The sequence below is a fragment of the Zophobas morio genome, unplaced genomic scaffold, assembly GCF_036711695.1.
Source record: "Zophobas morio isolate AGI-343-1 ecotype UQ-CSIRO unplaced genomic scaffold, CSIRO_AGI_Zmor_V1 ptg000004l, whole genome shotgun sequence".
Taxonomy (NCBI): Eukaryota; Metazoa; Arthropoda; class Insecta; order Coleoptera; family Tenebrionidae; genus Zophobas; species Zophobas morio.
The window spans coordinates 4184536-4468870 of record NW_026972109.1 but is presented as its reverse complement, the minus strand read 5'-3'; the positions used below and the strand labels follow the sequence as shown (position 1 = coordinate 4468870).

Genomic DNA, 284335 nt, shown 5'->3' with positions numbered 1-284335 from the left:
GAATCATGGCTTATAAATCAAATCGTTTCCGAACGCTTAGTCGACATTGGCCTGAGTGCGCTCTGGTTTGTAGATCAAACAAGTTCTCAGGCGACGAACTGTAATTCGTATGACCTGAATTAATTAAAGTAAAACGCGTCGTTAAAAATATTATGACATTTTTTCTATTGTAGTTAGTTTTATTCCTAATTAGAAACAAACACTGTTGCCAACATAAGTCGAGGAGTCCTCAACCGTCATTTAATTTAAACTATGACGCTTCTTTGCGGCACTCGTTATTAAATGCCAAACTTGAAAAACGAAAAACCACAAGATGAATTTTCCACGTAAAGAAAACCAAAATTAGTGTATTTTTTATTACACATTACCTAAAGTACACGTTTTTTACAAAACGTTTTAATGTTAAAATGCTCAACCAATTAATTTCATGATTAAATCTAAACTGATTAAACGTTAAAACACATAAAGTGAAACACTAATCATAAACTATACAATAAAAAACTTATACATTAATTTGCAGACTCACACGCGTCTATCCAATCATTATACACATCCAGTGGCTCTGATAAAAAGTTTATAGTCGTTTGAAAGTCTTCTAAACAAACTCGACACGTTATTCGTGCCGTATTTCGACCCTTATCCCTAAAAAAAACGAAGACAAATTACTACACGTCGGTTAAAAATTTAATACTCACATTTTCACATCACACGACTTTTCATGGTTGCAAAATGGGCAGTTGAATTGCTGGTCTAGGGGCTCCACGGCTTTCCTCTTCGGAGCTGGCTTTCTCTTTGACTTTCTACGTCCCATTTTGGTTTACTCGAGTTAAATAAACTGTTCACTTGTACTGGTCACAACCCACTAGTGTTAAAGGTGGAAATAACCACCGGCTACCACTTTGTTGCACTAAATAACAATCAAAACAAACAACTCCGGCTTGCCATTATGTAAATAAATATGACAGGACAGTGACAGAATTGTCACAGAACTACCAACTTAAAACCGACAACTAGAATTTTAAAATAATTTCGAACGTAACAAGTGTGTAACAAATCAAACAAGCAAATTTTGTTATACACACGTAACCCTAGTTTTTGAATCGTGTTAATAAATTGTTGCAAGCAATTAAATGCAATTTTTCTTTTAATTAATTAATTAATTTAGTGATTTAGTTGGCGTTGGCGACTGCGTAACAATTGTGCCAACCGCCATCGAAAATCTAAAAAAATGACATAACCTCAATTTTATTATTACTCTTACAATAACTTGCAACATATTACGTGAAACTATCGAACTAAAACAATTTAAATCTCTGCAGCTACCTCTTATATACCTTTATTAAAGACCAATATGACACTGCAAGCCGAATTCCAAGCCGTAGTCCTAGCAGCTGGCAAGGGTTCTCGAATGCCTGAAATAACATCAGGCAAACCCAAATGCTTGCTACCAGTCGGAACGAAGCCCCTCGTGTGGTATCCCCTTTACAAGCTACAACAGTCGGGTTTCACAGGTACGAACGCCCCCTTTACCATCAATATTCTACTTATAAAATTACAGACGTAATACTAGTCGTTCTCGAACAGCAAAAAAGCGAAATTCAGAGCGTTCTCGATAAAACCGAGCTTGAGATTAAAATCGAGTATTTCCCGATCAGCGGTAAGGAGGATCTTGGAACTGCGGACTCGTTGCGGATGCTCCATGACCGGCTAAAATCGGACGTGCTGGTGGTTTCGTGCGATTTAGTCTCAGACGTTAGTCTGAAAGGTGTTTTAGACGTGTTTAGAATGCACGACGCGTCAGTCGCTTCGTTGTTTTTCCATTCTCAAGGTGGAGACGGTTTAGTGGTTCCGGGACCCAAATCCAAACATAAACCAGAGCGCGATTTGGTAGGAATCGACGTACAAACTAACAGATTGGTATTTTTAGCATCTGCAAGCGATTTTGAAAGCGAGCTATCGTTACCACGTGCCCTTCTCAAAAAACATACCCATATTAAAATGTATAGTAATCTTGTTGATTCTCATATTTATGTTTTGAAAAACTGGGTGGTTAAGTATTTGAATAGTCAGCAGAGTTTTTCGACTATTAAAGGCGAGCTGTTGCCGCATATTGTTAAAAAGCAGCTGTCTAAACCCCCAAAGGTGACTGAGGGTAAATCAGTTCTTAGTAATTTTGATAGCGAGGATATTTTTAATTTTGCGAAAGAGGACGAATTTAGTATCGCGATAAGAGAAACGTCGTCTTTTAATGATCACTCTGGTGATTTTAGAGGTACTTATCATGGTGATAGTATTAGGTGTTATGCGGTGGTGGCACCAAAAGACTGTTATGGGGTTAGAGTGAACACTCTTCCAAGTTATTGGACTGTTAATAATAAGGTAAGGAGTAATGTGTGTTACAATTTTACTAAATTGTTTTTTTGTAGGTCAACGAGAAATGGGATAAAATCACTAATGGCTTAAGTCTAGCGTTGAAACACCCCAAAATTGAAAATAAGTCATCTCAAGTTGATGATAAATGCGTTATTTGGGAAGGAGCCAAGTTGAATGAAAAGACTTCCTTTAAAAATTCTGTGATTGGGAGCAACACAGAAGTGCATAGTTTTTCTCGCGTTTTTAATAGCATTGTTATGAATAATGTTACAATTAAGGAAAAGTGGGTGCAGTGGGTCCGTATTATGATTTGTTAAAAAAACAATGATTTTAGGGTGGCGCTGGAAAACTGCATAGTTTCAGATGGTGCAACTATAGAATCTGGGTGCCAGATTAAGGGTTGTTTGATTGGTAGCAACCACACGGTACCAGAACAGTCTGAACACAGTCAAGAAGTTTTAACAGACACTGACCGCTTAATGGAGTTTTAATTGAATTCAAATTATTTAAATATATTTTTTTATATAACATAATGCGCTTTTTACATAGGTAACTATAACATGTAAATAAATCTATTAACAACTAAAGCACGGTTTAATTTTTCGTGATGTATCGGATAACGTCGTAAAACACGTCTATAAACTTGTATTTTACGACTTTCGCAAAACGTTTGCCGTTACCTACCGCCAATTATTAAAAAAGTAAAATCAAAACAATTGAGTTCTCTTTTTCCTAATGATGGATGGCTGGGGTCAAACCCAACAGTTAGACATTTAACCTTTAGCCGCCGAAATTGAGGCATCGTAGCATGCGCAATAAAACTCGAATCTGTCTCTGGCAATTGTGTTTTTGGGATTTTATGCCAAGATTTCTCGCTACAGTATAATAAATTCCTGGGAAAGTTTTCCCATAAATATGTGTTTTATTTAGCTGTTTTTAATTTGCGGCAATATTTCAAATGAAATTCTTTTAAATTACGTCAAAAAGTACTAAATACCTGGAATCCTCGAGATTCTTTTTAATTAAATAATTCATAAATAAGACGGATCTCCAAAATTTTGTCGGATTACTTCGAAAATAAAGTAAAAGGGTCCGAGTTTTTTTTCAAACATCTTCAAATGTCAGGCAAAAGTGTTCCCCGACATTCTTTCAAACTACTTCAAAAACCAGACACAAGAAGTCCCCGAGATTCTTTCAATTTATAATTCAAAAACCAGTACAAGAGGTCCCCAAGATTCTTTCAAACTACTTCAAAAACCAGACACAAAAATGGTTCCCGAGATTCTTTCAAAATATTTCAAAAACCAGACACAAGAGGTCCCCTAGATTCTTTCAAACTACACTTCAAAAATCAGTGCAAGAGAGTTCCCCAACATTCTTTCAAACTACTTCAAGAACCACGCACAAAGGAAGTCCGTGAGATTCTTTCAAAATATTCAAAAACCCGACACAAGAAGCTCTCGAGATTCTTTCAAACTATACTTCAAAAACCAGTGCAAGAGGTCCCCAACACTCTTTCAAACTACTTCAAGAACCAGGCACAAAAGAGGTCCGCGAGATTCTTTCAGACTATTAAAAAACCAGACACAAAAAGTCCCCGAGATTCTTTCAAACGATACTTCAAAAACCAGTACAAGAGGACACCAAGATTCTTTCAAACTACGTGAAAAACAAAACACAGGGAACTCCCGAGATTCTTTCAAACTACTTCAAAAACCAGACACAAAAATGGTTCCCGATATTCTTTCAAAGTATACTTCAAAAACCAGACACAAGAAGTGCCCGAGATTCTTTCAATCTATACTTCAAAAACCAGTACAAGAGGGCCCCAAGATTGTTTCAAACTACTTTAAGAACAAAACACAAGGAGCCCCCAAGATCTTTCAAACTACTGAAAACATTAGAGACAAAAGAGTTTCCCGAGATTCTTTCAAACTACTTCCAAAACCAGACACAAGAAGTCCCCGAGATTCTTTCAAACGATACTTCAAAAACCGGTAGAAGAGGACCACAAGACTCTTTCAAACTACGTGAAAAACAAAACACAGGGAACTCCCGAGATTCTTTCAAACTACTTCAAAAACCAGACAGAAAAATGGTTCCCGAGATTCTTTCAAGACTACTTCAAAAACCAGACACAAGAATAGTCCCCGAAATTCTTTCAAACTACTTCAAAACCAAACAAAAGGGGACCCCGTGATTTTTTCAACCTGCTTCAAAAACAAAACACAAGGAGCCCCCAAGATCTTTCAAACTACTTCAAACATTAGACACAAAAGAAGTTTCCGAGATTCTTTCAAACTACTTCAAAAACCATACACAAGAAGTCCCCGAGATTCTTTCAATTTATACTTCAAAAACCAGTGCAAAAGGTCCCCCCAAGATTCTTTCAAACTGTACTTCAAAAACCAGTGCAAGAGGTCTCCAACATTCTTTCAAACTACTTCAAGAACCACGCACAAAAGAAGTTCACGAGGTTCTTTCAAACTATTCAAAAACCCGACACAAGAAGTCCTTGAGATTCCTTAAAACGATACTTCAAAAACCAGCACAATAGGCCCCCAAGATATTTCAAACTACTTCAAACGTTAGACACAAAAGAGGTCAGTGAGATTCTTTCAAACTATTAAAAAACCAAACACAAGAAGTCCCCGAGATTCTTTCAAACGATACTTCAAAAACCAGTACAAGAGGACCCCAAGATTCTTTCAAACTACGTGAAAAACAAAACACAGGGAACTCCCGAGATTCTTTCAAACGACTTCAAAAACCAGAGACAAAAATGGTTCCCGAGATTCTTTCAAAGTATACTTCAAAAACCAGACATAAGAGGTCCCCGAGATTCTTTCAAACTACTTCAAAAACCGGACCCAAAAGAGGCCGCCGAGATTCTTTTAAACTACTTCAAAAACAAAACAAAAGGGGTCTCCGAGATATGTACTTTCAAACTACTTCAAAACCAGACACAGGAAGTCCCCAACATTCTTTCAAACTACTTCAAGAACCACGCACAAAAGAGGTCCGCGAAATTCTTTCAAATTATTCAAAAACCCGACACAAGAAGTCCTCGAGATTCTTTAAAACGATACTTCAAAAACCAGTACAAGGGGGCCCCAAGATCTTTCAAACTACTTCAAACGTTAGACACAAAAGAGGTTCCCGAGATTCTTTCAAACTATTAAAAAAACAGACGCAAGAAGTCCCCGAGATTCTTTCAATCTCTACTTCAAAAACCAGTGCAAGAGGTCCTCAACGTTCTTTCAAACTACTTCAAGAACCACGCACAAAAGAGGTCCGCGAGATTCTTTCAAATTATTCAAAAACCCGACACAAGAAGTCCCCGAGATTCTTCAAAACGATACTTCAAAAACCAGTACAAAAGGTCCCCCAGATTCTTTCAAACCATTTCGAAAACAAAATACAAGGGGCCCCCGAGATTCTTTCAAACTACATACTTCAAAAACAAAACCCATAGGGGTCCCCGAGATTCTTTCAAACTACTTCTTCATAAACAATACACAGAAAGATCTTTCAAACTACTTCAAACGTTAGACACAAAAGAGGTCCTCGAGATTCTTTCAATCTATACTTCAAAAACCAGTGCAAGAGGTCCCCAACATTCTTTCAAACTACTTCAAAAACCAGACACAAAAATGGTTCCCGAGATTCTTTCAAAGTATACTTCAAAAACCAGACACAAGAAGTGCCCGAGATTCTTTCAAACTATACTTCAAAAACGAGTACAAAAGGTCCCTCAGATTCTTTCAAACTATTTCGAAAACAAAACACAAGGGGCCCCCGAGATTCTTTCAAACTACTTCAAAAACGGGACACAAAAGAGGTCCCCAAGATTCTCTCAAACTACTTCAAAAATAAAATAAAGGGGGCCCCCGAGATTCTTTCAAACTACTTCAAAAACCAGACATAAGGATTCCCCGAGAATCTTTCAAACGATACTTCAAAAACCGGTGTCAGAGGTCCAAGATTCTTTCAAAATACTTCAAAAACAAAACACAAGGAGCCCCCGAGATTATTTTAAACGATACTTCAAAAAACCAGGACAAGAAGTCCCCAAGATTCTCGTTCAAACTACTTTAAAAACAAAATACAAGGAGCCCCTGAGATTCTTTCAAACTACTTCCAAAACCAGATACAAGAGGTCCCCGAGATTCTTTCAAACTATTCAAAAACCAGACACAAGAAGTGCCCAAGATTCTTTCAAATTATACTTAAAAAACCAATACAAGAGGTTCCCCAAATTCTTTCAAACTACTTCAAAAACAAAACACAAATGGCCCCCGAGATTCTTTCAAACTACTTCAAAAACAAAACAAAAGGTGCGCTCGAGATTCTTTCAAATTATTTCGAAAACGAGACACAAAAGAGGTCCCCCAGATTCTTTCAAACTACAGTATAACCTCGATAATCCGAATGAATTGGGGAAAGGTGTTCGGATTAGCGATTTGTTCGAAACAGCGAATTTCCCAAAAAGCTGAAAGGGAACTGAATAACAACTTCATACACTACTGAAAATAAATTTCAGGAAATAAACCTTAATTTTATTAAACAGAAATAAAGTAAATATTCTTAACCAACAATGGATAATAGATACATTCGAAAAAAATATTACTCCGTGACCATAAGTACGCTATATTTTTGGAATCAGCACGTCGGGATATATATATATTTCTGATTTTTTTCAGAATTTTTAGACAACTTTTTCAAAAATGAAATTTTACACTATGGTAGTACTTGCCAAATAACCTACCCTCTAAGAAAATAAAAGGCGGGCGGGCCAGGCTAGTATTTGCCAAAATAAGACTTATTTTGACAAATGGCCTACTCTTCTAAGAAAAGGTACTAACCACCCATCCTTTATTTTCTTAGAAGAGTAGGTCATCTGCCAAAATCAATTTTATCTTAGCAAGTATGAGACTGATTTTTGCAAATGACATATCCTCTAAAAAATAAGGGTGGGTGGGCGGGGCTAGTACTTGTCAAGATAAGATTGATTTTGGCAGATGACCCACTCTTCTAAGAAAATAAAGGGTGGGTGGGCGGGGTAGTATTTGTCAAGATGAGACTGATTTTGACAGATGACTTATTCTTCTAAGAAAATAAAGGCTGGGTGGGTGGGGCTGGTACTTGCTAAAAATAAAAAAAACTTAAAAATCAAAAAATGACAAATTGAGAAATTGGATAAATGAGAAATCGGAAAATCATATAACTGTTTAATCTGAAAATCAAAAACTGAAATATCGAAAAATTGAAAAAAAAAAAACAAATCTTATAAAATCGAATTCCAAATTCCAGTTTTCATTTTTCTTTTTTAGTTTTGAGATTTTTCAACTTTTGAATATTTCATTTGATAATTTGTTTGACAATTTTGCAGTTTTTAATTCCAATCTTTTGATTTTTCAAATTTTAACTTTATAATTTTGGAATTTTTTGGTTTTTAATTTTTCAAGTTCTCAAGTTAAAATTTTTCCTTTTCGCGATTTGTCATTTTTCGATTTTTTTTAACTAAAAGAACAAATTTATTCGAACCGAAATTTTGAAAAATCGAAAAATCCAAAAATTAAAAATTAGATACAAAATTTTCAGATGTTTTAAAGTTACGGTACGGTAAACATGGCAATCGCCAATCAAAATTACTTTTTACTCCCTTCCAAAAACTCGGTGACAAAATCAAAAATCGAAAATTAAAAAAAAAATACATCGATTTTCTCGATATTTTTAAAAATCGAATAATTGAAAAATCGGAAAACTGCCAAAATTGTAGAATTAAAAAATCGAAAGTTTTTTTCAGTTGCCCAGAGAAATCAAAAATCGAAAGACAGGTCAAAAAATTGAAAATTTAAAAAGCGAGAAATTGAAAAATTCGAAAGTTGAAAAATCGAAAAACTGAAAAATTTGGTGGTACTCCCTACGATAAAACTGATTTTGGTAAATGATCTACAATATAAGAAAACAAAGGGCGGGTGGGTGGGGCTAGCACTTGCCAAATAAACCACCCTCTAAGAAAATAAAATGCGTGTGGGACTCATTTTGGTCAATGACTTACTTACTCTTTTAAGAAAATAAAGAATAGGTCATCTGCCAAAATCAGTCTTATCTTGGCAAGTATGAGACTGATTTTTGCAAATGACATATCCTCTAAGAAAATAAGGGTGGGTGGTCGGGGCTTGTACTTGTTAAAATAAGACTGATTTTGGCAGATGACCCACTCTTCTAAGAAAATAAAGGGTGGGTGGGCGGGGCTAATACCTTTTCTTAGAAGAGTAGGTCATTTGCCAAAATGAGTCTTATTTTGGCAAATAGTAGCCTGGCCCACCTGCCTTTTATTTTCTTAGAGGGTAGGTTATTTTATTTATATCCAGTTTCGACGATTTTCAAAATTTAAATACTTTTTCTTGTAGATTGAAATATAACAATTTTTAAAAATTTCAAAAAATTCAATACAACACCTACAGAAAGAACTTGCGTCATTTTTGCAAGTAAGTGCATGTTTTCAAGTTCAATTCGGATTGCAGAGTTTTTATTCGGATTAAAGAGGTATTGACTTCAACTAGCCTCTATCTCCTAGATTTTTTTGTGGAGTTTTAAGTAACTTAAGGAAAATCTGCATTTTTTAATAGATTATGAAACTTTTTGCTTTTTTTTAAGAAAATAAAGGGTAGAGGGTATATCATTTGGCAAAATCAGTCATATCTTGGTAGATACTAGCCCCAAAGCCACCCACCCATCCACCTTCTCCTTTCTTAGTACTTGCCAAGATGAGACTAATTTTGGCAAATGACATACCCCCTAAGAAATTAAAGAGTAGAGGGTATATCATTTGGTAAAATCAGTCATATCTTGGTAGATACTAGCCCCAAACCCACCCACCCATCCACCTTCTCCTTTCTTAAAGGGATTACTGTATAGTCGTGGGTTCGGATTATAGAGCTTATACTGTACTTCAAAAACAAAACAAAAGGGGCCCTCGAGATTCTTTTAAACTACTTCAAAAACCAGACGCAAAAGAGGTCCCTGAGATTCTTTCTACCTACTTCAAAAACCAGTACATGAAGTCCCCAAGATTCTTTCAAACTACTTCAAAAACCAAAGACAATGAGCCCCCGAGATTCTTTCAAACTACTCCCAAAACAAAAGTGGTATGTTAACCCAAACATCCCGCCTTAAATTGACATGTGAAAAAAAATTGAAAAACCTGCAAAAATTTGGCCTTGGCTATGGTTATCTAATAAATGGAACGTTGTGTTCGTTTTTTTTTTTGTGGCGAAATGCGTAAAGATGCAAAGTGTGGACCCCAAAGTTGGAAAAGTACCGCTAAATAAAACACAAAATATATGGAGGACACAAATCGTTTATTCCTCCAAAAAAAGCTGGCAGAGCGTTATAAGAGTGTGGCGATCGAACTATATCAATTTCTCTCTAGAGCAGAGTAAAATTACCCATAGATGGCGTTGTAGCACGAGCGGAGTTTGGGGCTCCTGGTTGTGGCTGTCCTCCCACCACGACGGTGATTCTACTCAATCGGCAAGCACATGCCGCTCAGCACCCCTCTACCACAAAGAAACGTGCCGCGATAACAGGCCGTTATGGTCCCAAACTCGTGGTTGGAAATCCCGGCTATTAGGACAAGCCGCCAGCGTCACGTCATCCCGACCGCTCCCCTGACTTCTACTCTAGATCCGCGTTATTTGTGCAAATGGCGCGATAAATCCCGCCAGCTCGACTAGGAACCGCGCCCTCCGCTTCTGCTATTATTTACCTCAATTCCATTTAAATGTTCGCTTTCTATAACTCTGGTATTAAAATACAATCGACTTATGAAATTTTAAACAGCAAAGAATTCTTATCTGAGATCAATATGATGGAAGCATCAATCAACAAAATATTTAGTAAAGATTTATACAAACAAAAAAAGAACTTGTGCGGACAAAGAAAAACACGTGAGGTTAGGAACTGTAGAGCATACATATTTACGTTCAATTTAAAGCATACAGCCAAGAGAATTACTGAGGCTAAAATTGTGAGATACAGAAAAATTGCAAAGCTAACAAAATTACATATTTGGCACACTTTATCAACGATTTAAAAAAAGAATATACATGATGTTAAATGATGCCACACTTTATCAACGATGATCCAAGTGACTGGTTACTTAAAACAATTAGCTTTGAGAGTTTATATCGTGAAAATGCATCCCTCGTCGCGAGAAATATGTCTCGATGATGTCCAGAGGATAACTGTCTAAGCGGAAAATTTAGTCCCCCGTCACTCAGTGCAAGATATTGTGAATCCTAGCGCACTTTCCACGGTCCATTTCTCAGAGTGGGACAACGTCAGGTTAGTTTAACTGCCGTAAATGAACCATTAGCAATCTTGTGTGAGGAATTAAGAAGTGTTATAATGTAACACTTAAGTATAAGCATTCAGAAACCTTATTTATAACTTGATAACAAAGTATGAGACCTGACTAAGTGAATTTCATGAAATCGCCTAGCAAGTGCTTTATCTGAATAATCTATTATCAAATTTGCATCACGTGTTAGCGTGTGGCGTCCTCATCGTTACGATTAATTTTCGTTAAATAAAAGCTTCCGCCTTTTTCTAACTACCAACCAATTAAACTTAATCTAGTTTCCTTATCGCGTGCTTTCACTCGCCAAAACAAAAAAACAACCACAAATTCCCTAGCAGAGCTACCAACTACCCAAAAATAACTAAACGTGCACATGGTTGCGTGTGTCAAACTACTTCAAAAACTTCAAACTGTATCTTCTGTAAAAGAAGTTTTAAATGTAGCAAAATTTCACGAATTCAATTTAGGAACAAGATCTCACGTCATACAACTCATCAAGTAGATCACAAGACAACATTTATTTAAACCTGAATGAACGAAGTTGTAACGGAGGAATGTGGCGAGCTTTTTCTATGAACGTCTCCCAAATAAGGTGGCAGGCGTTGATAATTTATTATCACGAAATAATAGTTTTGTAAATTAATTTATCATCAATTTTTGCTTGCCTCAGGATATGACCCGCCTTTATGAAAACCACAACGTGAACAACCGGTGAGCTTGAGCCTACTTACCTATAAATGTGGATTTTTACAAAGTCATAAATCTAATCAAAACACATTGTAACCGTGTTTAAACACTGAAACTACGTAGTTTCACATTGTTAACAAGTATCTTTGTCAAAATAAACGGAATTTACAATTTAAAAAAACAAATAAATAAAATATTTGTGCAAACCATTACCTGACCGACACATGCACCATAGTTTTTGTCGATATTTCAAAATTAAATAATTCCGCCGTGTTTTCAGAATTTACGTGCGGTAAAATTCAATCCCGGTTTTTTTGATCAGTCCAAAAATAAAGCAGACGAGTTAATTATGTTAGATTCACGAATGTGATCGCGTTTTTTGATAGACTACTTTCTTCAGGCAATGACGTAGATGCGGTCCACTGGATAAATACTTTACCGTTAAAATTTTAGTGTAGGTCAATTTCTAGGTCATGTTGTTATTTTTCAAACGTTAAGTTCGGCGATAAAAAATTAATTCATCGACTTCACGTAATCCGGAGAAAGGTGGGTTATTGTAATTAAATGGCATCTTCAATGCAAATATAGGATTTTTTTTCATCTTAATTGATTTTTTTTGGAAGATTTAGGTTTTTTTTTTGGAGGCTTTAACGGAATTTGAGTGTCGTTAAGTTTTTGTAAATGTTTTTTGTCACCAAAAATTAGTGTTACGTGGGGAAAAGTTAGCTCTTTTATTTAATGGTGTATTTAAATAATCATATGGAAAAACCTGCCGAAAATTTTCGATAAACAAAGAAAAAATTAATTGCGATCAAAAAAATTGGCGTTGTATTCTCTTTAGAACGGATATGTCTGAAGAAATTATCAAGGTCGAGCGGACATAGCAATGTTTGGTAGTTTTCCCACAATCAAAAAACTCGTTAGAGAACAGGTCGTCTGCAACGTGCCGTGCGGAAACTGCCGTATTTCTTTGAAAAGCGGGTCATCAATGGATCTCCGCCTTCACGAAGTCTTACTTAATGGTCATCTTGACCATGCGGTAACACACATGTCACAGGATACAGAATTTAGGTAATGAGTCTGCTGTCAAAATCAACAACATGTTTCAAAATGCATTTTCCAGTTTATTTAAATTTCAAGATTCTTAAGTATATACAAAAATACTATACAACTTTAAAACCTAAAGAAACGCGTAATTATGTATTATATACAATGATAATAAACGACATTTAGTACAGTAATACAATTACATTGTTTGAAACTGGAAAAAACGCAGAATAGAGAGCCGCGACGGTGTATTACGATTTGTATTATTGCAACTCTCTTGGAAACTTCGCTCAACTTCCACAAGTCGTTAAGTACAAACAACCGGCAACGATTTTATGCGACTTTTAACAATAAGCTAAAGCTACTAGAACTGTGATAAAACTTGAGGCACTAATGGCTCGAAAACGAACTAAAATACACCTTAAGCATGTGACACAATGTAAAAATGGTCCCTGCAGCCATAAACCGTAAGAATTACACATCCATCCTCACACAAAAAAATCAACCGAGGAAAGAAACAACAACACATAAAATTTGCAGTATCTAATAAATAATGTATAATTAAACAAGTAAATACAAAAATTTTGTACCCAGAATTTGATAGCGTAACAGGTTAAATTTAGTCGAGCTTCTTCGACTCGCGCTGCACTATGAAGCCGTTCGTGCTGCCATTCGAATAGTACGCTTTGTACGAGTCCGAGTACTCGCTCTTGATGTAAGTGTTGTTGAGAGTACCGTTGCTGTCGGACTTTTTGATTGTACCATTTTGAGACTTCTCGTCTTCGAGGACAGGCTGGAAAAAACAAATAGGAAAAAAGCGACTCGTGCCGGTCGACGTACCATGCAAGCTCCGGTGTTTCTATTCTTCACAGCCGATTTATCGTTGGTGTATTTCACTTTGTAGAAGTCCGAAAACAAGAATAAGAACAAGACGCCGTGGAGCGCGATCCAGATCATGAACCCTTTGGGGTAGTTACACTCGGTGAAGAGGAGCTGGAATTGATGTGCGAAAATGGCGACGAATTGCACCTGAAAAATTAACCTAGTTACAAGTTTTTTTTATTTAATTTGTTACCATTTGGAAAGTAGTGAGATACTTCTTCCACCAAATGTACTTCTGGTATTCAGGACCCATTGCTGATACCATGTAGTAAAAGTACATGACAATATGTACAAAAGTGTTGAGCAAAGCGAAGAAGGTACTGTGACCCCCTAAAAAATTATTAGAAAATGCAGCCGATATAGTGTGGGGTTTTTTTCACCTGGTGCGAATTTCATCCCCATCCAGACGGAGAATGGCATGCAACCGTGATGAATGACGTGAAGTGTAGACACGTGACTATTTTTCTTGCGTAAAATGAAAAATAAAGTGTCGAAAAATTCTGTGAATTTGGAAAAATAATACCACCAGCACGTTCTAGCCATCTGTAAATAATTCAATGTAGTATTAGTAGAACCCTAGTAAAACGGAGTTCAATTTTAATTTTAAAAAACGTAGATGGTAATTTTCAAGACGTAATAAGATTTAAACGCGCGCTAAATACATCCGCACATTGTTTCTTCTTATGTCATTCGACGAAGTCGGTTCCCACAATTGAAAGACCTCATGAAATCGCTTTCAGTGCTAAATTTTTAACCGCTTACTTAATAATTTATAACTGACTTATTGTTGTGTTATAAGTGCGCAATTAGTAATTTAAGAAGGGTGACCCTTAAGTAAATTTTTGGGTTGGCAATTCTGAATTATTGGCACCAATGTTCACAAAAACCAAGTGGTGGCCCAAAATATGCACCTTTTATAGAGTAATGTGGAAATAAAATAATACATAATAAATTAATAATACGATTGAAAAATTAAAAATCGAGAAAAACATCAAAAAATAGCAAAATTTTGAAAAATCCAGAAAACCTGGAAATCAAAACATTAAACAATTCTGAAATTGAAAAATGGAAAAAACTAAAAATCATGAAATCGAAAAATCTAAAATATAAAAAACCGAAAAATTTAATGGAAAAACTGAAAACTGAAAAATTGAAACATGGTAAAATCGAAATATCAAAAGATCGAGAAATCGAAACATTAAAAATGAAAAATCAAAAATTAAAAATTCGAAAAATGGAAGAATGAAAAATCGAGAAATTAAAACATCAAAAATGGCAAAATTTTGAAAAATCTAGAAATCGGGAAGATGAAAAGTCGAAAAATCAAAAAATCGATTAATCGAAAAATTGAAAAACTGGAAAATCGAACAACCGAGAAGCTGAAGTATCAAAAAATTGCAAGATTTTGAAAAATTGAAAAGTGAAAAATAAAAAAATGGAAACGTCGGAATACCAAATAATCGGAAAAGTAAAAAAATCGAAATATTATACAATGAAAATGGGAAAAATCCGGAAATTGAAAAAATTCCAAAAATTGAAATGTTGAAAACCTGGAAAGTTGAGAAACCGGAAACTCGAAAAATTGAAATATGTACATATGTATTAAAAAAATTTAATCTGGAAATCAAAACATCAAACAATCGTAATATCGAAAAATTAAAAAGTGAAAAATCTACAATTAAAAATTCAAAAAACAGAAAAATGGAAAAACTGAAAAATCGAAACATCAAAAATAGCAAAATTTTGAAAAATCCAGAAATCGACAAATTGAAAAATTGAAAAATCCCAAAATTGAGAAGTCGAAAAATTTAAAAATTGAGAAATTGGAAAGTTGAAAAATCGAAAATTCAAAGAATCAGAAAAGTTAAAAATTGAATAATGAAAATATCGAAAAACTGAAAAATGGAAGAACTGAAAAATCGAGAAATTAAAACATCAAAAGATGGCAAAATTTTGAAAAATCTAGAAATCGGAAAGATGAAAAGTTGAAAAACTGAAAAATCGAAGAACCGGGAAATTGAAATATCAAAAAATTGCAAGATTTTGAAAAATTGAAAAGTAAAAAATAAAAAAATGGAAAAGTCGGAAAATCAAAAAATCGGAAAAGTAAAAAAATCGAAAGATAGGGCAATCAAAAATTCTAAAATTCAAAACATTATACAACGAAAATATTGAAAAATGGAAAAATCCGGAAATTGAAAAATTCCCAAAATTGAAATGTTGAAAAACTGAAAAAACGAAAACCTGGAAAGTCGAGAAATTGGAAACTCGAAAAATTTAAATGCATATTAACACTTAAATCTGGAAATCAAAACATCAAACAATCGTAATATCGAAAAATGGAAAAATGTAAAAAACTTTGAATCGGCAAATGGAAAAATCGAAACATCAAACGATAGAGACATCGAAACATTAAAAAGTGAAAAATCTACAATTACAAAATTCAAAAAACAGAAAAATGGAAAAACTGAAAAATCGAAACATTAAAAAATAGCAAAATTTTGAAAAATCCTGAAATCGACAAATTGGAAAATTGAAAAACTGAAAAATTTAAAAATTGAGAAATCGAAAAATTAAAAAATTGAGAAATTGGAAAGTTGAAAAATCGAAAATTCAAAAAATCGGAAAAGTCAAAAAGTGAATAATGAAAATATCGAAAAATTGAAAAATGGAAGAACTGAAAAATCGAGAAATTAAAACATCAAAAGATGGTAAAATTTTGAAAAATCTAGAAATCGGGAAGATGAAAAGTTGAAAACTGAAAAATCGAAGAACCGGGAAATTGAAATATCAAAAAATTTCAAGATTTTGAAAAATTAAAAAGTAAAAAATAAAAAAATGGTAAAGTCGGAAAATCAACAAATCGGAAAAGTAAAAAAATCGAAAGATCGGGCAATCAAAAATTCTAAAATTCAAAAAATTATACAACGAAAATATTGAAAAATGGAAAAATCCAGAAATTGAAAAATTCCCAAAATTGAAATGTTGAAAACCTGGAAAAACGAAAACCTGGAAAGTCGAGAAATCGGAAACTAGAAAAATTTAAATGTTTATTAAAAAACATTTAAATCTGGAAATCAAAACATCAAACGATCGTAATATCGAAAAATGGAAAAATGTAAAAAACTATAAATCGTGAAATGGAAAAATTGAACATGGTAAAATTGAAACATCAAAAGATCGAGAAATCGAAACATTAAAAAGTGAAAAATCTACAATTAAAAATTCGAAAAACAGAAAAATGGAAAAACTGAAAAATCCCAAAATTGAGAAATCGAAAAATTTAAGAATTGAAAAATCGGAAAGCTGAAAAATCGAAAATTCAAAAAATCGGAAAAGTCAAAAATCGGATAATGAAACTATCGAAAAATTGAAAAATCGAGAAATTGAAAAATTCTCAAAATTGAAATCTTGAAAAATTGTGAAAACGAAAGCCTGCAAAGTCGAGAAATCGAAAACTCGAAAAATTGAAATACATATTAAAAAAAAATTAAATTTGGAAGTCAAAACATCAAAAAATCGTAAAATTGAACAATGGAAAAATGTAAAATTTAAAAAATTGAAAAAATCGAAAATCTGAAAACGAAGAAATTGAAAAATTCAAAAACCGAAAAACTGAAATTGAAAAATTGAAACATGGCAAAGTCGAAACATCGCAAGATCGAGAAATCGAGAAGTCGAAAAATCGAAAAATTCAAAAATCTAAAATCGAGATCTCGAAACATTTCACAGTGAAAAATCTAAAATTAAAAATTCGAAAAATTAAAATATCGAAAAAGGAAAAATTGAGTAATCAAATATCAAAAAATAGCAAAATTTTGAAAAATTCAGAAATCGCAAAGATGAAAATTCGAAAAGTCTAATAATCAAAAATCGATTAATCGAGAAATTGAAAAATTGCAAAATCGAAGGAACCAAAAACCAAAATTGAAAAATCGAAAATCAAACATTTTAAAAATCGAAAAATTAAAAAATTTAAAATCCATAGATCGAGAAATCGCAACATTAAAAAGAGAAAAATCTAAAATTAAAAATTCGAAAAACAGAAAAATGGAAGGACTGAAAAATCGAGAAATCGAAATATGCACGTAAAATTTAAAAAATTGAAAAATTAATATATAGAAAAATAAAAAATCGAATAATCAAAACTTCAAAATTTTTAAAAATTCAGAAATCGGAAAGATGGGAAGCCGAAAAGTCTGAAAATCAAAAAATTGATCGATCGAGAAACTGCAAAATTGAAGAACTGAGAAATCGAACAATTTAAAAATTGAGAAATCGGAAAGTTGAAAAATCAAAACATTGAACAATGAAAATAGCGAAAATTTGAAAAATCCAGAAATTGAAAAATTCCCAATATTGGAATGTTGAAAAATGAAATGAAACCTGAAAAGTCGAGAATTCGAAAAAATTAAACACAATATTAAAACAATTTAAATCTGGAAGTCAAAACATCAAAAAATCGTAAAATCAAAAATGGAATGTAAAATTAAAAAAATTGAAAAACTGAAAACGGAGACATTGAAAAATTCCAAAACTGAAATGTCGAAAAACTGAAAAACCCAAAAAACTGAAGTTAAAAAATTGAAACATGGCAAAATCAAAACATCAAAATATCGAGAAATCGAAAAATTTTAAAAATCGAAAAATTGAAAAACCGAAAAATCCGAAGGCGAGAGCGAAGACAAAAAATCGAAATCGATTAGTCGAAAAATTGAAAAACCAAAAAATTTAAAAATCGCAGAATTGAAAAATCGAAAAATCAAGGATTTTAAAATCGAAAAACTGAACAGCCAAAAATTCAAAGATGAAAAAGCGGAAAATCCAAAGAACGAGGAACCGAAACATCAAAAAGTAAAACATCTAAATTTGAAAATTCGAAAAATCGAAAAATCCAAAAACAAAATCGAGAAATTGAAAAATCCCAAAACTGAAATGTCGAAAAATCTAAACAAACTGAAATCGAAACACCAGAAGATCGAGAAATCGAGAAGTCGAAAAATCGGAAACTTAAAAAAATTGAAACACTAGAAAAATCCAAAGGCGAAAAGGCGAAGAATCCGAAGATCGAGAAATTGAAACATCAAAAAGTGAAAAATGAAAATATCTAAAATGAAAAGAATTGAAAAATTAAAATATCGGAAAATGACAAATCGAGAAATCAAAACATCAAAAAAACATCGCAAAATTTTCAAAAATCGAAAAAGAAAAAATCAAAAACCTAAATATGTATTGAAAAATCGGAATATTGAAAAACCTTAAAATCAAAAATTCCAAAACAGAATCATCGAAAACTTGAGAAATCGAAAAGTCGATTAATCGAGAAATTGAAAATTCAAAAAATTTTAAACTAGCAAAATTGAAAAGCCGAAAAATCAAAAGATAGAGAAATCGAAACATCAAAAAATGAAAAATCTAAATTTATAAATTCGAAAAATTAAAGAATCGAAAAACAAAATCGAGAAATTGAAACAAGCCGAAATCGCAACACAATAAGATCGAGAAGTCGAAAAATCTAAAAATTGAAAACTTGAAAACTGGAAACACTAGAAATACAAAGAACTGAAAAACCGAAAAATTGAAAAATCGAAAAATCAAAAATTTTAAAAAACGAAAAATTGAAAAATCTTAAGGCGAGAAAGCGAAGAATCGAAAATCGACAAATCGAAACATCAAAAAGTGAAAAATTTAAAATTGGAAGTTCAAAAAATTTAAAGAAAGAAATCTCGAAATCGAAAAATTAAAATATCGAGAAATCAAGAAAATCGCAACACTTTGAAAAATTGAAAAAAAAATCTCAAAATAAAAAATTCTAAAACAGAAACATCGAAAACTTGAGAAATCGAAAAGACGGAACATCGAAAAGCCGATTAATCGAGAAATTAAAAAATCCAAAAATTTCAAAATCGCAATTGAAAACCGAAAGATCAAAAATTTTGAAAATCGAAAAATTGAAAAACCGAAAAATCTAAAGGCGAGAAAGCGAAGAATCAAAAGAACGTGAAATCAAAATAGCAAAAATTGAAAAATCTAAATTTAAAATTTCGAAAACTGGGAAATCGGGAAATGGGAATTCCAGAAAATTTTAAAAAACTGAAAAAGAAAAAAAAGTAAAAATACCAAGACTGAGAAATCGAAAAATCGAGAATTTTAAAAATCGTAAAAGTGAAATATCGGAAAAATAAGAAATCAAACAATTGTTATTCAATTTTGTTTTTTTCTAAAAAATTCAACACGCATCATAAACCACAAGTTCAGGTCCGGTCTGGTAATTTTGGATATTATCTATCTAATAATAAAAATCAACAGATAGTGCGGACACACAGATGGAAACTGAGACCTATTTTTTAGTGCTATAGAGGTCTTGAAAGTCGAGAAAACATGAAGGTCAGTTGCCCGACAGACTCGATTACGATTACTCGATTACTTTACTTAGCTTACGAAATACAGTATTAAATTTTGTCGTCATCTTCCCCGAAAAATTTGTGACATCTCAAACAATTATTATTATATAACAGAATTTAATTTAAGAACGTTGAATTTGACATCAGATACGCCATCATAAAATTTTAAATATGTTGCCAACATAACAAAAAATCACATTAATAGTCACCCTGTACTTTTGCAGTTACAAAAAATTACTACTACAAGAATTTTTTTTTGCATCAATTATAAACAAACAGTAAATAAAAATTAAACATAAATAACTCAAAATTCAACAAGTTTCGGCACGACTGATATGGGAAATGAAATTGTGTAATTTATTTCGTAAGTATGTTCATTACAAAAATTCAAGTTCAAGTATACGTTATTAGGTCACTGGGTTAAATGCTACAACTGCAAGAAATATTTAAAATGCAAGTCATTATTATATATGTAGACTCAAGCTCTTAAGCAAACGATAGCAACATCTGTAAAATGTCTGCATTAAAAATAAAAGCGCAAAACTTAAAACATTTACTTTGAAATTGGAGAATGTGACTACGAAATATCAGTCGCACGTTCTTGATTTTAGTCAATCTAAATCTTCAATCTTTATTTCCTGCAGGAAGCCCTGAATACTGCGAGCCGCCAAAGGAGGTCAAAACAGACGAAATAAATAATTTTTATTAGATTATAAAGTGCTACATTTTTACAATCAGTAAATCATAATATAAAAGTTTTACATTCCTGCGTGAAAAATGTGCTTTCTAGGTTTGTCTAGTTCACGTTTAGAATGACAGCTTATAAATCTGCAATGAGTTTTTTACGAGATTTTGCTAAATTCGAACGACTTTAATTTTGACATTAATCACAGCCTTCCTGTTTCATAATTTCAGGAAGACCATATTAGAAACAAATCACGCCTTAACTTTTTAAAATGTCGTTTTTAACATCACCAAAAAACAACCAGGAAGAGTTTTTTTGTAATGACGTCATCAATTTTTGGCGGGAATGAGTGAATACTTAAGCTCATGCATACGAATTAATTAAGTTAGTCCACTTTTTGCCAATAACCACTACTCCTAAACACCTTAATTATCCACTTACACGCAAAGCCATCGGACTATTCGAATAATCGACAGGCTGACACCTGAAGCTGTAACTTCCCCACCATCCGCTCATTAAGTACTGAAAAAAAATGTCCAAATTTGCCATTAGATGCGCTCCACAAACCTCAATGAAGTACATTCTTTTGTTGAACTCACCTCATAAAATATCCATGCGCTGAATAACGTTTGTATAAAATTATAAAAAATTAAAACTTTCCTTAAGTTAAACGGTTTTCTATTTTCCATAAGTTTGGGTCCCAGTACTGTGGAAAAATAGGCGTAAAATAGACAAATCAGCAGCGTCGGAATCGGACTCGCCATCATAGCCCATCCTTTCACCCTCGGATCTGGAAGCAAAATTTTCGTTAGAATCCGAAATTCCAAGAGAAAGCGACACACTTTTAACGTTATATCATAGCAAAATTTCCATTATGGTAACCGATTTTTGGTGACTCGGCATTTACATAATTAACGACTGCTATAATTCGGCAGTTTAGTTTTTCGGATTCCAGAAGATTCGACTTTGGATGCTACTAGTAATAGTAGCGCGATAGAAACGTGAACACCCACCACAATTCTTATTTAGATGATGAGCAAGGTCAATTATATTATAGTTTCGAACAGCAAAAATGTGTCCAAGCGCGAATTAAATCGTCAATTATTTTTTATTTTAAAGAAAACGATAGGCGGGCTGCATTCCAAGCGGCTTTTTAATACTAGTTCCTGTCTAAATACCGACACGTTTACTTTACATTAGCGATTCCATCGATTCTGTTACTGGTGAAATGCTCACTGTCGAATCTGTCCATCATTCTGTGTCTAGTTTATTGTTCGGGTTATATTTTTTACGTCGTTTTTAACAAACGATATTTAAATTTCATGTATCGCTGCCTAATAAAGTGTGTTTGCAAATGCACGGAATAATTGACGAAAACGGGGCTTAATCTCTAGCCGGACATTATCCACTCTATTATCACATTCAAACCAGTTTTATATTGAAGAACACTTCAGAATTAAAAGGTTCATGAAACGAGGAAAGATAATGAAAGTTACCCCTGCGCACTAATAAAGGCACGGTTACACAGCTCGAGTTTGCCAAGTCGCGCTTGACGATTCATAGCAATCAAGTAGACCGCGTTAACAACAACTATAAATTTTGAAGTTTCGTTCTTAAATCTTGAATGATTAGAATATTTTGCTTGCATTAATGTGCTTTCATAAATTGATCATGTACGGTACGCGAGTGAATTTCAATGACGCAAAAGAGACACCAAAGGAAAATGTTATATAAACAACTCTCACCTCTTACAATAAATTAAAACAAATGTTTAAGGAGTGTAATTTATAAACAAAAATAGGTTTGCGGTGGTTTATGCCTTGTGAGCTCAAGGTTAATATCCTCCAAAGAACATTTTCGTTGGCACCTTGTTTCATTCATCGGTTTCTTATTATTTTTTATTTTTTAATTTCGTACGTACATAACAACATAACTAAAAATAAAAAGTGTATTTATGGGACACCTTGCAACAGTCCAGCGTTTACAAACAAATAAATCTGCACAACAACAAATTGTAAAGTAAACATTGGGTTTCGTAACACCAAAACAACGAAAGATTAATAAATAACCAGTCGTTAATAAAAAGTGACAAGTACTATGAACACCTTAAAGTCCATCTTCCTGGACACTAAAATTTACTACCAATCAATAAAACAGCGTCTGTAATAAATTTCAAACCGACTTCAACCAACTTTAATTGTATGTGAAATTTTTTCAAAACACGTAACGTCCATTAAATTTTTCCTTCGACTAAAATCAGTCGGTTCTATAAAACAATATGCAAGAAGTTAGAAAGCATGCACTTCCTGTAAACAAAACAAATTACTTTCACTCTTAATTGAAATTAGTCGGAAAAAGCCCTACGTCGGCACTTTAGTCCAAGAAATTACAGTGTCAGTGTCAGCTATAAAGTGCCAATGTCACTATAATCGCAGCACCAAATTAAATATGTCCCGACCTTTCTTAATTATAAAATATTGCGTAAGAAACCAGACGCATGAACGCATTTACGCATCGCGCCCGAAGAAAGTGAAGTCTAGGCGGCAAAAAGCCAGCCAGCCAATCCAGGTCGAATGATACAAACATCAGATGAAAGTTGAAAATATTGACTCAAACAGGTTGCAGTGTCTTCGGTTTTATGTAACCATTTCTTCGAACGATTGCGGGGAAAATGGATCAAATTACGTAAAATATTCATTTGGTCCGCCTACGGGCTTTTTACTTACCGCCTTTGTCTAGAATGCCGTGGTAGTTATCAAGTGCACTCGTTACGAGGTGGGCCATCTTGTATTCTGAAACAAAAATGGATTTTGTTATGGGTTTGTTTGCAAAGAGGAAAATTGAGCGGGAAACGGCGCCGAGGTCGAATAAGGTCAAATCGATAATTCGACAGGGGAAAAGTGCTTTACTGCATAGATTTTTTCTATGGCGAATGAGTACGTAGTGCAAAATTTTATTTTTCAATCGTTACCTATACACATGATTCAACATCCTTGAAATATCTGATGACAACGCAGACTTTTAATTAGTCTGTCCATAATCTTATTAATACTAGATCAGATATAGTATCTACAAGTGAGAATTTCGTTTCATTAAATTTCTTGACGACATTGACATTTTTTGGTGATTCACCTCAGTCTGGATTACAATTTTGTGCGAAACCTAATTCCTCTAACCTCACGAATGTTTCACTCTCGCAATTCGCTCGGCCATAAATAGCTACTAAACCTAGATTGGCGCACATGTGCGATCGTGCCATATTTTGACAAAATGCAGATGTTAAATGAGCGAAACTAGTTTTACAAAAGTGTAACAATACGGAAATTGTGACGGCGGAAGTGGTGCTTGTTTCGACCCTCACTCTTACGTAATTACCTTTTACTGCAAAAGTTCAACTAAGTTTGTAATCAAAATTTAATTACGAGATGGATTTAGTCGTTTATTAGTCCTGGTATCCTTGGAGGCGCTGATATCCTTCCATTTCGCTTGGAGGTACTTCCTGAATAAATTCTGTTTTCTTCGAACGAATATTAATCAATGATCAGTTCAATCCAAGTACAAATTGATTTTTATTGTTGCATAACAGCGATTTTGATAAATAACAACAACAGAGTACCACTCAAGTACCGTTGACAATTTCGAGTGCGTAAATATTCGTCTGATTGTACCAAATCTCGGAATTATGAAATCAAAGCGTTTTTAAAATATGATGTATGCATGAGTAATATTATCTTATTTATATTAAATACTTACGTAAAATTTAATTTTCTGTAAATTTTGTACAAATATGTGTAGCAATTCCAGCGTATTTGCTACAAGCACACACCTGTCTGAAACAATCAATAGAAACTTTGGATGTTTAATTTCATAATTACTTTTCGCAGTAAATTTCGAACGCGCTTTGACGTTTTTAAAACGGAGGTTTCAACCTGGAAACAAATTTACTTTGCATCGTAAATACGTTCTTTGCTAAGACAAATAATTTTGAGTGAATCACTGAAAAACAGCTTTACGTAACTTATATTTAAAATGGAGACACTTTACGTGTGGGGATTTCCTGTTTGCAGGGTAAATTTGCGCCTGCAAAGGAAAACAGGGTTATTATAATGCTAACAGGTTTTGCAAAGTCTTACCTTGTAAAAAAGTGTAACTTTTAACAAAAATGTGACAAGTCGTTGACAAAAAAATACAACAAATATCATTATTGACGTGACTTTGCGTGAAAACCTTGTCAGTCTAATCTTCCTACTAAATAAAATAAACAATTTGTTTAATTAAATTTTTTCAAGATTTTAACGTAGTTGAAAATACGGAACTAATTTAAATCGCCTAGTCATGCTATTTAAAAAGTGAATTGCAACGCCAAATCGGAAGCGAATTCTTAACCTATTTACCACTTCGACCCCTATTGTACTCAAATTGAGTGTCAGAAGGTCAACTTGCTAGAAATTATCCAAACAAGCAAAATAAAATTTCTAGTTTTTTACATTCTTGTTAACCCTGAGCCGCGAAAATTTTCCAACTCCTAACACGTTTCAAACGCGAAATGCTTAATTTTTATCCGAGTTGCGTACGTAACACAATGGAGGTCACTATTTCGTATTACAGTTAATACCTTTATCAAAAATATCCTCTGTTATCAGATAAACCGTTGATTCACTCTCTACGTATGCACGAAAATCATCACCCGAATTATTCGAACTCAGGGAAACGTCCTTCTTCGAATGTTTAATCATCAATCACAGTCGAAATTATTCCAACCACGAGGAACCAAGTGCGTTTCCGCGATAATTACGAGTTAAACAAAAAATTTTAAATGACGGGTCAATGAATACGCATGATTTCCTTTATTTTAGCATGAAGACCACGTCCACGACGTATTCAGGTCGTTACCTAAAATGTTGAGTGTTCGCAAAGTCACAACGGTGTTCGCTGACAAACACTGCAGAACTGTCGGAACTATTTAACATTTTTTGCTTTATCGAAAACCAAAAAAAATTATGACGCGATTATATAATTAATACATTTCCATTTACATAATGTTTTGAAATTTTAATTAGGGAGAAATGTGTACAGCGACGTCTTGGCGAGGTCAAAAAACATTTTTTTCTATATATTTGTATTCGATTAATATGCATTGTTAATATTTATTAACGTATTTACGTGTAGACATTATTATGTACAAGACGCAGTAACACTTTTCAGGAAAAAAATGTTTTGATGTTATAGCGTATAAAGATGAAGTTGGCCACGGGCAGATTCCGTTTACCGCCAACGCCAAACTAAAACATTATTTTGACGTCAAGGAGCGACGTTTGTTGTTTTGTTTGCACTAAAGGAAGATTAGTAACGGGATAAAGTTAGAATTCGCGCAATCTGTTGGATACCGTGCTGGAAGTTCGTCTGGCGAAGAGAACGTAATCAAGATTAACGAGGAGCTTAAAAAATGTTTGTGCTCATGGTGGCCTCAATCGAAGAAATCGAATGGTCAACACTATAATGAAATTGTAATCAAGGTGATGTTGATCACCATGCAAGAGATGTTTTAGTTGATTTAACCAATCAACGAATAATCTGGTTATCGGCCAAGTGCGGTAAACAAAGTGCCAAATTATAAAAACACTACAAGCGTTTAGTGTAATGATGGGGAGGATAACGTTTAAGAACTTTGTGGTCAGTAGGTAACGAATGTTTTATTGCATTTGTGTCGTAGATCTTTACTGTTTTTTTTTTTAATAAAAAATGTTTTCTTGTGACGTAAGAACACAATATGGTATGCATAACTGAAAATAGTGGAACGAATGCTGGGTAAAGAATGTCAGCATTTGCCGCCTTGTTGAAACTGGAATTAATCGAACCGATTATTAAATTTATTATGGTTTAAATGCTGAATGATATTACGAAGGCCAGCGACAAGTTTGGACAAATTTAAACCTCTTGTGGCATTCGAGTGTGACCGACAATTCTCGGCTTGTTTTTTTCTTAATGTACATAGTATTCTTTGAACAACACGACACTCAAAAACATGTTTTTTATTTCTTGTAGAGAAATAAGGATTTTGCAATTAAGCTCCGCCCCCTTGACTCACTACGAATAAAAATATCGTCACAATTGAGATAGGGCGGGTGGGCGGGGTTTATATTTTGACTTTTTTGTAACATGTGTATTGTGTAGTCATCTTTTCACAACAAGAAACTTAAAACATGTTTAAAGTGGTAAATTTGTATAGGGAAATATCGATTTTGTAATTACGCTCCGCCCCTCAGTCTGACAACGAATGAAAAATAAGGATTTTACAATTAACCTCGACCTCTCGATTTACGACGAATAAAAAAAATCATCAAAATTAAAATAGGGTGGGCGGGCCGGGCTTATATTTTGCCTTTTTCTTCTTAATATACACACACATCTTTTCACAACAAGCAACTTAGAACATGGTTAAAATAGTACATTTTAATTTATAATTATTACATTACTATATCGATTTTGCAATTAAGCTCCGCCTCATAATTGCAAAATCCATATTTCCTTACGCAAATTTTCCATTTTAAACATGTTTTGAAAAGAAGTGTACACATATTAAAACAACAGGGCAAAATATAAGCCCGCCCACCCACCCGCCTTATCTCAATTGTAATGATTTTTTTTACTTGCTGTGAACCAAGGGGGAGGAACTTAACTGCAAAATACTTATTTCTTTACAAGAAATTCAAAACATGTTTTTGAGTATCGTGTTGTCCAAAGAATACTATATATATTAAGAAAAAAAGGCTAAATATAAACCCCGCCCGCCCACCTCATCTCTATTGTGATGATTTTTTTTTTCTTAGAAACTTAAAACACGTTTATATTGGTAATTTTTTGTAAGGAAATAAGGAATTTACAGTTAAGCTCCGCCCCCTTGGCTCACGACGAAAAAAAATCATCACAATCGAGATAGGGCGGGTGGGTGGGGCTACATTTTGCCTTTTTTTTTTTCTTAATATACATAGCCATCTTTTTACAACAACAATATATATTTTGCTTTGTTTCCTAATATACGTAAAGTCGTCTTTTCAGAACAAGAAACTTAAAACATATTTAAAATGGTAAATTCTTGTACACAAATATGAATCTTAAAATTAAGCCCCGCCCTTTGATTTGACAACGAATGAAAAATTCATCACAATTGAGAATTGAGATCGGGGCGGGTCTGGGTGGCACTTAATCTTTGGATTTATTTTTTTCTTAATATACATAGTATTATTTGAACACCACGATACTCAAAACATGTTCGTCGGGGAAGAAGGATTTTGCAGTTAAGCTCCGCCCCCTTGGCTCACGACGAATAAAAAAAATCATGACAATTGAGATAGGGCGGGTGGGCGGGCCTGCCTACATTTTGCCCTTTTTTCTTAATATGTGTAGTCTTCTTTTCACAACAAGAAACTTAAAACATGTTTAAAATGGTAAATTTGTATAAGGAAATATATATTTTGCATGTATAACACGATTCCTTAAGAACATATCTCACATGGTAATTTCTCGTAGAAAAAATCAGGATTTTGCAATTAAGCTCCACCCCTCAGCTTACGACGAATAAAAAAAATCATCAGAATTGAAATAGGGCGGGTGTGTGGGGCTGATATTTTGCCTTTTTCTTCTCTTAATATACATTTTCATTTTTTCACAACAAGAAACTTTGAACATTATTAAAATGGTACATTTTTGCAAGGAAATATCGACTTTACAATTATGGGGCGGAGCCTAATTGCAAAATCGATATTTCCTTATACAGATTTTCCATTTTAAACATGTTTTAACTTTCCTGATATGAAAAGAAGTCTACACATATTAAAACAAAAAGGCAAAATATAAGCCCGCCCACCCGCCCGATCTCGATTGTGATGATTTTTTTTTATTCGCCGTGAATCAAGAGGGAGGAACTTAACTGCAAAACAGTTATTTCTTCACAAAAAATTAAAAGTTTCATAAAGTGAAAAAAAGTCTGCACACATTAAAACAAAAAGGCAAAATATAAGCCCGCCCGCCCGCCCTATCTCGATTGTGATGATTTTTTTATTCGCCGTGAATCAAGAGGGCGGAACTTAACTGCAAAATACTTATTTCTTCACAAAAAATTAAAAACATATTTTTGAGTATCGTGTTGTTCAAAGCATACTATATATATTTAGAAAAAAAAGGCAAAATATAAACCCCGCCCACCCACTCCATCTCATTTGTAATGATTTTTTTTATTCTTAGAAACTTAAAACAGGTTTACAATATGTAGTAAATTTTTGTAAGGAAATATGGATTTTACAATCAAATTCCGCTCGTTTGGCTCGCGACGATTAAAAGAAAATCATCACAATTGAGAGGGGGTGGGTGGGCGGGGCTTATATTTTGCCTTTTTCTTAATATACGTATTGTAGTCTTTTTAGAACAAGAAACTTAAAACATGTTTTTAATTTTTCGTCGAGGAATAAGGATTTTGCAGTTAAGCTCCGCCCTCTTGGCTCACGATGAATAAAAAAAAATCATCACAATTGAGATAGGGCGGGTGGGCGGGCCTGCCTACACTTTACCTTTTTTCTTAATATGTGTAGCCATCTTTTCACAACACGAAACTTAGAACATGTATAAAATGATAAATTTGTAATATCGATTTTGCATGTATAACACGATTACTTAAGAACATATTTCACATGGTAATTTCTCGTAGAAAAAATCAGGAGTTTGCAATTAAGCTCCACCCCTCAGCTTACGACGAATAAAAAAAATCATCAGAATTGAGATAGGGCGGGTGGGTGGGGCTCATATTTCGCCTTTTTGTCTTAATATACATAGCCATCTTTTCTCAACAAGAAACTTAGAACACGGTACATTTTTGCAAAGAAATATGGATTTTACAATGGTGGGGCGGAGCCTAATTGCAAAATCGATATTTCCTTATACAAATTTTCCATTTTAAACATGTTTTAAGTTTCCTGATGTGAAAAGAAGTCTACACATATTAAAACAAAAAGTCAAAATGTAAGCCCGCCCACCCGCCCTATCTCCATTGTGATGATTTTTTTATTCGCCGTGAATCAAGAGGGCGGAACTTAACAGCAAAATATTTATTTCTTCACAAAAAATTAAAAACATGTTTTTGAGTATCGCGTTGTTCAAAGAATACTATGTATATTAAGAAAAAAAGGCAAAATATAAACCCCGCCCACCCACTCCATCTCATTTGTGATGATGTTTTTTATTCTTAGAAACTTAGAACAGGTTTACAATATTAGTAATTTTTGTAACGAAATATCGATTTTGTAATTAAATTCCGCTCGTTTGGCTCTCGAGGATTAAAAGGAAATCATCACAATTGAGAGAGGGTGGGTGGGCGGGGCTTATATTTTGCCTTTTTTCTTAATATACGTATAGTCGTGTTTTCAGAACAAGAAACTTAAAACATGTTTAAAATGGTAAATTCTTGTAGACAATTAAGCCCCGCCTCTTTATCTGACAACGAATGAAAAATTCATCACAATTGAGAATTGAGATCAGGGCGGGTATGGGTGGGGCCTAATCTTTGACTTTATTTTTTCTTAATATAGGTAGTATTCTTTGAATAACACGATCCTCAAAAACATGTTTTTAATTTCTCGTACAGAAATAAGGATTTTGCAGTTAAGCTCCGCCTTCTTGGTTCACGACAAATAAAAAAATCATCACAATTGAGACAGGGTGGGTGGGCGGGTCTACATTTTTCTTTTTATTCTTAATATGTGTAGACTTATTTCGACAACAGGAAACGTAAAACATGTCTAAAATGGTAAAAACAATTTGCAGCTCTAAAAGTAACGTTAGCGGAAACAGCAACTGCAACGGGAACTTTAACGTGTGTTTTTTTTCCTCATTTTAGATATCTTTATATCCGTCAATAAAAAGGGTTAGAGAATCATGGCCAAGGTATTTGTATATACAACTTTTTATCACGATTGACGACGAATGACAGTGGATTTTTAGAGCCTATTTATTTTAAATATACAGTATTTAAAGTCAATTTTTGTAAGTGCCAATGAAGTTATCAATCGAGTCGTAGATAACACATGCAAAGTTAACACCTTATTTGTTATTCACACTGGAAAAATTGAATTATGCACTTGCAGAAAATTTAAAACAATGTCAAACAACAATAGTATTTTTATTAATACACGGGTCAATCACGAATTATTCGTACGTAAAAGTGACTGTCACAATTTTTTTTTTTTTTTTTGGACAACCGGCAGCCGAACATTGAGGTTAGGACCGCGCCACAGCCACCTCGATCCCGTAAATTAACCAACCCCCATTCAAGAACCCTAAATTGGACCACCGTGTACCGGAATGCAAGTGCGGCCAGTCCGGTCAGGCTCCGGCGCCCACTAACGACTTCTCGTGACGGCACCTAACCTCACACCCAACTGTCAAACGCCTTTTGGTAAATGGGTCGATCGCGTAAAATGGGCCACCCGAAGGGTGTGTCAATTAGCGAAAATCGCCACACCGTCCACAGCACACTCACCTGTTTTAAAGCTCGCGATAAAACTCCTCGAAACCGTTCCCCACTGCACCGACGGACTTTTCCGGGTTTTCACAAGCACACTGTAACTTTAAACCGGCGTGGTTCGGCCTTAACGGAAGAGTTTGGTTTGCAGTGATTTTGCGGGCGGTTATCACTGGTCTGAACACATCGTTGGTTTTTGATGGTTTTTTGTCGATTTTCGAGATAGGCGTGCCGAGGAACGACGAACACTGAGTCTCTCTCCGCCGTCTGACTCGCCTATTATCTTCTGGCTGGGGTTGGATTCGACGATGGTAGCGGTTATATATAGCGGGGAGTTCGTGCGTCAACGATCTTTACCGATGCGAGGTGATAAAGCTGCATTCACATGGTGGAAGTGCAGGACCGGATCGGAAATGAGGCGGCCCGGGGGGAGTGACGCGGCTGTAAGCGCCTATCAGAGCCTGATAATGGGTTTTTTGGAAATGTGTGAAAATATTCCAAATTGTACAGGGAAAATTGGCTGAGTAATGGAGTCGTACAGAGCGATGATGGACTAAATTAAAAATAAAATCTTCGACTAATAAAAAATTACGACTAGTATTAAAGTCGCAAACGAAACTTACTTACATAATTTATTAATCGAGTCATCCTTGGCGGTTTAACCACAGTGATAAACGTCACAAAATGACAAATGTAGTAATGTAGTAGATACAAACATGGCGAACACTGTTTAATAAAATTTTTAACGAGTAATACATAAATTAAATTAAATTACAGTAACTGCCGACAAGTCTCAAGAGCTCAGAGATCAATTATTTTCGAAACTTTGACCAAAGATTCGGTTGCCAAAAAAATTCCTTAACATTGCTATTGTGGCCCTTGCCGAATGCGCTGTAGTTTCGTCTTGTTAAAAATAACCTATTTCCATGCCATCGTCGGCAAATTGTCATTCCAAGCCGTTTGAATCGAGTATACCCACATACCCAGAGATTATCTTCTGTCCATTAGTAAATACGATGTTTCATGGATCCTAGAGTATGAAAAAGTAGGTCCGTTTTCATCCATCCGTCCTTGGAATTTTTTTCATTTACCTTTGCCGTCTAGATTTTGAAAAAAAAATTACTAAGGAGGAATGTTAAAAAAAAAGAAACAAGTTACGTTGTTGATTAAACCGACTTTTCTTGAAATTTTGGCATTTTTTTTTTCCAATATAAAATTGTATTCAAGAAAATTTCGAAGGAAGTATTCTAATAGGGTCCATCGGGAGACTGGTTAGTTTCATGTTTTCTCGACGTTTCATGACTCCAAGAGTACGGAAAAAGTGGTCTTCCGTTTCTGTCTGTCTGTTCTCTGTGTCAATCTTTCCCACCAGCTTTGACATTATCGGCAACTTTATTACAATAGTAAATGTTATTTAAATTTTATAAAATAACATTTGGGTGGAAGTGCATAGTAAAAAATATTTATTGAATTTTCCCGAAGAATACTTTTTTATAAAACATTTTCTCACTTCTTTCAAAATATATTGCAAAATCGGCTTCAAATTCATAATCTACTCGATAAGTGAAGAATTTTGACGTTTTCAAAAAGTTTTTCGGAAATGTTTAGAAATTTTTTGGTCGAATTTCTCGTTTAATTGAATGATATCGCAAAAAGAATTTCAAACGCGAATTATACCAAGAATTCTCTATAGGTTAGCACTCCTTTCCTCTCAAATAGAGCCATTTTGAACAGTTTCAAAAAAAGGTTTTGGGAAATTTTTGGATTTTTTTGTATTGCTCAATTATCGAAAGATGTATCGTAAAAAATACATATTTTAAATTCATTATATGCTATGCTATGTGCTAACAATTTATCCGTTTGAACAAAGCCACTTTTAACATTTAAAAAGAATCGAATTTTTTTGGAAAATATTTTCTCACTTTTCTCGCTTATTTAAAAATATATTTCGAAAAGGACTTCAAATTCCTCATCTGTAGTCAATACTCGATAAGCTAAAAATTGAAAATTTAAAAGAATCTTGGGGGTTCCTGATTTTTTATTTGAATTTTAAAAAATCTTGGGGGTTCTGGCGTTTTTACGAATTTTGTGGTTTTTGATAGAACATTTGGAAATAAACTTGTGGTGTGCCTCGTGCGTTTTTTTTTTGAAAAATTTGACGTTTTTTTTTTTATCTAGAACAATGAAGGTTCCTAGCGGATCCTTTTTTTGTAAAATTTTAAAAGAATCTTGAGGATTCCTGATTTTTCCTTTTTTTTGAAAAGTTGAAACAATCTTGGGGGTTCTTAATATATTTTTTTAATTTGAACGCATTTTGGGGCCCCTAATGGTTTTCTTTTGGAAGATTTTGAAAAATTTTTCGGATTTCTAACGGAAAAAATTTGAAAGAATCATGGCGGCCTCTGGCGGGCTTTTTTTGGAAAACTTGAAAGAATTACGCAGGCCTCCAACAGTTTTTTTTTTTTGAAAATTTAAAAGAATGTTGGGGGTTCCTAATTTCTTATTTGAATTTAAAAAAAAAACTTTTTTTTTTGAAGAATTTGAACGAATTTTGAGGTCCTTTGCAATTTCTTTTTTAGAACATTTTGAAGAAACTTGAGAGCCTCGTGCGTTTTTTTTTTTGAAAAATATGTTAAGAATCTTGTAGATCTCACTTTTTTTTTTAGTGTAAACGAATCTTGGGAGCCTCTGACTTTTTTTTAACAATTCAAAGAATTATGGAGATCGTCGGGGTTTGCTTTATTTTTATAAAATTTTAAAAGAACCCGTGTCTTTCTGGCAGGTTTTTTTTGGAAAACTTAAAAGAATATTGGCGTTCTTGATTTTTTTGTCGAAAATTTTTTAAAAATTTTGGGGGCTTCTGATTTTTTTTGGAAGAATTTGAAGGAATTTTGGCTCCCGTGAAGTTTTTTTTAAATCCACAAAATCTTAGGAACCCTTGACGGTCTCTTTTTAACATTTAAAAAAATCTTGGAGGTTCCTAACGGATCTTTTTTTTTGGAAAATTTTGGAACCGTTGACGAATTTTTTTAATTTAAAAGGATTTAGGGTCTCCGAAGTTTTTTATTTAAATAAATTTGGATCTGAAATAACAAATTTTTTTTGGAATTTTTTTGTTTTTTTTTTGGATTTCTCAACTATTTGAAGATGTATATTGTAAAAAATATTTTACACTCTCAATCTACAGATAATTGTTTATTAGTTAACAATTTTTCCGTTTGAACAGTCACTTTTACGTTTTGGAAATTTTTGAAAAATATTTTTTCATTTTTCTCACTTATTTAAAAATATATTGCAAAAAAAAATCAGATTCATAATCTCGATCAATAAATCTATAAGATAAAAGCGTTGACGCCTTAAAACATTTTTTGGTGAATTTTTGGAAATTTTTCACTTGAATTTCTGGCTTAATTGAAGAGATATCACAAAAAAATCTCAAACTCGAAATATACGAAGAATTCTCAATCGGTTAGTTCTTCTTGTCTCTCAAATTTTGAACAGTTTTTTTTTTTCGAAATTTCCTCGCGTTCTCACTCATTTGAAGATGTATTGTAAAAACATTTTACATTCATAATCTGTGGATAATTGTTAACAATTTTTCCGTTTGAACACAGCCAATTTCAAAGTTTCAACACAAATTTTGGAAATTTTTGGAAAATGATTTTTCACTTTTCTGTCGTGTTTAAAAATAAATTGCAAAGGGGACTTCAGATTCATAATCCAATTTTTTTTGGAAGTTTTTCGAAAATTTTCTCTTGACTTTCTCGCTAAATTTTAGCTCTTTTTTGTTTGAAATAGGCTATTTTGAACGGTTACAAACAAATTTTTTTTGTAAATTTTTGGATTTTTTTGCATTTTCCAATCATTTGAGAATATTTTACTTTCGTGTTCTGCGTGTGGACAGAGCCATTTTTAACATTTCCGAAAAACAATTTTGGAAATTTTTGTAAAATATTTTCTCTTTTCTCTCCCTTCTTTCAAAATATATTGCAAAAAATTCTTAATCTGCAGTGAGTACTAAAGTAAAGCTAAAAACTTTGCGCTTTGAAAAATTTTTCGAAAATGTTTAGAAATTTTTCTTGAAAAAAAGAACTTCAGGTTCGTAATGTGCTGGCAATTGTTCCGTTTGAAAACAAACACACTCCTATACTTGTGGTTTATGAATCCGTCTTGAGTTTTGCCCTCGACATAAAACGCAAATCGTATTCTTGACTACACGAGACAAATTTCAATATTGCATGATTAAAGTTTAATTACACTAATTATGTATAAAATATACGCACCACCTCGCTTGTTATCTTTTTAATTATGCGAAATAAATTGATTACCCAAGGAATTCATATTTTGCTGTTAAAAAATGCAGTAGAAATACGTCCTTAGTAAACAGTAAATTCGCAATGGCAAATTCCAAATCATCTATTGTTTGTAAATAACTTTTGTTGTTTTTGTTAACACCTTGATTAAACAACACCGCTACAAATACTTGTCAATAATATGTAAATAAAAAATACGAAACCTAAACTTGTCAAAAAATACAACTACACTAAATCTGTATAAATAGTCCAAGGGTCAAGTGTGAAAAAACTAAAATAGACAATTGACACCGAATTGCTATTATTAAGTTTGGAATGTAATAATATGACAAAAAATGTGCATGGTGACGATGATGTATGATAAAATATGTTAAACGAGTGAAATATTACTAGCTAGAGGTGTTTCTAAACACCCACAATAGCAATGTTAATGTTGGTACTGGTCACATTGATGCCAATGAATAATAATAAATTATGTCGAACTGTTTATAGTTGTGCTATTCTTATGTATGTTACTCACAAATGCACTTATATTAGCGACTTTTTAACTAACAACAATTTTCAATTCTTAAAATGTCGATAAACATTAATAAATAATTAAATATAATGCCTACTTGATAAGCTTGTATGTTGTTTTAAATTTTTTAATAGGGTTATTTATTTTCAAAAAATTGCGACTCAGTTTATTTTCGAAAACTCTTCAGTCAAATATTCTACAAGTTTCGGTTGTTGCAAATTTTGTGTTATTTTCATTATAGTTAAATAATCGGTAGTGATTTTACGTTACGTAAACATAACTTAATGTTGTGGTTAATGATAAAATTCCCCATATATTTTGTAAAAAGTTAACTGACGTCGTAAAATTACTTAATGGTCAAAAAACAAATTTCAGTTAGTTGTTGTTTTAACGGTATGACGTCTGTCGATTTTCGCATTTTTCTACATATTTTTTTTAGATTAACATTTTGTGTGACATTCTGAGATTATTTTATTCCATAGCTGCAACCTTCAAGTGACCTAAACCTTCTCCTAAGTAGATCTAGGACGTCGACAATGCACCGAATCCTCTGTCAAAACTCCAGAAATTTGGCCAAAAAATTGACTTAAAAAAAAACTTTTCGACCGAATAATATAAAATGTCGGTGGTAGTTCATGGTGAAACTTGATTACCTAAACTAATTTATCAAACTGTAATAGCTTTCTAAGATATGCTTTAATTGTTGTATTCTAATTCTAGTACCACAACGAATTCATTACGATCGTCAATTCGAAAAGTATGTTATTTATTAGTACTGCTTGATAAGGAAAGAATTTAATAAGTATATTTTTGAATAAATAAAAGCAGTGCGTGCTTTTATTAAATTGTTGTTAACTAAATTCCATTATTTGAATTGCTTCTAACAACATAATTGTTTTGATAGATAACCTAATTATGTTCTGCGAATTGTAAACAAACGTACACTGTTAAGTAATTACTTAAAAACATAAAAAAATACAATTATTAAGTACCTTGCTTAAGACAACAATTTTTGCCATGCAACTTTAAATTGTAATAAAATTGTTTTCCGACTACTAATCTTTGAAAATTATGGAAATTGTTGAACAAAATTAAATATAACCTTTTGAATTGTTTTTAACCAAAATGTCACCCTGAACAAATTGGTACAAAAATAGCAACGAAATTTTACATCAATTTGTTGAAACAGATAACCGAATTGATTTTTGCTGTAAACCGTCCAAGAATAAAATAACTCAGCGCAGACTTTTTTTAAATTAAAATAAATACGCCACGGTGGGTATGACCTTCATCACCGTTTTTTTAACTTGAGGACAGAGCTCTTGGAAATCCAATCCCACCACAAAGTCAAACTGCATCAGGTAAAAATCGCTAAGACCTGTTTTAATAACAATATCAAGCACTAATAGTAAAGTTTCATTTAAAACACCTTGATTGTGTGTAAATATCAAACGCCACCCTTATCCTTGTCAATCCATTAACTCATTGTTTCCTCTTTTTTTTCCAGGATGAAAATAATTTTTTGCATACAATAAACATTGTGTTTTGATTTGAGTAGGTCGAATTTCGGGACACTGTTCCTTGGTTCGAAGAACGGAAATTCGAACGAAATTAATGCGTTTTTCGCATTGTATTTGTAGGTGAATATTTCCGCTGTCGTAAAATGGCTGTGTGGAAGTTTTCTTTCATTAAATGGAAGAATAAATTAAGTGGAATATTACTCATGACGCGTTAAATTTTTTTTTGATTGTTGAAATTGCTTATTATGAGCAATCAGACACGATTATTGTAATAATTATTGGATTTTTTATGATGTGTGCGATGCGTTATGTAAAACTGCACGTTTTAATTAATCGGTAATTATGAATGAACTAAAACATTTGTAAGTATAACAAGCGTGTTCGTTGCGTTTTGTAAATTCGATGTGGCGTAATATTTTACATTTAGGTGGTGAAAGTGTTTTTTTATTAATATATTTTTGATTCGATGGGTGAAAGTCTTCCAGGAAAAGGTAAAACTTTGCGGTCTAGAACGACTATGACTGTTTATAATTTTCAGCTGAAAATTATGTCGCTACTAGTTTCATTATGCAACGATTTTATTCTAGAACAATTCGATGTTACCTCTGCCGCAATTAATAAATGGAAATGCTTCTAGGGTAATGACTATATAATGTCAAGATAACAGCGTGAAGTTGAATTATATCACCACTTGTTGTAGGAAATATCATTTGTTTTCGATTCTATCGCGTCATCTCGTAAATGTTAATTTCGCTGGGAAAATATACAAGTTCAAGGTACGAAAATCAGATTTCTTTGCGCTAATTGAAAAAAATACCCCCACCGCAGAGTCGAAGACGTCATCTCGGCATTTTTATGAGAAACGAGTTTCGAGGTGCGCGCCATACTGATTGTGCTTTCGAGGTCAGGGAAGTTTTGAAAATAAATTTGAAGGTGTTTGCTTTGACCTGTCGCGTCCGTGCCGGTCGAACCTCACCGTCAGAGTTAATAAACTCTGTCTGTGGGCAAAATGTTTCCTTTTTTGTCGTTTTATCATGAAAAAATAACAACTGGTTTTTCGAAAAATTTCCAGGGGCGAGGGAAGGTTTGTGAATTTGAATCAAGTATATTATTATAAATTGTTTTATTTTAATTCATACCTTAAAACAAACAACGAAAACTTGTATGATGTATAGGCAACACTTTATACACATTTGTATTAAGAATAACAGAATTCAGTGGGTCGACTAAGCGATATTCTCGTATTTCCATGGTTTTTAGTGGTACGGACGAGTTATGCAAAGGTGTCGCTTTAGTATGAAAATCCAGCTGCTGAGTCACTTACTTTGACACTTAATGCGTATTTAAAATTATCTACCACATACCTATATAACGAGTGATCAAAAACTGTTTTCAGATTAGAGTTGGCTATGGAATTATTTGTCATGATTACAGTGCAAATGTAAAAAATCCAAATTATTGAAATACAAATGAGGTTATGCCTGACATTACAGTTTAATCAAAGACATAACAAATATTTCCATGGCCAACTCCAATCTGAAAACTTTTTGATCACCCGTCAGTAAATCTGACTTAAAATTCGACATCAATCCTTCTAAAAATTAGTAGTTGGTTTGTTAATTCCGACTTTAATCCTTATTTTAAACTTGAATGTTACTATGCGATAAACATACAGTCGTACTTGAAACTTGCAAATGCATTCTAATAGGGTCTATTTGACCAAGGTTTAAATTTACGTTTTGTTCGACAATTTTCAGATTAGAGTTGGGTATGGAATTATTTGTCATGTCTTTGATGACAGTGCAAATGTCAACAATCCAAATTATTGAAATACAAATGAGGTTATGCCTGACATTCCAGTTTAATCAAAGACATAACAAATATTTCCATGGCCAACTCCAATCTGAAAACTTTTTGATCACCCGTCAGTAAATCTGATTTAAAATTCGACATCAATCCTTCTAAAAATTAGTAGTTGGTTTGTTAATTGCGACTTTAATCCTTATTTTAAACTTGAATGTTACTATGCGATAAACATACAGTCGTACTTGAAACTTGCAAATGCATTCTAATAGGGTCTATTTGACCAAGAAAAGAATCTTGGGGGTTCCTAACGGATCTTTTTTTTTTGGAAAATATTGAAAGAATGTTGGAACCGTCGACGAATTTTTTTAACTTAAAAGGATTTAGGGTCTCCGAAGTTTTTTATTTAAATAAATTTGGAGCCTTGACGGGTTCTTTTGGAAGCATTTGGAAGAATCCAGGGGGCCTCTGACGTTTTCTTTTTTAATTAAAAACAATATTGGGCACTTCAGACGATTTTTTTTAGTAGAGTTTGAACGACGTTTAGGGCCCTTGACCAGAATTTCAAACTCGAAATATACCAAGAATTCTCTATAGGTTAGCACTTCTTTCCTCTCAAATAGAGCCATTTTGAACGGTTTCAAAAAAGGGTTTTGGGAAATTTTTAGATTTTTTTGCAGGTCTCAATTTTCTAAAGATGTATCGTAAAAAATATTTTAAATTCCTTCTATGCGACTTATTGGCTATGTGTTAACAATTTACCCGTTTGAACAAAGTCACTTTTAACGTTTTAAAAATAATTTTGAAAATTTTTTGGAAAATATTTTCGCACTTTCTTCGCTTACTTAAAAATATATTTCGAAAAGGACTTCAAATTCCTAATCTGTAGTCAATACTTGATAAGCTAAAAATTTGAAATTCCAAATTTTTCTTTGGAAACGCTTAGAAAATTTTTTTTCGAAGTTCTCGTTAATTGAGTGATATCCCAAAATAATTTCAAACTTGAAATATACGAAGAATTCTCTGTAGGTTAGATTTTTTTCTCTCAAATAGGACTATTTTGAAAGGTTACAAAAAAATTTTGTTTTGTTTTTTTGCATTTCTCAACTATTTGAAGATGTATTGTAAAAAAAAATTACATTCGCAATCTGCAGATAATTGTCTATAAGTTAACAATTTTTCCGTTTGAACAGTCACTTTAAAAAAAGTTTTGAAAATGTTTTGGCATTTTTCTGTTATTTAAAAATATATTGCAAAAAAAACTTCAGATTAATAATCTCGGTCATAAATCTATAAGCTAAAAACGTTCTTAAAAAATTTTTGGGGAATTTTTGGAAATTTTTCTCCCGATTTTCTGGCTTAGTTGAAGAGATATCACAAAAATAATCTCAAACTCGAAATATATGAAGAATTTTCAATAGGTTAGATCTTCTTGTCTCAAATTTTGAACGTTTTTTTTTTTAATTTTTTCAAAATTTTGGAAATATTCACTCATTTGAAGATGTTCCATAAAAATATTTTACATTCATAATCTAAGGATAATTGTTAACAATTGTCAACTCTAATCTGAAAACTTTTTGATCACCCGTTAATAAATCCGACTTAAAATTCGACATCAATCCTTCTAAAAATTAGTAGTTGATTTGTTAATTTCGACTTTAATCCATATTTTAAACCTTAATGTTACAATGAGATAAACATACAGTCGTACTTTAAACTTGCAAATGCATTCTAATAGGGTCTATTTGACCAAGGTTTAAATTTACGTTTTGTTCGAGCTTCGTTTAATATTGTTACGTTGAACGGGTGATTAAAATTGGCGTGGGTAAAACTCTGAATTCGATTGAATGAATCCCGTTCCCGTTCTAGACTCTCCTTTAGAAGTTTCGTGATCGAGGTCGTTCTGGAATCCATTGCAACTTCCGATTTCAGACCTTTCTCTAGCGAGCGCCGATGTTACCGATGAGTCATGCTACACACTAGAAGAAACCCATACTTACTAGGAGACCCATAGGCGTAGTACCGGGGCGGCGTATGGGTTTATCCATATTGGAGTCTAGTTTTATAAAAAAAAGTCAAAAAATCTGTATGAGAACTAAATCTGTTAATTTTTTTGTTTGAAGAAAAAAAAAAAAAGAATTTTAGACCTGTAATTATTCTAAAAATGAGTAGTTGGTTTGTTAATTACGACTTTAATCCATATTTTAAACTTTAATGTTACAATGCGATAAACATACAGTGGTACTTTAAACTTGCAAAATGCATTCTAATAGGGTCTATTTGACCAAGAAAAGAATCTTGGGGGTTCCTAACGGATCTTTTTTTTTTGGAAAATTTTATAAGAATGTTGGAACGGTCGACGAATTTTTTTAATTTAAAAGGATTTAGGGTCTCCGAAGTTTTTTATTTAAATAAATTTGGATCCTTGACGGGTTCTTTTGGAAGCATTTGGAAGAATCCAGGGGGCCTCTGACGTTTTCTTTTTTAATTAAAAACAATATTGGGCACTTCAGACGATTTTTTTTAGTAGAGTTTGAACGACGTTTAGGGCCCTTGACGAGAATTTCAAACTCGAAATATACCAAGAATTCTCTATAGGTTATACTTCTTTCCTCTCAAATAGAGCCATTTTGAACGGTTTCAAAAAAGGGTTTTGGGAAATTTTTAGATTTTTTTTGCAGGTCTCAATTTTCTAAAGATGTATCGTAAAAAATATTTTAAATTCCTTCTATGCGACTTATTGGCTATGTGCTAACAATTTATCCGTTTGAACAAAGTCACTTTTATCGTTTTAAAAATAATTTTGAAAATTTTTTGGAAAATATTTTCTCACTTTCCTCGCTTACTTAAAAATATATTACGAAAAGGACTTCAAATTCTTAATCTGTAGTCAATACTTGATAAGCTAAAAATTTGAAGTTAAAAATTTTTCTTTGGAAACGCTTAGAAAATTTGTTTTCGAAGTTCTCCTTAATTGAGTGATATCGCAAAATAATTTCAAACTTGAAATATACGAAGAATTCTCTGTAGGTTAGATTTTTTTCTCTCAAATAGGACTATTTTGAAAGGTTACAAAAAAATTTTGTTTTGTTTTTTTGCATTTCTCAACTATTTGAAGATGTATTGTAAAAAAAAATTACATTCGCAATCTGCAGATAATTGTCTATAAGTTAACAATTTTTCCGTTTGAACAGTCACTTTAAAAAAAGTTTTGAAAATTTTTTGGCATTTTTCTGTTATTTAAAAATATATTGCAAAAAAAAACTTCAGATTAATAATCTCGGTCATAAATCTATAAGCTAAAAACGTTCTTAAAAAATTTTTGGGGAATTTTTGGAAATTTTTCTCCCGATTTTCTGGCTTAATTGAAGAGATATCACAAAAATAATCTCAAACTCGAAATATATGAAGAATTTTCAATAGGTTAGCTCTTCTTGTCTCAAATTTTGAACGTTTTTTTTTTGATTTTTCAAAATTTTGGAAATATTCACTCATTTGAAGATGTTCCATAAAAATATTTTACATTCATAATCTAAGGATAATTGTTAACAATTGTCAACTCTAATCTGAAAACTTTTTGATCACCCGTTAATAAATCCGACCTAAAATTCGACATCAATCCTTCTAAAAATTAGTAGTTGATTTGTTAATTTCGACTTTAATCCATATTTTAAACCTTAATGTTACAATGAGATAAACATACAGTCGTACTTTAAACTTGCAAAATGCATTCTAATAGGGTCTATTTGACCAAGGTTTAAATTTACGTTTTGTTCGAGCTTCGTTTCTATTGTTACGTTGAACGGGTGATTAAAATTGTCGTGGGTAAAACTCTGAATTCGATTGAATGAATCCCGTTCCCGTTCTAGACTCTCCTCTAGAAGTTTCGTGATCGAGGTCTTTCTGGAATCCATCGCAACTTCCGGTTTCAGACCTTTCTCTAGCGAGCGCCGATGTCACCGATGAGTCATGCTACACACTAGAAGAAACCCATACTTACTAGGAGACCCATAGGCGTAGTACCGGGGCGGCGTATGGGTTCATCCATATTAGAGTCTACTTTTATAAAAAATAATGTCAAAAAAATCTGTATGAGAACAAAATCTGTTAATTTTTTTGTTTGAAGAAAAAAAAAAGAATTTTAGACGTGTAATTGTTCTAAAAATGAGTAGTTGGTTTGTTAATTACGACTTTAATCCATATTTTAAACTTTAATGTTACAATGCGATAAACATACAGTGTTACTTTAAACTTGCAAAATGCATTCTAATAGGGTCTATTTGACTAAGGTTTAAATTTACGTTTTGTTCGAGCTTCGTTTCTATTGTTACTTTGAACGGGTGATTAAAATTGGCGTAGGTAAAACTCTGAATTCGATTGAATGAATCCCGTTCCCGTTCTAGACCCTCCTCTAGAAGTTTCGTGATCGAGGTCTTTCTGGAATCCATCGCAACTTGCGATTTCAGACCTTTCTCTAGCGAGCGCCGATGTCACCGATGAGTCGTGCTACACACTAGAAGAAACCCATACTTACTAGGAGACCCACAGGCGTAGTACCGGGGCGGCGTATGGGTTTATTCATATTGGAGTCTAGTTTTATAAAAAAAAGTCAAAAAAATCTGTATGAGAACAAAATATGTTAATTGTTTTGTTTGAAGAAAAAAAAAAAGAATTTTAGACGTGTAATTATTCTAAAAATGAGTAGTTGGTTTGTTAATTACCACTTTAATCCATATTTTAAACTTTAATGTTACAATGCGATAAACATACAGTGGTACTTTAAACTTGCAAAATGCATTCTAATAGGGTCTATTTGACCAAGGTTTAAATTTACGTTTTGTTCGAGCTTCGTTTCTATTGTTACGTTGAACGGGTGATTAAAATTGGCGTGGGTAAAACTCTGAATTCGATTGAATGAATCCCGTTCCCGACGGCGGCCTGTATTTAAAGCCAGACTCTCCTCTAAAGGTTTCGTGATCGAGGTCTTTCTGGAATCCATCGCGATTTCCGGTTTCAGACCCTTCTCTAGCGAGCGCCGATGTCACCGATGAGTCATGCTACACACTAGAAGAAACCCAGACTTACTAGGAGACCCACAGGCGTAGTGCCGGGGCGGCGTATGGGTTTATCCATATTAGAGTCTAGTTTTATAAAAAAAATGTCAAAAAAATCTGTATGACAACAAAATCTGTTAGTTTTTTTGTTTGAAGAAAAAAAAGAATTTTAGACGTGTAATTATTTTCCGGACGAGATATGCAAAGGTGTCGCTTTAGTATGAAAATCCAGCTGCTAAGTCACTTACTTTGAAACTTAATGCCTATTTAAAATTATCTATCACATATCTATATAACGAGTGATCAAACAGTTTCCAGATTAGAGTTGGCTATGGAATTATTTGTCATGTCTTTGATTACAGTGCAAATGTCAAAAATCCAAATTATTGAAATACAAATGAGGTTATGGCCGACATTACAGTTTAATCAAAGACATAACAAATATGGCCAACTCCAATCTGAAAACTTTTTGATCACCGGTTAGTAAATCTGACCTAAAATTCGACATCAATCCTTCTAAAAATGAGTAGTTGGTTTGTTAATTTCGACTTTAAACTTGCAAATGCATTCTAATAGGGTCTATTTGACCAAGGTTTAAATTTACGTTTTGTTCGAGCATCGTTTATATTGTTACGTTGAACGGGTGATTAAAATTGGCGTGGGTAAAACTCTGAATTCGATTGAATGAATCCCGTTCCCGACGGCGGCCTCTATTTAAAGCCGGACTCTCTTCTAGAAGTTTCGTGATCGAGGTCTTTCTGGAATCCATCGCGTCATGCTACACACTAGAAGTTGAAAAGTTGTTCAAAAACAGTTAATAATGAGCCAAAAATAAATTTGTATAAGAAGACTGAAATGTTATATGAATTAATAAAAAAAAACGATTTAGAAAAATATTTATTTATAATACAGTAACAGCCCTTAGATTTCGTGTCAAGCTCTAGCGTCCTTTCTTTAGCTTGTTTTCTTCCGACATTCCGTCCCTACTGTCTTCCGTAGACTTATTTTCTATAATAAAGCAATACTGAAGCTTCGATGTGCCTCTATTTTGAGTTTTGGTTTCTTCGTTCTGAAAAATCTCACACTAGATTTTAGTTACATGCTTACTCCAACAATCACCTTGGTAGTTGTTTTCTGGTACGTAGTTCTATAAAAATTCCAAAACAAACCCAATATCAAAATTGCGTGTATTATTACAATTAAAAGAAAGGATCTGGGGTAGTCGCAGTCAATGAAGAACAACTGACATGAGTGCACTGTAATAAGCACAAACTGGATCTGAAAAATATACAATTTTCGGTATTTTGACACTTTGCTTGATTTTGTTACCATTTGAACCGTAGTGAGATATTTTTTCCACCACAAATATTTTTGAAAACGCGGCCCCAAAGCGGCGATTACGTAGTAGAAGTACATTATGACGTGCACAAAACAGTTGATGTAGCCGAAAAAGGTTCCGTGGCCGCTGGGGGCCAATTTGACACCAAACCAAACGCTAAAGGGCATAATGCAGTGATGGATTAGGTGAAGGTTTGTGATTTGATTGTTTTTCTTCCGTAGAACGAAGAATATCTACAAATTTCAAAAATTTATAAAAAAAAAAAATTCAAAAATTAAAATATAGTTAACAGTGTCGGCTAAATCAATGTGCTTGATTATGAGGTACCACCAGGCTGCGTTTATCATCTGTAATCAAAAATTAAACCACCTGATATCACTGATTAACATGAAGTTTTACTCTGAGCTCCAAGGGGTCTTTCGAAAAAACTAAGGGTTGACACCTGTAATTGTAGTGGTTTAACCATCCACTCACGCTCATCTAAAACACATTGTTATTGTTTATGACAGTCCTACGATGGTTTTACTTACCTCATAGACTAGATATGCGTTGAATGTAACTTGGAATATGTTGTAAAAAATTAAAACTTTTTTCAGACTCAAAGGTTTCCGAGTTTTCATGAACTGCGGTCCGGCTGTTTTCACAAAATAAAGATACATTAGGCAGACACACAGTGTAGGAAATGGGGACTTCAATACCAACCAGTTTTTGACTCTAGGGTCTGAAAATTTCCAAAACATTATACAACTCTCGATTTTTAATATCAACGATTTACCGCCTTGGTTGTCGATCATTTCAAGGAATCCGTTTATCATTGTTTTTAGTATCGTTAGAGTAGAATAAGTTACGTTGTCTGGTAGGACGTCAATACTAAAGTGAATTTTGTTTAAAATTCATGAGTTTGTTAATTTTATGCGAATACACTAAATAATGCACAGACTAAATATACATATAATACACCCAATACACCAAAATTTGAATAAACTTGTCGTTGTATTGTAATAGGGCTTCCTGGTTCGTTAAATCTGATCCGAGTGGTCAATTTTTACGAATATGTAGCTACATTTCATATTTTTTCGCCGTTCCAGAGCATGCAGATTACGAAAATGCCGGTCCCCGATTTTGCAAAAGTAACTTGTGGAGGTCTAGATTTGTAAAAATGTATTCACCAAATGTTTGACAAACAAATATATATATATAACAAGCTATTCTACTACACCCAAATATGTTAATTCCGTTTCAAGTTTTCTTTAGTTTGTGTTCTTCACGCATTTCAGCATCTACCAGGTGAGTTTGTGGAAGAAAGCAAAACGGCAGATTCCGTTTACTCCACTGATCAACAGTCGCTTTAGCATTGTTCTTTAGATACGTAGTTTCGTAGAAATTGTAAAATAGCGACAGCAACAAAGTCGCATGTATTATTATAACCCAAAGAAACACTTTGGGATATTCGCAGTCAGTGAAGAACAACTGAGAAGAGTGAATTATCGCAAGCACAAACTGTGTCTGAAATGAATCCCTCTATAATTAGACATTTTCTCCACCTTACTTACTATCTGAATCCTAGTTAGATATCGTTTCCACCACAAAAAATTTTTAAACCGGGGCCCTAAAGCCGCGATTAAATAGTACGAGTACATTAAAACGTGAACAAAAGTGTTTAAGAAACCGAAAAATGTTCCATGGCCAGTGGGGGCGAATTTGACCCCAAACCAAACACTAAAGGCCATTAAACTATGATGAATTAGATGCAAACTTGTTATTTGGTTGTTTTTCTTTCGCAAGACGAAGAAAATCTAAAAACAGTCTGTAAAAAGAAAAATCTTGAAAAGTGGAGGAACTAACGGTATCGAGTAAATCGATATGTTTTAAGATATAGTACCACCAGACCGCTTTTACCATCTAGAAATAAAAAATACAATAAGCGACTGGTGTTTTTTTATGAATATTTACTCTGATCGTCAAGGGCTTTTCCGAGTAATCCATAGGTTGACACCGGAAGTTGTAGTGGTTCAGCCATCCAACCGCACTGCCCTAAAGCAACCCGAGTTTCTTTGGTGCATTGTGATAGTTTTACTTACCTCATAGAACAAATAAGAGTTAAATATAACTTGAAATAAATTATAAACAATTAAAATGCTTTTGAGATTGTACGGTTTTCGCGTTTTCATGAATTTCGGGCCTGCTATGGTCGCAAAATATAAATATAGTAGACAAATAGCCATTGTGGGCAACGGCGAACTCATTAGAAACCAGTTTTTGACTCTCGGATCTGAAAATTTTCAAATATATCTACAGCGTGGAAGCTGAGTGTCCAAAATTACCACTTTGGTTGTCTATGATTTCATGGTATTGGGTTATTACTGTTTTTATTACCTCCGTCATCTTCGCTTGAAATAATTGTTCGTGTTTTGGAATAGTGTTGCTTATACCACTAGGAACCGAATGGATACTAAAACAGAATTTGGATAGTGTTGCTGATATTGCCAACACTACACTGTAATTTTGCATTTTTATCTTCGCGTTGAAATTTTATTTCAAGTAAGTATATCGCTTCAACATGCATTCATACTTAGAATAAATGCGTTTTTTATCTTGGTATGCAAGGTATAAAATATGTTAAGGTATGCTTTGAACCTACTATTATTTTTATCGAAAATTTAAACCCATTTTTTTAAATAATAATATGTCCACTATTGCTCATCGACACAAAAGTCAAACTATGCAACATGAATAGGTTACAAGGTCTTTCAAGTACTGATAAGAATTATACACTTTTTTAATAATTAAAGTATAAGTTTCTTGGATAATGCTGGATTAAGAAATAGCTCATGTTGAGTAAAACCAGTGGCGTTTCCAGAATTCTTCCAGATATCTTGCGACTAAAGTTAATTTATTATTCACCTTTGGAGCTGCCTGGCCATCCTTGAACACAGTATCATTTGCACAACCTACGTTTCTGACTTAGTGAAGATAACTTTATTTAAGTGCAGTGAACAGTGAATATCCATTATAGGTTTGTTCGTTTTAAACTTCTAGAAAAATATACTTAAAGACACGAAAACAATTTCTTCCAGGGTCGATTTTGAACAACCCGTTTGCTGACAACTATGTAGGTTAGACAAATTTTGAAAACTATAATGCCGTTTATTTTACAAAAATTTACAATAAATATTTTTACACTAACTCCTAAATTAAATACGTCAGAAGCCAACATTCTTTCGCTGTTTGAAAATAACAGTCCCAAGAAAATGAGTCACAAAACTCGACAACATGTATCTATACAGATACCTATTTAAACAATCAAAAATGCGTCTTCACATGAAAGACAGTCCGTTATTTCAACTGCTTTTTGTACTTAATAACATTTCTTGTACAACTAGTGTGATGAAATAAATTGGTAATGCATAATCTACACAAAGTAAATTAGAAAATAATCCTACTCTTTACTACGCTCTGGGGTTATCAATGAACACTCGATTCCGTAGCCTATTCCCATCGGAAGTATACCCTTCCGACATATCTTTAACATCGTTAGTTTTTTCATACAACGCCGTCTGCGTGGTGAAGCAAATACCAATATTATTCGACTTAGGTTTCACTTCGTTTTGTTCCTTCTAAAACACAAACATTCAAACCTCATTCCCCAACTACTCAAACCCTACCTCAACTTTGACTTTCTTCTCTCGTTTGACGTAAGTCTTTTTGTAGAACTTGGAGAACAAGAAATAAAACATGACCGCGTGTAATCCGATCAACCACACAAACGCCTTGGGGTAGTTGCAGTCGATGAAGAGAAGCTGGAAGGCGTGGACCATCACCAACACGAACTGAATCTACAAATCTTTGGTTAGATCGACACTACCAATTTTGCAGTTTTACCATCTGGATAGTGGTGAGGTACTTCTTCCACCACAAGTACTTCTGGTACTGCGGTCCCAGCGCCGCCACCAAGTAGTACGTATACATGATGATGTGCACGAACGTGTTGAGGAAGCCGAAGAACGTGGAGTGACCGCCTGGGGTGAACTTGACTCCGAACCAAACCGACATTGGCATTACTCCATGGTGGATCACGTGGAGGGTGGAAATGTGGTCGTTTTTCTTTCGCAGGACAAAGAAAAACTGGAATGAGGAGTGACTTGAAATTTAGTTGTTGGGGGAATGTGGGGTACCAACCGTGTCAAAAAATTCGGCGAACTTGGAAATGAAGTACCACCAGCAGCCTTGCGCCATCTGGAAATTGATTGGTTAGTGGGGATAAGGCGGAAACGAGGCGACTTACCCTCATGGCGAGGGGGTTTCGTGAGTAGTCCACGGGTTGACATTTGAAACTGTAGTGGTTGAGCCATCCCGCCACGGCGCTCTAGACGAAGACACATTATTTACAGAGACTGAAGGTCAAGAAAATTTAAGTGGTTTACTCACCTCATGGAACAAATACAAGCTAAAAATTACTTGAACTAGATTGTAGAAAATTAAGATATATTTAAGATCGAACGGTTTTCGATTTTCCATTAATTTCGGTCCTAGTACTTTGACAATATAAGCATACGATAAGCACATACATAACGTGGGGAACGGCGAACTCATGAGGAACCAGTCGTTGACCCTAGGATCTGAAAATCGTCATTTTAAGTAATTACCTCACAACAAGGAGTGCAAATATTTACCACTTTTGTTGTCCATAAGATCATGATATCCGTCTATCACATTTCTGATTAGGTATGCCATTTTTATCTGAAACGAGAAACAATATTTGTGAAAAAACGCATTTTAAGTGGCTTGAATGTTGCAAACTGCCATGACAAGAAATTTGCATACTTGAAGGAGGAGTTAGCAACAAATTCAAATAAAGTATACTTTTTAGTAAAAACAAGATTTTGGGTTGAACTGGAGACTAGCCAGTTCACAGTCCGAATGAATCGCATTGTTGCAGTTTTGCAACGAATTTGTGTCTAATTTAATTATACCCTGGCGACCGAAACTGGTTTTGAAAGTCAGTTTTTTCACGATTGTCACAAAAACATGATGAATGATCAAAAGTCAAATTAACTGCACTCAAAATATATCATTTCATACTTTTACTGACTGAACGAAATTCTTATTTTGAATTATCAGCATCCATGCTAGTACGTCAGTTCATAATTGTCAGTTTGACACGATGGTAGCTGCATAAATGTCACTTTGACAATGAAGTGTGTCATCATAAAATTTTAATAGGTGGCAAACTTGACAAAAAATCACCAAGGTTAATAGTCACTCGGTATTTTGCTTGGAGACATTCCACGGCATTTCCAGCGCATATAAAACGAAACGAAAAATATAGAGTGTTTTTTTTTAACAGTGCTCAGGTGTTTTTTATAAACCTGTTCGAAATGAATCACGAAACCCACAAAAATTGTTAATATTAGTGGTTTACCTCTCTCTTAGAATTAATTAGCCCAAAGTTCAGGAAAACATGAATGAGTATTTGAAATGGCGACCCTCGATTAATTTAAATTTTTTGACTAAGTAGTTATGATCTACACAAAAAATTAATGTGGATATTTAATAGGCTCGAATCACGGAAATAAGGAAAACTTGTTTTCAAATATTTTGAATTGTGGATTTTTGTTTATGTTTACGAACTGTCAGTTTTGTGAACATGATTAACACAAAAAAAGTTGGCACACGCAATGGAGCTGAAAAAAGTAGACATTCCCACGGAAGATATCAGCGTATCCTTGGGTACTTCAAGGACTTTCTAGTCTTGAACGTGGCCTTGGTTTTTACATTTTATTTATTATTAGATATGTGGAACCTTGACTAAGTTTTTCTTAGTTGCTGCATTTTTGCATTGACGTAATTATTTATTCCAAATTAACGACTTCTCGCAATTTTAATTCGAGTTTGATTCTAAAAAAAACTGCATCTATTTGTTGCATTTGCAGGCCCGTTACTGTCGTTACGGTGTCTATAAGGACAGACGGAAGCATAAAAATAAACTATTTCTTTGTTGTTAACAATTTTTATTCAAGTCATCAGTGAGCGATTTATTGCTATTTGATGCATAAATAACGATGAGACTGCAAATGCTTTTATTTAAATAAGCGTAAATGACATCATTTCTGATCACCAGTAAAATGAAAATCGCGATTATTATGTCAAAGGATTTTATTATCACCGAGTTTGTAAAACCCCTGGAGCGTGTTTTCGTGTTGTTCGCTTCTTAGAGGTGAACTTTCCAGTGACACTCAGATAAATAAAATTTTCCACAAACCCTCGACGCGTTTCACCAGACGAAATTAGGTGACCGTGTTCCAAACAGACAAACAGAATTCCTCGGATACAAACAAGAAAATGTATTAAACTAATGGTTAAAATTAATTTTCATTAAAGGAAAACACATTCGCAAATAAAAATTTGGTCTGCAGAGCCATCTACCCTAAGTGATACGAAATAATTTGACTTAACAAATTTTATTTTTTACCTCAACTTTTGACACTAACAAGCGTACTGTTCAGCATCTGAGGAAAGCTAGTTAAACCGTTATTGTTTCATTCATTAATTTTGACATGTCTGTAAAAACAACTGTAAAAAATATGAATACATTATTGACCCACAAAAAAGAGGTCTGTGAATAATTCAAACGAGATTTATTGAAGAAATTTTGAAATGATGTCATCATTTTTTCGGGACGAAGCCTAAAATCTAGAACGGACTAATGACCCACTGTTGTCCCCCAAACAAAAAAGTACATCCACTATGTAGATACGCCCAAAAAAAGAAGCACCTCCTTTTCTTTCAAAAACCAGTTTATTGACGTCAGAAGCAATACAGCAACAAAGGATTGATCCTTATGGATGGAATTTTTGCTCGATAGTGTAAAACGATTTTCCTTAATAAAAAAACATCCTTTCCAGTCCTATAAAAATAACCCAACATCCTAAATTGTTTATTTATTTAAATCTCTTTGTAAACACAACTGTGTAGTAACAGCCATCAGATTAATGCTTCGCGCATTCGATTTTCACTTTCGTCGGTTTTAGCAATAGTTCTTGCTGTCACAGCACCGATAAAATTTTCCGTCGTTAATTAGTAAATATAATCGGCCTAACTTTAAATATTTTTGAATCGAATTTTCAAAGGTCACATGACAGAAACACTTGCCAAGCAAAACAAACACACCGTTCAATGGTATGTTTTGCATCGAATCAGCTCGATTTTTTCAAAATTCACTGCACATTACCTCGGTTACTTCACCGCATTGGCATTTACCAGTATTTGCTTACTGGAATGAAAGTTTTTAGCATCCAACGAATTTCCAACTTTTGTTAATCGGAAAAATCCGGTTATTGAAATTAAAAAAGAGTTATATAATGCAATTACTGTAATGTGGGCCACTGGGGCAGTTCACGCCGTCGAAGGAACGAAATGGAAAGTGCTACACCATAAAGGTTTCGTCTTTCGTAGAGATTGCATCCGCTGGTGTCCTAACCATAATTTTGCAACCACACAAGAAAACGGCAATAAACCGATTCGTTTATGATGCATAAAGTGTTGCAACACACGAGTATAAATCTGCTGTGTAGCAAGTTGTATTGAAAAATTAAGTACGTGTAAATTTCAACATTAGAAAGTCTACTTTTCAGGTTAAAGATTGATCGATAGGAAATGTTTGTGTACTTGTGTCGCAATTGTTTTATGACGGGTCGCACTTTTTCGGAAAATTTTAATTTTTTTGGTTTAGGAATGTCCACTCACCTGGCTATTATTATTATTGTTTAATTATCACAGATCACAATCACTCAGCGTTGTTGTTGTAATTAATCTCCAATTCCGCTGGTTAACTGGATTCGATTATCAATAGGGTTACGACTGCAACGAACTTGAACAAAGTTTTCAAGCGGCAGCGTGAGCATACTTTTATAACACATCCCCACCTGCTCAGAAACTTGACCATCTTACGTGTGTTTTGAGTGGAGCTGTAGGATTTCGCTTTTTTGATAATTCGATAGTGATAACTTTAGGTATTCAGGTTTTCTGAGTGACAAAAAAATGATCGAAAAATGTTTCTGTAAATTTCCACTGAGTGTCCCTATTAGGTGTCACAATTAAAAAAAGTGTTTTTTAATCTTTGGAAATACAAGTGACAAAAAATAACACTGTTAGGAGTCGTTGCAGAAATATTGCTTAAAAATTAAAAAATGCCAGTAACTAGAATCTCATTAACGAATTCACAGATTTTATAGCTCTGGTGTCATTAAAGATTAGAACACATCGAGCTTTCAGGCGATAAATATTAGGTACAATTTTAAAACGAAAAATGTGATAAAAATAAAGTTTCATGAAAGGTTTGTCCTAAAAATGCTCAACTGTGCACCATTTTTTCATCATCATACTAGAAATAACCGCATTAAAAATCAAGGTAAACAATGTTTTTTCGATGGCGTTTCCGTAAAAGTTGAATTACAAACTATAAAATACTTTTTTTAATTTAGTTCGCGTCGTAGATAAAATTTTGTGTATTACACGTGCCTTAATGCATTATTGTCATATTTCAGTCGTTTATGACGTGAATACGGGGTGTACTATGAACAGAAATAATGACTCCTTGATAAAGCCTGCAATGATAAAGACATATTTTTCTATATTTAATTGCGCATTTTTAAGTAGGTACTATCGATGCATTTACGGAAAGTGATATCCTTGTAATAGTTTTGAAGGAAATTTCATTTTTTATGTTAAATCGATTCGCACTTGGTACTAACTTTAGTCTTGTCTGTAGAAATTACCAATGGATATGTGTGTATCCTTCACAGGACCCGAGAAAGGCGCGATTTAATCCTACGTAAATAATTCTCACTTCTGCTCTGTATTGAGAAAATGTTTACAGAAAAAAAAAATGCTTCAGGTATCGAATTCCGTTTAAATTAAGAATTAAGGAAGGAAAATTTTGTCACTGAGTAATCTAAATTCGATGAAAATCTCTTTCCTTAATTAATTAGCACTTAACACAACGATTATTTATCTTTACTGTAATCTCCATTATTTAAATTTGGCGGAAAGTCGCATTCATCTGACCAAGAAGTGAACTTTTTTAAGACGTGCTACTTATAATTAAACAAACAAACCATTACGCACTAATTTGGTATTTTGAAAATTTTTTGCTAAAAAAAAGGTGGAAATTTTATTTTTCTTTAAAATCTCGGGGATCCTTTTTCTTCTTTTTGACGTAATTTGAAATAATTTCGGGATCTTCCTGTGTATTGTTTATGAAGCAAATTATTAGAATCTCGGGGACCCCTTGTGTTTTGTTTTTGAAGTAGTTTGAAAGAATCTCGGAGACCCCTTGTGTTTTGTTTTTGAAGTAGGTAGAAAGAATCTCGGGAATTCTTTGTCTTGTTTTTGAAGTAATTTGAAATAATCTCGAGGATTTTTGTGTGTATTATTTATGAAATAATTAATTAGAATTACGGGGACCCCTTATATTTAGGTTTTGAAGTAGGTACAAAGAATCTCGGGGATTCTTTGTCTTGTTTTTGAAGTAATTTGAAGGAATCTCGAGGATTTTTCTGTGTACTATTTATGAAGAAATTTATTAGAATCTCTGGGACCCCTTGTCTTTTGTTTTTGAAGTAGTTTTGAAAGAATCTCGGAAATTTTTCTGTATATTGTTTATAAAGCAATTTATTAGAATCTTGGGGACCCCTAGTGTTTTGATTTTCAAGTAGGTACAAAGAATCACGGGGACCACTTGTGTTTTGTTTTTCAAGTAACTTTGAAAGAATCTCGGGGACCAATTGTGTTTTGTTTTTGAAGTAGTTTGAAAGAATCTCGAGGATCCTTATGGGTGTTGTTTTTGAAGTAGTCTGAAAGAATCTCGGAGGTCCCTTGTGTTTTGTTTTTGAAGTAGTTTGAAAGAATCTCGGGAATCCCTTGTGTTTAGTTTTTGAAGTAGGTACAAAGAATCTCGGGAATTCTTTGTCTTGTTTTTGAAGTAATTTGAAAGAATCTCGAGGACTTTTCTGTGTATTGTTTATGAAGTAATTAATTAGAAATTCGAGGACTATTTGTGTTTTGTTTTTAAAGCAGTTACAAAGAATCTCGATGATTCTTCGTCTAGTTTTTGAAATAATTTGAAAGAATCTTGAGGATTTTTGTGTGTATTATTTATGAAATAATTAATTAGAATCTCGGGGACCCCTTATATTTAGGTTTTGAAGTAGGTACAAAGAATCTCGGGGATTCTTTGTCTTGTTTTTGAAGTAATTTGAGGGAATCTCGAGGATTTTTCTGTGTATTATTTATGCAGAAATTTATTAGAATCTCTGGGACCTTCTTGTCTTTTGTTTTTGAAGTAGTTTTGAAAGAATCTCGGGAATTTTTCTGTATATTGTTACAAAGCAATTTATTAGAATCTTGGGGACCCCTAGTGTTTTGATTTTCAAGTAGGTACAAAGAATCACGGGGACCACTTGTGTTTTGTTTTTGAAGTAACTTTGAAAGAATCTCGGAGACCACTTATGTTTTGTTTTTGAAGTAGGTGGAAAGGATCTCGGGAACCACTTGTGTCTGGTTTTCGAAGTAGTTTGAAAGAATCTCGGGGACGCCTTGTGTTTTGTTTTTGAAGTAGTTTTGAAAGAATCTCGGGGGTCCCTTGTGTTTTGTTTTTGAAGTAATTTGAAAGAATGTCGGGTGTTTTTCTGTGTATTGTTTATGAACCAATTTATTAAAATCTCAGGGACCCCTTGTGTTGTTCTGTTTTTGAAGTAGTTTTAAAAAAATCTCGGGGGTCCCTTGTGTTTTGTTTTTGAAGTGGGTACAAAGAATTTCGAGGTTCCTTTGTCTTGGTTTTGAAGTAATTGGAAATAATCTCGGGGATTTTTCTGTGTATTGTTTATGAAGCAATTTATTAGAATCTTGGGGACCCTAGTGTTTTGATTTTCAAGCAGCTACAAAGAATCACGGGGACCACTTGTGTTTTGTTTTTAAAGTAATTTTGAAAGAATCTCGGAGACCACTTGTGTCTGGTTTTTGAAGTAGTTTGAAAGAATCTCGGGGGCCTCTTGTGTTTTGTTTTTGAAGTAAGTAGAAAGAATCTCGGGGACCCTTTCTGTTTGGTTTTTGAAGTACTTTGAAAAAATCTCGTGAAGCCCTTCTGCTTGATTTTTGAAGTAGTTGGAAAGAATTTCAGGGACCCTTTGTCTTGTTTTTGTAGTAATTGGAAAGAATCTCGGGGATTTTTCTGTGTATTGTTTATGAAGCAATTTATTAGAATCTTGAGGACCTCTAGTGTTTTGATTTTCAAGTAGGTACAAAGAATCACGGGTACCACTTTTGTTTTGTTTTTGAAGTAATTTAAAAATAATCTCGGGAACCACTTGTGTCTAGTTTTTGAAGTAGTTTGAAAGAATCTGGTGGCTCCTTGTGTTTTGTTTTTGAAGTAGGTAGAAAGAATCTCGGGGACAACTTGTGTCTGGTTTTTAAAGTAGTTTGAAGGAATCTTGGGTACCCCTTGTGTTTTTGAAGTAATTTGAAAGAATCTCGGGGATTTTTCTGCGTATAGTTTATGAAGAAAATTATTAGAATCTTGGGGACCCCTAGTGTTTTGATTTTCAAGCAGGTACAAAGAATCACGGGGAACACTTGTGTTTTGTTTCTGAAGTAATTTTGAAAGAATCTCGGGGACCACTTGTGTCTGGTTTTTGTAGTAGTTTGAAAGAATCTCGGGGGTCCCTTGTGCCTGGTTTTTGAAGTAGTTGAAAAGAATCTCGAGGACACCTTGTGTTTTGTTTTTGAAGTAGTTTGAAAGAATCTCGGGGATTTTTTGCTGAATATTGTTTATGAAGCAATTTATTAGCATCTCGAGGACCCATTGTGTTTTATTTTTGAAGTAGTTTTGAAAGAAACTCGGAGACCCCTGTATCTGGTTTTTGAAGTGGTTTGAAAGAATCTCGGGGACCCTTTGTGTGTGGTTTTTGAAGTAGTTTGAAAGAATCTCGTGAAGCCCTTCTGCTTGGTTTTTGAAGTAGTTGGAAAGAACTTCAGGGATCCTTTGTGTTTTGTTTTTGAAGTAGGTAGAAAGAATCTCGGCGACCACTTGTATTTGGTATTTGAAGTATTTTGAAAGAATCTCGGGGATTTTTCTGTGTATTAATTATGAAGCAATTTATTAGAACTTCGTGGACCACTTGTGTTTTGTTTTTGCAGTAGTTTTGAAAGAATCTCGGGGACCTTTTGTGTCCCGTTTTTGAAGTAGTTTGAGAGAATCTCGGGGGTCCCTTGTGTTTTGTTTTTGAAGTAGGTAGAAAGAATCTGGAGGACCTTTTGTGTCTGGTTTTTGAAGTAGTTTGAAAGAATCTCGTTAACCCCTTGTGCCTTGTTTTTTAAGTAGTGTGAAAAAATCTCGGGGACCCATTATGTTTTGTTTTTGAAGTAGGTAGAAAGAATTTCGGGAATCCCTTTTGTTTTGTTTTGTTTTTGAAGTAGGTTGAAAGAATCTTGGGGATTTTTCTGTGTATTGTTTATGAAGCAACTTATTGGAATCTCGGGGACCATTGTGTCTGGTTTTTGAAGTAGTTTGAAAGAATCTTTGGAATCCTTTGAAGGAATTTGAAAGGATCTCGGAATCCCGTACGCAAGAGTGGATGGAACCTGCTAGACCAACACGGGAAAAAATTAGACCGGCGCCTGAAAAGCCTAAATTTTCCTTCATTTAAAATATATAAAACTTGGATTCGGGCATCGCAGCTTCCCCTGGATTGTTATATAATGTTGCAACGCGTGAGTTAATTATTTAAAATTTAATTTAAAAAAGCGCATAACCGTCGTGATTAAATTACAATTGTAGTTGACCTATAACCATTCATCATGGGAAATCTTCCAGTGATTTGGAAATTTTAATAACTGTGACGCAAAGTTGAGGCACTTATTTATATGTGGTAAATAAAATGTAGGAAAAACAAGACGTGCATCATTCAAATTGAAAAATAAGGAAATCGAAAAATCTAAATCTCGAAAGCCAAAAAAGCGAAAAATCGGGAAGCCTAAAATAAAACACAAAAATAAAAGAGGACGTAACTGTTCACCTTGAAGTGTTCCAGACGTATAAAATAAACTAATCAATGTAATAAAAATATTGTCTGGTGGTACCTGGTGGGTTTTGTATTTCATTTAAACGCTGTTTAACATTTCAGTAAACTTGGATTTATCGTGCTAATTTAACAACCTGCACACCTGCATTAAAAATTCCGTCAACACTTTTATATTTTTATTTTGGGTAAAATGAACGAAATGTGTTTTTCCCGGTAATCAAACAGCTTTTTGTCTTCTTAATTGACTTTATTTCCTACGGATAACAACCAGGTTCTCTCTTGATCGATCGTTAAAGTCCTTGTTTACAACTTAGATTTTCATTCTAGAACATAATTATCGCAAATGATCTTTTTAATCAAAACTTCATTCAATATTTACATAATCAAAAATTGAGGGCAAAGTGCAAATTTAGTGTTCCTGTCGTTACACAACACGTAAAAATCTTCAGAGAAACCAATCATGATCAATTGTTTGCCATGTGAAGTCATCCTTCATTTATTAATATATTTTTAACACTTAACACTTTTATTTCGACGTTTGTTTTATCTCATTATTTAGATATCAACTGAACTACGCTTATACTCCAATATTTGTACAATAAACCAAATGTAGGTGCTCTTCACAAATATTTGCCCTGTTTTTACAGAAAATTACACGATTTTATACTTTCAACTTGTATAAACTTGAGGCGTCTCCTCTGCATACCAAGTGCGTCGGATCGAACGCACGCTTTTTTCGTCTATTTGCGAAGAAGCCGATGCCCGAAGTGGGAATTCCCCGTGACAGTTGTTACGTTCTTGAACGCACAGAAAAATCAAGTTCAAGTTGAACCCACGCCGGCTTTTCGCATTGTAAAGGCAAACAAAATGTCACAAAAATGTTTACACATTCCACGACTTTTTTTCGATTATTAGCCGTGTGGTTTCGATGTTAGTCGAGAACTTTTTTCTGATTTTTCAGAAATTTTGTAATATTCTGTTAATTTATGTAACGCAATTATTGGATTTTAATATTTTGGAACGAAGGAACAGGAAACTGTTTACTACGAAGCGCAATAAAATCATAGTTGGAATTTCTTCAGCGAAGTTGGCTTGTTTCAGTTACAGACGGACAAAAAATTGTTTACTTTATGAAATATGTTGCAGTAAAATTTTTATTATGATTTTTAAAATCTGCTTACATCATTTATGCGAATTGTGAATATTTTATGAGCTTATCGGGTGTACACTAATAAATAATTTTCGACTTTTATACGCCTACACCTAGTAAATGTCGTTCGTAAGTGTTTTTATCGATTGCAATTTAGAAATGATAATAGCGAAAAATGAAAAGTGAGACAGCTTGATAATGGTTATTTTGTTATCGTGCGACTGCTTCGTTATTTTTGTGCGTTCCAATTTCGAAGTCGTTCGTTTAATGAAATATTTACTAGCTTTAAAACACTGGTGTGTGTATTGGCGTATGTGATATCATCCCAACAATCTCTTTTCTCCTAGAACTTCCGTTTGAAAGTAATCCGCCAAACTGCAGCTAGTTTTATGACAAAGGTGTCCCACTTGCAAGGAAATCTTGTTTAGAAATTTTAGTTTTTAAGGTGCATTAAAAACAGAACTTTCATTATAAAAAAACATAATTTTCAAAACTTGGCCACTTTCATGATCTTTTTTGCAGGGACAAATTTATAAAGTAACATAAAACGATTTGTTGGTTTAGTGACAGTTTGACCAATTTCAAAACGGCATCTGAGCAATTTTTTGTTACATTTTTTTGCTGGCCTTCGATTTTGCAGGAATTTTATTTTAAATTTCTTGCTTAATAACGATGACACTACTCAGCTGAAAGTACATTGAACTACTATTTTTTCTTAACAAGTTTCGTTGTCTGTGTCTACCAGTGCCTTTGTTGTTTTCCTTACAAATATCGGTATTGTTTTTTTTTTCACACTTTTCTCTTAAATGACTTTATGAATCAGCATTTTCATTACACTTTTATTTCAAAAACTTCACTTTTTGCCTATAAATTAACCACACATTGGCTATTCATATTTGCATTTCTTCATATCTTATTTTAAAGTCTAAAATCATCTCAGTTCGAAATTCCCGTTAGTGGATGCCGTTTGGTCCAAGTGGTCTGCTGCAACACTCCAACCAGATTTTTTTTCACTACACAAGCTCCTCAATCGTTCGAAAGCTCAAACATTTTTTTGGTATCCAACACCGTTTTAAAATATTAAACACTGTGCAATTCCGAACTTTTACTTTTTAAATATCTTCATTCTTGGAAATTTCCTACTCCTGAAGACATTCGAATGTGGGTGTTTGGAACTTGTTTTTGGCAAGTATCTAAAACAAAACAAAACAACACGTATTTATTTATATTTATCTTGAATGGTGCGAAGTTTGGCACGAACATAAAAATTAATGCAGATTTAAATTTGACAATAATAAATAAGTCGTAATTTAATATGTGAATTCATTGAAAATGACACACTGGGATTGTTTGTGGACTTGTTTTTGCTACATTATAGATGTATGAGCGAATTTAATTTCACACTAAGCATACATACATTTTCGAAAAATTATAAAATTTGGTTTATTTTTTTGCATCACCCTGTATGAGCAAATCGAAAAAATGGAATGGAAATGCAGTAATAAATAAGAATGAGAAACTAGATTGCAACCAAAACGTAGGCGGCAGCTTTTTGTGCAGGTGGCTGCCTGACTGGAAGTCATAAATTATTGGAACGCCGGGAAGTGGCCAATTTTGTATTTTGCAGTCTCGTGATCATATGTGTCAACAAACGGTCAGTCAAAGACGAAATCGTATTTTTGTAATAACCGAATTAAAAGCAAATAAATTTTATTTTCCGTTACATTTCAATGGAAATAGTGGTATCTGAGCAATATGCGTGTTGATGTTTATACATCGGACGAATGTCACGTAGACATTTGTTTGATTTGAAGAGTTTATCGCCTCAAAACAGATGACTAAATTATTCATAAGCCTCAACTGAATAAAATATTCTGAATGTTATTGTTATAATACTTAGCTTATCATTATTTTATTGTTATAAATTTTGAGGTAACGTCATACATTTTTTAGGGGGGATGAGCAAATAAATTTCGATCAAAAATAGACGTATTTGTCAAAAATAATTAATATCAATTAATATTTTATTAAAAAAAAATCCTCCCCGGCGGGGAATCGAACCCCGGTCTCCCGCGTGACAGGCGGGGATACTGGCCACTATACTACCGAGGATACTTGCATAGTTTCTGATTTATCCGACAGATCTAATCAACCTTTGAGGAGACTCAATGGATTTTCATTATTTTTTATTAACCTATAATAATTTGCATCAATTCAATAAATTCTAAACTAGTTTCAAATATTTTTCGCATATAAAAATATTAAATATATATAAAAGCTTGTCACCATTTCATTGTTGACATAGATTTTTCTTGCATTTATTTTTTAAAAAAGGTACAGTGAAATAAAACAAATGTTAAGTGGGATTTATAAACTCCGTTGCCAACTTGCCATTGATAGTAACATTGATATTCCAATTTAAAGAGGTTGTAGAAGAAAAGTGGAGGATTTAAGTTGATTACTACGAAAATTTATCATTTTAGACATGTTTAAGTTTCTTGTTGTCGAAATACATCTACACATGTTAAGAAGAAAAAGGTAAAATGTAGCCCCGCCCACCCGCCCTATCTCAATTGTGATGATTTCTTTATTCGTCGTGAGCCAATGGGACGGAGCTTAATTGCAAAATCTTTATTCCTCTACGAGAAATTAAAAACATGTTTTTGAGTATCGGTTGTTTAAAGAATACTATGTATATTAAGAAAAATAAAACCTAAGATTAAGCGCCACCCATACCCTCCCTGATCTCAATTCTCAATTGTAATGAATTTTTCATTCGTTGTCAAATCGAGAGGCAAAATATAAGCCCCGCCCACCCACCCGATCTCAATTGTGATGATTTTTTTTATTCGTCGAGAGCCAAAGGAGCGGAATCTAACTGCAAAATCCTTATTATTTCTCCACAAGAAATTACCATATAAGATATGTTTTTGAGTATCGTGTTATTCAAAGAATACTATACCACGTGTTTCTTTTATTTGATACAACCCCCGTAATTTTTTTTTTTTTTTTTAATAAACATATAGTTCTTTGACCAAATTTGTATCATTTTAAAAGATCACCTATGTGAATAAATGATATGAGTGTCAATTTTTCAAGCTACTAGATTGTCATCAATTAATATGAATTTTTCGTGTATTTTATTTAATAACTTTTTAAATATTGATTTTAGAAATATTGGTTGCCTTTGATTTTTAGAAAAAATCAGTCTTTCCATTTATGAAAAATATAACTAGTGTTTCATAAAAAAAAATAAAGTTGATGTCATTTCCCGTTCTACCGGAAGGTTGCCATCACATAGATCTTTTAAAATAATGCATTTGCTCAAAGAACTACAGGTTTATCTTTAAGAATAAAAAAGTTACAGGGGTTGTATCAAATAAAAGAAACACCCTGTATATATCAAGAAAAAATTAAAGCCAAAGATTAAGCCCCACCCATACCTGCCCTGATCTAAATAGTCTAAATAGTAAAGTTTTCATTCGTTGGTCGACCAATGGGCGGAACCTAATTGCCAAATTCATATTTCTCTACAAAAATTTACCATTTTAAACGTGTTTTAAGTTTCTAAGATTAAAAAAAATTCATCACAATTGATATAGGGTGGGTGGGCGGGGAATTACATTTTGTCTTTTTCTTTTAATATGTATAGACTTCTTTTCAGAACATGAAACTTAAAACATGTTTAAAATGGAAAATTTGTATAAGGAAATATCGATTTTGCAATTAGTCTCCGCTCCATACATACATTTTGATCCAAAATTTATCATGCTTATAGTAACCTTAAAACATCTCCAAGATCTCAAAGCATTCGGTTGTGTAGCTTCTGATTAAATCAATAAAATAAATTCACACATTAATTTTTTTTTAATCACCCTGTATACACAAATCGAAAAAAGATGAATGAAATGGTAAATTACAAGTACATTTTAGGTAGGATTTATTCAGCAAAATTTTGAGCTGACGTCATCAATTTTTTGGAGGGGATAAGTAAATATATTTTGATTAAAAATTTATCATGCTTATCATCGCTTCAAAACATCTGCAAGATTTCAAACCATTCGGTTTTGCAGATTCAAAATTAAATTGCAAAATGTTGTTTTATAATTTTGATTATTTTTCCAAAAATCTGGACGTTTCGGATAAAAAATCAATACGGAATCATAAACTAGATGTGTAGGATTATGTTATTTTATAGAATTTAAAACCCATTTACTATGTCCAATTTTGAAGTGACGTTATCACATTATTGGTGGGGATAATTAGACAAATTTTGGTAAAGTAAAAAGGCAAAATGTAGCCCCGCCCACCCGCCCTAACTCAATTGTAATGATTTTTTTTATTCGTCGTAAGCCAAGAAGGCGGAGCTTAACTGCAAAATCCTTACTTCTCTACGAGAAATTAAAAACATGTTTTTTAGTCTCGTGTTGTTCAAAGAATGTATATTAACAAAAAATTAAAGCTAAAGATTAAGCCCCACCCATACCTGCCCTGATCTGAATAGTCTAAACAGTAATGAAGTTTTCATTCGTTGGTAGACCAATGGGCGTAGTCTAATTTCCAAATTCATATTTCTCTACAAAAATTTACCATTTTAAACGTGTTTTAAGTTTCTAAAATTAAAAAAAAATCATCACAATTGAGATAGGGTGGGTGGGCGGGGCACAAAGATTAAATCCCACCCATACCCGCTGAGATTTCAATTCTCAATTGTGATGCATTTTTCAGACGTTGTCAGATCGAGGGGCGGGGTTTAATTGCAAGATCCATATTTATCTACAAGAATTTACCACTTTAAACATGTTTTAAGTTTCTTGTTCTGAAAAAACAACTGTGTATATAAAGAAAAAAGGCAAAATATAAACCCCGCCCACCCACCCTATCTCAATTCTTATTATTTTTTTTTAATCATCGAAAGCCAAAAGAGCGGGATTTAATTGCAAAATTCATGTTTGACTACAAAAATTTACCATTTAAAACCTGTTTTAGGTTTCTAAGAAAAAAAAAATCAGAATTGAGATAGGGTGGGTGGGCGTTTATTTATATTTTGCCTTTTTTTCTTAATATACATTGTATTTTTTGAACAACACGATACTCAAAGACATGTTTTTAATTGCTTGTAAAAAATAAGTATGTTGCAGTTAAGCTCCGTCCCTTGGGTGACGGCGAATAAAAAACAATCATCACAATTGAGACAGGGCGGGTGGGCGGGCTTACATTTTGCCTTTTTGTTTTAAAACATATGTGTAGACTTTTTTTCCCAACATAAACTTAAAACACATTAAAATGGAAAATTTTATAAGGAAATACCGATTTTGCCATTAGGCTCCGCCCCATACATAAATTTAGATAAAAAACTTACCATGCTTAAGATAACTTTAAAACATCTCCGAGATCTCAAAGCATTCGGTTGTGTAGTTCCTGATTAAATCAATAAACAATTCACGCATTATTTGTTTTAATCACCCTGTATATGCAAATCCAAAAAATATGAATGAAATATGTAGGATTAAATTTTTTTCCAAAAATCTGGATGTTTCGTGTAAAAACTCAACACGGAATCATAAACTACATGTGTAGGATAATGTGATTTTATACAATACGGCAGACAGACGCACAGACAGACAGAAACGGGAGACCCACTTCTTCGTACTCTGGGGGTCATGAAAGGTCGAGAAAACGTGAAAGTAGAGAGTCGGTCGACGGACTCGATTACAAATAAAAGTGATTTTTGTTATTTGAAACAATTTTCAACTTGTACTTTTGTGGTGTGAAGCTGACACCAGTTTTAAATTTATATATGTAGTTAACAAATGTGATTCTGAAATCACTTAATCTGAAATTGGGGCAAAGTCATGGTCATGCGAACTGAGCACAAGAATCCCAAACTTTTCGGATTCAATTTTGTACAGTGACGTAACACTCCGGAATTTTTACACAACAATACAAATTTTTGTAATTAGACAAAGCACAATGGATGATTATAAAATCAAATTTAGTTTGTCTTTTAAAGTCTTGTTGTGTTGTTAAAAATTTCACGTTTTTTTAGAACGTCGAACGCAGATTTCAATCTTCAGCTGAGTTTCGTCTGTCAGAGACCCACATTAGGCCCGACTTTTTTTTGCATTCACGTAACGATCAAGGAATTTTCCGTCCAAAGAAGAAAATGTGAACATCATCATTAGTGTATATAGTACGTGGGTTTTTTTTTTCTAACCACATCCTTATTTGTACCTATATATTTAATTACCACTAGCAGCATCATTTGACACAAAATTTCCCCCGAAGTGTTACATTCTTTAAGAGAGCATCCACAATAAATCTTTTTTTAACTAATCATTACTTAATACTCAGTTGATTAATGCGTAACATGTTTGACTTAAAACAATGAGTATAACCTGTACTTTAAAATTACCTTGAAGTGAAAAAAATCCAAGGTGACACAGACGCAGCTTGAGCGTCTCCTCAGAAAAATGTGGTCTACTTATCTTGAATTTTGGGTAGCTGACGCAAATTCGACCCTCCGGAACCTTGCAAGACAATTTTCACTATTGTTATTGCATTTAAATTGGTTGTGATTATATTTATCGGAAAAAAAATCCTCGATTGCTTGAAGCTACACGAGCAAAAAACATTGCGTTGAAAAATCATTATCCAATCAAGTGGTTACACACATTTACTACCTTCGACTTTTCAGGAAATCTTAATTGATTCAACCATGTACTTTGTTTTTAACGTATGACGACTGCAATTAAAGACCTAAACAGAAACCTTTGATGATTACGGGGTTAACGCATTATCATCCAATTTTCACTTTGCATACAGTGTAAATATAAATCCGAATTTTTACGATTCTCATAAAATTAATTAGTGTTGACATTGCTTTGTATGGGATTCGATTGTGTGGAAACACTTGGAACGAAGTCAAGTTTAAACAGGTAGTCAATTTTTCACGTTACATAATCTCATATTTGCGTACCGATTTTTAAAAAAAAACAAAAAAAATACAAAAGGATAAAATCAATAACCGACCGATGTATGATTGTTGGAATTACGCGAATGCTTCGGCTGCATTTTACTCAATTTATTTCCAATTTTCTTAATTAAGTTACCACTTTTATGTCAATTACAGGTACCAATTTGATATGTGATATCCTTCCAAGTGGTTGCTCAAGACGGTGCTGGCCTCAATTAAACTTTAAGCAGTCATTGCCATGGTGTCAAAATTTTAATATTTTCATACGAACGTCAAATTATGTGGCGGATTATTCATAATAAGCAATTGATATTGGTGTCGATGTTTACATATCAGTCATAAATGAAATGGTACAATTAACTGACTCATAAATTTTTTTTTCCAAAGTTTTTTGAGTAATAAAATCTGGACTCACCGGTTTTACTTTTAAACAACCAATTGGCAGCTAGGAATAATGATGGACAGTTACTGTTATCTCTGGAAATTTTAATAACATGTTTGAGAAACAAGCACAACTGAGATTTCAAAATCCAAAAACTGGTAGGTTGAAGCTCTCAATTTCTGCTAGATATTTGTAATATGTTAAGAATTTTCTAATTACCGCCACCTCTACTCAGTTGGGTAAGAAGTGGACCCCCTTGATTTGGTTTCTAACAATATAAGTAAGTGGAATAACGCAGAGCTGACATAGATTTAACCAATTAATGAAACGCACGCATATTTCGAAAAAATCGGTTTTATTAATATTCATCGTAAAAGTGAGTTTGTTGTGTAATAATCGGAACCCAGATATATGCAGACTCCGTGACTTTCTTACAATAAATATCAGTTCAAGATCACGGTCAAAAATTTGTGTTGTAAAGTCCAGTCACTGACCTTATCGAATTTAGCAATTTGTCGTTTAAACTTACGAAATTTTGAAATTATTCAAGGCCATCGAATCGAGTTGGTTAATAGGTGGAATCCATCGACAATGTAGTTTTAATGGAATTATGATGAAAGCTCGTGGAGTAATTTTTGCGGAGTTTTTTACACAGAGTAACGGAAGTAAGTGTAAGTAAACGTATCAATACGGAATAATTATTAACCAAGTTGTTAATTGCTAGTCAATATATTATATATATACTTGGTGATACGACTTATACAATTGTCTCCTTTCAGTTATTACTTAACAACATTACTCAATGTTGTTAAACAAATCTCTAAGTGGATACAAAATACGAACGACAAATTCGGTGACCACAATTTTGGGTTTTTAGTTGGAATTTAACCATGAAGAAAAATCCCTAAACACAATCTATCAATCAATAATTTAACATGAACATGCGTAGATTTCAAAAATTGGTATTCCATTGTTTTACTAATATTTTACTATTATCACCATGAAGCCATTTTTCCGTCTTCTGCAGGTGTAAACCATTTTGCAGCAATCAGCCTCTCGGAAGCAATAAGAATCGAATTATATAAGCTCCTTTTGTGCATCGCTTTTTCTCTCACTTCCTTGAGGACCCGCTTGTTGTGCAACAATCGAGTACTTTGTTTTTCAAATGTTACGACGCTGTTCGAAATTCTTTGGCGACCTTAGAGGGCGAGTTCTTGGATGACCTTAACTGGCCAACGATCCTTAAGATAACCTCTGCCAGGTAAAATTTGGGCTGCATTTCTTGCCAATACATATTCATCGTAATAATTTTGGTAATATTCCACAGGTCGTTGTTTACGTAATCATTAGTACTAATGATACTTATCGCATTGCAGTGGCGCTTAATCTGTTATTAAAGTTTGCATTTAAAATAATTTTGGCGTTTGTCATAACAGCTACTAGGTTCGATGATAATTTATTTTTAATGAAACGCTGTTAGTAGTTCAAGCCCTTGCTTTTTTTGTGTTTTGTTGTGATAAATGTCTGCAACATTTTGATCACTGAATAATTTGAGAACTGTTACCGGCCGACCTTCATATTATTTTTTTTATTTCACGGTAATTTATTATAGAAACATGAATTTACTTTATAATTTTTTCATTAAATTAACTAATTTACGAACAGTCGCCTATTTATATTAATAATTCTACAAGGACTCGCACAATTTTATTGGCTATTCGTTCTAACAAGTGTCCGTTTTTTTTTTAATTTTCGAGTAAAGCTGAACACCAAAGCCGCTGCCATAATTAGTCTCTCCTAATGTTTGTACAACTACAGTTCACCTTCTACTGTTCTAGACCTTACTTAATAAGATTGAGGATTTTTTGTTACCGCTAAGGACGCTTTTTGTTCGTTTTAATAATAACTCCTGACCATTGATCCAACGCTCCGAGTCGATTTATAGTAGAAATCTTGAACCTGCTCGCGTCATCGGCGAAACTATCTTTAGATGGAATTAATTCATCGTCATCATTTTTTTGCATTTTTTAAATTGACATAACAGGCTATTTAAAATTTTTTTTTGGTTATAAATAAAATTTTTTTGTCGCTTTTTTGTTGCCTAGCTGATCAAATAGTTTTTTCTCATTGTAACCTAGAGAGAGTCTTTGAATTTTTTGCTTTCTTCAGACCTCGTGTTCCTTCCGCTCAGACAAGATTATGTTACTTCCGTTATGCACAGCGGCACCCATATTCTGTGATTTATGGAAGCTTAGTCTCATATCTTACCTACTTTTTCTGATTTTTTTTGCTCGAATGCAGAAATGCAAGTTTTGCTACGTAAAATGCTGTTTAATTTTATAAAATAATTTACTCCTGTACTTGTGGTTAATGAGTCTGCCTTGACTGTTTACCCTGGACATCCAGATTTCAATATTTTCTCACTTTGCTCGCTGATTTAAAAATATTTTGCAAAAAGAACTTCAGATTTGTAATCTACGCTCAATATTCTATAAACTAGAAACTTCAATGTTTTCAAAAATCTTTAGCAAATTTTTGGATTTTTTTCCTCGAGTTTCTCGCTTCATTGAGAGATATGGTAAGAACAATTTCAAACTCGATAAATACGAAGAATTCTTTGTAGGTTAGCACTTCTTTCCTCTCAAATAGAGCCATTTTGAACGGTTTAAAAAAAATTGAAATTTTTGGAAATATTTGGAAATTTTTCTCTCGAATTTCTCCTCTAATTGAGAGATATCCCAAAAAGATTTCAAACTCGAACTCTACGAAGAGTTCTCTATAGATAGGCTCTTCTTTTATCTGAATTAAGGCCATTTTCAACGGTTTCAAAAAAATTGTTTTCTAAAAATTTTTCGAATTTATTTCTTACATGTCCAAAAGCTCACAATTTTTCCGTTTGAATAGAGCCACTTTTCCATTTTTAACGTTTTCGAAAAAAATTTTGAAATTTTTGGAAAATATGTTCGCACTTTTTTAGCTTATTTAAAAATATATTTCCAAAAGGACTCGTAATCCGTTTTCAATAATTCATAAGTTAAAAATTTTTTGGGGAATTTTTGGAAAATTTTCTCTCGAATTTCTGCATTATTCAAAAAGATTTTCTAAAATTTCGAAAAATTAAAAACAATTTTTTTTTCAAATTGGCTCTAATTTAACCGTTTAACGGTTTCAATTTTTTTTTAATTTTTCGAACATTTTCTTGGCGTTCTTAGTTACTTAAAGATATATCGTAAAAATTATTTTAAATTCATAATTTTAGGATAATTGGCTGTGAGCTAAAACAATTGTTTCGTTTGAACAGAACCATTTTTAAAGTTTTCGAAAAACATTTTTGGATTTTTTTTCTCACTTTTCTCGCTTATTTAAAACATATATTGCAAAAAGGACCTCAAATCCACGATCTGCAGCTAAAAACTCTAATGTTTTTAAACATTTTTTTTGAAATTTTTGGAAATTTTCTTTGCAATTTATCGCCTTAAGAGGCATCCAAAGAAGAATTTCAAACTCAAAATATTTGAAAAATTCTCTTCTTTCCTCTCAAAAAGGCCCGTTTTGAGGGGAAAATATTTTCTCACTTTTCTAGCTTATTTAAAAATATGTTACAAAAAGGACTGGTAATCTGTCATCAGTAATCCGTAAGCTGAAGACTTTTAAGTTAAAAAATGTTTTGGAGAATTTTTGGAAAATTTTCTCTCGAATTTCTAGCTTATTCAAGGAGATATCGCAAAACGAATTTCAAATTCGAATTCTACGAAGAATTGTCCTAGGATTGCTTTTCTTCTTCTTCTCAAAAAATATTCAAAAAAATTCAATAAATTAAAAATGGCTCTAATTTTGAACGGTTTCAATTTTTTTGCTTGTAATTTTTTTCTCACTTTTCTCGCTTATTTAAAACATATATTGCATAAAGGACCTCAAATCCATGATCTGCAGTAATGCCCGACAAACTAAAAACAGATGTTTTTATAATTTTTTTGAACATTTTTGGAAATTTTTGAAAATTTTTCTCTCTAATTTCTCGCATAATTGAGAGATATCGAAAGACGAATTTCAGACTCGAAATATCTGAAGGATTGTCTATAGGTTGGCTTTTCTTTCCTCTGAACTAAGGCCATTTTGAACGGTTTCAAACATTTTTTTTGTAAATTTTTCGATTTTTTTTGCATTTCTCTATTAGTTGAAGACATACTGAAATCTGCGTATATAACATAAGTCTAAAAGTTAATAATTTTTCCGTTTGAATAGTGCCACTTTTAACGTTTTCGAAAAAATTTTTGGAAATATTTGGAAAATATTTTCTCATTTTTCTAGCTTATTAAAAAATATATTGCAAAACGGACTCGTAATCTGTTATCAATAATCCATAAGTTAAAGCGTTTTAAGTTTAAAACATTATATTTTATTTTACTGTTATTTTTTCTCACTTTTCTCGCTTATTTAAAAGATATATTGCAAAAAGGACCTCAAATCCAGGATCTGCAGTAATACCCGACAAGCTAAAAATTGATGTTTTTATAATTTTTTTGAACATTTTTGGAAATTTTTGAAAATTTTCCTCTCCAATTTCTCGCCTAATTGAGAGATATCGAAAGAAGATTTTCAGACTCGAAATATCTGAAGAATTCTCTATAGGTTGGCTTTTCTTTCCTCTGAACTAAGACCATTTTGAACGGTTTCAAACAATTTTTTTGTAAATTTTTCGATTTTTTTTTATTTCTCGATTATTTGAAGACATATTGTAAAAAATATTTTATATTCGTAATCTGCGTATATAGCATATGCATGTCCAAAAGCTAACAATTTTTCCGTTTAAATAGAGCCATTTTTAACGTTTTCTAAAAAGTTTTTGAAAATTTTTCGAAAATATTTTTTCACTTTTCTAGCTTATTTAAAAATATATTACAAAAAGGACTTGTAATCTGTTATCAATAATCGGTAAGCTAAAGACTTTTAAGTTTTAAAAACTTTTTTTGGAGAATTTTTGGAAAATTTTCTCTCGAATTTCTAGTTTATTCAAGCTAGTCTCTAGGATAGCTTTTCTTCTTTTAAAAAAATATTCAAAAAATTTCGAAAAATTCAAAACAAAATTGAAACCTTTCAAAATGGCTCTAATTTTGAACGATTCCAATTTTTTTTTGTTGTAACTTTTTTCTCACTTTTCTCCCTTATTTAAAATATAAGGTATATTGCAAAAAGGACCTCAAATCCATGATCTGCAGCAATACTCGACAAGTTAAAAACTCTGATGTTTTTAAAAAATTTTGAAGATTTTTAGAAATTTTTGGAAAATTTTCTCTAGAATTTCTCGCCCAATTGAGAGATATTGAAAAAAGGATTTCAAACTCGAAATTTACAACGAGTTCTCTAGAGGTTAGCTCTTCTTTCTTCTCAACTAAGGCCATTTTGACCGGTTTCAAACAATTTTTTTGTAAATTTTTCGATTTTTTTTTTGCACATCTCGAGTAGTTGAAGACGTATTGTAATCTGCATATATAGCATATGTCTAAGAGCTAACAATTTTTTCGTTTGAATAGAGCCAGTTTTAACTTTTTCGAAAAAATTTTTGGAAATTTTTGGAAACAAATTTTTCACTCTTCTAGTTTATTTAAAAACATATTACAACAAGAATTCATAATCTGTTATCAATAATCTGTAAGCTAAAAAGTTTTAAGTTTAAAACATTTTTTTGGAGAATTTTTGGCTTATTCAAATAAATATCGCAAAACGGATTTCAAACTCGAATTCTACGAAGAATTTTCTGCTGGATACCTTTTCTTTTTTTCAAAAAATATTCAAAAAATTTCGGAAAATTAAAAACAAAATTGAAACCTTTCAAAATAGCCCTAATTTTGAATTGTTTCAATTTTATTTTTAATTTTTCGATATTGGTGGAACTTTTCCTGGCATTCTCAGTTACTTAAAGATATATCGTAAAAAAATAGGTTAAATTTATAATTTGCGGATAATTGACTGTAAACTCAATTTTTTGTAAATTTTTGGAAAATATTTTCTTATTTTTCTTGTTTATTGCATACATTGAAAAAAGAAGGACCTCAGATTCGTAATATGTGGTTATTTTTCTATACAAGCTAACAATTCCGTTTGAAGACGATAAACGTATTCTTGTACTTGCAGTTTATGAATCCGTCTCGAGTTTTTGTGAAGAATTTGCCTAAAAAATGTTATAACAACGTTTTACAGTAAAGTAAGAGAACTACACACAGCTTAATGCATTGCAGCGCGTGTGACTCGTATATACAAGGTCTTTCTTTTTTTTATACAACCCCTGTAACTTTTTTAATCTTAGAGATAAACCTGTAGCTCTTTGAGCAAATTTGTATCATTTTCAAAAGTTCAAAGTGATGGCAACCTCACATTTTTATTATCACTTTGTTCAAAGAACTATACGTTTATTTTTATAAATAAAAAAATTACGGGGGTTGTATCAAATAAAAGAAACACGTGGTATTTACATGTGCTTCTTTTTTAACGTTTCCAGTTATAATTTGGCACTTTCTACCAGCAGCTTTCCTTTCCCATCCATCTGGTTCCAGAGATCACGGTTTTTTTCCTTTTAACATTCTCTTTTTGTTTCAAGAAATCACAATTCTTCACAAAGCGCCACAAATAGTTAAGTCAAGCACTCATCCAAAAACTGGATTCTTCCCCCACCTTCTCTTATTTTGCGTGTAATTTTTACATTTTATTAATATTAAAAATGCGCCGAACACCATCCCATACGTGATGACAATACCACACGCGAAATTACAACGGCCAAGAAATCATAACTTAAAACCGGAAAGAAAGCCGAAGGACGTCGGACCGATTGACACTGGGAAATATTTCCGCAAAAGTAAACTCGTTCCGATTTTTTTAGCGTTTTTATTGAAAAGAAGATTATCAAAAAGGTCAGGTTTAATTGCTTGGGAGGCGGTCCAGCAGGTGTAAAAAGTCAAAACAAAAAGAATGACATTCGAGCGAATTTGACCTTCTGTTTTCATAAACATGCGAAAATACAGACTTGTGTGAAAATTCAAAACAATGGACACGAAATAAAATTTTTGTGGATGGAGTTTGCCGCTTTTTGTGTGAAAAGTGCATGCACTTTACGAAAGCATTGGTGTTGCAACTGTGTACTATTAATTGTGATTCACCTTTCCACAAACATGGAATTCAACTCAAAGGAAGTCCTTGTTTGACCAAGATATTTCAGACGGGAAGCTGACGTTCGGAATTCATAGTTACCGCGAAAACGGAATTACAAATCAGTTGAGATTTTAATCGTTGACCACCGAAAATTAACATAATTATTATTCAAGACGTGAAACTGTAAATTTGTTCTTTGGCTTCATTACGCCTTAATTAACTTGTTGCAGTTAACAAAAGTCTGCAAACCACGCAACAACGTAATGGATGTGTCTAAAGGACGGTTTCCGGTTTTACGAAACAACATTTTTTGATACACGACATTGTGATGTGTGTTAATTAAACGATACTGTATATGCAAGCGGTGCTTTAGCCAAATGGTTAACTACATCTAAATTAGGTAATTTACAGTACCGTACGCATCTCGAGAGTAGGTACTCGCACTTTTATTAAAATTTGCATAAGTAAACAAGGCAAGAAGACAATTGCGTTCATTATATGTGGGTGGCATTACATAATTAGGTCTGTGTAAGGAGCACTTAACCAAATTATCGGAACAATAAGGTCGCTTTTTGCGATGGATATTATCGAAACTGTGCCGTTACTTGCATCGATTTTATTAATATTAAAATCAAAGAACAGAAATTATCGTCATTTTTAATTCCTGTTTTGAGGTAATTTTTCCATAGTAAAAGTGGGCGGTCTAGGTCAAGCTGGCTTATGAGAAAGTTTGTGGTCATTACTTTACTATTCTGTCGGAATTCAACATCGTGGATTCAGTTTTTTTATAATGGTAAGAATCGTCTCGTTTGCAGCAAACTTGCAACTAATTGAAATTCTAAAATGAATCGGTGACCGACCGACCTTATTCAGCCGGTAGTAAAAAATATGGTAATCAAACGCATTTGTGTTAAAAAAATTTGAAAGCAAATTTTTGTGTGCACAAAAAATGCACCAGTGCACCAAAAAGAGAGCGTGCGTTTTTCGTTTTCATAAAAAAATTCTACTTAATATCTAGGAATGGTGTCTTGACCGGACTTTGCGGGTTTAGTTGCTGACTAACCAAAATTAAAATAGCTTCACCAATTTTATTAACATTTAGACAATGCATAGACAACATTAAAAAGATTGCTCACGCTCTCATGTCGTCATAGTCGACAAAAAACGTAAATAACAATCGTTTCGGGAAACCCAGGCAGGAAAATCTGCGATTTTTTTGGTGAGAAACATGATTAATCAACGAATTAAACTGAGTACAATATAGATAAAATGAACAAAGCTTGACGTCAATGAATTATTGTATTCTGCCGAATGAGTTAAAGAAACTTTTTTGTAGCCTGTTGAATTATTAATTGGTCACATGAGGATGTAGGAATGTTTAAATCGACGCCTGAAGATTCCACTTGTTGTTATTTTTATACAACAAATCTCCGCAGGTAATTGTAGGAAAAAGGTTAATGTTTGTAATATTTTCCATTCATTTTACTTGGAAAAAAGCATTATTGTTTGTAATAATAATTATTACTTGACGTGTGGACAGTGTTTATTGTAATTTAACTGACTTATTTATTTTGATGACTTTCAACTAAAATATGGTGTTATTTAAGTTATGTTAATAATGTACATACAGTCGATTGAATGTCTATCTTATTTTTGAAGTTTGTGCATTCTAATCTTCATTTGCAAAAAAAAAAGTATAACGTACACATAATGTGAAAAATGCGATTAAAATTAACCTTTCCCGCACTAGCTTAAACTCCGGGAAGATAGACAACCTGTAATACACGCGTCAATGTGTTAATCCTCAGCGAAAACCGAATTAAAAACTAAATTGACGAGACGCCACTGGTAAATTACAGTTATCTGCAATACCGGTTGAAATAATCAACTGCATTTGTTGTGCATTTGTTGACTAAAATCGCGATAATACATGTACAAAAATGGTCAAACTAACAGCTGAAATTATCCAAAACTCCATGCAATACATAAATCCCGTCAAAGACCGAGAATTAGACCTCCGAGGTAAGTTGATACAGGTGAACGAAAAGTGAGGTTATGTCACCTAATTTCAGGTTATCGAATTCCCGAAGTGGAAAATTTGGGGGCCACCGGCGACCAGTTCGACACAATTGACTTTTCGGACAATGACGTGCGAAAATTGGACGGTTTTCCGTACTTGAAGCGACTAAAATGCCTCCTTTTCAACAACAATCGCATCGTGTATGTAAAATAGTGTGTAATTTTTTAAAATACAACTAGGTTTTTGTTTGTAGACGAATTGGTGAGCACTTGGAAGAATACATTCCAAATTTAGAAAGTCTGGTATTAACAGGCAATCACATAGAGGAACTAAGTGATATTGAACCCTTAGGCACACTAGAAAAGCTCACAAGTCTCAGTCTTTTACACAACCCTATCACATCAAAGCCTCATTACAGGTTGTATTTAGTTTATAAACTACCCCAGCTGAGACTTCTTGATTTTCGTAAAATATCAATGAAAGAACGGGAGGAGGCGAAAACGTTGTTTAAGAGCAAGAAGGGTAAAGAAATCAGAAAAGAGATTGGGAAGAGGGCGAAAACTTTCGTTCCTGGAGGGGCACCCAACAGCATTGCAAAAAGCAAAGGTCTTTCGGACGACGAAATTGCCAAAATTAGGGACGCTATTAATAAAGCAAGCTCACTGGAAGAAGTGGAACGCCTGCAGAAAATTCTACAATCTGGTCAAATCCCTGGACAAGAAAATATGAACGGTATTTTTACACCTTTTCTGTGGCTAGAACTGACATCTGTTTTTAGGTTACCAGAATGGACACAGTATGGATTATGAGTAAAAAAAGGTAATTTTCCAAGTATATTTAAGTTCAATTAAAAAAAAAATGGTTGATAAGAATGTTGTACTACACAAAACAATAAAGACTTGTAAAATATTGGGTGAGTTGCTACTAACTCAAGGTTGAGAAGCGAACAGAAATTTATCGTTTTCATAATAAAAGTTTCTTTACTGTAGTAAGTTTTATTTAAAATCCAAGAGTACATCCTTAATTGATTTAGTGTTGCGAGAAATTAAATTTGTATGTGTGTGGGATACAACCCAAGTTGGTTCCTAGCACGTGCAAGCTGGGGAAAACGTCTGACAGAGTCATCAGTTTCATTGTATCAGGGCGGTCGTTGGGGTCAATTTGCAGCATAATTTCAATCATTTGTTGCATCTGAACGCCGTAGAAATGAACATCAATCACTTTCCTGCGACCAGCGGCTATCGATAAAACTACATTGGAAAGCTAAAATGCGCATTTTACGTTTGTCGCAAATAGGAATCTCACCGTTCCGTCGAACATTTTTTCCATGGCACACATTTCGTAGAGAATACAACCAAGCGACCAAATGTCGGATTTGCTGTCGTACGGTTTCCCGTCGCAGATTTCTGGCGCAACGTAGTTACAAGTACCGATGAGAGTGTGGGCGTTTTTGTTGCTAAAACAAAACACTGTACTCGGGTCCACTTTGAAAAATACTTACTTTAGCAGTATTTTCGATATTCCAAAATCGCCAATTTTGATCACGTCGCCTTGTAACCCAGTAAGAAAAATGTTTTCGCACTTTAGGTCCCTGTGGATCACGTTTCTGGAGTGAATGTGGTTGAGCCCCAACACAATTTGGCAAAATAGATTCATCACGATCTAAAAATTGTAATTTAGTTAAGTGTGTCGTTTCCATTTTTTTGTTGTCACCTGGGGTTGAAATCGGTTCGGTCTTGACCTAGCAATAAAGTCGAACAAAGTCCCCTTGCTTGCGTATTCCATAACGATGTACAAAGTTCCATTTTTCATGAAACTATCAAAATACTCGATTATGTTGGGGTGGTTCAAAGACTTCAACACAGCGACTTCGTTTTTCGCCACGTTTATCTCGTCCCCGTTTTCCAGATTGATAGAAATGCGCTTTATCACGATTTTCTGGCTGTTGTGTTTCCGTTCGCACAGATGGACGGTCCTAAAATATTTTTTTAAAACGGTTAAAAAATGTTCACAAATTTCGAACCCAAAAGTGCCTTTTCCTAATAAACTTATAACGTTGTAAAGATCCATTTCAAACACTTTAAAATAACACACTAACAGCGCACGTTTTTTGAATGGTTTTTATTATAAAACAAAACATAAAATTTACTATCACAATGTTTGTCGAGTGATTTTTCGCACTCAAAAACAGATCTCTCGGGACAAGTTTATCTCCAGAACGTAATTATCGCCGGCTGAGTCCTTCAGAATCGTGTCTTTTTGGCAGAACTGCCAGCTGAAATTAATTGATTTGTAATTATATAATTTAAATTGATTTAAATGACTTACGTGTTGCTGTACATGTCTCTGACAACTACTTTGTCGACGAACACGGGCGGAATATACGTGTTATTATTCTCTTCTTCAAAGTCCAAATCTATGTATTTTAAATTTGCTGCAATAGTTTGAATATTTTCGGTCAGTGTTCCATAGTCGGCCACCGCTAGACCGCTCATCACACTCCCAGTCAAAATAAAATCATTGGAACTAGAATTTTTAGGCAATAAGTATATAACAAACTAGGAAATTTTAACCTACTCGCACTCGATTTGGAACGCCACGCTGTGATGCGGGTATTTCAAATTCAGCAACAAAACCCCCTTAGTCGGGCCAGTTTTGGGTGAAATGTGAATCGAGGCTTGCACTTGAGTCCCTACAATAAATAATACCAATCAGTCGACTTTAACTAACTAAACTGAGGGAAAATACCGCAATAGGGAGGCGACCCTCTGGTCACGAAAAACATCACTCCTTCTCCTTTGATGTCCTCCCCGAAACGCCCGATGTCGCTCCTGTAGCTCGAAGCGAACGCTAAGGAACTGTTCGGATTCGGTAAATGCGGGAAGCAGAATCCCCTTTCAAAGGACTTTAATCCTCCAGGACAACTGAAAGCTGTGAATTCGCAGCGGTTTTCGTTGCCCGCGGCTTTGTTGAGGAGGGTTTCTTGGAAAAGACGCCAAGCTCGGATGTGGCTACAGGCTACATCGCGAGTTAGAGTTTTATCTGAAAAATGTCTGTATGTAGTATATAATTCAGAAATAGTGATATAGTCCTCGGTAGTATAGTGGTAAGTATCCCCGCCTGTCACGCGGGAGACCGGGGTTCGATTCCCCGCCGGGGAGGATTTTTTTTTGTAAAATTTGGCAAAAAAATTGCCTTTGAGTGTATTTATATTTTTAGACATTGATTATTTACGGGAAAAATGTTCAAATGCATAAATAAATCGTATAACGAACTTATTTTTAGTAAGTACGGAGGGACCACTGAGTGTGTGGTACTTAAATATCAGTCCTCGGTAGTATAGTGGTCAGTATCCCCGCCTGTCACGCGGGAGACCGGGGTTCGATTCCCCGCCGGGGAGGCTTTTTTTTATAAAATTAAAACTGTCTCGATGTGTACCTACTATTAAACAACTACGAATGCGGTTCATGTACAGCTGTTTGGGATTTTTCTGAAAAATCTATTTTTGTAAATCGATTTCCAAGCAGTTTAGAGTAAATAAAAATTACGCAAACTGAATTATTCCCTCGTGGAAATTAGTCACTCGGCCAAACGCCTCATTTTCGTTCAACTGGATAAAGTCAAGTTTTGTTAGTTTGTGTCATAAACTGTTTTCTAGGTTTGCGTCGTTTACATCATCCGTTGACGTTGCCGTTGGGTTTTCCACCAATCAAATTGCAGTAGTGTACAGTGCAACCTCTCGGCTTATGGCGAATAAAAAAATCATCAGAATCGAGATAGGGTGGGTGGGCGGGGTTTATATTTTTCCTTTTTTCTTAATATACATAACTATTTTTTCACAACAAGAAACATAAAACCTGGTTAAAATGGTACATTTTTGCAAGGAAATATGGATTTTGCAATTGTGGAGCGGAGCCTAATTGTAAAATCGATATGTATTTCCTTATAAAAATTTTCCATTTTAAAAATGTTTTAAGTTTAAAAAGAAATCTGCACATATTCAAACAAAAAGGCAAAACGTAACGTAATTTTTTTTTAGTCGCCGTGAACCAAGGAGGGGGAGTTTAACGGCAAAATACTTATTTCTTTAGAAGAAATTAAAAACATGTCTTTGAGTATCGTGTTGTTCAAAGAATATTACGGATATTAAGAAAAAAAAGGCAAAATATAAACCCCGCCCACCCACCCCATCTCAATTGTGATGATTTTTTGTATTCTTGGAAACTTAAAATACGTTTAAAATGGTAAATTTTTGCAAAGAAATATGGATTTTGCAATTAAGCTCCGCCCCTAGGTCTGCCAATGAATGAAAACTTCAGGTATGGGTGGAGCTTAATCTTTGGCTTTAGTTTTTTCTTAATATAAGTACATAATATTTTTTGAATAACTTGATACTCAAAAACCTCTCTTACATGGTAATTTTTTGTAGAAAAATAATAAGGATTTTGCAATTAAATTCCGCTCGTTTGGCTCTCGGCGATACAAAAAAATCATCACAATTGAGACAGGGCGGGTGGGCGGGGATTATAGTTTGCTTTTCTTATTGATACACGTAGTCGTCTTTTCAGAGCAAGAAACTTAAAACATGTTTAAAATGGTAAATCTTTCTAAACAAATATGGATCATGTAATTGAAGTCCGCCCCTCGATCTGACAACGAATGAAAAAGTCATCACAACTGAGAATTGAGATCAGGGCGTGCATGGGTGGGGTCTAATCTTTGGCTTTATTTTTTTCTTAAAATATATAGTATTCTTTGAACAGTACGGCACTCAAAACCGTGTTTTTAATTTCTCGTAGAGGGGGCGGAGCCGTATTGCAAAATCAATATTTCCTTATACAAATTTTCCATTTTAACCTTCATGTTGTGAAAAGAAGTCTGCACATATTAAAACAAAAAGGCAAAATGAAGGCCCGCCCACCCGCCCTATCTCAATTGTGTTGATTTTTTTTTATTCGCCGTGACCCAAGAGGGCGCAGGTTAACTGCAAAATACTTATTTCTATATACAAAAAATCATCAGAATTGAGATGGGGTGGGTGGGCGGGGTTTATGTTTTGCCTTTTTTTTTCTTAATATACATAGTATTCTTTGAACAACACGATACTCAGAAACATGTTTTTAATTTCTCGTAGAGACATAAGGATTTTGCAGGTAAGCTCCGCCTTCTTGGTTCATGACGAATAAAAAAATCATCACAATGGAGATAGGGCGGGTGGGCGGGGCTATATTTTGCCTTTTTTTTTTCTTAATATGTGTAGAATTATTTAGACAACAAGAAACTTGAAACATGTATAAAATGGTAAATTTTTGTAGTAATCAACTTGAATCTTTTTGACAATTTTCAGCTCTAAAAGCAACGTCAGCGGGAAGAGCAATTGAAACGGGAGCTTCAACGTCAACAGCAAGTTTATAAATTACATTTAACATTTATTTTATTTCCACAGCAACTTTTTTTTTAAATAAATACAAGAAAGTCTATGTCGACAATGAAATGGTGATTGATATTAATAAAAAATTATAATAACCCATTGCATCTCCTAAAAGATTGAGAAGCTCTGTCGGGTAGATCAGAAACAAAGCAAGTATCCTCGGTAGTATATCTTTATTGAGACTTGTTGTCATTATAATGGGATTATAATTACAATGGCATTGTGATTAATGTGTAATATCAAGAAACTATAGATAGACAAATAAATAAGAAATAAATAATAAATAAATATTATATTATATGTCTTTGAGTATCGTGTTGTTCAAAGAACACTATGTTTATTAAGAAAAAAAAGGCAAAATATAAACCCCCGCCCACCCTCCCCACTCTCAATTGTGAGGATTTTTTTATTCTTAGACACTTTCAAACACGTTTAAAATATTACATTTTTGTGGGGAAATATGGATTTTGCAAATAGGCTCCGCCCTTAGGTCTTCCAACGAATGAAACCTTCATTACTATATTTACAATAGGGCAGGTATGGGCGGGGCTTAATATTTGGCTTTAATTTTTTCTTAATATACGTAGTAGTATGTCTTACATGGCAATTTTTTCTAGAGAAATAATAAGGACTTTGCAATTAAATTCCGCTCGTTTGGCTCTCGGCGATTAAAAAAAATCATCACAATTGAGACAAAGCGGGTGGGCGGGGCTTATAGTTTGCTTTTCTTCTTAATACACGTAGTCGTCTTTTCAGAACAAGAAACTTAAAACATGTTTAAAATGGTAAATCTTTCTAGACAAATATGGATCTTGGAATTGAAGTCTGCCCCTCGATCTGACAACGAATGAAAAATTCATCACAACTGACAGTTAAGATCAGGGCGTGCATGGGTGGGGTTTAATTTTTGGCTTTATTTTTTTCTTAAAATATGTATATAGTATTCTTTGAACAGTACGATACTCAAAATTTCCATTTTAAACGTGTTTTAAGTTTCATGTTGTGAAAAGAAGTCAAGCGCGGATCCAGGGGGGGGGGCAATTGCACCCATTGCCACACGACCGAGGTACTTTATTTTGACCAATTTCAAAATTTTGAAATCATATTTCATTTTGTAAATACAGTACAACCTCTATAATCCGAACTCACGATTGTCTCAACATCCAGTAATCCGAACAGAGGCTATTTGAAGTCGATGCCTCTTTAATCCGAACAAAAACTCTGCAACCCGAACTGAACTTGAAAACATGCATCTACTTCCAAAAATGACGCAAGATCTTTCTGCATATGTTGTATGGAATATTTTGAAATTTTTAAAAATTGCGATATTTCAAAGCACTGAATTAATTAACTAATTCTGGAGAAACGGATGAAGTTATCGGAGACCCGAGATCTACAAGAGAAAGTATTTGGTTAAATTTCGAAAATCGTCGAAAATGGGTCGAAATTTGCATGAGAAAAATTTCATTTTCGAAAAATTTTCCTAAAAATTCTGAAAAAATTCAGGGATATATATCCCGACGTGCTGATTCCAAAAATATACCATGTTTATGGTAACGGAGCACTATTTTCGGAAAATTTTTAAAAATTGCGATATTTCAACTGGACGATTCTGGAAAAATGGTTTAAGTTATCGAAGAAATGAAGCCAGAAGTGACTTCTGAGGTGCAAAATCTACAAGAAAATATATTTAGTTAAATTTCAAAAATCGTCGAGAATGGGTCGAAATTTGCATAATGGAGGTAATACGAATACATAATGGAAAATTTCATTTTTGAAAAATTCATCTAAAAATTCTGAAAAATTTTAGGGTATAGATCCCGGGGTGTTTATTCCAAAAAGATAGCGTGTTTATGGTCACGGAGTAATATTTTTTTAGAATGTATCTATTATCCATTGTTGCTTAAGAATTCTTTAATTTTTGTTTAATAAAATTTAGGTTTATTTCTTCAAGTTTGTTTTCAGTTGTGTATGAAGTTGTTATTCAATTCCCTTTCAGATTTTTGTGAAAAAAAAATCGGTAATCCGAACACACCTTTTTCCCAATTAGGAATTAGGATTATCGAGGTTCTACTGTACACTATACGTGTAATGAAAAGAACCAAAGGTCACCCATGTTATGTGAAAAAGAGTATACTAGCTAAAATTTTATATTTTTCTTCTTTGTTTAGAACGAATTTCTGGTAGACAGGTAAAATCACACAAAAATTGCCCCCCCCCCCTGAACGAAATCCTGTATCCGCGCCTGAAAGAAGTCCGCACATACTAAAACAAAAAGGCAAAATGAAGGCCCGCCCACCCGCCCTATCTCAATTGTGTTGATTTTTTTTTATTCGCCGTGAACCAAGAAGGCGCAGGTTAACTGCAAAATACTTATTTCTATATATAAAAAATCATCACAATTGAGATGGGGTGGGTAGGTGGAGATTATATTTTACCTTTTTTTTCTTAATACACATATTATTCTTTAAATAACACGATACTCAGAAACATGTTTTTAATTTGTCGTAGAGACATAAAGATTTTGCAGTTAAGCTCCGCCTTCTTGGTTCATGACGAATAAAAAAAAAATCATCACAATGGAGATAGGGCGGGTGGGCGGGGCTATATTTTGCCTTTTTTTTCTTAATATGTGTAGACTTATTTCGACAACAAAAAACTTAAAACATGTATAAAATGGTAAATTTTTGTAGTAATCAACTTGAATCCTTTTAGTTTATAAATGACAATTTACAGCTCTAAAAGCAACGTCAGCGGGAACGGGAACTGCAACGGGAACTTCAACGTCAACAGCAAGTTTATAAATCCCACTTGACATTTATTTTATATCCAATGCAACGTTTTTAAAAAATAAATGCAAGAAAATCCATGTCGGCAATGAAATGGTGGCAAGTTTTTATTAATGTTATATAATACAAAATTATAAAAATCCATTGGGTCTCCTAAAAGATTGAGAAAATCTGACGGATAAATCAGAAACCAAGCAAGTATCCTCGGTAGTATAGTGGTAAGTATCCCCGCCTGTCACGCGGGAGACCGGGGTTCGATTCCCCGCCGGGGAGGATCTTTTTTTTACTAAAATATTAACTAATATTAATTTTTTTGACAATTTCATAATAATATTGTACTGTTTGCAGGAAAATCTATATAACTAGATAGCGTTATCTAAATAAATAAAAATATGGACGATAACGACATTATAAGCATTTTAAACTTTATCTAGCGTCAGGTTATAGCTAATAAATTTCATCAATTTTGTGATGAGGGTTTTCACAATACTGACTACAGTTGCAAAAAAATCTGAAAATAAACCGCAAATATTTCGTAAATCAGAAAGTAACCATTATAGTCGGTAGTATAATCTCTTTATTGATTTAAAACAAATACATACGGGGTTTCTCTGCATTATATGTGTTTACAATAATTAACCCAAATATCTAATCCTAACTTTAATAATAAATAATAAAACTAAACCTGTTACTGTAAATAAGTTTGGAATGTCAAAGTGTAAATATATGATTGTTAGAAATAAATATCTGTATGTACATGTAAGTATGTGGGTCAGTAAGTTGGTTTGTGCGCTCGCCCTGCTACCTCTCTGTGTTCCGCCTGCCTCTGATATGCCTCACGATGATTTGCGAGGTCGAGGTCACCACACTGTGGCAACCCCGCCCTATGGTGTAGTCGGTTCTTGTGGCCCCGAGCTTCGTGACCGGTTCTTTCAGGCCCTTGCGCACAATTGTTTCTAAAATTTCGCAGGCAATGATCAGGAGAGCTAATGCCTCTGGGCAGTGATATTTTGCCTCCCGCTCGGTCATTAAGTTGAGGTCTCTATTCACCGTCTGCTAATTGGTGTTTGTAATTTTCCCCTCTTGCGTTTTGTAGTTCTGGAGATGACGGATTGATACCTCGAGCACGAACGTCTTTTGGCGGGACTTCGATATCCGGCTTATTATGGTGGAGTTTCCTCTCGACCAGGACGTTTTGGCCAGCTCTGACGGTGTAATGGTTTTCGTCTCGGTCACCGTATTCGACGTTGGGGACAGCCTTCCCGAACTGAAGGTTCTTGACGATGTCCTCAGATGCTCCGGTTGATTTTAAGATCAATTCGGTCTTGGTCATGGCGGGTGTTGTAGTTTGTCGGCTCGCATGACGTCGTCTGTGACCTCTGGCCTGGCTCGCGACGCAAAAAGCTGTTCTTCGGCTGCCGCATTTAGCAGCGAGAGTTTTTGCGAGTCCATTCAGAGGTTTCTAATGGCCGGGAATGAGATGTGGTCCTCCTGATGTTTAACCACCAGCTTGGTGGCTTTGGACCAGTGTCATATACAGGCTTCGCAGGTCTGGCCTTTGATGGTGACGATGTAGGCTTTCGTGACGGTCTTGGGAGGTTGGTTGGTCCGCATTGGCTCCAGGTGATATTTTTGTTGAAGATATCGGAATTCGGAGAGCGGAGACCTCTGCAGGTATATGTATTTCCTGAGGACCTGGATTTCCGTTTCCGTCTGGATACTGCGGAAATCCAGGCCCCTCAATATGTTCGGGAGATACGCGCGCTGGTTGGATGTTGGTCTCGTTTTGATGTTCTCCGCCACTATTAATTTCCTGATCACCGCGTCTAGCTGTGAGGAGGGTGGTCTGGAATTTGTCCTCAGGGCATATTTGGCCCAGCACGCAGGTCGCTGCTAGGATCATTGATGTCTTGAAGAGGGTTCGTTTTTGATAATATGTTAAGCGGGATTCTAGGATGGATTTCCCCCCCCCCCCCCCCTTCTACTTTGTTTCTGATAATGTCGTACTTGGCCTCCGCATCCTGCGCGAGTTGTTCAATGCCTAAGTATTTGTAACTACCAGTCAACTCTGGGGGTACCCATCCGGCCGGAGTTCGAAGAATAGTAGCCACACCCTTGGCGTTGTTTCGAAAATTCCCTTATTATCCCAGACATTATTTCAATTCACCTATGGCTGGGGCCGTGGCACTTCAAGTCGTCCATGTATGCGATGACGGTGTGGGACCCTTTGGTTATGCTGTTTAAATTGAGGTCTCCGTCGATTTTTCTCAGAATTCCCGCCGTCGCTACTACGAAGAGGATTGGGCTCATTGAGTCTCCTTGGAATATGCGTCTCTGGACTTTGATGTTGACGTTGTCCAGTGAGGGGATTGTTAAATTCCATTGGCCCGTTCCGTTCTTGAGCATGTTCTTTGTCGTTTTAGGGATGGGTAGTGCGGTAATTAGCTGACGTAATATTTCGTGCGAGGTGGAGTCGAACGTCTTGCTGTGTGGTGCTCCCGTCCTCTCATGGTGGCTCCCCTAGTGACGGCCTTATCGATCAGAAAACCATGCAAAGTACCACTCACATTGCTCCTTGTCAGCTGTTGTTTTAGGATTAAAGTTGGCGGTAGGGCGTCCCTGAGGAGTTCTAAGACTGTTTTTGAGAGTAGCTTGTAGTCTACGTTGAGAAGGGCTATGGGGTGGTAGTTCGTCGGGTCGGTTGCGTTTCCTTTCTGGTGGTGTTCTGCCCTGGACATTTGTTCCTCTGGAATTACATGGCCCACAGCACTTTTCACCACAGTGTTGATGACTTTTGTGGTGATTTTATAGTCTGTATTCAGCAACGAAATCGGTCTGTAATTGTTGGGGTCTTGGGTGTCGCCGGTTTTGTGCAGTAAGATGATATTTGCTTGGACGTCTTCTCGTGTCATTCGATATCGTCCCTCTATTGTGTCCTCGACATGACAGAAGAGGTAATTGTTTGCGGCTTTAAAGATTTTGTAGAGAGCAGTTGGGATTTCGTCTGGTCCGGGCGCTTTCCATGGTGCTGTGAAGCGTAGTGCATGTTCCAGGTGTTCTCGGCGGTTCGGCATGTCTACATCCGCGTTTGGTCTATCGGCATTCGTTTTTTCGTTGATTTTGTTCAGCCACTCTTCAAAGCAAGGGGACTGCTGTTCTGCAGTGGGGTATAGAGCTCTCTGTAGAAGTCCTCTGCTTTTTTCCAGTCTAGTTCGTTGGTTGGTTTGGTTGGTTTTCGTATTGCTTTTATAGACGGTTGTTCGTTGAAACGGTACCGTGTGGTGTTGATTTCGTGTTTGGCTTTCTCTTCGCACAGGCGATTTTCGAGGAGTTCGACACGATCTTTTGTTGTACTGTGCCGGTGTCATGAGTAGCTTCCTCATCGTGTGGGCTTCGTTTTTCAGTTGTTGGGTTATCGGTGCTGCTCCTCGCTGCTGCAGTTCTTTATTTTTTCGTCCGTGTTCTTGAAGAAAGGTTTTTTCTTTATTTTCCCCATGCTGCCCACGATATTCTTTCGCAGTAGGTAACGCCAAAATCGCGTGGCGACTTAATCTGCTTCCATAATCTTTTGCAATGTGTTGGTGTTGTGCTTTAGGACATAATCTGTTTAGTTTCTTTGGCCGGGATTTCGAGTAGGTTAGGGTCAGAGCTTTTCTGTATTAGTGTTTGAGGTCGTCGACGTCGGGGTCTATGGCGGGAGGTATGGTTGGTTGCAGTGGCGTTAGGGGTTGCACGATGGGGGTGTTGGTTGGCGCAGCGTAGTGGTGTGGCGTGGTTGTGTCGAGTAGCGTGGTGGGGTGGGCTCGTCATCGGGTTTGTTGGCGCTATACGTGGTTGGCCCTAGTGGTAGGGGGGTTTCAGCAACCCCTTGGGCCGCGTCATCGTGGCATGCTGAGGCCGGGGGTGATCTGTCTGGGCCTATAGGTGGTGACAGAGGTTTTGTGGTTTCAGCGACTGGTTTCGCGCGTTTGGTGGACGCGTACTCACGTTCTAGTCTGCAAATTTCGTCAGCTGTCCAGGGCACAAATCTGTTTGCGGGTGCTGTTGTGTCTGCGTTTCTTGCTGCTTTCCTCTCTAATAAGTACTTCTTTTTGATGGCTGGTCGCGATCGATTTGGTAACTGTTGTTGCACTGCATCAAGAGGTCTGTCATCGAGCGGTTCCTCCGTCAGCCTTTCGCCGTGGTAGTTATTTAGGGTGGTTAGTTCGTGTAGTTTCCAAGTGGCCATTATGGCGGCGGATATGGTGTTTCTTGATTTTCAACCGCACCCACGATTATTGTGAATTATTCGGCAATTGAGAGCTCAAATCTTTTCGAACACAATTGTAGTACCTACACTAATTAGACTCGCCCGTGTGCGACGCTCCGTCTGCACGCTTCGGAAAATCAGATAAGAACTGGTACTACCGGAAGTATAGTGGTCAACTCAGTATCCCCTCCCCCTGTCACGCGGGAGATCGGGGTTCGATTCCCTGCCGGGGAGGATTTTTTTTATAAAGTTAAAACTGTTTTGACGTGTACTTGTTATGTAACAACTACCAATTTAGTTCATGTATGAGCTGTGTAGGATTTTTCTGAAAAATCTATTTTTATAAACCAATTTACAAGCAGTTCATAGTAAATAAGAAATATACGCTAACTGAATTATTCCCTCTTGGAAATTAGTCACTCGGCTAAACGCCTCGTCTTACAACATTTAGGTTCAACTGGATAAAATCTAGTTTTGTTAGTTTGTGTCTTAAACTGTTTTATACGCTCGTATCATATACATATAACTAATTTTATATATTTGATTTGATTTTTATTTTTAAAGGTCGATTTATAACTTTGTCGCAGACGTTGCTGCTCGCCGTTGACGTCGCCGCTGTAAGATAAATACGCAGCGAAGGTATGGGTACTTTCTATCATCGGTTGATGTTGCCGTTGAAAGTTGGCCCTTTTTTCTTAATATGTGTAGTATAGTATCCTTTTCACAACAAGAAAGGTAAAACATGTTTCAAGTGGTAAATTTTTGTAGGAAAGGATCGATTTTGCAATTAGTCTCCGCCCCTCTGTCTGGCCACGAATGAAAAATTCATCACAATTGAGATAGGGCGGGTGGGCGGGGCTTATATTTTGTCTTTTTCTTCTTAATATAGCGATCTTTTCACAACAAGAAACTTAAAACATGGTTAAAATGGTAAATTCTTGTAGACAAATATGGATCTTGCAATTAAGCCTCGCCCTCAGTCTGACAACGAATGAAAAATTCATCACAACTGAGAATTGATATCAAGGCGTTCCTGGGTCGGACCTAATTTTTGCCTTTATTTTTTTTTTAATATACATCACATTCTTTAAACAACACGACACTCAAAAACATGTTTTTAATTTCTCGTAGAGAATAAAGAATCATCACAACTGAAATAGGGCGGGTAGAGGGGGGGGGGGGGCTACATTTTGCCTTTTTGTTTCTTAATATGTGTAGACTTATTTGGACAATTAGATACTTAAAGCAGGTATAAAAGGGTAAATTTTTGTAAGGAAATATGCATTTTGCAATTATGGGGCGGAGCCGAATTTCAAAATCGATATTTCCTTATACAAACAAATTTTCTATTTTAAACATGTTTTAAGTTTCATGTTGTGAAAAGAAGTGTACACATATTCAAACAAAAAGGCAAAATGTAAGCCCGCCCACCCGCCCTATCTCAATTGTGATGATTTTTTTTTAATCGCCGTGAACCAAGGGGACGCAGCTTAACTGCAAAATACGTATTTCTTTAGAAGAAATTAAAAACATGTCTTTGAGTAACGTGTTGTTCAAAGAATACAATGTATATTAAGAAAAAAAAGGCAAAATATAAACCCCGCCCACCCACCCCATCTCGATTGTGATCATTTTTTTATTCTTAGAAACTTATAACACGTTTAAATTGGCAAATTTGTGTAAGGAAATATAGATTTTGTAATTAGGCTCCGCCGCTAGGTCTGCCATCGAATGAAAAATGTATTACTATTTAGATCAGGGCAGGTATGGGTGGGGCTTAATGTTTGGCTTTAATGTTTGCTTAATATACGTAGTATTGTTTGAATAACATGATACTCAAAAATATGTCTTACATGGTAATTCCTTGTACAGAAATAATAAGGATTTTGCAGTTAAGCTCCGCCCCCTGGGCTAACGACGAATAAAAAAAAGTCATCACAATTGAGATAGGGTGGGTGGGCGGGGCTACATTTTGCCTTGTTTTCTTAATATGTGTAGACTTATTTCGACAACAAAAAACTTAAAACATGCATAAAATGGTAAATTTTTCTAGTAATCAACTTAAATCCTCTACTTTTCTTCTACAACCCCCTTAAATACGGTAAAAGTTGAACATCAAAGTTACTATCAATGGCAACTTGGGAACGGAGTTTATAAATGACAATTTTCAGCTCTAAAAGCAACGTCAGCGGGGACAGCAACTGCAGGGGAAACTTCAACGTCAACAGCAAGTTTATAAATCCCACTTAACATTTATGTTATTTCCGCTGCAACTTTTTTAAAAAATAAATGCAAGAAAATCTAGGCCGACAATGAAATAGTGGCAAATTTTTATTAATGTTAATAACAAAATTATAACAACCCATTGCGTCTCTAAAAGATTGAGAAGCTCTGTTCGATAAATCAGAAACGAAGCAAGTATCCTCGGTAGTATAGCTTTATTTACTTTTTTTGTACATACATTAAATATAGGTACAATGTAATATATATATAATGCTTGTTCAGTCAGCATAGAGAGGGGTACATTGTCCAGGGAGGGTCGGGGGGCAGTTCATCTTCCCATGTGGCGGCACAAGATCTTCGTTGTCTCAGTGATGACACTGTATGCCGCCTTCTGGTACAGCGCCTTCACCTCGTAGTTCTTCACTCCTAGGGAGCCTAGCAGCCTTGCGAAGCGCTGTTGTTCGTCGGTGTTCAGTACTTCCCCATAGCAACCCACTATGAAGAGGCCTAGGTGGACACGGCATCGATGGAGGTGGGCTAGTTGGTCCACCAGGTTGAGATCCCGTCCGATGGTCTGGTAGTTTAGGTGGCTGATCTCTGCCACCGAATTGCGCCCGTACTTCGTCCGTTTTATCCCCTCTTGTGTGCGATAGTTCTGCAGGTGGGGGATGGAGACCTCGAAGATGTAGGTTGAGGGCACCCGGGCTAGCACCTGTACCATAACATCTGGCTTGTTATGGTGCAGAGGTACACCAGTGAGGATCGCCTGGCCCGCGCGGATTCTCACCGGGCCCAGCGGCGCGTCGAACTCCGCGTTCAGCATCGCCCTTCCGAACTGTAGTCTGCGCCTCACCTCGTCGGGGGCGCTAAGCGCCTCCAATAGGGTGCGCAGCAGCCAGTACACCGCCTGGTCGTGACGTGCGGTGTACGACGTCGTCCTGCAGGACGTGACCACGTGGTATGCAGTCTCTTCCGCCGGACAGCCCCGCCTGCAGCGTCGGTCTTCGGCCAGCCTCCTCCCGGGGGTGGCACGGAATTGGGTGATCTGCTCTTCTGCCGCGGCGTTGATCATCGATAGCTTTGATGAGTTGGTGCGGAAGTACTCAGCCGCTGGGAAGGAGATGGAATCCCGCTCTCTGAGAACCAGTCTTGGGTATTGGAGGGCCTTCCCCCAGTCTTGCATCCTGACCTCCAGGTTGGCCGCCCTGATGCCTTCCACCAGCCGCGTCGCTAGGTCTCGCCAGTTCTCTTCCACGGGGATCTCCAGGTTGTACTTCTCGGCAATGTGCCGGAAGTCGCTGAGCGGTGTGCGGCACCTTGCTGCGTCCAGGGTCTTGTACTGCTCAAGGATGTCCGTGAGCTCTGGATGGTACGTTAAGTACGCATATCTCCTCGCGTACTGTATTTCTGTCTCGGTCTCAATGGACCGAAAACCAAGACCGCCGATGGAGTGCGGCAGGTAGGCACGTTGGTTGGAGGTCGGCAGCGTCTTGATGTTCTCAGCTACCATGTGTTTCCGGATCTTCAGGTCCAGTGCGCGACATGCTCGCAACGTTCCCTGAACACTGCTGTTGGGCATGATGTTTCCTGTAACGTACACCGCCGCTGGAATGACGCAGCTGTTAAAGATCCGTCTCTTCTGCGCCGTCGTGAGGTTGGAGCTCAGGATCTCCTCCGCCTTTGCCAGAATCTTCTCCTCGAGGATGTTGAAGTTCTCAGGAGAGTCGCGCTCCGTCTGGATTAGTCCCAAGTACTTGTAGCCATTCTTGACTGCGGGGATTAGGTCGTCGTCGTCTCCGCCTTCCTCGTCGGCCTTTTGCAACCTACAGTAATGGCCACATTTTCCCAGGTTCAGTTCCAGACCGAGGGCGCGCGCGCTCTCTTCCAGCATCGCCATGATCGCCCGGGTGGACCTGTTGTTGGGGGCGTGGCACTTGATGTCGTCCATGTAGGCCACTATCAGGTGTTTTCCCAGTGACAGGCGGGCGATTTGGGGGTCCTCCTTTATCCGTTTGATAATGGAAGCCGTCACCAGGACGAATAGCATCGGGCTCAGGGAGTCGCCCTGGTAGACACCTCTTCGGACGGGTATCTGGATCGGCGCCTCACCAGGGGGGAACAGTTGGAGGTTCCACTTACTCATTGCGTCCTGGACGACGGTTCGCATCATCATCGGGATGGGCAGGGTGTCCACCAAACTGCGGAGTTTCCCGTGGGCGACGGTGTCGAAGGCCTTGCTGAAGTCGTACCACGCGGAGTGGTGCTCGCGCCTCCGCAAGCGCGACGTCTGTGTGGCGGCCTTGTCTAGGAGAAGTCCATGCAGGGTCCCCCACACTCCGGCGCGGGCCATTTGTTCCCGGGGTAGCACCTGGGTTACCGCTCTTTTCACGCAGGTGTTGATGACCTTTGTGATAAGCTTGTAATCCGTATTCAGGAGTGCAATGGGCCTGTAGTTCTTCGGGTCCGCCGGGTCGCCGGACTTGTAGAGGAGGATGATGTTCGCTCTGACGTCGTCTCGGGACATTCGGTAGTCTCCTTCTATGGTGCGCCTGACGTGTTGAAATAGGTACCTCTTCGCGGCGGGCAGCAGCTTGTAGAGGAAGGTCGGCACCTCGTCTCCTCCTGGCGCCTGGCGGTAGTATAGTGGTCAGTATCCCCGCCTGTCACGCGGGAGACCGGGGTTCGATTCCCCGCCGGGGAGGATCTTTTTTTTTAATAAAATATTAATTATTTTTGACAAATTCATCTAAAAAGACTGAATATATACAAATTTCATAATAATTGTATTGTTTTCAAGACAATTTATAACTAGATAACGTTATCTAAATAAATAAAAACATGGATGATAACGATGTTTATAATCATTTTAAAATTTATCTAGCGTCAGCTTATAACTAAATAAACTTTATCAGTTTTGTGTATACAGTTGCAAATGAATTTGAAAATAAACCGCAAATATTTCACGTAAATCAGAAAATAACCATTATCCTCGGTAGTATAATCCCTTTATTGTTTCAAAACAAATACATACGGAGTTTCCCCGCATTATATGTGTTTACAATAATTAACCCTAATACCTGATCCTAACGTCAATAATAAATAATAAATAATAAAACTAAAGCTATTGTAAATAAGTTTGGAATGTCAAAGTATATATATATGTTTGTTAGAAATAAATATCTGTATGTACATGTATGTGGGTTGTAAGTTCGTTTGTGCGCTCGTCCTGCTACCCCTCTGTGTTCGACCTGCCTCTGATATGCCTCGCGATGATTTGCGAGGTGGAGGTCACTACACTGTAACAAGCCCGCCCGATGATGTAGACTACGTCTGTTCTTGTGGCTCCAAGCTCCGCGAGCAGTTCTTTTAGTCCCTTGTGCTCGGCTGTTCCTAGAATTTCTCCGTAGCAGCCAATAATCAGGAGGCCTAATGCCGCTGGGCAGTGATGCTTTGCCTCCAGCTCAGTCATTAAGTTGAGGTCTCTATTCACCGTCTGATAATTGGTGTTTGTAATTTCTGCTACGGAGTTCTTCTGGTATTTGCATCTCTTAATCCCTTCTTGCGTTTTGTAGTTCTGGAGATGGGGGATTGATACCTCGAACACGAACGTCTTTTGGCGGGGACCCTTTCGGTAGACTACGATGTCCGGCTTGTTGTGGTGGAGTTTCCTCTCGAGAAGGACGCTTTGGCCCGCTCTGACGGTGTAGCGGTCACCGTCTCGGTCACCGTACTCGACGTTGAGGACAGCCTTCCCGAACTGGAGGTTCTTAACGATGTCTTCATGTGCTCCGGTTGATTTTAATATCAGACGGAGCAGCCAGTACACCACTTGGTCATGGCGGGTGTTGTAGTTCGTCGGCCCGCATGACGTCACCACGTGGTAGGCTGTCTCCCGTTGTCCGCATCCGTAGCGGCATAGGGCGCTGTCGTCGGTGACCCCTGGCCTGGCTCGCAACGCGAAAAGTTGTTCTTCTGCTGCCGCGTTTAGCAGCGAGAGCTTTTGCGAGTCCATCCAGAGGTTTCTAGTGGCCGGGAATGAGATGTGGTCCTCCTGATGTTTCACCACTAGCTTGGGGTAAGCCATGGCTTTGGACCACTCTCGTATACGGGCCTCGCTGGTCTGGTCTTTGATGGTTTCGATGTAAGCTTTCGTGACGGTCTTGGGAGGTTGATCGGTCCGCATTGGTTCCAGGTGGTACTTTTGTTCGAGATATCTGAACTCTGAGAGCGGAGACCTCCATCCAGCTGCGTCTAGCCGCGTGTATGTCTGCCTGCATTCTGCAAGCTCTGGATGTGTTTGCAGGTATATGTATTTCCTTACAACCTGGATTTCTGTTTCCGTCTCGATACTGCGGAAGTCCAGGCCCCCCAATTTGTTAGGGAGATACGCGCGTTGGTTCGATGTCGGTCTCGTTTTTATATTCTCCGCCACCATTAATTTCCTGACCACCCCGTCCAGTTGTCTTGCTCTGAGGAGGGTGGTCTGGAATTTGTCCCCAGGGCATATTTGGCCGAGCACGTAGGTCGCTGCTGGTATCACTGACGTGTTGAAGAGAGTTCGTTTTTGGTACGATGTTAGACGGGATTCTAGGATGGATTTTGTTCTCTCTTCTACTTTGTTCTTGATAATGTCGTAGTTGGCCTCCACATCCTGCTCGAGTTGTTCGATGCCTAGGTATTTGTAGCTACCCGTCAACTCCGGGGGTACCCATCCGGCCGTATCGTCGTTGTCCCCGGAGTTCGAAGAATAATAGCCACACTTGGCGTTGTTTAGGTGGAGGCCCATTTGTTTCGAGAACTCGCTTATTATCCCCGACATTATCTCGATTGACCTACGGCTGGGGCCGTGGCACTTCAAGTCATCCATGTGTGCGATGACGGTGTGGGACCCTTTAGTTGCGCTGTTTAAATTGGGGTCTCTCTCGATTTTCCTTAGGATTCCTGCCGTCGCTACTACGAATAGGAATGGGCTCATTGAGTCTCCCTGGAATATGCCTCTCTGGACTTTAATGTTGACACCGTCCAGTGAGGGGATTGTTAAGTTCCATTGGCCCATTCCGTTCTTGAGCATGCTCTTTGTCGCTTTGGGGATGGGTAATGCGGCAATTAGCTGACGCAGTATTTCATGCGAGATAGAATCGAACGCCTTACTAAAGTCATGCCACGCTGTGTGGTGCTCCCGTCCTCTCAAGTTGGCCCCCCTAGTGGCGGCCTTATCGATCAGAAGACCGTGTAGGGTGCCACTCACATCTCCTCGCCAGCTGTTGTTTGGGGATTAGGGTTGGTGGTATGGCGTCCCTGAGGAGTTCTAGGACCGTTTTAGTAAGCAGCTTGTAATCTACGTTAAGAAGAGCTATGGGGCGGTAGTTCGCCGGGTCGGTTGCGTCTCCTTTCTTGTGGATTAACACCAGGTTGCCCTCTACGTCTTCTTTGGTCAGCTTGTAATCCCCTTCTACTGCTCTACAAATAAATGATGTTAGATATCGTTTAGCTGACGGTAAGTATTTGTAGAGCGCTGTTGGTACCATATCTGGACCTGGCGTTTTCCATGGGGCGGTGTATTTTAAGGCAACATTGATTTTGGCTTCGACGAGGTCACGCTGGTAGGGTTGCGTTGGGGTTGATGCGTTTTTGACCTCGTTGAGCCAGTTGTCAGCCCATGGGTGTTCGGTTACCGGCGCCGGCTGATAAAGCCGTTGGAAGAACGTTTTTGTCGCTCCCGGGTCCAAATTATTAGAGGGGGGATTGGGGTGAATGGTACGCATTGACGGGCGTTCCTGAAAGTGGTGTCGATCTTTCAGGATCTGGTGCCTTTCTTTCTGTTTCTGCAACTCGTCGGAGAGCAGCTCGATTCGGTCTTCTGTCGCTTTGATGTACTGGTTGGGCCTGAACATTTTTAGCTTCCTCATTTGTTCACGCTCGGTCTTTAGGTGGTGCGGGATTCCCCCGTCTGTAGCCAGGTTTTGCAACTCTCTTGCGTTCTCGACATGCTCCTGCAGTTTTTGAATTTTTGATTCTGTTGGTTTGTAGCTGGGTTTTCGCCTACTCTTCCCTATATTTACGCAGAGCGTCAACCGGAGAAGAAAGCCGGCTGCTAGTATTGCGTGCTTGCTGGCCTTATGCCTTCTCGCGGGAGTTTTGATGTTCGCGTTAATTTTTATGAGCGCCTCGTTGAGGATGGCGTCGATGTCTTTAACATTTTGGTTATCTGCGGGGATGTGAAGGCGGAGTAGGCGGCGTGGTCTGTTTCTGGAATAAGTAAGAGTTAAACATTTGCGGAATTGCTTACGGAGGTTGGGGAATGTGGGGAACGAAATCGGTCTGTAATTGTTGGGGTCTTGGGCGTCGCCGGTTTTGTGCTTGGACGTCTTCTCGTGTCATTCGATATCGTCCTTCTATAGTGTCCTCGACATGACAGAAGAGGTAATTTTTTGCGGTTTTAAAGATTTTGTAGAGAGCAGTTGGGATTTCGTCTGGTCCGGGTGCTTTCCACGGTGCTGTGAAGCGTAGTGCATGTTCCAGGTGTTCTCGGAGGTTCGGCATGTCTACATCCGCGTTTGGTCTATCGGCATTCGTTTTTCCGTTGATTTTGTTCAGCCACTCTTCAAACCAAGGGGACTGCTGTTCTGCAGTGGGGCTATAGAGCTTTCTGTAGAAGTCCTCTGTTTTTTTCCAGTCTAGTTCGCTGGTTGGTTTGGATGGTTTTCGTATTGCTTTTATAGACGGTTGTTCGTTGAAACGGTACCGTTCGCGTAGGCGATTTTCGAGGAGTTCGACACGATATTTTGTTGTACGGATGTACTGTGCCGGTGTCATGCGTAGCTTCCTCATCGTGTGGGCTTCGTTTTTCAGTTGTTGGGTTACCGGTGCTCCTCTTCGCTGCTGTAGTTCTTTGGCGACTGCGATGTGGTTTTTCAGTTTCTTTATTTTTTCTTCCGTGTTTTTGAAGAAAGGTTTTTTCTTTATTTTCCCCATGTTGCCCACGATATTCTTTCGCAGTAGGTAACCAGCAGCCAAAATCGCGTGGCGACTTAATCTGCTTCCATAATCTTTTGCAATGTGTTGGTGTTGTGGTTTAGGATATAATTTGTTTAGTTTCTTTGGCCGGGATTTCGAGTAGGTTAGGGTCAGAGCTTTTCTGTATTAGTGTTTGAGATCGTCGACGCCGGGGTCTATGGCGGGAGGTATGGTTGGTTGCAGTGGCGTTAGGGGTTGCACGATGGGGGTGTTGGTTCCTGCAGCGTAGTGGTGTGGCGTGGTTGTGTCGAGTAGCGTGGGCTCGTCATCGGGTTTGTTGGCGCTATACGTGGTTGGCCCTAGTGGTAGGGGGGTTTCAGCAGCCCCTTGGGCCGCTTCATCGTGGCATGCTGAGGCCGGGGGTGATCTGTCTGGGCCTGTAGGTGGTGACAGAGGTTTTGTGGTTTCAGCGACTGGTTTCGCGCGTTTGGTGGACGCGTACTCACGTTCTAGTCTGCATATTTCATCAGGGCACAAATCTATTTGCGGGTGCTGTTGTGTCTGCGTTTCTTGCTGCTTTCCTCTCTAAGTACTTCTTTTTGATGGCTGCTCGCGATCGATTTGGTAACTGTTGTTGCATTGCATCAAGAGATCTGTCATCGAGCGGTTCCTCCGTCAGTCTTTCGCCGTGGTAGTTGTTTAGGATGGTTAGTTCGTGTTGTTTCCAAGCGGCCATTATGGCGGCGGATATGGTGTTTCTTGATTTTCAACCGCACCCACGATTCTTGTGAATTATTCGGCAGTTGAGAGTTCAAATCTGTTCGAACGCAATTGTAGTACCTACACTAATTACACTCGCCCGTGTGCGACGCTGCGTCTTCACGTTTCGGAAAATCAGATAAGAACTGGTACTGGTCGTATAGTGGTCAATTCAGTATCCCCACCACTTGTCACGCGGGAGATCGGGGTTCGATTCCCTGCTGGGGAGGATTTTTTTTATAAAGTTAAAACTGTTTTGACGTGTACTTGTTATGTAACAACTACCAATGTATAGTTCATGTATGAGCTGTGTAGGATTTTTCTGAAAAATCTATTTTTATAAACCAATTTACAAGCAGTTCATAATAAATAAGAAATATACGCTAACTGAATTATTCCCTCGTGGAAATTAGTCACTCGGCTAAACGCCTCCTTCGTCTTACAACATTTTCGTTCAACTGGATAAAATCCAGTTTTGTTAGTGTGTGTCTTAAACTGTTTTATACGCTCGTTTCATATACATATAACTAATTTTATACATTTGATTTTATTTTTATTTTTAAAGGTCGATTTATAAATTTGTCGCAGACGTTGCTGTTCGCCGTTGACGTCGCCGCTGTAAGATAAATACGCAGCGAAGGTATGGGTACTTTATATCATCGGTTGATGTTGCCGTTGAAACTTGGCCCTTTTTTCTTAATATGTGTAGTATAGTATCCTTTTCACAACAAGAAAGGTAAAACATGTTCCAAGTGGTAAATTTTTGTAGGAAAGGATCGATTTTGCAATTAGTCTCCGCCCCTCTGTCTGACAACGAATGAAAAATTCATCACAATTGAGATAGGGCGGGTGGGCGGGGTTTATATTTTGCCTTTTTCTTCTTAATATACATAGCGATCTTTTCACAACAAGAAACTTAAAACATGGTTAAAATGGTAAATTCTTGTAGACAAATATGGATCTTGCCATTAAGCCTCGCCCTCAATCTGACAATGAATGAAAAATTCATCACAACTGAGAATTGATATCAAGGCGTTCCTGGGTCGGACCTAATTTTTGCCTTTATTTTTTTTTATATACATCACATTCTTTAAACAACACGACACTCAAAAACATGTTTTTAATTTCTCGTAGAGAATAAAGGATTTTGCAGTTAAACTCTCCCCTCCCCCTGACTCACGACAAATAAAAAAAAATCATCACAACTGAAATAGGGCGGGTGGAGGGGGGGGGGCTACATTTTGCCTTTTTTTTCTTAATATGTGTAGACTTATTTGGACAATTAGTAACTTAAAGCAGGTATAAAAGGGTACATTTTTGCAAGGAAATATGCATTTTGCAATTATGGGGCGGAGCCGAATTTCAAAATCGATATTTCCTTATACAAACAAATTTTCTATTTTAAACATGTTTTAAGTTTCATGTTGTGAAAAGAAGTGTACACATATTCAAACAAAACGCAAAATGTAAGCCCGCCCACCCGCCCTATCTCAATTGTGATGATTTTTTTTAATCGCCGTGAACCAAGGGGACGCATCTTAACTGCAAAATACTTATTTTTTCTTTAGAAGAAATTAAACACTTACCATTTATTTTATTTCCGCTGCAACTTTTTTAAAAAATAAATGCAAGAAAATCTAGGTCGACAATGAAATGGTGGCAAATTTTTATTAATGTTAATAACAAAATTATAACAACTCATTGCGTTTCCTAAAAGATTGAGAAGCTCTGTCCGATAAATCAGAAACGAAGCAAGTATCCTCGGTAGTATAGTGGTCAGTATCCCCGCCTGTCACGCGGGAGACCGGGGTTCGATTCCCCGCCGGGGAGGATTTTTTTTTAATAAAATATTAATTATTTTTGACAAATTCATCTAAAAAGACTGAATATATACAAATTTCATAATAATTGTATTGTTTGCAGGACAATTTATAACTAGATAACGTTATCTAAATAAATAAAAACATGGATGATAACGATATTTCTAATCATTTTAAAATTTATCTAGCGTCAGCTTATAGCTAAAAAAACTTTATCAGTTTGGTGTATACAGTTGCAAATGAATTTGAAAATAAACCGCAAATATTTCACGTAAATCAGAAAGTAACCATTATCCTCGGTAGTATAGTGGTCAGTATCCCCGCCTGTCACGCGGGAGACCGGGGTTCGATTCCCCGCCGGGGAGGATTTTTTTATTCACCGTTTCCATTTTTTTTTTCAATTTTTATAGAAAAAAATGACTTACCACCAAAATGAGTTACCACAATCGATTGTCTAGTATCGGTACATCCGGGCTGTTCTTGTCCACCATTTGGAAAAAAGTCAACATGTCCAATAGGTTGCCACAATCCAAACCCGTCTGTTATCGACTATAAACATTCTAAATAATAACAAAACACAGAAATAAATATTAAGTACCGGACTGGAATCAGTATGAATCACATCAACAAAGTGGGCATCTTCTTTATCCAGTTTCTTGTGTTTTTCCCGTAGATGGTTGTTTCTGAACAACGGACTAGCAGCATCTAAGCCCGTTATTCTCCCTATCAAGTGATCCTTTTTCTTCAAAACCTCAGAAGAAGCGCCTGCCACGTGCGCCCCTAGCGAAAACCCCAGCAAATGTATATCTTCAGGTTTTAACCCATTTTCTACCATTTTCAACAACAACATCCCCAACTGGCGACCCACTACTTCGGTGTTAGCCGCCGCCATCGTGTACTGAGGCCCTCTAGCACCCACACTCCAGTCCATCAAAATCATATTGCAATCATACTATAAGACACAATTATCAAAATTAATACCAATTAGTTACGCAAGTGGAAATAATTTTCTTAATTAAATTAAATTTAATGACAACTTAAGCAGCCAATATGTTAAGTAATAATCATGACCTAGGATAAGTGCGCTCAATTTGCTATTTCAAGGACTAACGTACTTTACGATTAACTTTCTTCGCTAATAGTAAAGTGCGGCTTGCGAAAATCCAACGTTACAAAAGCTGGGTCAAGGGGTCAAAATTTGTATCTATGAGTTGTCGAAATACAGGCTTGATTTTAACGAGCGATATTAACCTTGGTTTTTGGGATACCGATCTGCATTCTTAATTTTGCGAAACAGTGGTGAATTCACTTGTGCAACCACTAGTCTGACTAGATACAGTAGCTACCACCACTACTATCGATATAAAAATGTCTCTTCATGTTGAAATCTGAATTAAAAACAATGGATAGTTGTTCGCAGTGACACTGAGAGGCGGCAAAAATTTATTCAGGTAGTACATATTTCAGAATGTGGTAAGCGGCACTTTTTTATAAAAAACTAATACAATCAGTGTCGGTTAATTTTGACGCTCAATGATGAATAGCGGTGTTGTAACTTCAGCTAACATTTAATCAGACAAAGCTGTCGTCTGTCATTACATAATGACTGGTATTTGCTCATTCAAGTAAATAAATATAGGTACGCCAAAACGCAATTGTGTTTCATCTCCTTTAACAACTATTTAGGTCATCGAAAGAAAGCGAATTAAAAAACTGACTATTTAGAAACAACTTAAACTAACCACCGAAAGTGCGAATAAGTTTGATTTTCAAAACGTGAAAGGCGACATTTGTTTTTGACCTTAACACGCATTATCGCAAACAAAAAAAAACCAACAACCAATTTGCAACTTTTGAGCAATCACTCCACTTATTCGATAAAATCACCCCAAGGCACTCACAATTTTCAAGTAAGTGTTAGCCCCGATCAGTGTTCCGACGTCGTTCCATTTCCCCATATAACCATGGATGATCATCTTCAACGGCAGCGAATAATTGAATTTGGAATTATTCAGTGATTTTCCCTCGTCGTCGTAGCGGATAATTTCCGGATTAGAAAAGTTAGTTTCTCTAGTAAAGAGGAAGAATTTCGTGTTGAGCGTATCGGGATTCTCGGGTATTTTCTGCAGCGGCGACCTTTTATGGGGGAGTTCGAAGCAACCAACGGGATCTGCAAAAAATCACTTTCACAATATTTTTCCCGGAAATATATTTTTTATGGAAGTGGAATTTTTACAGATGAGTAAGCTAGATAATCATACGTATTCGTCCCCGGTTATATAACGTTTCCGGTTTTATTTTTAAGCCGAAGAGGAAATCTTTCTCTCTGCTCTGATTCAACGCAAAAAAAGAATAGTTGAAGTGAAGCGAACGCGCGAATGCGTGAGTTTTAACAATAATATTTGTGTGTTTTGTAATGGTGTTAAAGTGGGTAACAATGTGTAATAATTTCAAGAAACTTACCATAGCAAATAGTCTGAATTGTCCTTTGACGATATTGATTGAGTTTCTCTTGAAGACGCTGCTTTAATTTAAGTCCCGACGGTTTATTGAGTCTTCTAAATCTACTTCTTTGTAGCAGTTGAGCATCACAATTAAATTCACCAATTATAGTTACCACTACCACTAACATTAAGTACCTTAAATTAATCATTTTGTGTTAGTTCTAGTGGATCAAGTGCATATGTGCATCTTGGTTTACACGATCGACTGAAATGTGAGATACAAGTTGCTGTTAACACCGGTAAAAATTACTCCTACCACTTTCACTTGGAAAGTGTTAGGCGCGAGTCGCTGGATATCGCTCCTATGCGGGTATCACGGCACATTTTTTCTTTTATTTTCGTAAAACTTTGAAACGCATTTTTTATTTCCGGGTGTAAAACAAGGTTGTGCCCAAAGTCAGACTTTTTTCGTGATTTAGAAGATAGTATTTTTTTATTTAACAAGTCTGATCTCTAATAACCTGTGTGTCAATCAATATTCATAAGTTTGCCACATTCGTTGGAAGACAGAATGTATGAATATTCCCAGAACTGTCACAGGATATTAAAAAAATAATTGTTGCGTAAAAAAATTCTCACGGAAAGATGTTTCTCTTAATTGTGTGTCTAAAAACGAAATCGATTAGTAAATAGTGTAACTTTTGACGAAATGAATAAAAATTGTCTATAGTGGTTTTGTTGTTATTGCATAAAGATTTATTAATGGGAGATGTTCGGGTTGAATAATCGTAGTATTGCTCAACTGAATGATTTATTTATTCGTTATTTTGTAGTACATATTAGGAGGGTCTAGCCATTTGAGAAGCTATATTAAATACTGATAATTTATAGTTTAGTTTTAACATCTATATTTTTCGTATATTTGAGAAATATTTTCGCATTATTTAATAAATCACATATGCAACGAAACAGACAACAGGGGTAGTTGGCAGCTACGTGAAACAACATCTTAAATAAAAATATTGTCGTTGATTTGTAAGCAATGGTCTCTATTTTGATTTTAGGTTGAATTTTCGAAATAATGTAAAAATATTCTCAAACATATTTTGTATACATAACAATTTAATATTCTATAGGAGAGGAATGATTATTAGTTCGTGAAATATAAGATATCGTTACGAAATGAACGTCGATGAACAAGAATCAGAGTCGGCATATCATATCAGTATAAAAAATGAACCCTGTAAATAGTAATATTGCATCCCCTATTTCACGAACTCCTGTTTAGCTAAATGAGGGGTGTAAATGGTCGAGGCTTGACGTAATTATTGTACACACTTTTAAACCCAGTCATGTAGGAAAGTATAAATTCTATTATGATATGTGCATACAACATCTCGCATACGCCTTATTAAATAACTTTTCAATCGTAAAGCCCAAGCCAGAAGCGAAAAATTCAAAAGCGACTTTTCCACCCCCAGGATGAGCCGTCGCAAATACATTTTATAGCCAAGTGCGTTCATGATAACATTCTAATAATAATTTAACTACTTGTTCTAAAATTGACAAAACTCAAAATTGACTAGAGTATCTCTCTCCACAGCACACTTTTCTCTAACATATTATACACTTTTAGCCACATTTACTACTTAGGCGAGGGAGCGGGGTTATTTGATATGGGCCCGCCGCCCTTATTTGTGTGTGCATTTACATCAAAACCTATTACCTGCATGCGTCTAGCACCGCAAAATAAGTACGGAAATTTTCGAAATAAAGCCCCTTTCACACACTTTACGACATACGATAAAGCTTTATGTTCACTAAAAGTATGTGGATGAGGGTTTAACGGAAATAACAGTCGCTCCACGATCGGTATTTACAACAATAAATGATTAGCTGGAAGAGGTCTGCGTGTGGAACGCCCGTTGGTGATGTTCGAAGTTCGATTATTGCCATACAAATATTTATAATACAACACTAAAAATTATATACAAGAGAACATTGATTGATTAATTATCGATAAACATCTCATTGGCAACAAAACAACGTCGATACACTAAAATAAATTCTTGCATGGCAATGAAAATTTAACAAAACTGTACACTCATTAATACAAAGTCTTCAACAACATAGTCAAAATGAACGATGTTAAAAAAGTACACGAGTCATTATGTTAGTATTTATGTACACCTTGGTAAGAATTTACAAAAGGGGGCTAGTCAGCGATATAGAAATGGAGAGTCTTTACTTAAAATAGAGACAAAACGCCTACGGGGCATTGGAAGATTGTGCTCAAATTACCGTTACCAACAACAATACTGGTGTCCGTCTCAGTTTCTGCACTAAAACTACACATTAATCGGAAATAAAATAAACTATTTTGTAATGAAAAACGTTTCTAAAGTGAGCGTAGAAAAAATAGCGTATGCAACACGAGTTCAAGAGCCATTTTTGTACCCATGTGACAAAATAATTTGCTATTTATTCGTCTACAACGTGGAATGATTCAATTTATCACACATTTGAGCTGAACTGAATTTGGAGGAGTTAGCTTCGGCTCAAATGTGTGGAACTTATCACACCCACTTTCTAACACAAATACATTTTCTGCTATTTTAAACATGTTTTGAGGTTGTCGATAAAATTTTGTAAGCTACCCAGTGATTATAAAACTTGGTTAGTGTCTCATCGTGAGCAAATTTGATACTCGTAGGTAATAGGCTTGTATCCCACTTGTAAATAATTGTCTTCTAATGAGTCCACCATACAAACAACTACATCTAACGACACGTAATCTGCAAATATATAAGAAAAAAATGTATACCATGCGAGTTAGAAAAAGGATTTTCCTTTGGGTAGGTTTGTACTATACATTTAACTCCTAATGTACATAATATTTGAACTAAATCGTGTAGGATTTGTCTCTATTTTATGAATGACCCGTTGATGATGACAGGATACTTCCGAACACACTACACAGTGTGTTAATAAATGTTGAAAATCGCGTACAAATGTTTCTAATTTTCTAAAATGGAAATCTGCCTAATTACATACGGTATATGGCAGTGACAATTTATTTTATACATTACTCTTAATCTTTGTGCAATCATTATTCTTCCAAGTAAAAAAGAAACGTAAAAACATCAATCGAAAAAACAAGGGGTGAGTATATCACACTTCGAAATAAAAAACTGATAAAATTGTGCAACACGCAACAACCATTTGTCTAAATTTTCCACGTAGATACCTCTCTATTCAATAAATATTTTATTTGATCTACCAACTAAAATTATATGTATATCGTATATAATTTAAATATTAGTTAACAATGATCCTAATTCTTTAGTTTGATTCTAATAAGCAAGTACATATAGTATTATATCTAAGACGTTCTCTTCGTATTTATAGTCATCATGTGATCAAATGGTAAATTACATCGATGATGGTGAGTTACCCTAAATTTTGTCTTTTATACAGTGCTGCCACAATAAAAAGTGTTTTGTGCCCAACGCGCTAATGATTCAGTCGCTTTGTTCACCGTCACCCTCCACGTCCTTCTCGCCAACCTCCCTCGTGTTGCTGTCTTCCGTCTCGATACTGCTCGTGGGCGTCGGAGTATCCTCGATACTCAACAAAGCAGAACTGTTACTCTGCGTCACGTTCGGACTGGTATCGAAGCTGCTGCCCGACTTGGACTCCCTCCCCGGGCTGTACTTGTCGGAAGTGTAAGTGGTGCTCAGATAACTCGTCTTTTCGGGATATTTGCTGCCGATGGTGTTGTATTTGGTGTCTGTCGTGGGAAAAATATCGCTGCTCTCGTAACTCGGCTTGCTCGAGTACTTCGACTCGCTCGAGTAGTTCTCGAAGAACGACTTCGTCTCCTTGATGGTACTGATCGTGTTGAACTTGTCCCCGTAGCCCAACTCCCCCGGCGTGTAGTTCAGGTACGCCCCCGTCAGGAACGGGTTAGTGCTGGCGTACGTCGTCGGCGTGTAACCCAGCCCGAACATGGTGCTGGCGGTCGTACTGATATTCGAGATGGTGCTCTGCAGGCTGCTCAGGGTCGAGAAGCTCGGCGTCGTGGTGCCCAACGTCACGTTGAGCCCCGCCGACGTCGACTGCATGGCCGGCGAGCTCGACCGCGACACGCCGCCCCCGAGGATCGACGGCGACGCCCGGCTCAGGCTCGACACGGACGGCGAGTTGCGGGGCCCGGGCGAGTTCACCGACGTCGTCGACGGCGAGTTTCGCACGCCGGGGGAACTGATGGTCACCGACGGGGAGCTCCGCATCATCATGGTCTGGCTGGATGGGGAGGCGCGGATGGCCGGCGAACTGACGCGGCTGGGCAGGCAGTGTTTAACGGAGTCGGAGCCCGACTGGGAATCGCTACTGCTGCTTGGCGAACCTGGAGAAGAGACTATCACCTGACGCGGCTTGAGACCGGTTGCTGCTGCTTGTGGGCCGACTCGAGGAGAGAGCGGACGGTAAGGACCTTTGCTTGCTGATGATTGGCCCTGCGTTCCAGAAAAAACAGCATTTCTAACATTTGCAAGCCAAAGACCGTTGAGAATAGCCCACCGGTCTATCAAATTGAATAGGTATAGTCAGGTCACGGTACTTACTAGTATCTGGAGTGATGGGCCCGGTTGCTGTGGGCCTCGCGGGCCCGAGACTGCTGAGCGAGGAGGAGGAGGAAACGGAGCCGCTGAGAGCCGAGACTGCTCTCGCGCCTGAGCCTGCAGTCCCGGAGGACACGCACTGCGATTGTCTCCACGCGGCCCGGGTGGCCTGCCGCGACGACCTGTCTGGAAAGGCCCCCTCTAAATACCATCGACACCCAAACACATCGATTCTAACTACAATGTGAGCGAAGCCCCAAGACTAAAGGTGGGAATTAAAGGAAAGCACAAAAACAATACAGAAACGACAAGACGGGAAATCGTACCATACGGATCAGATTTTCAACTTTCGACTATACAGTACTCGACAGAGAAGACGAAAGGAGGTAGTGTGTGTCGTGTGTGGAATGCTCTTTCAACGGTAAACTACACATTACCTGAGTGATGTTTGGGAGTAGGCCATATCTGGAGTAGGTACTTTAGGACGTTGATGGGCTGGTGGTAGTCCAGGTCGAAGCTCTTCGTGCTGGCGGTGGGGGTGAGGGTGTCGCTCGACTGTAGCATGAGTGGAGGGGCGAGGGCGGTGGCTAGGTTTTGAGCAGACATCTTGTTCCTGTCGGACGCGGAAACGACGAGGGCCAGGTGATCCATGAGGAAGATCAGCGTAGCCTGGAAGACAAAATATACGCCCGAATACACAAAACCGGGTAGTTAGAAGGCGATTTACCCTGTTGATCCGCGGCAGACAGTCTAGAATGGAGAACATGAGCTTGGCATTGCCTTCAGGATCATCGGGAAGACAAACACCGAGCGCGTCAACCATCATCTGGTATAGGCATTTGGTGAATAGAGGTTCTGGAAGTTCTCTTAAATAATCCTTTAACACTCCCGTTATTACGTTGATATCTGGGACGTTATCCGGACTTAAATCTACTGATCGACTGTTACGTTCAAAGGCCTCTCGAAGGATACGTTTCTTAGTTGCTGATCCACAAAGACGATATAAACCTGGAGGAGGAGGTGCGCGGTGTTACGTGTTACGACAGAAATTTCGTTGACGTACCTATGATATCTAAACCTCTTCTCTCTACTTCTTCTACGCATCGTTTTATGATAATAGGAATTTGTTGAGTGCTAGAAACAAGACCGGTGGCAACCCCTCCGGGAACTCCCCCAGTTTTACTTTCCCGGTTAACCTGAGATTAATTGGGATGGTATTAAGCAAAGAATAGTCGTTTGACGTTGATGTACGTACCACCGATTCCAGGTCGACGCCGAACAAAGGCGCCGTCCTCGATAGTGACAAAGTCGACGAAGCTTTCCGTCTGTAAAGTGTTTGGGAATCCGTGTGGCGCAGCCTCAAGTATAAAGTTCCCCTTGGTTCGATTTTAAGAGCAAGTTGGTGTATCGGGCCCGACTTTAAGAGAGTTGGTAAATATACTGATCCTTTGTAGCACAATTTATGTCTGTATTGTGGATCCCAGGAGTAGATTAGAAGGTCCAGTTCTCTGTTGTTGACCAAATCCAATTCGAAGCTTTCATCCCAGTCGAACACTAAATCGCCTGTCCTTACCTAATAACGTCACAGGATTTAACATTGTTTCTCCCTCCATTTAATCCCAATTACTTACCACCGTCCTCGCTTTATGGACTCTATCGCACTCCAGTACACAATACAAATCACGTAAACCGGTCGAACCTGTTTCGATTTTCTTATTAGAGAGTGTAAAGTAGTTGGAAACTTACTGACCGCTAATACTGGGCGACGTTCCGCTGGGAGTGACAGGAGTAGTTGCGGTCGACGTTCCAGTCGACGCTCTTAAACCTCTGCCAGCCAATAAGTGGACCCATAACATGCCGCTGACAGGCTCGTCGGAGATCGAACTGAGAGCCCCGCCCGCCCCCGTCAGCGACGACAGCCCGTGTATCGAACTTCCCGAAGGAAGTCCGGGCTTTTCGATCTTGTACTTGAGGAACTCGGCCGGGTTGATGTCCAGCTGCCTGTGTCCTCTGGGTAGCGTGCCGCTGGGCGTGGGGACCGGGCTGGGAGCGGCGCCCGACCGCACCGAGTCCAGGTCGAGCAGCTGCCTCATCCGACGCATCGAAGGCGAGCGCGACGAGCTCAACGCTGCAAAACCGTTTCAGAAAGAGGTCGGTTTAGAAGAAACGCGCCTTACGTGATGATGAGGTGATGTGTTGCGTTGATAATGACCTAGCAGGGGCTGAGGGATGTTGTGATCGTGTAAAATGTCTGTCTAATGTCGATGTGGTACCTGGTCTCCCATATGAGCCGTAGTAGCCCCCTTCAATCTGTCAAAAACAACAGCCAGATTAAAAACCTGTAACCTGTCGGTATCAAAATTGAAAAAAATTACGTTTTTCAGTGCGTCGTGGATGTTTTCGGCGCTGTAAGTGAACCTGGCTGCTCTTTGCTGATTCAGGACGTCTCGGGACGCTCTGATCTGCTCGTAAATAGCCGACGTTGAGGGTGTTCGGCTCAACCACTGTCTGTACTCATCTGAAGTGAATACACTAGGTGACGAGGGTATCCGCCCTTCATTATGAAAATGAAACGTGTAGAAAGAAGCAATAAGGTGAATCCAGTGTGGGAAAGTAGCCCGAGAGCGGCTTCGATCACGCCTCGGGCTGCTTTCGAGTCGAGGGTGTGTGCGAATGGCAGTCCTCGACGTGATTTAATGAGATTGTAAATGCTGTGTACCTGACCGGCTGTCGAGTGGGTGACGAGTGTTTCGGCGTGTAATTGGGCTTTTTGGATGGGATTAAGTGCTTTCATCAAATCAAACGTTCGCAGCGTGAAATTCGCCAACAGACAGCAAAATCGTGAATACGGATCGATATACAACACTCGCATACTCGTATACACGGACGTGCTTCCGACCACCTTGTCATAAATAACGCGAACTCTGACAGACCTGTCCGTAATAACCAACTAGTTAGGGCTTCGCGAATCGAGCTTAGTTTCGTTGTCAAAAAGCGTGCCGTGAAATATTAACGAGGCCCGCCGGTGGCCACACTTCGACTTTGTTTATGCCCCCAAATCGATCCGTATGGGTCGAGTTCCCTCTTGTACATTATCTTAATAGGCGGAAAGGGAAGGGGATAATATATAATGTCAAAATTATTTCCTAGAGAATGGTTTTATTCGTGAGACACTTTTGCGAGGTGGCAAAGCGAGTCGCTTACCCCTGTCCCTTCGTATCGAAGGCATTTCTGGTGCGGAGAGAGTTCCATCCGATTCATCTTGTAAAAGACCGACGCTCCTATCTCCGAATCTTTTATTCATGGCCAATCTAAAAAGCAACCATTATGTAATAACAGGTCTCGCGCCTGGAATTCGTCTAAAAATCTCTCACCTAGTCGACCCTCGGGTATCACGTGGGAGCGAGTTGAATTTTGTTGTAATATCGGTCGATGTGAGGGAATTTTGCCTTCCTAATGTGGGTATTGTGCTGTGGGGAACTGAACTCTGATTCCTGCATCGGGAAAATCATTTTGACGACTTGCATGAAATACACTGACCCGAAAATTTAGCGCACCCTTTTTCACCCGCTGAATGCCGCTCGTTCTTTACTCTAAACCCACCAGTGGCGCCCGAATCTATTCACAAAACGTTACATGGGTTAAAAAATCCCCCCTCGATTTTTGCGGAAAGCGTCACTGGTACGTAGGAACGACGGCAGTTAGGAAGTGAATCGAGTCCGGCGCCCGCCTGGGCTCAGTACCTGTAGTAGTAGTAGCTGCTCCTGGGGCCGGCCGTGGCCTCCGTGTCGCTCGAATAGTCCAGACTGCTCCTGTTCCTCCTGGAGAGTGCGCTGCTTGTGCCGTACTGCGAGGCCGAGGATCCATACTTGGCCTGAGCCAACTGAGCGGCCACGGCCGCTTGGTCCACGTATCTCTGGTTGTACCTGCTAAGGGTTGATCCGGATTTGAGGCTAGATCTTAAAAGGCTGTGTCTACCAGCTTGAGTGATACTGGTATAGTCTGAGTATTCCGTGTGGGGGAGGTGCTGATCGGATCCGGAACGGGGCATGATTCGCCGGCTGCCCGTTCCGGTGTGCTGAACGTAATAATGAGATGAAGGGCTTTGTTGTGATGACAATCTAGAATTAACGGGAGGGGTGACAACCACCACGGCTAGACACGCGGAGTACCTTGACGGCAAGGGCTGCGCCCCGGCGGACATCCGGCGGCCGGGCAGCGCGAACGAGTGCACCTTCTCGGCGAGGCTCTCCAGCGTGTTGGGGTAGCTGCGCTCGTAGGGCTGGAAGTGCTGCATGCTGGACTTTGGCTGCTCGGTGATGACGGGCGGCGGCGGCTGGTAGCCCCAGGTGCCGGCGTCGGGCGGCCGCGAGTTGTAGTACAGGTCCAGGCCGTTGCTGTCCTGGGCCGAGTGGCGGGAGTCCATCGACGGCAGGCCGAGGCCGAGCCGAGAGCGGGACTCGCTCATCTCTCTGCCGTCACCGGTGTGCCTCTGACGCATCGATTCCCTGCAACCGATTCCTGGAAGCGTGAATTTTTCATACACTTCGATTACCTGTGTTGTCCGAGATCGCCTTCGTCGGGTTCGTCTTCGCGTAAGTCTCGCTTTATCACAACGACGGGAGGGGGTTTGTGTTCGGATCGGGGCTGTACGTTTGGCGAACTTTGTCCTCCTTTGCTGCCTTTTCGCTGCCGCGTCGCTAGGACCAGTCTTCGTGGGATCGACATTATTATGACGACGTCGTCTAGGCTCATCCGAGTCACGTCTACCAAATTCACCGCCAGAATCTCGTCGCCGACCTTTAACGCAACAAACCGCTCGTTGGGAAGGGTTATAGCTTTACCGGCAAATCTGCGGTAAACAGGGCTTATCACAAATTTAACAAAAGTGAGCGCTCGGAGAGTCCGAAACGAGCCAACGCATTGTGGAGAACAAAATTTTAGAGGATAGAGTGTGCGGCGCGGAGGCTGGCCCCATCCCCACTCTTCTTACCAGATATTCCGGTTTACATCTTTTTGGTGTCACTGGTGTGAGTAAGGCATTCTCGTCGCCTGAAAACTTGTTTTCAAGCCAGTGTCGACTCTAAGAGTTCAGAAGATATTTGGTTGATTTGGACTATAATTTCTAGGGGAAATAGTTGTTTGGTCGGATTGTACAACGAATAAGCGAACATTTTTGGTAGATATTTAGATGGTTTTATTTACAAATATAATATCACGTGTCACATGTTTCACTCGATTTTGACATGCAATTTTTTTTTCTTCAACTAAGAATGAATTCTTTAATTGGGTTTTATACTAACAAAACGTCTTAAATTAACAATATTATTAAAATGGTAATAATCCAATGGATTTTTTTTTTGGGAAAATGTAGCTATTTTTATGTTTTGGAAACATTGTATTTGTATGGATTTTTAAATGTTTTTGGTGCAAATTTTTGTGTTTATTTTCGATACATTGTATGATATTAACACTGAGAAAAAAATTAAAAATTAAAATAATGGAAAATTTTAAAAATCGTAAAACAAAGATGTCAAGAAATCGAAACAAAAAAATCGTAAAACCGAAAAAATGAAAAATGCAGAAATGTATAATTTAAATAAATCTTGACTTCTCGATGTTTCAGTTTTTCAATTTCCTAATTTTTGGTCATTTGGAATTCACCAATTTATCGATTTTTTTAATTTTTAAATTCTTTATTTTTTGTAATTTTTAAGTTTCAAATTTTCATTCTCAACTTTTCAATTTCCAGATTTTTCTACGTCTCGAATTTTCCATTTTTCAATTCTTCGATGTTTCAGTTTTTCAATTTTTCGATATTTTGATTTCACGGTTTTTGAATTTTTCAAATTTTCGGATTTTCATGTTTTAAATTTTTCAATTTTTTAGTTTTTCGATTTTTCAATTTTTTGATTTTCCAATTTTTGTGATTTCAGTTTGGAATTTTTTAATTTCGCGATGTTTCAGTTCTTTGGTTTTTCAATTTTCCAATTTTTCAATTTTTTTGATTTCTGAAATTTTCGATTTCTCTATTTTTAAATTTTAGATTTTTCAATTTTCAAATTTCGGATTTTCATTGTTTCGATTTTTCGACTTTTCAGTTTTTCGATTTTTCAGTTCTTTGATTTTTCAATGTTTTAAATTTTTTATCTTTTGATTTTAGTGACAAACTTTTGTGTTTATTTTCGATACACTGTATGATATTAACACTGAGAAAAAAAATTTAAAATTAAAATCATCGAAAAATTGAAAAATAGAAATATCGATGAACTGAAAATCGTAAAACCGAAAAATTGAAAAATGAAGAAATGCATAATTTAAATAAATCTCGATTTCTCGACGTTTCACTTTTTCAATTTTTGGATGTTTCGATTTTTTGATTCCTCATTTTTTTCAAGTTTTCGATTTTCGGCTTTTCGATTATTAGAGTTTTCGATTTTTCAGTTTTCCAGTTTTTCAATTACGCAATTTTTGGTCATTTTAGTTTTGGAATACTTCAATTTATCGTTTTCGAATTTTCCATTTATCCATTTTTCGATGTTTCAATTTTTCAATTTTTTGACTTTTCGGCTTTTCAAGTTTTGGATTTTTCGATTTTCTAGTTTTTCCATGTTTCCCAATTTTTTGTAATTTCAGTTTGGAATTTTTTAATTTCTCGATCTTTCGGTTTTTTAATTTTTCAATTTACGAATTTTTTGATTTTTTAAATTGTGGAATTTTCGATTTCTCTATTTTAAAATTTTAGATTTTCACCGTTTCGATTTTTTACTTTTCAGTTTTTTGATTTTTAAATTTTTGGATTTTTTAAATTTTTTATTTTTCGATTTTAGTAACACATTTTTGTGTTTGTTTTCGATACATTGTATGATATTAATACTGAGAAAAAAAAATGAAAAAATAAAATTATCAAAAATTTGAAAAATCGAAAACCTGAAAAAATTGCAAAATAGAACGTATAATTTAAAAAATCGAAAAACTGAAAAATAGAAATATCGAAGAAATGAAAATCAAAAAATCGAAAAATTGAAAATTTGAACGATCGAAAAAGAAAAACAGAAAATTTAAAACCGAGTAATCGAAAAATCGAATGATTAAGAAATCGAAACATTTGAGAAATCCGAAAAATTGAAAAATTGTAATATTGAAGAATTGAAATGAAAAATCAACAAATCCAAAGTCTAAAATTTAAAAATCGAAAAAGTAAAAAAATCGACACATCGAAAAATCCAGAAGTCAAAAATCGAATAGTCCAAGAATCGAAAAATCCCAAAACTGAAATATCGAAAAACTGAAAAGTGAAACAAAAGCTGAAAACTCTCAAAATTCTTTCCGATTTTTCTGTCTTTTCAATTAATAATTTAAAATATTCAAAAACTGAGATATTTAAAAAAATGAAAAATTGAGGGATCAAAAAGTCAAAAGTGAAATCGAAAAATCACAACCTTAAAAAATTGAAAAAATGAAAAATCGAAAAATTGAAGAAAAACATCGATTAATTGAAAAACCGAAAAATTGATAAGTCAAACATTAAAAAATCGGAAAATCGAAATATTTAAAAATCGTAAAATTGAAGAGGAGAAAAATTGAAAAAACGTAAAACTGAAACATCGAAAAATTGAAAATCGAGAAATTAAAAAATTAAGAAATTGTAAAATGGAAAAATTGAATATTAAATAATCTGATAAATCCCAACACTGAAATTTTGAAAAATTGAAAAATGAAAGAAAAACTGAAGAATGGAAAAACTGAAAAATCTCAAAACTTAAATACTCAAAAACTGAGAAATTAAAAAAAAAATGAGAAATCAAAAAGTCAAAAAAGTGAAGTCGAAAAATCAAAACCTTAAAAAATTGAAAAAATGAAAAATTAAATATCTAAAAAATTGAATAATCGAAGAATTGAAGAAATGAAAAATCCAAAAACTGAGTTTATAATAGTCAAATTTGGAAAGTTCGAAAATTGAAAATCAAGAAATTGAAAAATTGAGAAATTGTAAAATTGAAAAATTGAATACTCCTATTAAATAATCTGAAAAATCCCAAAACTGAAATTTCGAAGAATTGAAAAAGGAAAGAAACACTGAAGAATGGAAAATCAAAAAGTCAAAAAAATGAAGTCGAAAAATCAAAACCTTAAAAAATTGAAAAATCGAAATATTTAAAAATTGAAAACTTTAAGAAAAAAACTAGAAAAACGTAAAATTGAAACATCGGAAAATTGAAAATCGTGAAATTGAAAAATTGAAAAGTTGTAAAATTGAAAAATTGAATACATAATAAATTAATTGAAAAATTTCAAACTGAAATTTCGAAAAATTAAAAAATGAAAACAAAAAACTGAACAATCCCAAAACTGAAAAATCGAAACCTTTAAAAATAGAAAAACTGAAAAATCAAAAACCTGAAAAATCGGAAAATTGAAGAATTAAAACATTGAACAATCGAAACAGTTGAAAGTGGGAAAATGGGAGAATCAAAACATCGATTAGTTGAAAAATCGAAAAATTTAAAGGTTATAAAAGTCAAAAATTGAAAGATCGAAATATTTAAAAATCGTAGAATTGAAGACGAGAAAAGTTGAATAAAAGTGAAAGTGAAACATCGAAAAATTGAGAAACTGAAAAACTGAAAATCGAGAAATTGAAAAATCGAGAAATTATAAAATCCAAAAATTGAATCATAAATAAACAGAAAAATTCCAAAACTAAAATTTCGCAACTCTTTCCCGTAGAAACTATGCTCGAGACCGGTTAGGATGTGTATCAGATCCGAGAACATGACGTAGATCAAACTGTTTCCGAACGCTTAGAGTCGACATTGGCCTGAGTGTGCTCTAGTCTGTAGATCAAACAAGTTCTCAGGCGACGTCTAATAGAGAAGCACATATAAATGTTTCATCAGTTAATCCCTTGTATTGATGGCAAACTTTTGAAAACTTTTTCCGATTTTTCTACGTCTTTTCAATTAATAATTTAAAAAATTATTATAGTTTTTGTATGAATGCCGTCTTCGCCCTTCCGATATTAGCAATTATAATTTTTTTCAGGTGAAATATATTTTTTTTTTCTGTTAAATAAAAATTTACCCAAAGTTATTATTGGCAAATCAACATGTGTAAACTGCAATAATTTCAAAAATCATAGAACTATTTAATTTGATTTTTTCCGCTGAATAAAATTGAACGACGACTTACGTTTGGGTCTTCCAGTCGCTTACATCGTTTCAGATAAAAGCGGAACTTTCTCCGATGAGCGCTTTCCACTGATAAAGGAACGAGTACTAACCGTTAAAAAGTTTCTATTCCTCATAAACAGCTAGCAATTTTTTACGCACTTTCTGAACTCCAAAAAGTTGTTGGAGCGTTAAAAAAGGGTGTGGCTTTCCGTGAAGTGAAAACTGTTCTTAACAGCTATTTATCTCGGGAACCTTTGGCCAAAGTTTGGTAACATTTTTTGAAACGTCTAAAATCCCGGATGATTGTGACTCGGCGGTAGGAAAACCTAGTTGGTCGCGTTTATTCTCCCGCATGAAATTGGATAAGTTGCAACAATGGGAACCGCCGGAAAAATCGTTAAGTTTACGATGTCGCAAAATTCCTTATTTACATGCACCATAAATGTAATTAGATATAAAATCGTTGGAGGAGTTGGCGCTTTCATTATGAGAAATTACGTGTAAAGACTGATAATCCCATAAAGTTTCCTCGAGCCATCAAAGAGCCGATTTTATCCCCAGTAACTTGATACGCGTTAACTTCTGCTCTAAGATTTCTGCGAGAACACTTATTAAATTTCTTGGAAAAGCTCATTAATAATTGCCGATAGAACGCCCCACTTCCGCCCACATTGTTACAAATACAATCTCAAAAACCCGAGAGAACGCACTTTCCAACGATATTGGCTAGTGTGGCTTACATTAAACTTTAAACTGAATAGAGATTGAAAATTTTGAGCGAAGTGGATGAAAATTCATCGCACCACGTTTTCTGAAAATTCCGAAGTCAAATCTCGATTGCTTTATTTCGTGTTTTCTGATCTCGTGGTCCCCAGGGCACCGTCCACGAAATTGTCTTCAGCCCAATTAAAACTTGTTCTCTCTAGCGTCGATGCGTGATTATCGGGATTAGTTCTTCGGGTTTTAATAAAAACTAGTTCAAAAATTATTTTACACGAAACAATAAAACGCGCCAAATCGAAACCCGGTTCTAAACCTATTATCGCGATAAATGCGCAAACCCCAGTGGATACTAATTTACGGCAGTTTGTGTTCGGTCTGAGATTACAGGCAGGTCGCTTATCAGCATCTTACCTTAAGGCATCCACTGTTGTAGACGGCAGATTCCAGAGCTATTCTCGATATAAATACGCCATCGTTCCTGTCAATTCCGTTGCCTTCCCGTATGTATAAACCCAGTGTTTGTCCCGGCCTTTTCACGATTTCCACGAACTGCACTGTGTGCTTTCCATCTTGCATTGCTAAAAACCTCTTTGCCGCATCGCCTGCCGATCTGCCCAAGTGTCTCGAATCCAAGATCCTTACGATCATCTCTCCGAGCCTTTCCACGTGCTAAAAATCCAAAAAGTACTACACTTGTTCAACAAGTAGAGATACAATTAGAAGGAATGTGAGAACTGTGTCAAGAAATGGAAAGATCATTTAAGATTTAGCGTCTGCACCGTCGTCACAAAGGACATGGAATTAATTAGCGTTGTCTTTGATCTTCGCATTATTTAAATACGACAAAAATGAATTTATATTATTTTCTTCCCTAGTTCAAAGGGTCGGGAATGGAGCTAGTTAGGGTATGCTGCGAATTAATTCAGAGTGTTCTGTATGAATTAATTAGTCCTGGGTCTCTGGGAAAGGACGAGTGATGTATGAAGAGGACCACACTTAAACAGATTAAGATTTTTCAGGACTCACCTCCAAGGCGGCCGCAGTTGAAGCATCGTGATCGTTTTCTACGGCTTCTATCTGCTTGAAAATATCACTACTGATTCCTGATACCTGGAATAATTTAGACATTACAAACGAGGTGGGATTTTTGATGGTCCAGGTCTTGAAAGTACGAGGTTGCTTATAAATAAACGGGTTCAATTGATTTTACAACAAGGAAACGTTTTTAGTTCTAGCCTTGATCCATTCACAACGCCGTCAATAATGTTTTAATAATAAATAAACAAATAGTGAATCAATTGGGAAATGCGACAAAAATCTATTTTAGTTTTAAAGATCCGCCAGTGCTACAGTTTGCATCACTTAATGACCACTTCACGTGCAGTTTATTCATTATTTCGAAAATCAACACAACTGTAGTAGATTTTGGATAAATACTAATGTCAGATCTAGTGACCACCTTATTACAATTTTATCCACCAGCGGAAACTCTAGTACACGACATGTTTAGTCACTAATTTTCGTGAATTGATAAAATCTCCACACGTGAGTTACACATTTTTTCAATAACGGCGTTAAATTGATTGCAAATAATACGTTGTTATTAGCGACTTATAAATGTAACTAAAGCCTGAGAAGAAATTTTACGTTTCTCAAAGTATTTCATGGAAAGTTTTCATGGAAACACTTTCCGTTGAATTAAATTAGTTCTCAGTTATGAGTCATTCCATTCAAAAATGTGGTCACGCAAGCAAGTGGGTTTTTATTGGAATTTCAAAAGTACAAAGTGTAGCTGAAGATAACTACATAACGTAGACATTTTTTTAAATCGCTTTGAAAAACGACACTGTTCAATTACATGATATTTATAATTTTTATTGACTTCTCGATGTCCGTTATTAAAACTTATAATGGTAAAAGTTGTCGCCTAACCCCTAATTTTTAAATTATCTCTTAGTTGTACATAAATAACGCAACTCTGGCTCGTTTTAAATGTAGCATTATTCTCGTGAAAATTTTGCATCCCCTAATGCCGTTTAAAATTCGCACCAATAATCATCCGTCAATTCGAATCAACAGTTCTCAAGAGGATTACACCTAATCGATGGGGTGTTTCGTCGATTGTCCGAACAAAAATTCGGAAATTCCATCGCTTCGCTTAACATATTTAACCCAGAACATAAAAAAGTAATTACGTTCATTAAAAATACATTAGGCAATAAGTTATTTCGGCTATTGATTTCAAATTCGGGCCAAAGCTCCATGTAATATCTTTCCAATTGGCTTGGTATTCACCCCTTCGACAATTGTCGAATTCAGTCCCATTATCAACATGACAATCCCTAATTACCTTCCTGAAGTCTCCCTGAATGACCATGGGCGGATGGTTGGTCCTGTTGTTAGGGGCCGGAGGCGCCCGCAGCGGAGAGGCTGTGAGATCCAAAGCCTCTCGCCCATTATCCTGAAAAAAACCACATTTATAATTCTTAAACAGAAAAAGTACGCCTAAGACTTCCACGTAATCTATCTAATAAAATCGCCACGCGAAGAAAGCATGAAATCAGATATTTGTCGAGCCCGCCATAGAGTCACTCTCGAAGTTAAGAACAGCCACTAACACCACATTTGTTACTTTTTCCCTCAAGTTATCTAATATATCGTAACGAGCGAAGTTGAAATTCTGCAACTTATTAAAATGGGCCTGCAGTTCCGTCTTTATGACGTCATGCCCCCGGAAAAACTTTGCCTTTTCAGCGGCGAAGTTGCGGTTCGTTCCGGGTTATTCGAGGGGGAACGTCGTAGAAACCTAATAACAAAGTATATAATTTCTTGCAAAAATATGCAAGTTGGATAGTTTTGACGCCACTTGAATAACAATGTCCACGCGATCGAGCGTCGCCGGCTCCTTTCCCGGAATTTAAGCTGCAATTTAAAGTAACAATAAAATTCCCTCATTCGTCACCCCCGATGATGAATTCGTCACTCATAAATCCGGGCCCGAACAAGAGATCCATAAATTATTTAAAGTAAACATAACATGAAATCACACACAAGCTCATAACTTTCGCCGGCTGACGTGTGTATTTTTCGTCGGAACAAAGTGTAAGGGGGGGGGGGGGGGGGGTGAAAGAGATGGATATGTGACACTAGCTCATCTTGTTTGGGAGTGCACAATATGAAAGTTGTTTTTTTAATTTTTTTTCTTAGGTGATTTTTTACCTGCAGCGACTTTGAAATGGCTGTGATTTCGTACTGCACTTGACAACTCTATTCCCTGAATGCTAAATTGCGTTTTCAGCGGGTTTTATAACATTTACGTTAAACACGTCAATTAATTTTAACCCCAAAACGCGCTGAAAGCATTTACGGGATTGTCAACGGCTGCTGAAAATCGTGGACGAATTTAAATCATTTTTATTTTTAAATAACTGGCAGCACCATTTAAATTTTAAATATAAACGTGTTCGAAACTTCGACGATTTGCTAAAATTATTCATTTATCCCTTTTGGAAAGTCCATTGCGTCATCCCAATTAACTGTTAATATAGATGGAACAGTGTCAAATAAATAACAAAAGTATTTTATTTAGTATTTATAACATGATAAACTAGACGTTTAGAAGACATTAGAACTTTAATGAAGTTGTTTATTTCTCCTTTAAGATCCGTAATGAAATTATATTGTAAAGGATTCGAACGCAAAAAATCGAAGACAGAAATACGTTTTTTGACAAATTCTTCCAGTTTAAAATCTAAATATTAAAAATATTTATCACTACAGACTGTAGGAAATATTTATCTTAATTTATTAATGAATCTCCTCATTTTACATCTTGTTTGACTGAATTTAATCATTCTCTATGTGTACAATAGAAATAGTTGATTTAAATGAAACACCTTATATATTTTTACATATTCTCATAAAATAGATTTTTGCCACGTTTTTTCAATTTCCATGAATTTTTTTGGCACGAAGGGTTTACAAAAAAATCGCAATAGGGTTATATATGACATAGATGAAATCCAATTTTAATGTACATAGCGTTTATAAAAAATTTTAAAACTTTGAAATCTTCAAATATAGGTTTTGAAAAATAACCCTGCTGCGATTTTTTTGCGAACCCTTCAATTACTAAAAAATTTGAAGAAAATTGGAATAACGTGGCAATTTCACCTTCAGTATTAATCTGTAATTGTAAATCTTATAATAGATCAATCAAAATATCAAAAAATCTATGTTATGTTTTATTTCAAAAAACTACGTTTTACACCTTTAAAACAGAACACTCTGAATAGTTAAAAATAATTTTGATCTTTGACTTTTTTCTGTTTCTAATAATAATTTACGAGATATCAAAGGACCCGCGCTTAGTGACTCACCCTGTATATTTCTCCCCTCTGAAAAACCGATGTCGTTTAAAAATATATAAAAAATCATGTGTTTTAACTTTCAAAGACGAAGCAACTCTTATTTACATAACTTCACTATTTCGATTGGTAGTACTAATACTTATATAGTGGGGATTCTAGGCCACTGTGTGGCGGGAAAATTTGAATTCGTGCGCAGGATTGGGCTCTAAGCTATTTTTGATTTTATGCATGTTCGAGTTCTACGCCACTTTTTGCGGGAAATTTTGATTTACTCCCCAAAAAATGAGCCACAACTTGAATCTGCGCAAATTTCAAATTTTCCCGCCACAAAGCAAAGCAGACTAGAACCCCCACTAGATCTAGTGTCTGGAAAATGGTGGATTAACTCTTCAGTACGTTATGTGCGGGGTTTCGGAAGTCTCAAAAAAATAATAAAAAAATTATTTGAGGGAGATTACGAAAAAAAAGGTAGTTTTATAAAAGTAAAATTGGCAACACTGTGCTCACCTAAAACCTCTGGTTTACTTTCTGATTTCTTAGTAACGATGATGACTAAAATCCAACATTTAATTTTTTAGGACAATAACCATAACAACCAGGGGAGCTAGGGCTGCTAAGATAAGACTAATTTTGGCAAATGACATACCCTATAAGACAAGAGCGGGCGGATGGGCGGGGCTAGTACCTGCAAAGATATGACTGATTTTGGCAGATGAGATATCCTGTAAACAACAGAGGGCGGGTGGGCGGGGCTAGTACCTGGTAAGATAAGAGTGATTTTGGCAAATGAGATACCCTCTAAGAAAAGAGAGGGCGGGTGGGTGGGCCTAGTACCTGTTAAAATAAGACCGATTTTGGCAAATGACATACCCTCTAAGAAAAGACATAGCGGGTGGGAGGGGCTAGTACCTGCTAAGATAAGGCTGATTTTGCCAAATGACATACCTTCTAAGAAAAGACACAGTGGTTGGACGGGGCTGGTACCTGCTAAGATACGAGTGATTTTGGCAAATGAGATATCCTCTAAGAAAAGAGAGGGCTGGTGGGAGGGGATAGTACCTGCTAAGATATGACTGATTTTGGCAGATGAGATGTCCTGTAAAGAAAGAGAGGGCGGGTGGGCGGGGCTAGTACCTGCTAAGATAAAACTGATTTTGGCAAATGAGATATCGTCTCAGAAAAGAGAAGGTGGATGGGCTGGGCTAGTACCTGCTAAGATAAGAGTGATTTTGATAAATGAGATATCCTCAAAGAAAAAAGAGGGTGGGTGGTCGGGGCTAGTACCTGCTAAGATAAGAGTGATTTTGGCAAATGACATATCATCTAAGAAAAGAGAGTGCGGGTGGGCGGGGCTCGTACGAGCTAAAACAGGATCGATTTTGGCAAATGACATATTTAAAAGAATTTTGGGGCAGTTTGGTGTTGTATTTTAAGAAAATTCTGAATCTGCGTCAATTTTAAATTTTCCCCGCCACAAACCAAAGTGGACTAGAAGCCCCACTATATCGGGTGCCTGGAAAATGGCGGATTAACTCTTCAGTACGTTATGTCCGGGGAATTCGGAAGTCTCAAAAAATGATAATAAAATTATTTGATGTAGATTACGAAAAAAAAAACTTAGTTTTATAAAAGTAAAATTGGCAACAGTGTGCACCCCTAAAACCTCTGGCTTGCTTTCTGATTTCTTAGTAACCATGGAGACTGAAATCCAACATTTATTTTTCTTTTAGGACAATAACCATAACAACCAGGGGGATTAGGGCTGCTAAGATAAGTCTAATTTTGGCAAATAACATACCCTATAAGACAAGAGAGGGCGGGTGGGCGGGGCTAGTACCTGCTAAGATAAGAGTGATTTTGGCAAATGACATATCATCTAAGAGAAGAGAAGGCGGGTGGGCGGAGCTGATACCAGCTAACACAGGATCGATTTTGGCAAATGACATATTTAAAAGAATTTTGGGGCAGTTTGGTGTTCTATTTTTGGAAAATTCTGACCTGACCTGTCTTTGAATTAATTTTGGGACCTCGTTTTTTTGACGTTCTAGGTATTCCTGTTTGGAAAGAATTAGGAAGTGCTTTGGAGTCTCTAGTGCTTTTTTTTATAATAATTTAATTAAATGTCTTAGAGGATATATCATTTGCTAAAATCAGTCTTTTCTTAGCAGGTACTAACCCCACCCACCCGCCCTCTCTTTTTTTACAGGATATCTCATCTGCCAAAATTAGTCATATCTTAAAAGGTACTACTAGCCCCGCCCACCCACCCTCTCTTTTCATACAGAGTATTTCATTTGCCAAAATCAGTTTTATCTTATTATATCGATTAATGACTACTAGCCGGAGGTATTCACACATTAGGTGCGTGCAATGTTGCCAATTTTATTTTTATAAAATTACGTTTTTTCCATAATTTACCTCCGGCTTACTTTCTGATTTCTTAGTAACGATGCTGCCTGAAATTCACTTTTTATTTTTTTAGGACAATCACCATAACAACCAGTAGTCCTTAATCGTTGTGCATTATCATTAATAAAACAAGCTGTTATTTTTTATTAATATGTAAATAAAAAAAAACATTTAATAAGACATTTATAAATTATAAACTAAAACAAAACCATCAAAAGAATAATCCAGTAAAGCATAACCAACTAAACACTAGAGAAGATGTTCAAAATTGCTGCCTTATGCGTATAAGAAAGTTCGTAATGTTTTCCAATTTTTTTTCTCAGATAAAGCTGATTTTGGCAAATGAAATATCGTCTAAGAAAAGGGAGGGTGAGTGGATGGGGCTAGTAGCTGCTAAGATAAGACAGATTTTGGCAAATGAGATACCCTTTAAGAAAAGAGGGGGCGGGTGGGCGGGGCCAGTACCTGCTAAAACCAGACCGATTTTGGCAAATGACATATTTAAAAGAATTTTGGGGCAGTTTGTTGTTTTATTTTTGGAAAATTTTGACCTGACTTGTTTTTGAGAGAATTTTGGAACCTCGTTTTTTTTTGGGTTCTAGATATTTTTGTTTGGAGACAATTTGAAAGTGCTTTGGAGTCTCTAGTGTCTCTTTTTATAAAAAATTTAAATAAATTTCTTAGAGGATACATCATTTGCTAAAATCAGTCTTATCTTAGCAGGTACTAGCCCCACCCACCCGCCCTCTCTTTTTTTACAGGGTATCTCATTTGCCAAAATCAGTCTCATGTTAGCAGGTAATACTAGCCCCGCCCACCCACCGCTGCTTTTCTTAGAGGATGTATCATTTGCGAAAATCAGTTTTATTTACCTGCTAAATTATAAGGCTGATTTTGACAAATGACATACCTTCTAACAAAAGAGAAAGCGGGTGGACGGGGCTAATACCTGGTAAGATAAGAGTGATTTTGGCAAATGAGGTACTCTCTAAGAAAAGAGAGGGCGGGTGGGCGGGACTAGTACCTGCTATGATAAGGCTGATTTTGGCAAATGACATATTTAAAAGAATTTTGGGGCAGTTTCTTGTTTTATTTTTGGTAAATTCTGACCTGACGTGTTTTTGAGATAATTTTGGAACCGCGTTTTTTTTGAGGTTCTAAATATTTTTGTTTGGAAAGAATTTGAAAGTGCTTTGGAGTCTCTAGTGTCTTTTTTTGTAATAATTTAATTAAATTTCTTAGCAGATATGTCATTTGCTTAAATCAGTCTTATCTTAGCAGGTACTAGCCCCACCCACCCGCCCTTTCTTTTTTTCAGGGTTTCTCATCTGCCAAAATCAGTCTTACCTTAGTAGGTACTAGCCCCGCCCAACCACCCTCCCTTTTCTTAGACGATGTATCATTTGCCAAAATTAGTCTTATCTTAGCAGGTACTAGCGGCCGGGTGGGCCTAGTACCTGGTAAGATAAGACTTTTTTTAACAAATGACGTATCCTCTAAGAAATTTAATTAAATGATTATAAGAAAAGACACCAGAGGCTCCAAAGCACTTTCAAAGTGTTTCCAAACAGGAATACTTAGAACCACAAGATTATTTTAAATTAAAAAAAAGCGGGATCCCAAAATTAACTCAAATTAATTTTCCAAAAACATAACGCTAAAGTCCCCCAAAAGTGTTTTAAATAATTTACAAAAGAATGTCTATGGGCTCCCAAAATAATACACCATGGGTACCCAAGAGTCTCCCAAATTAAAAAAAAAATAAACACTGTGGCACTCAAGACTTTTTCAAGTTCGTAAAAAATAAAACACTAAAAACTCAAAAGATTTCAATTGTCATTTGAAAGTATCTTACTGATTATCTTTTAGTTTTCACGCCTTGTTGATATTGACAGCTTACAGAACACGGGTGTGCAGCATTCCATTTCTATCTGTCAAAATACCATTAAATAGGTCTTACATGAAATTTAGGTTCTTTTTTAACTTTACGCATATGGATTTTCGAAAAACTGAAAAAAATCATTCCCTTCTGCAAGTTATGACGTCACCTTAAACAAATATTAAAATGCATCCTGAAATAACAAGGCGAAAAAAATTGGTAACCTTAGAAAATACAACAATCCATCTCAGGGCGTATTCTTCATTAGAAACAAATTTATCAGTTTTTAGAGATTACGTCATCAATTTTCTGGAGGGGAATCAATTTTAGTTAATCTCGAGTAATTCTTAAATTAATGTGAGTCAGGGAAAATGGACTAGGTATCTTTGAGTAAATCAACACTATAAATTCCTTCCTTAACGCCCTCTGTAAGTATCATCGTCATTAATTTTTGAAATGGGCTGGAAAATGAATTTTACGAATTAAATGGCATACAATAATAATAATTAATATTCCACAGTCTTACCAAAATTTTGAAGAAATCTGTTACGTAATTTTTGATATTAAATTGTAAGGACCTGACCTCTATGTTGTCTGAAGAAAACAAATTTTGAACATTTCTATGAATAAATAAAAAATCAAAAATGACATCCTTAAAACAGTTGTTTTTTGTGAAAAAAAAATTCTTTATCCACAAAACTTTCATATTATTCATTTTGAGGTGACATTACGAATTTTCCAGGGCATGAATCAATAAATTTTGGTCATTTTATCACCTCCACGATAATTAAAAAATCACCAACAAAGCGATGAAACACGAACCGATATTTTCGTTTTTAACAAGCACCGTTTTTGATCACAGTTCGTAATAATTACAAGCCGGAGTTCAGAGAGCATTTCCACTATTAATCTCGAAATCTGTACACCGGCGTAATGAATTTAATCGTCTACCACTTTATTTAATAAAGTTCGCTTATCTTCAAACGACTTACCGGCAATCGGCGTGGCTTAGTGTAAACTCGCTCCTGCGTTAATTTCGTTTTATTAATTTCTAATGATTCGAGTCCGAATAATAAAATAAATTAGTTATTGATTCTTTAAACGATCAATCATGGGTAAAATTCGGCGGAAATTTTCGGTAAGTTCATATAAAAGGAGATAAGGGTGAAAGGACAACCTCATTGTAATTCCCCCACAATGAATATTATGAAATTAATTAAACCCCAATTCGGCAGCACATCGACATTTAAGTTCTCATATTTCATGGTTCGCCACCCATTGGTACCGAACCGCTGCTTATTCACCTGTCTACATGACTCACACTACAAATTTGGTTTTTGATCCATTACTTGTTGATTAAAATTCAAAAACTATCACTTCACCCGAAAAACCGAACTTTGATCAAATTTCCACATTCCACCTTCCTCGCATTCGATTACAGTGCAATAAAATGATCCGGTAAACTTTAACCTAATAAATAAATCGCTCCCCGATCATTCCTGTCAAGACATCCGGCATATATTCACCGAAAAAAGTGGCCGGAATGACACAAAAGTGGCGCCATTTTCAAAAAACCAACCGGAAATCACTAGACACTGCAACTTTAATAAACATTTAATTTACCTTTCTTGTAAAAAAGCAGCCTTTGCCATTTTTATCGCACATTAACTAAATCAACGTACTCGTAACCGCCAACTTGATTTCGCCTGCCTTGTTATTGATCTCCATCGTGACGTCACTTGCGAGTAAAAGTGCGCGCGCACGAAAGAGACCCGACCCGATTGGCCCTTAAAGAATTCCCGCCAAAATTCGTGTGTCAATTCATTCCCGATTTCACGACGTATAGTAGTCATGCGATTTTGATGGATTACGACTTCTGTATGATAGTTGTACGAGATAAAGGCAACGGGAGGAATGCTTTCAGTTTTTGAGGGCTGCGTTGAGGTTGTTGATGGCGTGTCAGAATTCGGGTTTATGTACCCCGAAATGTCGATGTTTAATATTTAAACGGATGGGGCCAACTTGAGGAAACGGCGGAACGTAAGTGGTTTAGTGCAGGTTTGAGATAAGCAGGGGGTGGTGGGGTAAAGACCTCACTTAATAATAATAATCTCTCCTACACTAATTCTTTCTCGGGGGATTTTCCGAATAAGTTTTAACACGTTACGCAACCGTTTTGCACGAATTTTGGCCAAACGAACGTTTTTACGCGTTTTCAAAATTTACCTCGCGGCCATCTTTCTCCGGTCTCCCCTGCCGGATGCCCGGATGCTTAATGTTTTTCGACCACTCCAGCAAATGGGTCGTTAGCAGCAGACCCGCTGCGTTCTCGCCAAACTTTTGCTCAATTTGCACCAATATTAATAATTGTCGTCATAATTACGCTGGTGTGGAGAACAAAAATTTGATCATTGCTTTTGTCTTGGTTACATTTCTTTAATTATGTTCCGTTTTTACTGCTAATTGCGAGATTTACCAAAGAGATTCTGAAATATTGAAATTCAGGCGTTCCTCTCTTTTTTAAGCTGATTTGAAATGAGATGGATTTACTTACATCAACTTTTCATAATCTTCTTCGCCGCGTTTAAATTTGGAGTTGTGCCAGTTTGAGGTTTTATTATTTTCCGAATTTTTAAAAGCGGTAATTGTCGAAGTGGAGAAAGAGGTGATGCAGTTTTAGCAAAAAATAGTGTGTAATGAGTGTGTTAAAACTACTTTATTTCAATGGTAGGATTCCTGACTCGATTTAATTAAAATGTATATTTACAAATAAAAACTGCTTTATGTGACAGAGTTTATTTGGGTAGTGGTTTTCCGCTGTTCAGAAAATATTTGATGTATTTGGGGATAAATTGTTCACAGAGTGATAGTTAATTGCGAAACAAAACAAACATTTGCAAATGACTTAAATTACCGAAAACATGTTATTAATTAGTCGGATAATTAAAGCCCGCTGACATATTTGCTGAGCATTTTTTGTAATTAACGACGTGGTATGTAACTAATGTGAGGCTGACTACACATTGAATTAATATATAGCTATAATTATAATAATAATTTCGAGCTTTGTTTTATCTAGTTAATTTTTTAGCAGTCAAGCGTTCTGATTTCACTATAATTAAATGTATATAAATTTTATAACATTGCTGATAAGTAAATATTTCGATTTTGTCTAATTGATCCAACACTTGAAGGTTTATTTTGAATGATTTTGAAAAAATTTCAAGGACCGTTTTCGTTTGTTTTTGTCAAGTGAAAAACATTTCTGGGGTCATTGAGTTTTGTTTTTGGGGCAGTTTGAAATAATTTCGAGGATATTTTGTGTCTGGTTTTTGAAGTAGTTTGAAAGGATATCGGGAACTCTTTGTGTTTTGTTTTTAAAGTAGTATGAAAGAATCTCGAGGACTCGTTGTGTTTGTTTTTGAAGTAGTTTGAAAGAATCTCGGGGACGCTTTGTGTTGATTTTTGAAGCAGTCTGAAAGAATCTCGAGGACCCTCTGTGGGTCTTATTTTTGAAGTAGTTTGAAAGAATCTAAGCTCTCCCTAATCTCTTGTCAAGTGTAAAAGAATTTTAGGAGCCACTCGGTTTTTTTTCAGAATTTAAAAAGAAGAATAATCTCGGAGACCTCTGTGGGTCCTGTTTTCGAAGTAATTTGAAAAAATTTCGGGGTTCATTGAGTTTTGCTTTTGGGGCAATTTGAAATAATTTCGAGGACACATTGTGTCTGGTTTTTGAAGTAGTTTGAAAGGATATCGGGAACTCTTTGTGTTTTGTTTTTAAAGTAGTTTGAAAGAATCTCGAGGACTCTTTGTGTTCGTTTTTGAAGTAGTTTGAAAGAATCTCGGGGACGCTTTGTGTTGATTTTTGAATTATTCTGAAAGAATCTCGAGGATCCTCTGTGGGTCTTATTTTTGAAGTAATTTGAAAGAATCTAAGCTCTCCCTAATCTGTTGTCAAGTGTAAAAGAATTTTAGGAGTCACTCGGTTTTTTTTTAGAATTTAAAAAGAAGAAGAATCTCGGAGACCTCTGTGGGTCCTATTTTCGAAGTAATTTGAAAAAATTTCGGGGTTCATTGAGTTTTGCTTTTGGGGCAGTTTGAAATAATTTCGAGGACACATTGTGTCTGGTTTTTGAAGTAGTTTGAAAGGATATCGGGAACTCTTTGCGTTTTGTTTTTAAAGTAGTTTGAAAGAATCTCGATGACTCCTTGTGTTTGTTTTTGAAGTAGTTTGAAAGAATCTCGAGGACGCTTTGTGTTGATTTTTGAAGTAGTCTGAAAGTTTCTCAAGGGCCCCCTATGGGTCTTATTTTTGAAGTAATTTGAAAGAATCTCGGGGATCCCTTGTGTTTTGTTTTTGAAGTAGTTTGAAAAAATCTCGGGGGCCCATGACCCTTTGTATCTGATTTTTAAAGTAGGTTGAAAGGGACTCGGGAACTTTTTGTATTTTGTGTTTGAAGTAGTTTGAAATAATCTCGGGGATCCCTTGTTTTGTTTTTGAAGTAATTTGAAAAAATCTGGGAGTCCCGTGGATTCTAGCCCCTGCCTAGTCTCTATTTATTAAGTGTGAAAGAATCTTAGGAGTCACTGGTGTTTTTTTTTAATAAATAATTTGAAAAGATCTTGGGAACTCGTTTTTGAAAGAGAACCAAATAATCTTGGTTCTTAGAACTTAGAACAATTTTTCTGGATTTACCAGCAATATCTTTTTCACAGAACGATAATATAAATGGACCAATCATAAATTAGTCATGACCAAGGGAGTCAGTAACGGATTGTGCAACATTCAGGTTAATCTTTCGTTTTGAGATTTTATTTATCTAAGTACGTCAAATCCACAAACTTACCTAATCCTTAATAAAAATCAAAGTAAATCACAGATGTCGGAGATGAAAATTTCGACATAATTGTGATTCTTATTTCCCAAAAATTGATGTCTTTTGAAGTTCTTGTAAAAATCTTAGAGCCTCTTCGAATTTTTTTTTCTAAATGTTGTTTCGTTTTTGAAAGATTTCGAAAGGATTTAGGGCCCCTAGTGTTCAATTTTAAAGAATTTGAAAGAATCTAGGTGAAGTGAAATCGTGTCTTTCAAGTAATGTGAAAGGGTTTTGGGGGTCTTCAGGTGTACTATTTTTGTTATGTGTGAAAATCAAATTTTCAAAAAAATGTTTTTGAAAACGTTAAAAGTGTATTTATTTGAGGAGAAAAAGTGCTAGCTTATAGCGAATTCTTGCTATATTGTTCATATGAAATCATTTTTGAAGTTTTTATTTTAACTATCATCAAGAAAAGTGAAGAATAAATTTCCAAAAAATTTTTTGTAAACGTTAAAAGTCGATGTATTTGAGAGGAAAAAGTGTTATCTTCTACAGAATTCTTTGTAGATTACAAATGTGAAGTCATTTTTGTGACACCTAGTCAAACAACTGAGAAATACGAGAAAAGTTTTTCCAAAAATTTTCAAAATTTGTTTTTGAAAACGTCAAATGTGGTTCTTAAGTCTGACATTGAGCTAGTGTACAGAGATTTTTTGGCGTATTACAAATTTGGAATTCTGTTGGAATTATCAAGAAAACCGAAAATCAAATTAAAAAAAAAATTGAAAATGTTAAAAATCGGTATATTTGACAAGAAAAAAATGCTACTTTTAGATTACAAATTTGAAGTCGTTACCTTGTCGAAGCCGAAAAATGAGCGAAAAGAGTTTTCCGAAAATTTCCAAAACTTGTTTTTGGGAATGTCAAATTTTGCTTTAATTTGTTGGAAAAAAATGCAAATCTCTTTCGAAACTTTTAACCTAACCGTTAAAAGAAGTGAAAAACAAATTTTCGAAAATTCCTATTTTTGGAAGATTTTAAAAGCGAATATAAAAATTCTAGCTTTCATAAATTTTTTTGGGGATTACAAACTGAAATCGTTTTTGCGATACCTTGCCGAACAATTGACAAACATGAGAAAAAATGTTTCCAAAAATTTCCAAAATTTGTTAATTTGTATCTGAAAACGTCAAATGTGGCTCTATTAGGTCTGACAAAATGAGCTAATGCAGACAGAATTTTTTCCATAATTTGGAATTTCTGTTGGGGATTATCCAGAAAAGTGAAAATCAAATTTCCAAAATTTTTTTTTTAAACGTTAAAATTCGATCTATTTGAGAGAAGAAAAGTGCTAGCTTTTAGAGAATTCTTTGTCTGAAGTCGTTTTTGTGACAACTTGTCGAACAGTCGAGAAATATGAGAAACATTTTTCCAAAAATGTTCAAAATTTGTTTTTGGAAACGTTAAATGTGACTTTATTCTGTTGGAAATAAATACTAGCATATAGCGAATTCTTCCTTGATTACTAATCTGAATTCACTTTCGAAACTTTTAATCTAACTAGGAAAAGAATTGAAAAACGAATTTTCAAAAATTTCCATTTTTTTTTTGAAGATTGTGAAACCTCATTGAACAAAAAATACGAGCTTCTATACATTTTTTTGGGGAATACCAAACTGAAATGATTTTTGCGGTACCTTGTCGAACAGCTGACAAATAAAGTATACTTTCAAAAATTTCCAAAATTTGTTTTTGAAAAAATCAAATGTGGCTCGATGAATGTTGGGGACAGACTGTTTTTGAAGTGGTTTCAAAGAATCTCGGCATCTTTTGTGTTCTGTTTTTGAAGTAATTTGAAAGAATCTCTGCGACTGCTTATGTTTTGTTTTTAAAGTAGTTTGAAAGAACCTGGGATACCCCTTGTGTCTGATTTTTGAAGTAGTTTGAACGAATCTGGAGAACCCATTATGTTTTGTTTTTAAGTAGATTGAAAGAATCTCGGGGATCCCTTGAGTTTGTTTTTGAAGTAGTCTGAAAGAATCTCGAGGACCTCCTGTTGGTCATGTTTTTAAAGTAATTTAAAAGAATCTCAGATCCCTTGTTTTGTTTATGAAGTAGTTTCAAAGAATCTCGAGAACTCCATGTGCGTAGTTTATAACGTAGTTTGAAAAAATTTCGGGGACCCTTTGTCTCTGGTTTTTGAAGTAGTTTAAAAGAATCTAAGGGACCCATTATGTTTTGTTTTTGAAGTGGTCTGAAAGAATCTCGAGAACCCCCTATTGGTCATGTTTTTAAAGTAATTTAAAAGAATCTCGGATCCCTTGTTTCGTTTTTGAAGTAGTTTGAAAGAATCTGAGAACCCCATGTGTCTAGGTTTTAAAGTAGTTTGAAAAAACCTCGGGGACCCTTTGTTTCTGGTTTTTGAAGTAGTTTAAAAGAATCTAAGGGACCACTTATGTTTTTTTTTTGAAGTAGTTTGAAATAATCTCGCGGATTCCTTGTGTTTGTTTTTGAAGTAGTCTGAAAGAATCTCGAGAACCCCCTATTGGTCATGTTTTTAAAGTAATTTAAAAGAATCTCGGATCCCTTGTTTTGTTTTTGAAGTAGTTTGAAAGAATCTCGAGAACACCATGTGTCTAATTTTTAAAGTATTTTGAAAGAACCTCGGGGACCCTTTGTTTCTGGTTTTTGAAGTAGTTTAAAAGAATCTAAGGGACCACTTATGTTTTGTTTTTGAAGTAGTTTGAAATAATCCCTCGGAATCCTTGTGATTGTTTTTGAAGTACTCTGACAGAATCTCGAGAACACATTATGTTTTGTTTTTGAAGTAGATTGAAAGAATCTCGGGCATCCCTTGAGTTTGTTTTTGAAGTAATCTGAAAGAATCTCGAGGACCCCCTGTTGGTCAGGTTTTTAAAGTAATTAAAAGTAGTTTCAAAGAATCTCGAGAACCCCATGTGTCTAGTTTTTAAAGTAGTTTGAAAGAACCTCGGGGACTCTTTGTCTCTGGTTTTTGAAGTAGTTATGTTTTGTTTTTGAAGTAGTTTGAAATAATTTCGCGGAGTCCTTGTGTTTGTTTTTGAAGTAGTCTGAAAGAATCTCGAGGACCCCCTGTGGGTCTTGTTTTTAAAGTATTTTGAAAGAATCTCGAGAACCACTTGTGTCTCGTTTTTAAAGTAGATTGAAAGAATCTCGAGGACCCCTTGTGTTTTGTTTTTAAAGTAGTTTGAAAGAATCTCGGGGACCCCCTGTGAGTCTTGTTTTTGAAATATTTTGAAAGAATCTGGAGGACCCCTTGTGCCTCGTTTTTGAAGTAATTTGAAAGAACTTCGAGTACCCCTTATGTCTAGTTTTTAAAGTAGTTTGAAAGAATGTCGAGGACACTTTCTGGGTCTTGTTTTTGAAGTAATTCGAAAGAGTCTCGAGGACCCCTTGTGTCTAGGTTTTGAAGTAATTTATAAAAATATCGGGGACCCCTTGTGTTTTGTTTTTGAAGTAGTTTGAAAGAATCCCGAGGATCCCTTGTGTTTGTTTTTGAAGTAGTCTAAAAGAATCTCAGGGCTCCCTGTGGGTCTTATTTTTGAAGTAGTTTGAAAGAATCTCGGTAACTTCTTATGTTTTATTTTTGAAGTAGTGTAAAGAATCTCGGGATTCTTTGTGCCTGGTTTTTGAATTAGTCTGAAAGAACCCCGGAGAACCTTTGTATGTCTTGTTTTTGAACTAATTTGGATGAATATTGGTGACTGCTTGTGTTTTGTTTTTGAAGTAATTTGAAAGAATCTCGAGGAGAAACAATCCTATAAAATGTATTGCAGGATAAAACGTACTTAATTTCTTTTGGCATAGCGAAACATTCGTAAATCGTAAGCGAAATACTAATGCGATAATGAAGAAATACGAATAAGCAATAAAACTTTCGATTAATTCTAAGAATAATTGTACGAAAAATGAAAAAACGCTTAAGATAAGCATGACTTATTAATAATTTTGCTTCCACGAGTAATGTTGCTTAAAATTCTATCCATCAATCTTAATAACGTCGACGACCCTTAACTGCTGCATCGCTGCAAATTTATTCTGCATCGCGAAAATTCCCCACTTATCCTTCACTTTTATCATCCCTCATAAACTCCTAAAATAGGCAAATTAGTGTCGGCAATATTAACATCGATGTTCTCATAAACCCCCATAAAGGGACAAAATACAGCAACTTAAGTTATTTTTGTAAGAAAGCCGAAACAGACGAGGGTAGCTGTCGACGTAAATGGATCCTTTTAAACTTTGAGAGTTATTGCAACACCTACTTCTGTTTAAACGCCAAAAGAGATTTCAGACTCTCATTAATTACACATCTGATTCCGTCGCACAAAATGGCGATACTTTCTGATGTTTGCGAGGCAGGCTTTTAATCTTAAATCACCGAGCTTAGACGGCGACGCTTTTATGTACCGCCTGTTTAAGATTGTTCACACGCCCCCATTAGATCTGAAAAGACACCGAGCGGTGGCGAGATCAAGGAAACGCTTTATTATTAGATGGAACCGGCGCATCCGCCATTTTTCACGCAAAAATGCACCCGGAAATGACGCGGCGGAAATTCTGCAAGTCATCGAAACATCATTTCTTGTTTTTTTCTTTCAATTAATTTAACTTGCTAATAAATATCAAAGTGGCTTCTGGTGTGTTATTACGATAAAAGGGATCTCGACTCCCCCTCGCGACAAATTATCTCCAAACATAAAGCTACGACAAAATTTTGTTATGCCCTCGTCTCGATATCTCCATGCACTTTATCTCAATCCCGCGATCATAAAAAGCCGCCATCTAGGAAACGTCTTATTTGATCAACCCGGCGCATCCACCATTTTCCGCCCAAGAAATGCATCGGAAGCGTCTATCCGGGGAGTTTCCTGGGCGTCATCGTAACTTTTTCCCCTCGCTAATTCGAGGGTTCAGGTGAGCACTAAACATTCGCTGAGAACCGCAGGGAGTGTCTTTGGCCGGTATTTATTTCGCGATTTAATATGCACACATTGAGGCACAAGTTTGATATATGATCGTGGAAATCCCGGAAGCCTCCTTCGGTATCGATTCTGTCTCAGAGAGAAGTGAACTTTTCGCAAATAAAACCAAAAGACAAACGACTGGCGGCAAGATCGCGCAAATAACCGAAACTGTTTCGCGGCGGCCCGAAAAGACCGCCTTCTTGGGGGTGTTTTATGAGCAATTATTTGCTTTCCTGGGATGTGTTTCGGTTTTGACGTGTTTTTGACGCGGGGTTTGATTGTGCTGTGCGTGGGTCACATGCGACAGAAGTATCGATTTTGAGGGCTTTTCTGTACGTTGATGAAAGCACAAACGTGAAATTAATAGAAATGTTTTACTAAATTTTGTCCGAATATGCATTTTCTTGGGTGCAGAGCAAGCAAATAAATCGAAAACAAATTTTTGGGAAATTTATTTTGCACATTTAACTTTTTAACGTTTTCTTAACTTTTCGACAATATCGCAAAACGATTTCAGTTTCGTAATCTCCAGGAAACGTTCTAAAAGCTAGCCATTCAATTAGATCCACTTTTAAAATAAAAAAAAAATGAAAATTTTTGACAATGTGTCTCTGCTTTCTTTGTAGTTTAAATAAAAGTTTCAAAAGTGATTTCAGATCAATCTTCGCGGAATTCTTTATACGCTAGCACTTTTTCCCAGAAAACTAGGACCACATTTAGCATTTCCAAAAACAAATTTTGGAAATTTTTCGAAATTTTTTCTTCTATTTCTCGCCTGTTTAACAAGCTAGCAATTTTTCCCCTTAAATATATAATTATTAACGTTTTCACAACATTTTTTTTAGAAATTTCTTTTTCACTTTTAGGGATAATTCAAACATGATTTCAGATTAATATTGAAGGAAAAATTTTCTATGCATTAGCCCATTGTCAGATCGAATAGAGCCATTTAATGTTTTCAAAAACAAAGTTTAGAAATTTTTGAAAAACCTTTACTCATATTTCTTGACTGTCGTAAAAAGTGATTCAGGTTTGTAATTAACAAAGAATTTTCTAGAAGTTAGCACTTTTTTCCCACCAAGAAAATCGATTTTTAATGTTTTAAAACAATTTTTTGGAAGTCTATTTTCGCCTTTTTTTGATGCCAATTAAAATAAAACTTTCAAAAGTGATTTCAGATTAGCAATCTAGAAAGAATTCTCTATACGCTAGCACTTTTTTCCGTATAATAAAGCCACATTTAATTTTAATAAATATTGGAAATTTTTGGAAAATTGTTTCTTATTTTTTTGGAAATTTGATTTTCATTTTTCTTGATAATCCAACCAGAAATTTCAAATTAGTAATATGTGAAAAATTATCTATGCACTGGCTTATTGTCAGTACGAATAAAACCGCATTTAATGTTTTTAGAAACAAATTTTGAAAATTTTTGAAAAATTGTTTCTAATTTTTTTCGGCTGTTTGACGAGATATGGCAAAAACGATTTCAGTTTTGTAATGCCTGAGAAATTTTCTAGAAACTAGCATTTTTCTGTTCAATTAGATCCAAAAAAATTTTCAAAAAAAAAATGAAAATTTTTGAAAATTTGTTTTTCAGTTCTCTTACTAGTTCGGATGAAAATATCAAGTGAATTCAAATTAGAAATCCATCTATTCGTTAACACCTTTTTCCAACAAAAGAAAGCTATATTTAACGTTTCCTAAAACAAATTTTGAAAATTTTTGAAAAATCTATTCTCATTTTTCTGGGCTGTTTGACATGGTATCGTAAAAACGATTCAGATTTGTAATTTACAAAGAAGTCGCTATAAACTAGCACTTTATCCCCGAAAAAAGATCGACTTTTAACGTTTTAAAACGATTTTTTGGAAATTTATTTTTCATTTTTTTTTAAGGCTAGGTACAATAATAGTTTTAAAAATGATTTCAGATTAGTAATCTAAGAAGAATTTTCTATACGTCAGCACTTTTACAGCAGAATAGAAGCACATTTAATATTTCCAAAAACCAATTTTGAAAATTTTTGAAAAACGTTTTCTCATTTTTCTCGGCTGTTTGACAAGGTATTGCAAAAACGATTTCAGTTTTATAATCCATGAGAAATCTTCTAGAAACTAGCATTTTTCTGTTCAATTATGTCCGCTTTTGAAATTTAAAAAAAAAATGGGAATTTTTGAAATTTGTTTTTCAGTTCTCTTGCTAGTTCGAATGAAAACTCAAAAGTGATTTCAGATTAGCAATCTACGAAAAATTCTCTATTCGCTAACACTTTTTTTCCAACAAAATAAAGTCACATTTAACGTTTCCAAAAACAAATTTTGAAAATTTTTGAAAAATCTTTTCTCATTTTTCTGGGCTGTTTGACAAAGTATAGAAAAAACGATTTCGGTTTTGGAATTCCTGAGAAATTTTCTAGAAACTAGCATTTTTCTGTTAAAATTTTCAAAAAAATAGAAATTTTTAAAAATTTGTTTTTCAGTTCTCTTGGTAGTTCGAATCAAAATTTCAAAAGTGATTTCAGATTAGCAACCTACGAAGAATTCTCTATTCGCTAACACTTTTTTTCCAACAAAATAAAGCCACATTTAACGTTTCCAAAAACAAATTTTGAAAATTTTTGAAAAATCTTTTCCCATTTTTCTTGGCTGTTTGGCAAAGTGTCTCAAAAACGATTTCAGTTTTGTAAACCCCCCGAAAATTTCTAGAAGTTAGCATTTTTCTGCTCAATTAGGTCCACTATCAAACTTTTGAAAAAAGTAGTAATTTTTGAAAATTCGTTTTACTAGTTGGAATGAAAATTTCAAAAGTTGTTCCAGAATAGCAATCCACGAAGAATTCTCTATTCGCTAACACTTTTTTTCCAACAAAATAAAGCCATATTTAACGTTTCTATAAACAAAATTTGAAAATTTTTGAAAAATCTTTTCTCATTTTTCCTAGCTGTTTGATAAGGTGTCGCAAAAACGATCTCAGTTTTGTAATTCCTGAGACATTTTCTAGAAACTAGCATTTTTCTGTTAAAATTTTCAAAAAAATAGAAATTTTTAAAAATTTGTTTTTCAGTTCTCTTGGTAGTTCGAATAAAAATTGCAAAACTGATTTCAGATTAGCAATCCACGAAGAATTCTTTATTCGCTAACACTTTTTTCCAACAACGTAAAGCCACATTTAACGTCTCCAAAAACTAATTTTGAATTTTTTTTTTAATATTTTCCCATTTTTCGTGGCTGTTTGGCAAAGTGTCGCAAAAACGATTTCAGTTTTGTAATCCCCCCGAAAATTTCTAGAGGCTAGCATTTTTCTGTTCAATTAGGACCACTTTTAAAATTTTCAAAAAAAGTGTCAATTTTGAAAATTTGTTTTTCAGTTCTCCTGCTACTTAGAATGAAAGTTTCAAAAGTTGTTTCAGATTAGCAATCCACGAAGAATTCTCTATTCGCTAACAGTTTTTTTTCCAACAAAATAAAGCCATATTTAACGTTTCCAAAAACAAAATTTGAAAATTTTTGAAAATCTTTTCTCGTTTTTCTTAGCTGTTTAACCAGGTATCGCAATAACGATTTCAGTTTTGTAATTCCTGAGAAATGTTCTAAAAACTAGCATTTTTCTGTTAAAATTTTCAAAAAAATATAAATTTTTAAAAATTTGTTTTTCAGTTCTCTTGGTAGTTCGAATGAAAATTTCAAAAGTGATTTCAGATTAGCAATCCACGAAGAATTCTTTATTAGCTAACACTTTCTTCCAACAACGTAAAGTCACATTTAACGTCTCCAAAAACAAATTTTGAAAATTTTTGAAAAATATTTTCCCATTTTTCTTGGTGGCTTGGCAAAGTGTCGCAAAAACGATTTCAGTTTTGTAATCCCCCCGAAATTTTCTATAAGCTAGCATTTTTCTGTTCAATTAGGACCACTTTAAAATTTTCAAAAAAAGTGTCAATTTTTGAAAATTTGTTTTTCAGTTCTCTTGCTAGTTTGAATGAAAGTTTCAAAAGTTATTTCAGATTAGCAATCCACGAAGAATTCTCTATTCGCTAACACTTTTTTTGCAACAAAATGAAGCCATATTTAACGTTTCCAAAAACAAAATTTGAAATTTTTTGAAAAATCTTTTTTTAATTTTTCTCAGTTATTCAGCAAGGTATCGCAAAAACGATTTCAGTTTTGTAATCCCCAAGAAATTTTTTAGAAGCTAGCATTTTTCCGTTCAATTAGGTCCACGTTTAAAATTTTCGGAAAAAATAGAAATTTTTGAAAATTTGTTTCTCACTTCTCTTAGTACTTAGAAAAAATGTTTCAAAACTGATTTCAGATTATGTAGTAATCTACGAAGAATTTTCTATACGCTAGCACTTTTACTGCAAAATAAAGCCACATTTAATATTTCCAAAAACAAATTTTGGAAATTTTTAGACAAACCTTGTCTCATATTTCTCGGCTGTTCGGTAACGATTTCAATTTTGTAAATCCCAGAAATTTTCTAGAAGCTCGTATTTTTCTTTTCGATTAAATCCACTTTTGAAATTTTCAAAAAAATTGGGACTTTTTTAAAATTTGTTTTTCGTTTCTTTTGCTTCTTAAATTAAAAATTTCAAAAGTGATTTCATATTAGTAATTTACCATGAATTCTCTATTCGCTAGCACTTTTTTCCAGCACATTAGTAATTCACGATATGTTTGCATATCATAAGGCATAAATTCTTGTAAAATAAAAAAATCAAGGGCCGATTTATCGAATTATGTAATTTGTGAAATATTTACAATCTCGGCGCCTCCACCATTTTAATGCGAAAAATGAAAGTTGTTAAGCTAGCCCGAAAATAATTTATTTTAAAGTAAAATTTTCTGGGGGTGATGATCTGTGCTATTTTCCCTATATTCCCTGAAATTTTTGAAAAATCTTTTCCCATTTTTCTTGGCTGTTTGGCAAAGTGTCGCAAAAACGATTTCAGTTTTGTAATCCCCCCGAAAATTTCTAGAAGCTAGCATTTTTCTGTTCAATTAGGTCCATTTTAAAAATTTTCAAAAAAAGTGTCAATTTTTGAAAATTTGTTTTTCCGTTCTCTTGCTAGTTCGAATAAAAGTTTCAAAAGTTGTTTCAGATTAGCACTCCACGAAGAATTCTCTATTCGCTAACACTTTTTTTCAAACAAAATAAGGCCATATTTAACGTTTCCAAAAATAAATTTTGAAAATTTTCGAGAAATCTGTTCTTATTTTTCTCAGTTATTCAGCAAGGTATTGCAAAAACGATTTCAGTTTTGTAATCTCCAAGAAATTTAAAATCACTTTTAAAATTTTCGAAAAAAAATGGGAATTTTTGAAAACTTGTTTTTCACTTCTCTTATTACTTAGAATAAATGTTGCAAAAGTGATTTCAGATTATGTAGTAATCTACGAAGAATTTTCTATACGCTAGCACTTTTACTGTAAAATAAAGCCACATTTTATATTCCAAATTGCCATTTTAATGCGAAAAATGAAAGTCATTAAGCTAGCCTGAAAATAATTTGTTATAAAGTAAAATTTTCTCGGGGTGACGATCTGCGCTATTTTCCCTATATTCCCTGAAATGACGGATTACACGTTTTCTTGTATATGTGTACACTGTACATTATAGCAGTTAGATCCTCCTTAATGAGCTTTACTTAATTCTCCTACAAGAGTCTGAAGGCGCTTTATGATTTAAGTCGAGAGACCACATCCAGGCCCAAAGCGGAAAACCCCGATTCTTCACATTTTCCTAACATACAAATAAAATTCCGAACAACATCCATCCAAACATATCGTTTTTGTTAAATTAGCGACAAATTTGAAAACCCACCACACTCTTTACCCTCCTACGACAAACCGTTTACCCTTTAGGAAGTTTTAGTTTTTCGCTGGTGGCGGCGGCCAGAAAACGCCATCCCCTTTTTGTCGCTCGACTTGGGGATGTTTTACGAGCAATTATTTGCTTTTTCCCGCTGTATGTGTTTGCAGCTTATGAACTAAGTTACATTGTTGGCGCAGTCGTTTGAATAAGGAATGAGGAATTATTTTAGAGGAAACGCAAATACAGAGAAGCCAGAGGTGAATCAACTAACGCTTGTGGTGTCAGCTTGTTAGAGCTTTTGATGATTTGAGGAAAAAGGGTGTCAAAAGTGACGCTTCAAAGCGACGACGTTGCGTTGTTGAGCGTGTAGACGCTATTGCGTGCTTGCGCTACCTACGCATACTGTGGAAAGACGAGAGATAGCAGATTTTAGAGAATTGTTAAAAATTTCATCTTTGTATTGTGTAGGTGGATGGGGTTTTCATTACGTTACGCGTCTGTAACCGAAGAATCAAGTTAATGGAAGTTGTGAAAGAATGGGATCATATTGTTACGAAATACATCCTTATGCCGCCCCAGTACGACGCCTATGGCGGTCGAGAGCCTTCTGGACGTACGCACAGCGCTGATGGGTGAATCATCGCTGTTGACGGCCGAGAGGCGGGCGCATAAAGACAGGTCTGGAGCGTCTCGAAGCGGCGTCCAGGGGAGTCTCGAAGCGGAGTCGCGATGGATGTTCGTGAAGGATCTCGATCAGAGACTATGAGTTTAAATAGAGGCGACCGTAGGTAATGAGATTCATTCATCCAGTGAAGACAGTCGAGAGCGCCGGAATAATTTCTGTACATATTCGTTGCAATAGATAGTGTTGTAATTCCAACTAAAGAAATACATTTTTGAGTTTTACCAACGCCCGATTTATTATTCGCCCGTCAATCGTAACACTGGTGTCAGGAGTGGGATTAATTGTGAAATAAATCGGGATTCGAATTTGTGTTGGTGCTACTAGGGGAGACCGGAACAAAGTGAACTTTCGAGAAAATTCTCTCGCGCGACGTCCGTCAAGACTCTAGAAGTTTCTAGAAGAAAATTTTATGCCGACTACCACAAGAGCGCAAACAGCCAACATGGAGGAACAACTGACAAAAATGATGAAAATGTTGAGCGAAAATCAAAGAATAATGGAAGAAAGTAGAAAAGAAGATCGAAGAATAATGGAAGAAAATAGACAAGAAGATCGCAGAATAATGGAAGAAAATCAAAGAATAATGGAAGAAAGTAGAAAAGAAGATCGAAGAATAATGGAAGAAAATCTAAAAGCTATGCAAACTACACTTTTGAACAGTCGAAGTGAAATCCTCCAAGTCGTCCGAAATGAAGTGGACGAGGTGAGAAATGAAATGGAAAACAAGATCAAGGAGCTCGAAGAAAGGTTGCAAACACCACGACCTACAATTACGACCCCTTCAGAATTCAGTCCGGTGAGAGTTCAACCCCCTATTTTTGATGGGCAGACGTCGTGGACTACTTATAAGAAGCAATTTGAAGCTGCGGCCTTGTCGAATAGCTGGAATGACCAACAGAAAGCGACCGCTTTGGTAGTAGCACTACGAGGTGCGGCCCTGGAGATTCTACAGACATTATCAGAAGAGAACCAGAAGGACTATACCGCCTTGACGACCGCCCTTGAACTCAGATTTGGAGATGAACACCTCCGGCAAGTTTTCGTAGCGCAGCTTAAATCTAGGATTCAGAAGAGTAGTGAATCTCTTCAGGAGTTTGCGGCTGATGTTAAACGCTTGGTACACCTCGCCTATCCTGAAGCTCCGCAAGACTTCCAAGACAGACTGGCAGCAGAAACCTTCGTAAACGGCGTAAGAGATAGTGAGGTAAGAAGAGTCCTGCAAATCTCCGGGTTCAAGAAACCATCCGAGGCGCTGATTCGAGCGTTAGAAGTGGACGCCGCATACAACAGCTCACCTCGTTCCAACGTTAAGATACGAGGCATCGGGGTTGCGGGCGAAGTAAACCCTATTCAAGAGAGTCTCGACAAAATGAGAGAGAACTTTGAGAAATTCGCCCGCGAAATAATTGCCGAAATCAAGACGGGCAGTTCTAGACAACATGGAGGGCGCCTAGAATGTTACAGGTGTGGGCGTCAAGGGCATGTTAGGAGGGATTGCCGTGTTAGATCGCCAGGGCCGATGAGGAGATCGCAGCCGCGACCTCGTCTACATCAGGAGCAGGAAAACTAAAGGCAGTCGGTACCTCGGGGCGCGTACTGGCTGCTAAAAGAGAAGCCCCAACAACTGTAATGGTTAGAAGTATCGCGGGGAGCGTCGACAGTCCGACAATCAGCGGAAAAATCAATGGACGGGAATCGAAGATCATCATCGACACAGGAGCCGAAGTGTCCCTTGCACGCAGATCCAGGTTACAAAATTGCCAAATTAAATCAGTATATACCGCCACGAATGTAAAGACGGTCACAGGAGAAACAACACCGGTTCTGGGTACAGCGGTGGTGAATGTAGAGCTCGGTCGACTCCGAATAAGGCATGAAGTTCTGGTGGCGGAAATCGCTGACGATTTCATTCTGGGAATGGACCTAATCAGCCGGTATGGTTTAATGATCGATCCAGAACAGAAAATTCTGCGTTTTGGAGCCGAAGAATTTGTGCTGGGACGTCCGAATGTGGAAGCTGCAACGGTCAGACTAGTGGTCTGTCAGACAACGAAGGTAGATGGTAATGCAGAAGTCATCGTCCCCGCCAGAGTAGAGACGAACCCCGGATACAGTTTGGGGATGGTGCAGCCGGCACGTGACTCGACCCACAGGCTCCTGATCGCGAGCACCCTAGTCAAAACCAATCGTGACATACCCTTACGTGTGGCAAACGTGTTTCCCAATGCAGTCAATATTAGAAAAGGGGAGATTATTGGAATGTGTGAGCCAGTCGCCCGAGTGTTGAACTGCGAGGAAGAAGACGTTGAGAATGAGTCTAAGGACGGGGATACCAAAGGCTTGGAGGTCAACTGGGACCAGCTGTCTGCTCGTGAGAGAAAACTGGCCAAAGGACTCATTCGTAGGCACCGTAATGTCTTCGCCTCAGAGGAGGAACCATTCGGGAAGACCAACATCGTAGAACACCGAATAAACACTGGTGACACGCAACCGATCCGTCAGGCTCCTCGAAGACTACCCCTAGCCAAACAAGAAGAAGCTACAAAACTCGTGGACAACATGTTGAGAGATGGGGTAATTGAAGAATCCAACAGCGCGTGGTCATCTCCAGTAGTCTTGGTTACCAAGAAGGACGGGACTACCCGATTTTGCGTCGATTACAGGAAACTGAACGACGTCACGAAGAAAGACAGTTACCCCCTTCCTCGAATAGACGATACCTTGACGACCTTATCCGGCTCGGCGTGGTTTTCGACCTTGGACTTGAAGAGTGGCTACTGGCAAGTAGGCTTGCACCCGGACGACAAAGAAAAGACTGCGTTCTCCACCGGAAGTGGCTTCTATCACTTCACCGTTATGCCCTTCGGGTTATGTAATGCGCCAGCAACATTCGAGCGGCTGATGGAGATGGTGCTAAAAGGACTGACATGGAAGACCTGTCTGGTATACCTCGACGACGTCATGATTATGGGCAAAACGTTTGACGACCATCTAAAGAATCTCGAGGAGGTGCTAGAACGAATGGAAAACGCTCGTTTGAAACTAAATCCCAAGAAATGCTCGCTCTTCCAGAAAAGAGTCGAATTCCTGGGCCATATCGTGTCGGAGAAGGGAATAGAAACCAACCCGACGAAAGTTCTTGCTATCCGGGATTGGCCCATACCAAGAGACAAGCATGAACTACGAAGCTTCTTGGGACTCTGCACATATTACCGACGATTTGTAGAAGGGTATGCCGACATCGCAGCACCGTTACACCAACTGACGGAACAGAAGGCGACTTTCAAGTGGAGCAGTACATGTGAGATGGCCTTTAAAAGACTGAAGACGGCTTTGTGCACCAGCCCCATTTTGGCTTACCCCAGGGACAAAGGAATGTTCGTCCTCGATACCGATGCGAGTAACTCGGGAGTTGGGGCCGTATTGTCGCAGATACAAGATGGGGAGGAAAGGGTTATCGAATATTTTAGTAAATTACATTCCAAACCAGAGAGAAATTACTGTGCCACGAGGAAGGAACTGCTAGCCATTGTCAAAGCCGTCAACCACTTCCACAAGTATCTATACGGACAGGAGTTTCTGATCAGGACCGACCACGCTGCCCTCTCGTGGCTACTGCGGATAAAGAATCCCGAGGGCCAAGTAGCGCGTTGGCTGGAAAGACTACAGCACTACCACTTTAGGATCAAACACCGAGCGGGTCGACTTCACAACAACGCTGACGCTTTGTCAAGACGTCCGTGTGGAGAGTGCAAGCACTGCGACAGGATCGACGCGGAAGAAGGGAACCTGCCCGTTCGTCGGACGATTTTTGAGCAAGATGAAGAATGGACAACGGCGCGGTTAAAGCGTGAGCAAGAAGGAGACGACATAATCGGCCCAATACTAAAGTGGAAGGAGGAAGGAGTCGAACGACCCGGCTGGGCAGAATTGTCCGACCAATCCCCCAGTTTGAAGGCGTTATGGGCCCAATGGGATTCCTTGGTCATGGAAAATGGGCTCTTGAAGCGAAAGTGGGAGAGTCCTGATGGGCGTACCTCTAAGACGATGCTGGTCCTCCCCAAGGTAAAGGTTTCCAAGGTCTTAGAGGAAGTTCATGCCGGAACATCTGGAGCCCACTTTGGAGTGAACAAAACTTTGTCGAAAATCCGGGAGAGGTTTTATTGGGTAGGTTATCGTGACGATGTCGAAAGTTGGTGTCGCAAGTGTACGACGTGTGCGGCCAGCCAAGGTCCTCATACCAGGGCGAGGGGAAAGATGAAGAAATATAATGTTGGGGCACCTTTCGAAAGAATCGCCATCGATGTGGCCGGTCCGTTCCCTGTAACAAACGACGGCAACAAGTTTATCCTGGTGGCTAGCGACTACTTCAGCAAGTGGCCAGATGCCTATGCCATTCCAAATCAGGAAGCCGTCACGGTCGCGAAAGTACTGGTTGACAATTGGATCAGTAGGTTTGGCGTCCCCTTGGAACTTCACTCAGACCAGGGACGCAATTTCGAATCCAACGTCTTCCAAAGAGTGATGCAGCTACTGGGAATACGTAAGACAAGGACAACGCCACTACACCCACAGTCCGACGGCATGGTGGAAAGGTTCAACCGGACTATGGAGCAACACCTTTCGAAAGTGGTAGAAGAGCACCAAAGGGATTGGGACCAGCACCTTCCACTATTCCTGCTGGCCTACCGCGCAGCTATCCACGACACCACGGGTCAAACACCTGCTCACGTTGTATTTGGGAAGGAACTGCGGCTGCCCTGTGACCTAGTCTTTGGATTGCCATCTGAAGAACCAATGGAAGTACGTGACTACGTGGACGAACTGAAAGAGAAGTTGGTCAACGTACATGAACTAGTGAGGGGCCGGATCAAGATTGCCAGTGACCGAATGAAGACCCGTTATGATGTGAAGGCCAACTGTGGCGGATTCCAGGAAGATGACTTAGTGTGGCTGTATAACCCCCGACGGAAGAAGGGACGTTGTCCAAAACTGGCTCCTGACTGGGAAGGTCCATACACTATCGTCACTAGAATAAATGACGTAGTTTATCGGATCCAACGTGGACCAAAGACGAAGATGAAGATCGTTCATCTCGATCGACTAAAACGGTACGAAGGAAACAACGAAGACGCTTCCGATCGGGACGATCGGATTTGAAGAGGGGGGCAGTGTTACGAAATACATCCTTATGCCGCCCCAGTACGACGCCTATGGCGGTCGAGAGCCTTCTGGACGTACGCACAGCGCTGATGGGTGAATCATCGCTGTTGACGGCCGAGAGGCGGGCGCATAAAGACAGGTCTGGAGCGTCTCGAAGCGGCGTCCAGGGGAGTCTCGAAGCGGAGTCGCGATGGATGTTCGTGAAGGATCTCGATCAGAGACTATGAGTTTAAATAGAGGCGACCGTAGGTAATGAGATTCATTCATCCAGTGAAGACAGTCGAGAGCGCCGGAATAATTTCTGTACATATTCGTTGCAATAGATAGTGTTGTAATTCCAACTAAAGAAATACATTTTTGAGTTTTACCAACGCCCGATTTATTATTCGCCCGTCAATCGTAACAATATTTTTCAGGAATGGAAGTCTGGAGTTTTTTTTTTTCATTTAATTGCAATAATGATGAAAATAAGTAGACTATTTTTGAAAATGTGAGTTATTCCTAATCTTTCAGAATGAAACACCCCTCTTTCGAGGCGAAAACAACTAAAACAGCCCCGCAGTAAAATTTATTATTTTATACTTTCGCCCCAGCGTGTGTTTGCTTGCTTACTGGTACAGCGTTTATCTACGAATACAGTGAAATAGAATTTTAAATGGCAGGGTGGAGGCGCCATTTTCTGCACAATAGCCCCGCTCGTACAAATATTTGCAAGATGGATATTTCAGCTGTACCGTAATAAAATTAGTGTGAACACCTGCAAATGAAATGTTGAACGTTAGGGGAATTACCTAATCTTAATTATGCAATAAGGGCGTGTAGGTCGGGGGCGTTCGGATGATTTACTTTTTGTGCGTACTTGAAGAAGTCCATGGGTGTTTTCGGAGCAATATCGCGAGCTATTTATGTCATCCTGCCAACGAGCAATTTCAATATAGCAGCAGGAACAAATTCTTGTGCATACTAAGCCCGGCTTTATCCACACACCTCTTGAAAAAACTGCTCTAATTTAAAGTCCGAAAAGTGGAGAATTGTGAATTAAATATAAATCGACGCTGGATTTACCCTTGCCTCAGTTGTATTTGCGTTCTGTGGTAATGAAATAATAATGACTCATTTCTCATTTAAATGATTCCGACTGCAGGGAAGGCGGTATACAAGTCGCAAATGGAGAGTGTGGAAGAATACAGAGTTTGGATTTGGTTTCTGAAATTCTAACATTCTACGGATCACTGTTTTCATTCAATATTAATGCAACAATTAAATGATAATTGATGTATTATTGGATTTAATAAAATTAAATGTACATATAGTTTGGAAAAGAAAACATAATTTCTATACACCGTTTTTATGCATTTCCGAAATAAAGAAAACCCAACTTTAAGTTTTCGCATAAAAATGGTGGATGCGCCGGGATAATAACTATTTTAACAATTACTTATGCAATATTTGAATAGTTCAATAAAAGAACAAAATGATCCAACTTTAAACTAAAAACAAAAATATTTTTTCTAGGACCTGCTTAACAAAATTTATGCTATTGTAAATAAATACGTTTTTTCGGACTTTTGAAGGAATATAAAGGAAAGCAATAGCAGATTCTTCATCCTGAGATAATTTCTGGGAAGAAGAAACTATTTTCGAACCAATTTAAATTTTGTCAGTCGACTGAATCGATTTTAACCATAATTTCGTCCAAAGTATCGTTTTCTATACACCGTTTTAACAATATTTGAAATACCTACGTAACTTTTTAAATATTTATTATTCTAGCGCATCCACCATTTTTAAGTAAAAAAACAAACCTTTTAAATTAGTTCGAAAACTGTTTATTCTTATGGGAAATTTTCTCAAAATTACGAATCGATGGTTATTTTAACTGCATTCCCGAAATTACTGAGAAAAAATGTGTCTATTTCCGATAACTTAAATTTGATCAAATAAATCCGAAAATAAATAAATAGTCTTGGTTCCAATTTGCCTTATTTTGTCATTTTGTTCAATTACCCCCATGTTTTTATAATTAAGTATAGTTTTGTTTAAAATATATCGTTTTATGTATATGTTTCTTAAGAAATTTCCAAAACATTTTTTTAGTATTTGCTAAGATAAGACTAATTTTGGCAAATCACATACCCTTTAAGAAAATAGAGGGCGGGTGGGCGGGGCTCGTCTTGCTAAGATAAAACTAAACAATATTAAGAGTAGTCATTGAAATGAAGAGGGGGTAGGTGGGCGAGGCTACTGCTTTCTTATAAGAATTTTTACAAAAAAGCTAAACTAAGCCCGGCCCACCTCTTTTCTGTATTTCACTGACTTATTTTGACAAGTTGTACAATCTAAGATTAAAAAAAAAGTAAAAAGTGGCCCCGCCCACCCACCCCTATTCTGTTTTGATCATTCATTCTTATTAGCTCTGAAGATCGGAAGATGATTTTTATGTTGAATAATAATAATAATATCTAGGATTACATTTTTTTTAATAAAATTTTATTTTCACTAAATTGTTTCAATTTTTAGATTTCCCGAGTTCTCAACTTTTAATTTTCCAGTTTTTCATTTCTTCCATTTTTTGATTTGCAATTTTTCAGTTTTTCATTTTTTGTTAACAATTGCTAAGATAGGACTAATATTGGCAAATCATTCACCCTCTAATGAAATAGAAGGCGGGTGGGCGGGGCTAATACTTGCTAAGATAAGACTGAACAATATTAAGAGTCATTGAAGTAAAGAGGGGGTAGATGGGCGGGCCTACTGCTTGCTAATAAGACTCTTTAGAAAAAAGCTAAACTCAGCCCCGCCCACTTCTTTTCTCTCTTTCATTGAGTTATTTTGACAAGTTGTGAATCTAAGATTTAAAACGAAGTAAAAAGTGGCCCCGCCTACTCACTCCAATACCGTTTTGTTCAATCATTCTTATTGGTTCTGAAGAACGGAAGATAAATTTTGTATTGATGAATAATATGTAGAATCTAGGATTACATTTTTTAATACTATTTAATTTTTACTAAATTGTTTCAATTTTTAGATTTTGCAATTTTTCATTGAGCAATTTCACGTGTTCTAAACTTTTTTCACTAGTTTTTCATGTTTTGTTAGTACTTGCTAAGATAAACTAATCTTGGCAAATCACATACCCTCTAAGAAAATAGAGGGTGGGTGGGCGGGGCTAGTACTTCCTAAGATAAGACTGAACAATATTAAGAGTACTCATTGAAATGAAGAGGGGGTAGATGGGCAGGGCTACTGCTTGCCTATAAGACTAAAGCTAAACTTAGCCCCGCCCACCTCCTTTCTCTACTTCACTGACCAATTTTCTCAAGTTGTAGAATCTAAGATTAAAATAAAGACAAATAAAAAGTGGCCCCACTCACTCACCCCTATTCGGTTTTGATCATTCATTCTTATTGGCTCTGAAGAACGGAAGATAAATTTTATATTGATAAATAATAGTATCTAGGATTACATTTTTAAATACCATTTAATGTTTACTAAATTGTTCCAATTTTTAAATTTTCCAATTTTTCAATCAGCAATTTGACGGGTTCTCGACTTTTAATTTTCCAATTTTTCATCTCTGCCGTTTTTCGATTTACAATTTTTCAGTTTTTCATTTTTTGTTAGTACTTGCTAAGATAAGACTAACTTTGGCAAATCACGTACCCTCTAAGTAAATAAAGGGCGGGTGGGTGGGGCTAGTATTTGCTAAGATAAGACTGAAGAATATTAAGAGTGGGCGGGGCTACTACGTGCTTATAAGACTCTTCAGAACAAAGCTAAACTCAGCCCCGCCCACTTTTTTTTTATTTTACTGACTTATTTTGACAAGTTGTAGAATTTAAGATTTAAAACAAAGTAAAAAGTGGCCCCGCCCACTCACCCCTATTCGGTTTTGATCATTCATTCTTATTGGCTCTGAAGAACGGAAGATAAATTTTATATTGATAAATAATAGAATCTAGGATTACATTTTTAAATACCATTTAATTTTCACTAAATTGTTCCAATTTTTAAATTTTGCAATTTTTCAATCAGCAATTTGACGAGTTCTCGACTTTTAATTTTCCAATTTTTCATCTTTGCCATTTTTCGATTTACAATTTTTCAGTTTTTCATTTTTTGTTAGTACTTGCTAAGACAAGACTAACTTTAGCAAATCACGTACCCTTTAAGTAAATGAAGGGCGGGTGGGCGGGGCTAGTATTTGCTAAGATAAGACTGAAGAATATTAAGAGTGGGCGGGGCTACTACGTGCTTATAAGACTCTTCAGAACAAAGCTAAACTCAGCCCCGCCCACTTTTTTTTTTATTTTACTGACTTATTTTGACAAGTTGTAGAATCTAAGATTTAAAACAAAGGAAAAAGTGGCCCCGCCCACCCACCCCTATTCAGTTGTGATCACTCATTCTTATTAGCTCTGAACGGAAGATAAATTTTTAGGGATTACATTTTTAATACCATTTAATTTTTACTAAATTGTTTCAGTTTTCAGATTTTGCAATTTTTCAATCAGCAATTACACGAGTTCTCAACTTTCAATTTTCCGAGTTTTTATTTCTTCCATTTTTCTATTTGAAATATTCCAGTTTTTTATTTTTGTTAGTACTTGCATTATATAGTGGTAAGATAGGACTAATTTTGGCAAATCACATACCCTCTAAGAAAATAGAGGGTGGGTGGGCGGGGCCAGTACTTGCTAAGATAAGACTGAACAATATTAAGAGTAGCTATTTTTCAATGTTTCGATTTTAAAATTATCACATTTTTCAATTAATGGATTTTAAAACTTTTTTTTATTCGACTTTTCAATTTTCCGATTATGATATTTAATTTTTCAATCTTTGTATCTTTCAGTGTTTTACAATTTACACTTTACAATTTTGACGATTTTACAGTTTTTGAGTTTTCCAATTTTTCGATTCGATTCGTTTTTTCTTCTGTCCAATTTTTCGATTTATTCATTTTTTCAATTTTTAGTTTTTCAGTGTTTCAGTTTTTTGTTTTTTCAGTTGTTTGATTTTCCAATTATTTCCGATTTAGTTTTTCGATTATCCGGTTTTTAGGTTTTACAATTTTTGAAATATTTGTTATCCCGGCGCCCCCACCATTTTTGCGAAAATTTGAAATTACTTAGACACGTTTCAAAATAATCGTCTTTTATTGAAATTTTACCAGGACAACGAATCTGTGACTATTTTCTCTGTAATCCTTAAAATAACCGTAAAAATATGTTTTTGCAATCATTTAACTAAATTTGGTCGAATAGGCCCGGGAAGAAATAGGGTGGGTGGGCGGGGCTAGTACTTGCTAAGATAAGACTGAACAATATTAAGAATACTCACTGAAATGAAGAGGGGGTAGATGGGCAGGGCTACTGTTTGCCTATAAGACTCTAGAAAAAAAGCTAAGCTTAGCCGCGCCCACCTTCTTTCTCTACTTAACTGACCTATTTTCACAAGTTGTAGAATCTAAGATTTAAAACAAAGTAAAAAGTGGCCCCGCCCACTCACCCCTATTCGGTTTTGATCATTCATTCTTATTGGCTCTGAAGAACGGAAGATAAATTTTATATTGATAAATAATAGAATCTAGGATTACATTTTTTAATACCATTTAATTTTTTCTAAATTGTTCCAATTTTTAAATTTTGCAATTTTGCAATCAGCAATTTGACGAGTTCTCGACTTTTAATTTTCCAATTTTTCATCTCTACCATTTTTCGATTTACAATTTTTCAATTTTTCTTTTTTTGTTAGTACTTGCTAAGAAAAGACTAACTTTGGCAAATCACGTACCCTGTAAGTAAATAAAGGGCGGGTGGGCGGGGCTAGTATTTGCTAAGATAAAACTGAACAATATTAAGAGTTATTGAAATGAAGAGGGGGAGATGGGTGGGGCTACTGTTTGCCTATAAGACTCTAGAAAAGAAGCTAAGCTTAGCCCCGCCCACCTTCTTTCTCTACTTCACTGACCTATTTTCACAAATTGTAGAATCTAAGATTTAAAACACAGTAAAAAGTGGCCCCGCCCACTCACCTCTATTCGGTTTTGATCATTCATTCTTATTGGCTCCGAAGAACGGAAGATAAATTTTATATTGATAAATAATAGAATCTAGGATTACAATCTTTAATACCATTTAATTTTTACTAAATTGTTTCAATTTTTAAATTTTGCAATTTTTCAATCAGCAATTTGACGAGTTCTCGACTTTTAATTTTCCAATTTTTCATCTCTGCCGTTTTTCGATTTACAATTTTTCAGTTTTTCATTTTTTGTTAGTACTTGCTAAGATAAGACTAACTTTGGCAAATCACGTACCCTCTAAGTAAATAAAGTGCGGGTGGGCGGGGCTAGTATTTGCTAAGATAAGACTGAAGAATATTAAGAGTGGGCGGGGCTACTACGTGCTTATAAGACTCTTCAGAACAAAGCTAAACTCAGCCCCGCCCACTTTTTTTTTTATTTTACTGGCTTATTTTGACAAGTTGTAGAATCTAAGATTTAAAACAAAGTAGAAAGTGGCCCCGCCCACTCACCCCTATTCGGTTTTGATCATTCATTATTATTGGCTCTGAAGAACGGAAGATAAATTTTATATTGATAAATAATAGAATCTAGGACTACATTTTTAATACCATTTAATTTTTACTAAATTGTTTCAATTTTTAAATTTTGCAATTTTTCAATCAGCAATTTGACGAGTTCTCGACTTTTAATTTTCCAATTTTTCATCTCTGCCATTTTTCGATTTACAATTTTTCAGTTTTTCATTTTTTGTTAGTAGTTGCTAAGATAAGACTAACTTTGGCAAATCACGTAACCTCTAAGTAAATAAAGGGCGGGTGGGCGGGGCTAGTATTTGCTAAGATAAGACTGAACAATATTAAGAGTACTTATTGAAATGAAGAAGGGGCAGGGCTACTGCTTGCCTATAAGACTCTTTAGAAAAAAAGCTAAACTTAGCCCCGCCCACCTCGTTTCTCTACTTCACTGACCTATTTTCACAAGTTGTAGAATCTAAGATTTAAAACAAAGTAAAATGTGGCTCCGCCCACCCACCCCTATTCGGTTTTGATCATTCATTCTTATTGGCTCTGAAGAATGGAAGATACATTTTATATTGATAAAAAATAGAATCTAGGATTACATTTTTTAATACCATTTAATTTTTACTAAATTGTTTCAATTTTTAAATTTTGCAATTTTTCAATCAGCAATTTGACGAGTTCTCGACTTTTAATTTTCCAATTTTTCATCTCTGCCATTTTTCGATTTACAATTTTTCAGTTTTTCATTTTTTGTTAGTACTTGCTAAGATAAGACTAACTTGGGCAAATCACGTAACCTCTAAGTAAATAAAGGGCGGGTGGGCGGGGTTAGTATTTGCTAAGATAAGACTAAACAATATTAAGAGTTATTGAAATGAAGAGGGGGAGATGGGCGGGGCTACTACGTGCTTATAAGACGCTTCAGAACAAAGCTAAACTCAGGCCCGCCCACCTGTTTTCTCTATTTTACTGGCTTATTTTGACAAGTTGTAGAATCTTAAAAAAAAGTAAAAAGTGACCCCGCCCACCCACCCCTGTTCAGTTTTGGTCATTCATTCTTATTGGCTCTGAAGAACGGAAGATAAATTTTTAGGGATTACATTTTTTAATACCATTTAATTTTTACTAAATTGTTTCAATTTTTAGATTTTGCAATTTTTCATTTCTTCCATTTTTCGATTTGAAATATTCCAGTTTTCCATTTTTTGTTAGTACTTGCACTACATAGTAGTAAGATAAGACTAATTTTGGCAAATCACATACCCTCTAAGAAAATAGAGGGTGGGTGGGCGGGGTCAGTACTTTCTAAGATAAGACTGAACAATTTTAAGAGTACTCATTTTTCAATGTTATGATTTTAAAATTATCCCATTTTTCAATTATTGCATTTTAAAACATTTAGTTTTATTCGATTTTTCAATTTTCCGCTTATGAAATTTCAGTTTCTCGATATTTAATTTTTATATATTTCGATCTTTCAGTGTTCGACAATGTACACCTTACAATTTTGACGATTTTACAGTTTTTGAGTTTTCCAATTTTTGGATTCGATTTGTTTTTTTTTTCTTTCCAGTTTCTCGATTCATTAATTTTTTCGATTTTTAGTTTTTCAATGCTTCAATTTTTTGTTTTTTCAGATTTTCCATTTTTTTTTCGATTTAGTTTTTCGATTGCTCAGTTTTTCGGTTTTTCATTTTTTGAAATACTTATTATCCCGACGCCTCCACCATTTTTATGTGAAAAATTGAAAATTTTGACAATTCTTGGGATAATCAATCAACGAAATTTTAAACCAGGTCTTTCATTTTTTTAATACGAGCAATGTTTGTCTAAATATATTTTCACAGTTTTCCAGATTCATGAAATTTTGACGAATTTTTGAAAAATTCGTCAAAAATTAGACAAAAGTGGTACATGATTTCACACTGAACTTGTTTAGAAAATCCAGAACTGTTATTTTTCGATTAACCTAAACATCCAAGAAAAAACCTTAATTTTTTCGATGAGAAGACTAGTTTTTATTTTTATTAAAAAAATAATTAGGTGTCTATTGAGGTCAAAAACTTTACAATGTACAAGTTTTTTTGTAGATAAAGAACTTTTGTTTAAGAACATTTTTATTTTTCAAAAATTCGTCAAAATTTTATAAATCTTGAAAATTATTTGTTGTTACGGACCCCAAATGCCATAATATATTTAGATAAATTTTGTTGATATTAAAGACTGAACGACGTGATTTAAAATTTCGCATTAATTATCTCAAAAATCGTCAAAATTTTTAGTTGGACACTAAAAAAAATTTTACACGGTCTGTCTTCGTCGTAGGCAAGTTGTTTCCAGGTCATACACATCTCTAAAGCCTAACTTCCACAAAGGTATTTCATTATAATAAAAATAAAAGTTCCCCACCCACCCACCCGTTTTTAGTGCGTCGTATATAGCAACAAAAAGCTCTCATAAAAATGTTATACGTTATAGGTTATACTACTACAAGTTTTTTTTTAAATAAAGAGCTTGTGTTTAGGAAAATTTTATAAAAAGGAGTTTTTTTTTTTGTTATAAACGACGCATTAAAAGATGGGTGGGTGGGTGGGGAATTATTTGTGGAAGTTCAGCTTTAGAGATGTGTATGATTTGGAAATACGTTGTTTAGGACGAAGAGAGGGACGGTGTAGAAATTTTTTTAATACTAGATATCCAACTGAAAATTTTGACATTCTTGAGATAATCAATCAACGAAATTTTAAACCAGGTTTTTAATTTTTTTAGTACCAGCAATGTTTGTCTCACTATATATATTCATGGTTTTCAAGATTTATGAAATTTTGACGAGTTTTAAAAAAATTCAGTCAAAAATTAGACAAAAGTGACACTGGACTTGTTTAGAAAATCCAGAACTGTTATTTTTTAGCTTCGACCATCTCAGGATCTCAGTATTCAAGAAAATATGTACCTCAATTTTTTCGAGAAGAAGACTTGTTTTTATTTTTATTAAAAAAATATTTAGATGTTTAATGAGCTCAAAAATTTTACAATGTACATTTTTTTTGTAAAAAAAGAACTTTTGTTTAGGAAAATATTTATGAAAAGGTTTTTTTTTTGTTATATTCGACGCACTAAAAATGGGTGGGTGGGTGGGGAGCTTTTATTTTTATTATAATGAAATATCTTTATGGATGTTGCGCTTTAGAAATGTATATGACGTGGAAATAAGTTGCTTACGACGAGAATAATGACTGAGTCAATTTATTTTATTGATTAAATCAGGAACGGCTCACTCCATTGTCCCAGAAAATTTTAGGAATACAATACTGTTATTTTTAGTATTACACTGCACCAATCCAAATTGATATACGTGTCTTTGCAAAAATGTTGATAATGTAGTAACAAAATTGTTGAAAGTAAAAACTCAACTCGAAAATGCTGTATATGTTCCATTGTACTTTAGGTGCGAGGGAAATTCTGTCGAAACAACTTTGGACCAATTTTTTTGGAAAAATTTTCAATTTTTTTTCACTGGAATGATAAATGGAACCATTATACATGACGTGACGTAAGTATTTGAGAAATTTCCTGTAGACGCGTTCAATATCATTAATATGTATGTAACAAAATGGGGTTCATACAGCTCACGTCTTACAAAAATAAAGATTTAAACAGTCTATATTTTTGAATTCGCCTTTGTCGTCATTTTAAGAATATCACGTAGTATAGCGTACAACAAATATTCTTTCTGTTTCTACTAATTTTTGTTTTCTTTTGATCATTGATAAAAATTGGAAATAATGTAGGACCGGAATGAGTCTTATAAAATATAGTTTGTAAACCGTTTATCAAAGATGGAAATCATAACTTCTGAAAGTAAAAAAACCTCTTTGTCTCCCCGAAAAACTTGGTAGATTTGTCCGCGTTTTAATTCATCCCCGTTTAACCCGGCGTCGGGTGCGCATTATAAATTTTACACTTTTCCCTGTTTGCAACCCGAGCCCTCCCTCTTCCATGTCTCCCATCAATTAAATAATCGATCTACTTCCGTAGGCTGTGCCTGGTGATTTTTTAATTAATGTAGTAGGTGAAGGTTGTCCCGATTTACCCCGCCAACGAGGGATGTGCGAAAAATCGGCTTTTCCCCCATTTGTTCCGAAGAGATGGAAGCCAATTTTGAGACTCACGCCGCATTTTCTTATGATGTTATCTGCATGTTTAACCAAGCAGATTTTGTGCAGAATACGTACGTCGATGCGAAACACACTGCGATTCCCTTATTTATAGGCGAATGTGCTGTGGAATCGTGAGATTCTGTGTTGTTCTGATCTCTCTGATCGGCTTTCAATACGCAAAAGGAATCTCGAGACGCTAGATGGATAATATCTTAACGTTATTTGGCTTTTCTCGAAATGAAACAGCCAGGTAAATTTACCGAAAGGAGGTCGTAATCTGTCGTGTTTAGTAATTTGTGGACCGAGGAGAAGGGAAAATGATGATAATAAAATTTTCTTAACAAGTGGATATCCGTGTTAAAGCGAGTGGTAGGGGCGAGGTATTTCTTTCATTTTTAATTCGTTTAAATCGCTGAAGTTTTTTATTATTGTTATTATTTATACAAATCCAACATCAAAGTGCGAATATTATTCATAAATAAATAACTAGCTTTTAAAATTAATTGATATTTGCACAGGTTGGCTTTGAAGTAGAAATATTTCCAAATATAAACAACGGCAATATCAGCAGCTTTGAATTTAAAAGATAAATTCGCAAATGTCGATCGAACTTATAAATATTAATAAGTTTCATCACTACACTTACAAATTTCCATTTAAAGTAAAAGCATTTTCGACTTTGATTTCTCGTTTTATCGTCTCTCACTTCTCCGACGTTCTAATCCACGCAGCCTTAATTTTTTGTAAACGAAATAACCCGTACTAAACCAAAATTCTCATGTGTCCTTATGTGTGATTCAACCTGTTGTGGCTACTTATCCCTGCCCTGTAATAAACCGTGACGAGTTTATGGTGGTGGCAAACGATGGTGTCGAGCTGTTTTATTATCTATTATTAGTGATTAAGTCCTGACAAAGACACTAACTCATTTTATTAAGGAATAAACGAGGAAAGACAAACTTCGCCTTCGATTTTGCGACACCTCAGACTAACTAATCGCCCCGACATCGCAGTCACGTGCACTTTTTTGCTCAGACGCTATCATTTGCAATGTAAACGATGCGATTTATGGAGGCTGAAAAAGCAATTAATTTTTTATAGGATTGCCAAATTTAGTCTGCCTGAACGTTGCAGAACAACTAATGGGCGGAGGAATTGTATTAACGTATTCAAATTTTTCAGCTCTGTATTATCAGCTTGTAGCGGTTTTAGTTGGGCGTGATAAAAGTAAACTATGATTAAAAAAGAATCCAATTTTCGGAACCTGCAAATCACTGCTGATTGAATCATACCTTGAACGCTTAAAAAATATCTTGCGTGATGACTGATGAGCAATTAAATTTTGGCGGATGCGCCGGGTTTAGCCAAAATTCTTAACAATTGTTACAATTAATATATAATTTTATATTTTATTATTATACCGGGTGTCAAAAGTAACGATGGTGATTGAAACCCACCTTTTATTGTTTTAAGGACAATAACCATAACCAGTAGTAATTAATCGTTCTGCCTTATTATTAAAAAAAACAAAATCAACAAAAGAAAAATCCATTAAAGCTAATCCAACTAGAACTGCCCCAAAATTCTTTCAAATATGTCATTTATCAGAATCGCTCTTATCTTAGCAAGGATTAGCCCCGCCCACCCGCCCTCTATTTTCTTAGAAGATATGACATCTGCCAAAATCAGTTTTATCTTACCAAGTACTAGTATTTTGGCAAATGACATACCTTTTAAGAAAATAGAGGGCGGGTGGGCGGGATTAGTACCTGCTAAGATAAGATCGATTTTGGCAGATGACATACCTTATAAGAAAACAGAGGGTGGGTGGGCGGGGCTAATATCTGCTAAGATAAGAGTGATTTTTGATAAACGTCTTCGAAACTGTGGTAAAATGTTAACACATCTTTAGAGATTACAAAAGATTTGCTAAAATTATTCATTTATCCCTTTTGGAAAGTCGATTACGTCATCTTAATTAACTGTTGCCTATATAGATGGATCGGTGTCAAATAAGTAACAAAATTAATACACCCTTAGTATTTATAACATGACAAACTAGACGTTTAGAAAACGTTAGAGCTTTAATGATGTTGTTTATTTCTCCTTTAAGATCCGTAATGAAATTATATTCTAACGGATTAAAATTAAATTATATTAAAAATATTTATCACTGGAGTTAAAACAAATTTTTCTTCTTTTCAGAATGCAGACTGTAATAATATTTATCTTAATTTCTTAATGAATGTCCTCATTTTACGTCTTGTTCGACTAAATGTAATCATTCTTTATCTGTACAATAAAAAATAGTTGTTATAAATGAAACACCTTTATATTTTTCATACTCTCATAAAATGGATTTTTTAAATTCCGATGGGATGTTGCCACATTCTTCCAATTTCCATGGTTTTTTTGGCAGGAAGGGTTTACAAAAAAATTTTAATATACGTAGTGTTTATAAAAAAATTGTAAAACTTTGCAATCTTCAAATATCGGTTCTGAAAAATAACCCTAGTGAGAACCCATTACTAAAAAATTTTAAGAAAATTGGAATAACGTGTTAACTTCGCTTCGGAATTTCACAATTAAACTGTGGTTGTAAATTCTAAGAGATCAATCAAAATATCAAAAAATCTATGGGATGTTTTATTTAAAAAAACTAAATTTTATGTTACACCTTTTAAACAGAACACCCTGAATAGTTAAAAATAATTTTGATATTTGACTTTTTTCTGTTTCTAATAATTTATGAGATATCAAAGAACGCGCGCTTAGTGACTCACCCTGTATACTTCTCCCCACTAAAAAATTGATGCCGTTTAAAAAAATATAAAAAATCATGTTTTCTGACCTTCAAAGTCGAAGCAACTCTTATTTACTTAACTTCACGATTTCCATTGGTAGTGCTAATAGTTATATAGTGGGGATACTAGGCCACTGTATGGTGGGAAAATTGGAATTCGCGTTCTACGCCACTTTCTGACGGGAAATTTTGATTTACTTCCCAAAAAATGGGCCAGAATGTGAATCTGCGCCAATTTCAAATTGTCCCTCCAAAACAGTTGCCTATAATCCGAGCTTACGCAGAACCAAGTGGCCTAGAACTTGAGTCTGCTCACGAAGTCAAATTTTCCCGCCACAAAATGGCCTAGAACCCCCACTATACCGGACATCTGGAAAATGGCGGATTAACTCTTCAGTACGGGGGTTTCGGGAGTCCCAAAAAAATAATAAAACAATTTTTTACGAGAAAAACGTGGTTTTATAAAAGTAAAATTGGCAACACTGCAAGCACCTAATGCGTGCACACCTTCGGCTTACTTTCTGATTTCTTAATAATGATGGTCATTGAAATCTTTTTCATGACAATAAGCATAACAACCAGGGGGAGTAGTACCTGCTAAGATAAAATTGATCTTGGCAAATGAGATACTCTCTAAGAAAAGAGAGGGCGGGTGGGCGGGGCTAGTACCTGGTAAGATAAGAGTGATTTTGGCAAATGAGGTACCCTCTAAGAAAAGGGGGCGGGTGGGCGGGGCTACTACTTGTTAATATAAGACTGATTTTGGCAAATGACATACCTTCTAAGACAAGAGAGGGTGGGTGGGCGGGACTGGTACCTCCTAAGATAAGAGTGATTTTTGTAAAACGTCTTCGAAACTGCGGTACAATGTTAACCCATCTTTAGAAATTACAGAAGATTCGCTAAAATTATTCATTTATCCATTTTGGAAAGTCGATTACGTCATCTCAATTAACTGTTGCCTACATAGATGTATCGGTGTGAAATAAGTAACAAAAGCAATACAGCTTTAATATTTATAACATGATAAATTAGGCGTTTAGAAAACATTAGAGTTTTAATGATTTTGTTTATTTCTCCTTTAAGATCCGTAATTAAATTATATTGTAACGGATTAAAACTCTAAAAATCGAAGATACAAACACGTTTTTTTGACAAATTCTTCCATTTTAAAACCTAAATATTAAAAATATTTATCGCCGGAGTTATTTGCATAACTTCACGATTTCCATTGGTGGTGCTAATACTTATATAGTGGGGATTCTAGGCCACAGTATGGTGGAAAAATTTGAATTCGTGCGCAGGCTTGGACTCTAAACCATTTGATTTTATGCATGCTCGAGTTCAACGCTACTGTTTGACGGGAAATTTTGGTTTACTCCCCCAAAAATGGGCCAGAATGTGAATTTGCGCAGATTTCAAATTGTCCCGCCAAAACAGTGGTCTATAATCCGAAGTAACGCAGAACGAACTGGCCTAGAACTTGAGTCGATTCACGAAGTCAAATTTTCCCGCCACAAAGTGGCCTAGAACCCCCACTATACCGGATGTCTGGGAAATGACGGATTAACTCTTCAGTACGGTAGTTTTGGGAGTCCCAAAAAAATAATAAAACAATTTTTTTACGAGAAAAACGTGGTTGTATAAAAGTAAAATTGGCAACACTGGACCTAGTGCGTGAATACCTCGGGCTTACTTTCTACTGCTTAGAGAAGAGTAATTTTGGCAAAGGAGGTACCCTCTAAAAAAAGAGGGCGGGTGGGCGGGGCTAGTACTCGTTAAAATAAGACTGATTTTGGTAAATAACATACCCTCTAAGACAAGAGAGGGTGGGTGGGCGGGCCTAGTACCTGCTAAGATAAGAGTGATTTTGGCAAATGGGATATCCTGTCAAAAAGAGAGGGCGGGTGGGCGGGGCTAGTACCTGCTAAGTTAAGGCTGATTTTGGCAAATGACATAAATTCTAATAAAGGAGAGATTGGGTGGAGGGACTACTACCTGTTATGATAAGAGTGACTTTGGCAAATGAGATACCCTTTAAAAAAAGAGAGGGCGGGTGGACGGAACTAGTACCTGCTAAAACAAGACCGACTTTGACAAATGACATATTTAAAAGAATTTTGGAACAGTTGGATGTTCTATTTTTGGAAAATTCTGACCTGACTTGTTTTTGAGATAATTTTGAGACCCCGTTTTTTTTGAGGTTCTAGGTATTCTTTTTCGGCAAGAATTTGAAAGTGCTTTGGAGTCTCTAGTGTCTTTTTACTTCCCGAAGTATTGTAATCGAGTCCGTCGGCCGCCTTTCTACTTTTACTTTTTCTTGATCTTTCATGACCCCAAGAGGACGAAGAAATAGGTCTCCCGTTTCCGTCTGTCTGTCCGTCTGTCCGTCTGTCTGCCGTCGCGGATTTTTATTAAACAGATAATCTCCGAAAGTACTGGACCGATTATTGTGAAATTTTGTATTTATGTTAGGTAAAACGCTAACCAAAATTTGTCTAATCATCCCCACCACTAATGTGATGACGTTATTTCAAAATTGTACATAGTAAATGGGTTTTAAATTGTATAAAATAACATAGTCCTACACATGTAGTTTATGACTCCGAATTGAGTTTTTACCCGAAAGGTCCAGATCTTTGGAAAAAAATCAAAATTATGAAACAACATTTTGCCATTTAATTTTGAATCTGCAAATCATTCGGATTTGAAATCTTGCAGATGGTTTACAGTTATGATAAGCATGATAAACTTTTAATCAAAATATATTTATTTATCCCCTCCAAAAAATTGATGACGTCACCTCAAAATTTTGCCAAATAAGTCCTATCTTAAATGTGCAAAATATGATGAGTCTGTAGTTGTGATTTATCAATCCATTCATATTTTCTGGATTTGCATATACAGGGTGACTTATTTTATTGCTTTAATCAAGAATTGCAAAACTGAATACTTTGAAATTTTGCAGACGTTTTAAGGTCATTACACGCATGGTAAATTGTTAATCAAAATAAATCTGTTTATTTCCCCCAAAAAATTGATGACGTTAGCTCGACATTTTGCCGAATAAATTCTACCCAAAATGTGCAAAATATAATGAGTTTTTACTTGTAATTCATCATAGCATTCATATTTTTTATTCATCAAATTAAGATGTTTGAGGGGACGAACTCATTCAAATCAAACTAATTTCTACATGACATTCTTCCGATGTATAAATATAAACACTTGTTTTTCTTATCGAGGATAACCTAAGGACGTACAGTAATGGAATCCATTGGGCAATTTGTCACTGTGGGGTGATCAAGTGATTGAAACAGCACTTGCGTTTTGGCCTATTTATTTTGATGTTGTCGGTACGGCGGTTGAAGGAAGAATCCTCGAGTTTGTGATTTTGAAATGACAAGAAAGGTCGGTAGAAAGCGGTGGAAACAGTTGTGTCTAAACGGTTTTTGGAAGGTATTTTGAAATCTGGGAAAGGATGAGAAGGGTGAACAAAAGATAGGTTTTACGAGATGCAGATGGACGAAGAGAAAGTTTCGGGATGACACTGGGAAATAATTAAATACAACAATTTTGTGGGACTTGACAGCTCCCACATCACTTTCAAATTTTCTCGATATTTCATAACCTCTAGCTAGGGGGATGCTCCCCTAAATTTAGACAAATTATAATTAACCAAATGTGAATTACAGCATCCAAAAACCGAAAAAATGTAGTGTTTCATTCAATAAACGGAAGTCAGAGCAATAAAATAGTCTGGACCATCATACAGTTGTGCCACTTTGTAGAAAACATGGCTATTTGTCTTAAATTACAAGTACTATACAGGGTGTGCCTTTATCTGTTTACGCCTGACAATTTTTTGCAAAGGCAATATATTACACACCCCAGAGATGACTTAGTCCAATTAATTTTTTTTTTTTTTAATAAGCAGTCATAGCAATCACAAAAAAATTACAAAGATGTCAAAGCCAAATAATGGCAAAATTAAAAAAATTAATACTCAATTTATTTTAAAATGCCCCGCTACAAAAATGTAACACGAAAAAAGACATAATACGCATGCAGTCGTCACGATTCCGATAGCGAGGGAAGTACTGTTTAAACTCTTTAGACTATTTTTTTTATAATAATTTAATTAAATTTCTTAGCCTGCCCTCTATTTTCTTAGAGAATATGGCATTTGCAAAAATCAGTCTTAACAGGTACTAGCCCCGCCCACCCGCCCTCTCTTTTCTTACAGGGTATCTCATTTGCCAAAATCACTTTTATCTTAGCAGGAACTAGCTCCACCCACCCTCTCTTTTCTTAGATGGTATGTCATTTACCAAAATCGGCCTTATTTTAGAAGGTACTAGCCCCGCCCACCCACCCTCTCTTTTCTTAAGGGATATGTTATTTGCCCAAATCATTCATATCCTAGCGAGTAGCTACTAAGATGCAACTGATTTTGCCAAATGACATACCCTCTAAGAGAAGAGAGGGTGAGTGGACGGGGCCAGTGCCTGCTAAAATAAGACCGATTTTGGTAATTGAGATACTTTCTAAGAAAAGAGAAGGTGAATGGGTGGGGCTAGTAGCTGCTAAAGTAAAACTGATTTTGCCAAATGACATACGCTCTAAGAAAAAAAGGGTGGATGGGCGGGGCTCATAGCTGCGAAAGTAAAACTGATTTTAGCAAGTACTAGCTCCGCCCACCCCTCCCCCTTATTTCCTTAGAGATATCTCATTTGCCAAAATCAGTTTTATCCTAGCAGATACTAGCCCCGCCCACCCACCCTTTCTTTTCTTAGAAGGTATCTCATTTGCCAAAATCAGATTTATATTAGCAGGTACTAGCCCCGCCCACCCGCCCTCTCTCTTTTAAGTGATCGCAGACATTCATTTAAAATGGAAAATCTAGAAAAAATGTTAATAATAATATTTTTCAAGAGAGTAACTAGTTAGTCAATAAAATACGTAGTTCATAAAATAATAAGAATAAAAGAATACACCGACATTGTTACATAGTTTTAATTTATAAATGTATAGTTTAAGTCCAAATATATATTAACTAAGTTAAAAGTGTTGTAAGAACTGATAAAAATAAAATATTAATATGTAAAAAAACAAAGTAATTTTTCTTGCATATTTTAGCATTTTTTTGCATATAATGCCAAATTTCTCTGCATATATATGCGCATATTTACATGTTTTTTATATAATCCCGAGCTTTAATAATATTACAGTGTCTAATTATTCTCGAAGTTCGTTTTGAATTCATGAAAATAAACTTGGTTTATCAAAAATAGAACATAAAGGTTAACCAAACAATAACACAGATTCTTTATCAAATAACAGCTCTAGGCTTCAGTATAAAACTTGAATGGAAACTGAATTTCGCCCCGTTTGGATTATCTTTTGTATAATTTAAAATTTTGTTTAGTTTACGCACACATTGCTGGCCCACCCCTTTCCCCTACTCACTACATTACAGACTAGAACCAGCATGAATGTTAAACACACTATCATTCTTTTCGAACTTGTTGTTTGAAAAACTGTATTTTGAGCTTCACAAGCAAAAACAACGACTCAAAACCTTCTCCTTCCTCCTTCGGTGCTTAACCCAGCCCCCGTTATTGTCGTCGCATGTGGCCCTTGCCCGTAACTCAATTTCGCCTAATTTAAATTCGCATAAACAATCTATCCTTCGCGGGTCGCTTTTAAAATATGAACGTACCCTCGTAGTACAACTAGATGCAAATTGCACAGTTCTCCCCGTAGACCAGAATGAAAAATGCGATACGATGTCATTCACGCTTTCCCCTTCGCTCTACTCATTATGAATGTATCAACATCACGTGAGGCCTCGTACACACGATAGTAATTAAAGTAAAACGTAAACCGTAACTCAGTCGATAACGACGACCGATCGCCGCGCTACGTAATAATAACACGTTGAGCGTTTCTTCCGCGGCGCGATCGCCTGGAAAAACGGATGACGTTCGGAGATAAGGAAGGAAACTGTTTCTCAAACAATCACAGAAACAATTTCCAAAACGTCGGGAGACGTTTAATCCAATCTCATTGCTAATTTAACATCCTAGACGGCGTGCCAGAAATCGCCTCGTTCTAAACGATCTTTTTTTATGTTTTTTGTCCGTTTACACGTTCGTGTCGAGGCAGGGCCGGCGCTAGAGATTTTGCCGCCCCGTGCAATTTTTTTTTGCCGCCCCCTCAATAAAGTTAACAATATAAACTACCTACTACATAATTAATTTTGCTACCTTCAACCAAAATTTATTAAATCACCTAACTTTTGTTTCATCCAATTTATTTGTGTTTCTTAGCTTTTGGTTAAATATCCTCGTGTAAATTCAACAACAAATAAATTCGTGGTAGGTGGTAGGTATGTATATACAGTTAATTGATCATTAGATAGATATGTACATCTATTTACACGGGGAAAACTTGTTTATTTAAAACATTACACAAACACTTAAAATTGAACTGAGAAAGGTCTCACCTTGATTGCCGAGAAGACTTGCACAAGTTCTTTATAGTCCAAATTTTGGGCTAGTTCATGTTCAATTGAAATTGAGACATTCTTCAAGAGAACCACTTTGTTTTTTTAACTCAGTTTCTCAAGCAAGTTTTCTTTTACGGTACACAGCATCCGAAAGACGATACCGTTTCAAGCGATTTCGAAAAATACGAAGCAAAGACATAACATGTCCTAAAGTCGATACAAAACTGAGCTTTAATTGAAACTTTTCTTCAAGAATCGAATCATCTTACAAAAATAAATAAATTTAAGTGCTTTGAAACAAGTTTATTAACCATATACAAAATCGGTTGTTTAGGAGAGCGTCACGCTTAATTCTTTTAAGTATCGCTCTGGCGACTGAAATATGAGTCTATTTTAGTGGAGGAATGATACGGTTGAAATTTTTCCCACATAAGCATTATAATTGTTTTTCTTGTTTGAGTTTGATTGCAGTTATTTTAAAAATAAGTTTTTATTATCGAATTTCGCCGCCCTTCAAAAATTCGCCGCCCCGTGCAAATGCACGTGTTGCACCGTCGGTAGCGCCGGCCCTGTGTCGAGGCGATTTAATGATATGATGACATACTTTTTAAGGGTTCACTGGAACGCTGCGCCGCTAAATTTCAATACCATTGCCATGGGGTCATTTATTTATAGCTACAGTCGACGTAAATGGATTCTAGTGGTAGAGGCTGCTACGTTTCGTTCGAATTTTCGGAAGGGGATAAGACTTGAAGGGGCTCGTTTTCAGATTTTTTCTGCGAGGAAATGACGTGATTACCGTTAGCAAAAATACGTGTTGTTTTTGTTCAGGCTGAAAAGACTTGTTTTCTGAATCGACCGCTTCAATAATGATCGATGTCACGCGAGAACAGGGCGACGAATTTAACTGGACGATTGCCATAGGTAATTTTTTTCTGTTGATAACCTCAGCAACAAGAGAAAGCAAAAGAGCAAGAATGCAAGAAAACAAGTGTGCAAGAAGACCGCAAGAGAGCGAAAGAACAGCAATATTGTTGCTGTATAGCGGAAATGTAATAGAACAAGAGCGTAGCAAGAGATCAAAAAAAGCAAGACGACATTAAAGCAGGGAGAGACGAAGCGAAAAGGAAAAACCAAAGAATAAGAAAACAACAAGGCAGTAGCGAGAGAATACATAGAGCAAGAAGCATAAGATCAACAAGAAAGCAATAGAGCAAGAGAGTAATAGAATAACAGAGCAAGACAATAGCAAAAGAGCAGTAAGAGAGCAAAAGAACAAGGGTACGGAAGAGCAACTAATAGACAACAATAGAGCACAAGAAAGTAAAGGAACAGTAAGAGAATCGGAGAACAAGAGAGCAAGACAACAGAAAAAGTCAAGCAAAAGAACAAGAGTAAGAAAATAAAAGAGCAACAAACATAAAGAGGACAAAATAACAGCAAGAGAGCAAAGGAGCAAGATATAGTAGAGTAGAACAGTTAAGTCAGGTCAGGTCAAGTCAAGTCAGGTCAGGTCAAGTCAGGTCAAGTCAGGTCAGGTCAAGTCAGGTAAAGTCAAGTCAGGCCAGGTTAGGCCAAGGCAGGTCAGGTCAGAACAAAAGAGCAGCAAGAAAACAAGGGAGCAACAAAAGAGTAGAATAACAAGAGAGCAAGACTACAACAAGATAGTAAGAAAACAAGAGAATACCAAGAGAAGAGCAAGAGAATGAGATAGTAGCAAAAGAGCAAGAGAACAATTGAATAAGGGAACCAGAGAGTAGCAAAAGACAAACAAAAGAGCAGCAAAGGAAAAAGAGGACAAGAGAATGGTAAAAGAACAAAAGAAGAAGAGTAAGTGAAGCAGGAAGAAAACAATAGAGCAGGAGAGCAAGAAAAGACAAGAAAGCAAGTGAGCAGCAAAAGAGTAGAAGAACAAGAGAGCAGAACTAAGAAAGAAAGACAACAAAAGAATACCAAGAGAAAAGCAGGAGAATGAGATAGTAGCAAAACAGCAGCAAAAGAGCAAGAGGTAGTAAAGCAGGAAGAGAATAATAGAGTAGGAGAGCAATAAAACAAAAGAATACCAAGAGAGCAGCAAGACACCAAGAGAATAGCAAAAGACAAGCAAAAGAGCAGCAAAGGAGCAAGAGAACAAGAAAACTGCAAAATACCGAAAGAGCAAGAGACAGTGGAGCAGGATGAGAACAAGAGGGCAGGAGAGCGAATGGCGAACGAAAGGGCAGTAAAAGAGCAAAAGACAGTGAAGCCGGAAGAGAATAATAGAGCAGGAGAGCAAGAAAACAAAAAAATAGCAAGAGAACAGCAAGACGACAAGAGAGTAGCAAAATACAAGCAAAAGAGCAAGAAAATAAGAGAACGGTAAAAGAGTAAAAAAGCAAGAGACAATGGAGCAGGAAGAGAACATTAGAGCAGGGGAGCAAGAAAACAAGAGTGCAACAAGAAAACAAGAGAGTAGCAAAAGACAAGCAAAAGAGCAGCAAAGGAACAAGAGAACAAGAGAACGGTAAAAGAGCAAAAAAGTAAGAGTCAGTGGAGCAGGAAGGAAACAATAAAGCAGGAGAGCAAGAAAACAAGAGAGCTAGACTACAGCAAAAGAGTAAGAGAACACAAGAATACCAAAAGAAGGGCAAGAGAATGAGATAGTAGCAAAAGAGCAAGAGAACAATAGAATAAGAAAACAAGAAGGTAGTAAAGACAAGCATAACAGCAGCAAAAGAACAACAGACAGTGAAGTAAGAAGAAAATAATAGAGCAAGGGAGCAAGAAAACAAGAGAACAGCAAGAAAGCAAGAGAGTAGAAGAACAATAGAGCAGAACTACAGAAAAAAGTAAGATAACAAGAGAATACCAAGAGAAGACAAAGAGAATGAGATAGTAGCAAAAGAGCAAGAGACAGTGAAGTAGGAAAAGAATGATACGTCAGGAGAGCAAGAAAACAGAAGAATAGCAAGGCAACAAGAGAGTAGCAAAAGACAAGCAAAAGAGCAAGAGAACAAGAAAACGGCAGAGCACCAAGAGAACAGTGGAGCAGGAAGAGAACAAGAAGGCAGGAGAGCAAAAAAACATGAGAGCAGCAAGAAATCAAGGGAGCAGCAAGAACACAAGAGAGCGGCAAGTGTGTAATAGAATAAGAATGCAAGAAAACGGTAGAGCAGAAAGAAATAGAACAGCAAGAGAGTAGGAGAACAAGAAAACAAGAGTATAGCAAGGGAGTAAGAGAACAAGAATATACCAAAAGGAGAGCTAGAAAACGAAAGAGTAACAAGAGGATAAGAGACAAGCAAGAGAGCAAGACAGCAGCAAGAGAGTAAGAAACCAAAAGAGCAATAAACAACAGGATAAGGGAATAGCAGCAAAAGGCAAGAGACTAACAAGTGAACAGGAGAGTAAGAAAACAAGAGTCCAAAAAATAGCAGAATAGTAAGAGAACAACAGAGCAGAAAGTAAAAGAGTAGCCAGAGAGCGACAAAAAGAGAGAGACAGAGCGAGGGAAAATCAAAGAATCAGACATATAGTCAGAACTCCAGAGATATAGAGGCGCAGAGTACCAGGGAGACAGAAAGTCAGAGCGCCAAACAACCGGACTCAGAGAAAGACAGATCTCTAGAGAGCCATTGATCTCTAGAGAGCCATTGATCTCTAGAGTGGGCGGGGCTAGTACCTTAAATTAAGACTGATTTTAGCAAATGAGGTACCTCTAAGAAAATAGAGGGCGGGTGGGCGGGGCAAGTACCTGCTAAGATAAGAGTGATTTTTGATAAACGTCTTAGAAACTGCGGTAAAATGTTAACACATCTTTAGAGATTACAGAAGATTTGCTAAAATTATTCATTTATCCCTTTTGGAAAGTCGATTACGTCATCAGAACTACAGATAGATATAGAGGGTCAAATAACCGGACTCAGAGAAATCCAGATCCCTAGAGAGCCATTGGTCTGTAGAGCCAGAGCATCAGAGAGTCAAAGAGTCAGAAATCCAGGGGGCCATCCAGTCAGACAACTAGAGTGCTAGAAAACCAGGAAGCCAGAGAATCAGAATGGCAAAAACACATAGAGAATGCCAGAAATGTAGAGCGCTTGAAAACCACAGATCCAGAGCATCAGAAAGTCGATGAATCAAAAAACCAGACAATCATACAACAGGGAGCCAGAGAACCCGAGCGCCAGAGAGCTAAAGAGCCAGAGTGCTACAGAACCAAAGCGAACTGTGTAACACCAAATTGCCAGAGCGCTGAAAACCATAGTGCCAGAAACTCAGCGCCAGAGAACCATATAGCCAGAACTCCAGAGAAACCCAGAGAACCAGAGCGCCACACAGTCAGATCTAGATGCCACAGAATCAGAGAATCGGGAATCCAGAGGGCCATATGTATGGTCCTCTGGGTTATTAGTTAAAGGACCAGAGCGCTAGAAAACCAGGAAGTCAGAGAGCCAGAGTGCCAGAAACCCAAAGCGCTACAGAGCCATAGATCTGTACTGTGTGTACTCTATATCTATACACTTTTTGCTATTTAAGACAGAGAACAAGCGAATGAGAAAAGGAAAAAATCTTTTTTTTTTCATTAGTGATATACACGAGATTTATAAACGATCCAAGTAGGCACTGATTTGTTCCGCCTCTTTTAAACTGTGGTAACGAAAGAACAATTGTCAAAATTGTTCTAAAACTTAAAAATCGCTACCATTACTAAGAAGTGGCAAATCTGCAGCATTTGTAAATTTCACAGCTCCCTATATAATTAATATGAGAAGATATGTTCCCGTTTTGCTCGATTATTTGAAAAAGTATTTCCCATATCCATCGAAATCTTTGAAGAAAATGTGCTTTTTCATAAGGAATCAGTGAATTATGTAACGGAGTTAATATATAAAATTAAAATCCTGTATTGCGGTTTAATATTAGATTTCCGGAAACATTCTACTGCGACCTGGAGATTAAAAATATAATAATGTTTCATAAAATCGTATCTTTGTCATTAATGCCACTATTTTTATTATCATTACAACCAGAAATTTTTGCGGCATTTAATGAATGTTCGCAACGGAATATATTAACTTTATTTCTTCTACAGTTTCCAATTACATCGCCGCATCCGAGTAAGCTATCCAAATCCTTACAATATCGTATATACAAGAGATAGGTATGCAGCTAAATTAAATCTTTTCTGGTAAATACATGCAAGTGCTTTACGTGCAAATAACTCCACCCCTTTTCACTAATGCTGAGTATTCGAATAATTAAATTCTTGGATTACAAATGAAAGAATACATTTCCAAATTATTTTCGAACATATTTTTGTAGCTTTCCACTCGAATTTAAAAAGAAATTTCGAGAAATGATGAAATTTAATTAAACTGTTGTTCCGAGGTCACAACGATAAAACGGTAGCAGAAGTAAGTCAATTTTCCATTTTTTAGGGGAGGTAATAAACAAGAATGTGAACGAACCCTCTAAGGGAAAAGTTGTAATGAAAGCCCGTTGAATCCTGGTTAGAAAGAATATTAAAATCTTACAATCAGTTTACAAATTTTGTCCAGGGGATAAGCTCTTGAGAGTTGGTCACCATTCGTAAAGTTTTCTTTTACATTTGTCCCCAAAAATAATAATAAAATTTTGAAGTGAATTGTGTGAAACTTTTCTCCTTGCCTGTGCCACCACCTACGCATAAAAATCCGAAGAGTTATTTATTTACACAGTTTCCTCGCCTCTACGTAGTACTTTTTAATGTAGTCAACTTTGTATATGTACAATGTAACACTAAAAATGGTATTACTGTGCTCGCAGAATTTCGGGCAAATTGAACAGTTTATAGCGATGACGTCATTCGCTTTCCGTAGGGAATACAAACACGTTTTATTAATATTCAAGATTACGTCTGGCAACCGGCATATTATATAATATTATCATATTCTTCATAAATAAGACACTTAAGTAAGTACGTGTATGATCTACATGATTCATCTTATTTAACGAACATACAATATTACATAACACTCACCTTCCTGCGACCACAGCAGAGCATATTGCGCGTGCGCGAACGACCGGATGTGATCTTCGAGCGCGCCAATTTCCGCCACTGCATACCAGATTAGCTCTGGGATGTCGTCCTGAAAAATAACAACCATATCCATTATTATACAAAGGACGCATGCCGGCCGCTGTACAATCACAATGATTGATGATGGCCGCGAATTCCAGATTAAAGCCATTTTTTAAAAACACCTGTTTGATATAGCTCGACGCAATCAATTCAAATTTCATTTCGGCTATCACGCTGCATTATTATACGGTATTGATCTGTGTATGTACGCACCATTGGGAAGTTTCATTTCTTTTTTGGAGGCGTTCGTGCATTGAGATGCGGCCAATTTGCTCCGCGTAAAACGTCATCAAAAGGACTTTACACGTATGTCGACGCGCTTTGAGGAGGAGCTCCGCTGCTCTGAAATATGTTTAGGGGAATGTCAAATTTTTCAGACGAGGGGTGCGATAGCTGACAAGAATTGATGCGTTTGTGTAGTTTGACTATTAGGTTTTAGGTCTGCATTTTCGTATGCTATGAGCGTGCGTAAATGGTTCTTTTCAAATCTACTAAATAAACTATTCAGCTAAGTTGTTTACAATTCTATCTATAGTGAGTCATAGTTACTCCCCGTCGTTACTGTACGGCCAGGAGTAACTATGATTAGCTACTGGCGCATGCGCTACGCTGTGTAATACTTCTTTTAGCCATCAATCGAAAAATAAAAGAGTACCAAAAGCATGAAAAACCGGTTGGGAGTAACTATGACTCACTTACGGCACTTATTTCAAATCAAATTTTAAACAAATAACAAGAGTCGACTGAATGTCGCTTTAACGAGAAATTATCGTTTTATTCCGGCCGTCTGTAAGGATTTTTAATTATCTTTCTTTTGATGTCGTCGGGATTAAACGACAATTTAACATTATTTTGATGATTTCCCTTGTGACGCCCCGACAAAAAAGGTTCGCACAGGCGTGTGTCCTTTTCAGTAATTTCTTTGAACATAAATTTCCTTTGTTGAATTTTTGATAGTGCAGCAGGTCATGATTAAAATTTGCAATTATCTGTCCAATTTGGTCTCGAATTAGATTCTCGTAGCTGTGAAACCGTGTACATTTTCACAATTCGGGATTCTAAGTTCGCGATCGATGGCGTGACTAACTGCCATGCTTGTCCATTAGCTGGAAATTGCAAGCGAAACGCATTATTATAGTTTTAAAAATCATTTTATCCGACGAATAAGGACATTATAACGGTGGATGGAATTGGTTGTGGCTGATAAAATCGCAAAAAATTACAACACAGAAACGATTTAAATCAATTTTTGGGTGTTGCGGGTGTGCGTAAGAACACTGGAAAAAATGTAATAATAGTTGACGTTAACGAATGTGTTTATAATGAAAAAATAACACAACAAACGTTGCAACAAATGAAATATCGTATCACGTGACGTGCCGTCCATTAAATACAATTTAAATATCTTAATTGGTTTAAATTTCATTAACTTTATCGGCCTATGTCCGTGCAAGATTAATAAAATGGGTTTCGGTGGGGCGACTAATAATAAACTTATGAACGGAAAACGGAACCATTTTGACATTTGAAATATGAATGATGAAGTTCCGTTTTTGTTTAGTAAACGGCCAGTGTGAACTCTCAATAATTAAAACAGTAAAGTTAGGTATCCTAATTTTAGATTTAAATTAAACTTGCATCATTAATCAATTTGGGGCTTAATTATGCATCAAGTTAAAAGTCGTATTACTACGGGCGTAAAAAATTATTAAAAAGGGTGAATAAAGTCTATAGCCGGAATAATGCGGCCTAAAATTAATATCGATCGCGCATAATGATACGATACCTTTCTTTAAATCGTATTTTTTCAACTATAATGGTGTCTGCAGTCGTGTAAACATACCCAAATGAAAAGCTTTTAGGATAATAGCACACATCCATTTCAGGCAACACAAAGTGTCAGGTATTATCGTCATTCTAACGATTTATAAACACCATATTGTAGATTTTTCCTGCTTTGGTTTGAAACGTAAATAAGTTATCATTCGTCCTAATTGAAGAGAAAAACAAGCGCGCCCAGATCCTCCACACGGATTTTTCCGACTTTATTTGGTCCGCTCGGGATAAATTGGAATAAGGGAAAAAGTTCGTTTCCTATTACAAATAAAAGCACCTATACGATATTTCCATGGAAATGTGATCATAGACGTTCTTTGATCTTTAATAATTGACCCGAACCTCGAAACGAGAAATAACAAGAAACGAAATCGAAAACGATGCCAAGCTTTACACTTATAAATCGTAATTGTAGGGTGCAAAACGGTGGGTGTTGACGTTATTGACTCTGGCATTTTTACTGAAATAGCCGGCCAGTGACCAACGACATTTCTACAAACGCGTAGGATGATTTATTTGATTTTTATGGAAGAATTAAAGCTGTGCTTTTACGCGAAAAAATACCCCACTCGATTCTGTGACGAACGAAAAAAGCAGGTAGATGAGTCCTTTAAAACGGATAAAAGAGGGATGTAATAAGATAAAAAGCCTTTATAAAGAGTTTTCTTTAAATTTCAATGAATGCTGGTTTTTCGGGAGAATTGTGCACCGGATGAATAGTAAGAAATGAGGATTTTACTTATACTTACTAATTTGTACAAACAAAATTTCGTTCCGGGTTTAATGATTTACTTCGCAAAAAGGAGACAAATTAACGCACAAGAGTCATAGTTACTCCTGGCCGTATGTCGTACGGCTAGGAGTAACTATGACTCGATTATGGCAAATGCGCTATGATGGGGCCACTCAAGAAAAACCAACGATCTAATTGGTAGTGCCAACAAGGACAAATGGGAGTAACTATGACTCTCTTATGGCAGATTGTTCTAAGAAAAATTGTTCACTATCGTTATCCAGCGCTTAATTAACACAGGTGTGTAAATAATTTTGGTGCTTCGAAAATAATAATCCATGTTTTGGTTCAAACTACGAACAAATTTATAATAGCTTCAACGGAATAATAAACAATGCATAAATAACGTCAACAATGAACATAAATTACAAAACTTTATGTTGATGCTGAAGTGCGCATAATATCAAAATGAGATTACCGATTCTGAATACAGATGAGAGGATGTACAGGGTGTCTTATCAATTACGCCGAAAGAGTACATGTGGAGTTTATTTAGGGTTAATGAAGTCGACTCTTTAATGGACGTTTTGTTAAAGAAGCTATCAAATTACCTCAGTGGATTTAAGTTTAAACAGCAACTTGAGCAAACATTAAAAACTGGGTATTTGGCACCTCCTCGCTCTGTTACCTCGTTCCATCAAAGCGAAACCGCTTATTTAACTTGCCTAACATCAAGTAACAAGTTACCAACTCTCTATCTTAAAAAGTTTTGTTTAAACTTTAAGCCCAAGTTATGTTGTTCTGTTCAGTGCAAATATTGAATGGGTAATGTGTAAAGGGTGTTCGAGTCGAACTTTGTTATTTACAACAAACTTTTCTCCAAGGATTGTTGTGTGAGTTGGCGTTGTTAAAGAAACACCGTTTTTGTTTAGCACAGATTCAATTTAAATTTAAAACGACGCAAAAAATGCGATTTATTTCGTTCGGATAATTTATTCACGATGGTGATACCAATGAAAACAAAAAATGCGGCGAAGATACAATTCAATTTTAATAATAAATCAGTTTTGTCTTGGATAACAAAGGGAACTGGGAACTAACTTCATCAGGAAACGGGAAATAAAAGCAAGAATAATATTCGTTTTAGAGTTTTCGAGTTTTTATGCGAGTCGTTCAAACTGTAACCCCTTAAATTGGGGCAAAAAGCAATTACTTAAAAATGTTAATAAAATATGTGTTCACTCGAAAACGCTGCATCATTTTACAAAGTTAGGCGAATTACAGGTACGTTGAGCGAAGCTTCAAACTCAGCCAGAAACGACTAAAAATACCTTTCATTTCAAAGCTTTATAAGAAATTAATTCCATTAATTCCACCACTAAGCGCAGAGCTGTCGTTTTATTTTCATTTCAGGTTTCATATTGTGTACGGCCGTAATAATTTCTACATGTTCATTGTGGAAACTAATTACTGTAATAATAATGAAGCTGCAAGCCTGCGAGGATCTTGCATGTAACCTCGCGGAATTATGGCCCAAATCTAATACCATTATTAAGGAAATTCAACACAATTTGTTAATTGTAAATTATTGTTTCTATTCAGCGGGAAAACACGGCTTTGGGGCGAACTGCGACCTTAATTTACGGACGGATTAAACTTCGCCTCAAAAATTTATTTAACAAAATTATTAATAACCACGTAATGACTTTAATCGGGGATTATTTGCTAAGGAAACAATAACTTCGGTAATGTTTCCTGTACACAAGTCTCGATTAAAATTAATGGAAGTTGACCGACGTGGTATTTAGCATCGATTGACGAAAAAATCAAATTGATAAACACCGCGACCGTTAGAAGCTTTATCACCCACTGAGCGAAAAAACCGTCGCTATTGAACGCTTTTCCAAGATCTGTGTCGCCGGTTTTCGATTTTGACGTTTCATTTGAATGTTGAAGGAACCGTGCCAAGACTTATGAAAAGTCGATAATCTGAAGATTCCTGTTTTTAAAAATAAATGTCTGCGTTCTGTTCTAAATTCCAGCGAACAAAGTCGGCGAAATATGCGTACAAACCCCCTGTAAATTATATGAAAGTAGAATATCTTGAAAGTAAAGTAACAAGAGAATGACGTTTTAAATGACAACCTTTTTTTAGGATGTCGTAAAATACCTTTAACCCACCATAAAATTCCAGCCGGTTCCTCCACTAAAATTTCATGTCAGCAACAACTTAAAGACATTGGCGCATCAGTTTTTATAAATTTTAAAGAAAAGTTATAAAAGCAATGATGTTAAAAGCGGCCGTCACAAAATTACGATGCCGCTAAAGATTTTCGGAATAAACCAAGCGGAGAGTAATAAGTTCTCATCAAGCTTAAAGATTCTCGTCAAAGGAATGCCTCTTATTTTTTCAATAAAATTCTCCCAGCTGACTTTTACCGTTTAAAGAAACTTTCACTCCCCAAAGGCTCCTTGTTTGCTTAATATTTTATCAATTCTCATCGTATTTGATTAAGCAATTTACGAGACACGCGCATTTGAGCGAAAGCAATGTTAGAATCACCGATGGGCCAAAAACCGATACATTACGACGTTTTCATATTTTATCCGCTTTATGGCCGGAAGTGGGTCACCAATTCTAAAAATACAAAATGCATTTTGGAAATTTTTTCAAAAATCGATAGGCGAAAATGCAGTTGTCGTCTTTGTGGTTTTACGACGAAATCAAATTGAAAGCTCTGATTTATGTAGTTGTCCATTTCTCATTTCGGGGTTTTATGGTCCGGAGTCGGACACTAAGCCTCGTGTCTGATATTTCGTATCGGAAATGTGTCACTGCTGGAGCTGGCAAAGCTCGATAAAAATGTTTTTAGATTAGGTACCAGCGGCAAGCTTTCGGAGGGGACGTTGCGGGTGCTACGTTCTAAGCAATTACCTGTATGAAAGCATGATCACCTATTTTCGAATTTCTTGTTTAAGACCTTCCTGTGCCTCGTGATGAGCAAAATGGATCGCATTTCGTCCGAGATGATTTATTCGCGTAGGACCGAACGGGCTTCAAGTGCTAGTGTTGGAGAACCTTAATCAATATTTCCACTCTGGGTCCTACTTTATCATCATCGAACAAAAATTCCGCACGATCCACGTCACTTCACTTCAACAAAACACAAAATCGAAAGCTCTGCATCGGCAAGTTCGCCACGGCAGCATTTTCTCTGTGCTGTGCTCGGAAAATAGCAGGAAAAATGTCGACGCGCGCTTGAAAACCGCAAAACAGCTTAAATTAACGTGAATTATCGACTCTTGCGATCTTGGACGGTTTAACGAAGCAAACTAACACTTATGACGATCTAATCAACTGCTAATTAGTTAATAATTAAGTGAAATGCGTTTAAAACGGCTTGATTTAAATTTAGAGCAGCCCCGACGGCTAGTATACTACGGCCCCCTCCCTACTCGAGCTTTGCCGAAAGCTCCCGGACGCGCGCGAAAGCTCCCGTTAAATTATCCTGATGCGCGATTTTACATCAGGATCGCCGAAAAAAACACGAGCCTGCGACCGGATTTCGACAGGGACGTCGTCGTGGGGTTATCTTCGGTTGGAGCAACGAGAGGAAGTTGATAAAATTATGAACGCCGACGACTTAACACGAGAATTATTATTTACAGGGGCGGGACAATCCTGCAACCTCAACATTGAATCGTTTTTATCACTGAAACTTTCACACTACAATTGGAGTTATTTTATTTACTGAAATTTTATTAAAGTAGAGTCGATCAAATAGTGAACATTGATTTTCTATCTATCGGAAGCCACCAATAAAGCGTTTAGGATTATGGCGATAATAAATTGATAGCTCGGTATGAAACTTTTGTGGGTAAAAAAAGAAATTATTATTCATTTTTGTTGCACAAAATGAAACTGTTTTAAGGATGTACTTTTTGGTTTTTATTTGTTCACAGAAATGTTTGAAAAAATTTATTTGGGACAATAGAGACGTCAGGTCAGGTCAGGTCAGGTCAAGTCAAGTCAAGTCAAGTCACGTCAGGTCAGGTCAGGTCAGGTCAGGTCAGAACTTCAGTGTTCACCATTTGGCAGACTCTGCTTTTACGCAGGAATTAATTTACTCCGAAAAAAAGTGCACAAAGTCCAAAATTTAAATCAAATTCACCGAAAATACATGAAAGTACATTGCAACAGCATTTTAAAATGGGCTTATCTGTCAACTTCAACACTTTCTCAACACCAGCCATCTTTGAAAGTTGAATAAAAATTTTTCATCAAACAATTAATTGTTAAGAAGTTGTCATACATTAGCATAATACCAGTCGAATTTCCCTTAGAGAAAAAATTCATATAAAATAAAAGTCGGAACTTCTAGAATGCAAAAAACATACTGAAAGAATTATTTTCTTACCGACAAACATTCTGTTATAATAGAGTCCGCCAAATACTGAACAATCAATGTTTTCAGATTCTGTACGAATCTTTCAGATTCCCTCAGATTCTCTCAAATTTTTCAGTTCTATTCAGATTATTTCAGATTCTTACAGATTCTTTCAGGTGCTTGCAGACTCTTCGATCTTCGTCCAGGATCGTTCAGATTTTTCTAGATTTTTCTAGATTCCTAGAGGTTCTTCGAGATAGTCTCAGACTCTCCACAGATACTCATAGGTTTCCTCAGATTCTCTTAGATTTCTTCAGATTTTCGCTCAGATTCTTTCCAAATCTCTTAGATTCTGTCCGAATCTCCCAATTTCTCTCATATTCTCTCAAATTCCTTCAAGTTCTCTCAGATTATTTCTGATTCTTTCAGATTCTCTCAGATTCGCTCAGGTTTTCTCAGATCCTCTCAGATTCCCCCAAATTTTCTCAGATTCTTTCAGATTCTTTCAAATTCTTTCAGATTCAGATTCTTTCAGATTTTTTCAAATTCTTCCAGATTCCCTCAGATTTTCTCAAATTCTTTCAGATTATCTAGATTCCTTCCGAATCGGTCAGAATCTCTGAGATTCTCTCAGATTGTCTCAGATTTTTTCAAACTCCTTCAGATTCTTTCAGATTCTCTCAGATTTGCTCAGTTTCTCTCAGAATCGATCAGTTTCGCCCAGATTTTCTCGGATTCCCTATATTCTCCCATATTCTCTCCGATTCTTTCAAACTTTTTCAGACTTTTTCTAAGACACCATAAGGAGCCCTCATGATTCATTCAATTTTTTCAGTTCTATTCAGGTTCTCTCGAATTCTTTCAGATTCTCTCAAATTCTTTCAGTTTCTCTCAGATTCTTTCATATTCTTTCAGAATCTATCAGAATCTTTCAGATTCTCTCAGATACTCCCAGAGTCTCTCAGATCCTCTCAAATTCTCTCAGATTCTATCAGATTCTTTCAAATTCTTTCAGATTCGCTCAGATTTTTTCAGATTCTTTCAGATTATCCAAATTCCTTCAGATTCTTTCAGATTCGCTCAGTTTCTCCCAGATTCTCCCGGATCCCCCATATTCTCCCAGATTCTCTCATGTTCTCTCAGATTCTTTCAAACTATTTCAGACTTTTTCTAAGATACCATAAGGAGTCCTCGTGAATCATTCAATTTTTTCAGTTCTATTCAGATTGTCTCAAATTCTTTCAGATTCTCTCAGATTCTTTCAGATTCTCTCAGATTATCTAGGTTCCTTCAGATTTTTTCCGAAACGGTCAGAATCTCTGAGATTCTCTCTCAGATTCTCTCAGTTCCCCTCAGATTGTTTCAGATTTCTTCAGATTCTTTTCGAATCTGTCAGATTCTTTCAGATTCTCTGAGATTCTCCCAGAGTCCCTCAGATTCTCTGAAATTCTCTGAGATTCTTTCAGATTTTTCCAGATTTTCTCAGATGCTCTCAGATTGTCTCAGAATCGCTCAATTTCTCCCAGATTATTCTTGATTTCCCCACATTCTCCCAGATTCTCTCAGATTCGTTCAGTTTCTCTCAGATTCTCTCAGATTCTCCCAGATTCTGTCAGGTTCTTTCAGATTCTTACAAATTCTTTCAGGTTCAGATTTTTTAAGATTTTTTCAGATTCTCTCAGATTCTCCCAAATTCCCTCAGGCTTTTGCAAATTCTTTCAGATTATCTAGATTCCTTCAGATTATTTCCGAATCTGTCAAAATCTCTCAGATTCTCTCAGATTCGCTCAGATTGTCTCAGATGTTTTCAGATTTCTTCCGATCCTTTCATCTTCTCTCAGATTCGCTCAGTTTCTCCCAAATTCGCTCAATTTCTCCCAGATTTTCCCAGATTCTCTCAGATTCTTTCAAACTTTTTCAGACTTTTTCTAAGACACCATGAGGAGCCCTCATAATTCATTCAATTTTTTCAGTTCTGTTCAGATTCTCTCAAATTCTTTCAGATTCTCTCAGATTCTCACAGATTCATTCAGATTATCTAGATTCCTTCAGATTATTTCCGAATCGGTCAGAATCTTCTCAGATCTCCTCAGACTCTCATATTTTTTCAGATTTCTTTAGATTCTTTCAGATTCTCTCACATTTTCCCAGAGTCTCTCAAATTCTCTCAGATTCTTTCAGATTCTTCCAGATTCTCTCAGATTCCCTCGGATTGTGTCAAATTCGCTCAATTTCTCCCAGATTCTCCCGGATTCCCCCATATGTTTCCAGATTCTCTCAGATTCTTTCAAACTTTTTTCAGACTTTTTTAAGGAGCCCTCATGATTCATTCAAATTTCTCAGTTTTATTCAGATTCTCTCACATTCTTTCAAATTCTTTCAGATTCTCTCAGATTTTTTCCGATTCTTTCAGACACTGATAGATCCTTTCAAATGTCTGCAGACTCTTCCGAATCCTTCCAGAATCTTCCAGATTTTTCTAGATTCTGTCAGATTCTCTCAGTTTCTCTCAGATTTTCTCAGATTCTCCTAGATCCTTTCATATTTTCTTAGGTTCTCTGTGATTTTTTTTAGATTCTTTCAGTTTCGTTCAGATTCTTTCAAATTCTCTCAGATCGACTCACATTGTCTCAGATTTCTTCAAATTCTGTCCTAATCTCTTATAACCTCTTAAATTATTTCCAATTCTCTCACATTCTCTCAGATTTTCACAGATTCTCTCAAATCCTTTCAGATTCTCTCCGATTCTTCCAAATTTTCTCAGGTTCTTTCAGATTCTTTCAAATTTTTTCAGATTCTGTCAGATTCTCCCAGATTCCTTCAGATTCTTTCCGAATTGGTCAGAATCTCTGAGATTCTCGCAGATCCGCTCAGATTTTTTCAGATTCCTTCAGATTCTTTTCGAATCTCTCAAAATACACCAGATTCTTTCAGAGATTCGCTCAGTTTCTCCCAGATTCTTCCAGATTCCCCCATATTCTTCCAGATTCTCCCAAAATCTCTCAGATTCTTTCAAACTTTTTCAGACTTTTTCTAAGTCACCATGAGGAGCTCTCATGATTCATTCAAATTTTTCAGTTCTATTCAGATTCTCTCAGATTCGCTCAAATTACTTCAAATTCTTCCAGATTCTTTCAGATACTTACAGATCCTTTCAGGTGCCTGCAGACTCTTTCATATTCTTCCAGAATCTTCCAGATTTTTCTAAATTCTTCTAAATTTCTAGAGGTTCTTTGAGACACTCTCAGATTGTCACAGGTGCCCTCAGATTCTCTCAGATTCTTTCGGATTCTCTTAGTTTCACTCAGATTCTCTCAGATTCTCCCAAATTCTTTCGGATTCTCTTAGGGTCTCTGCGATTCTTTCGGTTTCGTTCAGATTTTTTCAGATTCTCTGAGATCGCCTCACAAATTCTTTACTGATCTCTTAGAATCTATCAAATTCTTTCAGATTCTCTCACATTCTCTCAGATTCTCTCAAATTCTCTCAAATTCTTTCAGATTCTCTCAAATTCTCCCAGATGCATTCAGATTATCTAGATTCCTTCAGATTCTTTCCGAATCGGTCAGAATCTTCTCAGATCTCCTCAGACTGTCTCAGGTTTTTTCAGATTTCTTCAGATTCTTTCAGATCCTCTCAGATTTTCCCAGAGTCTCTCAAATTCTTTCAGATTCTTTCAGATTCTTTCAGATTCTTCCAGATTCTCTCAGATTCCCTCGGATTGTGTCAGATTTGCTCAATTTCTCCCAGATTTTCCAGATCCTCTCAGATTCTTTCAAACTTTTTCAGACTTTTTTTAATGAGCCCTCATGATTCATTCAAATTTCTCAGTTCTATTCAGATTCTCTCAGATTCTCTCAAATTCTTTCAGACTCTCTCAGATTTTTTCCGATTCTTTCAGACACTGACAGATCATTTCAAATGTCTGCAGACTCTTCCGGATCCTTCCAGAATCTTCCAGATTTTTCTAGATTCCTAGAGGTTCTTTGAGACATTCTTAGATTCTCACAAGAGCCTCAGATTTCTTCAGATTCTTTCAGATTCTATCAGATTCTCTCAGATTTTCTCAGATTCTCCCAGATTCTTTCAGATTTTCTTAGGTTCTCTGCGATTTTTTCAGATTCTTTCAGTTTCGTTCAGATTCTTCCAAATTCTCTCAGATCGACTCACATTGCCTCATATTTTTTCAGATTTCTTCAAATTCTTTCCTAATCTCTTAGAATCTCTTAAATCCTTTCCGATTCTCTCACATTCTCTCAGATTCTCTCAAATCCTTTCAGATTTTCGCAGATTCTCTCAGATTCTTCCAAATTTTCTCAGGTTCTTTCAGGTTTTTTCAAATTCTTTCAGATTGAGATTCTTTAAGATTCTCAGATTCTTTCAGATTTTTTCAGATTCTCTCAGATTCTCCCAGATTCCTTAAGTTTCTTTCCGAATTGGTCAAATTCTCTCAGATTCTCTCAGATTGTTTCAAACTTTTTCAGACTTTTTCTAAGTCACCATGAAGAACTCTCATGATTCATTCAAATTTTTCAGTTCTATTCAGATTCGCTCAAATTATTTCAGATTCTTCCAGATTCCCTCAGATTCTTCGAGATTCTTTCAGATACTTACAGATCCTTACAGATCCTTTCAGGTGCCTGCAGACTGTTTCATATTCTTCCAGAATCTTCCAGATTTTTCTAGATTCTTTTAGATTCCTAGAGGTTGTTTGAGACACTCTCAGATTCTCACGAGTGCCCTGAGATCCTCTCACATTCTTTCGGATTCTCTCAGTTTCATTCAGATTCTCTCACATTCTCTCAGATTCTCTCACATTCTCTCAGATTCTCTCAAATTCTCACAGATTCTCTCAAATTTTTTCAGATTCTCTCACATTCTCTCAGATTCTCTCACATTCTCTCAGATTCTCTCAAATTCTCACAGATTCTCTCAAATTCTTTCAGATTCTTTCTGTTTATTGGAAGCCACCAGTAATCCGCTTAACCGATAATAACTTACAGCCGTGACCTTTTCTCCCATTGCTTGCCTGAAAGAAACAAAGGTGTTATGAATCAGATTCTCTGAAAATTTTGTTTAAAAAAAAGTAGTGAAAGTGCTCATAAATCAGAAAAAACCGAAGTGACACACTTTTGATATTCCTGGAACGTTTCAGCAAACAGTTTCCTCCCCCTGAATTTCCAATTGGACCCATCCGGTCAAATCAACTCAGATCAAGTCAGCTCTGGTTAGATGCAATTTAGGCCATACTTTTCAATAAAGATGTGTTTGATAATAATTTTGTGGTGAAGATATATATTATAGTAATTTTAATAGATGTAATATGGAAGATAAAATCGGACTTATGTTTTTATATAGAACTTCCCTCGCCCATAACATAGACCATTCACATTGTAAGAAAAAAAGTGGCCTATGAAGAAATCGAACTCGTGACCTTCGCTTTAATAAAGGACGCTCCAAGTGAACGATGGGACCGTTGCTCAGCATTCGTTTTATTTTCTAGAAACTCGATGAGTATAGTTATAATGTATAAAACAAACTTATAATAATGAAAAATTTTATTAACCATTTACTAGGCTTAAAACATTCGCAAGATTTCACAGCATTTGGTTTTGCTTTTATAATTGCAACCTTTTTTTCACTTTTAAGCCTGGTATGATGTCCTTCGCAAAGTGTTTCCACTCTAGGAAGAGCCTTCGAGTCCCCTGCGCAATGACTCTATAATGTACGCAATGAACCCAAACTAGAAGATCCTTAATGAGGATTTTCCAGTATCTTGTTCCTTGCGAAAGTCTTTCATCTTTCTCCAGAAGTCCTTCTAGATTTGAACTCTTTTCGGGACCCTATTCTGGAGTTCTCAACCTCCTGAGATAAAAATTTTCAAATCTAATACGAACAAAAAACCACAAAAATTGTAGACGTTAAAAGTGTTTAAATCCTCTACGCCCCTGGATTTCAATACGCAAAATTTTCCCCTAGAACTCTGTCAACGTGAAAATTAACGTAATTACGAATCTGAAAAGGATCATGAGAGCAAATAAATTTTTTATCAGACGTCCATTTTGGTTAATTTGCATTTCATTTAGAGAATTATTTACAACGGAATAAGAAGGGAGATCGTTTTTATTAATATGTACGCCACGTGTAAACACGGTATGACCTTATTTTTAGACTTGCATTATGTATAAGCACTTCTGTTATCGTTCGGCCAAGAAAAACCGAATCGGAAAGTAATTACTCGAAGCGAAACGACGATTGATACTCGATACGTTTTTTTAACGATGAACGGGGGTTGAATGCACATATATAAATAATGAAGCGTATTTATACATTCGAAGACTGCTTGTTACCCAAGAATATTCATGTTTTGTTCTAAGCTACGTGAAATTACAAAACTTGACTCTATATTTTTATAGCCGCCCTCCGATAATACATTATGTTAGCGAGCGAAGGCGAGAATACAAAAATATCACAACCCCACTCCGATATCGCTAAAAATATGTAGACAAAAAACGAAATTAAAAGCTCCGAAAGCTCCTCACGCAATCTTTACCCTAACGTGACAACGGTGCGCTCTATCTGAATGCGTGTTTAAAGGAATGTAATTATCAATTTCACAAGAGAATTGTTGTCATATCTCCCGTATTCCACTAACTATTATCATCTTGATGCGCAAACAGGGGGATTAAAGTTTACAAAATTTGCTGTCAGTACATTGTGTTGATGAGAATAAGGTGTAATGAGAAGTAACACCGCTAGGATAGTGGAAATTGTAATTATATGGAGTGTTGTATCGATTCGTGTATATCACCCGATAAGAGCGGAGTATGGTTTCCCCCAATTATCAGATAATAAGCATTAATTTAATGATAATTTTGGTGAGAGCTGGATCCATTATTTACGGATAGTCACTGCGAGGGAATAACATTTGTCAAGGACCAAAATTATTTCCGCTGCTTTTTCCACTTTTTATTCATGATGCACTAAACTTGTTAAATCGCGAAATCTGTGACTAATTTTTTTTATTTAGCCCAAAAAAGAACTAATCGTTTTGCTAACGTATTTTGTTATTTTAAACGTCTATTTAAAGGTCCTATTTCAGTTCTGCGAAACTCATAAATTGGATGTTATCTTTAACACACCGCTACATTTTTGGAGTCGAAGAAATTATAAAAATGGTGATTTTATGGATATGGTTGCTTTGCTTTATTTATTAGTTGTATCAGGTTCACTCTTGTTTACAACTGTGCGTGTTAGTGTGTAATTTTTGATAAACTATTTGATACACTATTTAAGAAACTAAATATTGCTTTATTTAGATTTTAATTTACTATACACGAAAATAGCTGGTAGTTGAGTGTCCTCCACGTTGGCAATGTTCGAGCAAAATTTAAATTGACTCATCTTGGTGTTGATAAGAGAGATAAGATAATTAATAATTGTTTTGTTAACTTTTAAGTTTTTAGTATCGAGCTACGATTATGCTGTGACTAATATGACGTGTCACCACTGTCATATTGCCACCAAAACAATCAGTTAAAAATGACGCTTTTAATTTATTCTGTACTTTAAAAAACAACGTTATCAATTTGTTTCTATTTGCATGTTTTCTCAATTCTGTTACGTTACGAAATAAAATTCTGCAAAAACTCGAGTTGTTGAACTTTGTCTTGTTTTGTTATTTTTTGTCCACTTACATAAGCCAAAAAACAATAAAAACAAATAGTTATAAATAAATAAATTTAAATGTTTAAAGGGACCAATAAAATATGGCGACCGGTCCTTAGCCGACCAATGACAATCAAGTCGATTCTAGAAGTAAACAACATGTCGTTGGTGGTGTCAGACGATGAAAGTTCTGAAGATTCTTTTTCAGATTTATCCCAATTTTCGGTACCCAGGGAAGAAACCACTCGTGATGAAACCAAAAGTGATAACTTTAAATTGTACCATTGTTACAAAACCACCAACATAGCAAATAATGTAATAAATAGACAAGTAAGTTGCCGAACATAACCTCAAACATCACGTCTGCAACAACATTTGAAAATATTTTTCTAGATGTATGGGAGGTTTACAAAGAATCCTAAAGCAAAGACTGAAAGAATATTTAACAATATACACCATAAATGTAGGTTTGGCCTAAGCTCCCTTCTCAAAGACTACGAAACGATGTAAAGGGTTTTTCGTGTTTTGATTTTTTTATATTGATGGTGTGCTTCCAGGAACCACATTTTTATGGGGTTTACTTTGTGCGGACAGTATTTTATAAGTTTTACAGAACGAACGTTCGAACTCCTATTCCCTTATAATTTTAACGCCTCTTATGAGTATGAGTTGCATTTGTGGAGATTCGTACCTGGTGAAAAGTTGAAGTATATTTCCAAACATCGAATTTTTAAGCATCTGAGAGGTTTACAATTGCTGGACAAAGTAATGTTTATGCAGTTTCCTATGGATCCACACAAAATACTGTGCTATGGCTTGGCGTGAGTTGAGTACAATTTTTGTATTTTTTAATGTGTGATTTTTCATCCAGTGCTACAAATCCAGCTATGGTATATATTACCATCATCACATTACCATTCCCAAAGAGCTGCAAACATTGCCACAGGAATTTGCCTCAAGATGGTACCTATCAGATTTTATTTGTACCATTGTAGATTTTGTCTTTGTAGAGTCTGTAAGTCAGGGATGGTGCGTAAAGCACGGCTTCGTCCTCCATTACATGTTCTCCATGGGCCAACCTTGCCCCAGCTTCGACCCCCACATTTCCCTAGCGTATCCCGACCACCTAGTAATAAACACCGGTCACTACATTCACGTTTTAAATGTAACAACTCTAGATCCGCCTCAAACCACTGTAAATTCGTCTAGTTTTGTAAAGTACGACGACGCAAAGTTGCCGCAGTCGGTGTCAAGTAATTTTAACGATACATTTAGCGAAGTGTCCGAATCGCCGAGTGAATATTTCGGAACAAATAGCGTCGTAGATGCCATATTAGAAGACTTTAACGAGTACGACTTAGAAGGTAACGAATGTAATAAACCCTTCCACGAGTTAAACATTAGCTGCGAACCGCTTAACGTCACCGGTAAAAGCTACCACAACACTCTAGTTCAAAACATAGTCGATCCCCGGTTCAAGCGCCTCCAGAATACGAGCAAAGATTATTTATTTTCAGTTCCTCAAAGCTCGGGCGTGCAGAAACCCGCCGAAAAAAACAAAATCGACAAGAAAATCGCCGAGAAAGCGTACGAGTTCATCGAAGAAAACGAGAAATGCGAGAAGCTAAGCTCGTTCCGGAAAAAGCGGCTCGCGGAGAAAAAGTACGAGTTTTCCGAAGACAATAGCGAGAATATCGTTCCGTTCAATTCGTTGCGGCGGGAGCGGAGGTATCTTTATCGTTCGCAGAATCGGTGTATTCGTTCGCCCGATTTCAATAGTCTGTTTTTAAGCCCGCGCTCCCCCATGCAGTCTCCGAACTCCCGAAACGGGCAGTTCTCGCCGGGGGGAGCCCGGAATTTGTATTGTCCTTCCATTCGTAACTCCCCACATCATTCCAAGTCTCCTATCAGTCCCAAAGAGTCGGCGAGGAAGCTGTATGTGTACTCCCCGAGTCTGGACAGCGACTGCTCGGACTCGGACTCCAGACTCATTCTGAGGATGCCCGGGAACTTATCTACCTCACAGTCGGTCGACAGCCGGTCTAGTCAACAGAGCGGGCTGTTGATCGTCGACCCGAAGACGGAAACGCCTAGGTGGATCAAGAAGGTCGTGAGAAGGTACTCCAACGGAGACTTCGAAAACAGCTCGCTGTTGTCAGGACAGAGCAGAGGTATTAAATGCGTTGATTTATCCCCTCCAAGAAATTGATGACGTCATGTGGTTAATATTTTCCAGACGATTACAATATCCCCATTGAAATCCCCCTACTAGTACACACGTTAACTGATCAACATTTGGACGTAGTTCCTGACTTTAAAGTAGACCAAGTGACTGAAATGCAGTTAATCGTGACCCAGAGAACTTTTGACTGTGAACAATTTGTCCAAAGAAGAGCTCAAAAGCTCTGCAATGAATCCCAACTAGAATATCTTCACTGTCAGGATTATGATATCAAACTGAATTATGTAAGATAAAGTACCGTGTTGGTTGGTGTCATAGTTGATTGTCAAATTTCAGATTTGTCCATTGGATGGGCACATTGTGTGTCAAGCTGTGATTAAAATGGGTACTCTCAAATCAATAGATCCTTGCGGAAAACCTGAAAACTACACCACGCACTGCTTAGTCGTTTGGAACATAGCGACAGACAGCTTTGAAGTGATCGAACCGCCTGATGATATTAAACTGCAACCTACTGAAAAATACCAAGTTTTGCCTCATATTGATATTCCAAGAGCTCACTGTAACGGAGTTCTTGTTATGGATTACTGTTATTCAAAAACGAAAACAAGTCTCAGGGATTTTAATAACTATTATGAAGTTTGTTTGAATTCAGATTGTATATCTGTTAGGTCGTCGGATGACAGTTTCAGTGATAGCGAGTAAGTTGTACATATTTTCAAGTATTTTAGTTTTCAGATGTGCTCATGCATTTGGTGTAAATTTCAGTATATGAAACATTTTAACGTTATTTTGAAATGTCTCGATACATTTGACTCAGACTCGATCAGCCGTGTGAATGTATTGTAAGTTTTAAGCAGTAATAAGTTAAACTGTGATTTTGATGTTGTGAAGTTAAAATAAAACTATTTATAAATATGGGGTTCGTTATTGAAATTGGCACGTGACGTGACGTCACCTACCAGGGGCGGCTGGTGCCCGGGGACACAAGGGCACGTTTTTTCATTTTATAAACTCCTTTGCTAAGTTGCTGTTGATTTTAAGTTACTACTAAAATTTACCATTTTAGACGTTTTCAGTTTCTTGTTGTCGAAATAAGTCTGCACATATTAAGAAAAAAGGGCAAAATGGAGCCCCGCCCACCCGCCCTATCTCAATTGTGATGATTTTTTTTATTCGTCGTGAGCCAAGAGGGCGGAACTTAACTACAAAATCCTTATTTCTCTACGAGAAATAAAATGTTTTTGAGTATTGTGTTGTTCAAAGAATACCATATATATTAAGAAAAATAAAGGCAAACATTAGGCCCCACCCATACCCGCCCTAATCTCAATTCTCAATTGTGATGAGTTTTTCATTCGTTGTCAGATCGAGGGGCGAGGCCTAGTTGCAAATAGATCCATATTTTTCTAAAAGAATTTATCATTTTAAACATGTTTTAAATTTCTTGTTTTGAAATGACTACGATATTGACAAAACAGGCAAAATATGAGCCCCGCCCGCCCACCCGATCTGATGGTTTTTTTTATTCGTCGTGAGTCAAGAGGGAGGAGCTTCACTGCAAAGAACTTATTATTCTACGAGAAATTAAAAACATGTCATATTGTTATCTTTAAGTGAAGAATTTTTCATTCCTTGTCAAATAGAGAGGCGGAGCTTAATTCCAAGATCCATATTTTTTTAAGAATTTGCTATTTTTAAACATGTTTAAAGTCTCTTGTTCTGAAAAGACGACCACGTGTACTAAGAAAAAAGGCGAAATATAAGCTCCGCCCACCCACCCTATCTCAAGTGTAATGTTTTTTTTTAATCGTCGAGAGCCAAAGGAGCGGAATTAAATTGGAAAATCTTTATTATCTCTGCAAGAAATTACCATGTAAAACATGTTTTTGAATATTATGTTGTTCAAAGAATACTATGTATATTAAGAAAAAATTAAAACCAAAGATTAAGCCCCGCCTTGATCTAAATAGTAATGAAATTTTCATTTGTTGGTAAACCTAGGGGCGGAGCCTAATTGCAAAATCCGTATTTCGTTACAAAAATTTACCATTTTAAACGTGTTTGAAGTCTCTAAGAATTATTAAAAAAATCATCACAGTTGAAATGGGGTGGGTGGGCGGGGTATGTATTGTGCCTTTTTTTTCTTAATAGTATTCTTTGAACAACACGATACTCAAAAATATATTTAATTTTTTGTAAAGAAATAAGTATTTTGCAGTTAAGCTTCTCCCCCTTGATTCACGGCGAATAAAAAAAATCATCACAATTGATATAGGGCGGGTGGGCGGGCATATATTCTGTCTTGTTGTTTTAATAATTGTAGACTTCTTTTCATAACATAAAACTTAAAACATATGTAAAATGGAAAATTTGTATAAGGAAACTTGGATTTTGCAATTAGGTTCCGACCCATAATTGCAAAATCAATATTTCCTTGCAAAAATGTATTTTAATCATGTTTTAAGTTTCTTGTTGTAGAAAGATGGCTATGTACCTACATTAAGAAAAAACAAGACAAAATATAAGCCCCGCCCACCCGCCCTGACTCAATTCTGATGATTTTTTTTATTTGTCGTAAGCCGAGGGGCGGAGCTTAATTGTAAAATTCTTATTTTTCTATGCGAAATTACCATGTGAAATATGTTCGTAAGTAATCGTGTTATAAAAAGAAAACCAAATGAGAAGCCCAACTCACCCATCTTGATCTCAGTGGTGATGAATTTTTCATACGTTGTCACACCGAGGACGAAGCGTAATTGCAAAATCGATATTTCCCTATACAGATTTACGATTTTAAACATATTTTAAGTTTCTTGTTGTGAAAAAATGACTACACATATTAAGAAAAAAAAAGGCAAAATGTAAGCCCCGCCCACCCACCCTATCTCAATTGTAATGAATTTTTTTATTCGTCGTGAGTCAAGAGGGCGGAGCTTCACTGCAAAGTCCTTATTTCTGTACAAAAAATAAAAAACATCTTTTTGAGTATCGTGTTGTTCAAAGAATACTATGCACAGTTGCGGCCTTCCAAAAGTACACGATAATTTTTTCTATTGTAAATGTATGTTTAAATCATGGGAGTCCGAATAACAAAGTTTGTCAAATTTGACTTTTTTTTTTCAAAAATGCTACGCCATTGGTAAAAGTCAGGCTTACATTAACTTAAAAATTCAAAAAATTCCATGACAACGAAAAATCTTGCACGTGATCGAGACTTTTTCAAACTACTTCAAAATTGAAGCAAAAGTGGTCCCCAAGATTCTTTTATACTACTTCAAAAACCAAACACAAGAGGATCCCGAGATTCTTTCGAACTACTTCAAAAAGAAGACAAAAATGGTCTCCGAGATTCTTTCAAATTACTTCAAAACCAAAACAAAAGAGATCCCCGAGATTCTTTAAACTATGTACTTCAAAAACCAGACATAAATGATCCCAACATTTTTTCAAACTACTTCAAAAATTAGACTCATAGAGTGCTTGAGATTCTTTTAAACTACTTCAAAAACTAGGCAAAAGAGTTTTCCGAGATTCTTTTCAAACTATTTCAAAACCAGAACAAGAAAAAGGTCTCAGACATTCTTTCAAATTACTTCAAAACCAAAACAAAAGATATCTCCGAGATTCTTTAAACTATGTACTTCAAAAACCAGACATAAATGATCCCCAAGATTCTTTGAAACCACTTCAAAATCAAAATAAAAGGGGTCCCCGAGATTCTTTTAAACTACTTCAAAAACCAAACACAAGACGTGATCGAGACTTTTTCAAACTACTTCAAAATTGAAGCAAAAGTGGTCCCCAAGATTCTTTTATACTACTTCAAAAACCAAACACAAGAGGATCCCGAGATTCCTTCGAACTACTTCAAAAAGAAGACAAAAATGGTCTCCGAGATTCTGTCAAACTACTTCAAAACCATAACAAAAAGGATCCCCGAGATTCTTTTAAACTAGTTCATAAATCAGACGCAAAAGGCCCCCGAGATTCTTTCAAACTACTTCAAAATCAAAACAAAAGGGGTGCCCCAGATTCTTTTAAACTACTTCAAAAACCAAACACAAGAGGTACCCGAGATTGGTTCAAACTATTTCAAAATGGGCCCCAACATTCTTTCAAACTACTTCAAAAATTAGACTCATAAAGTGCTTGAGATTCTTTTAAACTACTTGAAAAATTAGGCAAAAGAGTTTCCTGAGATTCTTTTCAAACTATTTCAAAACCAAACAAGGGTCTCCGACATACTTTCAAATTACTTCAAAACCAAAACCAAAGAGATCCCCGAGATTCTTTAAACTGTGTACTTCAAAAACCATTCGCAAAAGATCCCCGAAATTCTTTCAAACCACTTCAAAATCAAAATTAAAGGGGTCCCGGAGATTCTTTTAAACTACTTCAATAAATACAAGAGGTCCCCGAGATCCTTTCAAACTACTTCAAAATCGAAGCAAAAAAAATAAGCCCCACCCATATCCATCCCAACCTCAAATGTGATACATTTTTCATTCGCCCCGCCCACCCACCCTATCTCAGTTGTGATGATTTTTTTTTAATCGTCAAGAAGCAAAGGAACGGAATTTAATTACAAAATCCTTATTATTTCTCTAGAAGAAATTACCACGTAAGACATGTTTTTGGATATCATGTTATTCAAAGAATACTATGTATATTAAGAAAAAATTAAAGCCAAAGATTAAGTCCCACCCATACCTGCCCTGATCTAAATAGTAATGAAATCCATATTTCCTTACAAAAAAGTACCACTTTTAAACGTGTTTTAGGTTTCTAAGAATAAAAAATAATCAGAATTGAGATGGGGTCGGTGGGCGGGGTTTATATTTTGCCTTTTTTTCTGAATATACGTAATATTCTTTGAACAACACGATACTCAAAGATATGTTTTAATTTCTTGCAGTTAAGCTCCGCCCCTACCCTTGGTTCACGGCGAATAAAAAAAAATCATCATATATATAAGGCGGGGGGCGGGTTTATATTTTGCTTTTTTTGTTTTAATATGTGCAGACTTCATGTTTAAAATGGAAAATTTTGTATAAGGAATAAATGCATATTTTCTTGCCAAAATACCATTTTAATCATGTTTTTAGTTTCTAGTTGTGGAAAGATGGCTATGTATATTAAGAAAAATGATGATGATTTTTTTATTCGTCGTAAGCCAAGGAGCGGAGCTTAATTGTAAAATCCTTATTTTTCTACGAGAAATTCCGCCCCCAAAGCGGAAACCACATCATGCCTTATTTAGACGTTTTGTTTCCACCGTTGCCATGGAAACCGTGTGTCGGGTCGCTGTATTTAGCTGGAATCGGGTCTGCCAGTAACTCAGTTACGGGATTTCATTTTCATTCTGCGCGAGTGAAATTGTTTGATTTTAAATAAAAATAAAGAATTCAGTTGAATATTTAATAAAAAATCGTCCTCTGTCTTACGACGGTCAAATTTTAGTGAAAAATTTAGTAAACATCACCCCCGATTTATTATAAAAAAAGTGTCCATGTCCAAACGAGAGACTTTCATAGATATTTTAATACACATAACAAGCATGGGAAATTTTTGTGGATGTACGGTTGTAAAAAAAATAAATTGTTTTGTTGTTCAAAAGGTGACGAGCCGCCACTGTCACCTACACCATGTGTACTGTATAGTGACAGTTTAGTTTTTTTTGTTACATCAAGTTGGCGCCATAGTGATCTCCAAAAGAAAAACAATCAGTGTAATCAATTTTCGATTACACTTACTAAGGTGTAATTAATCATTTTTGTGTTACAAAATGCGATCATTGATCGTTTAACACGTGCACAAGTGTGAAGAAACACAATGGAGAGTTTCCAAGGAAAAAAACAAAAATCGGAAGGTTCGTACATTCATGTAACTTAACTCAAAACGCAACGTAAACCCAAGATTAACAGCTCTCGAGTGTTGTAATCGCCAGAAAACATCAACAAATTGCCTTTTTGTCCAAAAATCGCAAATAAACTCGTAACGTTTTTTCGGTTGGCCCCACTGATGTTTGTATGTCAAACGTCAGCGGTGCACGTTGTGTATAAATCATTTAGAGGTTAAGTCCGCCACAACAAAATCGCAATGTTGCGACGCCAAGCCCGCCTCCGCCGCGAATACCTCTACCGCAAAACCGTCGAAGACAAGCAGAAGTCAATCCAAGCCAAAAAGACCCGAATCAAGCGCAGCTTGGAGGAAAACATCCCCATCCATGGCGACCTCCAAAGCAAAGCTCTGCACTACTCCAAGAAAATCGAGTGGGAGGATGCGGGCCCCCAGGCCGCGGCACGCATGGGCGGCGAAAGCGGCGGCGCCCTCGCCAACTCGCAAGACGACGAATACAGATACGCCGGAGTCGAAGACCCGAAAATCGTCATCACGACGAGCCGAGACCCGAGTTCGCGGCTCAAGATGTTCGCGAAGGAGCTGCGACTCATTTTTCCCAATGCGCAGAGGATGAACCGTGGTAACTACGAAATGAAGCAACTGGTGCACGCTTGTCGGGCCAACGACGTCACGGATTTTATTATAGTGCATGAACATAGGGGTGTTCCGGACAGTTTAGTGGTTTGTCATTTACCGTACGGACCTACCGCGTACTTTACGATGACGGACGTGGTGATGAGGCACGACATCCCGGATTTGGGGACGATGTCCGAGCAGTATCCGCATTTGGTTTTTCACAATTTTAAAACTAAGTTGGGGGAGAGGGTCACGAGTATTTTGAAGTATTTGTTTCCGGTGCCGAAGGAGGAGTCGAAGCGGGTGATCACGTTCGCGAATCATGATGACTATATTAGTTTCAGGCACCACACGTACAAAAAGGTGGACAAGCAGGTAAGTTGTATTGTTTTTAATTAAACCTAGTATCTGAACAATTAAGAAATTTTATGACTGATTTTTACAGATTGAGCTATCTGAAGTGGGGCCTCGTTTCCAGTTGAAATTGTACGAAATTAAGTTAGGGACTTTGGAAAACGCAGACGCCGCGGACACCGAGTGGGCCCTCAGACCCTACATGAACACCTCTGTTAAGAGACGTTTTCTCAGCGATGATGATGGTTGGAAGCAAGAGGATGACATAAACGACTAATTTGTTTTTTTTTATATTTAAATAAAAATACGAGATTATATGTGTTTCAATTTATGTTTTATTTTAATATTACTCTTTTTGTTTGAACACTGTGTTAATGGATGCAATAAATTTAGAAGTAACAGGTATTTCGAGGAGTGGACGAGTCCGGAAGAAGTCTTCAAAGTTGATGGATTTTGAGTCGCCTGATGAAATCGACCGTTCGTATAACAAGCGACAAAGTGGCTTGGGACGAAAGTCAGAGTTTGATGTACAACCACCTAGGAAACTACCGAGACCTGAAGATGTTTTTATTAAGTCAGAACATGGTTTTGAAAATTATGATATGGATCCAAGCGATTCAGAGTACGAGAGCGAATACGAATTACCTGCCAATACTGAGTCAAGTATAGATTCCGTCGATACAGACAGTGAGTTTGATGAGCAAGAAACCGGAGGGTTTAAGAGGTTGGATACCGATACCTCCAAGAAACGCTTACTCATCAAAGATGGCAGAATTATTAAAACAGAGAAGCACCCCAATAAAGGTGAGTTTGCAATCAATTGGGTGTTTGTTAACGCTGACGAAATTGTAGCAACTGGAAAAGTCGCCCCAAAGTCAACTGGTAAAAAGACCCCCATTTCTAAAACTTCTCCCGGAAGTTTGTCGTACGATACGTCCAGTATTTCTCCCCCTAGTCCTAGAGGTAAAGATTCGTCGTATAAAGTTAGCGGAATTAAACCGATAGATGTCGCTGCACATTTAAAATTGTTAGGAGAAAGTCTCACGATTATTGGAGAGAGACTGAAGGAGCACGAAGTAAGTAACAAAATCAAGTGATTCCAGATTTTACTGTGTGTTCCAGGGTCAAATTGCCGTTTCTGGGAGCTTATCTGTGCTCCTAGATTCTCTTCTATGTGCCCTTGGACCATTGCTGTGTCTTTCACAACAAATACCAGAATTACAAGAAAATTGTTGTAGTCCTGAACAGTTGATGAGCACCTTGGACAACGTTGCTTTCATTATGCCAGGACTCTAGATTAGTAATGTTACCTTATTGTGTTGTTGTAACAGTAATTTACCCAATAAAGTTATAACATAACCACTTGTGTATAACAAACAACACGCCAGATATGTTTATTACTTAAACAGTTACAATAATTAGACTTACCTAAAACCAAATTAAACACAAGACAAGTCACGGCCATCTTCCTGATGGCTTCATCCCGGGCGGATGGTTAAAACAATGGGCTTTACAAGGATCGTCATAGAGACATGGCCCCTCTTTAGGTTTCCAGTGTTTACAGCAAGGCCTAGTGCACGGTCCCGGCACATACTTTTCATTCTTGTTTTTGGGTTTTGGTGGACAGGGTTGGATTTGGGCGCACCAAACCCCGCACGGATCACAACAAGGAGGAGGAGTTAGTTTCATGGAACAGGGTTTGAATCCTGTGGGACAGCCCGCCGTACAACACCCTTCGTCTTTTTTTATCGTGTAATCTTGGCAACACCGCTGCTTCTGGGGTATCTCGGGGGGACAATAGGGACAAGAAGGGCTCACCGAGTGGTAGTCGATGTTGTAGTTGTTGTAGAAATTGTTGTAGCGGGCTCGTTCTTCTTCGGCGGGCGTTAGCTACGAACAGTTTGTATAAGTAGGGGATTGCGCAACGTGGGATAGGTCGTACCGGTGGTGGACCACAACAAGGAGGACACGGTAGAGAGAGGGGTTTCACCGGTTGGGGTATCGTGGGAGCCAGGATCGGTGGAGGACAACACATCGTCACTTGGGCGAAGGGAAAAGTACAAGGAGGGCAGCAGGGTTGGCAGCATGGTTCGCAACAAGGCTCAGGACAACACTTCTCGGTACAACTACGAACAGAAAAACGATTATATAACTAAAGAAAATTGTACTTAGTGCACACCAGTCTCCGATTTGATTGGCCAGATCTTTTAATTCCGACAATAAACCGTCTGTACAACACGCCATATTTAGCCCCGGCACAACAAAAATTTATCAAACACAAAATTTACACACAAAAATTTAGTTCAATTTTGGAATGTCAAACCTATAACTTAGCAACACTTACTTTAAAAGAGCGATTTGATTTTTTTGAGTTAAACACGTAACTAACAACATCAACGAACTAGTATTCAAGATCCAGACATTTATTACCTAAAAAAAAAAAAAAAAAACCAAAAACATTACAACACCACGCATTATGAGCAAGGCTTCGTTTCCAATGCCGCCCCTATTTTGTAATGGAGACACTTTTTCGGCTTTGGAGGGCATGGTTGAATTTCCGCGCACCACACCCCGCATGGGTGACAACACGGCGGCGGCGTCAATCTCATGGTACATGGTTTGAATCCCGTGGGGCACCCGACGTCCAGACACGGCTCGCATGGTAAGCAGTCGCAACAAGGCGATTTTCCATCCACTGTTTGTCCCTTCTGTTTGTCGGGGGTGCATTCAGGACGTATGTATTTGTTGGCGTAACGCGGGCTTTCGCTATGCCAGTCGATATTATAATTGTTGTAAAAACTGTCGTATCGAGAGTCTTCCCGTTCTTGTAAAGTCATCTGCCAAAGGAAAGTTACAAGAATGGTTACAATGGGTTTTTCTTACCAAAGGTGTTTCCGTTTTTGGACAAAACAAGCCCAGAGGTTTCACGGGCTCGGGGTAAATTGGGGCCAAAACCGGGGGCGGGCATGAGATTATTACTTGGGCGTACGGGAAATTACAGGGAGGGCAACAAGGAGCACATGGCGGGTCTGGCGTGCAGCAAGAACAGGGATCTGACGAGGACCCGCAGCTGAGGGTTCAAAATATAACACAAATTTTTCAAATTAACGTCAGTGTTTTCAGATACCTATCTCCTATTTGGTTTACTAAATCATGCAGTTCAGCGAGCAAACTTTGTCTCGCGCACGCCATTTTTTACTTTAACAACAAATTTTAAAAGTTACAACACACAAAATTTTGACAAATTTCAAACGTTGATTTGAATTATGAATTTTCAGAACTGTATCTTGGCGACAACTCGTCGCCAAAACTAAAACGTAACAGTGTCACGTTGTTCATAGTTCCGTGATCTGTACAAAGGGTACGAAAATCAAATTTTGATAGTTCTCGACGTTTAAATCAACAAGATTTACCTGTTGCCCTTTTTTCTTAATCTGTGTAGTCTTCTTTTCACAACAAGAAAGGTAAAACATGTCTAAAATGGTAAACTTTTGTAGGTAAGTATTGATTTTGCAATTAGAATCCGCCCCTCGGTCTGACAACGAATGAAAAATTCATCACATTTGAGCTTGGGATGGATATGGGTGGGGCCTAATTTTTGGCTTGTGCGAATAAAAACGTCATTACAATTGAGATAGGGCGGGTGGGCGGGCTTACATTTTGCCTTTATTTTTCTTAATATACATAGCCATCTTTTCGCAACAAGAAACTTAAAACATTGTTGAAAAGGTACAGCTTTGCAAGGAAATATAGATTTTGCAATTATATTTTGTGAAAAGATGGCTGCGTATATTAAGAAAAATAAAGGCAAAATATAAGCCCCGCCCACCCGCCCTATCTCTATTCTGATGATTTTTTTAAGTGAACAGTGAACCAAGAGGGCGGAGATTAACTGCAAAGCACTTATTTCTTTACAAGGAATTAAAAATATGCTTTTGAGTATCGCGTTGTTAAAAAAATACTGTGGGTATTAAGAAAAAGGGGCAAAATATAAACCCCACCCACCCACCCTATCTCAATTGTGATGATTTTTTTTTATTCTTAGAAACTTAAAACGGGTTTAAAATGGTAAATTCTTGTAGGGAAATACGGATTTTGCAATTTGGCTCCGCCCCTAGGTTTGTCAACGAATGAAAACTTGATTAGTACATATTTAGTTCAGGACAGGATGGGCGGGGCTTATTTTTTGGCTTTAATTTTTTCTGAAGGTCCAGATTATTTTTTGGATAACACGATACTCAAAAACATGTTTTTAATTTCCCCTACAGAAATAAGGATTTTGCAATTAAGCTCCGCCCCTCGGCTTACGACGTATAAAAAAAAATCGTCAGAATTGAGATAGGGTGGGCGGGCGGGGCATATATTTTGCCTTTATTTTTCTTAATATATAATAGCCATCTTTTCACAACAAGAAACTTAAGACATGGGTAAAATGACACGTTTTTGTAAGGAAATATGGATTTTGCAATTATGGGGCGAAATCGCTTTGAATAAGTTGAATTTGAAAAAAATTCATTCAAGAAAATCGTTTAACATAGGCAACCATGTGCAAGTTTAATTCCTTTTGGGTAGTTGGTAGTTCTGCTAGGGAATTTGTAGGTAGAGGGTTGGTAGTGAAGTTTACTTGTTTGGTAGAGGGTAGGTGTCGCGTCACTGTTGTGTTATTTTGGTAGTTAATAAAACGGGGAAGGCTTTGTTTAAAGACAATTAATCGTAACGACGAAACACGTGGTAGAAGCGGAGTGCGCGGTTCCTTGTCGAGCTGGCGGTCGCGCCATCTGTACGGAAGACGCAGTTTTTGGATAGAAGTCAAAGGAGCGGTCGGGATGACGCGATTTCCAACCACGAGTTTGCGTAAGGGTCTGTTCGCGCGGCACGTTTTTTCGTGATTGCCGATATAGTAGAATCACCGTCGTGGTGGGAAAACAGCCACAACCAGGAGCCCCAAACTCCGCTTGTGCTACAACGCCATCTATGGAATTTATTAAAATTTTGTTCTCGTGTTGCCTGCCATAATTACGTCAGTAATAACTTGTGTGTTTGCATCCAGTGTCGAAACCAAAGAATCTTTAGGTATAGGCGAAACTTGCATTAGGCGCCCCTCCTCTACACATAAAAATGCAATTTTACCGAATAGTTTTATTTATATTTTTTAATAAGTACGCAAAACAGATACTATGATAAAATATAAAAAAAGAAAAACAATCCACATTATACATATAGGTATATAATATGTATAAATATTATATAAGTTCAAAATAAAATCAACATTAAAAAACCTGTCACACCGGTTACATGTTCAAAATAAAAAAAGATTGATATGACATAACTCTTGGTATAGTTTTGGAAATTCCATTCTACCTTATAAAATTTTATTGGCGATAACGAGACGGGCAGTAGTACAATGGTAAGAAATATTTATGGCTCACACCAGTTCACTCGAATTTGTCTGAGAACATTTGCCAGGTAGTTGCACTCATAAAATAATGGTCATTTCTGTTCATGGGTAACGATGGTCCCTGCCCGGACTTGGATTATTCTGGTTTCTAACATCTGGGGATTATTGGCAAGCGACAACTTAAGTTGTAGATATCTCTTGGTATTGTACTACTGTCCATCTCGTTATTGCCATTAAAGTTTTATAGGATACAATGAAATTTCCAAAACATAATTTTTGGACGAATTTGGCGCCCCTTGTCGTTGGCGCCCCTAGGCAAGGGCCTACTCGGCCTATGGCTAGTTTCGGCACTGTTTGCATCCAGTTACTTTAATTCAGTTTTTTTGTTTGTTCTTATTAAATTTGCCCTATTTAAATATTTGCATTGATTTGCAACGTTTAATTTGATTTCATTCAAAGTTAGGAAGTTTTTTTTGTAGTTAAGCATTAGAGGTGTCTTCAACCGGCACAACTTAGTCGCAGCTTTTTTTTCAGTGGAGGAATAAATGATTTTGTGTCCTCCATATATTTTGTTTTATTTGGCGGTACTTTTCCAACCATTGGGTCCACCACTTGCATCTGAACGTATTCCGCCACAAAAAAAAAACAAACACAATGTACGGTTCCATTTTGGTAACTATCACAACCAAGGCCAAATTTTTGAATTTTTCGCGGGCTTTCAAATTTTTTTCACATGTCAATTTTAGGCGGGATCACGGCTGTAGGCGGGATGTTTGGATTATCACATTCTTATACAAATTTTTCATTTTAAACATATTTTAAGTTTCATGCTGTGAAAATAAGTTTACACAGATTAAAACATAAAGGCAAAATGTAAGCCCGCCCACCCACCCTATCTCAATTGTAATGATTTTTTTTTATTCGCCATCAAGCAAGGGGGCGGAGCTTAATTACAAAATCCGTATTTCTCTACAAGAATTAAAAAACATGTTTTTGGGTATCATGTTGTTTAAAGAATACTATCTATATTAAGCAAAAAAAGGGCAAAATATAAACCCCACCCAACCGCCCCATATCAATTGTGACGATTTTTTTATTCTTAGAAACTTGAAATACGTTTAAGAACAAGAAACTTAAAAAATGTTTAAAATTCCAAATTCTTGTAGGTAAATATGGATCTTGCACTGAAGCCCCGCCCGTCGACTTCACAACGAATGAAAAATTCATCACAATTGAGATTGTGGCGGGGCCTAATCTTCGGCTTTAAGTTAATAAATCTCACTTAACCAAGACGTGGGATGGTAGGATGATGGTGGTGTAAAATTAAAACGACCAGTTATCAATCAAACTTTTTTCATCTGCATCGTACAGATACTTGGTGGTACCTTTCCAGCATATCAGCCACATCAAATCTCATTTTAATTATTCGTAATGAGTTAGGAGCGCAGCGGCAGCCCTTAAATCATTACAAAACAACTAAATTGTTTTATTTTATATAATTATAAATTACAAGAAAAAAGTGTAAACTTTGAATTTATGGTGATTTCAGAAAGTTACATCAAGACAATAAGCGTTATTTGAGACATTGATATTTTATCCCGAAAATTAAATTGAAGAAATGAACAATGAAATTCTGTGATATTGTCCCAAGTTTTCTAAAATCACGTACTAGTTTATCTAAATATATGTATTTTAATATTTATTCATATGGATGCCCTTTCACCCATAGAGCCAATATACACATATATAAAGTTAAATATATCAGTTAGAACAAAAAATTGTAAATACTCTACATACTTTCCAAATATCTAAATAGATTAAGCATAGGTATACATCATAATGATTAAAAAAGGGCTTGCGTTGCGTAATTAGTAAATCAATTAACAAAGTAACTCTAAAAAAAAATGTTGGTTCATATCCCAAAACTAAGCATTATTTAAAAAAACAAAAAAAAAAGAAAGAATACATCAGCAGTATATTATTACACCATCGTTATAAAAGAAAGCATAATCGTAGTAACTTTTTTTTTTCAATAACAAAAAGATTACACATTTCATGAACATTACAATTATTCCATCCAGAACGGATAAATTACTAATACAATGTCTATTATTGGTGAGCTAAATTATGTAATTTGTTTCCTTTTTCTCTACATGTGTATAGTCAATAAACAGCTACATAAAATGTAAGTATGGATTAATTTAATTTTTCATTTCCATTTTTTGACATCTGTTTTCTTTCGAATATCAGTTAATTTTCGGCTATATTGTCTCCCATGAGCAATAGCGCAAGTCATTGTTAAACAGCAAAAAATTCCTTTTCAGTGGAAAAGTAATTTCGTCTCAACATTTTAACATCAAAATTTGTTACTTTACATGAATTCTGTGCATGATATTAAAGTTGTTGTCTTACAGTAATGGACAAGATTTAATGTCGAACTTCAAATACAGAGCGTTGCAAAACATTTGCTAATAACTTGTTTAAAGGTCGGTTTACAATTTCTGCAAATGGTATATACCGAAAGGTCACGACTTCATAATGAGAACCATCCTTAAACCATCTCTCAATTCTAACAATATAAATCGTTGCCGGCAATTCCTCTGAAAATTTCGCAACAATTTATCTTGTTGATCCAACAACAGATCTAAACGTATAAATACCATAAATATGATCACAGCAGTGCTAAAAGCACTCTCTCAGTCAATATATAATTATAACAGTTGTAACAAACATAGAAAAATATACATATGCTCTCAAACAATCAGTCAGCGTTTCAGAGTCATCTGAACACAGCTTAAGCAGTGTCGGCACTACCTTCCCTTACCTTTAGTTAATATCTATCTAAACATCAACGCACCAACACTGCTTTTTAGATAATCGTTGTTGAGCTAACGCGATTAAAAAACCAGTCACTATGATAGACGCGAGACACTCGCACTTTTGAGTCTTCCACTTTGTTTCAAACACTTGATTCAATGGTAATAAGGCTCCTAAACTCCCACGTGTTGGGTCTCTGCAGGTTCGTAACTAAAGTAGACTTAAAATAATTAAAACAAAATCCAGCGATAGAAAACAACAAACACAACACAGACACTCGACTTCGCTTTTAGTGAGAAGTATTAACTAAATTCGGAGCGTCTCCTTGACCTTTATGATCACTATTACCCTTGATGCAGTCTTCTGTTTTACCTGCCGTACTCACCGTACCGTCGTTATTTATTATTATTTCGTCAGCTGGAATGTCTCTGGAAGAAAACAATTACAACAAAACTAAAACATCGTCGGACGAAATTTACCCGCTTTCGGTTTTAACCGTAAGAGTGTGATGTTCCTGGCTTGTCTGGTTTCTGTTGTTAGGCTTGTTAGTGTTGTTACGTTTCTTATTTGCCTATAATAAAATTAAACACTCTATGAGCCACCTACTAAATGTTCCACGACTACCAACCAACAACAAACTGAACTCACAACAACTTACGTTATTTCTTTTATTCACCGGAAAAGTGGGCGGTCCTGGTTTTCGTTGCTGCCCTCGACCTCTTGCTATATTTTGTTGGTTAAAATTACTCGGACCTGGAGGACCTCCCATCACTCCACGCCCTCTACCCTGATAACCGACGATGGGTGCTTGCTGCCTCATATTTTGGTAACCGTAATTCGCCCCCCACGAACCCACAACGACCCCCGCTACCTGCAATTGGCCACCTCTTGACGAGATAGGACGCGGGCGCATGCCCGCTGGAATTCTATTGGAGGGTAGAGGCATTGTGGGCAGGCCTTGCGGAGGTGGTAAACCTTGTCGCATCATTCCTATATACGTTAAACACTATTATTCCAAACTGCTTCATGACTAAACTAACACCCTAATTAGTACAATCGCACGCAGATGTTTTGAGCCTATGGGCGGATCATTTTTGCCGGTCGTCACCGAAGGAGGCGATCCAAATCGTCCAAGGGCAGAATTTGTAGGTAGGCTCAAACTACAACGAAATTTACGTGTTGACCAAATTCTTACCCTGAATTACTTTTAATTTTATAAATACCCTATCTAAAATGTTCAGAATATGATGAGTCTATACTTGTGATTTACCATTCCATTAATATTTTTTGGATTTGTTTATACATACAGGGTGACTAAAAAAAAAATAATGACTGAGTCAATTTATTTTATTGAAGAAATCAAGAATTGCAAAACTGAATACTTTGAAATCTTGTCAATTAGTTAGAAAAAAAAACCTGTCCTGCTCTAATAACATCGAGAATATGCTCAAAATCACACTAATATTAAGTCTAATTGTGCCAACCATAGTTATAAAATTCACATTAAAGTAAGTCACGGACATTTTTTGAAGTGTACTACATTTCAAAAAGCAAAAAAAATATTCAGTTTATAAACTTCATAATTTTGGTTTAAAGTTTATCAATCATATTTGACGCTTTATTTTATCCGTTCCATTTGTTATCCTTTACTGCGGTCTCTCTTGGGTCGAACGTTCTTCGACCGATAGGATAATTTATTACTTCCGTCATCTTTTCGGTGACGAATTTAATTTTTGCATACTTCAGCGTAGTTAGTGAACTCGTTGTGACTACTGAAATATACAAAGAGTAAATTTTGAAATGGAACGAAAGTCGAAGAATACTTTCAAAGCCACGATCAAAATGTATTTGCTTATCTTCGCCAAAAAATTCATGACGTCATCGTAAAATTTGATATGATGAGTCTATATGTACCTGTGATTTATCATTGCAGTAATATTTTTTAGATTTACTTATAAAGCCTGTCTCAAAAAAAGGTCACTTCGATTTTCGATTTTTCGTTTTTTCGACCAACAGTTTCATCGAATTGGATTTTTCAGTTTCCATTTTTCTATCAATTTTTCGATTTTATTACTTTCTAATTTTCTGGTTTTTCAAATTTGCGGTATTTTGATTTTTTGAGTTTTCAGTTTTTTCGTTTTTCGATTTTTTAATTTTTCGTTTTTTTGATTTTTCGGTGTTTCAATTTTTTAATTTGCCATTCTTTCAATTTTCGATTTTTCGTCGTTCCATTTTTAGATTTTTTGATTTTTCTGTTCGTCAGTTTTTAGACTTTGCAATTTTTTTGCATTTTTCGATTACATTTTACTTTCCGATTTTTTTGATTTTTGAATTCTCGATTTTACGTTTTTAATTCTTCGATTTCCGATTTTTCAATTTTCCATTAATCATAAAATTTTTCGATTTTTCGGTTGTTTTATTTTTCGACCTTCGATTATTCGATTTTCTATTTTCTGTTTTTACGATTTTTCGATTTTCGTTTTTCCGCTTTTATGGTTTTTCGATTTTTCTGTTTGTTGCAGTTTTTATGGTTCTGCAATTTGCAGCTTTTAGATTTCAATTTTGTTACTTTCCGATTTTCCACTTTTCGATTTTTTGATTTTTTTTCGAGCGTCGTTTTTGCGATTTTCATTTTTTCGATTTTTTGATTTTTCAATTTTTAGGCCTTGCAATTTTTTTACTTTTCGCTTTTTCGAGTATTTGTTTCATCGAATTTTCAATTTTTCGAGTTTTCGATTTTTCGGTTTTTCCATTTTCCGATTTTCGATTTTTCGATTTTCCATGTTTAGATATTTTTCGATTGTTCTGTTCGTCAGTTTTGAGACTTTGCAATTTTTACTTTTCCACTTTTCTATTATTTTAGTTTCGAATTATTCGATTTTTGAATTTTCGTTTTTTTTTCATTTTTCGATTTCCGATTTTTTAATTTTTCGATTTTTCGGTTTTTTAATTTGTCGATTATCGATATCCCGATTTTCGATTTTCCAATCTTCGATTTTTCAATTTCCAGTTTTCGATTTTCCACTTTTTGATTTTACGATTTTTCGATTTTTCTGTTCGTCAGTTTTTAGGCTTTGCAATTTGTTTATTTTTCGATTTTTCGATTATTTTACTTTCCAGTTTTTTGATTTTTGAATTGTCGACTTTTAGAGTTTTCAATTTTATGAATTTTCGGTTTTCCTATTTTTCGATTTTTGATTTTTTCATTTTTCGGTTTTTTGATTTTTCAATTCTCGGTTTTTCAATCTTGCAAATTTTCGATCTTTCAGATTTGTGAATTTCCAGTTTTTCGATCGACCTACGTATTAGATTCAGTGAATTTTCGATTTTCGGTTTTTCCATTTTTGGATTTTTGATTTTCCAGTTTTGCATTTTCAGGTTTTCTGTTTTTCGCGTATCTGATTTATCAAATTTTCGATTTTTCGATATTTGATTTTGGAATTTTCGATTGTTCAGTTTTCCATTTGTCAGCTTTTAGACTTCAATTTTTTTACTTTTCGATTTTCCAAATTTTCGAGTTTCAATTTTCAGATTTATGATTTTTCGATTTTCTTTTTAAATCTTTGAATTTTTCGGTTTTGATTTTTAATTTTTCCATTCTTCGGTTTTTAGACTTCAATTTTCTTTCTTTTGAATTTTTCGATATTCTATTTTCCGCTTTTCAGAATTTTCGATTTTCAGTTTTCAGACTTTCGATGATTAGAATTTTGGATTTTTCAGTTTTATGATTTTTCGATTTTTAAAAAATTTGAGTAGTCGAGTTTTCGATTTTTCAATTCATCGATTTTTCAATGTTCAATTTTTCAATTTAAATTTTGCGATTTTCAATTTGTCCATTGTCGATTTTTTGAATTTTCGGTTTTTCAATTTTTCCATTCCCAACTGTTAGACTAGGACCCGATTTATAGAAAGCGAAGTTAAAGTTAATTCGCGATTAACTTTTAATTGAGGTCCCTTGCGAGGCAACGCGGATATTTTAACCAATCACGGGCTCATATTCCACATTTTAATTCTCTGTTAAACTAATCGAGGATTAAATATTTAACTCGCTGTTCTATAAACCGGCCCTAGATTTTGTTACTTTCCGATTTTTTGGTTTTCGATTTACCAATTTTCAGAATTTTCAAGTTTCTTTATTCAGATTTTCCATTTTCCACTTTTTCGATTTTAGATTTTTCGAATTTTTGTTTTTCCAATTTTTTGCTTTTTCGATTTTTCTGTTCGTTTCAGTTTTTAGGCTTTGCAATTTTTTTTTACTTTATATATTTTGATTATTTTAATTTTCGTTTTTTTTTATTTTTGTTTTTGATTTTTTTAATTATCAATATCACAAATTTTTGACTTTTCGATTTTTTGGTTTTCCCGTTTTTCAATTTTCGATTTTTCGATTTTTTGTTTTTTGCATTAGTGAATTTCAGTTTTTCCGATTTTTGATTTTGCGCATATTTGATTAATCAAATTTTCGAAAAAGTTACCATGCTTACAAAAACTTCAAAACATCTACAATATTTCAAAGTATTCAGTTTTGCTATTCTTGATTTCTTCAATAAAATAAATTGACTCAGTCATTAACTTTTTTGAGACACCCTGTATAACCAAATCTATAAAATATTAATGCAGTGATAAATCACAAGTATAAAACTCATCATATTTTATACATTTAAGATAGGATTTATTCTGCAAAATTTTGAGGTGATGTCATAAATTTTTTAGAGGGGATAAGCAAATATATTTTAATTAAAAATGTATCATGTTTATCATGATTTTAAAACATCTGCAAGATTTCAAAGTATTCCATTTTGCAAATTCAAAATTAAATTGCAAAATATTGTTTTATAATTTTGATTTTTTTTTCCAAAAATCTGGACGTTTTGGATAAAAACTCAACACGGAGTCATAAACTACATGTGTAGGACTATGTTACTGTATACAATTTAAAACCCATTTACTATGCATAAATTTGAAGTGACGTCATCACATTGGTGGGGATGATTAGACAAATTTAATAATTTTGCGACATTTATGAAAAAAATATCAGTTAACAAAAATGGCACGTTTTTATTATTATGCCAGTTACATGTCACTCAACGACAATATCGTTTTTTTTTAAGAGTATTTTATTTGAAAAAGTGATGAAATTTTTGATACGGAACAATTGGTCGAAAGATGTTAGAAAGCAAAATAATTCATGTCCGGACCATCGTTACTTACGAACGAAAGTGACCATTATTTTATGGAAACAACTACCTGCTAAATCTTCTCCGACAAATTCGAGAGAACTGGTGTGAGCCATAAATATTTCTTACCAATGTATATATAACTACTGTCCGTCCCGTTATTGTCAATAAAATTTTATAGGGTAAAATGTGAATTTCGTTGTAGTTTGAGCCTACCTACAAATTCTGCCCTTGAAGGGTTTGGACCGCCTTCTTCGGTGAAGGCAGGCAAAAACGATCCGCCCATAGGCTCAAAACATTTGCGTGCGATTGTACATACAACAATGTCTTAACTCAGATTGAGGACTAAAACAATTGAGTTTAAGTCGCCACCCAGAGCTAACTTAATTTCCTTCCATGCAACAACCTATCAAGTCACTTTATTAACCAGCCAGGCGCTTTTTGGAAGATTCGCACCACGTGACAACCAGATTTGCACCCACCTGCAAACGGAGCTAAAGGAACCTTTGCAAACTTCACGTCCAACCCCTCCAAAATAGCTTTCCTCATCCGCTCCACCTTGACGACCCTCTCAATGTGATTCTCGCAGACCTCCAGTATATTTTTCGAGTGTGTTGATCTGTTCAACGTGTGGTGGAACAACTTCCCGTCGAAATACAACCAAGGACAACACATGAGCCATGGAAGTGGTGCGCCACAAGCGTCGTTAGCCAACAAGGCCATTTCAACCCCTTGCATGAAAAGCGCCGCCAATTGAACCCCTCTACTTGTGACAACCGTGAGCTAAAAATACCAATCAATCGCGTCTACACACAAACCCAATCCCACTCACTGTTAACTCCTGAAGGTACTGAGGATTCATGAGATCAACATTAAAAGCCTGGCACAGAAAAGCGTCCAGTTCGTGTCTCCTCATAATGGGCTTATCTTGCGACATGATATACCGCAAAACGCACGCCATTATTAGCATATGCTGAGGCACGTATCCGGTATTCAATATAAGAGGAGTATCGGAATTTAAACAAGATAAAAGCGCCCTCATTCTTCGTCGCTTGTCGTCGAGAGCGGGACCGAACCATAATCTTTGCAATGTCGGAACAGCCCAAGGTAGGGGTTCGGCTTTTACGTGTTCGGGGTACTGGTACGGATTGGAACGGCTGTATATCCACTCTTTGACGACGATCTCGGGTTGAGGGGAGTTTTCGGGCAATTCGCCCGATTCTTTTTTCTTCGTATGGACGTACCGGAGGTGGTGCAGGTTGAACAATACTGCGTAGACGCGCTGCCGGAGCGGCTGGTAGATATCGTGGATGGGGGGGAACTCGCGGTTGCCTTCGTCTTCCATGAGGCACGGTAAGCGCACCTCTTGGGTGCTGAGGACGTGCAGGATCATGGAGGCCATCAGGCCTTTCTGGTGGCGGAGAGACGCCGTTCGGAGGACGTCGGGCGAAATGGTCGGAGTTACCAAGTTTTGCGAAACTGAAAAGAATTTAAAAAAATTTTAAGTTTAGATTTAGTAAATTTTGAAATAAGAACTACTAGGCTGCAAAGTAACGCAACCAACTAATTTGCATTCATGACGCAACAGCGAAGTCAAATTGAACTCGTAAATGAAAATTCTATAAAAAGGTGTCTTTTGAAAAAAATGAGTTCTAGAAATTTCCTTAATTATTCTAAACACATTTTTTTAAGTCATTGTACCGGGAGTCTGGAAAATGACAGATTAACTCCCCGCTACGCTCTTAATCAACTGGTGAGTCTGGGAAAAACAGTAAAAAAATTCGAAAATTTCAAGAAATGAAAAATTAAAAAATCGACAAACTGAAGAATTAGAAATTGAAAAAACAAAAAATTATAAACCTTAAACGCTGAAAAATGGAATAATTGAAAAAATAAAGAAAATGAAAAATGGAAACGAAAAATTGCAAAAATTTATAATTAAAAAATCTAAAATTGAAAAATCGAAAAATTGAAACATTTCATGTTGGAAAAAAAAGGAAAATTAGAAAATCAGAACATTGAAAAACCAAGAAATAGAAAAATAAAGACATAAAAATTAAAAATTGAAAATTCGTGAAACTGCAAATCGAAAAATCCCCACATCTAAAAATTGAAACATCCGAAAGTTGAAAAATAAATGTGAAAAATTTAAAAATGAAAACAAATAGTAAAATTGACGAAAAGAAAATTAAAAATCGCAAATCGAAAATCTGAAGAAATGAAAATTGAAAAAACTGAAATTCAAAAAACAAAAAATTATAACATCAGAGGTGAAAAATCGAAGAATTGTAAAAAAAAAGAAAATAAAAAAACGAAACGAAAAATTACAAATCCAAAAATTTGAAGAACCGGAAAACGGAAAAACTGGCAAATTAAAAATTCAAAACTCAAAAGATTTTGAATCTAAAAATTGAAGAAACAAGAACTGAAAAAATACAATAAAATTTAAGAAACAAAAAATTATAAACTGGAAACACTGAAAAATCGAATACTTGAAAAAATAAAGAAAAAAAAGAAACGAAAAATTGCAAATCGAATAAATGAAAAGGTTTTAAAACCTCAATAACTGAAAAATGGAAAAATTCTAAAATCGGAAAATTGGAAAGTGAAAAATGTTTTAAATTGTAATTATTGTTGCATATTTTAAAAGAAATAAAATGAAAATTAGAAATATTGCAAAACAAAAATCGAAGAATCGAAAAATCGAAAAATTGAGAAACTGAAATTTGTAAAATTGAAAAAACCAACAATTAAAAAATCTAACATTGAAAAATCGAAAAATTGAAAACCGAAATATTGAAAAACCCAAAATTGAAAAAAATCGCATTAAAAAAGAGAACAATTATAAAATCAGAACCTGAAAAACGGAAAAACTGATAAAATACAGAAAATAAAAAACCGATTCGAAAAATTGAAGATATGAAAAACTGAGAAATCGAAGAATTGAAAAATTAAAAACCCAAAAACTAAAAAACAGGAAAAAATTGAAAAGTAGAAAAACTGGAAAAACGAAAAAATCTAAAACTAAAAAATTGAAAAGCAAAGAAAACATTAACACGAAACACTGAAAAACTCGAGACTTAAAAATCAAAAAATTGTAGAATCGTCAAAATTGTAAAGATCGAAATACTGAGAAATTAAATGTCGAAAAACTGAAAAATAATAAATCGAAAAATTAAAAATCGATTAAATGAAAAAGTTTTAAAATCTAATCATTGAAAAACGGACAAATTTTAAAATCAGAAAATTGAAAAAGTGAAAATTTTTAAAAATCATAGGAGTAATTATTATTATTATTGTTGCATATTTAAAATGAAAACTAGAAATACTGCAAATCAAATATCGAAGAAACGAAACATCGAAAAATTTAGACACTGAAAAACGTAAGATTGAAAACACGAAAAATTAGAAAGTCTAAAATTGAAAAAATTCACATTGAAAAAGAAAAATTATAAAGTCAGAACAGTGAAAAACCAAAAAATTGACAAAATGAAGAAAATAAACAATCCAACCGAAAAATTGCAAATCGAAAAACTAAAAAACTGGAAAAAAATTGAAAAATCGAAAAACTGGAGAAACGAAAAATTGCAAAATCGAAAGAAATTAATGAATTGGAAAATTCGAAAACCCAAAAATTATAGAACCGTCAAAATTGTAAAGATCGAAAAATTGAGAAATTACATATCGATAAAATAAAAATTGACAACCGAAAAATTGAAAAATTCAAAACCGAAAAAATTCACATTGAACAAGACAAAAATAACACCGAAAACCGAAAAACTGATAAAATAAATAAAATAAAAAACGGAACCGAAACATTGCAAATCGAAAAACTGAAACAAAATTGAGATTGAAAAAGTAAAGAAAGTAAGAAAACGAGACTAAAAATTACAAACCGAAGATTTGAAGAAATGAAAAATTAAAGAACCTAAAAATTGAAGAAACAAAAAACGAAACATGAAAAAATCGCAAATCGAAAAATTGAGGCAAAATAAAGAAAATGAAGAACAGAAACGAAAAATTACAAATCGAAGAATTGAAAACCCGACAAACCGAAAAATCGAAAACACTGAAAAATTCAAAAGTTGGAAAACTCAAAAACTTATCATTTAAACTGAAGCACTCGAAAAATGCAAATCGAAAAACTGAAGAAACAACATAACCGAAAAACTGAAGAATTGAAATTAGTTGAGGCTGGTTTTTATTTTATAGACGTTACCAGAAAACAAAAATCGCAAACAATTTTATAATTTTTCAAAGAATTTAAAAGAATCTGATATTTTCTTGCTGGATAAACTTGAAAAAATCTTTTGAACTTTTAGTATTTTCCTTTACTTTTTTTTTTGTAAATCATTTAAAAGAATTTTGGGGGACTTGGTGTTCTATTTTTAGAAAATTCTGACCTGACCTGTGTTTTTTTGGAAAACTTAAAACAATCTCGAGGCTCTAGGTATTGGAAAGAATTTGAAACTGATTTAGAGCCTCTGTGTTTTTTCTTACAATAATTTAATTAATTTCTTAGGGGATACGTCATTTACCAAAATCAGTCTTACCTTGGCAGGTACCAGCCCCGCCCACCCACCCTCTCTTTTCTTAGAGAATATGTCATTTGCCAAAATCAATCAAAACTAATTTTGGCAAATGTGATACCCTGTAAGAAAAGACAGGGCGGGGCTAGTACCTGTTAAGATAAGACTGGTTTTGGCAAATGACATATCGCTCAGAAAAGAGAGGGTGGGTGGGTGGGGCTGGTACCTGGTAAGATATAAGACTGATTTTGGCAAATCACGTATCCTTTAAGAAAAGAGAGGGTGGGTGGGCGGGGCTAGTACCTGTTAAGATAAGAGAGATTTTAGTTATTGTGATAATGAATGTGTTGTTTAGTTGTTAAATGTAGCAAAAGAACCAATTTTAAAGTCATTATAACTCCACCAAAATGTGAGAAGGCATTTTTTTACCATTTTTTACACAATCACGTTGATAGTTAAGAGCGTAGTGGGGAGTTAATCCGCCATTTTCCAGACACCCGGTAGAAGTGTTGCCATTAAAAAAATAAAATAGTTCAGTCCTAACCTTAAAATTGAACACCTATTTCTATAAAAAATGTCTTAACTCAGATTGAGGACTAAAATAATAGAACTTCAGTCGCCACCCAGAGCTAACTTAATTTTCTTCCATGCAACAACCTACTAAGTCAAGTTATTAACCAACCAGGCGCTTTTTGGAAGATTTGAAAGACGTGAAAACCTTAAACTTAAGTAAGATATAGCCTTAAAAATGTTCACTTCGACATGTTTCAGCAGCTACGCTGCCTACCGCACCTAACTAAACGCATAACAAATGTCCTAACTCAAATTGAGGACTAAAACAACTGAATTTTAGACGCCACCCAGAGCTAACTTAATTTTCTTCCATGCAACAACCTACTAAGTCATGTTTTAACCAATCAGGCGCTTTTTGGAAGATTCGAAAGAAATGAAAACCTTAAACTTGAGTAACTATCGCCTTAAAAGTTTTTACTCAGACGTGTTTCAGCAGCTGCGCTGCCAATCGCACCAAACTAAACGTATAACAAATGTCTTAACTCAGATTGAGGACTAAAACAACTAAATTTTAAACGCCACCCAGAGCTAAATTAATTTTCTTCCATGCAACAACCTACTGAGTCATGTTTTAACCAATCAGGCGCTTTTTGGAAGATTTGAAAGAAATGAAAACCTTAAACTTGAGTAAGTATCGCCTTAAAAGTTTTCACTTCGATGTGTTTCAGCAGCTGCGCTGCCAATCACACCAAACTAAACTTATAATGTCTTAACTCAGATTGAGGACTAAAACAACTGAATTTTAGTCGCCACCCAGAGCTAACTTAATTTTCTTCCATGCAACAACCTACTAAGTCATGTTTTAACCAATCAGGCGCTTTTTGGAAGACTTGAAAGAAATGAAAACCTTAAACTTGAGTAAGTATCGTCTTAAAAGTCTTCACTTCGACGTGTTTCAGCAGCTGCGCTGCCAATGGCATCAAACTAAACTTATAATGTCTTAACTCAGATTGAGGACTAAAACAACTGAATTTTAGTCGCCACCCAGAGCTAACTTAATTTTCTTCCATGCAACAACCTACTAAGTCATGTTTTAACCAACCAGGCGCTTTTTGGAAGATTTGAAAGAATTGAAAACCTTAAACTTGAGTAACTATCGCCTTAAAAGTTTTCATTTCGACGTGTTTCAGCAGCTGCGCTGCCAATCGCACCAAACTAAACGTACAATGTCTTAACTCAGATTGAGGACTAAAACAACTGAATTTTAATCGCCACCCAGAGCTAACTTAATTTTCTTCCATGCAACAACCTACTAAGTCATGTTTTAACCAATCAGGCGCTTTTTGGAAGATTTGAAAGAAATGAAAACCTTAAACTTGAGTAAGTATCGCCTTAAAAGTTTTCACTCACACGTGTTTCAGCAGCTGCGCTGCCAATCGCACCAAACTAAACGTACAATGTCTTAACTCAGATTGAGGACTAAAACAACTGAATTTTAGACACCACCCAGAGTTAACTTAATTTTCTTCCATGCAACAACCTACTAAGTCATGTTTTAACCAATCAGGCGCTTTTTGGAAGATTTGAAAGAATTGAAAACCTTAAACTTAAGTAACTATCGCCTTAAAAGTTTTCATTTCGACGTGTTTCAGCAGCTGCGCTGCCAATCGCACCAAACTAAACGTACAATGTCTTAACTCAGATTGAGGACTAAAACAACTGAATTATAGTCGCCACCCAGAGCTAACTTAATTTTCTTGCATGCAACAACCTACTAAGTCATGTTTTAACCAATCAGGCGCTTTTTGGAAGATTTGAAAGAAGCAAAAACCTTAAACTTGAGTAAGTATCGCCCTTAAAAGTTTTCACTCAGACGTGTTTCAGCAGCTGCGCTGCCAATCGCACCAAATTAAACTTATAATGTCTTAACTCAGATTGAGGACTAAAACAACTGAATTTTAGTCGCCACCCAGAGCTAACTTAATTTTCTTCCATGCAACAACCTACTTAGTCAATGAGTTAAACTAAACAGGCGCTTTTTTGGAAGACTATAAATAAATCGTACGACAATCAAAGGAACTTACCAACTGCTGGACGAGAAGACTGTGCAGAATGTTTCGGTGATGACGGAACACTACTGGTATTTGAACTGCTCGAACTGACTAGAAGATTGACTCTAGTTCCGCTAGTACTGGCGATATTCTGGTTAGTATTAGGAATAGATCCATTCAAGAGTCCATTAAAGTGAGAAGGATCTAAAAATCGGAACATCGTAAATTCCAAAAACAAAACCACGAGTTTGATTGAAGCGAGTGTTCTAACTCAGATTGAGGACTAAATTTAATGCAAAAAAGTCCGCACCCAGAGTTAATTGATCTCCTTCCGTGCAACAACCTATTTAGTCAAGAATAGTACATAAACAGGCGCTTTTAAGGAAGGTTTAAATTGATCGACAAAAATACGTACCGCTGTGTGAATTACCGATTGTTCCATTTTGATCCAGAGTATAATCGGACGACATAACTAAATTAACCGTTGCTAACTTATAATTGTGAAGAGTTTCTTCCTGTAAAAACACTCTTCTAATTTGTGTACACAATAATTACGAAAAGTGCTAACCTCCTGCTCTGTGGTTTCAGAGGCGAAACCCGCACCCAAAACCTCTAAATCGTTATCGTTTTCTTTGTGACTTATTTCATTGTTATTTTGTACATTGCTGTGACCCTTTTTTTCTTTGGGTGTAGCTGTTGAATACAATCATCACAAAACTAGTTTTTTTTTTAAATTGGTAATACTCACAAGGTGGAGCACAATACTTAAGAAACCCACTAGCTGTACCGTTGAGGTAGTACTGAACCGACTGTCTAAACTTCGAGGCACGATTCTCATCAAGATATGAAAGTATGGCGCCAACCAAGGCGTCCATATTCGAAGGAGGCGGCAGTTTTCGAACGAAGTCAGCCAACGTCTTCACGTTACATTCCGGCGGCGACTAAACCAACCATTAATAAACACCCAAACCCAACACACACACACTTACCACGTTGTCCCTTATCACGTTCGTAATACCGATTTTTTTATGAAAATCTTGTAAATCGCTCTCAGTTAACAGAAAATTACCCATTAAAGCTGCCATTACACAAAGCTGTTCTTGAGTTAATTGAAGTGATTTAGTTAGTTCGTTTACCATGTATTCTTTGGTCTCGAGAGAGCCCTAGACACAAAACGCTTTAATAAAATGTGTCCATTCTGGTTAATGGAGGCGTGTACAAACTCAGATTGAGGACAAGATTAAAATTGCCATCATGTCACCACCCAGAGTTCATTTATCTCCTTCCTGGCAACAGTTCATGGAGGTATAGAGTCACCCCCACGAACGACAATTTGGAAGGATTAATCGTTGTAACTTACTTTGTATGTTAATTTTAAATTCTCTGACGAAAAATAACGCGGGGGGTCAAAGGCTGCGTATTCGGCATCGTCCGCTAAAAGCCCGTGGAAACCGTATTCTCTGCAGTAAGCTATTACTTCCTGGTGGTGGTCATCCATTGTACACATCTGAAAATCAAGAAGCAATTTAACAACACGCCCGTGACGGGTTTCAGCAGCTACTCTGCCTGAATTTCGTCGTTTTGGTTAAAATTGCACTTTAAAAAAAAAATTGGTCGACAGAACTTCCCTCGTCCACAAATACAGCTCTTTCGAAAAATTAAAAGTTTTGATTTTGCCAATTTTATTGTTTTTATGACAACCACTATAAGCTAAAATAAAAATATGTATCCGATATTTAATTTAACAATTTAATCACGTCGGCCGTATGTAATGACAGAGGTGCAACTGAAGACTGAACTGAAAATCATTTATGGTATTTGTAATTTAAGACAAATAGCGATAACACTTATCAACTTGTAGACGTGAGAGTGAAACAGAAACAAAAGTAAAAGGTGTTTTCTACGAATTGCAATAACCGGATCACAATGCCGAAGAAGACTTTTTTATTGCTCTGACTTCCGTTTATTGAATAAAATACATTTTATTTTGATTTTCGATGTTGTAATTCACATTTGGGTAATTATAACTTGTCTAGATCTAGGAAACTTGAAAGTGTTTATGTTTATACATCGGAAGAATGTCACGTAGTAATTAGTTTGATTTGAATGAGTTCGTCCCCTTAAAACAGAGGATCAAAACTATTAAGTACTAAGCTACAATCGACAAAATATTCTGAATATCATTATTATAATATTTATTAAATAACGACGTTTGTATTTTCACATTTTCGGGGAAAATATGAATGCAATGAATGATGAATCACAAGTAAAAACTCATCTCATTTTGGGTAGAATTTACTCGGCAAAATTTTGAGATAACGTCATCAATTTTTTGGGGGGATTAAACAGATTTATTTTGATTAACAATTTACCATGCTTACAATGACTTTAAAACGTCTGCAAGATTTCAAAGTATTCAGTTTTGCAATTCTTGATTAAATCAACAAAATAAATTGACTCAGTCATTAATTTTTTGAGACACCCTGTATAAGCAAATCTAAAAAAATATTAATGCGGTATAGACTCATCACATTTTGCACATTTAAGATAGGATTTGTTCAGCACAATAAATAACACATTGCTAAGCGGAGAAAGATAAGCTCCTCCGTAGTCTAGTGGTAAGAGCACCCGCCCGGCAAGCGGTAAACGTGTGGTTCGATTCCCACCGGAGAAGCAACATTTTTCTTCGCTTACCTTCAGGGGGATGAGCAAATACATTTGAATAAAATAAATTCACGCATTCATTAATTCTTTGAGTCACCCTGTATAAGCAAATCCAGAAAATATTAATGGAATGATAAATCACAAGGATAAACTCATTAGACTTTGCACATTTAAGATATGATTTGTTCAGCAAAATTTTGAGGTGACGTTATCAATTTTTTCAATTTTTAGGGGGGTTGAGCAAATACTTTTTAATCAAAAATTGACCATTTTGTAGTTCCTGATTAAATCAATTCATTCATTAATTTTGGAACTGATCAGTCTTATCTTAGCAAATACTAGTATTTCGGCAAATGACATATCTTTCAAGTAGTACTTATTAAGAAAAGACTTATTTTGGCAGACGACATAGCCTCTAAGAAAAGAGGGTGGGCGGGCGGGGCTACTACTTGCTAAGTTAGGACTTATTTTGGCAGACGACATAGCCTCTAAGAAAAGAGAGGGTGGGCGGGCGGGGCTACTACTTGCTAAGTTAGGACTTATTTTGGCAGACGACATGGCCTCTAAGAAAAGAGAGGGTGGGCGGGCGGGGCTAGTAGCTGCTGAGGTAAAACTGATTTTAGCAGGTACTAGCCCCGCCCACTCACCCTCTCTTTTCTTGGAGGATGTCATTTGCCAAAATCAATCTTATCTGAGGAGTTACTAGCCCCGCCCACCCTCCCTTTCTTTTATTATAGGAGACCTCATTTACCAGAATCAGTTTTATCTTAGCAAATACTGATAAGTGATGACTAACTTTCACAAAAAATTATCAAAATTTGGAAACATTACGAACTTATATACTTATATGCACAAGGCAGGAATTTTGAACATCTTCTCTAGCGTTGAGTTGGTTATGCGTTAATGGATTTTTCTTTTGTTGGTTTTGTTGACAGACTCATCATATTTTGCACATTTTGGGTGGAATTTAGTCGGCAAAATTTTGAGATAACGTCATCATTTGGGGGGGTGGAATAAACAGATTTATTTTGATCAACAATTTACCATGTTTACAATGGCTATAACGTCTGCAAGATTTCAAAGTACTCAGTTTTGCAATTCTTGATTTAATCAAAAAACTAAATTGACTCAGTCATTAATTATTTGAGACACCCTGTATAACTAAATCTAAAAAAACATTAATGCAGTGATAAATCACATTTAAGGTAGGATTTGTTGAGCAAAATTTTAGGTGACGTCATCAATTTTTTAAGGGGTGTGGCGCCACAATAACACGTTGGTAAGCGGAGAAAGATAAACTCCTCCATAGTCTAGTGGTAAGGGCACCCGCCCGGCAAACGGTAAACGTGTGGTTCGATTCCCACCGGAGAAGCAACATTTTCTTCGCTTATCTTCAGCAATACATTTTGATAAAAAATTTACCATGCTTATGATAACTTTTGAAACATCTCCAATTTTTCAAAGCATTCGATTTTGTAGTTCCTGATTGAATGAATAAAATAAATTCACGCATTTATTAATTTTTTTGAGTCACCCTGTATAAGCAAATCCAAAAAATACTAATGGAATGATAAATCACAAGTATAGACTTATCATACTTTGCACATTTAAGATACGATTTGTTCAGCAAAATTTTGAGGTGACATCATCAATTTTTTCAATTTTTTAGGGGGGTTTGAGCAAATACATTTTTATCAAAAATTGACCATGCTTATGATAGATAACTTTACAACATCTCCAAGATTTCAAAGCATTCAATTTTGCAGTTCCTGATTAAATCAATAATAATAAATTCACGCATTCATTCATTAATTTTGGCCCCGCCCACCCACCCTCTCTTTTCTTAGAGGATGTCATTTGCCAAAATCAATCTTATCTTAGCAGTTACAGTGAAACCTGTCTATGCCGGACTCTGTAGAAGACGGAGAACTGCTCATCGCGGAAATTTTCCGCAGTCCCGTTTTTTCAAATACCTAATTTAATGTATTTTGGTCCGTATAAGCCGGAAACTGCATAACGCGGAAACGGAAAATATTTGTAAGTCCCAACGTGTCAAAATACATGCACCCAACTCTGTATAAAACGGAAGCGTGAACAAAATCGATGATTTCTACGAAAAATATGTAATTCAATTCGTGGACCTGCAGGTGCATTTTTTGTCAACAGGAAATCACTGTTCTCAATTCTCATTTAATTAGTGTCTCTCGTGGTTATATGTGTGTTCGCAATGGCCCAAAAAACGACCAACAGTAACAGCAAAATGGATTTAATTAATGTACAACAGCAGCAAAATTTGAGTGTTAAAGAAATTGCAAAATTTCGGTTGCAAAAAACGCAAGTGTATCAAATCATAAAACATATTCTTAAAATAAATTAGAGAATAATGGCAAAGCGGTGAGCGTCTAGCCAACCTTTTGCAGTTGAGAACAAGCATGGAAAATATATCTCAATGGCCGAAAAAGCAAATAACATTAAACAACTATTTCAAATAATTCTTTTATATGTACCTATGTATTCAATTTAATAAAAATTGATTTCCGTTTTATAGAGGTTTACTTTCCGTCATAGCCGGGTTTCCTGTAAAAGCCGGAACCCTGTTTAAGACGGATAACAATTTTGGACCCGCGCGATTCCGGCATAGACAGGTTTTACTGTACTAGCCCCGCCCACCCGCCCTTTCTTTTCTTAAGGTTATCTCATCTGCCAAAATTACTCTTATCTTAGCAAATACTAGCCCCGCCCACCCGCCCTTTCTTTTCTTACAGGGTACCTCATTTGCCAAAATCAGCAAGTACTGATGACTAAATTTTACAAAAAATGATCAAAATTTGGAAACACTATATACACAAGGCAGGAATTTTGAACATCTTCTCTAGCGTTTAGTTGGTTATGCTTTAATGGATTTTTCTTTTATTAGTTTTGTTGACAGACTCATCATTTTTTCCCACATTTTGGATATGATTTATTCGGCAAAATTTTGAGCTGACGTCATCAATTTTTTGGAGGGGATAAGTAAATATATTTTGATTAAACATTTATCATGCTTATCGTAACTGTAAAACATCTACAAGATTTCAAAGCATTCGGTTTTGCAGATGTAAAATTAAATTGCAAAATGTTTTATAATTTTTTTTTTCCAAAAATCTGGACGTTTTGGGGAAAAACTCAACACGGAGTCATAAACTACATGTGTAAGACTATACAATTTAAAACCCATTTGCTATGTACAATTTTGAAGTGACGTCATCACATTATTGGTCATGTCCAAGATTTCAAAGCATTCAATTTTGTAGTTCCTGATTAAATCGATAATAATAAATTCACGCATTCATTCATTAATTTTGGCCCCGCCCACCCAACCTCTCTTTTCTTAGAGGATATGTCATTTGCCAAAATCAATCGTATCTTAGCATTTACTAGCCCCGCCCACCCGCCCTTTCTTTTCTTAAGGTTATCTCATCTGCCAAAATCACTCTTATCTTAGCAAGTACTAGCCCCGCCCACCCGCCCTCTCTATTCTTACAGGGTACCTCATTTGCCAAAATCAGCAAGTACTGATGACTAAATTTTACAAAAAATGATCAAAATTTGGAAACATTATATGCACAAGGCAGGAATTTTGAACATCTTCCCTAGTGTTTAGTTGGTTATGATTTATAATGGATTTTTCTTTTGTTGGTTTTGTTGACAGACTCATCATATTTTCTAGATTTTAGATAGGGTTTATTTGGCAAAATTTTGAGCTGACGTCATCAATTTTTGGAGGGGATAAGTAAATATAATTTGATTATTGGTGGGGATGACTAGACAAATTTTGGTTAGCTTTTTTAGCATCTATATGATATTCCTAATATAAATACAAAATTTGACAACAATCTAATAAAAATCGGGACGGCAGACAGGCGGACGGGCAGACAGGCAGACAGACGGAAACGGGAGACCTATTTCTTTGGTCTCTATTGCGATACATACAAGTAAAAAAGCAAATTTGTTAAATGCAAATTGACGCTTGTATTTTAAATAAATTAATTTAATGATCCAGTTTTTTAAATATGTATGAATTTAATCTTAATTACACACCTCTTCCAACAAAAAATTACAAAAAAAAATTATTATAAAATATAATTCATATCCCGTTGCATTAAATTTTAAAACTGGAACTTTTTCAACTAATTACCATATTACAACACCATAAAATTATATAATGGTGTTCTCTGCAAACTTTCAAGTTAATTAAAATTAACTCCCTTGAGTATGCAGTGAATTTATCTACTTCCATAACACACCACAATGGTTATAAACACCCATGTGGTACTTGGTGGAAGACAAAATTGATTGATACATACCACAGTAACTCCAAGGTGTCGCAAAGCCATCCTTAACGCAGATCTAAGACAAGTTGGTGGGGTCCACCAAACTTTCGGAGGTGGCGTAGCTTTGGTATTTATGTGTTTTAAAACCATTCCCACTTTCTGCCTATTGTTTGCCTGTTCGGCAATCCACTCATTCATTCTACATGACTCTATCGTACCATTAAAAACCACAGCCAATTCGATATTACCCCGTTCTATAGCTCTTGTTAATAAGGATTGGAACTGAATCATTCGATTCCATTGGCCGCCGCAAGCCCAATCTAAACACACAACAATAAATAAACTGGCGCCAACACGAATCAATTAATTACCTGAGAAATATCCACCGTATAACCTATCTAAGCAATTTTCCGCATCTACAATGAGTTTGAGTTTGTTCCCGATGGGTCTAATTTTTCGATTCGTGTTATGCGGTTGCTGCCTCTGCGTCACGTTTCTGGCGATCTTCAACAAATCCACCGAGACCGCGCCTCCTTCTAAACTGGGGCTTTCGAGGTAAACTTGTAAGTCGTGGACCCCCATTTTGAACAACACGCACTGTTTAATAATCACTGTTTACCATTTCCGAATATGCTGCAACATGATTTCAACTCCTCTTTAGAGAATTTATAGCGCTGTGGTTTATTTGTGTTCGTCTAGTGAACGCATTCAAGAAAAACATTCACAGCATTATGAAACCTCGGCCGCCATTATGGTTCCGAAAGCACTCAAACAATCAACAAGAACATTCGTTCGCACCTGCGACAACCCCACAGCTAACACGGTTCTAACATTGGGAAAACATCACATTCAACGGGTTAGTCATCACCGAGGGGCGACTCGTCCACGGGAAAAACTTTTAATTACCTCAACAAGACGCCTTCAATTTCAAGATGCCGGCACATTCGTTCCTGTTTTTTTTCTGACGTGTTGTACGTTGTGAATTGTGAGTTGGGTTGGAATTACACTATTGTTTTATTGAGATATGGTGTACGAAGTGTTTTGCGTACTTTCTGGTATTAATCAACCTATAAAACTGCATGTTTTGTGATAGAGAAATTAACAAAATATTTACCGGAAACTTCACGTTCAATGCGTTACTGGAGTGCGCATGACGGAAACACAGGACGGCCATGTCAAATGCACGGTGACAAGTTTGAAAGTGCGCGGGAATATGTTTGTTTTAGAAGAGAGACAAGTTTGAATTGGGTGCCATTTGTTGCCTTAAACGCAACCAGCAATTCTTCTTTTAATCTAGCTGACGCGCTGGGATAGACGACTACCGGACGTGAATAATTGAAAAATTGAAACATTTTAAATGAAAAAAATCGGTAAACCGAAAAATTGAAAAATCTATAAATCGAGAAATTGAACAATCTAAAAATTAAAAATCGAAGAATTGGAAAACCAAAAAATCTAAACCGAGAACTTGAAAAATCGAATAATCGAGAAATCGAAACATTAAGGAAAACAATAAAATTAACGGAAAATCTAGAACTTAAAAATTGAAAAATTAAAATACCTATCGAAAAATTGACAAACCGAGAAATCGAAACATCAAAAAATGGAAAAATTGAAGAACCGAAACATTGCAAAATCTCAGAACTGAAATACTGAAAAACTGAAAAATGGAAGGAACATTGAAAAATCGAAAAAGTGAAAAAATTCAAAACTGAAATCTTGAAAAACTGAAAAATGGAAAGAAAATTGAAGAATCGGACAAGTAAAAAAATCCAAAACTGAAACATTGAAAAATCCGGAAATCGAAAAATTGAAAAATCACAATTGAAGAAAGAATTGAAAAATCAAGAAATAGAGAAATGGGAAAATCAAAAAATCAGGTAATCGAAAAATTGAAAAATCGAAAAATTTAGAAACGTCAAAAATTGAAAACTGAAAAATAAAAAAAAAATTTAAATCGTAAAACTGAAATATCGTAAAGTTAATAAATTGAAAAACTGAAAATTTTTGAAAAAAAAATCGTATCAAAAACTAAAAATTCAAAAAATTGAGAAATTGAACAATCAAAACATCAAAACATTGAAATCCCAGTAAGTTGATAAATAGGAAAATTTAAAAAACAAAAATCTTAAAAATCCAAGAATTGAACAACAAAAAAATTGGTCTAAAGAGTTTAGACAGTACTTCCCTCGCTGTCGGAAACTTGACGACTGCATGCCTATTGTGTTTTTTTTTCTCATTACATTTTTGTAGTGGGAATTTAAAAGAAATTGCGATGACGTCATCAACATTTTTGCAAGGACACGTATATCAGTTGGGATAGATGTAGTGTAATACTAAGAATAAAATTATTATATTCTCAAATTTTCGGGAAAATGAATTGGGTCGTTTTGAATATTGATTTGTAATAATCAATAAAATAACGAAACAATTTACTCACGTATACGTATCAGAGGCAACTGAAAATCGTGTATGTATAAACATTCTTAATTTAAGATGACAGGCGTAACAGCATACGTGAGAGTCAAACAGAGAAACTGTAAACAAAACGACCATCGGTTTTATTGCTTCGACTTCCGCTTATTATATAAAACATTGGGTTTTATTTTAATTCTTGACGGTGAAATTCACAATTGGTTGATTATAAACATGTCTATTTCACATTCGCGGAACCAAGTGAACGCATAAAACAAATGCAGGTCTGTAATGTTAAAGTCGTTGTAAATAAGCGTGCTACCCTTATGTTTCAACCGAGTTTTTCCTTTAACAAATTTTGTGTCTACCAAATTGGGTTGGTTGGGATGTAATACTAATAAGAAGTGTTGCCTTTAATTTAATCAATAAAATAAATTGACTTCATTAATTTTTTTGAACCACCTCTTAAGAAAATCTAAAAAATATGAATGGAATGATAAATCACAAGTACAAACTCATCATATTTTTTGCATTTTAGATAGGATTTATTCAGCAAAATTTAAGGGTGACGTCATCAATTTTTTTAGGAGGGATGAACAAATACATTTTGAACAAAAGTTTACCATGCTTATAATAACTTTAAAATATTCCCAAGATTTCAAAGCATTCGGTTTTGTAATTCCTGATTAAATCGATAAAATAAATTCACGCCTTCATTAATTTTTTTGAGTCACCCTGCATATGCAAATCCAAAAATATGAATGGAATGATAAATCACAAGTACAGACTCATCATATTTTGTACATTTTAGATACGATTTATTCGGCAAACTTTTGAGCTGACGTCATCAGTTTTTTGTAGAAGATAACCAAATATATTTTGACTAAAAATTTATTATGCTCTTTATAACCTTAAAACATCTGCAAGATTTCAAAGCATTCGGTTTTGTAGTTCCTGATTAAATCAATAAAATAAATTTACGCATTCATTAATTTTTTTGAGTCACTCTGTATATGCAAATCGAAAAAATTTGAATGGAATGATAAATTACAAGAAGAGACTCACCATATTTTGTACATTTTAGATAGGATTTATTCAGCAAAATTTTGTGATGACGTCATAAATTTTTTAGGGGGGACGACCAAATACGTTTTGATCAAAAATTTACCAGGCTTATGATAATTTTAAAATATCTTCAAGATTTCGAAGCATTCGGTTTTGTAGTTCCTGAGTAAATCAGTAAAATAAATTTACGCTTTCATTTATTTTCTTGAATCACCCTGTATATGCAAATCCAAAAAATATGAATAGAGTGATAGATCACAAGTACAGACTGATCATATTTTGTACATTTTAGATATGATTTATTCGGCAAATTTTCGAGCTGACGTCATCAAGTTTTTGGAGGGGATAAGCAAATATATTTTGACTAAACATTTATTATGCTCTTTATAACCTTAAAACATGTGCAAGATGTCAGAGCATTCCGTTTTGTAGTTCCTGATTAAATCAATAAAATATATTTACGCATTCATTAATTTTTTGAGTCACTCTGTATATGCAAATCCAAAAAATATGAATGGAGTGATAAATGACAAGTACAGGCTCATCATATTTTGTACATTTTAGATATGATTTATTCGGCAAACTTTCGAGCTGACGTCATCAAGTTTTTGGAGGGGATAAGCAAATATATTTTGACTAAACATTTATTATGCTCTTTATGACCTTAAAACATCTGCAAGATTTCAGAGCATTCGGTTTTGTGGTTCCTGATTAAATCAATAAAATATATTTACGCATTCATTAATTTTTTTGAGTCACCCTGTATATGCAAATCCAAAAAATATGAATGGAGTGATAGATCACAAGTACAGACTCATCATATTTTGTACATTTTAGATATGATTTATTCCACAAACTTTTGAGCTGACGTCATCAAGTTTTTGGAGGGGATAAGCAAATATTTTTTGACTAAAGATTTATGATGCTCTTTATAGCCTTAAAACATCTGCAACATTTCAAAGCATTCTGGTTAGCAGATTAAAAATTAAATTTCAAAATGTTGTTTTATAATTTTGATTTTTTTTCCAAAAATCTGGACGTTTCGGGTGAAAAGTCGATTCAGAGTTGTAAACTACATGTGTAGGACTATGTTATTTTATACAATTGAAAACCCATTTACTATGTACAATTTTGAAGTGACGTCATCGCATTAGTGGTGGGGATGATTAGACAAATTTTGGTTAGCGTTTTACCATCTACATGATATTCTTAATATAAGTACAAAATTTCACAGCAATCGGTCGAGTACTTTCGGAGATTATCTGTCTAATAAAAATCCGGGACGGCAGACGGACAGACGGACGGACAGACGGACAGACGGACAGACAGACGGAAATGGGAGACCTATTTCTTCGTCTTCTAGGGGTCATGAAAGATCGAGAAAACGTAAAAGTAGAGAGTCGGCCGACGGACTCGATTACAATACTTCCTTTGCTTACGCTCGGGAAGTAAAAAATCTAAGCCTGAAAACTCAGAAAATTGAATGATCGAGAACAAAAAATCTAAAATTTAAAAATTCGACAAATTGAAAACTCATGGAACTGAAAAATCGAAAAGTCGAGATAGTGAGAAATCTAAAAACCTAAAATTTTAAAAACTAAAAAATTAAAATATCGAAAAATTTAAAAACCGAGAAAACACAATATCAAAAATTTGAAAAATTGAAGAAACGAAATATTGCAAAATTCCAAAGCTGAAATATTGAAAAACCTAAAAATGGAAGGAAAATTAAAGAATCGAAACAGTGAAAAATCCCAAACTGAAACATCGAAAAATGGGAAAATCAAAAAAATTGGTCTAAAGAGTTTAGACGGTACTTCCCTCGCTATCGGAAACGTGACGACTGCATGCCTATTATGTTTTTTTTCACATTAGATTTCAAAGCATTCGGTTTTGTAGTTCCTGATTAAATCAATTAAATAAATTTGCGCGTTCATTAAATTTTTTGAGTCACCCTGTATATCCGAATCCAAAAAATATAAATGGAAGGATAAATTACAAGAAGAGACTCATAATTAGAGAGCGGATTTTATGAAATTTGCATATCCGTTATTTTTTGCATATAAGTCTTGATATTTAATATGTGACCGAATCAAGCTAATTAACAATGAATACAGCTATAAAAAAAATGCATATTTGCATATATTTGCCTTCTGCTGCATATTTCACGTAACTGGTGCATATTTCGCATTTTTATCAATTTTTGTGCCAATTTGAAAAACAAATTGTCATTCTATCGGCATTTATCTAGAGAGCCGAAATTTCATTAATCATATTGCAAATATTGTCCTGAGCTTCAAATAACTAGTAAAGGTTTGGGTTTTATGGTAATTTGGAGGAACCACTGGGTGTAAAGCCATTCTTCCAGGTAAATTCGAGTCCTGATTACTTTTGGAAATACCATTCATTCCCATATTTTTGTTCCTTACTTAAATATATTATATATATTATGGTGGTCGAACGGACTTTATTCTATTATTATTTGTCATCGTGAGTGCATTGAAAGCATTTAAAGCCATACAGGTGTGTCAATATGTGAAGGTAACTCAAATTAATTTCTGGATTAAACCTTTTCCTGAACTTATTCTTCAAAAAGGAACTCTGTTTTGTCGCGCCTGCTCTAAACCGGTAAGGATTTTTACATCTGTGGACGTAGTGCCCCGTTTTTCTAATACATACCTACTTTAGAATCACCGGCAAAATTTTTTTGTTAGAATATTTCGAAAAATATTTAAAAATAAATTTTTTTCGCCAGCCGTCTTAAAAGATGTCACTTTTAACGTCAATTTTGGACGGAAAACTTGACGTTTTTGTGAGAGTAAAAAAAAGTTGCGTTACTAAAGTAACAACGTCATTTTTGCCTTTTTAATCCTAGGATTAATTTTTTTTTTTCATCCTAGCCTTAAAAAGTTTTCAATTGTTTTATTTTGAGAATGAAATGCTATTAATATTTTCCAATTTTATTATTAACTTACATTGTTATTAATTATTTAAATTTTAAAATTAATATTGAATGTACAATAAGAACAACTGCGATTGATTTGGATTAAAGATTTTCCGTCACTATTATCATTTTTCATGCGGTCAGTAATAATATTTTGCGCTAACACTTCTACCGCTCCTGCTGTCTGGTTGGTCACAGTGTCAAAATTCAGGTTTACTGCTCCCACATTCCTACTTATTCCGTCTTCACGTGTGATCATTCTATTCGTAGTTCCACTACTTGTACCTGATTCTTCTAGGTTTACTTCATTAAACATTTTTGGACGAAGCGCAACATACTTTTCGTAAAATTTCAAATACTTTTCCCCCATAACCGTAAATGATCTGGGTTTTTTCGTTTTGGTATCAGGAATTTTTACCAATAAACCTGCTTTAATATTTTCAATATCTTCAGTTTTTATTTGTAATAGTTCGTGACACCGACAAGCTCCGCTAACGCCAAAGATTACAACAATCTGAAAAAAATTCGTAAAATAAATATAAGCTCTTCATTAGGTTATAAACATACTTTCATCATCAGGAATTTGAAATCCGGAGCCGTGTCTAAGAAAACTTCTATTTGTTCATTAGTTAAAACCCTTGATTTCTTTGGAACGTATCCTTCTCCTTGTTTCTTTATAAACGCTTTTAATTTTGAATACTTTCCGATTTCTATGCCATTTTTTATATTTAAAGTTGCTTTCACCATAGAATAGTGCGACCACAGTGTGGATGACTTCATTTTTGTAGCCAATTCGGAAAAATATACCAATAGGACGTTCTCAGAATAAGTTTGAATCTTTTTCCCTTCGCACCATTTGATGAAGCGGGTATACGCGCACTCATACACTTCGCGCGATTTTGTTGGTAACAAGTTCAGTACCACGTTTTGTGCTTCTTCTAGCACATCGGGAGGTAACTCTTCTTCAGGATTCATTATTAACACTGCAAACGTTTTCACAAAACAATGGTATGTAAGCAAACAAAAAAAGCCTTGACGACGTGGATACCAGACTACTTTGCAGATTGATTCATTTCTGCTCGATATTATTGTTATCAATATTTTGTATTTTTGAGATTTACTTTTTGGCTGGCGAAAAAGTAGTATGTTTCATTCGGATTAAAAGTCAGTTTTTGACTCGCAATTTTGCATCCGCTCGGCTTCGCTTCGCTCCGCCTCGCAAATGCAAAATTTGCTCGTCGCAAAAAATGGCACTTTTAATCCTAATAAAACAATCTACTATTACCAAAATAGTAATTAAATAGCCGATTAGTACAATTTTTCTATTTGTTCTCTTTATATTGTTTAGTATAAGAATATTATTTTTAAAAATGTGATTTATGTATTTTTTGTGATAGAAGTTAAGTTCGGGAAACCTGTTTTTGTAATTTATAAATAAATTTAGTTCGGCTTTTTTTTATTTTTGGAGCATATGCAACTGCATATCTCTGCATATATTAACAAAGTTACTTCATATTTGCATAAATTTGATGCATATCATATGATCATATTTCCCAAAATTTTGCTGCATATTTCCCGCTCTCTACTCATCATATTTTGTATATATAGGATTATTATACGGGAAACTTTTGAGCTGACGTCATCAATTTTTTGGAGGGGATAAGCAAATATATTTTGACTAAAAATTTATTATGCTCTTTATAACCTTAAAACATTTGCAAGATTTCAAAGCATTGGGTTCTGTAGTTTCTGATTAAATCAATAAAATAAATTTACGCATTCATTAATTTTTGGGGTCATCCTGTATATGCAAATCCAAAAAACATGAATGGATTGATAAATCACAAGAACAGACTCATCATATTTTATAGAATTTAGATAAGATTTATTCAGCAAAATTTTGAGGTGACGTCATCAATTTTTTAGTGGGGATAAGCAAATATATTGTGATTAAAACGGTTTTGGTTTAATAACAAAAAATATTGTTCGTCTATAAAACAAGCTCGTCTTAGACAAAGTATTCGTAAAAAAATATGTCGTAAAAAAATGTACGTATGCTGGTCCCGACTGCGATTATGGTTTAAATATTTTTTAGAAAATCCTGTCATGGATGTAGAAACATTTGTAACAGCCAAAGAGGTTTTTTTGAGAAAATTATCTTTGAATTTACACCAAATTGAAATAGACACTAGGCAACAGGCACAATTGGACAAAAGAAAGAGAAATTAGGGTTACGGCTTCAAATTTTGGACGTATTTACAAACTTAGACCGACTACAGCAATAGCTAAAACTGTGGAGTCTCTGTTGTACAGTACATTTTGAGGTAGCAGTCATACATACTATGGGCAGCAAAGTGAGGAAAAAGCTGTCAAATGTTTTGAAATAAATAAAAATATAAAAACTGAACGGTGTGGCTTGTTTATTTCAAAACAGTTTTCTTACTTGGCTGCTAGTCCAGACAGGGTTTTAGAGGATAGGAGTGCATTAGTCGAAATTAAATGCCCTTCAAAATCGCAAGATTTGTCTCCCGAAGAAGGGGTTAGAAAAAAAATAATCAAATTTTGTACATTGACAGACAGAGAATTGAAACTAAAAAAAAAATCATGATTACTACTTTCAAGTCCAGGGACAAATGCTTGTTACGGGTATTTCACAAGTTTATTTTATTGTATGGACACCCAAAGGAATAAATATAGAAAAAATTTATAAAGACGAAGAAATATATGTAAAAAGATGGCAGATAAACTTGGCAGATTTTGCTTTGGCGCTTTATTGCCCGAAATAATTAATTCAAGAAGAAAGAGGAACCTGCCTTTGGGAGAGATTTTTTTAAAATAAATAAAATTTGTTTCTATTTTTTATGTACTTTAATAATAATTTATTAGAAGTACATTTTTCATCACCAAGACTTGCATATTTTTATTATAAATATATTTTGAAAATGATCTCTCGGCAAATGAAAACATATACGAGCACTTTTTTCGAGTAAACAATGAAGGGAGAAGTTACTGGGCGAAGGGCTTTTTTAAAACACCTCCTTTCTGGGATAAGTAGTAGATACACTTAGCTACTTATACGTGTTAAACAAAAGCTGTATTTTATATATTTTTTATTATTATTATAAATATGTTTATTAGTTTTATTAATTAAGAAAGCAAAATATATATTAACAATAATATTACAATGAATTTTTAGTAATCATGTGTATTGAGGATCCTGAGTGGAGTAAAAATATTATAGTTTCCCAGTTTTAATTCGGTTTTATGATAGTACCTCATTGCGTAAAAGTTAATTTCCTTAACAATAGATTACTACGGCCGGTCCTGGCGGCTTGTTATAAAACTGAGTTCCTTGCCATAAATTAGAAAAATCAGCCGAGAACTCTAACAATCAGCTTATGGTAAAGCAGGCGATAAGGGTTTTACCTGGAAAGTCGCTTCCGTAAATTTTAGTGGCGCTCCTATCGGCAAAGTACTGAACTAACTGCTCAAATTCTGTCGAATTGATACCCATTTTTTTCAATAATTGTTAGTTTTTGTTAAAAACTCTGCTAACCAATAGATCATTAATTTTCCTCTAATATTCCTGTTAAAATTATTCGACGTATTTTGCATTAATTTGTGGTATATTTTGATTTTAATAAACACATTATTATTTAAACAAATTGTACCACTAACAAACATTTAATGACTCTGCGCCCTGTAAAAAGTGATGTTTTATCCATGTGCGAATTTTCAAGCGATTCTATGATGGTTATGACTCAAAACACTTGAAAAGAAAACATACAATGGTGCTTTTTTTACGATATTTCTCAGACATATTTTTTTAGTTGATTGAACTGGTCTCTGCGCTCTAGAATATGAAAAAAGCTGCAGTTTGATGTATGATACATCTATATTAATATCATTTTTTCATACAAAAAAAAACAAAAAAATGTTATACCTCGCCTAGCAAGTCCCCTTAAGTTTTCTACTTTTACGGTTTAAAATATTTTATAATTTGTTTGTTTGTTTATTGGCGCACTACGTAGAATAGAGATCTAACACAATTCCTTGTATGCCGAACTTGTAGAAAAAATATATTTGGATGGACGTGGTTTGTAAGTTTTTGGACATGGAAAGAACACACGTTGCTAAAAAAGTCGAATCATACGTGGAGGATAGTGAAACGATTGAAGCTGGAACCTTGTCGATTTAAACTATAAATGTCAAATTAAAGTATTTTTTATCTGGAGTATGCAACCAACGTTTCTATCGGATATTTTATTTGTTAAAAAAACTGAGAAATTCAAAATTTGGTGTAACTGTTAATAATATTAACTAATTTAATAAAATCAATCGTGCAGCGCCTACTAAGACGAAACGGGAGATCCAATCACGAAACGTCGAGAAAATATGCAAGTAGCCGGTCGCCCAATGGACTCAATTAGTAATAACCCGCGACCGATTCTTCTCCAACAAAATTGCTTACGTTGCATCCTTAAACACAGCTGCATAATCAGAGACGTTTATTTAATGTACTTTAATCAATTTTCGCAACCTTGACTCCGAGACCATGCATTTGCAGAATTTCGTAATCCCGGCCGACAAGCCGGATTTTCGCGGTTTATTTTTAACCCGACTCCGAAGTGCCTCAGTTTTCGATAACACAAACGTATGTAATAAATTTCTTGGCGAAAATATCAACAGTTTATAGAAATGTCTGGTGAAAACGGTTATCTTCCTGAACCCAAAGGTTTTGCAACAGCTGCAATTCATGCCTTCCAAGACCCAGAACAATGGGAATCGATGGCTGTGGTAGCGCCCATGGTGGCTTCCACGACTTTCAAGCGATATGGGCCCTCGAGTTTTAAGGTGGGTCACTTCGGGCACTTAAATTCCGACAAGTATTTTCAAAGTTCGTTTTGTAAATAGTTTGTTTTCTTATTCGTCTTTAGAAATTTGAATATGGACGTTCTGGAAATCCCAACCGAGACGTTTTAGAAAATTGCTTAGCCACTCTGGACAACGCAAAATATGGCTTGTGTTGGTCTTCCGGCTTGGGTGCTACCATGGGAGTTGCCAGTCTTTTCAAAGCCGGGGATCATATTATATGTGGGGACGACATTTATGGAGGGACAAATTGCCTCTTGGACAAAGTTTGCACCAAACTCGGTCTAGAAATTTCGTTTGTTGACGAAACTAAGATCGAAAGTGCCATTAAAAAAAACACCAAAGTAGATCAACTTCATTTCCTTTTTTTATTATAATTTTTTAATTTAACTATTTTCAGCTAATTTGGGTTGAAAGCCTGACAAATCCGACTCTCAAAGTAATCAACATTCCCGCAATTGCAGCCATCGCCCGAAAACACAACGTGTTACTGGCTGTTGACAGTACTTTCGTAACGCCTTATTTTCAACGACCTATTGACTTAGGAGCCGATCTCGTAGTACACTCCCTTACAAAATTCATGAACGGCCATACTGACGTCATCATGGGCGTCACCATCACAAATAACAAAAATCTCTATGACCAGCTTAAATTTCTTCAAAATAGTAAGTATGTTATTGCTATAACACGTTACTAAGGGGCTTCGTGGTCTAGTGGTCAAGGCGCCCGCCCGGCAAGTGGGAGACGTTGCGTTCGAGTCCGTTTATCTCTGATTGTAAAAACATTATTCCAGTAATGGGTATCGTGCCGGCCCCATTTGACTGTTACCAAGTAACAAGAAGCATAAAAACTTTACCTTTGAGGATGAAACAGCACATGAAGAATTCCTTGGAAGTTGCAAAATTTTTAGAAACGCACCCAAAAGTGGAGAAAGTTTTACATCCAGGATTGCCTTGTCACCCTCAACACGAGTTATACAAGAAACTGGCTTCTGGATGTAGCGGGATGATAACATTTTACATTAAAAATGCAGTGCTTGAACACTCTCAACGGTTTTTGACTTCTTTGAAAATAGTCACGCTGGCGCATAGCCTAGGGGGTTATCACAGTTTGGCGGAACTACCGTACGTTTCTCAAATTTTGCTCTCTCGTTTTACTACAGCTCGTTTCAGGTCGGTTATGTCGCACGCTTCCATTCCCGAAGATCAGCGGAAAATTCTGAACATCACCGACAACTTGATCCGACTATCCGTCGGCTTGGAAGACGTTGAAGACTTGATCAGCGATTTGCAACAGGCTCTGGAAAAAGTCTGAATTTTATTAGAAATACAAATTGCAAAATATATTTGTGACTAATATCGCAAAATATACACTATTGGAAAAATTATGTTGTTTTTCGAAGCTAGTAAAAAAATGTGGAAGGTTATTTTGACAGAACTTCCTTCGCTTTTGAAGTATGTAGACAATTTCAATTTCTCAATATGTGCTTAACTTCGACTGTTTTGTTTATACTTCGACCGAATTCGACTATTAGCACGTTCAGATTACAAGTATCAGCCGTTAAAAGAAAATGAAATTTGGTGATTTTGTGTCCTCAACGCAAAGGAAATAGCGGACTGATTAATTCATGCTCAGTTTTTTCCAAAAGTGCTAATAAAAAAAAACGTAAAACGACGGACAAATTTTGACTAACGATTTACCATGCTTACGATAATCTTAAAAAACTTGTTTTTAAAACATTCACTTTTACAATTGCAAAGTTAAAATGTTACACAATTTTGATTTTTTCCCCAAAAATCTGGATGTCAAGGGTGACAACTCGGCACGGATTCATGAATCACACATACAGGAGTATGCAATCTTATAGTATTAAATATATAACACCAAAAAAGGGACAAATAATAGTACGTTTCACCCCACATTTTGTTTTTTAATTTATTATAAGACGCTTTATCATTTTTTCTTAAACATGCCAATTTTGACTCGAAGTCAGAGGTTTCTATATGGAGTCACTGGAATCATGGTCAAAATCTTTAGAAATCCACAACTTTTTAAAAAATAACCTTAAAAATGGGGTGAAATGTCAAAAAAATGTATTAAAAAACTTCACGACAAAAACTCTTTTTTTTATTTTATAAAAAAAGCAATAAAAAACGTCGCCGTCAAAATTGGCCAATAAAATACCTTAAAATAAATGAAAAAACAGGTAAAAAAAGCTTAAATAGATGAAAAAAACGTGGAGTGAAACATACCATTTTACTTTCTACTGATTTCAGTTGTTTAGAAATTTCATCTAAAACGTCCGACAATCCAATCCTTAAACCCGAGTCATTCGGAAGATAAATCGGCAAAATTATAAAACCATGTCATTATTGTTTTAGAGGGGCAAATAAGGATTTTACACTTAAGCTCCGCCCATCGGCCTACGACGAATAAAAAAATCATCAGAATTGAGATAGGGCGGGTGGGTGGGGCTTATATTTTGCCTTTTTTTTCTTACTATACATAGCCATCTTTTCACAACAAGAAACTTAAAACATGGTTAAAATGGTAAATTTTTGCAAGGAAATATGAATCTTGCAGATATGAGGCGGAGCCTAATTGCAAAATCGATATTTCCTTATACAAATTTACCATTTTAAACATGTTTTAAGTTTAACGTTGTGAAAAGAAGTTTACACACTTTAAAACAAAAAGGTAAAATGTAAGCCCACCCACCCACCCTATCTCAATTCTGAAGATTTTTTTCATTCATCGTAAACCAAGAGGCCGAATTTAACTGCAAAATACTTATTTCTTTACAAGAAATTAAAAACATCTTAGGTATCGTATTGTTCAAAGAATACTATGCATATTAAGAAAAAAAAGCAAAATACAAACCCCGCCCACCCACCCTATCTCAATTGTTATGATTTTTTTATTCTTACACACTTGAAACACATTTAACATGGTAAATATTTATAGGTAAATATGGATTATGCAATTAGGCTCCACCCCTAGGTCTACCAACGAAAAAAAACTTCATTATTACATTTTTAGATCAAGGCAGGTGTGGATGGGCCTTAATTTTTGGGTCTATTTATTTATTTATTTATTTATTTAAATATACATTGTATGTATTGTTTAAATAACACGATACTCAAAAAACATGTCATATGGAAAAAATCATCACCATTGAGATAGGGCGGATGGGCGGGACTTATATTTTGCCTGTTTTCTCAATATACGTAGTCGTCTTTTCAGAACAAGCGACTTAAAACATGTTTAAAATGGTAAATCCTTGTAGACAAATATGGATCTCGCAATTAAGCCCCGCCGCTCTATCTGACAGCGAATGAAAAATTCATCACCATTGAGAATTGAGATCGGGGTGTGTATGGGTGGAGCCTAATATTTGGCTTTATTGTTTTCTTAATATACATAGTATTCTTTGAACAACACGATAGTCAAAAATTTGTTTGTAATTTCTCGTTGAGAAATAAGGATTTTGCAGTTAAGCTCCGCCCCCATGGCTCACGATGAATAAAAAAAATCATCACAATTGAGATAGGGCAGGTGGGCGGGTTTATATTTGGTATTTTTGTTTTAATATGTGTAGTCATCTTTTCACAACAAGAAACTTAAAACATGGTTAAAATGGTACATTTTTGCAAGGAAGTATGGATCTTGCAAATATGGAGCAGAGCCTAATAGTAAAATCGATATTTCCTTATACAAATTTACCATTTTAAACATGTTTTAAGTTTAATGTTGTGAATATAAGTCTACACACTTTAAAACAAAGAGGCAAAATATAAGCCCCCCCCACCCGCCCTGTCTCAATTGTGATGATTTTTTTATTGGCCGTGAACCAAGGAGGCGGAGCTTAACTGCAAAATACTTTTTTTTTTTTTACAAGAAATTAAAAACATGTTATTGAGTATCGTCTAGTTCAAAAAATACTACTATGTATATTAGGGTGATTCAAAAAAAAAAAATAATTTTTTTTTTCGTGCAAAGAGGTTCAAAAGTTTCTTTTCAACGTAAAAAAATACCAGTTAAAATTTGAGCTCTTAATATTAATATTAAGACCGTCCGCATCGCGTTTTTCTATTTCCCATAAGAATAACATGGGAAAATTTTTGTTTGCACATTCTGATTTTTATTGCTAGCCCGTCGTGTGTCGTGAAAAAAATTCAATCACATATTTTTATAGAGAATTGAACGCTCTACAAAAAGTGTCTCCTATGATTGTGCGAGAAACCTGATAGTTGAAGAGTTATTTTAGGCTAAAGTTAAATTTATCCAAATTTTGACGTTTTTGATGCATTACAATAAATTTGATGGTCTTATTGGAATAAATCACCACAAAAATTTATACACATTTTAAATTTAGTTTTTTAAACAGTAATTGTTTATAATTTTATGCTATAATAAGGCCAGTAAAACTCTTTCCGAACATTTTCAGCATCAGTGGGTTAAAAAATCATAGTCAGGTTTCTCGCAAAATCATAGGAGACACTTTTTGTAGAGCGTTCAATTCTCTATAAAAATATGTGATTGAATTTTTTTCACGACACACGACGGGCTAGCAATAAAAATCAGAAGGTGCAAACAAAAATTTTCCCATGTTATTCTTATGGGAAATAGAAAAACGCGATGCGGACGGTCTTAATATTAATATTAAGAGCTCAACTTTTAACTGGTATTTTTTTACGTTGAAAAGAAACTTTTGAACCTCTTTGACACGAAAAAAAAAATTATTTTTTTTTTTTGAATCACCCTAATGTATATGTAATGAGAAAAAAGGGCAAGACAGAAACTCCGCCCACCCATATTGTCATGATTTTTCTATTCTTAGAAACTTAAAAAACGTTTAAAATAATAAATTTTTGCAAGTAAATATGGATTTTGCAATTATGGGGCGCAGCCTAATTGCAACATCGATATTTCCTTATACAAATTTTCCATTTTAAACATATTTTAAATTTCATGTTGTGAAAAGAAGTCTACACGTATTAAAACAAAAAGGCAAAATATAAGCCCCGCCCACCCACCCTGTCTCAATTCTGATAATTTTTTTATTCGCCGTGAACCAAGGAGGCGGAGCTTAATTACAAAATACTTATTTCCTTACGAGAAATTAAAAACATGTTTTTGAGTATCGTCTTGTTCAAAATATACTATGTATATTAAGAAAAAAGGGCGAAATATAAACCCCGCCCACCCACCCCATCTCAATTGTGATGATTTTCTTTTGATCTTAGAAAATTAAAACACGTTTAAAATAGTAAATTTTTGTAAGGCAATACAGATTTTGCAATTAGGATCCCCTTCTCAGCTTACGACGGATAAAAAAAAAATCATCAGAATTGAGATAGGGCGGGTGGGCGGGAGTTATATATTGCCGTTTTTTTCTTCATATACATAGTCATCTTTTCATAACGAGAAACTTAAAACATGGTTAAAATGGTTTTTGCAAGGAAATATGTATTTTTCAATTATGGGATGAAGCCTATTGCAAAATCGATATTTCCTTATACAAATTTACCATTTTAAACATGTTTTAAGTTTAACGGTGTGAAAAGAAGTCTACACACTTTAAATCAAGAAGGCAAAATGTAAGCCCGCCCACCCTCCCGTCTCAATTGTTAACTTACTGCAAAATAATTATCTCTTTATAAGAAATTAAGAAATGTTCTTAGTATCGTGTTGTTCAAAGAGTATTAAGTATATTACGAAAGAAAGGCAAAACATAAAACCCGCCCACCCACCCTACTCTCAATTGTGATGATTTTTTTATTCTTAGACACTTTTAAACACGTTTAAAATAGTAAATTTTTGTGGGGAAATATGGATTTTGCAATTAGGCTCCGCCCCTAGGTCTTCCAACGAATGAAAACTTCATTACTATTTACAACAGGGCAGGTATGGGTGGGGCTTAATATTTGGCTTTCATTTTTTCTTAATATACGTAGTAGTGTGTCTTATATGGCAATTTCTTCTAGAGCAATAATAAGAATTTTGCAGTTAAATTTCGCTCCTTTGGCTCTGAACGATTAAAAAAAAATTGGTCTAAAGAGTTTAGACAGTACTTCCCTCGCTGTCGGAAACGTGACGACTGCATGCCTATTATGTTTTTTTTTTCGCAGTGGATTTCAAAGAATTCGGTTTTGTAGTTCCTGATTAAATCAATAAAATATATTTACGCATTCATTAATTTTTTTGAGTCACTCTGTATATGCAAATCCAAAAAATATAAATGGAGTGATAAATGACAAGTACAGACTCATCATATTTTGTACATTTTAGATATGATTTATTCGGCAAACTTTCGAGCTGACGTCATCAAGTTTTTGGAGGGGATAAGCAAATATATTTTGACTAGACATTTATAATGCTCTTTATGACCTTAAAACATCTGCAAGATTTCAGAGCATTCGGTTTTGTAGTTCCTGATTAAATCAATAAAATATATTTACGCATTCATTAATTTTTTTGAGTCACCCTGTATATGCAAATCCAAAAAATATGAATGGAGTGATAAATTACAAGTACAGACTCATCATATTTTTACAGTTTAGATAGGATTTATTCGGCAAACTTTCGAGCTGACGTCATCAATTTTTTGGAGGGGATAAGCAAATATATTTTGACTAAACATTTATTATGCTCTTTAGAACCTTAAAACATCTGCAAGATTTCAAAGCATTCGGTTTTGTAGTTTCTGAGTAAATCAGTAAAATAAATTTACGCATTCATTAATTTTTTTGAGTCACCCTGTATATGCAAATCCAAAAAATATGAATGGAGTGATAGATCACAAGTACAGACTCATCATATTTTGTACATTTTAGATATGATTTATTCCACAAACTTTTGAGCTGACGTCATCAAGTTTTTGGAGGGGATAAGCAAATATTTTTTGACTAAAGATTTATGATGCTCTTTATAGCCTTAAAACATCTGCAACATTTCAAAGCATTCTGGTTAGCAGATTAAAAATTAAATTTCAAAATGTTGTTTTATAATTTTGATTTTTTTTCCAAAAATCTGGACGTTTCGGGTGAAAAGTCGATTCGGAGTTGTAAACTACATGTGTAGGACTATGTTATTTTATACAATTGAAAACCCATTTACTATGTACAATTTTGAAGTGACGTCATCGCATTAGTGGTGGGGATGATTAGACAAATTTTGGTTAGCGTTTTACCATCTACATGATATTCTTAATATAAGTACAAAATTTCACAACAATCGGTCGAGTACTTTCGGAGATTATCTGTCTAATAAAAATCCGGGACAACAGACGGACAGACGGACGGACAGACGGACAGACGGACGGACAGACGGACAGACGGACAGACGGACGGACAGACGGACAGACGGACAGACGGACAGACAGACGGAAATGGGAGACCTATTTCTTCGTCTTCTAGGGGTCATGAAAGATCGAGAAAACGTAAAAGTAGAGAGTCGGCCGACGGACTCGATTACAATACTTCCTTTGCTTACGCTCGGGAAGTAAAAATGATCAGAATTGAGACAGGGCGGGTGGGCGGGGCTTATATTTTGCCTTTTTTCTTAATACACCTAGCCGTCTTTTCAGAAGAAGAAACTTGAAACATGTTTTTAATTTCTCGTACGGTAAAAGGATTTTGCAGCTAAGCTCCGCCCTCTTGGCTCACGACGAATAAAAAAATCGTTACAATTGAGATAGGGTGGGTGGGCGGGGCTACTTTTTTACGTGTGTTTCTTGATATGTGTAGACTTATTTGGACAACAAAACTTAAAACACGTCTAAAATAGTATTTTTGTGATAATCAACTTAAATCCTTCACTTTTCTTCTTGTACATATAAAGTACCATCTTGTGTCTCGAGACTAGTTTAAACAAAATCAAGGTCGATTCATTGTTTACGTTGCATTTTTCAAACGCAGTTAGATAATCGGAGACGCTTATTTAATATACTTTAATCAATTTTGGGCGTCCTTGACCCCGAGACCTCCATTTACGCGATTTCGTATATATTGTCGGCCGGCAACAAGTCGGAATTTCGCGGTTATTTTTAACCCGTGTGGAAAGTGCCTCAGTTTTCAACAACACGACAATTTTTTTCTTTGCACACATATTTACGTTAATAAACGCAGTGTCATTAGAATGAAGTAACAAATTTCTTGACGAAAATACTTATCAACAGTTTGTAGAAATGTCCGGTGAGAATGGTTATCTTGCCGAACCCAGAGGTTTCGCAACAGCTGCCATTCATGCCTTTCAAGAGCCAGAACAATGGGGTTCGATGGCTGTGGTAGCGCCCATGGTGGCTTCCACGACTTTCAAACAATATGGGCCCGGGAATTTTAAGGTACGTACAGTGGATATCAACATGAAACAACAGAAAATCTGTTCTTTAGGAATTTGAATATGGACGTTCTGGAAACCCCAACCGAGACGTTTTAGAAAAGTGCTTAGCCACTCTGGACAACGCAAAATATGGACTTTGTTGGTCCTCCGGCCTGGGTGCTACCATGGGAATAGCCAGTCTTTTCAAAGCCGGGGATCATATTATATGTGGGGACAACCTTTTTGCAGGCACAAGTTGCCTCTTCGGCAAAATTTGCACGAAACTCGGACTCGAAATTTCGTTTGTTAACGAAAGTAAGATCGAAAGCGCCATAAAAGAAAACACCAAAGTAGGTCTACTTAATTTCGTTTAGATTTTTTTAATTAAACTGTTTTCAGCTAATTTGGATTGAAAGCCTGACAAATCCGACTCTCACAGTAGTCGACATTCCCGCAATAGCAGCCATTGCCCACAAACACAATGTGTTACTGGCTGTTGACAGTACTTTCGTAACGTGTTATTTTCAACGACCTATTGACTTGGGAGCCGATCTCGTAGTACACTCCCTTACAAAATTCATGAACGGCCATACTGACGTGATCATGGGTGTCACTATCACAAATAACAAAGATCTCTATGACCAGCTTAAATTTCTTCAAAATTGTAAGCATTTTTTCACACGAACCTTTACTTTGATTGTAGTAACACTATTCCAGCAATGGGTATCGTGCCGGCCCCATTTGACTGTTACCAAGTAACACGAAGCTTAAAAACTTTAGCTTTGAGGATGAAACAGCACATGAAGAACTCCCTAGAAGTTGCAAAATTTTTAGAAACGCACCCAAAAATCGAGAAAGTTTTATATCCCGGACTGCCTTCTCACCCTCAACATGAGTTATACAAAAAACTGGCTTCTGGATGTAGCGGGATGGTATCATTTTACATTAAAAATGCAGCGCTTGAACAATCTCAGCGGTTTTTGACTTCTTTGAAAGTAATCACGCTGGCTCATAGCCTAGAGGGTTATCACAGTCTGGCGGCACTGCCGTACGTTTCTCAAAATTTTGCTCTGTCGTTTTACCACAGGTCATTTCAGGTCGGTAATGTCGCACGGTGCCGTTCCTGAAGATCAACGGAAAATTCTGAACATCACCCACAACTTGATCCGACTATCCGTTGGTTTGGAAGACATCGAAGACTTGATAGACGATTTGCAACAAGCTCTGGAAAAAGTCTGAATTTTATTATAAATACAAATCTGTAAAATACGTACCACAAAATGTACACTATCTATATGTATATTTGAAATATTTTCGATAATATAATCACACGTTATTTAATTCAAAGCACCGCATTTCGCTAAATGCATCCTTACGCTCGTAATGTACTTCCCTAAGTACGTGATGGAAGTATCCTGGAAGTACGGTTTCCCAAAATCAACTCCACTCTCTTTCATCCCACAAAAAATCCGTCGCACATCTGTAAAAAACCGTTCTATATCACTTTCGTCGGAAACGACTTCGACTTGAAACTTATAAGACACGAACTGGTCTTCGAAATTGTCTTTTTTGTCGACCACCATACAGCGGAAAGACGACGCTATTAAGGCTCCATGTAAACTAAAAGGCGACAAAATAACCCCCAAACACGGCCTTCTATCCCCGATCCACACCTGAAAGTCTTGTTGGGTGTCCAAATCCTGCTCCGATGGTTCAGGGGCGAAGGTCAGGTGCGAGTGGAACCAACCCAGAACGTCAAAACCGCGTTTGTGGATGGAATCCGCGGCTTTTGACTGCGAAATAGGGTACACGTCGCTGTGAGTAGCTGACGAAGCGATGTTTCTGCATGATTCGTAGTGGGAGATGGTAAGGAGGTTGTTGTCGGGGTTCCACGAAGCAGCGACCAAACCCATGACTTCAGTTAGCGATGTGTGGGTGTGGAAATCCATGAGGAGGAGGGTCGTTAGGTGCATCTTGACTTTGTATTTTTGCTACAAAAAGGTGTTAGTTGGAGTTGGAGGTAAGTTTTTGACCTACAGGGGTGCCTTCAGGGACAGGTCTACAATAGATTAGTCGAATTGAGGGTTTCTTTAGGTAAATTTTTGGTTTCGGGGGTTCCTCGCTGACAATGGTTGTGTTGATAACGTCTCCTTTTTCGTCGTGGGTTAAGAGGACTCGCTAGACGAGGTATAACATTTTTTTGTTTTTTTTTATGAAAAATGATATTAATATAGATGTATCATACATCAAACTGCAGCTTTTTTCATATTCTAGAGCGCAGAGACTAATCAATTAAAAAAATATGGCTGAGAAATATCGTAAAAAAAGCACCATTGTATGTTTTCTTTTCAAGTTTTTTGAGTCATAACCATCATAGAATCGCTTAAAAATTCGCACATGGACAAAACATCACTTTTTACAGGGCGCAGAGTCATTAAATGTTTGTTAGTGGTACAATTTGTTTAAATAATAATGTGTTTTTTAAAATCAAAATATACCACAAATTAATACAAAATACGTCGAATAATTTTAACAGGAATATCAGAGGAAAATTAATGATCTATTGGTAACAAAAACTAAAAAGTATTGAAAAAAATGGGTATCAATTCGACAGATTTTGAGCCGTTAGTTCAGTACTTTGCCGATAGGAGCGCCACAAAAATTTACGGAAGCGACTTTCCAGGTAAAACCCTTATCGCCTGCTCTACCATAAGCTAATTGTTAGAGTTCTCGGCTGATTTTTCTAATTTATGGCAAGGAACTCAGTTTTATAACAAGCCGCCAGGACCGGCCGTAGTAATCTATTGTTAAGGAAATTAACTTTTACGCAATGAGGTACTATCATAAAACCGAATTAAAACTGGGGAACTATAATATTTTTACTGCACTCAGGATCCTGAATTCAATACACATGATTACTAAAAATTCATTGTAACATTATTGTTAATATATATTTTACTTTGTTAATTAATAAAACTAATAAACATCTTTAGAATGATAATAAAAAAGATATAAAATACAGATTTTGTTTAACACGTATAAGTAGCTAAGTGTATCTACTACTTATCCCAGAAAGGATGTGTTTTAAAAAAGCCCTACGCCCAGTAACTTCTCCCTTCATTGTTTACTCGAAAAAAGTGCTCGTATATGTTTTCATTTGCCGAGAGATCATTTTCAAAATATATTTATAATAAAAATATGCAAGTCTTGGTGATGAAAAATGAACTCCTAATAAATTATTAAAGTACATAAAAAAATAGAAACAAATTTTATTTATTTTAAAAAAATCTCTCGCAAAAGCAGGTTCCTCTTTCTTCTTAAATCAATTATTTCGGGCAATAATGCGCCAAAATAAAATCTGCCAAGTTTATCTGCCATCTTTTTACATATTTCTTCGTTTTTTTCTATATTAATTTGTTTGGGTGTCCACACAACAAAATAAACTTGTGAAATACCCGTAACAAGCGGAAATGTTTTAAATTTATCATAAGCATGGTAAATTTTTGATCAAAATATAATTATTTGCTCATCCCTCCTAAAAAATGGATGACGCCACCCCAAAATTTTGCTGAATAAATCCTATCTAAAATGTATAAAATATGATGAGTCTCTTCTTGTGATTTATCATTCCATTCATGTTTTTTGGATTTGCATATACAGGATGACCCCAAAAATTAATGAATGCGTAAATTTATTTTATTGATTTAATCAGGAACTACAAAACCGAATGCTTTGAAATCTAATGTGAAAAAAAACATAATAGGCATGCAGTCTTCACGTTTCCGATAGCGAGGGCAGTACTGTCTAAACTCTTTAGACCGATTTTTTTGATTTTCCCATTTCTCCATTTCTCAATTTTTCAATGTTTCAGTTTGGGATTTTTTCACTGTTTCGATTCTTTAATTTTCCTTTCAATTTTACGTTTACAATTTTGCAATATTTCGTTTATTCAATTTTTCAAATTTTTGATATATATTTTTTTCTTCATTTTTTATTTTACAGAGAAATTACAGAGTAGAGGAAAAAAAAATCCTATGGGTACTCTATACAAATTAAACTAAATTTTAAAGTTAACTAATTGAAAGTAACAGAGTTGATATTGTGTTTTCTCGGTTCTTAAATTTTTCGATATTTTAATTTTTCAGTTTTTAAAGTTTTAGGTTTTTAGATTTTTCACTATCTCGACTTTTCGAATTTTCAGTTCCATCATTTTTCAATTTGTCGAATTTTTAAATTTTAGATTTTTTGTTTTCTTTGATGTTTTGAGTTCTCGATCATTCGATTTTCTGAGTTTTCAGGTTTAGATTTTTTTTGTTGTTCAATTCTTGGATTTTTAAAATTTTTGTTTTTTAAATTTTCCTATTTATCAATTTACTGGGATTTCAACGTTTTGATTTTTTGATTGTTCAATTTCTCGATTTTTTGAATTTTTAGTTTCTGATACGATTTTTTTTTTCAAAAATTTTCAGTTTTTCAATTTATTAACTTAACGATACTTCAGTTTTGCTGGATTTCAATTTCTCAATTTTTAGATATATTACTGTTGGGATTTTTCAATTTATCCCTTCTTCGATTTCTCGATTCTTCATATTTTCGGTTACTCGAATTTCTTCATTTTTCGATGTCTCAATTTTTCGATTAACTGATTTTTTTATTTTCCCGTTTCTCTATTTCTCGATTTTTCAATTCTTCCTTTAATTGTGATTTTTCAATTTTTCGATTTCTGAATTTTTCAATGTTTCAGTTTTGGATATTTTCACTTTTCCGATTCTTCAATTTTCTTTCCATTTTTCAGTTTTTCAAGATTTCAGTATTGAATTCTTTCACTTTTTCGATTTTTCAATTTTCCTTCCATTTTTCAGTTTTTCAGTTTCGGGATTTTGCAATGTTTCGGTTCTTCAATTTTTCCATTTTTTGATGTTTCGATTTCTCGGTTTTTCAATTTTTCGATAGGTATTTTAATTTTTCAATTTTTACGTTCTAGATTTTCCGTTAATTTTTTTGTTTTCCTTGATGTTTTGATTTGTCGATTATTCGATTTTTCAAGTTTTTCCAATTCTTCGATTTTTAAATTGTTTAATTTTTAGATTGTTCAATTTCTCGATTTTTAGATTTTTCAATTTTTCGGTTTACCGGTTTTTTTTTTCATTTAAATTATTAACTTTTCTTTTTTTCAATTTTGGTCTAATTTGATTTCTTAATTTTTTGATTTTTTGACTCCTTTACTGTTGATGTTTTGATTTCTCGATGTTTCAGTTTTTGAACATTCCGATGTTTCGATTTTTCGACTTTTTGGCTTTTCGAGTGTTCAATTTTTTGATTTTTGAATTTTAGATTTTTGTTATTTTGATTTTTTTGGTGTTTCGATTTCCCAATTCTTCAATTTTTCGATATTTTAATTTTTCAATTGTTCAAATTTTTAAATTTTAGATTTTTATTTTCTTTTATTTCTCAATTTTTGGATTTTTTAAATTTTACATTTTTCGATTTTACTATTTTTTGATGCTTGGATTTCTCAATTTTTCAAGTTTTCAATACTCAATTTTTCAGGATTTGAATATTGAGAACTTTTCAATATCTGGATTTTCAATTTTCAGATATTTTAATTTTTTGATTTTTTAATGTTTCGATTTTTGGGTGTTTTGATTTTTCGATTTTTAAAGTTTTTGATTTTTCGATTTTTCCGATTTGTTGTCTATTTTAAGTATATTTCATTTTTCAATTTGCGCCTTCTGCGGGAGTATTATTTGTTGTGCTGCACTTGACGGGCGAGGGAAGTTCTGTCGAAATAACCTTCGACTAATTTTTATACTTAGCACGTAGGGTTCTTACTAAGCATTCCTTATTTAACCGAACAGTTATTAATTTAACTAAGCAGCTATTATTTCACCAAGCATATATTATTTTTACTGATAATTTATTTTTTAACTGAGCATTTATTATATAACTTAGCATTTATCATTTTTACCGAACAAAAATACAGAACGTTTAAAAATAGAACTGTGCATTTAATTTGTTCCCTTATCTAAATAACAAGAAAACGGTATTAAGAATATATTTAGGCGAATAAAGTAATAGACGGGCTTGATAAGCCTTGTTTGCTCTACAGTGTCTAAATTGTGTTTGAATAATATAATAATTATCTCGAATATTAAAATTAATATGTCAAAAGAATACGAGAAATGATTATTCTGTGCTGAAGGTATGTTGTGGGCCGCCTGTCATAAATTGTCATTATTCTTCATTATCGGCTTAATGACCCACGTCCGGTAGTCGTCTATCCCAGCGCGTCAGGTAGATTTAAAGAAGAATTGCTGGTTGCGTTTAAGGCAACAAATGGCGCCCAATTCAAACTTGTCTCTCGTCTAGCGTTCCCCCTTGAAGTACACCCACCCTCACCATCCTACATAGGTCAAATTGAAAACTGATTGTGTACTCTTCCCCTCCAAAAAATGTGTGACGTCACGCCAAAATTTTGCGTTACATTACATAAATTAAAAAAAAGTGTTACCTACATTTGCTAATCTTATTATACTTCAATCACTTCAACAGGCCGGAATTTCGCGGTTTATTTTTAACCCGACTTCAAAGTGTCTCAGTTTTTTTCAAAAACACGATAATTTGTTTCTTTGCGTACGTGTTTACTCAATGGCTAGAATGATGTAATAAATGCTTCATCTGTTGCAATCGGAATTACACCATAAAACCAAATTTATCGATGGAAATATGAACAGTTTGCAGAAATGTCTGGTGAGAAGGGTTATCTTCCCGAACCCAAAGGTTTTGCAACAGCTGCAATTCATGCCTTTCAAGACCCAGAACAATGGAGTTCGATGTCCGTGGTAGCGCCCATGGTGGCGTCCACGACGTTCAAACAATATGGGCCCGCGAATTTTAAGGTATGTAGGGGAAGGTGGAACAAATATTTTTCATGCTTGGGTAAATCGTATGGTTAAACAGTGTTGTTTTTCTTCTTTAAATCCAATTCCAAGTAAAAATTCAAAAAATTCAAATAAGTAATATACATTGATATCTGTCCCAATATCTCTCAGAACAGATACTTATATGTAAATTTACAATGTGAAAATATGGATTCAGTTAAACTTATCTTATCTTCCTGGAAAAAACAGACTTCTAAAGTTCATGGTAGTGATTTTTTAGATTTATCTGCAAAATATCACAGGTTTTGTTTTACAAGATGTGAAATTACAATAACAAAACATACATGATTTGAAAAAAAGTGTAAACAAAGTTGTAATATATTGTTTCGAATTTTAATTGTCTTGCATCGTGTTGTTAAATAATTAATTAAAGGAATTATACAAACTATAATAACGTTGAAGTTAAATGCGAAAATGATCAAAAATCTCTATTATTTAAATGTGGATTATTTTTATTGTTATTTTTAAAATAGTGAAAGTATTATAGATAAATATTTTGAAATTGTATGTAATTTAAATAACTTGTAATATAAAATACCATAAAACCTGTTCTACAAAAATACACTTTCATTACATCTCTCGTCTTTAGAAATATGAATATGGACGTTCTGGAAACCCCAACCGAGATATTTTAGAAAACTGCTTAGCTACACTGGACAACGCAAAATATGGATTGTGCTGGGCCTCCGGCTTGGGTGCTGCTACGGGAATAGCTAGTCTTTTCAAAGCCGGGGATCATATTGTATGTGGGGACGACGTTTATGGGGGTACAAATCAGCTCTTCAACGAAGTTTGTACGAAATTCGGTCTAGAAACTTCGTTTGTTCACGAAACCAAGATCGAAAGCGCCATAAAAAAAAACACCAAAGTAGGTCAACTTAATTTCGTTTAGATTTTTTCAATTCAACGATTATGTAGTTATTTTTAAACGCGTCGCAACGTCTCTATTCTGTTTTCAGCTAATCTGGATTGAAAGCCTTACAAATCCGACTCTCAAAGTAATCGACATTCCCGCAATTGCAGCCATCGCCCGCAAACACAAAGTATTGCTGGCTGTTGACAATACTTTCGTAACGCCGTATTTCCAACGTCCTATTGACTTCGGAGCCGATCTCGTAGTACACTCCATTACAAAATACATCAACGGCCATAGTGACGTAATTATGGGTGTCGTTATCACAAATAACAAAGATCTCTATGACCGGCTTAAATTTCTCCAAAATTGTAAGCATTTATTTGCAAGAAGGTTTACTTTGATTGTAGTAACATTATTCCAGCAATGGGTATCGTGCCAGCCCCATTTGACTGTTATCAAGTAACAAGAAGCATAAAAACTTTAGCTTTGAGGATGAAACAGCACATGAAGAACTCCCTAGAAGTTGCAAAATTTTTAGAAACACACCCGAAAGTCGAGAAAGTTTTGCATCCGGGACGTCCATTTCACCCTCAACACGAATTGTACAAAAAATTGACTTCTGGATGTAGCGGAATGATAACATTGTACTTTAAAAATGGAACGCTTGAACATTCTCAACGGTTTCTGAGTTCTTTGAAAGTATTCACACTGGCTGAAAGCCTCGGGGGTGTCGAAAGTCTGGCGGAATTACCGTATGTTCTTCGAGATTTTGCGTTCTCGTTTTAACACGGCTCATTTCAGGGCGGTAATGTCGCACGCTGGCGTTCCCGAAGATCAGAGGAAAGTTCTGAACATCACCGACAACTTGATCAGACTATCCGTCGGTGTGGAAGACATCGAAGACTTGATAAGCGATTTGCAACAAGCTCTGGAAAAAGTTTAACTTTTATTATAAATACAAATCTGCCAAATACATTGTGGCTAATACCACAAAATATACACTATGCCGAACATATATTCGAAATATTTTCGATAATATAATCACACGTCATTTTATTCAAAGTACCGCATTTCGCTAAATGCGTCCTTATGCTCGTAATGTACTTCTCTAAGTACGTGATGGAAGTATCCTGGAAGTACGGTTTCCCAAAATCAACTCCACTCTCTTTCATTCCACAAAAAATCCGTCGCACATCTGTAAAAAACCGTTCTATATCACTTTCGTCGGAAACGACTTCGACTTGAAATTTATAAGGCACGAACTGGTCTTCGAAATTCTCTTTTTTGTCGACCACCCCACAGCGGAAAGGCGACGCTATTAAGGCTCCATGTAAACTAAAAGGCGACAAAATAACCCCCAAACACGGCCTTCTATCCCCGATCTACAGCCGAAAGTCTTGTTGGGTGTCCAAATCCTGCTGCGATGGTTCAGGCGCGAAGGTCCGGTGCGAGTGGAACCAACCAGGAACATCTAAACCGCGTTTGTGGATGGAATCTGCGGCTTTTGACTGTGAAATCGGGCACATGTCGCTGTGAGAGGCTCATGAAGAGATGTTTCTGCATGGTTCGTAGTGGGAGATAATAAGGGTGTTTTTGTCGGGGTTCCACGAACCAGCGACCAAACCCATGACTTCAGTTAGTAGATAACTAACGGGAACAAATGTAGACAATTTCAGTTTCTCAGTAGGTGCTTAACTTCGACTGTTTATGTTGATACTTCGACCGAATTCAACTAATAGCACAAACATCAACGATTAAAAGAAAATGAAATTTGGTTGATCTGATTGATTAATTAAAACTCAGTTTTTTTCCCCAAAAATACTCATAAATTTGAAGAAACTCGGCAAAAATGTAAGATGACGGACAAATTTTGACTAACGATTACAATATTTGCACGCTTTCACAGCATTTGGTTTTTGAAATTTCAAAGTTACATGGTTAATATTGTTATACAATGTTGTTTTTTTTGCCAAAAATCTAGATGCTAAAGAAAAAAATTGGTCTAAAGAGTTTAGCCAGTACTTCCCTCGCTGTTGGAAACGTGACGACTGCATGCCTATTGTGTTTTTTTTCGCAGTAGATTTCATATATTTTTTTTTGAGTTACCCGGTATATGCAAATTCAAAAAATATGAATGGAATGATAAATTACAAGTACAGACTCATCATATTTTGTATATTCTAGATAGGATTTATTCGGCAAACTTTTGAGCTGACGTCAACAAGTTTTTGGAGGGGATAACCAACTATATTCTGACTAAAGATTTATGATGCTCTTTATAACCTTAAAATATCTGCAAGATTTCAAAGCATTCGGTTTTGTAGTTCTTGATTAACTCAATAAAATATATTCACGCATTCATTAATTTTTTGGAGTCACCCTGTATATAGAAATCCAAAAAATATGAATGGAGTGATAGATCACAAGTACGGACTCATCATATTTTGTACATTTTAGATATGATTTATTCCACAAACTTTTGAGCTGACGTCATCAAGTTTTTGGAGGGGATAAGCAAATATTTTTTGAGTAAAGATTTATGATGCTCTTTATAGCCTTAAAACATCTGCAAGATTTCAGAGCATTCGGTTTTGTAGTTCCTGATTAAATCAATAAAATATATTTACGCATTCATTAATTTTTTTGAGTCACCCTGTATATGCAAATCCAAAAAATATGAATGGAGTGATAGATCACAAGTACAGACTCATCATATTTTGTACATTTTAGATATGATTTATTCCACGAACTTTTAAGCTGACGTCATCAAGTTTTTGGAGGGGATAAGTAAATATTTTTTGACTAAAGATTTATGATGCTCTTTATAGCCTTAAAACATCTGCAACATTTCAAAGCATTCTGGTTAGCAGATTAAAAATTAAATTTCAAAATATTGTTTTATAATTTTGATTTTTTTTCCAAAAATCTGGACGTTTCGGGTGAAAAGTCGATTCAGAGTTGTAAACTACATGTGTAGGACTATGTTATTTTATACAATTGAAAACCCATTTACTATGTACAATTTTGAAGTGACGTCATCGCATTAGTGGTGGGGATGATTAGACAAATTTTGGTTAGCGTTTTACCATCTACATGATATTCTTAATATAAGTACAAAATTTCACAACAATCGGTCGAGTACTTTCGGAGATTATCTGTCTAATAAAAATCCGGGACAACAGACGGACAGACGGACAGACGGACGGACAGACGGACAGACGGACAGACGGACGGACAGACGGACAGACGGACAGACGGACAGACGGACAGACGGACAGACGGACAGACGGACAGACGGACAGACAGACGGAAATGGGAGACCTATTTCTTCGTCTTCTAGGGGTCATGAAAGATCGAGAAAACGTAAAAGTAGAGAGTCGACCGACGGACTCAATTACAATACTTCCTTTGCTTACGCTCGGGAAGTAAAAACTCAACACGGATTCATAAATTACACATGCAGGAATATGTTACTTTATAAAATTTAAAGAATTCCGGCAGAATTCTAAAATGACGTCATAAAACGAACAAATTTTGATTAACGATTTATCATCTTTCCTATAACTTTAAAAAGTTTGCAAAATTTCAGTACATTCGCTTTTGCAATTTTCAAGTTAACTTGTGAAATACAATTCTGAATTTTTTCCCAAAAAAAACTCAACACGGATTCTAAATTACACACAGTATGTAGTTCTATAAAATTAAAAAACATTTGTTCTATAAAATTATAAAATGACGCAATTATTTTTTAAGAGACCATAAACGAAAAAGTTTTGATTAACGATTTACTATGCTTATGATAATCTTAAAAGACTCGTAAGTTTTTAAAGCATTCGGTTTTACAATTCCAAGTTTAAATTATAAGATGTTACACAATTTTGATTTTTTCCCCAAAAATCTGGATGTCTAGGATGAAAACTCGGCACGGATTAATAATTCACACGTGCAGGAGTATGCAATCCTATAAAATTAAATATATAATACCAAAAAAAAAGAACAAATTAGTAATAAGTAAAATGGTACATTTGACCCTACACTCTGTTTTTAAATATGTATATATATGTATATTATAAGATGCTTTATTATTTTTAACAGGCCAATTTTGACGTTGGAAGTGTTTTTTTTATATATAAAAATCTCAAAGTCAGTGGTTTCTATATGGATCCGCTGGAATCATAGTCTAAATCTTTAGAAATCCACAACTTTTTTTAAAAATAACCTTAAAAATGAGATCAAATGTATATGTAAAAAAAAATGCATTAAAAAAGCTTCACGACAAACATTGTTTGCTTATAAGACACTGTAAAAAAAGCTAAACTTAGCTCCACCCAGCTCTTTTCTCCATTTTACTATTTTATTTCTGACTTGACAAGCGGCAGAATGTAAGATTTAATTCAAAGTTAAAAGTAGCCCCACCCACCCACCCACCCCTACTCCTTTTTCATGACTTATTTTATTGGTTTTGAGACGGAAGTCGGATTTTATTTCGACAAATAATGGAATCTAGAACAAAATATTTTTTAATAAAATTTTTATTTTTATTCGAAATACGACTTTGCGGCCAGAGTTTACATAGAAATTTTTAAAAATCAAGTAGAGTAGACACAATAAGCTACAACTGTAAACGCCGCTCCTCTTCCCGGGCCAATGAAATGATTTATTAAGGCGGAGCTTGTGCGAGTCGCGGAGGAGCTTTAGTAATATTGTGTTTTAATATTGTTTTCATGTCTGGTATGTTATTTACCACCAGCTGAATATTTTTAGATAATTTATTTAGAATTTATCTATTTTCTCATCAAATATGTATTTAACATATTTGAGTAAGAAACTAAAAGATAATAATGTTAACTAATCCCATCTCCTTTGTCCATTTCACTGATTTATTTGATTTACTGCAAAATAGGAATTGAATTTTGATTTGACAAACGATAGAATCTAAGATTTAACTCAAAGAAAAAATTGGCCCCACCCACCCACCTGTACTTCATTCTGGTGACTCATTTTATGGGCTCTCAGTCGAAAGTTAAATTTTATTTTGACAAATAGTAGAATCTAGGACTAAATATTTTTTATTAAAATTTTTATTTTTATTAGAAAAACGACTTTGCCGTCAGGGTTTACATAGAAATATTTAAAAATCATGTAAAGCAGACACAAAGACGTATAACTTTTTTATTTTATTAAAAAGCATTATTGTTTTAGAAAAAATTGCTCGAAAGTTGTTTCAACCAGATTAATAGAGGCAAAATCAGTGGTATCTTAGCAAGTACTAGCCCCGCCCCTTCGCCCCCTATTTTCTTAAAGGATATGTTATTTGCCAAAATAAGTCTTATATTAGCAAGTGCTAGCCCCGCCCACCCGCCCTCTATTTTCTTAAAAGGTATGACATCTGCCAAAATCCTGGTATTTGCTAGGATAAGACTGATTTTGGCAAATGATATAATCCTCTAAGAAAATAGAGGGCGGGGCTAGTCCTTGCTAAGATAAGACTAATTTTGGCAAATGATATAATCCTCTAAGAAAATAGAGGGCGGGTGGGCGGGGCTAGTCCTTGCTAAGGTAAGACTAATTTTGGCAAATGACATCCTCTGGGAAAAGAGAGGGTGGGTGGGCGCGGCTAGTACCTGCTAAGATAAAACTGATTTTGGCAAATGAGATACCGTCTAAGAAAATAGAGGGTGGGTGGGCGGGGCTAGTCCTTGCTAAGATAAGACTAATTTTGGCAAATGACATCCTCTGGGAAAAGAGAGGGTGGGTGGGCGGGGCTAGCACCTGCTAAGTTAAGAGTAATTTTGGCAAATGAGATACCCTCTAAGAAAAGGGAGGGTGGGTGGATGGGGAAGTGATGAATGACAAGTATAGAATCATCATATTTTGCACATTTTAGAATTTATTCGGCAATATTTTGAGATGACCTCATCAACATTTTAGGGAGGATGAGCAAACAGAATTTGATAAAAAATTTACCATGCTATATGATAACTTTTGTCTATAGTGGATTACTTTCCATCACACAATTTCACAAATTTTAACTTATACAAAAATACAAATATAACAAACAAAAAAAAACAACGAAATTACTTAATCACATTTAAACCAATACACTTATAATATTATATACCTTTAAAATTAATTTAATTAATTTTCTCAGAGGATATGTTATTTGCCAAAATAAGTTTTATCTTAACAAGTACTAGCCCCGCCCACCCGCCCCCTATTTTCTTAAAAGGTATGACATCTCCCAAAATCCTGGTATTTGCTAGGATAAGACTGATTTTGGCAAATGACATAATCCTCTAAGAAAATAGAGGGTGGGTGGGCGGGGCTACTCCTTGCTAAGATAAGACTAATTTTGGCAAATGACATCCTCTAGGAAAAGAGAGGGTGGGTGGGCGGGGCTAGTACCTGCCTATTTAAGAGTGACTTTGGCAAATGAGATACCCTCTAAAAAAAGAGAGGGTGGGTGGGCGGGGCTAGTACCTGCTAAGATAAAACTGATTTTGGCAAATGAGATACCGTCTAACAAAAGAGAGGGCGGGTGGGCGGGGCTAGTCCTTGCTAAGATAAGACTAATTTTCGCAAATGGCATACTCTGGGAAAAGAGAGGGTGGGTGGGCGCGGCTAGTCCTTGCTAAGATAAGACTAATTTTGGCAAATGACATCCTCTGGGAAAAGAGAGGGTGGGTGGGCGGGGCTAGTACCTGCTAAGAGTGATTTTGGCAAATGAGATACCCTCTAAGAAAAGAGGATGGGTGGGTGGGGAAGTGATGAATGACAAGTATAGAATCATCATATTTTGCACATTTTAGGATTTATTCGGCAATATTTTGAGTTGACCTCATCAACATTTTAGGGAGGATGAGCAAATAGAATTTGATAAAAAATTTACCATGCTTATGATAACTTTTGTCTATAGTGGATTACTTTCCATCACACAGTTTCACAAATTTTAAATATTCAAAAATACAAATATAACAAACCAAAAAAACAAGGAAATTACTTAATCACATTTAAACCAATACACTTATAATATTATATACCTTTAAAATATCTCCATGATTTCAAAGCATTTGATTTTGCAGATTCAAAATTAAATTGCAATTTTTTTTATATTAATTTTTTTTTCCAAATATCTGGACTTTTCGGGTAGAAACTTAATGCGGAATCATAAACTACATGTGTACGACTATGTTATTTTATACAATTTAAAACTCATTTACCATGGACAATTTTGAATGACGTCATCACATTATCGGTGGGGATGATTAGGCAAATTTTGGTTAGCGTTTTACCATCAAATTCGACAACAATCGGCTCAGTACTTTCGGAGATTATCTGTCTAATAAAAAACCGGGACGGTAGACAGACGGATAGACGGACAGACAGACAGACGGACATATTTCTTCGTACTCTACTATAATACTTGCTGCGCTTATGCTCAGGAGGTAGTAAAACAATAAGTACAAGCTCATTGGTTCCTCAATCCCTGTTAGCTCCTTAACTATAACCTGACCTAACACTGACAAATCTATAAACATTTTTGTGATTTGTTAGATAGAACTATGTACTACAATTTTCAATTTCTACATTTTTAACTTCAAGATTGTAACATTTGTTTTTACTCTTAGCAAACATGGAGTTACTAAATTTTAAATCACTTTTGCCCTTTGAATCTTCAATATCTACTTCTACAATTGTACATTAGAATCAGAAGCACCTTTACTAGTTTTAACCGCGAAAAAATAACTATTTACTACATTGAATCTGGTGTATGTTTGGTTGCCTATATTTGGCGTAATTAATAGGGTGCGAACATTTTTGTGGTACAAGGAGGCATTTTCACAGTATTTGAAGGGCAGGAACGTGATCATGGGGTGTTGTATGACGATTTTGTTAAAACAATTTCGGCAAAAACGCTTGTTATTAGAGTGCGCATGACGCACGTCCATGTCAAAAGCACGTTGTCAAATTTGAAAGTGCGCGGGAACACGTTTTGTTTGAGATTTTTTTCCTTTACCTTCAAGTTTCGAAAAGTTTTATAATTTGTATATTTATTGGCGCACTGCGTAGAATAGAGTAAGGTAAAGAGATGTAACAAAATTCCTTGTATGCCCAACGTGTACAAAAAAACAAGATATTTGATTGGAAGTAAGTTCTCAGAAATGTTTTTTTAGTATATAATACGGGGAAATACACCACGACACTAAAAAGGTCAAACGTAGACTAGTAGGGGACACTGGAACAAGTTCCAATATATGGTCAAACACCGATCTAAATTTTGTTAGACACTGACTTACATTTTTCTACATAATTATTATTTACGAATGAAAAAAAAAGCTAAATTTTTGATAAAATCGGCTGAACAACTGATATATACAGGTAATTCAACAATGTAGGCAACAACTGTCAGAATTTGGCCTAAGCTCCCCTAATTACCCACTGCACCAATGTCCACTCATTAAACGATAATAAATCTTTCCTTTTATTTACAAGGGCTCTTATCCTTGCACTTCACTGTTGACCAGTATCATCAGATTTTTATTTTACGTGATTTGTAGTACAATCGAAATCTTCGTGAGTGACCTACGGTACTACAATTAAGCGCAAATACAGAACTCCACGTCCAGATTAACTGACGTGTGTTCCTTTTCGTTGTAAATTTCATCACACTGAAGTAAGTTACCAAATTTTGATAAGAAAACTAAAAGATTATGTAATATTTCCTCCATGCTATTTAGCAACACATGCAATAATAATTAACAATTAATCGCGTGGTATACTTTTTAATAACGATTACGAATACACGTGGTTTCGTTTCCAGAACGTAAACTTCCATTTCTATTTCTACGGCACAATCAATACCTAACGTTTAAGTTTAAAAATAACCCGCGTCCGATTCCTCTACCATAAAATTGTTTACGTTGCATTTTAAAATACAATTGGATAATCAGAGACGCTTACTTAACAATCTTGATATATTACTTAAATCAATTTCCAGCATCCTTGACTCCGAGACCTTCGTTTTACAGAATTTCTTATTGCCGGCCGGCAACAGACCGGAATTTCGCGGTTTATTTTTAACCCGACTTCAAAGTGGCTCAGTGTTCTTTTAAAAACACGATAATTTGTTTCTTTGCGTACATATTTACTTAATAAACGCATTGTCATTACAATGATGTAATAAATGCTTTATCTGTTGTAATCTAAATTATACCATAAACACAAATTTATTGATGAAAATATTAACAGTTTACAGAAATGTCTGGTGAGAACGGTTATCTTCCCGAACCCAAAGGGTTTGCAACAGCTGCAATTCATGCCTTTCAAGACCCAGAACAATGGAGTTCGATGGCGGTGGTAACGCCCATGGTGGCCTCCACGACGTTCAAGCAATACGGCCCCGCGCATTATAAGGTATGTAGGGGAAGGTGGGACATGAATATTTTTCAGTTGATGAGATGATGTTGCAATCGTTCGTTTTCTCATTTAAGGTTAAACGGTGTTGTTAATAATTTTTTCATTTGCTTGACTTTTATAAATAATACAAAACTTCAAAAAATTGACTAATAAATTTAAAATATGAACATATTGATTCAGGTAAACTTATCTTATCTTCCTAGATAAACGTCTATAGTTCAAGTATTGATTGTTTTAGATTTATGTGCAAAGTATCGCAGTATCGGTGAATGATAAAAAATAAATTTAATGACAAGTTGACTAGTATACAGAAATATAGTACACCTGTTAACTGTAACCATATTTTAACATTAAAAATTGGTCTAAAGAGTTTAGACAGTACTTCCCTCGCTGTCGGAAACTTGACGACTGCATGTCTATTGTTTTTTTTTCTCATTACATTTTTGTAGTGGGAATTTAAAAAAAAATTGCGATGACGTCATCAACATTTTTGCAAGGACACGTATATCAGTTAGGATAGATGTAGTGTAATACTAAGAATAAAATTATTATATTCTCAAATTTTCGGGAAAATGAATTGGGTCGTTTTGAATATTGATTTGTAATAATCAATAAAATAACGAAACAATTTACTCACGTATACGTATCAGAGGCAACTGAAAATCGTGTATGTATAAACATTCTTAATTTAAGATGACAGGCGTAACAGCATACGTGAGAGTCAAACAGAGAAACTGTAAACAAAACGACCATCGGTTTTATTGCTTCGACTTCCGCTTATTATATAAAACATTGGGTTTTATTTTAATTCTTGACGGTGAAATTCACAATTGGTTGATTATAAACATGTCTATTTCTCATTCGCGGAACCAAGTGAGCGCATAAAACAAATGCAGGTCTGTAATGTTAAAGTCGATGTAAATAAGCGTGCTACCCTTATGTTTCAACCGAGTTTTTCCTTTAACAAATTTTGTGTCTACCAAATTGGGTTGGTTGGGGTGTAATACTAATAATAAGTGTTGCCTTTAATTTAATCAATAAAATAAATTGACTTCATTAATTTTTTTGAACCACCTCTTAAGAAAATCTAAAAAATATGAATGGAATGATAAATCACAAGTACAAACTCATCATATTTTTTGCATTTTAGATAGGATTTATTCAGCAAAATTTAAGGGTGACGTCATCAATTTTTTTAGGAGGGATGAACAAATACATTTTGAACAAAAGTTTACCATGCTTATAATAACTTTAAAATATTCCCAAGATTTCAAAGCATTCGGTTTTGTAATTCCTGATTAAATTGATAAAATAAATTCACGCCTTCATTAATTTTTTTGAGTCACCCTGCATATGCAAATCCAAAAATATGAATGGAATGATAAATCACAAGTACAGACTCATCATATTTTGTACATTTTAGATACGATTTATTCGGCAAACTTTTGAGCTGACGTCATCAGTTTTTTGTAGAAGATAACCAAATATATTTTGACTAAAAATTTATTATGCTCTTTATAACCTTAAAACATCTGCAAGATTTCAAAGCATTCGGTTTTGTAGTTCCTGAATAAATCAATAAAATAAATTTACGCATTCATTAATTTTTTTGAGTCACCCTGTATATGCAAATCGAAAAAATTTGAATGGAATGATAAATCACAAGTACAGACTCATCATATTTTGTACATTTTAGATATGATTTATTCCACAAACTTTTGAGCTGACGTCATCAAGTTTTTGGAGGGGATAAGCAAATATTTTTTGACTAAAGATTTATGATGCTCTTTATAGCCTTAAAACATCTGCAACATTTCAAAGCATTCTGGTTAGCAGATTAAAAATTAAATTTCAAAATGTTGTTTTATAATTTTGATTTTTTTTCCAAAAATCTGGACGTTTCGGGTGAAAAGTCGATTCAGAGTTGTAAACTACATGTGTAGGACTATGTTATTTTATACAATTGAAAACCTATTTACTATGTACAATTTTGAAGTGACGTCATCGCATTAGTGGTGGGGATGATTAGACAAATTTTGGTTAGCGTTTTACCATCTACATGATATTCTTAATATAAGTACAAAATTTCACAACAATCGGTCGAGTACTTTCGGAGATTATCTGTCTAATAAAAATCCGGGACGGCAGACAGACAGACAGACGAATTAATCAAAATTATAAAACAACATTTTCCAATTTAATTTTAAAACTGCTAACCCGAATGTTTTGAAATGTTGCAGATGTTTTAAGGCTCTAAAGAGCATCATAAATCTTTAGTCAAAATATATTTGGTTATCCCCTCCAAAAACTTGATGACGTCAGCTCAAAAGTTGGCCGAATAAATCCTATCTAAAATGTACAAAATATGATGCGTCCGTACTTGTGATATATCACTCCATTCATATTTTTTGGATTTGATATACAGGTTAACTCAAAAAAATTAATAAATGCGCAAAATTTATTTTACTGATTTACTCAGGAACTACAAAACCGAATGCTTTGCAATCTTGGAGATGTTTTAAAATTATCATAAGCATGGTAAATTTTTTATCAAAATGTATTTACTCTTCCCCCTAAAAAATTGATGACGTTACTCCAAAATTTTGCTGAATAAATCCTATCTAAAATGTACAAAATATAATGAGTCTGTACTTGTGATTTATCATTCCAATCATATTTTTTGGATTTGCATATACAAGGTGACTCAAAAAAATTAATGAATGCGTCAATTTATTTTATTTATTTTTATTATTATTTAATCAGGAATTACAGAACCGAATGCTGTGAAATCTTGGAGATGTTTTAAAGTTATCATAAGCATGGTAAATTTTTTATCAAAATTTATTTGCTCATCCCCCCTAAAAACATTGATGACGTCACCCTAAAATTTGGTGAATAAATCCCATCTAAAATGTTAAAAATATGATGAGTCTGTACTTGTGATTTATCATTCCATTCATATTTTTTGGAGTTGCATATACAGGGTGACTCAAAAAAATTAATGAATGCGTCAATTTATTTTATTGATTTAATCAAGAATTATAGAACCGAATGCTCTGCAATCTTGAAGATGTTTTAAAATTATCATAAGCATGGTAAATTTTTGATCAAAATGTATTTGGTCGTCCCCCCTAAAAAATTTATGACGTCACCACAAAATTTTGCTGAATAAATCCTATCTAAAATGTACAAAATATGGTGAGTGTCTTCTTGTGATTTATCATTCCATTCAAATTTTTTCGATTTGCATATACAGGGTGACTCAAAAAAATTAATGAATGCGTGAATTTATTTTATCGATTTAATCAGTAATTACAAAACCGAATGCTTTGAAATCTTGGAGATATTTTAAAGTTATCATAAGCATGGTAAACTTTTGTTCAAAATGTATTTGTTCATCTCCCCTAAAAATTTTTATGACGTCACCCCTAACTTTTGCTGAATAAATCCTATCTAAAATCCAAAAAATATGATGAGTTTGTACTTGTAATTTATCATTCCATTCATAATTTTTAGATTTGCTTAAGAGGTGGCTCAAAAAAATTAATGAAGTCAATTTATTTTATTGATTAAATTAAGGCAACACTTATTATTAGTATTACATTGGACCAACCCATTTTGCTAGACACAAAATTTTGTACAGTAAAAACTCGGTTGAAACATAAGGGTAGCACGCTTATTTACATTTACTTTAACATTACAGACGTGCATCTGTTTTATGCGCTGACTAGGTTCCGCGAATGTGGAATAGACATGTTTATAATCAACCAATTGTGAATTTCACCGTCAAAAATTAATATAAAACCCAATGTTTTATATAATAAGCAGAAGTCGAAGCAATAAAACCGATGGCCGTTTTGTTTACAGTATACGTGAGTAAATTGTTTCGTTATTTTATTGATTATAACAAATCAATATTCAAAACGACCCAATTCATTTTCCCGAAAATTTGGGAATACAATAATTTTATTCTCAGTATTACACTACATCTATCCCAACTGATATACGTATCTTGCAAAAATGTTGATGACGTCATCGCAATTTTTTTTAAATTCCCACTACAAAAATGTAATGAGAAAAAAACACAATAGGCATGCAGTCGTCAAGTTTCCGACAGCGAGGGAAGTACTGTCTAAACTCTTTAGACCAATTTTTTTAATTACGATGAGTATTTGGTTTTTTAAACAATTTGAAAAGATCTTAGGAGCCCCTGGTGATTTGTTGAAATCCATTTTAAAAAATCTGGGGGAGCCTGAATTACCTTTTTTTTTTAATATGAAAGCTCAGGCAGCATGTTTATATATACCATTCAATATGTCATTAAATTTAATTTAATCTCGACATTTTTAAAACTAGGGACCTTCATTCACGCAGATTAAATATCTATGTTCTATAAAAATACATTTTAATTCAATTTTACCACCCGTCTTTAGCAATTTGAATATGGACGTTCTGGAAACCCCAACCGCAACGTTTTAGAAAACTGCTTAGCCACTCTGGACAACGCAAAATATGGATTGTGCTGGGCTTCCGGCTTGGGCGCTACCATGGGAATCGCCAGTCTTTTCAAAGCCGGGGATCACATTATATGCGGGGACGACGTTTATGGGGGCACAAATCGCCTCTTCAACAAAGTTTGCACGAAACTCGGTCTAGAAATTTCGTTTGTTCACGAAACTAAGATCGAAAGTGCCATAAAAGAAAACACCAAAGTAGGTCTACTTAATTTCGTTTGGTTGTTTCATTTAGATTTTTTTTAATTCAACTATTTTCAGCTAATTTGGATTGAAAGCCTGACAAATCCGACTCTCAAAGTAATCGACATTCCTGCAATTGCAGCCATCGCCCGCAAACACAAAGTGTTGCTGGCTGTTGACAGCACTTTCGTAACGCCGTATTTCCAACGTCCTATTGACTTCGGAGCCGATCTCGTAGTACACTCCATTACAAAATATATCAACGGCCATAGTGACGTCATTATGGGTGTCGTTCTCACAAATAACAAAGATCTCTATGACCAGCTTAAATTTCTCCAAAACTGTAAGCATTTATTTGAAAGAACCTTTTCTTTGATTGTAGTAACATTATTCCAGCAATGGGTATCGTGCCGGCCCCATTCGACTGTTACCAAGTAACAAGAAGCATCAAAACTTTAGCTTTGAGGATGAAACAGCACATGAAGAACTCCCTAGAAGTGGCAAAATTTTTAGAAACACACCCGAAAGTCGAGAAAGTTTTGCATCCGGGACGTCCATCTCACCCCCAACACGAGTTATACAAAAAACTGACTTCTGGATGTAGCGGGATGCTAACATTTTACCTTAAGAATGCATCCCTTGAACATTCTCAACGGTTTCTGAGTTCTTTGAAAGTATTCACTCTGGCTGAAAGCCTCGGGGGTTACGAAAGTCTGGCGGAATTACCGTACGTTCTTCGAAATTTTGCTTTCTCGTTTTAACGCAGCTGATTTCAGGTCGGTAATGACGCACGCTTCCGTTCCCGAAGATCAGCGGAAAGTTCTGAACATCACCGACAACATGATCCGACTGTCCGTCGGGTTGGAAGACGCCGAAGACTTGATCAGCGATTTGCAACAAGCTCTGGAAAAAGTCTAACTTTTATTATAAATACAAATCTGCAAAATACATTGTGACTAATACCACAAAATATATACACTATGCCGAACATATATTCGAAATATTTTCGATAATATAATCACACGTCATTTTATTCAGAGTACCGCATTTCGCTAAATGCATTCTTACGCTCGTAATGTACTTCTCTAAGTACGTGATGGAAGTATCCTGGAAGTACGGTTTCCCAAAATCAACTCCACTCTCTTTCATCCCACAAAAAATCCGTCGCACATCTGTAAAAAACCGTTCTATATCACTTTCGTCGGAAACGACTTCGACTTGAAACTTATAAGGCACGAACTGGTCTTCGAAATTCTCTTTTTTGTCGACCACCATACAGCGGAAAGGCGACGCTATTAAGGCTCCATGTAAACTAAAAGGCGACAAAATAACCCCCAAACACGGCCTTCTATCCCCGATCCACAGCTGGAAGTCTTGTTGGGTGTCCAAATCTTGCTGCGATGGTTCAGGGGCGAAGGTCGGGTGCGAGTGGAACCACCCCAGAACGTCCAAACCGCGCTTGTGGATGGAATCCGCGGCTTTTGACTGCGAAATCGGGCACATGTCGCAGTGAGTAGCCGACGAAGCGATGTTCCTGCATGGTTCGTAGTGGGAGATGGTAAGGACGTTTTTGTTGGGGTTCCACGAACCAGCGACCAAACCCATGACTTCAGTTAGTGATGTGTGGGCGTGGAAATCCATGAGGAGGAGGGTCGTTAGATGCATCTTGACTTTGTATTTTTGCTACAAAAAGGTGTTAGTTTGAGTTGAAGGTACGTTTTTGACTTACAGGGTTGCCTTCAGGGAAAGGTCTACAATAGATTAGTCGAATTGAGGGCTTCTTTACGTATATTTTCGGTTTCGGGGGTTCCTCGCTGACGATGGTTGTGTTGATAACGTCTCCTTTTTCGTCGTGGGTTAAAGTACATCCACCCTCACCATCCTACATAAGTCAAATTGAAAACTGATTGTCTATTGGTCCCCTCCAAAACGTGTGACGTCACGCCAAAATTATGCGTATCAATTACAACGTTATATGTAGGGAATTGTAGACACATTTGGAAGAAGAAACAAATTAAAAAAAAAAATGGTCGAAAGTTATTTCGATAGAACTTCCCTCGTTTCTGAAGTATAGTCGAACAAATACTGCTTCTCTGAAACATATCCAGCATTTTCGAGTTGAGTTTTTACTTTACACAATTTTATGATAACGTCATTAACATGTTTGCAAGGACACGTATATGAACTTGGATTGGTGCAGTGTAGTTCTTGCTAAGATAAGACTGATTGTGGCAAATTACATACCCCCTAAGGAAGTGGAGGGCAGGTGGGCATAGTCAGTATTTGTTAAAATAAGATTGATTTTGGTAAATGACTGAGAGTAATAACAAGAATGAAGAGGGAATGGGTGGGCGGGGCTATTGTTTGCTTATAAAAGTTTCTCTATAAAAAAGAAAAAGTTAGCCCCGCCCACCCACCCTTTCCTCATTTTTTTCTTCAGAAATAAGAAATACATGTTATAGAAATGAAAGGTGGATCACAATTGAAGAAAGATAAAATCGTTAGAATGAGAAGAGCGTGTGGGGGCGGGGCTAGTATCTGCTAAGGTAAAATTGATCTTGGTAAATGACATATCCTCCAAGAAAAAAAAGGGTGGGTGGGCGGGGATAAACTTGCTAAGATAGGACTGAACAATATTAAGAGTAGTCACTGGAATGAAGAAGGGGTGAGTAAAACTAGAAAAAAGGTAAATTTAGACTTATTTTATTTAGTGTAAAATGGCCATTGAAAAATACCAGTATTGTATTCGAAAAAATTTCTGGAGAAATGGAGTGAGCGGTTCCTGATTTAAGCAATTAGAAAAAATTCTAAATCCGAAGAGAATCCCAAATAATACAAAAGAATCAAGAGAATATGAAAGAATCCAAGAAAATCAGGTAGAATTTATAACCATCCGAGTGAACTAGAGAGAATCTGAAAACAATTGCAGAGAATTTGACAGAATCTTAACTAATACGCAAAGAATCCGAAAAAATATGAGAGAATATAAGAAAGTATAAGAGAATCGGCCAAATTCCGAGAGTATCGGGGAGAATCCGGAAGAATACAAAAGAATCCTAGAGGAAACGAAAGAAACTGGCCAAATTCAGTCAAGGTCGGAAAGAAGCCAAAAAAAACGGAAATAATACAAGAGAATGCAACAGGATCGGAAAGAATTTGAAAAAATTCGACTAAGGAATACGAGAGAATCGGAAAAAACCCGAAATCAGATAGAAATTCGTACAGGATAGGAGACAATCCGGAATAATCTTAAGAATTTAGGAGGCATATAAACGAATCCGAGAGAATTTGAAAAAATCTGGATGAACGCGAAAGAATCCAAGGAAATCTGACAAGAATCTGAGAGAATCCGATAAAAATTCGGAAGAACTCAACAGAAACCGAAAAAATACTCAAACAATCCGAAAGATTACGAAGGGAATTCCAAAGAATACAAGCGAACCAAAAGAATATGAGAGAATATGAAAGAATCCGGACATTTCTGAAAGAATCCAGGAAAATCTGGTAGAATTTATAACTATTCGAGTGAACCAGAGAGAATCTGAAAACAATTGCAGAGAATTTGACAGAATCTTAAATAATGCGCAAAGAATTCGAAAAAATATGAGAGAATATAAAAAACTATAAGAAAATCGGCCAAATTCCGACAAGATCGGGGAGAATCGGGAAGAATACAAAAGAGTCCGAGAGGAAACGAAAGAAATTAGCCAAATTCAATCAAGGTCGGAAAGAAGCCAAAAAAAAAACGGAAATAATACGAGAGAATGCAACAGAATCGGAAAGAATTTGAAAAAATTCGAAATTATCTGAAAGAATTAAACAGAATGCGAACCAATGCACAAGAAATCCCACAGAATACGAGAGAATCGGAAAAAAACCCGAAATCAGATAGAAATTCGTATAGGATAGGAGACAATCCGGAATAATCTTAAGAATTTGGGAGGCATATAAAAGAATTCAACAGAATTTGGAAGAATCTGGATGAATGTGAAAGAATCCAACGAAATCTGACAAGAATCTGAGAGAATCCGATAAAAATTCGGAAGAATTCAACAGAATCCGAAAAAATACGCAAACAATCCGAAAGATTACGAAGGAAATCCCAAAGAATACAAGAGAACCAAAAGAATATGAGAGAATATGAAAGAATCCGGACATTTCTGAAAGAATCCAAGAAAATCTGGTAGAATTTATAACTATCCGAGTGAACTAGAGAGAATCTGAAAACAATTGCAGAGAATTTGACAGAATCTTAAATAATACGCAAAGAATCCGAAAAAGTATGAGAGAATATAAGAAAGTATAAGACAATCGGCCAAATTCCGAGAGGATCGGGGAGATTCGGGAAGAATACAAAGGAGACCGAGAGGATCGGGGAGATTCGGGAAGAATACAAAGGAGTCCGAGAGGAAACGAAAGAAATTGGTCAAATTCAATCAAGGTCGGAAAGAATCCAAAAAAAAAAAAACAAAAAAAACGAAATAATACGAGGGAATACGAGAGAATGCAACAGAATCCGAAAAAATTTGAAAAAATTCGAAGTTATCCGAAAGAATTCGAAGGAATTAGACAGAATGCGAAACAATACACAAAGGATCCTAAAGAATACGAGAGAATCCGAAAAAACTCGCAATCAGATAGAAATTCGTATAGGATAGGAGACAATCCGGAATAATCTTAAGAATTTGAAAGAATCTGAAGGAATGCGAAATAATCCAAGGAAATCTGAAAAGAATCAGAGAGAATCCGATAATAATTCGGAAGAATTCAACAGAATCCGTAATTCGAAAGAATTCAACAGAATCCGAAAGATTACGAAGAGAATCCTAAAAGAATCTCAAAGAATATAAGAGAATCCAGGAGAATACAGACAATATGAGGTAATCCTACTAAATTCAGAGAGGATAAGAGAGAATTCGAAAGAATCCGAGAGAATATGAAAGAATCCGGATGAATCTGAAAGAATCCGATAAAATCCGAAAGATTCTGGAAGTATCCGAGCAAGAATACAACAACAATTGCAGAGAATTTGACACTTAAATAATATGCAAAGAATCCGAACGAATACGACAGAGTCCGAATAAATTCGTGATCCGAGAGAATTCGAAAGAATGAAAGAAAATATAAAAGAATCGATCAAGTTTCGAGAGGATCGGGGAGAATCCGAAAGAAACGGAAAGAGTGTGCAGCAGAATCCGAAAGAATATACGAAAAGTCCAAAAGGATACGAGAGAATCCAAAAAAATCCAAGTCCCAAGATTTCCGAAAGAATACGAAGAGAATCTGCGAAGAATGTTACAGAAAACACGATAATATGAGACAATTCCACCAAATTCTGAAAGGATCGAAAATAATCCTTAAGAATCCGCGAATACACAAAAGAATCCGAGAACATTTGGAAGAATCTGAGCCCACCCGCCCTCAATTTTCTTAGAGGTGGGCGGAGCTAGTATCTGCAAAGATACGATTGAAGAAGAAAAAGAAAATAGACGGCGGGTGGGCGGGACTAGTGCTTGTTAAGATTAGATTGATTTTGGTAAATGACATATCCTCTAAGAAAAAAAGGGTGGGTGGGCGGGGCTAAAACTTGCTAAGATAGGACTGAACCATTTTAAGAGTAGTCACTGGAATGAAAAAGAGGTGGGTGGGCGGGGAACTGCTTGCTCGTAAAACTAGAGAAAAGCTAAATTTTGCCGCGCCCGCTTGCTTTCTATTTCACTGAATTATTTTATTTAGTGTAAAATGGCCATTGAAAAATAACAGTATTATATTTCCAAAATTTTCTAGGAAAATGGAGTGAGCGGTTCCTGATTTAATCAATTAGAAAAAATCCTAAATCTGAGAGAATCCGGAAGAATATGAAAAAAATCCCAAGGAACATAAGAGAACCAAAAAAATATGAGAGAATATGAAAGAATTCAGAGATTTCTGAAAGAATCCAAGAAAATCTGGTAGAATTTATAATTATCCGAGTGAATCTGAAAACAATTCCAGTGAATTTGACAGAACCTTAAATAATATGCAAAGAATCCGAAAAAATATGAGAGAATACAAAAAAAGTATAAGAGAATCGGGGAGAATCCGGAAGAATACAAAAGAATCCGAGAGAAAACGAAAGAAACTGGTCAAATTCAGTCAAGGTCGGAAAGAATCCAAAAAAAGAAAAACGGAAATACGAGGGAATAGTAGAGAATGCAACAGAATCTGAAAGAATTTGAAAAAATTCGAAATTATAGGAATAATACAAAAAGAATCCTAAAGAATACGAGAGAATCCGAAAAAATCCGAAATTAGTATAGGATAGGAGACAATCCGGAATAATCTTAAGAATTTAGCAGGCATATAAAAGAATCCGAAAAAAATTGAAAGAATCTGGAGGACTGCGAAAGAATCCAAGGAAATCTGACAAGAATCAGAGAGAATACGATAATAATTCGGAAGAATTCAACAGAATCCGAAATGTTATGAAGAGAATCCTAAAAGAATCTCAAAGAATATAAGAGAATCCAGGAGAACACAGACAATATGAGGTAATCCTACTAAATTCAGAGAGGATAAGAGAGAATTCGAAAGAATCCGAGAGAATATGACAGAATCCGGATGAATCTGAAAGAATCCGATAAAATCCGACAGATTCTGGAAGTATCCGAGCAAGTATACAACAACAATTGCAGAGAATTTGACACTTAAATAATATCCAAAGAATCCGAACGAATACGACAGAGTCCGAATAAATTCTTGATCCGGGAGAATTCGAAAGAATGTAAAAAAAATACTCCAAAAGAATCGACCAAATTTCGAGAGGATCGGGGAGAATTCGAAAGAAACAGAAAGAGTGTGCAGCAGAATCCGAAAGAATATACAAAGAGTCCAAGAGTTTCCGAAAGAATGCGAAGAGAATCTGCAAAGAATCTCAAAGAAAACACGATAATGAGACAATTCGACCAAATTCTGAAAGGATCGGAAAGAATCCGGAAGAATCCTTAAGAATCCGCGAATACACAAAAGAATCCGAGAACATTTGGAAGAATCCGAGCCCGCCCCCCTCAATTTTCTTAGAGGTGGGCGGGACTAGTGCTTGTTAAGATTAGATTGATTTGGTAAATGACATATCCTCTAAGAAAAAAAGGGTGGGTGGGCGGGGCTAAAACGTGCTAAGATAGGACTGAACCATTTTAAGAGTAGTTACTGGAATGAAGAAGGGGTGGGTGGGCGGGGCACTGCTTGCTCGTAAAACTAGAGAAAAGCTAAATTTAGCCACGCCCATCTGCTTTCTATTTCACTGACTTATTTTATTTAGTGTAAAATGGCCATTGAAAAATAACTATTATATTTCCAAAATTTTCTAGGAAAATGGAGTGAGCGGTTCCTGATTTAATCAATTAGAAAAAATCCTAAATCTGAGAGAATCCGGAAGAATACGAAAAGAATCCCAAAGAATACGTGAGAACCCAAAGAATGTGAGAGAATATGAAAGACATTTCTGAAAAAACCCAAGAAAATCTGGTATAATTTGTAACTATCCGAGTGAATCTGAAAACAATTGCAGTGAATTTGACAAAATCTTAGATAATACGCAAAGAATCCGAAAAAATATGAGAGAATACAAAAAAGTATAAGAGAATCGGACAGAATCCGGAAGAATACAAAAGAATCGGAGAGAAAACGAAAAAAGCAACTGGCCAAATTCAGTCAAAGTCGGAAAGAATAAAAAAAAAACGGAAATAATACGAGGGGGAATAGCAGAGAATGCAACAGAATTCGAAAGAATTTGAAAAAAATAAAAATTATACGAAAGAATTCCAAAGAATTAGACAGAATGCGAAACAATACAAAAAGAATCCTAAAGAATACGAGAGAATCCGAAAAAATCCAGATTAATATTAAGAATTTGGGAAAAATTACGTAAACAATCCAAAATATTACGAAGAGAATCCTAAACGAATCCCAAAGAATATAAGAGAATCCGGAAGAATACAAGAGAATATGAAAGAATCCTACTAAATTCCGAGAGGATGAGAGAGAATTCGAAAGAATTCTAAAGAGTCTGAGAGAATATGAAAGAATCCGCATGAATACGACAGAATATACAAAGAGTCCAAAAGAATACAAGAGAGTCCGAAAAAATCCAAGTCCCAAGAGTGAATTATATGTTTCTTTGTAAAGTAAGAAGTAATAAAACGTAGGTTGCTAAAAAAAAGCGGTAATCGTAATCTTTTTGTTACATTACTTATTTACTATAAGATTTATTTCTTATTTCTGCCGAAAAAAATGAGAAAACGGGCGGGTGGGCGGGGTTAAGTTTAACTTTTTCCTACAGAATCTTTTAAAAGCAAGCAATAGCACTGGCTGAGATAAGACTGAGTTTGGCAGACGCCATATCCTCTGAGAAAATAGAGGGCGGATGGGTGGGGCTAGCACTTGCTAAGATAAGACTACATATTTTAAACTTGTAAAAACTTGTTAATTTTAAAAGGTGTTAAATTGGATATTTCCATACTAACGAGTTAAATTCCTAAATCTGATTGGATATTTATTTTTTAACAACTCAGACATTAATGTTTCTATAAGCAAATCTAAAAAATATGAACGCAATGATAAATCACAAGTAAAAACTCATTATATTTTCCACATTTCGGGTAGATAACACCTTTAAATTTCACAAGTATTTACAAGATTAATAGGGGCAAAATCAGTTTTATTTTAATAAATATTAGGCCCGCCCGCCCGCCCCCTATTTTCCCAGAGGATATATTATTTGCCAAAATCAGTCTTATCTTACTAAGTACTAGCCCCGCCCACCCACCCCCTATTTTCGCAGAGTATATGTCATTTGTCAAAATAAGACTTATGTTAGCAAGTACTAGTCCCGCCCACCCGTTATTTATTTTCTCAGAGGGTAGTACTTGCTAAGATAAGCTAAGATAAATCTTGAAATGACGCCATCAATTTTTTGGGGGATATATACAGATAAATTTTGATTAACAAAATCAATAAAAAATTGGTCCAATCCGACAAATCCAGCTCTTTAAAAAAAATGATAAAATCTGATTTTACGATTTTCGTTTATGATAGCCGCTGTAAAGTAAAAACCACAGGCATAAATAACACCCCTTGTCCTTCAGCACTAGGTAACAGAAATCTGAAGCTCAAGTGTTTATTTATGTTTATACATCGAAATAATGTCACGTAGCATTTAGTTTGATTTGAATGAGTTTGTCTTTTCAAAACAGAACTAAAATTATTAATTAAACCACAATCGCACAAAATGTTCTGAATATGAACATTCTTATTTTATCATTATTATGTAAAAACGTGCGTATTCTTCACATTTGACCAATAAAAAAATTAAAATTGTGATGACGTCATCAACATGGATAATTCTAGTCACAGTATAAAAGAAAAGCAGTCAGCGTTATACCAATACAAGGGAAAAAAAAAACCTAATCAAAACGGATACATACAGACAGACAGACAGACAGACAGACAGACGGAGACGGTCCGCTTATGCTTACGTTATGTGTTACGTACATTTGCAAATTTCCTCTTTATTCTAGGACGACAGCCCAAGTCCCCCATCGATTTTAACTGAGTTTTACACTCCTTCAAAGTTTTCTCACGTGTGGTTGGGGCTATCGCTTGGAAAACATCAACCAATGGACGAATATAGTTAGTTTGAGCTATAAACAAACAGAAAAAATAAAAATAGACTTCAGTAGTTACTCAAACTTACCACATCCAAAATTAATTACACCAGTTTGTTCCAAATAACAATGGATGCGACTTATACAATTAACATCTCCGCAATTTTTTAAACCTTGACGGATAGACGTTTTTGTAACATAAGTGGGTTTACTTGATAACCAACAATTAATAATGTGATTTCTGATCTAAAATAAAACAATAAGTACAACGTATTTCGTGTAAATAAACATTACTTTAAGATATCTTAAAGGGGTTTTAGTGGGGCGGCCTTCAAAAAACTCCCCATGCACCAATTTCTCCAACTCGCTTATAAAATTCTCGTCAATGTGGACCTCTGACCTTGGCACCTCACTCCCCGTTAGCTCCTTAACCATAACCTCACCTAACACTGACAAATCTATAAACGTTTTTTGTGATTTGTTAGAACTAGTACAATTTTGAATTTCTACATTTTTAACTTCAACATTGTGACATTCGTTTTTGCTCTCAGCAAACACGGAAATACTAAATTTTAAAGCAGGTTTGTCCTCATCTGAGTCTTCAATGTCGACTTCTATGTCAGAATCAGAAGCATCTTTGCTGATTTTAACCTTGAAAAAAAAATTACAACAATGAATCAATCTATAGCTCAAACAAGCTTACAATTTCTTCTCCCTCGCAAATCGGAACCGCAAGCCCCTTCCCCGTGGTAATCTCCACCCTCCCAATCTCAGTTTTTTTGTTCTCCTGATTCATAATTTTCACCGTTTTTTGTTTAACGTGACTCATGGGAAATTTTAATTTCGTTTTAATTTTAAACTTCACGTTCTTCTTCAACTTAGTTTTGATTTTCTTTTTGTATTCGTACTTGTGACTATCACCAAAGCCAATTTTCGCGATCGAGTGTACAGAAACGTCTGATGGTTCGTCGTCGTCGGTGCTATTAAACGACACACTTTTCTTCCGCGACTGTTTAACAGGCACAGTCGGCTTCGCCGTGCTCACCGCAGCTATAACTTCCTCGATACTGGCGGGAATCTGTGACCGAAAAATGAGAACCATTATGGCCAGTTTTCAAACTCACCTGAGTATCATCTAAAATATCCGAAACTAAATTATTAACAATGCTTACTTCCTCGACCATTCCGCTATTGAAACTAGTGTAGGCATTCTGCGCTTCCATGTAGAAGTTCTTCAGGTAATACTTGACTTCCGCTGGCGTTCTAGACCCGATGAACTGCGCCAACCGTATGTTGCTTTTGCCGAAAATTTCGATGCCCCGTTCTAGGAGGTTTTTCTCCTTTTCCGTCCACCCGCTCTCGTCGGTGATGGCGTTTTCAGTGGAAACATGTCCCAAATTACCAGCATCACTAACCTCAAAATCGCTTGGCGGTTTTTCGGTGGCGAGAGCCGAACCGTTGTCGTACCAGCAATCCGGGTTCGCACTGGGTTTATCGAGGAGCCACTGGGGGTGAATGGTGTATTCGCAGTTGAGTAATTCCGAGTTTTGGGACACCAGAGACGTGTTTTCGTAGCTACAAAAAACAACAATTTTTACGTTATTTAACCAAAATGCGTGATAAATCAGGCGTAAACTCACATTCCGGAGTCGTTTTTTGTTAAAAAACTATCTAAATTAAAATCTCCCAGAATATCAATCTCGTCATCTTCCGCCATTTTTGTTTTGATTTTGGGTTATGATGGTGAAGATAGGCACGGAAGACTAGTTAAATAATAATTTTGCTGCAATTATTTTTGTTTAAACGAATTTCAACAAATTCGTTTCACGTTTTAACAATCTGAAACCATAATAATAAGAGAAAGTTAATTTAAAAAACGTAGCCGCGTTTAGGGTTTTCATCGTTAACGGTTGGCTGCGATTCCAGTTTGACGTTTCTGCAACTTCATCCCTGTTTGTATATTTCAAAAAGAAAAAGAGTAATCAAAACACTCGTTTGCAAAAACTGGTAGAAAAACGCCTGGAAATGAAGAAAGACCCAGAAAAAGCGTTCAGTTGTAGTTTGGACGAGTGCTTAACCATGGCCGAGTCCAGCGACGTCCAAGAACTGCTCAATCAGCTTAAACTGAAAACCAGTTACTACCAAGAGGAAAGTAGGTTTCGTTGTAAACGTATCAATGCAGTCCTCAAGTCTGTTTTTAGCGGCGAAAATGGAGTCGGTTTTTCTAAAACTGGGTCTGATTGATGAACAACTAAAAATGTTTGAGGAATGTGTGGAGCTCACGGAGAAACTAAATCAGCTGCAGCAGCAGTTTGATTTGAAGGAAGTGACACCTACTTCTGTAGCGCTATCACACGCTGATAAATTGAGAAAACACAACAATTACGCGGTTAAAATAAAAATCTGTATTAAGATGTATATGGAATTAAATGAGGCGTTGTTGAAGAAAGTGAAACACTTGAAAAGGTGACCAATTTAACAGGGTGTATAATATCTAACTGATATTTCTAGTTACCAAGAGCAAGTGGAAATAAGTGTCAATGAAATGGCAGCGGCACCACACAATTCTAACGTCAACATGACCATAACCTCACTAGGACCAGAAGATGAACTGAAAATCATTGAAAAGAAAATCAGTAGATATGAACACGAATTAACCAAACTAGAGGTGCAGATTTGTTGGGTTTTAGCGTTTTCTAGTTTGTTTTTTTTTAGAAAAAGTACCCGTGGTTAAAAAATAATGACTACAGTTTGCCCAATATATCAAAGGAGATTAATTTATTGATAATGGCAAGGACACAGAAGGAGGAATTAGTTGAAGAATTGAGTCGTTATCATGGTTTAAAACCAAATTTACACGAGGCGAGTGAACAGCTGGCACAAATGAAGGTCGAATATGAACAAATGAATGCAAAGCTGTCGTCGAAATAAATATTTTTATTTTTTAATGTACTGTATATGTAATCATTAAATATTTTTTTCTGAGTTTTGTTTGCGTAATTTTGACATTGATTGATAACGTTGCAACTGCTGTCGAAAAAATGTTTAGAGCCACTGAATTCGTTTAAAAATGTCTAATTTTTGTCTCAGTCGACGAAATCGGAGTAAGCGAACGTAAATGCATTGATTTTATGGACATTCTCGTTTTATTTCAGGAAAAAAAAAATGGCAAAAAATCGCGACGACGTTAATTCAAGGGCGTAAGTGAGGTTAAGATGTCAAGGTTACCAGTGACTCTCAAACCTTTGCACATTTTCTATCTTCATATATTATCAAATTTTAGCGACAGTAGACACGAATATGACTGAAAAATGTTATCTTGTTTATTGTTATTGTATGACAGTAAGTACCTACATACATAAATTTCCGAGATTCTACGAATTTTCAAATTAATAGTTGTTTATAAGATCGTTAGATAATTGCAACAGCTCGTGTGTTCGAGTATGTTAAAGTTCTACACTCAAAGATTAAATCTGATACACAATTAAAAAAAATAACAGTAAGTAGGTATCTCCTCATAAATTTAAACTTTAGCATCCTTAATCGTGTCAATAAAACTCTTATTGTTAGTCATTTTCCAAATGAGAAAAATTCCCGTCACCAAATTCGCGTGCGTTCTACCTAATTACTATCGATTAGAAGTCAAAAGGTTTCCCAGAACTTTCAGCACGACACTTTGGTGGCTTCAGCCACTGCCTTATTAAATTAATGCCCGTACTGACGTCCGTCTTCATCGAGCAGCGTCGCGACGCTCTCATGCCAATTAAATTCGTACAGATACATCCCCTCACAATAAAAAAATCGAAAGTATCTATCATGCACATTACACTAAACAAACACTCCGGGGAGCAGGTAAGTTCAGAAATCCGTAGGCCAAATACAGGTGGTCGCTACCACTGAATAAATTAAATTCGATATGATCTCTGGCGAGGAGGCCACTTGGCCAAACAACTTTTGTTTATTCAGACTCGGTCATCGCTGTTGGAGCTGAGGATGAAAGTAACAAAAGGGAGTGTGCTGCTAAGTCGTGGCACGTGGCTTTGTGATATTTAACACCAATGATTTTAGCCGCAATCATTTGTCGAAGTGGTTGTAGATAAATATCGGTTATGTAATTAAATGGTAGGTGCTTCCGATGGGGTAGTTTTGGGGTTGGAGTGGGTGGGTGATTGAATTTTGCTTTTGGTAGCATGCTTCTATGGAGATTTTGGTCTACCTGGATTCTCTGGAAATCAGCCCATTCTTACAAAAATTGAGCATTTGTTAATTTTGAAAGATTTTGTCAGATTTTCGATTTTTATTTTGAAACTTTTGGGTTATTTAATTTTTTGTTTCTTTAAATTTATAACTGAAATTCTGAAAAACTATGAATATAGAAATTTTGGAATATTTTCAATGCAGGAACGAGCTGTTTTTTGGAAAAACTGGAACAGGGAGAAACCGAAAAATTGAATAATCTAAAAATCTAAAAATTGAAATATTGGTAAAGAAAAATCCAGAAACTGGAAAGTCGAGAAATGTAAAACTGAAAAACTGCAAATCGAAAGATTGAAAAAACGAATAACTGAAACACCGAAAAACTAAAAACTGGAAAATTATACAGCGAAAAATTGAAGAAACAAATGAAAAATTGAATAATTAAAATATTAAAAGGCGAAAATCCAAAATTGAAAAAACGAAAAGGGAAGAAAAAATCGAAACATCAATTAAAAATTGAAAAAATCGAAAGTGTAAAATCGGAAAAATGTACCTAAATAAAAAAAAAATAAATCGAAAAATTCAAGAAATAAAAAATTGAATACAAAAAATCAAAAAATTGTAAACTTGAAAAATTGCAAACCAATAATTGCAACATCGAAAAATTAAAAACGGAGAAATTGAAAAATTGAATAATCGAAAAATGTAAGAAACGAAAAACTGAATAATTGCAAAAAATCAAAATTTTGAAAATTCAAATTTGAAAAAACAAAAAGTAAAAATGTGTAAATATGGAAACTTTAAAGGAACTAAAAACTGAAACATTGACGATACGAGATATTGAAAAATCCAAAAAATATAAAAGAAGAATAACTGAACAATCGAAAAATCGAAAGCGTAAAACTAAAAAATTGTAAATCGAAAAATTGAAGAAACAAATAATAGAAATAATGAAAAAAAAGGGGAAACTGAAAAACCGAAAAATGGAAAAAATATAAGTATGATCCAAAAATTGCACGCTGATAAATTGAAGAAACCAAAACTGAACAACTGAAGTTCAAAAATTAAAAATTCAAAAATCGAAGATTAAAAAGCTGAAAAAATAAAAATTTAATAAACAAAAAATTAAAAATCGGGAACTGAAAAATCGAAAAATCGAATCTTTCCGCATTGAAAAATTGAAAAATGCAATAGTTGAATCAAAAATTGAAAAAACGAAAAATGAAAATGTAAAAAAATGTAAAATCGAAAAAGTGAAGAAAAAATCGAAACATCGAAACATTAAAAACCGAAAAATTATAAAATCGGAAAGTGTAAAATAAGAAAAAAGAAGAAAATTGAAGAAACAAAAAATCGAATAAAAAAAATCGAAAAATTGTAAAATTGCAAACCGGAAAATTGAAAAATCAATACATAATTACAACATCGAAAAATTAAAAACGGAGAAATTGAAGAACTGAAAAATCAAAAAATTATAAGATATGAAAATCGAAAAACAAAAAATAGAGAAACTGAAAAATCGAATAAACTGAAAGTGTAAAATCGGAAAATGTAAAATTAAAAAAAAAGTAAATCGAAAAATTGAAGAAAAAAAAATCGAATAAAAAAAATCGAAAAACTATAAAATTTTGCAAATTAAAATTTGAAAAAACAAAAAATAAATAAAATGTGTAAATATTGAAACTTTAAAGGAACTAAAAACTGAAACATTGACGACACGAGATACTGAAAAATCCAAAAAATATAAAAGAAGAATAATTGAACAATCGAAAAATCGAAAGCGTAAAACTAAAAAATTGTTAAACTGAAAAATTGTAAATCGAAAAATTGAAGAAACGAATAATAGAAATAATGAAAAAAAAAGGGGAAACTGAAAAACCGAAAAATAGAAAAAATATAAGTATGATCCAAAAATTGCACGCTGATAAATTGAAGAAACCAAAACTGAACAACTGAAGTTCAAAAATTAAAGATTCAAAAATCGAAGATTAAAAAGCTGAAAAAATAAAAATTTAATAAACAAAAAATTAAAAATCGGGAACTGAAAAATCGAAAAATCGAAGCATTAAAAATCGAAAAATTATAAAATCGGAAAATGTAAAATAAGAAAAAAAAAGAAAATTGAAGAAACAAAAAATCGAATAAAAAAAATCGAAAAATTGTAAAATTGCAAACCGGAAAATTGAAAAATCAATACATAATTACAACATCGAAAAATTAAAAACGGAGAAATTGAAGAACCGAAAAATCAAAAAATTATAAGATATGAAAATCGAAAAACAGAAAATAGAGAAACTGAAAAATCGAATAAACCGAAAGTGTAAAATCGAAAAATGTAAAATTAAAAAAAAAGGTAAATCGAAAAATTGAAGAAACAAAAATCGAATAAAAAAAAATCGAAAAACTGTAAAATTGAAAAATTGCAAACCGAAAAATTGAAAAACCAATAATTGCAGCATCGAAAAATTAAAAACGGAGAAATTGGAGAACCAAAAAATCGAAAAAATCTGAATAATTGAAAATTTCAAAAGTTAGAAAATCAAAAATTAAGACGAAAACTTAAAATGTTTAAAAATCGAAAAACTGTAAAATCGAAGAATTGAAAGAAATTAAAATTGGTGTACCGAAAAATTTCGAAATTGGAATCGAGTGAAACTGAAAAATCGAAAAATTGTAGAATAAAAAAAAAGTAATTAGAAAAATAAAAAATCGAAAAACGGAAAAATCGGAAAAGCCAAAAGTGTGCAATCGAAAAATTGAATACATATAAGTGAAAAGTCGAAAAATAAAAAATAGAGAAACTGAAAAATCAAAAATAAATAAATTATAAGATCTAAAAATTGCATATCGAAAATGGAACAATTGAAAAAATTAAAATTTTGAAAATCAAAATTTGAAAAAAAAAATTCAAATGTGGAAAATAATATTGAAAATTTAAAGAACCTAAAAACGGAAACATTAAAACATCGATGATACGAAAAATTGAATATCCAAAATTATCTAAACTAAGAATTTAAAACATCGAAAAAACCGAAATTTTAAAACTAAGCAATTATAAAATTGAAAAAATGCAAATCGAATTATTGAAGAACGATAAACTAATGACTAATTCAAAATTTCGAAAATTGAAAAAGCCTAAAATTGAAAAATTAAAATGAAACATTGAAAAAACGAATAACTGAAATATTGAAAAATAAAAAATGGATAAATTGAAAAGTCGAAAAATGGATAAAATTGTAATTATAAAATTGGACATCAAGCACTTGGAGAAATCAAATATTGATAAAATAAAAAAATTGAAATGTCTCAAAATTGAAAAATTTTAAAAACTAACATAATCAAAAACATTGAAAAATTGAAGAAACGAAAAACTGAAAAATTGAGAAATAAAAAATCAAAAAATATATAAGAAGAAAAACTGAACAATCGAAAAACCAAAAGCGTAAAACTAAAAAATTGTAAAACTGAAAAATTGTAAATCGAAAAATTGAAGACACGAATAACAAAAACACTGAAAAAAATGGGGAAACTGAAAAACCAAAAATTGAAAAAATATATGATTTAAAAATTGCACACTGCTAAATTGAAAAAACCAAAAATTGAATAACTGAAGTTCAAAAATTAAAAATTCAGAAATTGAAGATTGAAAAGTTGGAAAAATAAAAATTTTAAACACGAAAAATTAAAAATGGGAAAGTAAAAATCGAAAAATTGAAAAATTCAAAAGTTGAAAAATCAAAAATTGAAAAAACGAAGAATTAAAAATACAGAATCCTAAAATCGGAAAATTCAAAAATCGTAAAGTGTAAAAGAGAAACATTCTAAAATTAAAAGTTTGTAAATCGAAAATTTAAAAAATAAAACTCGAATAATAATAAATGGAAGAATTCTAAAATTGAAAAATTGCAAACCGAAAAATTGAAAAGCTAATAATAATCGAAACATCGAAAAATTAAAATAGGAGAAATTGAAGAATAATCGAAAAATTGTACATCGAAAGGATGAAGAAACGAAAAACTGAATAATTGAAAATCTCAAAAGATGAAAAATCAAAAATTGAAACGGAATATTAAAATGTCTAAAAATTGAAAAACTTTGAAATCGAAGAATTGAAAAAAAATGGAATTGAAACATCGAAA

The 284335-nt window shown here is 35.4% G+C and overlaps 21 protein-coding genes and 7 non-coding genes across 37 annotated transcripts; 16 read left to right on the top strand and 12 right to left on the bottom strand.

The window, feature by feature from the left end:
* Window positions 1-341: 341 nt before the first annotated feature.
* LOC135138142 (transcription elongation factor 1 homolog) lies at window positions 342-990 on the bottom strand. The gene is made up of 2 exons (XM_064068032.1): window positions 696-990; window positions 342-642 (listed from the first exon to the last, which is right to left on the bottom strand). The coding sequence occupies exons 1-2, from the start codon at window positions 809-811 to the stop codon at window positions 510-512; spliced, it is 249 nt and encodes an 82-aa protein (XP_063924102.1). The 5' UTR covers window positions 812-990; the 3' UTR covers window positions 342-509.
* Window positions 991-1093: 103 nt separating this feature from the next.
* LOC135138135 (translation initiation factor eIF2B subunit gamma) lies at window positions 1094-2960 on the top strand. The gene is made up of 4 exons (XM_064068019.1): window positions 1094-1511; window positions 1559-2379; window positions 2427-2656; window positions 2708-2960. The coding sequence occupies exons 1-4, from the start codon at window positions 1352-1354 to the stop codon at window positions 2862-2864; spliced, it is 1368 nt and encodes a 455-aa protein (XP_063924089.1). The 5' UTR covers window positions 1094-1351; the 3' UTR covers window positions 2865-2960.
* Window positions 2961-13006: 10046 nt separating this feature from the next.
* LOC135138129 (very long chain fatty acid elongase AAEL008004-like) lies at window positions 13007-31269 on the bottom strand. Its single transcript, XM_064068009.1, has 8 exons — window positions 30981-31269; window positions 23176-23241; window positions 21049-21239; window positions 20891-20971; window positions 13741-13903; window positions 13554-13690; window positions 13319-13507; window positions 13007-13271 (listed from the first exon to the last, which is right to left on the bottom strand). The coding sequence occupies exons 2-8, from the start codon at window positions 23231-23233 to the stop codon at window positions 13098-13100; spliced, it is 993 nt and encodes a 330-aa protein (XP_063924079.1). The 5' UTR covers window positions 23234-23241; window positions 30981-31269; the 3' UTR covers window positions 13007-13097.
* A 13821-nt stretch (window positions 31270-45090) lies between these two features.
* Window positions 45091-46375, bottom strand: LOC135134243 (very long chain fatty acid elongase AAEL008004-like). 2 transcript variants are annotated; one of them, XM_064062882.1, is made up of 8 exons: window positions 46284-46375; window positions 46211-46229; window positions 46039-46142; window positions 45908-45988; window positions 45799-45855; window positions 45499-45741; window positions 45289-45447; window positions 45091-45238 (listed from the first exon to the last, which is right to left on the bottom strand). In XM_064062882.1, the coding sequence occupies exons 3-8, from the start codon at window positions 46126-46128 to the stop codon at window positions 45110-45112; spliced, it is 759 nt and encodes a 252-aa protein (XP_063918952.1). In that variant the 5' UTR covers window positions 46129-46142; window positions 46211-46229; window positions 46284-46375; the 3' UTR covers window positions 45091-45109. The 2 variants fall into 2 exon arrangements, with proteins under 2 accessions (XP_063918952.1, XP_063918945.1); XM_064062875.1 differs by having other exon boundaries at window positions 46039-46229; window positions 46284-46369.
* A 308-nt stretch (window positions 46376-46683) lies between these two features.
* LOC135134232 (very long chain fatty acid elongase AAEL008004-like) lies at window positions 46684-48048 on the bottom strand. Its single transcript, XM_064062864.1, has 6 exons — window positions 47833-48048; window positions 47590-47780; window positions 47462-47542; window positions 47354-47410; window positions 47062-47304; window positions 46684-47014 (listed from the first exon to the last, which is right to left on the bottom strand). Exons 1-6 carry the CDS (start codon window positions 48017-48019, stop codon window positions 46748-46750), a joined length of 1026 nt encoding a protein of 341 aa, XP_063918934.1. The 5' UTR covers window positions 48020-48048; the 3' UTR covers window positions 46684-46747.
* A 586-nt stretch (window positions 48049-48634) lies between these two features.
* LOC135138120 (very long chain fatty acid elongase AAEL008004-like) lies at window positions 48635-53378 on the bottom strand. Its single transcript, XM_064067997.1, has 8 exons — window positions 53255-53378; window positions 50182-50248; window positions 49937-50127; window positions 49794-49874; window positions 49688-49744; window positions 49391-49633; window positions 49174-49344; window positions 48635-49125 (listed from the first exon to the last, which is right to left on the bottom strand). Exons 2-8 carry the CDS (start codon window positions 50240-50242, stop codon window positions 48958-48960), a joined length of 972 nt encoding a protein of 323 aa, XP_063924067.1. The 5' UTR covers window positions 50243-50248; window positions 53255-53378; the 3' UTR covers window positions 48635-48957.
* An 8399-nt stretch (window positions 53379-61777) lies between these two features.
* Window positions 61778-61849, bottom strand: Trnad-guc (transfer RNA aspartic acid (anticodon GUC)). Its single transcript has one exon. It is a non-coding gene; the product is annotated as a tRNA-Asp (tRNA).
* A 14243-nt stretch (window positions 61850-76092) lies between these two features.
* Window positions 76093-77249, top strand: LOC135138114 (U2 small nuclear ribonucleoprotein A'). The gene is made up of 4 exons (XM_064067984.1): window positions 76093-76263; window positions 76314-76461; window positions 76515-76993; window positions 77040-77249. Exons 1-4 carry the CDS (start codon window positions 76182-76184, stop codon window positions 77072-77074), a joined length of 744 nt encoding a protein of 247 aa, XP_063924054.1. The 5' UTR covers window positions 76093-76181; the 3' UTR covers window positions 77075-77249.
* On the bottom strand, window positions 77250-78418 carry LOC135138101 (serine/threonine-protein kinase Nek8-like). 2 transcript variants are annotated; one of them, XM_064067972.1, is made up of 5 exons: window positions 78285-78418; window positions 77975-78236; window positions 77763-77923; window positions 77567-77717; window positions 77250-77524 (listed from the first exon to the last, which is right to left on the bottom strand). In XM_064067972.1, exons 1-5 carry the CDS (start codon window positions 78329-78331, stop codon window positions 77291-77293), a joined length of 855 nt encoding a protein of 284 aa, XP_063924042.1. In that variant the 5' UTR covers window positions 78332-78418; the 3' UTR covers window positions 77250-77290. The 2 variants fall into 2 exon arrangements, with proteins under 2 accessions (XP_063924042.1, XP_063924033.1); XM_064067963.1 differs by having other exon boundaries at window positions 77975-78418.
* On the bottom strand, window positions 78367-103185 carry LOC135138091 (pancreatic triacylglycerol lipase-like). Its single transcript, XM_064067951.1, has 8 exons — window positions 102953-103185; window positions 102391-102659; window positions 101088-101441; window positions 100915-101038; window positions 79010-79303; window positions 78839-78953; window positions 78590-78787; window positions 78367-78536 (listed from the first exon to the last, which is right to left on the bottom strand). The coding sequence occupies exons 1-8, from the start codon at window positions 103140-103142 to the stop codon at window positions 78443-78445; spliced, it is 1638 nt and encodes a 545-aa protein (XP_063924021.1). The 5' UTR covers window positions 103143-103185; the 3' UTR covers window positions 78367-78442.
* Window positions 79351-79422, top strand: Trnad-guc (transfer RNA aspartic acid (anticodon GUC)). Its single transcript has one exon. It is a non-coding gene; the product is annotated as a tRNA-Asp (tRNA).
* On the top strand, window positions 79590-79661 carry Trnad-guc (transfer RNA aspartic acid (anticodon GUC)). Its single transcript has one exon. It is a non-coding gene; the product is annotated as a tRNA-Asp (tRNA).
* Trnad-guc (transfer RNA aspartic acid (anticodon GUC)) lies at window positions 84683-84754 on the top strand. The gene has a single exon. It is a non-coding gene; the product is annotated as a tRNA-Asp (tRNA).
* Window positions 93574-93654, top strand: Trnad-guc (transfer RNA aspartic acid (anticodon GUC)). The gene has a single exon. It is a non-coding gene; the product is annotated as a tRNA-Asp (tRNA).
* On the top strand, window positions 100428-100499 carry Trnad-guc (transfer RNA aspartic acid (anticodon GUC)). The gene has a single exon. It is a non-coding gene; the product is annotated as a tRNA-Asp (tRNA).
* Trnad-guc (transfer RNA aspartic acid (anticodon GUC)) lies at window positions 100783-100854 on the top strand. Its single transcript has one exon. It is a non-coding gene; the product is annotated as a tRNA-Asp (tRNA).
* Window positions 103186-103731: 546 nt separating the features above from the next.
* Window positions 103732-179698, bottom strand: LOC135138064 (rho GTPase-activating protein 100F). 4 transcript variants are annotated; one of them, XM_064067916.1, is made up of 20 exons: window positions 179228-179698; window positions 173622-173730; window positions 119802-119912; window positions 118478-118561; window positions 117863-118120; window positions 112111-112355; window positions 111728-112063; window positions 111299-111676; window positions 110930-111049; window positions 110760-110866; window positions 109931-110109; window positions 109733-109865; window positions 109306-109683; window positions 109187-109254; window positions 108811-109128; window positions 108619-108751; window positions 108283-108563; window positions 107993-108224; window positions 107559-107737; window positions 103732-107450 (listed from the first exon to the last, which is right to left on the bottom strand). In XM_064067916.1, the coding sequence occupies exons 2-20, from the start codon at window positions 173703-173705 to the stop codon at window positions 106455-106457; spliced, it is 4620 nt and encodes a 1539-aa protein (XP_063923986.1). In that variant the 5' UTR covers window positions 173706-173730; window positions 179228-179698; the 3' UTR covers window positions 103732-106454. The 4 variants fall into 4 exon arrangements, with proteins under 4 accessions (XP_063923986.1, XP_063923993.1, XP_063924001.1 ...); XM_064067923.1 differs by having other exon boundaries at window positions 109931-110073; XM_064067939.1 differs by having other exon boundaries at window positions 107244-107450; window positions 107559-107741.
* An 8788-nt stretch (window positions 179699-188486) lies between these two features.
* LOC135138057 (uncharacterized) lies at window positions 188487-191448 on the top strand. The gene is made up of 8 exons (XM_064067902.1): window positions 188487-188678; window positions 188742-188854; window positions 188906-189169; window positions 189220-189311; window positions 189359-190519; window positions 190585-190814; window positions 190867-191231; window positions 191299-191448. Exons 1-8 carry the CDS (start codon window positions 188508-188510, stop codon window positions 191303-191305), a joined length of 2403 nt encoding a protein of 800 aa, XP_063923972.1. The 5' UTR covers window positions 188487-188507; the 3' UTR covers window positions 191306-191448.
* Window positions 191449-196228: 4780 nt separating this feature from the next.
* Window positions 196229-198724, top strand: LOC135138032 (HMG box-containing protein 4). Of its 2 annotated transcripts, none has more exons than XM_064067870.1 (4): window positions 196229-196402; window positions 197767-198168; window positions 198217-198440; window positions 198487-198724. In XM_064067870.1, exons 1-4 carry the CDS (start codon window positions 196366-196368, stop codon window positions 198658-198660), a joined length of 837 nt encoding a protein of 278 aa, XP_063923940.1. In that variant the 5' UTR covers window positions 196229-196365; the 3' UTR covers window positions 198661-198724. The 2 variants fall into 2 exon arrangements, with proteins under 2 accessions (XP_063923940.1, XP_063923932.1); XM_064067862.1 differs by having other exon boundaries at window positions 197758-198168.
* Window positions 196409-197691, top strand: LOC135138025 (U3 small nucleolar ribonucleoprotein protein IMP4). The gene is made up of 2 exons (XM_064067848.1): window positions 196409-197385; window positions 197456-197691. Exons 1-2 carry the CDS (start codon window positions 196633-196635, stop codon window positions 197639-197641), a joined length of 939 nt encoding a protein of 312 aa, XP_063923918.1. The 5' UTR covers window positions 196409-196632; the 3' UTR covers window positions 197642-197691.
* A 3-nt stretch (window positions 198725-198727) lies between the features above and the next one.
* Window positions 198728-200636, bottom strand: LOC135138046 (keratin-associated protein 9-8-like). 2 transcript variants are annotated; one of them, XM_064067890.1, is made up of 5 exons: window positions 200492-200636; window positions 200248-200434; window positions 199544-200201; window positions 199307-199490; window positions 198728-199254 (listed from the first exon to the last, which is right to left on the bottom strand). In XM_064067890.1, the coding sequence occupies exons 1-3, from the start codon at window positions 200554-200556 to the stop codon at window positions 199839-199841; spliced, it is 615 nt and encodes a 204-aa protein (XP_063923960.1). In that variant the 5' UTR covers window positions 200557-200636; the 3' UTR covers window positions 198728-199254; window positions 199307-199490; window positions 199544-199838. The 2 variants fall into 2 exon arrangements, with proteins under 2 accessions (XP_063923960.1, XP_063923952.1); XM_064067882.1 differs by lacking the exons at window positions 200248-200434; window positions 200492-200636 and having other exon boundaries at window positions 199544-199697.
* A 3462-nt stretch (window positions 200637-204098) lies between these two features.
* On the bottom strand, window positions 204099-226010 carry LOC135138010 (constitutive coactivator of PPAR-gamma-like protein 1). Of its 2 annotated transcripts, XM_064067836.1 has the most exons (15): window positions 225941-226010; window positions 225733-225893; window positions 225198-225459; window positions 224860-225146; window positions 219210-219356; window positions 218839-219012; window positions 218598-218790; window positions 218418-218542; window positions 218265-218364; window positions 217883-218053; window positions 211589-212235; window positions 211239-211539; window positions 206238-206569; window positions 206059-206150; window positions 204099-206007 (listed from the first exon to the last, which is right to left on the bottom strand). In XM_064067836.1, exons 3-15 carry the CDS (start codon window positions 225406-225408, stop codon window positions 205869-205871), a joined length of 2919 nt encoding a protein of 972 aa, XP_063923906.1. In that variant the 5' UTR covers window positions 225409-225459; window positions 225733-225893; window positions 225941-226010; the 3' UTR covers window positions 204099-205868. The 2 variants fall into 2 exon arrangements, with proteins under 2 accessions (XP_063923906.1, XP_063923898.1); XM_064067828.1 differs by having other exon boundaries at window positions 225733-225971.
* A 9844-nt stretch (window positions 226011-235854) lies between these two features.
* LOC135137986 (cystathionine gamma-lyase-like) lies at window positions 235855-237506 on the top strand. Its single transcript, XM_064067791.1, has 5 exons — window positions 235855-236104; window positions 236188-236466; window positions 236523-236787; window positions 236916-237246; window positions 237295-237506. Exons 1-5 carry the CDS (start codon window positions 235949-235951, stop codon window positions 237434-237436), a joined length of 1173 nt encoding a protein of 390 aa, XP_063923861.1. The 5' UTR covers window positions 235855-235948; the 3' UTR covers window positions 237437-237506.
* Window positions 237507-244107: 6601 nt separating this feature from the next.
* Window positions 244108-245791, top strand: LOC135137976 (cystathionine gamma-lyase-like). Its single transcript, XM_064067780.1, has 5 exons — window positions 244108-244466; window positions 244516-244794; window positions 244844-245108; window positions 245162-245492; window positions 245542-245791. Exons 1-5 carry the CDS (start codon window positions 244311-244313, stop codon window positions 245681-245683), a joined length of 1173 nt encoding a protein of 390 aa, XP_063923850.1. The 5' UTR covers window positions 244108-244310; the 3' UTR covers window positions 245684-245791.
* A 5356-nt stretch (window positions 245792-251147) lies between these two features.
* On the top strand, window positions 251148-253256 carry LOC135137995 (cystathionine gamma-lyase-like). The gene is made up of 5 exons (XM_064067802.1): window positions 251148-251343; window positions 251975-252253; window positions 252345-252609; window positions 252663-252993; window positions 253043-253256. The coding sequence occupies exons 1-5, from the start codon at window positions 251188-251190 to the stop codon at window positions 253182-253184; spliced, it is 1173 nt and encodes a 390-aa protein (XP_063923872.1). The 5' UTR covers window positions 251148-251187; the 3' UTR covers window positions 253185-253256.
* A 7459-nt stretch (window positions 253257-260715) lies between these two features.
* Window positions 260716-267347, top strand: LOC135137966 (cystathionine gamma-lyase-like). Its single transcript, XM_064067771.1, has 6 exons — window positions 260716-260915; window positions 261491-261655; window positions 266092-266370; window positions 266434-266698; window positions 266752-267082; window positions 267132-267347. The coding sequence occupies exons 2-6, from the start codon at window positions 261500-261502 to the stop codon at window positions 267271-267273; spliced, it is 1173 nt and encodes a 390-aa protein (XP_063923841.1). The 5' UTR covers window positions 260716-260915; window positions 261491-261499; the 3' UTR covers window positions 267274-267347.
* Window positions 267258-277857, bottom strand: LOC135137961 (histone H2A deubiquitinase MYSM1-like). 2 transcript variants are annotated; one of them, XM_064067746.1, is made up of 8 exons: window positions 277640-277857; window positions 277124-277574; window positions 276703-277077; window positions 276294-276650; window positions 276089-276245; window positions 275887-276035; window positions 268085-268237; window positions 267258-268038 (listed from the first exon to the last, which is right to left on the bottom strand). In XM_064067746.1, exons 1-8 carry the CDS (start codon window positions 277714-277716, stop codon window positions 267334-267336), a joined length of 2424 nt encoding a protein of 807 aa, XP_063923816.1. In that variant the 5' UTR covers window positions 277717-277857; the 3' UTR covers window positions 267258-267333. The 2 variants fall into 2 exon arrangements, with proteins under 2 accessions (XP_063923816.1, XP_063923826.1); XM_064067756.1 differs by having other exon boundaries at window positions 277172-277574.
* Window positions 277858-277933: 76 nt separating this feature from the next.
* Window positions 277934-278984, top strand: LOC135138002 (uncharacterized). The gene is made up of 4 exons (XM_064067815.1): window positions 277934-278151; window positions 278201-278465; window positions 278511-278667; window positions 278715-278984. The coding sequence occupies exons 1-4, from the start codon at window positions 278025-278027 to the stop codon at window positions 278928-278930; spliced, it is 765 nt and encodes a 254-aa protein (XP_063923885.1). The 5' UTR covers window positions 277934-278024; the 3' UTR covers window positions 278931-278984.
* The last annotated feature ends 5351 nt before the right edge of the window (window positions 278985-284335 follow it).

Coding starts and splice junctions, on each gene's coding strand:
- LOC135138025 (XM_064067848.1), top strand. CDS start 196,633: ATGTTGCGACGCCAAGCCCGCCTCCGCCGCGAATACCTCTACCGCAAA. Junction 197,386..197,455: donor ACAAAAAGGTGGACAAGCAG/GTAAGTTGTATT, acceptor TGATTTTTACAG/ATTGAGCTATCTGAAGTGGG.
- LOC135137986 (XM_064067791.1), top strand. CDS start 235,949: ATGTCTGGTGAAAACGGTTATCTTCCTGAACCCAAAGGTTTTGCAACA. Junction 236,467..236,522: donor CCATTAAAAAAAACACCAAA/GTAGATCAACTT, acceptor AACTATTTTCAG/CTAATTTGGGTTGAAAGCCT. Junction 236,788..236,915: donor GCTTAAATTTCTTCAAAATA/GTAAGTATGTTA, acceptor ACATTATTCCAG/TAATGGGTATCGTGCCGGCC.
- LOC135137966 (XM_064067771.1), top strand. CDS start 261,500: ATGTCTGGTGAGAACGGTTATCTTCCCGAACCCAAAGGGTTTGCAACA. Junction 261,656..266,091: donor ACGGCCCCGCGCATTATAAG/GTATGTAGGGGA, acceptor ACCCGTCTTTAG/CAATTTGAATATGGACGTTC. Junction 266,699..266,751: donor GCTTAAATTTCTCCAAAACT/GTAAGCATTTAT, acceptor ACATTATTCCAG/CAATGGGTATCGTGCCGGCC.
- LOC135138010 (XM_064067836.1), bottom strand. CDS start 225,408: ATGGGGGTCCACGACTTACAAGTTTACCTCGAAAGCCCCAGTTTAGAA. Junction 218,791..218,838: donor ACGTGATAAGGGACAACGTG/GTAAGTGTGTGT, acceptor TGGTTGGTTTAG/TCGCCGCCGGAATGTAACGT. Junction 212,236..217,882: donor GTCTTCTCGTCCAGCAGTTG/GTAAGTTCCTTT, acceptor AATTCTTTTCAG/TTTCGCAAAACTTGGTAACT.
- LOC135137961 (XM_064067746.1), bottom strand. CDS start 277,716: ATGGCGGAAGATGACGAGATTGATATTCTGGGAGATTTTAATTTAGAT. Junction 276,246..276,293: donor CCCCTTTAAGATATCTTAAA/GTAATGTTTATT, acceptor GTTTTATTTTAG/ATCAGAAATCACATTATTAA. Junction 268,039..268,084: donor CTTTCCCTGAAGGCAACCCT/GTAAGTCAAAAA, acceptor ACCTTTTTGTAG/CAAAAATACAAAGTCAAGAT.
- LOC135134243 (XM_064062875.1), bottom strand. CDS start 46,323: ATGATAAACGGATTCCTTGAAATGATCGACAACCAAGGCG. Junction 45,856..45,907: donor AAGACCCCTTGGAGCTCAGA/GTAAAACTTCAT, acceptor TTTTGATTACAG/ATGATAAACGCAGCCTGGTG. Junction 45,239..45,288: donor ACCAGAAAACAACTACCAAG/GTGATTGTTGGA, acceptor GAGATTTTTCAG/AACGAAGAAACCAAAACTCA.
- LOC135138032 (XM_064067862.1), top strand. CDS start 196,366: ATGGAGAGTTTCCAAGGAAAAAAACAAAAATCGGAAG. Junction 196,403..197,757: donor AAAAAAACAAAAATCGGAAG/GTTCGTACATTC, acceptor CAATAAATTTAG/AAGTAACAGGTATTTCGAGG. Junction 198,441..198,486: donor AGAGACTGAAGGAGCACGAA/GTAAGTAACAAA, acceptor TGTGTGTTCCAG/GGTCAAATTGCCGTTTCTGG.
- LOC135138091 (XM_064067951.1), bottom strand. CDS start 103,142: ATGATTAATTTAAGGTACTTAATGTTAGTGGTAGTGGTAACTATAATT. Junction 101,039..101,087: donor TTCATACTGATTCCAGTCCG/GTACTTAATATT, acceptor GAATGTTTATAG/TCGATAACAGACGGGTTTGG. Junction 79,304..100,914: donor TGTGGTAACTCATTTTGGTG/GTAAGTCATTTT, acceptor GACATTTTTCAG/ATAAAACTCTAACTCGCGAT.
- LOC135138114 (XM_064067984.1), top strand. CDS start 76,182: ATGGTCAAACTAACAGCTGAAATTATCCAAAACTCCATGCAATACATA. Junction 76,264..76,313: donor CCGAGAATTAGACCTCCGAG/GTAAGTTGATAC, acceptor ACCTAATTTCAG/GTTATCGAATTCCCGAAGTG. Junction 76,462..76,514: donor TTCAACAACAATCGCATCGT/GTATGTAAAATA, acceptor TTTTGTTTGTAG/ACGAATTGGTGAGCACTTGG.
- LOC135138120 (XM_064067997.1), bottom strand. CDS start 50,242: ATGGCATACCTAATCAGAAATGTGATAGACGGATATCATGATCTTATG. Junction 50,128..50,181: donor TCTTATGGACAACAAAAGTG/GTAAATATTTGC, acceptor GACGATTTTCAG/ATCCTAGGGTCAACGACTGG. Junction 49,126..49,173: donor AGAAGAAAGTCAAAGTTGAG/GTAGGGTTTGAG, acceptor TTTGTGTTTTAG/AAGGAACAAAACGAAGTGAA.
- LOC135138064 (XM_064067916.1), bottom strand. CDS start 173,705: ATGCAGTGGCGGAAATTGGCGCGCTCGAAGATCACATCCGGTCGTTCG. Junction 111,677..111,727: donor GCGCAGCCCTTGCCGTCAAG/GTACTCCGCGTG, acceptor CGTTAATTCTAG/ATTGTCATCACAACAAAGCC. Junction 108,564..108,618: donor AAGAGGTTTAGATATCATAG/GTACGTCAACGA, acceptor CTCCTCCTCCAG/GTTTATATCGTCTTTGTGGA.
- LOC135138142 (XM_064068032.1), bottom strand. CDS start 811: ATGGGACGTAGAAAGTCAAAGAGAAAGCCAGCTCCGAAGAGGAAAGCC. Junction 643..695: donor AAGTCGTGTGATGTGAAAAT/GTGAGTATTAAA, acceptor CGTTTTTTTTAG/GGATAAGGGTCGAAATACGG.
- LOC135138135 (XM_064068019.1), top strand. CDS start 1,352: ATGACACTGCAAGCCGAATTCCAAGCCGTAGTCCTAGCAGCTGGCAAG. Junction 1,512..1,558: donor ACAACAGTCGGGTTTCACAG/GTACGAACGCCC, acceptor ATAAAATTACAG/ACGTAATACTAGTCGTTCTC. Junction 2,657..2,707: donor AATGTTACAATTAAGGAAAA/GTGGGTGCAGTG, acceptor CAATGATTTTAG/GGTGGCGCTGGAAAACTGCA.
- LOC135138046 (XM_064067882.1), bottom strand. CDS start 199,608: ATGGCGTGTTGTACAGACGGTTTATTGTCGGAATTAAAAGATCTGGCC. Junction 199,491..199,543: donor GCCAATCAAATCGGAGACTG/GTGTGCACTAAG, acceptor TTCTGTTCGTAG/TTGTACCGAGAAGTGTTGTC. Junction 199,255..199,306: donor CTTGTTGTGGTCCACCACCG/GTACGACCTATC, acceptor AACTGTTCGTAG/CTAACGCCCGCCGAAGAAGA.
- LOC135134232 (XM_064062864.1), bottom strand. CDS start 48,019: ATGCAAAATTACAGTGTAGTGTTGGCAATATCAGCAACACTATCCAAA. Junction 47,305..47,353: donor ATATCGATTTACTCGATACC/GTTAGTTCCTCC, acceptor GACTGTTTTTAG/ATTTTCTTCGTCTTGCGAAA. Junction 47,015..47,061: donor ATCTAACTAGGATTCAGATA/GTAAGTAAGGTG, acceptor GATTCATTTCAG/ACACAGTTTGTGCTTGCGAT.
- LOC135138002 (XM_064067815.1), top strand. CDS start 278,025: ATGAAGAAAGACCCAGAAAAAGCGTTCAGTTGTAGTTTGGACGAGTGC. Junction 278,152..278,200: donor CAGTTACTACCAAGAGGAAA/GTAGGTTTCGTT, acceptor GTCTGTTTTTAG/CGGCGAAAATGGAGTCGGTT. Junction 278,466..278,510: donor AAAGTGAAACACTTGAAAAG/GTGACCAATTTA, acceptor TGATATTTCTAG/TTACCAAGAGCAAGTGGAAA.
- LOC135137976 (XM_064067780.1), top strand. CDS start 244,311: ATGTCCGGTGAGAATGGTTATCTTGCCGAACCCAGAGGTTTCGCAACA. Junction 245,109..245,161: donor GCTTAAATTTCTTCAAAATT/GTAAGCATTTTT, acceptor ACACTATTCCAG/CAATGGGTATCGTGCCGGCC. Junction 245,493..245,541: donor CACAGTCTGGCGGCACTGCC/GTACGTTTCTCA, acceptor AGGTCATTTCAG/GTCGGTAATGTCGCACGGTG.
- LOC135138129 (XM_064068009.1), bottom strand. CDS start 23,233: ATGGCCCACCTCGTAACGAGTGCACTTGATAACTACCACGGCATTCTA. Junction 21,240..23,175: donor CGGCATTCTAGACAAAGGCG/GTAAGTAAAAAG, acceptor TTTTGCTTCCAG/ATCCGAGGGTGAAAGGATGG. Junction 13,904..20,890: donor ATAGTCCGATGGCTTTGCGT/GTAAGTGGATAA, acceptor AATTATTTACAG/ATGGCTAGAACGTGCTGGTG.
- LOC135138057 (XM_064067902.1), top strand. CDS start 188,508: ATGTCGTTGGTGGTGTCAGACGATGAAAGTTCTGAAGATTCTTTTTCA. Junction 188,855..188,905: donor CTCAAAGACTACGAAACGAT/GTAAAGGGTTTT, acceptor GTGTGCTTCCAG/GAACCACATTTTTATGGGGT. Junction 190,520..190,584: donor GTTGTCAGGACAGAGCAGAG/GTATTAAATGCG, acceptor AATATTTTCCAG/ACGATTACAATATCCCCATT.
- LOC135138101 (XM_064067963.1), bottom strand. CDS start 78,331: ATGGATCTTTACAACGTTATAAGTTTATTAGGAAAAGGCACTTTTGGG. Junction 77,924..77,974: donor CGAACCGATTTCAACCCCAG/GTGACAACAAAA, acceptor TACAATTTTTAG/ATCGTGATGAATCTATTTTG. Junction 77,525..77,566: donor AAAAAATGTTCGACGGAACG/GTGAGATTCCTA, acceptor TGCGCATTTTAG/CTTTCCAATGTAGTTTTATC.
- LOC135137995 (XM_064067802.1), top strand. CDS start 251,188: ATGTCTGGTGAGAAGGGTTATCTTCCCGAACCCAAAGGTTTTGCAACA. Junction 251,344..251,974: donor ATGGGCCCGCGAATTTTAAG/GTATGTAGGGGA, acceptor TCTCGTCTTTAG/AAATATGAATATGGACGTTC. Junction 252,610..252,662: donor GCTTAAATTTCTCCAAAATT/GTAAGCATTTAT, acceptor ACATTATTCCAG/CAATGGGTATCGTGCCAGCC.